This window comes from Epinephelus fuscoguttatus, linkage group LG18 (genome assembly GCF_011397635.1).
Source record: "Epinephelus fuscoguttatus linkage group LG18, E.fuscoguttatus.final_Chr_v1".
In the NCBI taxonomy this organism is placed as follows: domain Eukaryota; kingdom Metazoa; phylum Chordata; class Actinopteri; order Perciformes; family Serranidae; genus Epinephelus; species Epinephelus fuscoguttatus.
This window is the reverse complement of record NC_064769.1, coordinates 8,488,690-8,740,892: the sequence shown is the minus strand read 5'-3', so window position 1 is coordinate 8,740,892 and position 252,203 is coordinate 8,488,690. Positions and strand designations below refer to the sequence as shown.

Here is a 252,203-nt window from a genome sequence, read left to right as displayed (position 1 = left end):
CTGTCTGTCTCACGTTTTTCTACTCACTGACGTGGTCAATCTATGTGAAACTGCACATAGGCAGTGAGGATTGGCATAGGTAGAAGGTGACAGAGCTACCAATGGGTATGGACTAGTAAATAAGAACAACAAGTGCAAGTGCAGCAATCCCAAAATGCAATACCCTTATATGAGGATGCAGTGTCACAGGAGGTTAAAACTAGTAAATGTGTTTATTTCAACAAAGGGAAAGGACAAATGGATGATATGAAATGATACGTACAGTTTGCAGGCTTGAATCCTGAAATACAGATGGGAGATTAGTAAGAATTAAAAACATTTAAGATAAACAAAAATTGGAAATACCCCATTAATTTAACTGATTTCTGCTCCTATTTTAAAAGGTGAGAGAGTAATTCTCAATACATGAGCCAGTACTGTACTCTACAATACTGGTGTTCACAGTGAAGTACAAATGGCTCTTTGATGAGTAAAAATGTCTTTGTTCCTTGACATGATGGTTCCTTCTCCAGATGAGGAGTCCAGTGATGCAGAGTGTCAGCAGCAGCAGTCCTACAACAACTCCAATAACAGCACCAGCAGGAAACTGTGAGGGAGAAACTGGAGCCAAAACAGAACATTCACACTTTGTCTCTACTACTGGGTGGACCTGATGCTGAAGCCACTTACCCAGTTGTTTCTGATGATGACGATGATGATGATAGGAAAGAAGCTAAGCTAGTTATGGCCCTGTCTTTGCAAATGGCAACAAACATTTACCCACATTTTCCCTGATATATCATAACTAAATGATGAAGATATCATAATTGTATCCGGCAGTTGTGACAGAAGTACCCAGCTGCTTTGCTTAATTAAAATAGAAATAACACAGCGTAGACATACAAGATACTTTAAAAGTCATCATTTAATACTTAACTTAAGCACAAGTATAACCAGCAAAATGTACTTTCAGTATCAATAGTAAAATTCATCAGTGTACAGGTCTCTTTCAGATTTTTATATCTATTATTACTGAAAATTAACTTGTATAGTGGCATTTTTTGTTGTAGCCAGTCAAGCTGGAGCTAATTTTGACTATTACATGTCAGGCCCATGCACAACTGGACCCCAGGTGGTACTCAAGCAAGTGCTCATTTTTATGTTTTTTCTATTTCTATTTTCATATTATAGTTTTTTAATTTGGTCCATGGCATTGATACTCAATTAAAAGTGTGTTGTATGCTCTTTAACTTCACCTGTGGCAGTTACGCACAAATCAAACTCCCCGCAGAGCTGCATCGCTTCTCCCTGACCCGCGTCATGGACAGTCAGGCAAGGATAATGTTTGCTCTAAGCCTCAGCATTGTTTGTCACAGTTGTGAAATTAAACCATGATTAAAACATTTCAATACAGCCAGTCTAATTTAGGCAATAATACATCATTAAGAATAACAAGTATGCTAGCCTGGCGTAAAATCACACCATCTCTTGACACTTCCATCTATAACATTAAAGCCCTGACACACCAGACACGGTCAGCTGCTGGTCAGAGTTGGGCCATTGCCGAGCGTCAGACGCCCTTGTCGGTGCAGTATTTCCCACAGCGTTGCCCCTCATCTGCCCTATCGGCTCTTTTTTGGCCAAATTCAGCATGCTGAATTGGCGGCCGAGCCTGACAGCGAAAGAAAAACTCTGACTGGCAGTTCAACTCAGCGCAAGAGAAGAGAAACAAAGTGAGGAAAGTAAACAAAGAGCAAAAGTCCAGAGGGAGTGAGACCAAAACAAACTTTTCACATAAGATAAGATTATTTTTCTTTAGCCATGAGCTTTCTAGCAGAAACGTTTTGTGATGGTTTGTGTTACTGTTCACTGGCGCATGGTAAATATGCTCTGTTGTTCAGCATTGGATTGGATTGTTAATGTGCTAACTGGCTAAATAGCATCAAGACAGTCTTTAGCTCCTCTTTGAATGAGGATTACAGACTGCTGGTGTGGAGGTGCTGAACATATGTGCTGGTTGACCATCGTCTTTGCAATGTGTTGGAGTGCAACTTTTTTGGTCAAGACATGGCCACGTCAGGCAACATAGCAGGGGGTGTTCATTGCTGCTAGCTCTCTGAAGTCAGTTTGGTGTGTCTGGGCCTTTACATCCAAAACATTACATTTAATAAGATTATCATCAGATTTGTATGACACAATGTTCTATCTTATCTTAAAATACTTCATCTGTAAAGTAACAATACAATTTTTTTTTTTAAAAAAAGGAAAATAAAATATTTCTGGTGAAATGTTGTGGAGGGGAAGAATGAAGTAACATAGAATGAAAATGTTTAACTTAAGTAAAAGTTCCTCAGAATTGCAATATTTGAGTAAATGTACTTTCAGTTACCAACCACACAGGTCATTAACTCTCCAGAGGAACCGATGCAATAACAAGATTATTAACAAATTTACAAATTCTTATGGGTCAACATTAAAGACTTGACTAATGATATAAACCAGATAAGGTAAAACACTGATAAGTGTTCCAGATAGAGTCTGCAGAAGCAGCTGTATGGCATCCTCAGTTTTCTCCAGATGTTGTACTCCTGGAGGATTTTCCTCCACAGTTATGCTTCTGTCAGCTCTGACTGTCACTTCAATGATCTTCTTTGGTTCTTTGGTGTGTAAATAGATTCACACTTGAGCAGTTTGACTCATCCTGTGATGTTCTGACAGGTTCTGTAACTTCACATCTCATTGTTTGATTTTGATCAAATAAATAAAATAAATATATACATTTGAATAAATGCAAATTTGAATAAAATGCTTTTTAGAAAAGAAATAACACTTTAGATGCAACAGTAACTTTACTGGAGTCTTTATCTAATCTTCACTGGGAGCCTGTCGAGACAAATTAATAAATGGACAAGATGAATGACTGATTAGGTACTTACAGTTCATATGGGGCATTTTTAATGTTCATTGAAGGTAATTTATCTATTCCTGGAAAGGTTGGAAAGTAACTAAGGATATTAAATCAAGTACTTTACATAGGTGCAATTTTGAGGTAATTGTACTGTACTTGAGTATTTCTAATTCATGTCTCTTAATACTTCTATTCAAATACATGTAGTACTTTTACTTTGTTATAAATAACTTGACAGCTATAGTTAATTTCCAAATTAAAATTTTAAAAATGCAAAACTTGAGTCCAAAGTCTTCACCCAGATTTGTGTTGCAGAACTTGATTGAATACTTCTTCCACTATTGATTTCTGGTCTACAGACATTAAACGCGTATTTGCAGTACCATCTTTCAATTGTCAAGCTCCCTATAGTTATACCATGTACTATAATGTCTTTGTGAATATGAAAAGTCTACTGTGCACATTTCAAACAATGACATACTCACTTTGATCAGTTAGGTGACAAGTTTTTGTCCAGTGACGCTGAACAGTCTGAAGCTAGAAGCAGATAATTAAGTAAATTTACTTTGAAGTTATCAGTGATCACAGAGACAGGACAGGACATGAATGACTGATTACTAATATTTACAAGCAAATAATAGCAGACACATTCAAATCTGAATAATTAAACAAATGTATTCTATTTTTGATAAAGGAAAACTTACTGTTTGCAGGTCTGAATCCTGAAATACAGGTGAGAGATTTTCAGAAATTTTAAGGAAAATCCAGAATTTATGAAACAAACAAACACTTTTGTTCTGAAGAATTCCTCCATAAATTTCACAGATTTCTGCTTTGAATATAAATGTAGGAGAGCAGCTCTTAAACAGTATATACAGTACATCTGCCGAGCACCTTTACTGTGTTCTTTTGGCAGTAAACTTACTGAAAATTAGCCAGCTCACACTTTTATCCTTTCAGAGTAAAAGTAATGTTTTTGACATGTTATCCTTGAGTTGAACCCACATGTTAAATCAAACAGTGAGTGAAAATGGCTTCACTCACCATGATTGTTCCTTCTCCAGATGCAGAGTCCAGTGATGCAGAGTGTCAGCAGCAGCAGTCCTACAACAACTCCAATAACAGCACCAGCAGGAAACTGTGAGGGAGAAACTGGAACCACAACAGAACATTCACACTTTGTCTCTACTACTGGATGGAGATCTATATGTTTGTCTGTGTTGGGGGATGTTACAGAAACAAAGACCTATACTGTTAAATTAATAATATTATTAGGGAAAAGGTTAATTTATAAGGCAACTGAGTAGAGTCTTTAAACACCAGTTTATTTTGGATATTATATTATAAATATAATCAAGGTTTCTTAGATAGGTGGGAAAAGTTTATTGAAGCTGAGGGGTGGTGAGAAAAGATATGTGGTGAAACTTAAAACTGTGAATGGTCTCTACTCCTATCTCTTCAAGAATGCCTTTTTGTCTAATTTGTACTTGTTGCGGTTGAGCTAGTTTTGGAATATTGTTATGCCAATATGAAATGTTTACTGTACGGCCATTTGTCCATGTGTCGTGTGAGGTAAACTGTTTAGCTTTTGTCTGCTGTTTTTTTTTTTTTATCTGTTAGTTTGTTTCTGTTTCTGTTATGATGAAGTGTTGCTGTTTGTGTGTGTATTGGTTGTGTTGTATGTGATCACCACCCACTTATACTGAACTCCATTTCTAAATGCCAGAGATGACAAGAAATTACAAGAAAATGATAAATAATTAACATTAAAAATTACAAAAAAAGAAAAGGAAAAAATGAAAATAAAAACGACAAAAAGAGAGAAAAGGTCCCCACTGGGGGAAAAAAAGGGGAAAAAAAATCTATATGTTTAGTTTATGACTTTCATGAAGACAATGTTATCATAACTAATAGAAATAATGGAACGATGAGAAATAAGACACAAGTTGTAAACAGGATTATCCTGTTAGCCTAGGATTAATAATCATTAATATGATTTATATTGATGACCTGATAGCAAAATGCTTTGGGGCATATCCTCTGTAGTTATGATCCAGGGCCCTGTTTCAGAAAGTCTAACTCTGAACTTCGAGTTGATGAACGCTGAGATGGAAAACTCTGAGTTTTCAGTTCCACAACAGCTGATCAGAGTCAGGTCAGTCAAGTCAGAGTATATTCCTCTGAGTTAAGCTTATGTGCGGGAAAGAAACGAGCCATCCTCAGTGGAGCTCCAATACTATGATTCACCATGGCAACAGGTAAATAAAAGCACAGCCTCCATTTTAGTCCGGTGGATGTAGAGATATTAATGCATGCATATATGGTGTATCTTACTGCAGCCCACATTACATTTTAAATATATTTGTTCAGCTTTAATCTGAGAGGGACAAAACACAGGAGCCAGCAGCTGAAGATAAAAAATATAGTTTAAGATTTAAAAGAATATCTATCAAAAACAGAGATATGGTTTTAAGCTCTCAATCTGATCTAGTAACAATGTGGTCAGTCATTTGCTCTTGAAATGTCGTTTAGGTTCAAATACAATAGATTTTAAACTTAAGACATCTATTTGGATTTCTTGCTCAACAACATTCACTCAGTTTATTTCATCTACAGTTGTGATGGGAAAATTTAAATCCAGTCACTGAAATGCTGTTAAAACAAGTTCAGACTATACGCAGCCTTTTTTTTTAAAAAAAAGCTGACTTCCAAACTACAGTCTGCAGCTGCACCACCATCATGCTCACTCACAAAAATATAACTTCAAATATTCCAGGAATTATGTTCCATCAGTGCAACCAATCACATCACGAGTGATAGCGATAATTATTCATTGATCCGATGTGTCTAAAGCTTCATACAGATTTTTACAATTTACACTGAGTCGACACATTATGTGCAATAAACATTGAGGTGGAACTTCTCTAACAAGATGACAGCTGCACATAGAAGCCCTCACTTCATTTGGTCCTGAGTAACTACTATCCAACCAGGACTTCAATTCTGACACAAAATAAACTTCCACTAATTAATGAACTTGATACACACATTGATACGTTCTGAATCAATGAGGAAATGAAACAGCCCACCTGGCTCTGTCAACGGGAGACAGAAAGAAACTCAGGGTGTGTTGATGAAAGCCTGCCATCAAACAGGTTGGGGTCACAGAGTCAGTTACGAGTGTATCTGAGCCAGAGTTTAAGTTACTCTCTCTCTAAAATGGAAAACCAAGAGTTTGCCCTCATCTCAAGGTTAACAAACGCATGGTTTTCACTATACCCACTTTGTAAAACAGGGCCCTGGTCTAGCTTTAGAAAACCAAAACAAGGCAAACCAACAGGTGTGTTTTTTTCAGTTTCAATCAATGTCTGATTCCAGTCTTACCCCAGTTGGTCCTGATCACTGCTTTGTCCAGTTTGGTGATGATGTCATCCTTCACACCAGAGAGATGAAACACACAGTCGTACCTCCTCCAGTCTTCAGGTGGGACTGATGAAAGGTCCAGGTCAACACTCATCTGGAAGGATCCATCATGGTTGGGGAGGATCTCTCCGTGGTCCACGTCCTCATGAATCTCCTCTCCATCTTTCCTCCAGAACATCATGGCTCTGTCAGGGTAGAAACCTGTAGCGTGGCAGCTGACTGGAGAGGAGGGAGACTTCTGGAGGAGAGACACTGAGGAAGGTCTGCAGAGAGAGAGAGAAGAGGAGCGAGTGGTGCTTTGAGCTGATTTGACCAGTACGTAGATGTTTGGCAGTTGTAATACCATCTTAGTTCTGTGTGTTAGCATGCTAATATTTGCTGGTACAGCGGAGGCTGAACTGAATGTCATTAGTTTTGCACATATTTGGTCATAAACCATGAATGTGTGCAACAAATTTCATAGCAATCCATCCAATAGTTTGATACAGTATTTCAGTCTGGACCAAAAATGTCAACCTGGTGACACTAGAGGAAAAGGCAGAGGATCACCAAAGGCAGTAGAGTTCATCCTCTGGGTAACTTGATTATTTGTACAAAATTGTAAAGAAATCCAAACAGTCTAATAAAGCAAAGGGCCAGCTGACTGACTGACACCCAGTCACTGCACTTAAACTCACTTAACTCATGCTAACTGAGCACTCGCTGGGTGTCAGTCTTAGCTTTGGCAGAAGATAACATTAGAGCACCCCGATTGTCAGTCTCTACTGACTGGTGAGAACTAAATCAAATCTTGATGCCACAGGCATAAATAAAAAAGTAATGTCAGAATGACTGGAGTGATATTACACAGTCTGAGCAGGATGTTTGAACTTTGTTGTGTCCATGAAACAGCCTCAGATCATGTGATCCCACCTGTTCTCATCAGAGCGCTCTTCCCATAGTCCACATACATCTTCAGCCACTCAGGACAAATCTGAGCGAGGTAATTCTGATTGTATTTTGTTCTAGATTTCTCAGCATCCCATCTCAGTTTGGTGATGACAGCCTGTGGTTTTGGAGCGATCCATGTCAGTGTCTTCAGGTCAAATGCAAGGAAGTCTTCTCCATCATAACCGTAATGCATAAAACCTATAACCTCTCCAGTCTCATCGTCCCACTCACAGCCACTCATCCTCTGGAAAATGTGGGCACCTAAGAGACAGACACAGAAATGGAGCCTCTATAACAAATGATGTGCAAAGATTTATTTATTTTTTAAGACTTATTTTTACTGCCAGGTCTTTTTCTCTGTTTCATTTTCCACTGATAGTACCCCATCAGTGATTCTCAGCTGACTGCCATGGCCGCACCTCTTAAAACTGCTGTGACATTATCTTCAGCACGACACTTGCTGGATCCTTTCATCAGCAACAATGTCTGTGTTTTGTTAAGTGCATGTTGTGGTGTACCTCATTGTTTCACAGGCTGTCATTCTTAAAATCTGGGTTGCGCTAATAAAAACATTTCAGTCTCTATTCACTGTAGTGTGGCTATTAAAAAATGCCTGGTTTGTGCAGGACGTCCCTTGTCACACAGCTGACAATTCTAGTGACAATTCCCTCTGACCAATCAGAGACCTGCAGTATTTAAACTCAACCTTCTAGTATCAGATCAGCTCGCTTGTAACCTTGACCAAGGGTGGTAATACCAGAAGTTCTATGACAAAACTGATAATGGAACATAAAAAAAAGAAAAAGACAAAAAAGAAAAGCGGGCGGGCAGCACAAGGTCAATGAAACCAGCCAGTCACGTAGCTAAATAACACTGTTGACATTGCTGAATAATACTGTTGGCAGAGCTGACTAACACAGTTGATGGATGAAAGACTGTAGGTAAGGGTGTAACAGTACACAGACGTTACAGTTCGATTTAGTACAGCAGGAAAAACTCCCCCTAAATGCAGAAATATATGTAACATTTCATTTATTTTGAAAAGTGTAAACACTCAACAGTAGCTGATAGGCCAGGTCTTACTGTAAGAGTTAAGGCACTCAAATACTAACATTTTGACAATAAGAAAAAATGAATAACATAATTAACACAAATGTAATGTAAATAAATGTAAATGCAAATAATGCTCCATCATAAGACTCTGACCTGTTAACTGCTGAACTGCAGCTTGTAGTTGGCCTTAATGCAGGGGAGGTAGACAGACTGAAATGCACACGCAAAGCACAGTGTTGCAAGGTTCAAGCACTGTGACCATATGCTTTAATTCAGTATTTTCTACCTCGTACAGTATATGGGAGTGTGGTTGCTTACCCACACTGATAAACACTATAGTATTAGTCAGTACAGTCCATATCTGCAGTGGGAGGCTGCCTGAACGCTGTGGGGAAAAGGAACGAGGACTTCCAGCCTGTTTTGGTCTTGTTCCACTAGTTGACACATTCTGGTGATGGCGTCATATATAAAATGTTTGAAACATTTTCACAGATATACTCAACTTCTACAGCTGATAGACAGCAACTAGTGCACTGCTAAAACTTTCCAGGTAAGAATTGACAGAATTAATAAAAATAGTAAACGGTTCAAGATAATTACACATTACACCCCTGATGGAAGAGGAGGGACTACTCTTTGTGTGTGTGTGTGTGTGTGTGTGTGTGTGTGTGTGTGTGTGTGTGTGTGTGCCTGTGCTTGCAATTCAAAATGGAGACTATGTTTGCATCTTTGCAATAAATAAAACATTTCATCAGTAAAAAGAGAACATACCTTCAGTTTGGTTAAAACGTTGCATCAAGGTGTCCATAGTGTCCTTGAATGTGTGCTGGTTACCCAAACAGCTGCCAACGTACCAGTCAAAGTGCTTAGGTTTCTCTTTGAAAATTCTTTTCAACCAGTCCGTTTTGGCTTCTGGGGTTGGTCTGTTGCTGTCACAATAACCCATCGGAACCGTCACAACCATTGCCACACCGAAAAACTGTGGGACACGATTGATTCCGTAAGTAGAGGTGAGCACATACTTCAGGAGTGTTTCACTGTAGGATAAAAACATTTTTGGGTTAGGCTTCTTTATGTTTATACTCCCTTTGTCCTTTAAGCTTCGACTTTGGTCTGAACAAACCTCTTAGAAAAATATCTGTCTTTAGCTGCTGGATGCTCCCCTTTCTTCAACCAGCTACTTGTCCTTAGTCCATTTGCGGTTTGATGCTGTGCAGGCAGCATGCAGTGTCAGGTATAAAAAATGAACTACATTTTTTTTATTGTGTGTTATGTGTGAAATAAATGCTATTCTAAATTGAAAACAATAACCTGCTGCATGAAATACAAGTGATGTTAGCCTCCTGGAGAATATTTATGTCAAGATTAAACTAAAATCTGACATTGTTTACCACTGACTAAACAGTACAGGACTATGCACAGCCTATTTGTGTTTTGACCAAAGTCAGTTCAACTGCTGATGTTCATTTAAATGATCATGTGGATGGAAATGGAAACAGTGCAGAGTGCATTTGCCTTTACACCAAATAACACAAAAATCTATTACATCTACATTTAAATATTTAAATTTAAGTTTTCCAGCTTCAGTCATAATGAAAAAAAATAAAATATCCGTTTAACATTTATTTTATTTGGGAAATAATATATGAAAATAGCCTACTGTACATACTGAATAATGCAATCAAACTCTTCGTACGTGTGCATCCGCGTGTACGCGTATAAAGAGAAACAGTTATAGGGAACAAGTGCACACAAACAACACAGCATTTAAGTCGTCCAACAACAAAAAATGTCTCTAAAACCAAACGTACGCCTTTGGAAAATAACTTTTCAGTGACACGAGCTCCCCAAGAGCGACATATAAAGTAGTGTGACTGAAGTTGTTTCAGTTTCTTTTTAAACCCCCGAACTTACCAGTCAACAAACTTTTTTATTTATTTATTTATTTTGAAAGTGTTTAAAAGAAAGATACAACATGCATCTTACCTGGAAATGCAAAGTGGGTTAAGAGAGACAACAGCAGCATCGAGGTCTTCATGTTTTGGTCACAAGCTCCCTTTCGCCTCTTGACAGCAGGTCATGTGAAGGCAGGGCGCGCTCAGTCAAATCGCTGTGCACTGTTTCACTGGTTTCCGGATTTTATTACATTTTCTGTGAAACGCTGGGCATTTCCCAACCACCCTCTACACTCTCTCTACTCACTTTTATTTTAACATACAGTCTATGCTGTCACTGCGTTTGCGCGTTCACGCCTCATTGCACACTAAGTGCCACCCCAAACCAACTTGTGAGGAGGTGAACTGTAAAACTCTCTGACAGCCTGCACTGATGCTTTCCGCACAAATAAAGTTCATACAGATAGATAGATAGATAGATAGATAGATAGATATTCATTTATTTTGTTGATAAAAACACAATATACACAATGAAGGTAAACAACAGCAGGACATACAGGTTAAATATAAGTGCTACAAATACATATGAAGTTTTATTTTTCTCCACAGTTACTTAAAGTTACAACAGTTCCTCTTTCTGCCACAGAGATGGAAGTTTGTCTCAAAGCTTACCACTGTGTTTATCCCCTTCACCATGATGAAGAAAGTGCTTCATTCAGCTGTGGAGGTGACTACAAATGGAGTTACACTCCACTGCAGAGTGGGAGTGGATAGGGTCCAGTTTTGGAAAGGTCTGATGTGCAGCTGGCTTTTAGATAGATCTTCTTTCATTTGGTGGATCTGTCAGAGGTGTTAACCAATCAGCTGCAACATGTGTACAAATAAATGTCTGGCAGATCTTTACTGATTGTATACATTTTGTTTATATTTCACACTTGCTTTGGCCGTGTAAACATATGCTTCCCATGTCAATAAAGCCCTTTAAATTTAATTGAACTGGATCAACCCCCATTGTATTAGAAGGCATGTGCTTGCATAACAGGGTGTTTTGCCATGTTTTTGTTGTTGTTGTTGTTGTTGTTGTTGTTGTTGTTGAAAGCATAGCTGCCTTCAGCCACAACAAAATATAACTAAACTTTTATTGCAACTTGAAAGAGCAACCTTTTAACCTCTAAAAAATAACACTAAAAGGCAGCAAAATGTAGCTAGACAATATTCTGTTCACCAAACAAACAAACAAAAACATTTTTCAATTGCCATCTGAACTGATGCACAGAGACCATGTCATCAGCCTCTGGAAGCTGTGACTAAACTTTTATATGTTTTGTAGCTCACCAGTGTAACAGTGAGATCAGTTAACAACTAAGTAAATTATAAACTGACATGCATGTACTAAAGACAGTTACTGTGTATTGTCTTGTTCCAAAACACATGTAACATGTTTGAATTTGTTCGTAAGTTTTCTAAAACAGAATATAACATATAGAGACAAAAGCCTACTGAAGTGAAAACAGGTCCAGTAACTTAAAAGTAGGAGTTTATATGTCTGAAAACCCAAGGAGTCCTACTGGGAACATGGTTTTCTCTTAATGTCTGTGGTCTCTGCTGGCTGCAGCAGTAATCATTCTCCACCAAAGCTCTGCAGAAACAGCTGGACAGCAGCATCTGCAATGCTTCTGTCACTTCTCACACAGTCAGTCAGTCAGTCTTCACTGTTTACACTGAACACCAGACACATGTCAATCTGATCTTGAATTCACACTTGACCAGTTTTATGCATCCTTTGACTTTCTAACTGGCCCTATGACCTAAACATCTCAATATTCAGTAAAATAAGTTTTGTTCATGTATGTTTATGATGCAAAACATAATCAAATATTTGTACCACAGTAAATTTGTTGGACTTATGTGTCCTCTTCTTATCTTCACTGGATAGCTGTAAAGAGAGATACAACAGGACCTGGACTTAGTTTTTAAATTGTACAGTATTTGCTTTCATATTATGCAGTAGGCTATGTTTTGTCCAAAATGCAGAATTTTCAATCAATATTATGGTAAAATCTTTGTTCCAGTTGTTTAGTCAGTAATATAATTAATATCAGCTGCTTGTGAATATTTTTATGCACGCTTAAAGGATTCACAGGTTTACCTAGGAGAGTATTAAAGTATTTTGGGGGTGGGGGTGGGGGGGTATGCAGTCATACCCAACAGCATTGCAATCTGTTGATGAGTTGCTTTGTGTACGTCTCCATGACAGTGGACAGACTGGACTGTAAACAGGCAAGAGGCTGTGTGTCACAAACTGCAGTAAAAACCCCAATGGGGACACATATTCTCAATGTGCTGTATGCATGCCAAAAAATGCTATTAAAACCTATTAATACTTATATATTCCACATGTCTTAATTGGAAAATGCTTAATTCAGAAAAAGGCCTACCGTAATTAGGAAAATCCAAACAAAATATGCTGTTTATGTGACCCGGATCAAATTCAGAATATTGTCATAGAATAGAATTGTGGAATATTGGTGTGCATGTAAATGTACCCAGTGTTTGCACAGAGTATCGACATGCCGAAGTACTCGCTGTGATCAATCAAGAGCTGCATCTTTGACCAAAGTGGTTTGAGAGGAAGAAGAGTCTAAAGCTAAACAAGAAATGTATCAGTAGTTGAATTTAAAACTATTAACTGTTTTTATTTCGACAAAGAGAGAGGGAAAGGCAGATAATCAGGCATAATACTTAAAACCTGAAATACACATGATCACATCAATAAACATTTAAGATCAGAAATCATTTAGATTAACAGGTATATCACATTTAAAGATATGAGAGTAACTTTCAGGACATGAGCCAAATGCCAGTACTGTATTCTGTCAAAGTACTGAATATCAGCCATGTCACACTTTTATTTCTTTTAGATCTTTTTCCCCTGAAATATTATCTTGTAGTCTGCAGTAAAGTGAAATGGCTTTCTGGTGAGTAAAAACATCTTTCTTACCATGATGGTTCCTTCTCCAGCTGAAGAGTCCAGTGATGCAGAGTGTCAGCAGCTGCAGCAGTCCTACAACAACTCCAATAACAGCACCAGCAGGAAACTGTGAGGGAGAAACTGGAACCACAACAGAACATTCACACTTTGTCTCTACTACTGGATGGACCTGATATTGAAACCACTTACCCAAGTTGGTCCTGATCACTGCTTTGTCCAGTTTGGTGATGATGTCGTCCTTCACACCAAAGAGATGAAACACACAGTCGTACCTCCTCCAGTCTTCAGGTGGGACTGATGAAAGGTTCAGGTCAACACTCATCTGGAAGGATCCATCATGGTTGGGGAGGATCTCTCCGATGTCCACGTCCTCATGAATCTCCTCTCCATCTTTCCTCCAGAACATCATGGCTCTGTCAGGGTAGAAACCTGTAGCGTGGCAGCTGACTGGAGAGGAGGGAGACTTCTGGAGGAGAGACACTGAGGGAGAGGAATACAGACAATAGAAGGAGAGGAGCGAGACGAAAAAAGGGTGTAGAGAAAGATGAGAAACAGCAAATGTTAAAGAAAAGAAAACAAGGGAAAATAAATAAACAGAAATTAAATCTGGAGAAATCAACATAAGACATACAGAAAAAGAAGAGAGAGCGAAAGACATGATTGTTAGTTGAAAAACATCACAATTGTGAGCGCAGTGAGTCTCAGTGCTGATTCATGTCAATAGTAGTGGTAGAGAATTGTTGGAGACCATCATTAAACTGAGCAACATAAGTAACAATTGTAGCTGCTGTGCAGCAGTAGGTCAGGGCTGGGCATTTTGGGGAGGAAGAAGAAGAAAAAAGGGTCCATCAGCACAACTTTCCAGAAAATAAATCAAACCAGGAACACTCTTGCTGTGAGGCGACAGTGCTAACCACTACACCACCGTGCTGCCTCATTTAGTACGGTGAGGTCAAATTAACAAAAAAAAAAAAAAATCTCATTACAACAAAGCAGTTAGTTATGGGGTCTAACATCATCACAGAATAAAATTGGTCACATTGGATCCACAAGAGTCTCAGCCTTCCAGTAATGTCCAATCTATGCAATCCCAAGACTGTAGGGACCCCAGAAAAGTGCAGAAAAAGTGAAATATATGTGGGTGAGAATAATACATGTGCATTGCATGTAAAGAACTGCATGGTTTCTGCCCAAATCTGTATGAGATTACCATAATTCAGGACTTGAACTGACAAATCTGACACCAATGGCTAATTCTGGCCTAGGTGGGCTAACAGTGCTGGGAAACTCCTATGAATAAACAGTGTGTAAAGCCTAGTAGCTAAGCTAAACATACCTATGGATAAGTGCTCAGTAGGGGAGGAAGAAGAATAAAAACAAAAGAAGTAAGAGGATAATAAGGAAGAGGAAAAGGAAGAAGAGGAGGAAGACAAATAACAAATCCATGGGGATCCATCAGTAGAACTCTCCGGGCCAAAAATATTACTATCCTCGAAATATCTTTAAAATCACATGTTTCTAACCCACATAGCACAATGTCTGAGAAGGCAAAAGCATGTTTAATCTGCACCACCTGGGATTCACAGCTTTTAGGCATTAAAGACAAGTTGTTATCAAGTTAAGCTACTTCACCAGTGTAGAATTTAGATGTGGCTTCGCACCATGATACAGCCAAACACCAGGCTGCAGCATAACAGCTGTACATGTATTTACAGGCAGACTTTAAACTAGTGTCAAAAATTAAGTTATTGTGTGAAAATTCTGAGAATTGGCATACTTCATTTACCCAGACAGCAAAATATCGCCAATGTATTTAATGAACATTGGAGCTTTATTTAGTAAGAATTTACACTAGCTGTTTACAGTACTGTTTACAGTGACACATTTGGATGCACTGTGGGCTCAGTTTTTGATCATTCGAAAATTTGTGTAATATTTTTGTGTAGGACAGTCTGAATTTGCATGGGAAGCATGTTTGGCGTACACTGAGCCAAAAGTGTGGGAGGAAATAAGTTTAATTAGCTTTACAGTTGTTAAAAAACAAAAACAAAAAAAACAGAGTGATGGACTTCATAATTTGCACTAGGTTGGAGTTTACAAAAGTGTACTCACAACTGGGCCTACAGTTTAGTATAAGTTGCAAAGCTGTAGGCCATACAGGTGATTTGGTATGACTTTTCAGAGTTTTGAACTTAAAACAGTTGCTGTAGTGTCACTATCAAAACTATTGACCCCATTTCCCATTGAGAAAGTTTAGCATGGGACCTATGTGTCATGTTTGGTTTATTTTCATGCATGGGAAGCTAGATATGTTTGGAAGGAGAAGGAGAAGGAGGAGAATATTATCAAATTCAAGAGGGACCAGCAGCAGAGCTGCCCGGCCCCTAACAAGACCAAGCCATGCCAGCAGCTCTTTGAGGTTGTCCTGAGGTAGAGTGATGTTTTGAGCTATAAGCTGATCTCAGTATGTTAACAACAGTAATACCGGCATGTTGATGTTTTACGGATATAATAACATCTCAATTCTGCATGTTAGCATTCTAATATGTTAATTAGCACTAAACCTATAGTACAGCTGAGGCTGATGTCAGTGTCATTGGTTGTGCAGGTATTTTTTCAGGCCATAAACCAAAGTATTGGATAACCAGATATTTTGATCTGATAATGGCTTTAGATTAAATTTTTTATGATTCATTCTTGGGGGAACCATGAATCTGTGCAACAAATTTCATAGCAATGCATCCAGTCTACCAAGGTAAAGGACCCACCAACTGACTGACTGACTGACAGCCTGTCATTGCAGTTAAACTCTTGCTAAATGTGCAGTGGCTGTCACGGTCTCTACTGACTGGTGAGTGCTACATATATCTAACCTCCACAGAAAACAGTCAAGAAGAAGGTAATACCAGACTGATTGGATTGTTGTGTCCATGAAACTACATCAGGTCATGTGATCCTACCTGTTCTCAGCAGAAAGCTCTTGCCAAAGGCCACATACGCCTTCAGGAACTCAGGTAACATCTGACTCAGGATCATCTCATTGTATTTTATTCTAGCTTTGTCAGCACCCCATCTCAGTTTGGTGATGACAGCCTGTGGTTTCGGAGCAACCCATGTCAATGTCCTCAGGTCGAATGATAGGAAGTCTTCTCCATTATAACCATACTGATTAAAACCATTAACCTCTCCAGTCCCATCGTCCCACTCACAGCCAAACATCTGCTGTAAAATATGGATGCCTGAGAGACAGAGACTGTAATTAACAATGATGTACAGATGATAATATCTCCACTGGAAAGATGATCTTAAACATATTGAGTGATGCACTGCTATTCTTTCATGTCTTCTGATGTGCTCATGATTCAAGAGCAAATAATCAGTGCACTTTTCTTTATATGAGAGATCCTCCACTTTGGTTGAAGCGTTGCTTCAAACTATTAATTGTAGCTTTCAAGAAGTTTGGCTTAATCTCAAAACGCTCATGAGTTAACCACTCAAAGTGCTGAGGATGGGTTTCATTAATCTTCTTTCCCCATTCCTGTTTTGGTTCTACTTTCATGATGTTGGTGTCGCAGTAAGCCACCAGAAATTCAGCACCCACAAACTCTGGGAAGTTTGGGACTCCAGAGGATCCAGTAAAGAAAAACTGCAGGAGTGTTTCACTGCAGAACAAATGAGGTTTATACATTCAGTATAATATGTATATTTATATTAATTTATTTCAAATACACACACTACCACACTTATTATGAATTCAGTTTGATTTTGGTGAAACATATTGTCTAAATCTTGCCTTCTTTGTGGGTCTGGCTGTAAGACTTCACATAACATGCAATGTTGTCTTTTGTTTTTTAAAGATATGTTTTTGGGCATTTGCCTTTAATGGACAGGACAGGTAAGCTTGAAAGGGGAAGAGAGAGAGAAGAGGGGATGACATGCAGCAAAGGGCCACAGGCTGGACTTGAACCCAGGCCGCTGCGGCAACAGCCTTGTATATGGGTCACCTGCTCTACCCACTGAGCTACCAACGCCCCGACATGCAATGTTGTCTTGAGCTAGGCAGTACATGTGTTAATGTGGAAAGGCAACTGGCAAAATAATGTTGCAATGTAGAGACCAATGTTTACAGTTTTGCTATAAGTGTGTTAAATCGCAACTTATTGTAAAGCACTGAGTTGTGTTAACAGTTTTGCAAAAAATGTGTTACAAAATTACAAACTGCATGTAAAGCAGAGAAAGGGCATTCAGTTTGGCACACTTTGTAAATACACTGGCGACAAATGTTCATGGTTTCAGAGACAGTGCTTCATAAATCACTGTTAGTGTTTAACCATTTAGAAAAAACTGTACAAAGTGATCTTACCTGATGAAGAGAAGCAACAAAAGTAACTTCTTCATCTTGTTTTAAGATGTTTGAGTAAAGCACCGAGCTGATTCAGCTGTTTGTCTTCTGTCAGATGTATGTCTTCTGAGAGGGAGGTGGGAGTGTTTCTGTTTTGATCAGAGGTGGGCAGATGATTCAGAAGTTGAGAAACTTGTTTCACTCCTTGACTTAAGTCTTGCAGGGCTGCTGTGAGTTTTGCATTCACCAGATGTCACTGTGCTGCTGTGTCTGAAGCCCTGAAGCTTCATAAGGCTTCATCTGCCCAACAATAGCACTGACTCTACTAAATTAGGGACTGTACAAAATGTATTGAGGTGGGGAGGGGCTGTCCAGCATTAGTAATATTTTTTTTTGAACCCCCTTTGAAAAAAAAAATTCAATACCCTCCCCTATTTCTTAAAACATTATATTTATAACAAACATGACAAAATGGTGAAAGTACAGCCTCTGAACTTTTCAATAAAGAGCTGTTAATTAAATAGTTACTAAAGCTTTGTGGCTACTGATGGACTTGTGCAACACAATATTTTAACCCCACCACAGATTCAATAAACAAATAAATAAATAAATAAATAAACATGAAAAACATCAGGTGATCATAATTAAATGTATTAGATGATGTTACATGGCTACATGTGATGGAGACATTTCATGCAGCTGTTACAAAGAGCAAATTAAGCACATATTAATACAGTTTTTAATACATTAAAATCCGGTTCTCTCTGGTGTGCAGTAGCGAGAGAGAACCTTGAACAGGATACATGTAGCCAGAGGTGGGCTTGGGTGCACCTACTGTATATACTACCTCAATTGGATATTATTGTTTTATGTGTGCTTGTACACATCATGTGTTGTAACCTCCACCCTAAATGACTGTGAATAAGCATGTTTTACCATGTGTTTCACTCTCAACATTCGATGTGACACTTTGTTTCCATCTACAAGCTCCTCAGAGGCAAAGTATCACAGGTTTGGAGATTTGCTCTAAAATGCTGAAAGCTTTTGTTAATATTGTCCTTGCATTGTTGAAACGTCTCTTTAGATTGGCTGTCAGGATAGACTGTCTGTATTTTAAAAGATAGGAGGTAAAGGGAATCAAGGCAAAACTAGACTTTCCAGAAATTATTGCATTTATTTTGTTATTTCAGCAATGGTAAAAACTCTGCAAGTCTTTGTGACAGCCCTACTTTGCTTGGATCCTTCTGTGCTACTCGCACTTTGGCAGCGATGAGGAAGAGAACAAGAACAGCTACTGCAGCAGTGATGGGGACAGTCATGTCACTGGGTTTCTCTGTTAAAAAATTAAGACCTGTTCAAATAAAGCAGGTCAGAAGTCCATCCATCCATGAACTAAGACTAACTTGGAGTTGAGTTAATACAGTATGCTCTATGATTTTTGAATTTTTTTCTTGTATCATTCTGTTGGATAAGTGATTGTCAGTTAGCTACACAGAATTGTATTGCTTCTTTAATCAGTACAGAGCAAAGGTACACCAAAGACCTGTTCCTATCATTAGTCTAATTAGTATCATTAGTGTCTACAGGTCACACCCTGTGATGGTATTCCTGAAATCTAAACTCACTTGAACACTGACAGCAATTCCCTTCTCACTTGCAACAAGATCTGATTACTAAATTACACATGGATCAAACAAAATACCTACTGAAATTGTTTTAAGGAGTTTTGCATTTTTTTTCAAGATGTCAATAAACATCCTAGGAATGTTACCTTTCACTCAGTGAAACAGTACAATAATGTGTTGCGGTGGTATCCAGCTCTACAGGAGCCTGTAGGCCGAATCAAAATGACAAAGGGTTTAAACTTAAGACTTTAAATGTCTTTGTAACAGAAGAGGAGCAAGAGAAGTAAACACATCTTGTTTTGAATGGACGTAGAGCTGGAGAGTGAAGTAGAGTCAGCTGATGTAAACTTTCCCTTCAGTCCAAACCTGTTTCCTAGGTTAATGTTTCATCTGGAGTGTGACGCATATTCTCAGGTGAACACACCTCACACTCCAGATGAAAGTAAGGAGGTAAGTGCTGTAAGTGCTAGAGTGAGTTCAAATTTCAGGAATACCATCATGAGGTGTGATCTGTCAGTGCTATCTATTAATAATTATCGGAAACTGGCCACATAATGCTCACTGCTCAAGACACAAAGACTAATGATGGGAAAAAGCTTTGGTGTACTTTTAGTCTTTCCTGATTTAAGAAAAAAGCATGCAAATCCACAACCTGAAAATCTCTTTGTCCCACAGCAAATCACTTCTTGAGGTCGTTCTCCACTGCATCTCCTGGGGTCCTAAACTTCCCACTTTTAATGTATTATTACAGACACTCACTTTTAAGATGAAAGCCAGAATCATAGATTATATTGTATTAACTCAGCTAAGTCAGTCTTAGTTCCCAGCAACTAACCCAATGAACAAAATGATGATGGATGGATGGATGGATGGATGGACATCTTACCTGCTTTATTTGAACAGGTCTTAATTTTTGTTCAGCAGAGAAGCCCAATGACATGGCCGTCCCCATCCCTGCTGCGGTGGCTGTTCTTGCTGTCGTCCTCATGGCTGCCACTGAATTCATTGTTGACAAAAGAAGTCATCTAAATTTGGATTTTCAGTTTACAAAAAGAATTTTGAGTGGTTACATTTTTACTTTAAAGCAATTTTAATTTTGTGTTGACTTTGGCATCCCCTGTTGAAAAAAATGGCAGCGTTTCCCGAAATGAAGACTACATCTCCCATGAGCACTACTGCCTCTTGCCATAAAGATCTTGATCTGGCATTTGTTTCGGAAGTGAATGAGAGAAAGATGCAACTTGTTTTTAACACTATTTATATTTTTAAACATAGCTGTTTGCAGGTAATGTTTCTATTTATAGCTATGTGCGATTAATAACTGTAATATGACAATGGTGAAATTAAATAACCTTTGTTTTAGTACCATTCATACACCTAGGTTACATTCAAGCCTACAACTTACAGATTTGATAATAGTAATTTTGTTAAAACATGTTCATAACTGTCTAGCAGGAAGAGGGCCAATTCAGGATCAGTTTTGAATCCTTTCATTTCCCACAGTTCTCTCCATCTGTTGAATGACTGACTGTGGTCTTTACGTTTCTTATCTCTTTGCTGATCCTGCCCCAGTAACAGCCATAACCACAAAATTTAACATCAAAAAGAAAATTCTCTAAAGAAAAATGTCCTTATTCCTTTTAACTGGCTAACAAACTTCTCACTATGAAGCTTTGCCAAGAAAATGTAAAATAGGGTCCTCTGGTCTGCGTGCCATAAATTATTTTGAAAAGAAAAAGACACTCTTCTCTCGGGTCCATGTCATTGGTTCGACATCCCATTAGTCCGACTGTCCGCGGTGCTGAACAGCTTGCAGCGGGTGTATGGTGCGCCGCGACCGGCTTGAGGCAGAGCAGGCTCACGGCTTATGTGTTTTTCACTTTCTTTTTCATTTTAACCCACACCATGATCTTTTCCTGACCCTAACCAAGTGGTTTTTGTGCCTAAACCTAACCAGACCTTAACCACAGGGCATCATGATGATTTCGGAACAGACTTCGGAACAATGAGTTTAATATGGTCGGAACAATGGGATGTCGAACCAATGGGGCAGTTCCCCTTCTCTCTGATGGTTAGGAAACAAGCATAAGTATTACACTGAGACTGTTTCGTAGGTCAAATGAAGCTTAATTCATTTCATGAGGCATGGTTAATGGTTTTAATCAGTACAGTTATGATGAAGAAGACTTCATGTCATTCTGATACAAAAGGACAACAAACGGACAAATAAAAAACTTTCCATCAGACTTTTATTAGTTCATGAAAGGTCACAGTGAATCATGTCTGTATTAACAAGAGGGATGCAAGACACACACACACACACACACACACAGAAAACACCAAAAACAATAGCGACACAAAATGTAACATTATCTGAGAGAATATAAAGATATATGTGTGTACACATATCCCAGCAGTTCTACATTGTACATACAGTTCAGTGATACGTGTGTTGGGTCTAAGACATTCTTTGATTAATATGCAAGCACTGAGAATTAGGAGAATACTAAGAGTTTACAGGTGGGGTTCACTGCACGGTCTTCATTAGTGTGTTTCAAGAGTGGAAGCATCAAACAGAAGTCCATGATGTGACAACTAAAGGGCTGGACTTCTTACTGATCACCATCAAAGACAGATAACGGCCTGGTCCCTAATGATATAAACCAGATAAGGCCCAAGACTAATAAATGTTTCAGAGAGAGTCTGCAGACACTTCACAGCCACAGTAACTTCATTGGAGTCCTCCCCTTTTCACTGGGAGTCTGTCAAGACAAATTTGTAAATGGACAAACTGAGTAACTGACTATGCATTTGAGACATTATTGATGTTCATTATAAAAAAAAGCAAAAAAAAAAAAAAATCAGTTTCTGGACTGTACTTAAGTGTAATTTTGAGTATTTTTTTTGCATTTGCGCTGGCAATAGCCAAAGCCAGAGGCATTTTTATATATATATTTACTTTATTATTTACTTACAAACAATTTTAAAAGCTCCTATAGAGGCTGTTATGCCAATGTTTATGAAGTCCAGATGTATATCGAAAGCAGCTTTGGTTAGGGCTAGTTAGAACCTCTATAATAGCATTCTTGGACTTGCCCAGACAAGACATGAATTTATACATCAGTTGTCTTAGTAAAGCTCCAAGAGTAGGAACACCACAGTTCACAAACAGCTGGCTTGCATTGTGCCACCTGGGGACACCAAGTAAAAGTCTCATGGCATCATTGAAGGCCACAGTGATCTTAAGCATGCTACTGTTGTTATATCGCCACCACAGATGTGCAGTATACATAGTAGTGCAGTAGGCCCTGAGCAGAGAACATTTAACACTGCGAGAGCACATACTAAATTTACACAGCAATAAGTTTGCTTGGCCATATAATTTGCAGCACTGTCTATACATGTCTCTATCATCATTCAGTTCATCAGATATGTAATGTCCAAGATATTTTGTTTCTTTATACACCTTAAGAATATTTCCACTCAAGCGAAAAACAGGGAAAATTAATCTCCTGTCCTCCTGCTCTTGACAGTCATAATGTTACTTTTCTTTGCATTAAATTTAATATCAAAATCTTTACCATACTGGGAACAAACGTGTAGTAATTGCTGCAAACCTGCAGTGTATGGGCTGAATACTACCAGGACATCAGCATACATGAGGTGACTGACTACAGAGTTTCCAACTAGACATCCAGTCTTACACCCATTTAACAATCTGGATAAATCATCCATGTATACATTAAATAAATAGGGAGACAGTATTCCGCCTTGACGCACTCCATTTTGAACATGAAAAGGAGTTGACACAACCTTGCCCTATTTGACACACACTGTTTGGTTTGCATACCAGAAGACTAGAATTCTAATAATATAAGAGGGGGCACCTCTACAAAGCCAAACAATGCCAGCCTACTCAGCAAAACTCTCTCAAGCACTTTAGATAGAATACTTGCCAGAGCAATTGGGCAATAGTTGTCCATACTATTTAACTTTGCAGCCTTGTCCTTTAGGACTGGGACTAATATTACATGTGTCAAGGAATCAGGTAAGACACCATGACGTAGGAGACCAGTGAAACATATAGCCAGCAGCGCAGAAAGCCTATGGCTGGCATATTTCATATGTTCTGCGGCGATGTCATCAAGGCCACAAGCCTTGTTACTGTCCAGCTTTGAGATAGCATAACCAATATCAGATGCACTGATCAATATATTTTCAGGATCTTCCACATGATCGATTTTTTTATTTTTAGGTTGTCCGTCAGTCTGTCTGTGGCCTCCGTCCCATTCACATGAACACAAATCTCAAGAATGCCTTGAGGGAATTGTTTTATCTCAACTAAAGGATGAAATAATTAGAATTTGGTGGTCAAAGGTCAAAGGTCAAGGTCAAGGTCACTGTGACCTCACAAAACCTTTTTTTGGCCATAAAGAATCCATAGTCCTCTGGCAAAATTTCACACAAATGTCTAAAATGAATAAAATGATTAAATGATGACGTGCAATATCCACAATGTCAACGGTCAGCTTCACTGTGACATCATGATTTTCAGCAAAACACTTTTCTGGCCATAATTCAACGTCATATCTCAGGAACAGAAGGGGAAACATTTAGTCAGATACAGAATTGGTGACACTAATCTAGGGTGTTCATCTTGAAACTGTGCTGATTGTATTGATTTGCTGCTGGGCTGAAAATATGTGTAAAGCATCCATGTTTTATAATTTGTATCTTCTCGACAGTAGCATCCTTATTTGAAGCATTGTCTGCTGTCATGGCTACATATGAGTCTGAGCAGACATGGATGTAAACTGTAGCTGCTTTTGACTTTATCCTGAGTATTTGGAGGCAATATTTCCCAATACTTCCCTGCATATAAAGCAACAAACATATAGCCCCACCTGTACTCATACATTACAGGGGAATTTTTTCTTAAGGAGGAGTAGCCTACTTTTATTTTTGATATTTTAAATACATTTTTCTGATAATACATCTGGACTACTTCTTAAGTAGGATTTTGAATGGAGGAGTATTTTCACATTGCTGTATTGGTATCATTACTGACCAGGAAAAATCTTTGTCATGTAGAATGTTTTGTGGGTTATGAAACTTGTACATTATGTCACGTGCACAGCATAGCTGAAACAATGATGTACTCACTGTCATCAGTTAGGGCTAAAGTGTTGTCCAACTGAGATGAAGAGTCTAAAGTTAGAAATAGAAAATTAAGTGAAATTTAACTTTAAAGTTTTTAGTAATCATATGTGAGACAGAACTGGACATCAGTGGTTGATTACAGTACAAATGATTACAAGCAAATGGTAGCAGACACACGAAATTCTTATCAATAAAACAGATCCATTTTTTTTTTCCTATAAAGGAATACTTACTGTTTGCAGGTCTGAATCCTGAAATACAGATGAAAGATTACAGTATTAAATGTTTAAAAAAAAATAAAACGATTTTATGAGAGGAAACAAAGAACACTTTTGCATGTTTTACAGAATTCCTCCAAAATTTCATAGATTTCTGCTTTGAATATAAAAGCAGGACTGCAGCTCTGATACAATATATAATGCAGTACATCTGTTGAGGACCTTGACTGTGTTCTGTTGTCAGCAAAACTACTGACCATCAGCCAGCTCACACTTCTATCCCTTCAGAGTAAAAATAACAAGGCTTGAAATACTTTTTCTGCATATGCACATGGTATTTTGAGCTGTTAAAATGTTATTTGACACTTTCCTCTTGAGTTAAACCCACATGTTGAATCAAACAGTGAGTGAACATGGCTTCACTCACCATGATGGTTCCTTCTCCAGAGGAAGAGTCCAGTGATGCAGAGTGCCAGCAGCAGCAGCAGTCCTACAACAACTCCAATAACAGGACCAGCAGGAAACTGTGAGGGAGAAACTGGAACCACAACAAAACATTCACACTTTGTCTCTACTACTGGATGGACCTGATATTGAAACCACTTACCCAAGTTGGTCCTGATCACTGCTTTGTCCAGTTTGGTGATGATGTCATCTTTCACACCAGAGAGATGAAACACACAGTCGTAGCTCCTCCAGTCTTCAGGTGGGACTGATGAAAGGTTCAGGTCAACACTCATCTGGAAGGATCCATCATGGTTGGGGAGGATCTCTCCGATGTCCACGTCCTCATGAATCTCCTCTCCATCTTTCCTCCAGAACATCATGGCTCTGTCAGGGTAGAAACCTGTAGCGTGGCAGCTGACTAGAGAGGAGGGAGACTTCTGGAGGAGAGACACTGAGGGAAGGTCTGCAGAGAGAGAGTCAGAGGAAGTACACTACAGCATGAAACTACAGATGGTATTGTTATGAACTCAAGCCACACTGGATAATTTATGAAGTAGCAACATGCTAGCAACTTCTCTCCCAGGTAAATGCAAAATCAACAGTCTTATGTATCTTATGAGCTGTAAAAATGTTATGACAGTGCTACATACCAATTCATTTGCTACACAACTTTCACATTGTCTGTATATCAGGCAGAGAGGGAAACTACATCACCACAGAAGAAACTCACTACAGTCAATTAGAAAGGTTCTGATATTTTTTATAGGTTACAGTATAGCAGTGAATCACAGTGTCATTGTTCAGTAGAACTATTTCAATTTTAAAACACTGAAACACTGGGAGCTTACCTCAGTCATGCCATCTGTGTACTGGCCATTGCAGCTTTGGTAAAAAGTAATGTATAACCAAAACTGTCAATCTCTAAATCAAATCTTAGTACCGCGGAAAACGACCAAAAAGAAAGTAATATCAGACTGATTGGAGTGATAACACAATGTCAGTTCAGTCTGAGCAGTCTATATCAACACTGTTGTGTCCATGAAACAACATCAGATCATGTGATCCTACCTGTTCTCAGCAGAACGCTGTTGCCATAGGATACATATACCTTCAGAAAAAATGGGCATATCTGAGTGACATAAATCCCATCCACATCTAAAACTACATATCTGGAGGCATCCCATGTAATTTTAGTGATGACAGCCTGTGGTTTCGCAGCAATCCATGTCAGTGTCTTCAGGTCGAATGACATTAAGTCTTCTCCATCATAACCATACTGATTAAAACCATTAACCTCTCCAGTCTCATCGTCCCACTCACAGCCTATCCTCTCCTGCAAGGTGTGAATACCTGAGAGACAGAGACTGTAATTAACACTGATGTACAGATGATATCTCCAGTGGAAAGATGACCTTTAACATATTGTGTGATGCACTGCTTTTCTCCCAGCCCTGTGGTTTGTACAGGGATCCAAGAGCAAATAGTCAGCACAGTTTTTCTTTGTGTAAAAGATGAAACCCAATTTCTGTAAAACAATTTAAAGGTTACAATGGTAACCTTTGTTCTATGAATTAATGGGTGATTGCCAGTGGCAGTCAACAAAGTGATTATGTCTTCTTGCATTCTGTGCACACATCAAACTCTTATTTCAGTAAAATACAGTACAGTAAAACAGTAACAGTAAAACCTGTTTGACACCTGCAGTTTCAGATACATTCCCAGCAAATGCCTGTAATGTGCACACATGAACACATGCACATGTTCGTAAAAGAAGCTATAAATAGCTCTGTTTTGCCAAATAACAAATCAGGATGCAGACCATTTTAGCCATAAGTGAAATACAACCTAAAGGAATGATGTAGCCTACCTCCAGTTTGGTTCAAGTCCTGCTTCAAACGGAAGATCGTAGTTTTAAACCCGTATGGCAGATTCACAAGACACATTTGAGTGTACTCCTCCATGTACTCAGGAAAATGTTGAAAGATTTTTTTCATCCAGTCCTGTTTCGGTTCTATTATCTTTTCATTGGTGTTGCAGTTTGCCACCAAAATGTCATCAACCACTGCAGTACCCACAAAGTCTGGGAAGTCTGGAACTCCAGAAGACGTAGTTAACAAGTACTCCAGGGAGTGTTTCACTACAGAACAAACAAGGTTCACACATTTAGTTTAAATATACACACATCATCATCAACACTTATGAATATGATGTATTCAGTATGATCCAGTCAGAACATACACTGCAGGTGTGTCCTGGAGCTGCCCAAGAACAAAATACAGAGCTGAGGGGAAAGTGAATGGAAGATTAAATTTGTGATCTTACCTGGAGATGAAACATGACAGAAGAGAAACAACAAAAGTAACTTCATCTTGTTTTTATAAAGACCTGTGGGTAAAGGACTGAGCTGCTTCAGCTGTTTAATTTTCTGTGTTTTTTCCTTGATTAGGAGGCGGGAATGTCCCTGTTCTGAAAAGAGATGAATGGATGGTACAAAAGTTGGTAAACTTGTTTTACTACCATGACGTTCACTGTTTCAGTACATTGTGGAGGAGCTTGTATAAAATGAAGAATATCATCCAAAGCTTCAAGTCACTTGTGCTTCACTTTGACAGTTTTGAAACTTTTGCAGTTAAACTTTGTGATCGGCACATTAGTGGGATAAGAGGAGAGGAGAATAACTGAAATATGGCAATCAATGTAAATCAGAGGAACTAAAAGTAATTTAGTTAATAGCTAATTGTTTAGTTAATTTAGTTTTGTTATTAATTGAATACTGATCTTAAAATCATAACCACGGATGACATTTCCCAAGGTTGGAACTTCAGCAAAAAGAAAAAAAAAAGTTGAGTCATTTCTAATCTCAGTTTTACTCCAGTTGTTTCTGATCACTGCTTTGTCAGCCTGGTGATGATATCATTCCTGACTGATTGATTTTATTAGACAGTTTCAATCTTATAAGAAGAAATACACCAACATGTGCTTGCGTAAAAGAAAAGAAAATATTAACATAAACGAAATTGTCAAAAAATACAATAAAGCCCTAAAGCTTGTTGTCATGCATTTGGTCATGTGTGTTTATGAGTTTGTGTTTATATTAGTGTGTGTATCCAGCTTTCCAAAGCTAATCTGGCAAACTACTGGACCAATCAGCCTCATATTTTGTGTACACATTTATGACTGTATGCTCAAGGACATCTTGGTGGAGATGAGGCTGCAGGCAGGTAAGTGGTGATCCTGGAGCACAGGAAAACACAGGATATTGACACGAAATAACATGACAAAGCAAAACACCAACAATAAGTTAGTTGGTTGTTGTTTAGCTACCACAAACGATTGAATAACGATCTGGTGGTGAGTGGTTGGAGAGCTGGAGTAGAGATACTGCATGTTGATGAACTGATGAGAGACAATATCTTGATGAGCTGATAGCAGACAGATGAGTGTTGAACAGAGCCGGGGAATTCGGGAGGGGAGACCATGTCCATGCCAGCGCACACATACAAAAAAGACAGAAGCCAGCTTGGCGTATTAAAGGCTCTTGCGCTTGTAGGATTTCTCCACAGTATCCTCTGAGGGCACAGTGAGGAGGACCAAAACCTAAGGTCTGAAGTTAGTGGAGGCATCTGTTGGAACAGAATTGGGCGGCCACCTGGTGGAGATCTGCAGACTACTGAGCGCACTTTTCCAGTTTCCATTGTGGTCACTTTGGTTCCCTTTGTGATCACTTTCTTCACACCAGAGATATGAACACAGTTAGACCGCCTCCAGTCCTCAGGTGTGATTGATGAAAGTTTCAGGTCACACTCATCCAGAAGGTCCTGTCTTTGTTGAGAAGGATTGATCTGATACATTTTCCAGTTTTGCTGAAACTGTTTAATTTGAGTTACCGTTCCTGCCTGCTTCTACTAAAGCTCGTCTGTGCTTGTCTGCTGCTAAAGTCCAAAACACACAGGGTCATGCAACACAGAGAATTTGACACCTTGTACATGATGCAATTCTTCATCTGAAGCACTATTTAGAGAGCAGTCTTCACATTATGTTTGATCACAAGTGTAAGACTGAACACAGATACCCAAATTAATATTTTCCCAGATCATGAGTATAAATATTGACACAGTATACGCTGATGATGCTCATACTTGGACAAAGTACATTATCTGTACTGGATTACTCGGCTGAACCCTAGCATAATAATATACTATTTAAAATCTGTGAATACAAATTTGTATTCACAGATTCTGATAAATATATTATGAGTATAAGTCGTTAGACAGACATTGATTACTTTTTATTCTCTTTATAATCCCACAACAGTAGATTGTAAAGGTCTGGATCATTTGTATCTCAGTAAATTTCCCCTGGTGCACTGTGACAGCTGCAAAGACAAAAGTGAGTAATAACAGCAGCCATAGTTACACACAAACAAAAGCTGTTTAGTTTATTGTACTCATGTCTCTCCTTGTAAAAACAAAAACTTGCTTGACCTGCTTCTAGTGTTAATTGACATCTTACTTCCTCATAGATTAGTAAAAGGAAACACTTTCAGATAAACAGCTTTGCAAGAAATGAACATCTGAGGGAAGTCACGTGTCATTACTTGCTAAGCCTTAATCTCTGTGTTAAGTAATGTTACGTATTCAATACAATGTATCAATCACTGCAAAGTCGAGCTGTCTTTGCCATACATCCTATGGAACATGGATTCCTCATCAGAAGAACAAACTTGTAAGAGGTGGAAAAAAATGAACAGTTGAAGATCAGAAAATGCCCTGGTACTATGTCACGCTTTGGTAACCAGTGTCTTTCAATACAGAGGAATATTTTGGAAATTGGTGCTACATGACCACTGCTGCCAATGGGTGACATAATGCAAGGTTTGCTGTTTGCCATCTGGTAACAAACGATCTTGTATTACAGTTAAACAATATAGGAAACGCTGTGGCGTCCACTTCCTGTTCACAGATTCTTGACTTACACCTAACATTGCACTAAGATATTATTATGAAAACATTTTAGGAGAGAAATAGGCAACAAATGAACAGATTCTCAGTTTATATTTGATCAGCACTGTCTAGTTTTACAGTTTGATTGGGGTTTCGTAAGCACAAAACATAGTTCCATGGATGAATAAAGAGAATTGGATACAGCGTTGGAGGCAGGCCCCTGTTTGTTCCTATGAAAGTTGGGCAGTGGTGCAAAAGCCAAAAAAGCTTGATTTCTGCAATATAAATATGGGGCCCATAGAGCAAGTGCACAAGAGACTGATGGCGGCTGAGTCTGGCCGAGCTTTTAACTTCCTCTGGCCAAAAAACAAAACAATCTACTAATGTGCACCATGATCCACAATTATTTCAGTATCCACAAACATGTCTTTTTACATTTGTGTTGAGAAAGTCACACCCACAAAAATAGACTGATTTGCAAATGCACATAATTTACTCTGTAAACACATACTTTGATTTCATATGAAATGTTACAGGCTTTACAAATGTGAACAGATTTGCCACAACAAATACAAGTGAAGTCATATTTTTGTATTTATGGATCCACTTTTACACGTGAGACTGGTGTTGCACATTTGTTGACATTTGTTCACTTCCTGTGAGATTGCAGGTCATGTGATATTTGTGACTTCCTTTGTATTTGTTTGCATAATTTTGTCCAATTCCTGCTGCAGCAGATCTGTAGAAAAACAATCCACAAATGTGAAGTATAATGACTGTAATGCTACAATTTGTAACCCACACAGAGCAGTCTATAAATGTGCACCATGATCCACAAATATCTCACTATCCACAAACTTGTCTTTTTACATTTGTGTTGAATAAATTCATATCCACAAAAATACAGTGTGATTTGCAAAAGTACATAACTTACTCTGTAAACACATACTTTAATTTCACATAAAGATGTTACAGGTTTTACAAATGTGAACAGTTTGGCCACAATAAATACATGTGAAATCACAGTTACGCATTTCTGGATCCATTTTTACCTATCCCTAATTTTTCAACTCAATTTAAGGTTCTTAAAAAAGTATTTCCTGGGGTGTAATTCCCCCAGATGGTGTTGTTGGTCTTCTCAGTTTTTCCACTTATTGCCCTCACCACACAAGGTACAGGACAACTGTGAGTGTATTCAGGCTGCACTGGTCACAGTATAAGAGATGTATACAGTGGTTAAAGTAGGGGTATAGCACCAGTAAAACCACAATAATGAGCTGCATGTAAACATGTCACTAAACCTGAAAGATTACATGTGTACTGATGTGTGGAATCACATCAGGAAGTGCAGACATGATTGTGGCTGAAAACATGTAAATGCTTCAGAGGTTTTGGAACAGTGCAAACTCTTCCTGCCTGTTTCTTTAACCTGGTGTGTTGTATTTAATCAGTGTAAGACTGCTGAGGGCCTTTTACACACTCAGTACTGCAGGAGGAAGCACTGAGCATCCTGTTCATCTGAAACATCCTCTTTTCTCCCACAAATTAGTTTCCACTAACATGTTGCACAAATACTAAATATTACATTTGAAACTGAGGCAAACTGAGACTAGACTGAGTGTTGAGAGCATTATGTCAAGAGCTGAGCATGAGCTAAATTGTCACTGACAGAGGATAAACTGTGGTGGCTGCTGTACCTCTGACGCCACCCTCAGGTCAAACAAAGTAATGTTTCCTTTTTTTTTTTTATCCTTTCAGTATTTCTGCGTGGAATGATCACTACATCCTCACAGCATGGATAAAGACTTTTAGTCTTATTGTGGAGAAGGCATTGTTTATGTTTGTCTTACACACCCAAAGAAATGCTTAATTACTTAATGAAATATTACTCAAAACTGTCAACTGTGATTTATATTACAAACATGGCAGCAGAATAAACCATTTAAATGCATCAGAAACCAAATATAAGTATATGGAAATTCAATAAGTAAATGTCCTGTTACCTTCATAGATTTGTGTTATAAAAAAAGAAAGAAAAAAATATTTTAAAAAACGTTACACTCTCCACTTCATAAAACAGACTGAAACATTCACAAGCACTGGAATATAATCAGTATAGACACTCCTTCATAGTTTACATGTGACCCTGTACTCTTAGAGATATGGAGGTGGTTCAACGGCTTATTAGATGAGATTCAACAATTCAGCTGTTTCACTTTATCTGTCGATGTTTAACAGGTTATCTGTAGAGTACATGTGACAATTCATGAACATACCCACATACTGTCAGAATAACTTTGTTTTCACTCAACCTGTGCAGCATGGGTTGATTGAACAGTTCGAGTTCAACTAAATTACTCTGACAGTATGTAGTAAATTGTCACATTTATTATTTAGATAAGTAAGACAGATGAATTGTTGAATTTTAACTAATAAGCTGTTGAAATGTTACAAATACTCTATAAACTATCTGTAGACAAACTGTCCAAATAAAGTGTTCCTGGCTTTGCCTCTGAAACACATCTTGTTTCTTAAAACCACAATAAAACTCAGACTAGTATAACAGGAGTCAGAACAGGCCACAGTTTTGTCGTGTTGCGTCATACATCGCCAAAATGTTTGAGCGCACAGACCTGTGTGCGCAATGACGCACGCATTTTGAGGAATTTGTGAAAATATGTTCACTAATGTGATCAATTTTTTTTACTTAAAAACATCTCCGGATACATTTTAAGCAGCAACCTCGCGTATCCACACAGAGGAGCGGGCCCTGGTTTGTTTCCACCTGCACGTGCTGACGTGTTGACGTTTGCTCCTAAACGTTCCATCGTCTCCATGGCGCACAAGATAAACTCATTTTTGGCATCGTTCAAAAACTGGCCCGGTCGCCATCTTTACCTCCGACAATATATGGACAATTCAATCTCCTCAAACAATATTAGCAGTGTTTTCAAATCACTACACAATTATTAACACCTTCCACACCTGTCCCGCCAAACTCAGCACCACATTATAATAATCATATTTACACCGAGTAAACGCCAAATATCACCAAAAACCTTGTTTTCCTAACAGGCCGACTAATATTACATTGACCGTTACAGTTTAGTCCACAATGATATAATAATCTCAGGCTAACAACAACAATAGTAATAATGAGAGTAATAATAATTTACAATAATTAAATGCAAATTTTGTACTAAAATTCTCTTTCAATGATTTAAGCAACATTAATAAAAGGCTAAATTTGACAGGACATTAAAAGATGTCTTACCGGCAAAGGAAGTGATCCACCGCCTGACTCGGGCCAGCAGGTGCTCCATCGCGGGGGGTCCGGACGCCATCTTTCAGCAGGTAGGTACAGCTGGAGTTATCTCTCAGTGTTTTCTTGAGGGTTTTGTAAGGCTCGCAGGTCAACTTGTGTCAAGTCTCAGTGCAAAGGGGAGATTTCGGAGAGGCGTGCAGCTTTTATATGACCTCGGTAGAACGACACCGTTCTGTTTCCATGACTTTGACTGGCGCACGTGCATGCGCGTGCGTGAGTGAATGAGCGATTATATAGGCTACTGTAGGTGTTTCCATAATTAGGTGATGTGTATGAGCTTCAGAAACACCTGATGTATCACTGTAATGATGAACACACACAGCCAGGTCACTGCAGGTCACACCATCTTGACCCAGAGGTCAAACTAAGAATGAACCATGTTAACATCATTTAATTTTATTGTTGTTTTATTTTTAAATACAGAATAATGAACAGCAATATCCACAGACACTAAATGTGACTCAGTATATGCTTTCATAATGACAAGACTGAATCATTAATTAAACCTCAATTTGTACAGCATGGCATTTCATTGCTGCTTTCTATCTAAGGAGCATTTTATACGATTTTTTTAACTGAGCAAATTTGTCCTCTCTAAACCTTGTGTAGCTACTCTGATGCTTTTATTTTTCATCATCCCCCGAGGATCCCTGTGTATCTCAATATGGGAGTATGGAAATGTGGCTACTAAACCAGTTTATCAACAGACAAGACAGGGCTTTCAGCTGGGTGCTGCTATACATATATATATATATTGTACATATATATATTGTAACGCTACAATATAGTGCCTTGCCTCCACCACTGTAAATATATGAGGATCAAAAAAAGACTTCGTCTCAGGGTAATGACAGGTAGAAAAGAGTTGGAGCCTTTCCCCTTGGTGTGGCTTAGTTTAAGGCACCAACTTTATTATTATATTTAACCTCTTTCTGTTTGGGTCAGCACTAAAAAGCCATTTTGTTCCAGACTGTGGAAGCCTACTTGTGGCGACTTGGGTAGTAATGTACTGTCCATCACTGTAGGGGACGGTAGTGCACCTCAGAGTTCCTTGTTCACCCATGCTAAGAGACAAGAAGGAGCCAGTGAAACGTCTCGCTCCGCCCGCCTGGATGTAACGTTACTGTTTATAGTTTACTGTCGAGTGGGGCGACAGAGAAATAAATATTGTTTAAATACAAGACTTAGATATAGCGATTTTATAAATTTGCACGATGAGCGGGATACCAGGGACTGCTGTCGTCCAGGTCACCAACCTGTCCTCTGCCGTAAGCAGCGAACAGATGCGTACTCTGTTCGGTTTCCTGGGAGACATCGAGGAGCTGCGGCTCTATCCGCCCGAGTAAGTGCAACCTGCCGCGGCATGGCTAGCCAGGCAACACCGCGGATCTGCGGCCTTGCTGCGGTCCGCTTAACATTCAAATTGAGAAGTAACGTTTGAAATATCTAACTAACCCGCATTTTCTTCTGTTTGTCTTTCTTTTGTTACAGCAATGCTCCTCTGTCTTTCTCGTCCAAAGTGTGCTATATAAAGTACAGAGACCCCTCCAGTGTTGGTGTGGCGCAACATCTCACCAATACTGTTTTTATTGACAGAGCTTTGATAGTAGTGCCATGTGCCGAAGGTGAGTGCAACCCGTTTCGTTTAAATACATAAAAATGATATTGAAATGAGTCAGTGGACTTGCTGTGGCCTCCTCCCCTTGAATCCAACCGTTTGGTGTTTTGGTTGAATTCTGGGTTGTTGTTGTTGTTGTTTTTTTTATTCGCATGGAAAACTGGCAAGTTGTGCCATTGGGTAGTTCTGATTTTACCCACGTATTTGACACAGGTGACGGGTTATATCACCACAGTAAAACCCTAGCTATCTTATTTCTCATAGCGCCCAGTCAGGGTTTCTGTTTGCTGTCACAAGGTGGTTTCTATTGATAACAGTAGAGCTATGTTGAATATGTTTTGAAGCTGCAAGACATTATTTACCTCACCGTAAACACTGGGTTCTCTGGAATAAGTAGCCTGTGTTTGTTTAAGAAACTGCCATTAATGTTTGATGGAAATGACAAAATAAGTCCTTGGCATCAAAGCTAACTTAATCCCTTTTCTCTTTCTTTCATTTTTGGTGCTCCTTTTCTTTAAAATTCCCTCCCCTTTGGTGCCACTGTTGTTCCCTTGTGTACAGTCAAAAAAAAAATGATATCATCTCTAACTTGATGCTTTTTGTCCACGTGACTTAGTGCTGGATGGCTACTGAGTTTATTAATTTGGTTTTGTATGTTTTTTCTGTGTGATTATGTGTGCATATCAGATGACTAGACTGGCCCAGCTGTTACACTACACTAGCCTGAGTCAGGCATTGTTTTCCAAGCCACTATCCCCGATCGGGCCAACGCAGCCTTCAAGGGGGAATGTGACCAGGAGAATAGCCCGCTGAACCTTCCAAGATGGACACCTTGTCTCTTTTTATTTATTTATTTTTTTCTTTTGGTTTGTTTCCTTTCATACTTTCCCATGTTGTCCACTCTCTACTGTCTCTATCTAGAAAAATACCGTATTGCTTATCTCTAGCTTTGTGTTTATATTTGTTATTTTGGTTTGTTGTTTTGATTATTGTCCAACCCCCACCCCCTCTCTCTCTTCTGCTACAGCTGCAGCTTGTGTGTGATTGAATTCTGTCCAGGTTGCTACGGCATACCGGTGGGATGTGTATCACACATGGGATGCTAGGAGGATCACTAACACTTTACTCTCTTGTCACCTACTCCTGTTGACATAGTGAGAGGATTAGACATTATAATAGTGAGACCCAGTAGAGTCTTTTAAATTCTTTTTGCACTTTTCACCTGTGCTGAAATCTGTAGTAAAAAAGGTTTCCCCATATATTACTACTTTATAGTTCTGGTATGGATGTTTAGTATTTATTAACCCAGTCACTCTCCATTGAACATCATTTTTTCTCTCTTAACTTGGAAATTCGTGACATGCATTAATGTTTTGCGCGTTATTTGTTTGACATATTTCCTAGCAATACAAGAATTTTTCAAATGGTAACTCATGCTCAGTGCCTCCAGCTATAATGAACAAAATTTGAAGTGTTTTTTGTTTCTTATTGGTCTTTATGTAGCCTTTTTCTCCAGCTATAATCCAGAGTGGAATGATCAAAATCCCTAATTGGTTGTTGTTTTAGCTAAGTCTTGGCTAACATTTACTACAGTTCTTAAATTTGTTGTTCTTTTCTGTATTTGATGTCCTGTGTGCTATTAGTGATGCAGCCATTGGGGTTGTCTTGTGTTGCACACCTTTCCAACACTGCGAAACGATCGCCCCACGGAAAAGCGCCCATGCTTGATATCGTATGGTTCATGACCAATATGTTTCCAGTACAGGTGACCCATGCATCAAAGTGTTGACTCATTCTCTGCATTGTGTTTTTTTTTCTTTTTGATCTATGAAAAGAGACCAAGGACAAAATCAGTGTTCCTTTGTTTTTGAAAAAAAGTTAATATTTTCATTGAAAAAAATAATTCAGATTGACTGAGAAGGTTAATTTAACAAAAGCAAAGTAAGGGTGCTCGGTCTCCAGAAGTAGACAGTAGAACTCTTGTAGGGTGTATGGGGAAGTGTATGCTCTCTTTCTCTCTAGAATACAGTGGGCTAATTGTGCAGACATAGAGGAGACAGAGAGAAGAATCCCACTATTGCCTTCACTAATATCTTCTTCTGTCCTACAGGGAAAATCCCAGAAGAGGCCAAGGCCTTGTCACTTTTGGCACCTGCTGCCCCAGTGCCCAGTCTGATTTCTGGTGGAGGACTGCTGCCAATTCCCACTCCGGCTCCGCTTCAGAATGTGAGTTGGCATCTTGTGGCTCTCTTCTTGTCTTGTCTGTTCGGATGTCATGCAATTAAACCTGTGTGTGTGTGTGTGTGTGTGTGTGTGTGTGTGTGTGTTTGACACCTGCAGCTGAACCTTCCCATAGTGAATCGGCTGTCAGCTGCTCTGGACCCCACAGCCTCAGTTCACTCCCAGCCCCCCCTCATGGGGAATGTGGATCCTTCAAAAGTTGATGAGATCAGGAGGACCGTCTATGTTGGCAACTTGAACTCACAGGTAATGTCAAATCTTTGTTCACACTGAGTAAACCCTCGTGAGTATTTATAGCAGCAGGGCGGTAGGGGCTGATGATGGGGTCACAATTTTTCAGGCAATTGTCTTTCACATTACAAGCAAAACAAAACAAAAACATTCAGCAAAATTCCACAGATTTTGATTCTGGATTATCGCTGAAAACTACAACACAAAAAAAAAAGTCAGCGCACTCTTTTTGGGTCTGGTAATTTTATATCACTGTACCGCTATGTATCCCAATACAGTAATTGTTCTGTAAATTCAGTTAAGAAATTGTTTAAAATAATCATTCATCCATTCCATTCATCACATTTTATTATTTTCCTCTTTTATTTGGAACTTATATACAAGTAAAAAATAACTGCCTCTTATGAGACAAAACTTGAATTGAAAACAAAAGACTACAAAGCATAAAACTAACATTCTTCCAAATAGAAGTGTCAAGGTTCCTGAGAACATTTAGCCTCATCACCAATATCTAAGTTTTTTCTCAAATTTGTTGTTAAGAAAGGTCCTAAGAAAAGTATGTCAGATTCGTGATGAGTTCTTAAATGGCAGAATTGTTCGCACCTATTCTCTTATATTGATGAATCCCATTGTCTTCCAAAGTTGAAAGTGTGTGACAGTTGATCCTATTTAGCATAGATAAACACCCATAAAAGGGCATGAGACTGCAGGACGTGTGCACTGTGCACACACAGAAATAGAAGTATAAGAAGAACAGTGAATAAAAGTCTAAAGAGGATGGAGCACTAGACTAGTCTGAGCTGTCATATTAAGTAGACAGTAGTGGATATTAAGTGACACAAAAGAGATACATAGGATGCTAAAAATGCGTGTTAATCAATCACCCAAACCAGACCCGCAAACTGCCAACTTTATCCATTGTAGTACAATTGTCAGGACTGTGGACAGAAATGTCCACAGCGCTCTCCAGGGTGTGCATATATGGGTTTTAGAGAAAGAGACACAGAGAAGGGGGACGGAAGGTGAACTATTTTACTCTTTACTTGTGCAACCATGTAGCACTGATAATACAGTATATCAGATCACTAAAATAGAAGTCTGAATCGTCAACCAGATTGATTCAAGCTCAAGATAGGTAAGAGAAATTACAACTGGAACCAGTTGTAACAGACAGGGAAGCCAAATCTTGTTCAGGCAGAGAGTCAAAGCTTGTTGTCATTCAGTTTCATACTTTCTTTTGCACAGACTACCACTGCAGACCAGCTGTTGGAGTTCTTCAAGCAGGTGGGAGATGTTAAGTTTGTGCGAATGGCCGGAGATGAGACCCAGCCAACACGCTTCGCCTTTGTAGAGTTTGTTGAGCAGGAGTCCGTCGCCAGAGCCCTGACCTTTAATGGAGTCATGTTCGGAGACAGACCCCTGAAGTATGTATTTTTGACAAAAGGTCATTCTCTAGATTAGTGCAGCCCAGCTGCTGACATTAAAAATAATGAAATGTGTAATCTATTTACTCTGATAATATCACTCTTAAAGAAACAGATATGTGCTTGAAATTACATAAACCATGACAGAGAACAAAATGCTCTTTAGTGGTTTGTGTCACTTGTTATTGTTTTTTGTCTGTCAGGGTTAATCATTCCAATAACGCCATAGTAAAACCCCCAGAGATGACACCACAGGCTGCTGCTAAAGAGCTAGAAAGTGTGATGAAGAGGGTGAGGGAGGCCCAGTCTACTATTGCTGCTGCCATCGAGCCAGGTACCAAATTTATATTTGCTGCACAGATCATGGTTTTTAATAATAAATTGCTAAAGTTAGTCTGATGCTGAGACTGCTGCTCTTCTTCCAGTTGACATAAAGAAGCGTTCCTCCAGTCGGTCTAGAAGGTCACGACGGTCACGCTCACGGTCCCGCTCCCGTTCACACTCAAGAATGCACAGGAAAAGGTCGCGTTCGAGACACAGGTGCCCAATGAATACCCAGATTTTTAGATTTGCTTTGATCATATGATTTTGATTGTGTCCAGTCAGTGAATTTTTTTTGTCCTCTTGTTGGAGCAGACCGGTGCCAAAGTTGTGGCCAAGGAATGACTCCCACAATTCCCGAAGCAGCCACAGGAGACGGTCACGTTCCAGAGACAGGAGACACAGTCGAAGTCGATCAAGGTAAACTGCAAACAAACACAGGGTTCAACACACTTTAAAAAGTGGTTACAGGCTGGCAACCAGGCATCAGCTTGTGGTGGCTGAAACTGAAAATATGGTTACCATTTTGAGTAATAGACAAACCATGTGGTTATATATCAGCTTGTTAATGAAAATGTGACATACAAGAACTTTTGAAAGCTCTATTAAAGTAATGAACAAAATTCCTTGTAGTTTGTGTTTCATCTGATACATTACAGAATTTGAATCTCAAGTGTTATCAGTTAATGTGTCCACCTTTAACTCCTATCTGGGTCTGACTGTAACAGAAATATTTATATATCATTATTGCAACAAGTATTCTCAATAGGGCTACTCCCTAATGGTTGACCACGTTAGTTGACCAGAAAGGTTATTGGTCGGCAAGGTTTCATTTGTCATTTAGTCGCACAAAAAAAAAAAAAACAAGCAAATGTGGAACTCTATTAGGAGCTGTACCTTGTCAAAATAAATCAAAACCTGTTTGACTGGACCATGAGAGAATTTAATTTAAAAGGACAGATAAAGGAAGAGGCCATGCTCAGCAGTCAGACAGCAGTAACATTACAAACCAGTCACAGCCGACAGATATCTTTCCCATCTTCCATAAATATTCAGTCTGCTAAATATGGACAGGTTGATCATTTTAGTGCAGGGCTACCCAGAGCTTAACATCTGTCCATCAGACAATAGGCCTACACACTTTCAAACAGCGCCTGGAAGAAGATGAGCTCTGCATTCAGGATTTTAGATAAATAGGCTATGAGATGGTGCATGTTAAGGTTGCTTAGCCACCTCAGGGCAACCTGCCACCGCACTGTTGAAAGCTGGCACAAAAAAGGCACAAGAGTAGCACCCAACATGGCATGTGTACGGCCCTTGATTTACAGGGCTGGTACCTGCGGTTATTACACAGGCTTGTTAATAACATGTCAGGCAGGAAATCCAAAGTGTGGGATCATTTTGAGAAGGTGAAGGACGAACCCAAGGTGATATGTAAACTCCGCAGGCAAACATTTGCCTATCATTTGTCGAGAAACATGACATATCATCTGAAACATGTAAGTTGCTGCATGCCCATTAGCCACTTAACACAATCATTACTGCTTTGCTGACAGCGTCATTAACAGGTGGCTCGCTCAGTGTGTGACATGCACCTTTAGATAGTCCTTTATTAAGGGATGGGGGCGACTAGTCGACTAATGGCCCTAAATGACAACTATTGGACAACTAGGAGTTCTTTGTTGAGGGCAGCCCTAACTCTAAAAGGGGTTGTCACTTATGGCAACAAAAGGCCAAGAATTGCCTGCCTGTTTCTCAAAATGGTTGTCAGTGGCAGCCTGGCAACTGTTGAGCACTAAAACAATATATACTGCATTGATCTCCAAATGATCTCTCTTTTCCTTCACTCGAGTCCAAATGCTGTCCAGTGCCTAGTTGAATGTTTGGCACCACCTGCTGCTGTTGTGTAATTGAAGATATTATAATCCTAGTCTATCATGAAGAAAACTAAATATGATAGACTTTACTGCCACCCTGCTGTCCCTGCCCTAAGCAGTAGGGGGCACCAGGTATTAAATGAGTCTTGTAGCTGCCTGAATTTGGCTTGTGTTGTTTCTGTATCTTGCACCAGGTGAAATACTATTATTGTCACATAAACCTTTTAATGAAATAAGGTGCACTGATGTACTATGGATTTTTTTTAATCAATCCTCTGTCGGTTTTTGTTTTGTGTATTTAATGCATGTACTGTCACAGAGCTGCTTTTTCCATAAGTAGCTCATAATGTCTCCACAAAATATACTTAATTCAGTTAATGTTTCGTTATCAGGGGCCACAGGAGGAAGAGTAAGGATCGTTCCAGGAGCCCTCGGAGGAAAGCTAGATCACCCTCACCTAAAAGGTAAATCCATCACTTCTCATCCTCCCAAACTGTTTTGAGATGTTCTAGATGTTCCTTAAGTCTTTTATGTTGTTCATGTGTTTTCTAGGTGGAGTTATAACTGTGTGCAAAATACATATCAGTGATTTTGTGTCAGCACAATTGTGATTGGTTTCTTTTTGTTGATGTGTTTGTTTTGACTTCTTTCAGAGGTAAGAAAGACAAGAGGAGGGAGCGCAGCAGGGACCGAAAGGACCGCTCCACGTCCAGGAAAAGGAGCCGCAAGGACGAGGACAGGATAAAGGACAAGGCGAAGCCAATGAAGGTAATAAATCTCAAACTTTAGAACACCTCACTATAGTAACACTCCCCTGTGCAGATACCTGCTGGGACCAAAATCTGCTGATCACTTTCTCCCAGTCGTGCAGGCAAATAAAGCTGTCGCACTACTGATAATTTAAAGAGCTGAGCTGAACTTTGTCGCACTAAAAGGCTTCTCAGGTGTGAGAAGAAAAAGTAAAATGAGGTGACTTTCTCACTGTTACCTTCTTTCTGTGGTGAATGTTTTGCTGTCATTCTCCAACTCATGCATAAAACCACATGAACACTGACCTACTTTTTAAAGTGTAGTATCAAGATCACACAAAGGTGATAGCTAAGAGATAAGAGGCGACACTTTTCGGCTTATCGCACTCCATCTTTACTGTCAATAAAAATTCAGATGGCAGCTGAATGTTTTCTTCTGAAACTACTACAAACCTGCTGAATGCCTGTTTTCAGAGTTGCTTTGCAGAGTCCGTACTGTCTGTCACATACTTCAGTTCACAGTTACCGTAAGTGATAACTCCACCAATTTTTTTTTTCTGTTAACAAACACTCCCCTGTAGACTTAGTTATTTGTATATCCTTATTGTAGAACAGCCGCTGCAGCTGAAGCTTTACTAAAACATCCATAGAAACATCCTAGTCTTCTGGCACTTTTTCAGCTGTGTTGTTGTATACAGGGCACCTAAAAACAAAAGGAAAGTCTGTATTGGCAACAGAGAAGAGTGATTGAAGCCGAGGTAGGCACAGGTAAAACCTCATCTGCTTTTCATTGTGATTGACTCTGGCTGACAGAGCTGTCCGCAGCCAGGCAGGATTTTGTAACCAACAGAACGCACACTTTTTCATTTCATCAACTGTGTTTGAATATGATATTTTTACATCACAGATGATGAATGAAGGCCTCAAAATGTGAGTCTTACAGGTAAAAACTTGGACTTAAATGCCAGGCTGTTCTAGGAATTTAGTTGGGTTGCTGCTCTGCAGGTGTGCTGGACTGAGCTTTAAATGGGCAGCGGCCTGGATTACCATATTTCCTTTGATCCCTGGTAGGTGGATGTACATCAGTTATAATGTTGAGTATTTATTGAAACAAAAAGAAGAAGAAAAAGCAGGAACCACATCTACGTGACAAATTTATATTTAGGTTCAATCCCAATACACTTCTTGCCTTTGCCCCTCTGTTGTGCATGGTATAGTCTAGGTGCAGGGTGCTGGACTAAAGGGGTATGGCGAAGTGCTTAGGCTGCATAGCCCCCCAAATGGAGGTTTTTCAGAGTCACAGTCCAAACAGCGTTCTGAGAAATCATCACCAAGATGGCTGCACAAGCCACAGATAAACCCACAAATGTATTTTCCTCATTAGTAACAGTAATATATTATGTTTTTTTTCCTTTTAATGAGCATAAGAAAAAAAAATGCTTGTAGTATTAGCCTATGCTGATGTTTCATTAGCTAACTAGCAAGCTACAGCTAACGTTACATTATTGCTGATTTGTGCATGACAGTCCCACATTTTGACATAGTTGTATTCCCACCCTTTGATAGCATATGACACCCAAGCTTTAGTCCAGCAGCAAAGTTGCTGCACTTGTTACCGCTCTTCTGACATTAGTGCAGACTGACAGGAACACAGGTTGCTAATGTTAGCCTACAGATCGCTGCTAGTTGTCTAATAGTAAAGCAGTGTTCTGTTTTATTTGATGACTTGTTTGATCGATTGATGGTGTGAAACTAATGTTGAGAATGAATTGGGAGCGTCCAGACAACTGGAAAAAGGCTGTGTGTAGCCCATGCAAGAGAACTGCAGAAGACCACTCACGTGCTTATTCAAAGTTTATTGATATTGAATGTGTCACATGTTCAAATTGCACCAATTTCAACAATGGATGAATTAGGGCTGTAGTCAACCAAAGAAAATCTTGGTCAACTAAAGTCGCACATAATTTTCAACTAATCAATTACAGGGTTTCCGCGGGTCATTAAAAAGCATTAAAAGTCATTAAATAGATTTTGCGAAAAAAACAAACAAAAAGGCCTTAAATGGCATTTAAAAAGCATTAAATTCGATGTCCAGAGGCATTAAAAAATTAAATACACTTGATGGAAAAAAAACATTGTTATTCATGATTTATTTTGATTATATAAACATTTAATAATTTTGATCGGAAGTATAATGTGATGATTGACAGCAGAACCCTTTAATTGGCTATTGTTTATGGCCGGTGCACGAAGTCACAACACCGGATGCTTGGAGTGCAGCGTGCTGTGAGGGTGCTCATGCTGTGGCGAAAGAGCGGAGGGAATATTAGCAAATGTCGGAAAAATGGGAAAATGCAAGTTTCAGCAGAAGCGGTTGGATGAGGAACTATTCAGAACCTGGTTAAAGCCCGTCAACGGTAAACCCGGAGAGGCATTTTACAGTATGTGCAAAAAGATCTTCAAACTTTGCACAATGGGCGTCAATGCGGTGAAATCACACATGCTGTCAGATAGTCACAAGTCGGCGATTAAAGGCAGGCAGCAGTTAACTGTGCTGAATTTCTTTGCCGTGACCAGCAACTGCAGCTGCTGCTGCTACCACCACCACACCTGCCACTACAGTGACCGCCTCTAGCCTTTTCAGGTTAGAGTTAGTTTTTCACATCATTCTTCAGGCTGGTTTTGTTATTTTTGAAATGTGCAAATAAATTCTGAGACTGTAAACTGTCTTGTGAGCAGAGGTGGGTAGAGTAGCCAAATATTGTACTCAAGTAAGAGTACTGATACTTTAGAACAGTATTACTCAAGTAAAAGTAAAAAGTAGTCATCCAAATAATTACTTGAGTAAAAGAGTATTTGGTAGTATTAACTAGTTACTACCCACCTCTGCTTGTGAGCCATTTCTGATTCACTATAGAGTGACAGTTAATGCAATTTTCTCAAATATTCAAGATTAGCATTGTCAAATGCTTACAATTTTGTCTATATATATATATATATATATATATATATATATATATATACAGTACAGGCCAAAAGTTTGGACACACCTTCTCATTCAATGCGTTTTCTTTATTTTCATGACTATTTACATTGTAGATTCTCACTGAAGGCATCAAAACTATGAATGAACACATGTGGAGTTATGTACTTAACAAAAAAGGTGAAATAACTGAAAACATGTTTTATATTCTAGTTTCTTCAAAATAGCCACCCTTTGCTCTGATTACTGCTTTGCACACTCTTGGCATTCTCTCCATGAGCTTCAAAAGGTAGTCACCTGAAATGGTTTTCCAACAGTCTTGAAGGAGTTCCCAGAGGTGTTTAGCACTTGTTGGCCCCTTTGCCTTCACTCTGCGGTCCAGCTCACCCCAAACCATCTCGATTGGGTTCAAGTCCGGTGACTGTGGAGGCCAGGTCATCTGCCGCAGCACTCCATCACTCTCCTTCTTGGTCAAATAGCCCTTACACAGCCTGGAGGTGTGTTTGGGGTCATTGTCCTGTTGAAAAATAAATGATGGTCCAACTAAACGCAAACCGGATGGGATGGCATGTCGCTGCAGGATGCTGTGGTAGCCATGCTGGTTCAGTGTGCCTTCAATTTTGAATAAATCCCCAACAGTGTCACCAGCAAAACACCCCCACACCATCACACCTCCTCCTCCATGCTTCACAGTGGGAACCAGGCATGTGGAATCCATCCGTTCACCTTTTCTGCGTCTCACAAAGACACGGCGGTTGGAACCAAAGATCTCAAATTTGGACTCATCAGACCAAAGCACAGATTTCCACTGGTCTAATGTCCATTCCTTGTGTTTCTTGGCCCAAACAAATCTCTTCTGCTTGTTGCCTCTCCTTAGCAGTGGTTTCCTAGCAGCTATTTGACCATGAAGGCCTGATTCGCGCAGTCTCCTCTTAACAGTTGTTCTAGAGATGGGTCTGCTGCTAGAACTCTGTGTGGCATTCATCTGGTCTCTGATCTGAGCTGCTGTTAACTTGCGATTTCTGAGGCTGGTGACTCGGATGAACTTATCCTCAGAAGCAGAGGTGACTCTTGGTCTTCCTTTCCTGGTCGTCCTCATGTGTGCCAGTTTCGTTTGTAGTGCTTGATGGTTTTTGCGACTCCACTTGGGGACACATTTAAAGTTTTTGCAATTTTCCGGACTGACTGACCTTCATTTCTTAAAGTAATGATGGCCACTCGTTTTCCTTTAGTTAGCTGATTGGTTCTTGCCATAATATGAATTTTAACAGTTGTCCAATAGGGCTGTCGGCTGTGTATTAACCTGACTTCTGCACAATACAACTGATGGTCCCAACCCCATTGATAAAGCAAGAAATTCCACTAATTAACCCTGATAAGGCACACCTGTGAAGTGGAAACCATTTCAGGTGACTACCTCTTGAAGCTCATGGAGAGAATGCCAAGAGTGTGCAAAGCAGTAATCAGAGCAAAGGGTGGCTATTTTGAAGAAACTAGAATATAAAACATGTTTTCAGTTATTTCACCTTTTTTTGTTAAGTACATAACTCCACATGTGTTCATTCATAGTTTTGATGCCTTCAGTGAGAATCTACAATGTAAATAGTCATGAAAATAAAGAAAACGCATTGAATGAGAAGGTGTGTCCAAACTTTTGGCCTGTACTGTATATTTATATATATATATATATATATATATATATATATATATATATATATATATAAAATAAAAAACTATCTGCAGTTGGACATGGGCATTAAATTTGTTTAAAGTGGCATTAAAAAGCATTAAATTAGATTTGCTGATACCTGCAGAAACCCTGGATTAGTTGTGGGGGAAAAACAAAATGTTTAAAAACATTATTTTTACTTCCGCGGTGGTGTGTCTGTGTCACTCTGCAGTTACACCTCCAAAACACTAGTCGGCTGTAGAGGACTTGTTAAGTGCTTTAAAGTTTAGTTCAAATCAAACTTTATTTATATAGTTGATTCAAAACACACATTAAATATGGCTTAATAGAGACAATTTCAAACACAAGTATGCAAATTGGCTTCACTATAAATCGCAAAACTGACAGACAAACACTTGTCTTTATCTGGACACATTTCCCCCAGCAATACAACATGCTAACGTTATTAGCACAAGTCTGTGGCATTTTACCCGTCGTCCTCCGCTTATCCAGGTCCAGGTTGCGGGGGCAGCAGCGTCAGCAAAGAAGCCCAGACAGTCCTCTCCCCAGCCACTTCCGTCAGCTCTTCTGAGGGAACCCAAGGCGTTCCCAGGCCAACCGGGCAATGTAATCCCTCCAGCGTGTCCTGGGGCGGCCCCAAGGTCTCCTCCCGGTTGGACATGCCCAAAACACCTCCCAAGGGAGGCGTCCGGAAGGCATCCTTACCAGATGCCCGAACCACCTCAACTGGCTCCTCTCGACACGGAGGACCAGCGGCTCGACTCCGAGTCCCTCCCGGATGTCCGAGCTCCTCGCCCTATCTCTAAGGCTTAGCCCAGCCGCCCTGCGGAGGAAACTCATTTCGGCCGCTTGTACTCGCGATCTCATTCTTACGGTCACTACCCAGAGCTTGTGACCGTAGGTGATCTATGGCATTTTACATTGTATAAATTAGCCTAGCGTCTAGCGATCTTCTCCTCTTCTCATGTAAAACCAGGGACAACAGCGACATGTAACAAAGGTAACGGTACATAATTTGGCTCCATTACAACCCACAACATTCACCGATAAAACCACCATCACACTAAACACGTTTCCCAAGCAAATACAACATGCTTACATTATTAGCGCCAGCCTATGGCATTTTACATGGTATACATTAGCCTAGCGACGAGCGGAGATGTTCTCTGCTCATATGAAGCCAGGATAAATCCCGAAGTATAAATCCCTGAAGGATAAATCACACACACGACTTAAAATGCTATTTTAGTGGAGGTTTTACTGTCTTCACAATTTATTGTTTCTTAACTGTCTTACTTCCAGCAGACGGCAATACAGCCTCTGGGGGAAGACCCCCCGATTTTTTGGCATTCCGGTTTGATTTGGGCGGAAGAGGCGAATTTCTGTTTCCGATTTCCATTTATATATAAGTAAATATGCTGAACCATTGTGATGGATTCAGAGTTTGCAGTGACGCCAATTAGGTTCCGCCTCGTTAGTTCACCGCACGGACCGTTTAACCTGGCAACACCTGCAGGCGGCTCAAACATGATTGGTCAATATCACGTGGACTACAAACAGCGTACAACTGGAAACCAGGGCTCTTCCGCTCTTCTTCCTGAGGCAAGATCTCCGGGGTTTGCCTACAGACTCTACATGCAGTGAATGTAGAATCTATAGGCAAACCAGACTGCCAGAGACTACCACTGAGGGAAATGGTTTCAGCTTACAGAAATAGACAGTAGGTCTGCGTCACTGCGATGCGCATTTGGGTGAGCTGTTGATGTAGCACTTCTCTCCTTATGAAAGTAACACAGCGATTATTTGACCAATGAGAATTTGGTCGGGCGAGAGTATAGCGACCAAATAATCGACTAGTCGACCTGGAGACTACAGCCCTAGGATGAATGGCTCTCGAGATATGTGAAGGAAACGACAGAGATTCTTTGCTTTTAGTTAGAATATTAAGTAGCTCTCTACCACTGCATCATTCATAACATTTTTTGTCTTCACTCTATTTTGTCAAGTTTTGCCCGACCACAGTTGACCGTTACTCATTTGACTTCAGGTGGAAAGGGACTATGACCGAGAAGAAAAAGAAGACTATGAAAGTGAGAGAGAAGACTCGGTCACACTCAGCGAGGACATGATGTCATCACCCTCCACCCAGCATAACGGCAGCTACAAGACTCACAATGAGGAGTACGCATCTATGGGTGCAGACAGCACCAAGTGACTATTACAACACCATGTAAACTAATCCTGCACACACGCTCATGAACACCAGATAACCACTCACAACAGCTTGTTTTTCTCATCATCATCATCTCCCATTATACAAACTGATTTCTACAGCTCAGTCTTGGCAACATATGGATCCTATAGTTCAGTTAATTTTGGTATCCCACTTAAAAGGCATATGAGCACTTAGTATAACAGAGACAGCCCCACCTTTACTATTTGGTAGGGAAGCTTAAGATTTTTGGGCTTGCAATAGGTGTACATGATTAATGTAACAGTGCAACACTAAATGCTACAGGCTCAGAAACTAACATGAACAGCTCAACAATAACTGGACAACAGCGGCTTCCCAAAGTCTTTGTTGCAAAGCTTTAAGGCAGGTGATGCTGTGTCCACCTACTGTATGTGTTTTATGCTTCAAGACCTTAATCCCTTTTATTTCTGTATCGATACTTAACCTGAAGTCTCCTACCCCAGCAGACTAGAAAAATGTGCAGGCCTGAACCAGCTGCAGAGCCTTAGTGACTCCTCATAATCTGTCACAGACCAGCCTCAGAGGAGACAGTCATGATAGTTGCCCCAGGCCAAGATCCTGCAGGATGAACAAAGTTAATACTTGTTTCACCAGCAATTTAATGCCAGATTTAAGTTGTAGCTTTGTCCTTGGTTACATGAATATTACCTGACTAAAAAAAAAGAGAGAGAGAGAGAGAGAGACCCTTTTTTTTTTGTGGCCATTCGTCCAGCAACATTTTGACCATACACTGCAAAAGTCGAAACAGCCTGTGATGCCTCTAAGATGATCAGTTTTTATGTCATAATGTAGTATGTCTACCATACTGTAGTATGTCTGCCATTTCCTTAAACACTGTTTTTGTCTCAACAATTTGCAGCGACAGTCATAAAATGTTTGTATCTTACATTATGCATCACTTATTTGTGAGAGTGGAACAGCATCATTGGAGGAGAGATTTGTCTTTATACGTAAACAGGCACTACATTCCTGTGGTGCGTGAGAATCAGTGCAAAAGTAGGGTTCCCACATGAGGTGAGACATGTTGATGCAGAAACATAAAAAAATTTTATGTGCAAAAATACAGGCTCTTACAGGCAAAGGAAAGCTTGGACTGGCAGCTACTCTGGATTGCAACATATTTTAAGCTTGGCACACTTTTTCAGGCAGTATTTAAAGGTGCAGTCAGCAGATCCAATACATCTCCTTGTGTGTGTGCTGGTGTGTTCATACACACCCCCAGCTCTGTAAATGGGAAACAAAGAAAGTGGCTCAGACCAGCTTGAGTTCAGATATTATTAATCTCTCTCCAGAATCGCTGACTCCGTCTTTAATAAAAAAGTTTTAGGAAAATTACCTCAGTAAATCCTTACTCTGTAATATCCATCTACATCTGGTCCTGTCTGGATGTTGGGGGTAAAGTAACTTCAGTTTCAGTTGTAGCAGGGATGCTTTACATATTGTCTCTTGGAGCACCCAGTTGAGTCATCAGTTTCTCATTTTCATTTACTATGTAGTGTCTGTTTTCAGAGTTTGTAGGTGTGTATCAGGTGCAGTTTGTCAGAACATTAACAAAAGTGACCACTGGAAAAAAATCATTAGATTATAATTCAGGCCAGTAAAACTTAAAAAAAAAAAACTAAAAAGGAACTACTGATCCAAACAAAGTTCTTAGTGATTAAACCAGATACTTTTATTGGACCAGCTGAAAGGTTCTTTAAAAGGTGAACATTTCATGTTATTACTGACACCTCGTGACTGTGACCGACACCTCTCTGTTTTCCCTCTATTCTTCTGCTCTGGTTTTTGTGTGGCTGTGACGACAGCTTCCCATATTCTGTTTGCATATTTACTAAGTGAAACATGTGGCGCATTGCATATTTGATTCACGTTTTTTCGAGGTCTGCTGAGTGTGTGGATGAAATAGAAACAGCAAAATAGAAATGATTTGCCCTTTGTGTGGTGTTAAACGGAGATTTGAACTACCAGGTCTGTGAAGAATCCTTTGTTCCTTGTTCTGCACCATTTTTCTCTGCATCTGGGAATGGGGACATCCTGCAAAATGTACGCTGCTTTAAGTGCTGTAGTTACGAGAATTCAGAATGGTATTTTTTTCTGTTTACCTGTTGCTAATATATTGTTATGAAAAGATCTTGTTTGGTTAACATAAGTACATCATTCTGGTTTTTTTTATTGGGTGTACATTTACATACATTTTTATATTTCTAATCGGTCACAACGACGTATTATGTTCCCTTTCCTGTTGTTATTGTTGTAATGCTGTGATGAAGAAAATGTTTTATAGATATAAATCAAGCCTATACTGTAAAAATGATGGTGATGTGCAAAATGTCTGTCGGCTCATATTGCTCAACAAAGTGAGATGCAGACAAAGCCCTCAGTGGCAGTCTGGATATGTCACAGGTCAACAAACTGCATTCAAGCACAGAAGGGTCAAAAAGTGCCTAGACTAAGATTGTACAGAATATTCTAATAAAATATGGAGACTTATTGACAAATGCAACCTGAATTTATTGTTTAGGATACTAAATAGCTGAAAGTAATGAAATGTTATATTTAAGTATTGTTGGCTGTCTTTAGTGGTTAATAGAGTAGGTTGAACATTCATGGGACTTCTGTGGATTTGTCTTTAATTTTAATTTTTTCTTGTCATTTTTGGAGTTCAGTTTTCAGTATTGTGATTGTGTTGAAATGTATCTGCAAACTGGCCCCAGATTAGAGACTTAAATTCCACCCTTGGCTTTTACAAACCTGATTTAATGGTTTTTATTTTCCAGCTTTTTTATGCACACAAGGCTTCAGATTGAAGTGGTGAACTCGTGAAAAAGTTTAACAGTTTAAAAAAAAAATGCATTTCCAACACAATGGATAGTACGTAAAGAATTTTATTTTTTATATCCATATGTCCACTATGTACGGTAAACACTGTAGAAGCAACTCATGGTTTGCTCCTGGGGGATTGGGCACTTGATATCTGTGTTTGGGACTTGATGTAAAGATTTGGTAACTGTTTTTGAAGAGCTTGGATGTGTGTATGTGGTCCTCCTCAGTTTGAAACTAACGTTACATTTGATCTGTTTCCAAAAACACTCAATAAAGAGACTTTCATGCAGTTATTTTGTTTCAGTGTTCTTGTTGTGTCATACCGCCAAGTATGATTGCTGATGATTCCCAGAGACTCTTTGCTTGGCACAACAGGGTTTTTAGAAGTCTGACACCCCTCTCACATCTTAAAAAATGTGAGGTTTTAGTCATAGTCTAAAAGATTTGCAAAGACAGGGTAAGACATTTTAATAATTCCTTACATGTCAGCAAAAACATATCATAAAACTTCAATTAAAAGCCTAGTCCCAATCAAACGCCCAGTTCTTTTTACTAGCCCGTTGTGGCTACACATTTTGACAAATAATGGTCTGTATTCACAAACATTCTGACAAAACTCTGAGAGCTCCTAACTTAGCCAACAGGTTGTTAGCTACCCACTTAAGATAACGTCAGCTGTTTAAATCCCATTTACAAATATATATGTTTAAACTTCTGTCAATATGAAGATGCTACACATGGTTAGCTCAGTTAGATTCTCCACAATTCATTCAGTTCAATTTACTGGAACCATGAGCACCAAAGAATACCGTAATTCATTCAGCTTTACTGGCATAGGTGTCATAAAGTCAGAATATGTGTCCATTCCTAAGAACTAAGAGCCTGTTCTATATATAAGCCTGTTAAATTTTTTCTCGATTGTTTACACACATTTTCTGAACGCATGCCTCATACTCTCAGAACTCTACACACAAATCAAAAAACACACACACAATGAGCAAAACCCCTCAATTCCCCTGCAAAATGAAACTTTACATTCAAAACAATGTTATTTCTTCTGAAAATGGTATTTTGTTTTCAAATGACACACAAACCATCATATGAATAGACATTTATAAGAACCAGTTGAACGCTGATGTGCTCAATGTAAAACACTATGATGAATGGAAAACACTTCTTCATTCATCATAATGACTTAGGCCTTTTTTTTGTTCAGTGTTACACTTACTACAGACAGTACATGCATAAGTACATATTAAAAATATAAATATAATAAAAATATTTTAGAATATTGTTTTTATACTCAGAACACACAAATACACGGTAACAAATATATTTTATTTTTCCCAAAGAAAAAGGTACACAGTGTACTTCCCAACCAACACAAAGTTGCACATACAGTGGTCTACATACAAAACAACAGAAGAATTTACTGTACACAGTTACAGTAAAAAAAAAACAAAAAAAAAACTATGCTGCATCCTCTCTTCTGTTTCGGTCTGGCCACAGCACCTCATCCACATCACAAGCAATGTTTTTCCTGGCCAAGCAGCGGGGGAAATATCGCCTAACATGGCAAATCCAGCCATGAAAAGCATCAACTTCTATATCTCCACATGCATCTACCGTAGCTTGGAGAAGGGGTATACGCGTTTGTGGATTTCGGTCATACACTTTCCATCTCCAGGCAGAAAAAGTGGCTCGGATCTCATCAGAGATTACGGTCCTTGGCCTTCCTCGTCCTCCCCGTCCTCCTCCTCTTACTCTCACTCCTCTGGCTCTGGATCTGCCGCTGTTTCCAGTGTTGGCATCCATTGCTCCAAAACAGAAGAGCTCACCTGTTGCCCGTTTATGCTAAAACTCTGAATGCTAATTGTAAAACTGTGTGACAGGTGTTTGCCCATGTGATGAGTCAGTGTGCATAGTAGGGCAATTAACTTTAGAATTTTGAATGACAGTGTGTTCCTTGTGAAAACAAGAGATTTTCTTCATGAAAATTGTGCCAAATGCAGAGAATTGTGTGTAGTGTTTTGAAAAAAGTGTGTTTTAGAACTGCAATTTGAGTGTAAAGCAGGAATTGTGCTTGTAGTTTAGCAGAATTGGTTCAGGGGGTTGGTGCATGATATACATGCTGTGGTCATTGTGTCTCAAGTACCAGTATTTGTGTGTAAACAATTGAGAAAAACTATAAGTTCAGTGACTTAAGCAAATAATAACCCAGGCTTCTAATTGAAGTTTTATGGTAACTCTAGAAAGACAAGATAAAATGTGTCATATGTCAACAGTACTCTTGTCAGGCATCAAAATGTATTTGTTTACAACCTTTAAACTTTGGATTTTGTTGTTCCACCTCATTGTCAGACTCTGTTGGTCAGCTGTACTATTTTAGTGCAAGGAAACTGAGAATGAGAGGCAATTCAAATTTCTCACTAAACTAAGTGCTGGTGGTGGATCGGATACATGCCATTTAAACACCGACTCTTGTTCACTCCATTACTTCAGGTTTCTCCTTCTTTTCCACAGTCCAAGAGAACTGAGACTTGTTCACATTCGTGCGTCTCCCTGGAGTCTCCTCCATGTTTACTGACTACTATTTTGCTGCTTCCTGTTTGGTGCTGGAGATGCAGCTATTAGTTGTTAACAATTTTTACATCACTGAATTTCACAATTAGCATGAGCCGAGACTAAAAATGTACAACAAGAATAAATGTTTGATTTTATCAGAACATCAAGATGGGAAAAAGACAGACTCAAGGCAGCTTGTACTGAATTTTATGACCACCTACCAAATAAGTGATATCACCCGAGTGTGCACAAACTGAGGTAAAACTCGTGATTTTATTACAACACTGAAAATTTGTCTGCAAGTGTGAAATAGCTCGAAAAGTTGTTTGGTGGAAGGCCTGCATTAATGCACTTGCTGCAACTTGACAAAGAGGTGTTTCACTGTGAGCGATATATCTCAATGACAACTTGTGGATAGATTTCCATTAAATTTTGTGCAGAAATTCATGCTCCCCAGAGGATGGATCCTACTTTGGTGATCCCCAGTTTATTCCTCTTGGGTCACCATGATGTTGACTTTTTTTCAGTTAAATATCTCCACAGCTATTGGTTGGATAGGCCTGTTTTTATTTGTTTATGTTTTTTTTTTTGTTTGTTTGTTTTGATGGAAGACAATTTGACATGAAATGCATGGGTGTTAATAATAAAAAAGGATGATGGCTGAATTCCATACAGCTGTTTTGGTTTTAAGGCCCTAGTATTGTGTGTGCTGGCTCACTAGATTCCTGCAGTCTGTTGCATCAGCTACACGAAAGTTCACTCTGAAATTGCAATCCACACTAAACGTTACATTGAAACTAGTTAGACTGGTCGTAAAGCTGTGTCTGTTGTATCAAGGAGATGTAAGGTTCATCTTAGCTACTGTGGCGTAAAGTCTACACTAACCAAAATATTGTCACAGAAAATGACGTTTTCACTTCCTGTGGCCAATCAGTAAAAAGCACTATTCTAACAGACGAAAATAGCTGACGTTCATCACCAAATAACAACAAAAAGGTACATAAAGGGGGACAAAGCATTATGATTATGTGATAACACTACAACAACTGCGACTGATGACGTTGTTGGAACAAACACATAATGATAACCTACACTGGCAACTGTTGTAAATTAGTAGTTGTTAATTAGAAAGTTATCTAACCCTATATATTTACTTGCCAATCTGGCACAGAGGATATTTATATGTGATTTCCCGCTTACTTATATGTGTTACTTTATGCATTTTCCTTTGCATGTTTACAAACACCCTATTCAGTTTCAAGCATTTCTATTCTGAAAACAAAAAGCCCAAAATAACTTGTGGGTATAAACTATCACAGAGAATGCATGGCCACTGCAAAACAGCCACTATAATTCACTCCTCCTTATCTTTCAAATTATCGCACCTTCCAAAATGATGTGCCTTGAAAACTGGTATTTTATGTTGGACCTTACACCTACTAAGGGCTAGGTGTAAGATTTAAATTGTTACTTCTGTGTATGTTGGTATTTCAGCTTGTGCGACCCTTAAAATGTCAGGAACATGTAAACTCTGACCTTAGAAATTACAATCAAACAAGGCTACAATTGAACTTACACATAGCTGGTGCAACTCAGTCCTGCTCAGACTTGTTCATTGGCCTTGGTGTAACAGAAGACTATAATAGATCTCATTCACAGCAGACATTTTGACTTGTCATAGTAGGATAATCTCACACGTAAAACTGACTTTAGCAGTGGTTTAGTTCCATTAGGTGTCCCAGTAAGCTATTCCAGTGTGCCAGCATGCACAGTGCCAGGATCTCCCCCAAGTGGAATGCAGCTATCATTTTTATTAAATACACCTGTGCATAGCCTACTATGACAAGTCTAAAAGTCTGCAGTGAAAAAGGTCTATTGTACTATAAAACTTCAAATAGTAGCATGGGCTATTATTTGCTAAAATCACTGAAATCAAAAGGCTTACATTTGGGACAGGCGTCTTTATGGGGACAGGCCTTTTATTCCTTGAACACAAAACTGTTGCCCAGCAAACATCCGGAAATACAATCAGATTGTTTATTTAAACCAGTATGAGTATTGCTTTTTTAAAAATTAGGCTTCAGATAATATATCATTAATGAATCATTCATTTTATCTGGCTCTGGCAGACAGTGCATCAGAGAGAGAGAGAGAGAGAGAGAGAGAGTTACTGCACTCAAGGATTATGGCACCCAGCATACCGACACAACACCCCTTTATCCTGTTAAAACAATACTCACAACTTGGAATAGACACATAATTTGAGGTAGCCAACAACCCGGTTTTGTACATCCGAAGAACTTCTATTAAAAAAATCATGTCTGATTGTGACAGGCGTTTATTTTTCAAATGTGTAGCTAAGCCGGGCTAGTAAAAGGGACTGGGTGTTTAATTGGGACTAGGCTTTTAATTGAAGTTTTATGGTAAGTACCAAAAATGAGGACGGAGATGTATTAAGTCCAACGACTGCATTACAAAGTTTTAAACCAGCACATTAATGCTCACTGAGTAGTACAGTAGTACAGAAATGAGCAGAGATGTTGATGTGAATGGACAGAGGAGAATGTTCAAGTAGTGCGGATTTCCCTCACAGTGCACCTCCAGTTCTCTAGGACTGCCAAAAAGAACTCATTTAATTCAAACATTCATGCACAGTAGTTCTTATGACCCTGTGTTCTTCAGTCTCCACAGTCCAGTTCCAAACTGTTCTCACAAAATCAAAACATCTCCTTGCTGTCCGAGTTCGGACTGGTGCTAAATTGCCCTATATAGTGCAGTCCTGATTTTACCACAGTCAAGTCTGTGTCCTCTGGTTCGCTTTCCATGGCTTGACTAACTGATGTATTCACTGGTATGCCTGGAGGCATCCCCTGCTGAAACATCTCCATTGTTGTGTAATCACTTGAAAAGGTGAAAGGAGAACTCTGGGGATTTGTCCGTTGGACATCCGGTAATGTTTCTGTGGTAATGTCAGGTGAGATATCTCCTGTTGCATCCTCAGTGTCCCCTTGGATCCAGTTACAAGTCATTTCTGGTGAGTCTACGTCATCTTCTGAGGCGTGGAGAAGCGGTATCATTGATGGTAGAGTGCTAGCAGGGATCACATCTTCTTTTTCTACTATCTGAAGACTGTTTGTGTCCCATTCCTCCACCTTCAGAGTGTTGAGGGACTCTAGTAGTTCCTGAGTGATGTAAAAATGACATCTTCAAAATTAAAAACTAAAAAATTAAATTAAAATAAATTCTTTATTACAACATACATCTGGCAAACAGTTTTTAGTGCAGCAGTAGGAGGTCTGCAGAATGCTGTATGTTCTTATTTACATAATTTGATATCTTTCATTCTGGCTGGTAGCTTGATGTTAAAATTGGTTGCACAGTTTTTGAAAGCACAAATGACACTTACCCGTTCAAAGGGACCTTCCATTTTCTGCATGGCATTGCTGTTTCCAGGGCTAGGTATGCTTGGCCAAAGGATGACTTTAGCTCTAGATAAAATACAAAGCGTAGAGTAGATATATTTATTTACCCATGTTGAAAATGAATGACAGCTGTAAGACAGTGACAGGCATACTGTACCTTTTTATTATTGGAGATCCAAATATTAGCACAGAGGCCACAACTGCGACGACTGCGATGACAGCACTGAAATTAAAAGATCCTATGAAGTGGGGAGAAGGCAAGAAATATACAAAAAGTAAGGATGTGGGGGCTTTTTTTTGCAATTATTAGTATCAAAAATTCAGTTTTAGGAATGATTATTGGGCAAAAGATGTTTCATTGATATTACCTTCATTTGTTTTAAAGATACATGTTGCTTTGCTTCGTACTCCTTCTCCTGCCCGGGTAAAACCTGATATCTGGACTTGATATGCTGTGCCACTCTTGAGGTCTCCCAGTTCATAGTTGTTAAACAATGGATCCACTGTAATATCTGCAATCAAAGAGTGACAGTTTTCAGCATATACATATGTAACTTGGACATGTGCTTTAAAGTTGGACTGAATTTCCAGTTTTTACTATTTGATTATTTACACTTGGCAGAACAGTTGTGGACCATGCCAGTAGCAGGGTGGCTGTAGGGATGGCAACATGGGTCAGACGGTTGGGCCTCAACTTTGATTCAGACTGAAATATCTCAACATTTACGTGTAATCGTACCAACCTTGAAGTGCCAAAAACTGCAGTTCATCAAGTGGCCACTTGAGGCTCACTCCAACAGCGAGTTAATCCCCATACAGTACCATGTTAGAATGAACAACTTTACAGCAAAAATAAACATGTTTACAGCCTGGAACAGGAAATGGCTTTGTTCTCTATAGCTAATTTACCCCTTCATGAAAAACTGTAGGGGGGTGTAACTGGCTGTCTGTGGATAGCGTCCCAAAAATATTTAGAAAGTCTTAAAAAGCCACACAATTACATCATTTTATCCCCAGTAAGTTAGCAAAGAGCTTAGCTGTAAAATAACTGCTTGGCCAGTAGAAGTTAGCCTTGACTTGCGAAAATCTAGTGCGCATACTCAATGGGCCCAGTGATTTGGGAACACAAACCAATGGATGACTTCATGGTGGCTATGTCCATTATTCCATTTCCTCCATTTTTTTTTCTTTAGTCTTTAGTCTTTTTGTATACATTCTATGACTCGAACTGACATTCATGGTCCCCAGAGGATAAATCTGCATGATGTTGGTCATTCCCTGATGTTCTTAGTCATGCCATTAGCAGGTTGAAGTTTACATTTATTCAGTAAAATATATCAGCATCTACCCCACAGACTGCCACAACATTTTGTACAGGCATTCATGGCTCCTACATGATGAATCAGACAGTGGTGATCCCCTGCCTTTTCCTCTAGTGCCACCATGAGGTTGGCATTTTTTGGTTTTGAGTGAAACGTTTTGCCAACTATTAGACTGATTTAAATTAAATTTGGTACACACATTCTTGATGAAGCATACCTACTCTGGTGATCCCCTGGTTTATGACCAAATATCTGCAAACTAAGGACATTCCCACTAGCAAGGTAAATTTGATACCTTTAGCATGTTAGCATTGTCATTTTTAGCTCACAGAGCAACTAGTCTTATTAACAAAGCACTTTCACATCAGCAAATCCTGTCATCTAGTCAGAGGCATTGTGTTGTTGGGAAGTCTTTGAATGTAAGCAGCACATTGATTATTGCCCATGTTACGCCACTTGTCAAACCCATTACAATAGGTTGCTAGCTGTAGAATGTACATAAGATAATAAGAGGCATAGCTTTAGGCCAAACAGTTATATATGCCAACACTGAGGGTTTATACAGTGTGCCTGGATTGTTCAAACAAACTTTGACAAACAAGTCCCAAAGAGAAGGGATGTTTGCAGGCTAACAGCAGTGTCAGCCAATGCATCAAATATTGTGTCAGATCACTAAAGAGACCAACTTAGACCAGCTGCTAATGGCACAGTGGCTTTTTACTGATAAAGTTTGTATATACTGTCAGCCTTTGAACTTCCCTCTGTTCACAAATGTCTAGAAACTGACACAGAGGGGAACAAACCAGCGGGCAGACAGGAAATCCACTGAGAATAATGGATTCAGAGGCTGTGTGTCTGTGACGTCACAGTTTGCATTTATGGATTAGCCAAAACAACAAGGATAAAAGTTTATGAGTGAGTAGCGATTCAGTTTAAGATGGATAGTGCTTACATCTTTCTGTGCTCACCCCCCTGTGGTGGTACTCCGTGTAGTAGATTATGTAACCCAGTAGAAAACCTCTGATGTCTTCCTTTGGGATGGGCAACCACTTCAGCACCACTGAATTCAGCGTTACATTGTAGCTGCTGATGTTTGCAGGACCACTGACTGGAGCTTTGGGAGCACAAAATCAAGAAGTCAGAATGTTTTTTTATGGATAGAATAAAAAAAGGAACAAACAGTATTGGCCTATTAGAGATTATCTCTATCCTTGTTTTAAACCATGCTAACGGTTTAGCTCTTGGGATGCCAGTATTGGTCAGTTGGTCCACCACTTTGGTCCAGACTGAAATATCACACAACTGTTTGATTGATTGTCATGGAATTTTGTACAGATATTCGTGGTCCCTAGGGATGAATACTAATGATTTCAGTGATATCTTGACTTTTCTTTGAGCACACAAGTTTCATGTATCTAGTGAAATATCTCTACATCTGCAAAATGGATTATTACAAAAAGCTATGTCCAGATATTCATGTTACCAAGGGGATGAATCTTAATGCCTTTGGTGATCTCCTGACTTCTCTTGTTGCACAACCAGCAGGTTGATATTTGAAATGTCTCAACAACTGTTGGATGGATTGCCGTGAAATCTGATGAAGACATTTGGGATTTTTGTGACTTTTCATCATCAGATCCATTAGGCCAATACCGTGTTATGACTCCTATGCCTGTGGGCGGACGCACCATGTTCTCGGGTTGTCCGTCCTATTCTCGTGAACATACTATCTCAAGAATGCCATGAGGGAATTTCTTACACTATGGCACAAATGTCCACTTGGGCTTAACGAGTAAGTAGGATTTGTTGGTCAGAGGTCACTGTGACCTCACAAAACATGTTTCTGGCCAAACTGAAGCATTCATATACTAATTATGACAACATTTCACAGAAATGTCTAATAAAATAAAATGATGAAGTGATGACATTTTGTATCCAAAAGGTCAAAGGCTCAAAAGGTCACTTCATTGTAACATCATAAAACATCTGGCCATTATTCAACATCATAACTCAGGAACAGAAAGAGAGACATTTGGTCAGATACTGAGTTGGTGACATTAATCTGTGCTAACTGTTTAGATCTTCTGTGCTATTGGGTTGAAGGTGTGTGTTGAGCATCCATGTTTTAGAATATGTAGTGTCTCTGCAGCACCATTCTTATCCTATTTGAAGCATTGTCAACTGTCTTAGCTACATATGAGTCTGGACAGACAAAGATGTAAACTGTAACTGCAACTTGACTGGCTTGTGGAGACATACAACTGCAAGGCAGTAATTCTAGTCTTTACAATGAGCACCAAAGCCTCACAGTTAGCCTTGTTTATTCCAATGACATTATGCAGTAGTGGGAAGGTAGTAGGCCCAGGACTTACATCCTTCAATGAAATAAAACTGTGTGCTCCCATAGGTGTTCTCACTGTTGTTGACGCGCTTCATGTTGCAGGTGTCCTTGTCTGGCCGAGTGTGCAGAGTGATGTTGTATCTCTGATATGGCTCCAAACCCTCTGGGGATTTAAACCAAATGGATTATCGCAGAAACAGGAAACAAAATATATTTCATCATATATCAAAATCGAAACTTCCATAAATTATGTTTGAATAAAACTGGTGCATGATTAATGTTTTTCACAGTCATGTTGAGGCACTCTGAGTACTAAGTTGTGGTTCAGGAAACACTGGGGTCTGCTTTGTTAACATTTTATTGAAACCACAATCTTTCTCTAACCCGAACCAAATGACTTTTGTTGCCTAAACCTGGCCACAAATGGGACTCAGGACATGAATCCTGGTCTCCGGAAAGTCCTCTGCTTTCTTGACCTGCACTTATCTGCTGTTAAAACATCTGATCATCATTAACTTTTTTGTTGAGGGTAACATTTTAGTTTTAGAATATCAAAAGTAAAGTGGCTTTTGAGAGTGACTTAACGTATTATGAAACTGATAGATGGCAATATTGGTAATGTGTTACTTCTAGTTAAAGGAAAAGTGTGTACGATTTCGGGGTATTTAGTGGCATATGGTGGTGAGGACTGCAGATTGCAACCAGCTGAAACTTCTCCCGGTTAGAATTCCTTTGGAGCTCATTGTTTCGGAGGTTTTTACCAGGAGCTGAATTATTCTCAGAGGTCTCTTCCTCTCTGGAGACGGGCCGCTAGCCCAGCACCTGCTAATATGTGCTCACCTTTTTTCCTTGATATTTTAAGATTCAGACATTCAGGAGGTTTTTATCTGAAGCGGAATTATCTGCAGAGTTCTCTTTCCCTCCAAAACCCACGGACCTGGTGATTTAAACCAGTAAAAAAAAAGCAGTTTTTCCAGCTACCTAGAGCCAGTGTTTGGTTTGTCTGTATTGGGCTACTGTAGAAACATGGCAGTGGAATACTGTAAAGTGACCTCCCTTTGTTGATATAAACTACAAACTGGACCTTTCATACACACAAGAATCAGTTACATTCTGCATGCTCTTATATCAATTTTGATGTAAGATTTGGAAGTCTGTGAGGAGTGATGGTAGCTGGCTAACATAATTTCATCACAAAGTTGGGTCAAATGTGAGCAGGGTTGGTTAGAATATATGCCAACAATTGGAACAGTAACAGTATGACTGTATTTTGAGATATTAAAACTCTTTTGAAAGCTTAAAAACAATTATCATATTGTCAACTATTATTATTGTGAAAGGCCAATGGCAACAGTAAGCAGACATTCCTACTGTTGAATTGTCAAAAAGTATTGTTTGGTTCTAAAAATGGGCATATTCATGATTTATGGTTCTTGTTTGAAATCAATGTTTAAACAGTTTCTGTTGATTTCTTCATTATTTTATAACTGTATCATTTTAGCATTGTGCCAACCGAGTCCCTACTGGGGCTTGGTTGGCACAGTGTCACAACATGACTTTAATCACTTATCAACAAACATTAGAAAACATATGTGTACGTAAAGACATATTCATTTAAAGCCGAGACCTTAACCTTTCATTTCATGCTGGTAGAGCAAAGCGTGAGAACTGTGTGAACCGATCCTTGTCTCCCCTACATCCCTCCTTTCACCACAGAAGATAATCTAGTTACATTTTCTTCAAAATGTACTTGGCAAAACAAATTCATAGCATGTAAACAGAATTACTAGGAGACAGGGTTGACCAAAATTTGTGTATGTTTCCACACCTGGTAAATGATATAAAGTCCTATAGTTGTTTGCGTTCTCATAAAAGGACTTGTAGTTGACTTTATGTCCCTTCTTTATCCACTCCACAGAATAGCAGACATATTTTTTGATGAGATTGTCTTTCCAGTAGATAGTGAAAGATGTATTGCTGTGGACTGTCACATTCAGCTTCTCATTTCTCATACCTGAGGGGACAAATTTATAACAAGTTTTAAATCTAACATTATGGTTCAGTAGACCCAAAAGTGACACCTGCTCAGAAAATACAAAAAGTTGACAACTCACTGGGCATGTCTTCTCGCTGTGGTATTGCCTGGCTTACAGCTGGGGAGGTGCTCACGTTGTTAACAGCACTGATGTTGAGATGATATGCTGAATATGAGAGATTCAGTCGGATTTCAGGCTTAGTGACGTTTATCTGCTCACGTGGGGCCTCTCCTGAAGCTTTCCCGACTGTCACATAGTAGCGGTCATGCAGCTCTTCGGCAGAAAACTAACACACAGGGTCACTTTTATTATTATAATAATACACATCAGCCCGGCTACACATATGATATATTCCTTGTTTTATGTCATGTGGAAGGGACATTTGAGGAGATACATTTAAAAAAAACCTACCTTCCAGGTTAAAGAAAGCAGCCGGTGACCTTTTGCCCCTGCAATGTCAGTATCCTCAAGGCTGACAATGACAGGCTGTGTTGTCAGTTCTGGAAGAGGTTACATAGGTTACAATACATGGCTTCAGCTCCTTTTTCCTACTCTCATAACCATGTAGTGAAGTAAAAGAATTGTTTTTAAAAACATTTATCTTGCATAGTCAACAAAATAGATAGAAACTGCTTCTTTTTTAATGTTAGATTTAGTTTAAGCCAGTAAAGTAGAAAGCAAACTGACCTGATGGGACAGTATAGGCTTCACTCCATGCACACTCTGAGCAGGTTTCATTGTTGACACACTGTATCTGTACAGTGTAGACCAGCGAGGAGTTTAGACCCTTCACAGTACAGATCTCTCTATTCTGGGATCGGGAGGATGTCTGTGAATGACATAGACATTATTGAAGGCCTTTTGTGAAAGATATGTAGTCGGTAGTTAAAATAATGACCTTCATTTAATCAGGTCAATCTCAGAGGCGTGAGAACAGTGGAGGAAAAAGCACACACAGCCATAAACATACTGATACTATCAGACACAATCACACACCCCTTTAAGGTGAAATTTAAGGGGAACTCCATAGATGTGACACATAAAGGGCAGTTTACTCATCTTAAAGAGCACTGCTCAGCTGGTGAAAACAACTGTTTGATGTCTTCTGTCACTTTGGAGTGAGCTTTACAAAGTTTGATAACTGCGTTTAGTGCTTATAAGCTGTAGACTTTATATAAAGATGGACAACGCATCTCCACTTCCTCCCACTGTACAAAAAATGAAGCCAAAATATTGTGTATATGGCCACTGACATCTTGCGCCAGTGACATAATTTGGAGCCAGAGTCAGTATTGCGTTCCACCAATCCTGAGCAGTGCCACTGACCACGAGCACAAAAATGGGCACGCACAGCTGATGATGTCAAACCCCCTTTTTTATAGCATCAAATAGCTAATTAAAAGCAAGCTGACCACAAAAACAAACTATTGAACTTGTGGGAAATTTATTTGACATGTACTTTGTGTTATGGCATTGTCGTAACTTGTTTTCCTAGTGTTTCCTTGTGTTTCCCCTTCCCTATGTTCCTGTCTGTCCTCTTCTCCCTGTTTAGTTTTGTCTGTGTGCTGTGTGCCGTGTCCCATGCTTGGGTTTCCCTTGAGTTCCTAACAATTTGATCTTTTAGTTTGGCCCATGTTATATCGGCTAACATGAAGGGGACGGGGTTTACAACCTATACTGCAGCCGGCTGAGCTGTAATGCTAGCTAGCTCAGTGAAGCTAGTCAGTTAGCAGTAGATGCATGCTTCCCTCTGTGAGGTGATACAGTTGGCGGGTGTAGAGTGCTTAAGAGAAAAAAGTTCTCTCATGAAACTGCTCCCAACAAGGTCTGTGGATTATCTTTAGTAACCGCGTCATGATTTCGGGAAAGAGATGTGACTGTTGAGTTTTTTTGTAGATTTACACATGCTTTTTGGTAACCCTCTGAAAACTGCTTTTGTTTTTCAAAAACGGTCAAGCTGATACTTTCATATACTACAATCTTCTCAGAGGTGTCAATGATGTAGTAACATCCGCAATATTTTTTGCTTGCAGAAGGAGATATGGTTGTCCTGAAAATCATGACAAGGTCTGTCATGAAACTGCTCCCAACAAGGTCTATGGATTATCTTTAGTAGCCGCGTCGTGATTTCTGGAAAGAGACATTGCTGCTGAGTTTCTTAAATGTGTTTTGTTTGGCTGAGTGCCCTCTAGTTCCATTATATTGGAGAGAAGGCAGACGTCTCTACCGCCAATAACTCCAGCACTCACAACTCACACCAAAACAATCTAGATAAACAGCACTACAGGGAAGAGGAAAGATATGTATTTGCGATTTAGGGGTGAACTGTCCCTTTAAGAAGAGATGGTTCAGTTGCAGACTAGAAATACATAAGTACTTCTCTTCTTGTTTCTAAAGGGAGCAAACTTACTCTTTCATATAGTAGGTAATGACAAGTATGATATTTGTCTGCTGTAAAAGTTGAGAGCAGCATGTGTAGCCGAGTAAAGACTTATTTTTTGTTTCACAATGATATTCAAAGCTTCAAGAGACAAACATGCTTTATTCTGATATAGGAAAGCCATTTTTATCTTTAGTTTCTGTGCTAGAATTCAACATGAAGTTTAAAGTAACACTGACCTCGTTCCATAACAGGCTGTCCAGGGCTTTATATCTCACAGAGTAATCTGTGATGGCCTTTGTTCGCCAGCTTACATTCATGACTAGTGTTCCAGAATGGCGGCGGAAGGACACGATATGTGGAGGACCACATTGCACTGCTAATTAAAAAAGAAAAAAGAAGAAGATTCAGTGAGAGATTTTATTATCAAAAGGTGGAAATCGAAATTTAAATATTTTTTTCAGAATATATATTGTGGACTTACACATTCTTTTTGGTAACCCTCTGAAAACTGCTTTTGTACAATTTGTGGATTTGCTGCTCTTTTCAAAAACCTCAACGGTCATACTGATACTTTCATATACTGAGATCTCTTCAGAGGTGTCAGTGATGTTGTAGTAACGTCTGCAATATTTTCTGCTTGTAGAAAGAGAAATGGTTTGAAAATTTGTCCTGAAAAATCATGTCAAGTGTGTTATTAATATGTAAAATGGAAGGGAAAAGGAGGAAGCATAAAACTTAGTAAAGAAGAAATCCTGCTCACGGTGGTTGTATTATGATGAGTGTGTATGTCTTTTCTGATGCATGGTTTCCAGGTTTCCACATGCAGTTTACGCTACCACGTGTTTTATAAAAACACTCTAAATCATGGACTCCATCTGAAAGACAGAGGAAGAAACAAAGCAGTGCGCAGTAAAAGTTAAGTTTTTTTTTCCCAGTCTCTTTTATTTTACAGCTGATGATTCAATCTTGGGTGACTCAGATGTGTCTTTACCTTGGTGAATGTCACATTGCTTATATACAGATGCAATGGTCTTTACAGTGCATTTCCCTGGAACATAATATGAATATGATGTGAAACTAGATCAGTAGATGAGATATTATTATTATTATTCTCAGTGTGCCATTTTTACAAAAAATGCCTTCACTCACAGTGGAAAAACACAACTCTAAATAAGATACCACTTTTAGGAATGTATTTTATAATATTTGTGGGAGGTTTTTTGCAGAAAAATAGGCAACACTGATATTTGAACAGCAGTTCATGATTAATAAGTTGAAGTGTTGTGACAAAAAGTACAATATCCTACCTGAATTTGAAGCTTGAGAGGAGAGTATAGTGTGGTAAACAAGGATCAGACCTTGAATGTGAGTAACAACAGATCGCTTTAAGCAAAATCTGCCATGAATGCTGAATACAAGAAGTTGTTTGAATTATATAATAGAGTAGTTCACAGAACAGTCCCCCAGAGCTTCTAAAATGTAATATGGTAATGGATTTCATTCATTAGAAAGACAAATAAATAGGCTGAAAACGTACAAAAAACATGAAAATGATTCACTGTTCTCCATAAAATGCCTAAAGTTAGCATTTATTACTAACAAAAAATAAATTAAAAATTGAAAATTAAAGACCACTTACCAACAATGAAAAAGTATGAATGGTTTCCACCAGAAGGAAATTTTGGGTCTAAATAATCAAACTGAAATCCACTGCCAACCATGTTGCCTGGGACTGCCTCAAAGACTGAAACTAAGAAGAAAAGAGAGTGGGTTTGAGGTAAGTATCACACCTACATTCTGCTGCCGTTTACAGCCATGATGCACACAGTAGCTGCTCACTGAGAGTGAATGAGGAGGAAACTTTTTTTGGGAGTAATAGTGTCAGCGTGGAGGGGCGGGGACTCATTTTAATACAGTTCATTGGACTCATAGAGAATAAACTGACAGCAGGTCCCCTGGAGTTTGCAGAAAAACGGTCATCTACTTTGTACTTCTTCTTTCTGCATAGCATGTGATGTACCATTTAACACTCAGATATGGAGGAGGTGCCTTACAAAGCAAGAGAAGTGACTGTAAAGTAACAGTACACAAGGCTGTCTGATTTATAGAATTTCTCTTTCCTCTGAGGGGCTACTGAAAACAAACTCTCTAAGGTTGGCTGTGGCTCAAAGCATGAAGACAAATGACTCTTTGTCCTGTGATTTCAGGAATCCTTCATGCTTGTTTTGCTTTCAAAGAACTGAATGTTATTTTGCATTTGAAAGTCACAAATTGTGCCACGCTTAATGACAGAGGTTTCACAGGCGTTTCATTTTAAATCAGAAATGGGCTAATATGAGTGTTTCAACAATGTTTCAGAGAACAGTTAGCTCCTATCGCTTTGTATAAATGAATGGTGTTAGGATGCTGTAGTAGAACGAATGAAATCTTGGTATTAAGAGCATGCTCTGTTGAGATTTCCTGTATGGTAAAAATAGTCACAGTTATTTTAATGTGTGTGGATACCCTCATTCACAGCAGACACAATAACAGAAAATACTGCATCACATGGATTATTAGTAGCTACACGTCAGACAAGTATTTTGTACTTAATATTTCACTTTATTATCAACTATATCATGTTCAAAGAGAAGAAATACAAACAACTAATAATAATCAATTTTTTTGTCGTTTGTTTTGCTTTGTTTAAATGGAGGATACATTTTAAACTCAGATCAGATTTACTACAGATCTTGAGTAGTATCTTCAGTAGTTAATGTGTAAATTATTTCATTTAATAGTAATAGAGAATCCAATACATTAACGACATGCTTAATGCATATAAAAAATACTGTTTTTTTGATGATTTAATGAGTTTGTGTCTCACTTTGGTCCAATGTCCTTATTTTAAAAAAATCTTAAAATTCTGTCTACTCCTTCTCCTTAACCTCCTGAGACCCCAGCTTTTGTTTGATGTGCATTGTTTAATTTCATCTAGCTATCTGGGAATTTAAGGACCTGGTAAGTATATATGAATATAAAAACCAAGTATTGTTGTTGAACAGTATAGTTTTGGGGAAGAAATGATGTCCTCATACGGGGACACTGGGTTTATTTTTGTGAGTGTGATTTGTTCGTTTTGAAACTCTATATGAATTTTCCCTGTTCCACATTCCAGGCTGGGATTGTCTTTTTGGTCTGTAGGAACAGTCACCTTGTTGTACAATGTGAAACGCTGCGATAATAAAATAATTGAGTCCCAATGTTTGTACGCCATATCAAACTACAAACATTATTAAGCATAAATAAAAGTAAAGTTTCAACCCAAAATGCGATCAGGTTCTGTACCTTGTCCACTTTTGTGTTGGGTTTAGTTCTAGACTGACTTTGCAGTGATGGCCACCATATTGTTTTTACATGGATTAGTATATTGTGCTTTTGCTACAACATTATGGTACAGAAAAGTGTCCACAGACAAAGGCAACAGTTGAGGTGCAAAAATCTCAAAACTTAATGTCCCCATATAAGGACGCAGGGTCGTAGGAGGTGAAAATAACAAGGAGAGTGAGATCTCAGCAAGTAAAGTGCCTATAGAAGGTCTGACCATTTCTTGGAAAAGGGTTCCTCCTTTCTATGAATTGCATGCATTCAGTGAGCTTTCAAGATACTGAAAAAGGAGAATGATTATTTGAGTCACACACAAACACTGCATTCTTTCTGGTTTGAAAAAAACAAGCATATGACTTGAACACATTTAATCATACAGGCATGGTTTCTATTCCAGTGTTCAAACACTGAGACTGGTCTTTTCAGTAAAGTAGGAAACATTTCATATGCAGCAGTTAAACCTTTGAAGTGAAACATATTTGCATATTCATAGATCCAGGACTTTAGGAGTTTTACTGTAGCTAAAGGTCCAATGTAAGATTTAGGGGGATATACTGGCAGACATAGAATAGAATATAATAACTATGTTTTCCTCAGTGTATAATCATCTGAAAAAAGAATTGTTGTGTTTTTGTTGTGGTCCAGTTTATATCTACATAGGGAGCAGGTCCTTGTCTACAGAGATTGCAATAATGCACCACCATGTTTCTTCAGTAGCCCAGAATGGACAAATCAAATACTGGCTCTAAATAGAGCCACTCACCCTTTTCCATTTTTCCATAGGCCACCATAGTAAGCAGCCCCTCTGCAATGGGCAGCGTTAAAGAAACATTGATTTTTAACAAATAACTGCTTTGTTTAGTGTTTTTACTGGTTTACATTACTGATTGCCTTTGTTTTGGAGAGAAAGAGACTGCTGTGGAAAATTCATCTCCTGATAAAAGTCTCCTCCTTCTCCTCCTTCTGGATCTTAAATTACCTGAGAAATAATGTGAGAACACATGAAACTGCTTTATTCAGTGTTCTTACCAGTTTATATCACCAGGTCCATTTGTTTTCATGAGTAGAGGAGCCCTTCCTGAACAATGAACACTGAAGGAATACTAACTGGGAAAAGTTTAAGCTGGTTGCAATCTGTAATCCTAACCACAAGATGCCAATAATTCCTCCTAAATTTTACACACTGGACCTTTGATTGAAGCTTTTTCCATATCGAACACAAATTATTGTTTAAAAGAAAATCCTCTTACCTTTGGTGCTGTAAATGAGTCTAGATTGTTTTGGTGTGAGTTGCTGAGTGTTGGAGATATCAGCTGTAGAGACGTCTGCCTTCTCTCTTTCTAATGAAACTAGATGGCGCTAGCTTGGGGTCCTCAAAGCGCCAGAAAAATACATTTGAAAAACTCAACAGCAATGTCTCTTTCCAGAAATCATGACCCAGTTACTCAAGATAATCCACAGATGTTGTTGTGAGCAGTTTAATGTAGGAACTATTCCTTCTACCGAACTACACCCGTCAGCTGTATCAAAATACAGAAGGAAGTGTGTCATCTAGTATTGAGGAGAAGGCAGACATCTCAAGGGCCGAGGTCTCCAACACCTATACACCAAAATAATTTAGACTGGTTACTAGCACTACAGGAAAGAGGAGATATATGTATTTTTGTCTTGGGGTGAGCTATCCCTTTAAGTTCTTGGAGAACTGTATGAGAAGAAGCAGGCTGCACCTGTACTCAGAGGTTTTATGAAAATGAAAACATGGTAACAACAAGCATGTGCAAATGCATACATGTGATCACATGTAGGTTTAACTACCCATGTATTTTTAGCTGCATGTTCCTCCTTCAGTGCCGACGTGTGAGCACACAGGAAGCTCAGTTCTCAGCTCACTGGCCCACTTTGGCCTGAAAAACATCATTAATGCTACATATCATTATCCCCTATCATAACACCGCACGTACACCCTGTATCATCTGTAAGTCTGACCCTCAGCTGTTGTGTATGACTTTCATTTCTGTGGGCTTACTGCCCATGTTTTTTTGTTTTTTTTTTTACAACAACAAATCTAACTCAGAAATGTTTTGCTGGAGGTAGTACGTGTTTTAAAAAAAGCAGTGATTAAAATTAGAAAAGAACATTTTGACGAGTCTTGCCACAGGAAACACATTTCCGCTAGATAAGTTAGATGCCCTCTGCCTACTCATGTTTTTCTCTTACGTTAATTCCCCACCTTTACCCTTATCATCCCTTTAGATCAGCAATGTGCTGTAACTTACTTGCATGCTGCAAGAGTTGAAAGATCATGTGGGTTCCTCTTGTGGCATTTTGCTTTGATCAGGATTCTTTATTCTTAGTTTTAAAATGAGTGCTCTCTCACAGAGCAAAGGGCTTAGTAATCATTTCAGTAAAATGATGTTTGTCATTTCTCCTGTGTTTACTGTAACATGACGCTTTACATTGTTAATGAAATGCTTCGAAATGCTTCTGCACAATAAGACAGTTAGTTTGAATTTTATTAAAAGAAAAAGGTTATTCAAAGCAAGATATTAATTAAATGTAATTATGGAAGAAATTAACTTTATTTTTTAAGATTTTTGTTGAACTAATTATGGTTGGATGGAGTAAAAGAAGACAGCTACACAAATTATCATCAAATCAGTTCAGTCACGTGTGGTGTTTCTAAAAATTAAAATATGATCTCAAGCAAATTTCTGATGGTTTAAACTGCATGGCAGCAACACAGAACTGACAACAACTTTTCAATAATCACATGTGATCGAGATTTACATGGATGGTCCTGAAAATTAAACAACAAATACAGTCCGAGAGAATCCTCATTCAACTTTGACAAACTACACATTGTTTAAAAGCACAAAGTCTCATGATTGTGTCTGTGAAACCATTATAAGATCACAGAATCACTGCTACGGAAGTTGTTTGTTTTGCATACAAAACAAATCGTCAAATAAAAAAAAGATTAAAACTGTGAAAAAATAAATATGTAAATAAAAAAAGACAAGATAAAGGCTTTCATTTATACCATTGTTTGTGCCTCTGTAGATAAGCAGTCCGGGGACTTCCAGGGGTCCTTGAGTAAGTGAATCATTTCTTTTCACTATTTAAATTATTATAGAGTTGAGCCCATTTTGAGAAACAGTCACAGAAGGGACTATTCTGACCATAGGTTTCACTTCCTCTACTGTTATCTCCTCAACTGTTTCTCACAACAAGGCTATTATAGTTCAACTAAAATCAAACTAATAAGTAAAACTAGGTTTGAAAAAAAAAACATTTTAGTTAACTGAAAAAACTAGACATTAGGAGGAAAAAAATCTGAAACCATATTGTGTGTTTACAAAATAAACTAAGATAAATTAAAAATGTATAGGAAATACCTAAAGTTTTAGTCTTTGTCAATGAAGTCACACTTGTCTCCACAGTAACCATGAGGAGGCATTGGTGCATTAACACTGGGATGTCTACGTGACTGTGAGTCACTTACCTCCACAAAGTATTGTGTTATATTGTAATGCCTATTCTGAACTCCTTAAACCTTTCCTGTGACAAATACCCCCTGTCACGTAGTAAAAAGAATTAAAACCAATTCGAAATTAATAAAAACAAAACTAACATAAAAAAACATTTTTAAACGCTTTAAAAGCTAAACTGAAATGGCAAAGCCACTCTAGTGCTTCCTCCTAGTCTACTAAACTAAATTGAGAACAAAAATCAAAAACAAGGTAGAAATAAAAAGTACTGAAAAATACAAAACTGTGATAACTGTGGTTGACAAGTATAGAAGTCTAGCCTTAATCATATTTGATAACCCAGATCTTTTCACACAAAGGCCCCTGAAGTGAAATCTTATTAAACCAGGGTCTGTGACCTAAAGTGTATCAATTTAGAGGTTTTTGACACATGAAAGGTTGAGAGTCACAAACTTACTGACTGTTTGATAGAGGACTGGAGTCCCCTTGATCAGAATGGTAATGACAAGCAACATCCAGTTATCTGTATTCTCTCATTACCAAACAGTACCCCCCTGTGGAGAATCTGTGCAAGTTAGACTGAATGAAACATGAGAGACACATGCTGCATGCATACAGGATACTTAGTGCTGGGAGATGCAACAAATATGTAAGCATATTTTAAGATTAAAATTAAACATTGGTAAGAAGTTCTTTTTCATAAATAACAACAGGTCATATCTGAAGTTCACTGGTCCTTTTCTTTTAAGTGTTTTCCTTGAAAAAACTACTTTGTGATTTAGAGACAACCTAAACAAACATGTTAGTGTTTGTCTTTACTAATAAAAAGAAAGACAAAAAATGCTGAGACACAACAGTATTAGTATGTTGTAATTTTCACATTGATAATGGGCTATTAGTAGTGATTTATGGTAACATCTGTGAGTGGATATTTCAGTAAGATTACAGTTGAATTAAAGACACTTTTGGTTTTAAATGTCAGATTTATTTTGAAAGAACAAGACTAAAAGTGTACAGCCTTGCTCAGTGATGCACAGTGGTGCTTTGAGCTAAATGCTAGTGTTACTGTGCTCACAGTGACAATGCTGACATACTGAGGTTTAGAAGGTATATAATGTTTATCTTATTCACAATCTTGGTTGTTGAAATTTAGCATGGAAACATTTGCCAAGTAGCACCAAACACAAAAGTGAATCTGAGACTGATGGGATCATCACTGGTTTTGTAGGTTTTTGCACATTAACAGAAGTATTGGACACAATTAAATTTTGACCTGATGATGGCGCTAGATGAAAAGTCAAGGGATCATCCTTAGGCCTTTTACTGTTATATCATTCTGGGTATCATTTTAATGCGTCCTTAGTGTCATCCTTCTTTCTTATTTTTTCCTTTTTGTGTTATTTAGGATGTGAATAAAACATGTTTTGATTTGCCATTATACAGAGTACTTTTGTACCCAAGAGAAAAAAGGCAGGAGTAAACAGAGAGGTGACCCTTAGGTATCGCACTGAGCAAATGACATTTGCGGCAGTTTGAGCCTTTCAAAGTCAGCCTAAGGCTTAAGAACAGTTTCCACTGCAAGATATTCTGGAAAACATCCACTGAGAGGGAAGTGATTCAGGCAGCTTGGACTGATCAGTTATTTAGATAATGGCAACACACACTGCTGTAATTTAAAGGGACAGTTCACCCCCAAATCAAAAATGCATATATTTTCTCTTACCTGTAATGTTACTTATCAGTCTAGTTTTGGTATGAGTTGTGTTGGAGATATCAGCTATAGAGATGTCTGCCTTCTCTCCAATATAATGGAACTATATGGCACTCAGCTTGTGGTGCTCAAAGCACCAAAAAGATGCATTTGAAAAACTAAAAAGCAATGTCTCTTTCCACAAATCATGACCTGGTTACTCAAGATAATCCACTGACCTTGTTGTGAGCAGTTTTATGTTTGAACTACTTTCTTTCTACTGAATTACACTTGCCAACCGAATTGCTGAGCAGAAGGAAGTATGCATCTACTGCTAGCTAACCTAACACCACTGACCTAGCTAATGTTACAGCTCAGCTGAGGAGGACGCCATTAATGTTTGCATCTCGCGCGAGCAGGAGCCTCTCATCCCTGAGTAGATGCACGCTTCCTCCTGCATGGTGATACAGTTGGCAGGTGTAGTCTAGTAGCAAGAAATTAGTTCCTACATGAAACTGCTCACAACAAGCTCTGTGGATTATGTTAACATGATTTCTGGAAACAGACATTGCTGTTGAGGTTTTCCAATGTACTTTTTGCATTTTATTTTAGCACTTTGAACACCACAAGCTGAGTGCCATCTAGTTCCATTATATTTGAGAGAAGGCAGACATCTCTACACCTGCCAACACACACCCACAAAGTCTAAATGGATTTTTGATTGGGATGTGAAACTTACCTTTAAGTGTGAAATGAATGCTATTTCACTGTGTATCAGCTGTAAAGCCTAACTACTTCAAATTGGTGTTACAGATTTTAATAATAATAATTGCCCTCAAATGTATTAGTGGATAGATGAGATGAAAATTGCCCTTTAACCTGAATCAAAAGCCAAGGACAGCTTGTTGAGTTGCTTGTTTCTTTTAACCAGTTCCAGGGAAGGTTTGTGTTGATATTTCAGTGACAGAGAACACTTGTCAGTCATGAAGTTGATCCAGGCAACTGCAGAGTGATTATATCCACTGACAACGCCTCTAACACAAGCAAATGCCTACTGAGCCTCGCCAGACCAAGATAAGTAAAGTGACATTTCTAATATACTGAGTTCATTGGATATAATGCTTACGATGTTTACCATTTTAGTTTAGCATGATGATAAAAGCTGTTGAGAAAAACTGCTGTGAAAAACTGTTGTTTTTTACAGCAGTGTTGAGGCTGGGTATTGGGAGCGGTGAGCAGACATGCAAGGTAACAATTTAACACAGGATCTATAAATGTCAACACTTTCTCAGCCGTTGACACATCACATAGTAAACACCAGATCAAGAACTGGCTGGGTATAATGGCTCAACATCTCAGCACTTTGTTTACTTTATGGAGCTCAGTGTACCATGACTTAATGCTGTAGATAAGGATTATAAAAGGGGGAAGCTTTTTTTAGGTTCATGTGGAGACGGGGCTGAACAGTGAGGCGAGTATGTGCTGTTGACTGTAAACATGTTTTTGTTTTTTTTTTGACAATTTAGGCAGTATGTGTTGAGGTTTTAAACTGTACTGAACTGTATGCTCACCAACAAGGGTGTAATTTTGGTTTTAGAAGTGACACAATGACGAGAAAAGCTGAAATTGGTTATTGTGCCTTCCATAATGTTGGCAGTACATCAGAAAATCTAAATGCTGTGTTAACTGCTGCTAAGCTAATGCACTGACAAACTTGATATGAAGAGTTAACTTAAAAGAGGCTTTGCATCATTACTATAAAGAGAAGTGTACTTTATGGCCTTATATTGTGTTTTTAGGGTGACTTTGTCACATCTGTCCTGGGGCTACAGATAAAAAAAATGCCTCTTGTCTAACACTTGAATTTACAGCAATGTTTCTTGATGTGCACTGTCCCTGTAAAATAAACCCATAAATACTAACATTTGATTAACGTTTAGTTTTGTGTAACCATTTTTAGATCCCAGAATCACTGTGGCAAATGTTGCTTGTTTTGGAACATAACTGCATACAAAATGGATGGATTTATTAACAAGCCTACTGGGTGCGGGCCCAGATGCTCAAAGTGTCAGGGGCACCCTTGGCCTTCATGTGAAAAATGTCACACAAATTAACATGTACCGACCAGGAAGAGACTCAAAATGACCACAAAGAAACACAAAAAAACTACAAAGAGACACAGAAGGACAAGTTAAATGCAAAATAGCTGCAAAGAGACACACAATGACTCATAAGAGATGTGAAGCATCTATGAAGGGATTCAGAATGATTACAAAGAGACTCAAAATGACGACAAAGAAATATAACATGACTACAGAGAGACACAAAATGACTATAAATACATGTAAAACAGCTGCAAAGAGATACGCAACACACACAAAGAGACACAAAATGACCACAGAGACTCAAAATGATAACAAAAAAAGGAAAACATGGCAGATATCCTTGGACAGTTGCACAGACCTCCATATTATAGCCAGTGGTACCCTGACTGCTCTTAGATACCGAGATGAAATCCTCAGAGTGACTGTCAGACCTTACACTGGTGCAGTGGGCCCAGGGTTCCTCCTGATGCAGGACAATGCCCAGCATCATGTGGCCAGAGTGTGTAGGCAGTTCCTGAAGGCACTGATGCCATTGACTGGCCCTCTCATTTCCCTGACCTAAATCCAATAAGCACGTATGGGATGTTATGTATCGATGCATCTAACGCCACCAAATACTATCACAGTCTGTCCAGGAGCTCATTGATGCCCTGATCCAGGGACGGGACGAGATCCCCAGGACACCATGTGGGGGCCATACACACTACTGAGTCACATTATGAGTTGCCTGAGATTTCAATTTCTTACTTTGATTTTCTTTTTTTTTTTTAAATATTTTTTTGGGCATTTTGCCTCTAATGGACAGGACAGGTAAGCGTGAAAGGGGGAGAGAGAGAAGGGGGGATGACATGCAGCAAAGGGCCACAGGCTGGATTTGAACCCAGGCCGCTGCGGCAACAGCCTTGTACATGGGGCGCCTGCTCTACCACTAAGCCACCTACGCCCCTTACTTTGATTTTCAGTGCGATTTTGAATCCGGCCCTCAGTGGGTTGATGATTTTGGTTTCCACTGACTGTTGTTATGTCATTTTGTTCTCAACAAATTATACAGTGTACATCAGTAAAGATTTTCAACTTGAATAATTTGTTCATCAAGCTCTAAGGTGTGATTTTGGTGTTCCCACAATTTCACAAAGCACTGTAAAACACCCCCACAATATTAACTCAAAGAGGCACAAAACCATAAAGAGATGCACACAACTACAAAGGGATGCAAAACAAAGACAATAAGAGGCTAAACAACAATAAAGTATTTGTGTCTAGCTCATGGATGGATCAATAAATGGGCCTACTGGGCCTACTGGGTACAGTCCCAGGGACCCAAAGTATCAGGGCCCTGCCAGGCCTTCACCTGCAAAATGTCACTCAAATTAACCCATGCTGACCAGAAAGAGACTCAAAATGACCACAAAGAAACATAGAAAAACTACAAAGAGATGCAAAAAGTCCACAAAGACATGCAAAAGGACTACAAATAGGTGTAAAACAGTTGCAAAGAGACACAGAGACTCACTACGACTATGAAAAGGTACAACACAACCAAAAGGAAACACAAAATAAGCACAAAGAAACATGAAACAACCATGGAGACTCTAAATGACCACAAAGAGATGCAAAATGACCACAGAGACTCAAAAGAAAGATAAGCAAGATTATGACAGAAGGGGCAAAACAACCACAGAAACAAAAAGCTACAAAGAGACACCAAACCACAACACAAAGGGGCTAAATAACTATAAAGTCTGTATGTCTTGTTCTTATGTAGGAGAGGTGGTACGGTCTTGTGCATGTCTGTGCCCGGGGGCCCATTGTCTCACAATGAATCAGAAACAAAAGTCAAAATAAATAAATTAACAAAATTTATAAAAACCATGTTTGTGCCTCTGTACATTTATTTCTGTCTAACTCAGACTATTGTTGACGTTTTGAAAAAAAAAAAAATCTGCTAAGAGTTCCCTTTCAGAAGATCAGGACTGTAATGAAAAGGGTTCAACTGCATCACAATAGCTAAAGTACTACTTTATTCTGAGTATCACTGCCATAACTGTGGTGTCTTTTTGGGAGAATATCAATAGTATTGCAGTCTTTCTCTTTATACAGCACCAACACACTCCACTAATAATAATCCCAGTGGAAATGATGCCCTTGCTTATGAACACTCATCCATCAACTGAGTGACAGGATTAATGTGGTGGGAAATTTTGAGCAAACATTGGCAACCAAAAAGATGTTCTTTGGGTGTAGCCGCTGATATCATATGTGGGTGGAGTACAATACCAACAAAAGGCAGTAATGAAACATTCTCTGGTGGCTGGAGACCTTCCGTGACTTAACTCTTGCAAATGTGTTTCCAATTCGTTGGATTGAAGAGATGAAAGCTACAAATAATTTCCCCCCTCCTGTATGTTGCATGTGAACATGTTTAAGACCTGTTTACGAGCCCGGAGAAGGAAATCATTCATTCATTCATTCATCTTCTAATCGCGGGGGGGGCGTGGGGGGGGGGGGGGGCGCCGGGGCTGGAGCCTATCCCAGCTGACATCGGGCGAGACCTGGATAGGTCGCCAGACTATCACAGGGCTGACACATAGAGACAGACAACCATTCACGCTCACATTCACACCTACGGACAATTTAGAGTTATCAATTAACCTAGTCCCCAATCTGCATGTCTTTGGACTGTGGGAGGAAGCCGGAGTGCCCGGAGAGAACCCACACTGACACGGGGAGAACATGCAAACTCCCACGCCCGGGATCGAACCGACAACCCTCTTGCTGTGAGGTGAGAGTGCTAACCACCACACCACCGTGCCGCCCTAGAAGGAAATCAATCATAAATAAAGATCTATATAATAAATCGCTTCCTCTTGTGCTGCAGTGCCTTTGCCCCCTTCCTTTACTGTATAAGCCATGACAAAGTGGTTGAAATAACAGGCTAATTTCTAAATCATACAAATATAATATCTTTTTTTGTAATTTACAGTGATTTTTGTGCGAGTGTGGCATCATGCAGTCAGATATGATGATAAAACAACCGGTTTCATAAATCTGTTTAATTAATTAAAAAAGATGTTTTGTCAGCTGCAAAAAAAAAAAAAAAAGAAAAAAAGATGGAAGCTGAGAATGACGTAACTCCTTTCTCAATGTGTGCATTGTGAACCAAAATTAAAGATTTTACAATCAGTTATATTGATGCATATAGATGTTGATATTTTGTTTGTGCTTTACAAAAATAGCGAGGTCATATCATCTCTGGATCAGGAAATACAGTCACAACTTGAGAAATGGGTTAAAACTTTTTTTTTTTAAATTTAATTTTGCAACTAACAGAATAATTACTCATCCAGATGGTTAGGAGAGTCTCAAAGGACTCTGGGAGTTGCTTCAGAACAGCAGTAAGTGCGTGTGTTTACATGTTCATGATTTAGCAGTATCCTGGTTATGTGTTGTGCATGTAAACATCATATCCTGCTTTCTGAAACTTGGATAAGGCAATCAGAAGCAGAATCAGCTTTACTGGCCAAGAATGTGTACACATACAAGGAATCTGACTCTCTCTCACATACACACACAGTTGAAAGAACAGTATCCAAGAAGATAGACAGAATAGGCATACAGCTAAAAACAAGGATAACAAAGCTGAACAAAGACAGGTAAAACCACAGGTAAAAACGATACATTTAACTATAATGTACATACATGTAATTTAAAAAAATAGATTCGTAAATGAATATGTGTAAGAGGCAATAATGAACAACAATATACAATATCTAGACAAAGGGTAAACTGTTTCTGTAAATTGTTAACAAGAATACAATAGTGCAAGGGTGTGGAGTGCAGAGGTGGGTAGTAACTAGTTACATTTCCTCAGTTACATTTACTTGAGTAACTTTTTGGATAAACTGTACTTTTCAGAGTAGTTTTAATGCAAAATACTTTTTACACTTGAGTTATATTGTTTTAAAGCAACAATACTCTTACTTGAGTACAATATTTGGCTACTCTACCCACCTCTGATATATATATATATATATATATATATATATATACATACATATATGTACAGTATATATAAGAATATATTTATGTTTCTTGTGCCTTGATTTATGTTATGTTTGTAAAGATTTAACTTATTTTTGTTTTAGTTAAAGGGGTATCATTTAAAATACATGAATTTGCAGATGATTATTTTTGATTGATTGATTACATTCATGTTCTTATTTTACAAATAAATCAGATGTTACTCAACAGTTACTCAGTACTTGAGTAATTTTTTCACCAAATACTCTTTTACTCTTACTCAAGTAATTATTTGGATGACTACTTTTTACTTTTACTTGAGTAATATTGTTCTAAAGTATCAGTACTCTTACTTGAGTACAATATTTGGCTACTCTACCCACCTCTGGCAGAGTGCAAAGAGTGGTTAATGTTACAGGTTTCATGAAGTGGATGGTCATGCACAATATATGTAAATATGGATGTCTATACACAGTATATACATAGTCCTAAGACTTGTATTTGTACATGCATAGATATAGATTTAAGATAGATAGATTTAATAAATAAATGACCAAAATAAAAATGTGTATTTAAGCCATAATAAATTCATAATTTATAGCAGTGATGAAAGAAGTACTCAGATCTTTTACTCCAAATAATTAGCAATATCACACTGTTAAAGTACTGTACTACAAATAAAAAGCTACAAGCTACCTTGAAATGATTCTTTTTTATCTACATTCTGAGTGGGTTCTCTTCCACAGAGTATGTAATGTTTCTACAGTAGCCCAGAATGGACAAACCAAACATTGGCTCCAGACTGGGCCATTTGGGTTTTCATGCTGGCCACTGTAATTCTCCTACATGCTTGATGCACCGGAGTAGTTTCAGTCCTGCAACCTCACCACTAGATGCCACTAAATCCTACACACTGGACCTCTAAACTATGAAATATATGATTCATAATTTGTAGCAGTGGTGGAAGATGGACTCAAATCCTTTACTTTAAGAAGTAGCAATAACATACTGTGAAAATACTTATAACTTGTGAATAAAATCTGTTCAAAAGTAGGAGAATTTTGTAAACACATAAAGGAACACTTAATCCTTCAGTTCATCACATTTAAAATCATCAAATTTGGAGGTACATGGCTTTCACGGGTCAGAAAGGGTTTTAAAAAAATTGTAATTTGAAAGTAACTAAAGCTGTCAGACAAATGTAGTTGAGTAAAAAGTACAGTGTTTGTCTCTGAGGTTGAGTGTAGTAGCAGTATGAAGTTGTGTTGTAAGTACAAGTAACTCGAATTCATACTTAATCACAGTGTTTGTGTAAATTTATTCTACTTGGTCACAACCCAGTAGTGGTATCCTGGTTATGCTCAGTGTTTTTAGAGTACCCTGTCTGTGTTTTTGACATGTAAACATCATGTCCTGGTTTCAGAAACCTGGAAAAGGTCTTATAAAGCTGTTTCCACCCCCAAATGAACAATACTGAAAAAAAGTCCCACGCTGGAACCCAGTTGACCCCCTGGCGCAGACTGAGCACCTAAAGGTGATTAAAACTGCCTCTGTTTGGTTTGGGAGCTGCAGTGATCTGATTGGCCCGCCCCCGCACGTTGTGGGCGGGGTTTATTTTGGGGCTGCAGGCTCCACTAGAGCATTGTGAAAGCAGTGACAGCATGGACTCACGCTGCCTGGGGAGTAACGCGCCACAAAATCCAAACAGAGGCAACTTTTAACTCAAGTGGAGACCTCAGCCTGGCGTCCACACTGATATGAGACAGGGTCGATAAGTATTTTAGTATCACAGACTTTCCACGACGTCGTGACTTTGTTTTTACTCCGTCAAAAAAGTGGTATCCTTTTATGGGCGCGCGACTGTTAAGGAAAATGAACTCAGTGGACAGGTGCGTTGACAAGTCAATTAAAAGGTACGCTTTCTTTTGACGTCGCTTCTTTAAATTGGTGTCTTTGCTTTGAAATTGGTGGTGTAACCTGATAAAATGGAGAAAAATTATTTGGCTTGTGAAAGCGGCGAAAGTGAGTCGTCGTCCGGTTCTACCACCTTGTCCGAGGGAGAGGAAGAAATGACGCCTGCCCGCTTACTGGACATCAAAGTTTCTGGAGATGGAGATGATGAACACAACTCGGACTGTGAAAGTGTCAACGAAGTAGAGGACGACAAGGACACACCGAGGGATGAAGGAAGTGAGGAAGACGAAGACGAAAAGGTAAACACCAAAACTGCCACAAATTTGAACCGAAGATTCAAATTTTAGAGTTTGTACGAAGTGTGTGCTCATGTTAAATACAGAGCAGCCCACGGTCTGTCTGTCTGTCTGATGGTTAAAGAGAGTGGGCTACAGAATCACACAGCATGGCAGTAATCCTTTTAATCTCTTCAACACCTCTGAAAACAGTATTAATTTTACTCTCTCTGTCAAAATATTTGTAAACAACCACATGCACCAGCTCAGTGTCTGAGCTCACCTTTGGTTGGTTGCACATGTCATGGAGTCAGTGCAGCTCACAGTCTAAGTATAATTCATGCTGTGAGCTTCTTTGACTTCACCAACTCCAGTTACAAGTCACACTCATCAATGCATCATCTTTCAGGACAGTATGTGAAATGCTTCACTTCTAGTTTGCCATATGGGCACTGCCTATACATGTTATTTGATTGCCTAACTGTAGCTCCAATTTGTCGTATTACCATTACTTAACATATAAAGGCATTCCCCAAACACTCTTCCAACCGCCTTGATGAAAAAACGTTCCATTTGCTACTTGACAAAAAGATTTTAAATCTCTCTCCAAAATTGCACCTCTTTTTTCCCTGATCCAAACAAAGATGGTAGCCGGATATGATGTGTGTATCTTTGCTGAATTTGTACTGCTTGAACAAGAATAACAGTCCAGTACAACACATTCAAGGAATGCCAACTTCATGAAGTTTATGTTCAGTTTTTGTTGAAACTGTTTGTTGATTCATTGTTGTGGTTAGTTTGGAGGCTGCAGTTTGTGGTGCTGTTGAATTGTTTAGCATGTAATGAAGAAGTGTTTCTAATGTTTTGTCCGCCCCATTTATATCAATGAAGGTAGGCTAAATAACAGATGCAACACTCACCATAACACAACAGAATCTAATGGCACCACAAACAGCAGCCTCACTTTATCTCTTTAAGAAAATACCTTCATAACTGTAGTAAGTGTTGTGAGGGGGACTTGTTATGCTCATTGACAAGTTCATACTTGTATTTTGGGTTTCTGCCAGAACATGTTTACATTTTTTATTGCTCAAAAAAAAAACCACCTTAATTTTCTCATACTATCTTCCTAAGTTTACCTGTATTCATCCTCTGTCTGTAACTCTCCCTTTTATCACCTGTCTCTGTAAGCCCCTCTCCCTAAAAAGCCCAGTCTCTTCTGACTCGTCCGCGTTTCTGGATCTTCTGCATCTGCGCTCTCAGGCCCTGTCTACGCATGTACAAATATTTTTGAAAACAGATATTTTCCCCCTCTGCTTTAAAGAATAAGTCTGTCCACATACCTTTGTTTTACAAAATGCAAACACAACTCTAAACACTTGCATGCACGCGGTGTTCACACAGACAGAGTTGCTGCTGCAGAGCTGCCTGCTGCTCTGAATACTGTATTTCCCAAATTAAAAGTCTTCAACATTACCACACTGGTTTATTGAGGCATGCAAGCCTCTGCATTTTCAACTAGATGGTAAATATTTTACAATAAAAAGCCTCATGTTGACAAATGAATAGATTCTGCACGCAGAAAGGTTGTCAGAGGGTTTTATTTTGGAACAGAGACAAAATTATTGAGTTAAAAAGAAATATTTTTATGTTTTCATGTCTGTCACTGATATAAACATAAAACTGTGGTAAGAGGTGGTATGATGTCAGTATGATTATCAAAAGTCACTGACTATTTATGCTGAAAACTGACATTTCAAGTGGAAAAAGTAGATTTTCCGTAGCCGAGCCATGGCTGATCAGTGCTGCTCCAGTGGTCAGTGTGGCCCAGGGGTTAGATGTCTTTAGCAGTCTACCTTGCCACAACAGTAGTGAAGTGCATTGAGACTACTGGAGACCTCATCATCCCTGATTCCCGTTAAGGATAAAGAAGCTCACTAAAACATACAAGCTTGCGACATGCCAAATCTTTCCTTCCACTCCTCATTGACAACAAATCCCCCTCTGGAAAGTACCCCACTATCTGCTGCTTGGACTGGTTCTGATCCAAAACTACTGTTTCTGGTGGACTTTTAACTGACAAAGCCGAGGTGGAGCAAAGCCATTAGGTGTAGCAGAAACTTTGGCCAGGTTTAATATGAACATCTGACATTCTAACATTGATTATATGTATGACAGAAAATACAGAAACGCAATGTAGGTCCCCTTTAAACGACCTACTGGGTTTTTCAAAAATGGTTGGGTATTTATTTTCCAGAAAACTGGATGTTTAGCTCTGTGACTTGAATGTAATGAGTGGTACAGTACATGAGAGGCCCAAACAGGGGCTACTCACACTAATCTCGGAGAGTAGTGTGAAGTTATTGTGGTGTTTATTCAGGAAACAGATGGGGAAAATGAGGAAGACAAAATTCATGTCTCAGCCATTTTAATTTATATAATACTTTACATGGATGTTGTCTGCAGACTGGTTTGACTGGCTCGGATGAGCACAATGCAGTTTGCAAGGGTGTGTTTTGAGGTTTCAAGCGGCTACCTGACCTATAAACCTCTACCAAATCATAATATCATGCAGGATGACTTTAGGCAGGTGTGGCCAACTGTTATCCTTTCTAACTCCTATATAAGCATTAGGAGACTACAGAAGCTTGTGCAGCATTATCCATCTATTATTCCACACTGTTTTTCTTAGATGCAATGTTCCTATTACAGCAACAGGTAGCTACAGTAATCTGTACTTTTTGGCATGACACATAACCCTGTCATGGATCCAAAAACGAAACAATTGCTTAGTCATTGAAGTTGGAATTGCACAGACCTGCAGACAGGATCCACGTTGCATTTCCTGTAAGGACACGACAAATAGAGACCAAAAATGAAATACAACTAATTTCAATAATAGTCATGCTTTTGTTTCGCCACGCAACAATTGTTACATCAGTATTTGTAAGCATATCAGACTCTTCAGCATGCAGAGACATCCCGTGGAACAAACCCCCCGGAGGTGGTGTCATGTTTGCTAACACTGCAAGCATAACTAATTCAGTTAGGCTGAATAACAATGTGACAGTCCATTAGCTAAATAGAGCTGAGATATCACAGACGCATGAAAGGACTAATACTGGTCTCTTATTTCATTCCCAGTTAAAGTGAACTATTCTAAACCATTGTACTGGATATATTTGACTGAAATATGCTTCCTTTTTGGAAAGGAAATGCAGTGTAATTTTCCAAAAATAATTTTACTAAAATTAAACAAAATTTTAACATATTTTAAAAGTAAGAGCCAAAGTGGCACGGATTGGATGAACTCCGTGCCCTTTTCTCCTGTTCCCTTTTGAAATGTCAGTTTGAATATAATTGAAAACCAGTGACCTCTCTGACGCTGGCCACAGGGGGGAGATGTAATTTGACCTGTTATACTGCACTGGCCAAAGCACCACAAAGCAGGAAAGGTGACCTGCTAGTGAAGAGCAGCCTTCCAGTGGTATTACTACAGGGTTAATCAGGGAATCCCGACCTTTGACCTATGTCTTGCTGCTGTTGAGTTAAAGAAGGAAAGTCTTCTGAGAACTCGCATGACATCAACTTTCCAGACTTAGCATCGTGCGGCATTTCAAGGACTGAGATACCACTAAGGTGGTGCTGCATGCCGTTTTCACAGTGTTTGTCAAATGCCTATCATCACAACATCTCTCTCAGTGTGGCTGAATCTTTGTCCATGCCGGACATCTGATCAGTCCAATGTGACAAAACAGATTTTCACCTAAGAATCCTGGATGTGAACTACTACAGTCAAATATAGTACACGTCAAGTTTGACATTAATGTCAATAGCAGTTATATCTGTTTTTCTCTATTGAAATACACGATTAATGACATTCTATTAACAGTAGATCAATAATTAAATGAGTAATTGCTCAGTTAAACATTTAAAGGTCCAGTGTGTAGGATTTAGGGTGATATACTAGCAGACATTGAAAATAATATAAGTATGTTTTCTTTAGTGTATAATCACCTGAAAAACAAATTGTTGTGTTTTTGTTACCTTAGAATGAGCGCTTGATATCTACTTGGGGGCTAGGTCCTTGTCCACGGTGATCATCATGTTAAATGGGCATGTTCCTACAGCAGCCCAGAATGGACAAACCAAACACTGGCTCTAGATATGGCTGTTTCTCTTTTCGCATCGGACACTGAAGTTTGCAGTCCTCTCGCAATGAGTGTGTCTGAAAAATGCTCCCCCCCCCCCCCCCCCCCCCAATAATCAATGGGTCTGTTTGTTTAGGAAGAGGAGACCTCTGTGGATGATTCAGCTCTGGGTAAAAACATCCTGAACGTCTAGATTTTAAGTTATCAAAGAGAAAAGGTGAGCGCATATTGGCAGGTGCTTTACCATTCTTTGGTTCCAACTTGGTCAGATGAAACAAGCAATTTGAAGATGTCATCTTGGCCTCATAAAGTTTTGTTATGTCTTTTCACTATTTTCTGCAGTAGGGCTTCAGTTAACAATTATTATAATAATTGATTTATGAGTTTGATTATTGTCTTTTTTAGTCAACTAATCATTCCGTCCATAAAATGACAGAAAATTGTCAAAAAAGGCCCATCCCAGAGTCTAAGGTGACATCTTGTTTTGTCAGACCAACACTCTAAAACCCAAATATATACATCTTGTAATCATAGAAAACTACAATAAGGAAACAAGCAAATCTTCATACTTGACATTTTTGCTTAAAAAATTGCTAAAAACAATTAACTGGTTATCAATCAACTAATTCATAAATCAGCAAATAATTGTAGCTCTATTTTTTTAGATTAAACAATTAATCTAAAGGATTAATTAAGAAAATAATCAATAGAATAATCAAAATAAAAAATGCCCATAATTTCCCAGAGCCGCTTACTTGTTTTGTCGAACCAACATTCCAAAACCGAAAATTTAATTTACTAAAAATATGACAAAAACAAGCAGAACAAAGTTTTGAGAAGCTGGTACCAGAAAATATTTGGCAGTTTTGATTAAAACAGATAATAGTCACAGATTAATTTTCTTTCACTCGATTGTTGCAGCTCTAGTTCTTTATTTAAAGCTAATTTTACAACAGAGGGATTTGATCAAAGTTGTTAAATAGGAATTTTCTGGTATAATACTCTCATAAGCTTTATCAAAAGCACTGTTTTGGTACTCCCTTGATACACATGTTTGAACGTGACTTGAGGCTTTATTCTGTTCTTTAGCTGCATGTAGGACTATTACAAATAGTTGTAGGTTTCAGATGATACTTGTGCCTAACACACAGTGAGTCCGGCACACTGCTTGCTAAGTCACACAATCTGCCAGTGTGTTAATCATTGTATTCCTTGTCTATATGTGTCCTGCTGCTTTTATATCCCCCAATATTCATAAATCCTTGTTCCCATACCTCTCATCTCTGCCTCTAATGTTGTGATAGCAGAGTACGGGAATTGCCTGTTGTGTTATGGTTAATCCCACCATTTCCTGTTTCGTTCTCTTGCGTTTATATTTGCTGCTGCAACAACAAATGCATTTCCCACACTGGTTAATCACTTAAGGTTTGTCTTATCCAGTGTATTTCAGCTTCAAATGCCATACTTTCAGCAATGTATGATATTTCAAAACAGTATTTCCACCACAGTATGATAAGTAATAAAAACTAGTGGGCAGCTTGTTTTGGCATAGATCTGAGAACATCTTGCAACAACAGTGATTATTCCTATTCTTCCCACATGCCAGGTTCACTCTTTCAGTCCTGGCAATGACTGCAGATGTTTGTGTTGCAGTTACTTGACAGTCAGGTGTTTTCAGTGCACACAGAGTGAGCACCAACATAAACTGAATAGCTTCCTCATGGAGTGAGATGGAAAATGCACTCCGTCATGCACTGCCTGTGCCACCTAAAAATACAATAATAGTTTTTAAGCATAGTGATCTTCAAGCAGCTGTACTATTTTATAAGAACAATGTATCAAATTAAACTGTGAACTCTGATGAACCTCCAGAGAATTAACACCTGATTCTAAGGCCTCCCTTGGCTTATGGAGTTTTATAGTGATTTTTAGCTCATTGTTTAGTTGTGCAGTCTGCTATTTCACTGTTTTGGTTCCCTGTCAGCAGGCAGCTGGTTTCAGTGAAAAAACTCTAAAAATTCACAGTTTTCCTATCAAATTTATTCTGTCGTATATTGATGATTGATGCTTCTAACCCCACTTTTCTATCCTTTTTAAAATTCTGAGCCATCATTTTTATTGCGTTGACTTTATATCCATTCATCTCAATCCTTCGACCAACAGGCAGCTGCTGTCAACTGATATCAACCCAATGTTTGCCCATGCTTGGATATTACACTGAATGATGTACTGTATGGAGCAGTCAAATCATTTACTGCTCCGGCCAAATAACAAATTACTTCCCTGAAAGCAAAATCAATAATGTTAGAGGGCTGTAAAAAAAACAAACAACCCACATACAAAGATAAAAGCAAAACAGAAAATGTCTTTACTAAAATGAAATATCAGCACTTCTGTGTGGAGCAGTTTAGTCTGAACAAACTGGCACACTCCTCTGCAGTTGAGTAATGAGCCTGTTCAAATGGGAACTAACCATGTGTGACAACTGGCACTCAGCAGACTGCATTAACTGGAGGATTAAAACAACTAGAAAGCTTTGTTGCTGCCCTGTTTGGGTTAGCAGAATGCTCATTTATCTCATGGAAGACATGGTTATTTGGTCTGGCTGTGTTTAGTTTGTGGAGGGAGATTTGTTTGTTTGAAAATGTCTGTAGGATAAAGAAAAATTGTTTTTTCATAAAGTAAACGGAGGCTGACAGAAGTCCTTTTTAGATTCACATGTTTCATACACTTTGTACTACTACCATGGACCGCGGAACGCATCTGAACAAGGGTGGGCCATAATTTCAAGTCACGCGAGGGGGTGGGGGGGGCATATGCATTGAAACAGACAATATTACTGATGTATTAAATAACGTTGCGGAGCACTTTTTTTATTCCGACGCCACACAGTCACCTCTACAGTACACGCATGAACACGAACACATGCTTGCTCAGATTAACCCCTCTGATCCCACTCTAACATTCACACACAACAGGCCAAGCCTATTTACACATAAACGCACAGATGAAACTATAGCAAACAACAAAGTACATCTAGTTCTCAAACTCATCTTGCTGCCTTGAATCTAAATCAACATCATATTCATTATCATCACAAGTCAGCACTCATATCAGACTGATGTGCAGAGCCGCACACACACACACACACACACACACACACACACCCAACAACAAAACAAGCGCAGCTGCGCAGTTACTGAAAAGTAACCAGAACGCTGAATTGCTGACCATTATCGCCCTCAACCGCAATGTGTATGTTCACTCCCGCCCCCTCCCGCAAAACTCTGAGAATTTATGCCTGCACAATAATAGAGATACATTGATTTTGTGTCTTCTCCCATCCCGCAGGAGAAAACACGTCATTTTATAGGCTATTAATAGAGAGATTCATGGGGTTGTTTGTTTCGTTTCCCTGGCCTGCATGTCTTTTGACGCACTGGTCAGGAATAGCGCTCCTATTTTGTTGTTTTCATTTAGTTTTTAATGAAATAAAGGCTGTTTCATATTCTATTCTCCTCTTTTGTGTTTATTTATTTTTCTACCTTTATATAATCACACAGTGATTGAGGTTAAGGCAAGCCCGGCGCCAGGATGAAGTTACTGAGGGAGCGGTTAAAAATTACGAAGGGGCAAATCTTTATTATGCAGCATAGGTTCACACAGTGAGTTATAAAGAGCACACAGACGTGCGTAATAGTCGCTCGTAATGACAGCTTGTCGCCGGTGAAATGCAATAAACTGCACGTCTTCTTTCATGTTTGTCTCATGACAGATGGAGCTGACTGTCAGACAGACAAGTGTATCAAGCGGCAAATTGGTATGAAAGCCGCGGGACCCGGCGGGACCCAATCCCAATGCAGCCCTCTATGTCAGAGTACAAAAGTTACCCGGGCCATGGCCCCCCTGGCCCCCCCGGTTCCGCGGTCTATGAATACTACCATAACATTTTTCTAAGTGTGATCAGCGTAACATATTTGGTGCTCATTCTTTCTGACATCTACATCATTCCTGTTGGTGCGGTAGTCTAAAATGTTTTGCAGAATAATTGAGTAGCCGATTGACAGAAAATGAATTGTTATGCATTCACAAGTTTTAGCATCAGAACTGCTTTTCAGTTGTGTATATCATTGTAAATTGAGTACCTTTGGATTGTGAACTATTGGACATATTAGACCAAATGAATAATCTAAATATTCAAAACAAATTAACAAATTCATCAACTTGTAGAACTGAAAAATGAAGCCAATATAGAAGTGCCAGAAACTGCGCTTCCTCTAATGACCACCGGAGGCTGGCTCCAGAAACGAGTCAATCCCCATAGACCTCCCATGTTACAATGCCCAACTATGCAGTAGAAAAAAACATGTTTACAGCCTGATACAAAAAAAAAACCAGTTTAGCTCTCTTTAGCTAATTTTCCATTCATGACAACTATAAAGGGGGTCAATTTTTATATAACCTACCTGTTTATATTTTATTAAGGCTTAAAGTTCCGCATAATTAAAGGCGTGACTGCTTTGAGTTACAGGCTATCTGCGAGGCATCACCACAGTCTGGGTCAGATCCACCCCTCTTTCCGCCAAAGCTCCACCCTTTTGTCTAAATATGGCCACTTCTGGCTCCAAAAAGAAAACAAGATGGTGATGGCTGAAATGCTGAACTAAAGGCTTCAAAACGGTTGATGCTAAAATGGTTGGTCTGGAGGGACAAGTCCAGCCTACTGTGCTGTGATTGGCTTAAGTGCAAGCATTTGTTCATTAAATCACTGTAAACAAACTTTAGGAGAGCAGGGGCATGAGATCCTTGGAAAAAAAGACAAGTCCACAGCTCAGCATCCAGGTGTATGGAATCTACTGCCCTCCCGCTCTCCCTCTGGTTCTCTGCCAGAGGAGCAGAGCACAGCCTGGATCAGTGGGGCTTGCTGGAGGCGTTACCAGGACTGGAGGGGTGGCCATAGTGGGTGAAAGGAGAGCCAGGGCCCAGGTATTTTAATTTATAACAAAACATCATATGCTATAAACTCTTTCTATATATTTTGTTTGTAAAAAAAAAAAAAAAAAAAAAGAAAGAAAAGAGAGAATAATCTGGAGGCTTTGCTGCGACTGGAGAGGGAGTCAAAGCTGGTGAGAGGAGAGCCAGGGCCCATGAGCATGTTGGAGGCTCCACATCCAGGGTTGTGTGGACACTGGCGGACAGCCCACAGCGGTCACTCGACCATGGGCATGGACCCCTGGCTTGACTTTTAGCTGCCTGTCTCTATCCCACAGCTCCGAAGCAGCCTCCAGCAGGCCCCACTGACCCAAGCTGTTGGCCCGGTCCATGCCCATGGTCCAAAGCCCCCAGTCCACTTTCCTCCAGTTTCCACATACACCTGAATGTGGGGCTGTAGACTCAACAGACATTGCTAAGATGCAGCGATGGCAGAAAAAACTTTGTGGCTGTGGTCAAAATTGGTCAGAATCAACACTCTGCCTCACATCAAAACAACCAGCTTAGAGTTTCTGGCACCCCCTTCTTTTACCTTCCCATCTTTACGGACCATCCATTCTAGCATCAACTCTTCTATACAGGAGTCTGCACATCAATGGGTGACCAGCTACGTCCATTATTTTATACAGTCTATGGTCGACACATGATGTGTTCAGGCACAGTATTGAGTGCCGTGTTTTGGCAACGTTGAGAGCCCAAATGCTCAATCACTGTAGTTACGTTGTTTACAAAGAAGAAAATGGACTTGAAGCGGAAATATACATTCCGGGTCATGTTACATGCGTATAGTGTGAGTAAAATGCGTCCAGTTATGGTTGCTGTGTGGACCGTTTATAACTGCGTCTCCTATGTAGACATGCCATTATAGATTGATGTGAGATCAGCCCAGATTTGTTTCAAATCACCACAGGATAGAGCCACACCACCAAACTCCAGTGTGTGTTTTTGTTGGTATGAATCTGGCAGCTGTAAGGGAAGTGACTCTTTCTAGATTTGGTTTCAAGGCAGCAGCTGGCCAAGAGTTGAATCATCATGATTGAAATATCTAACAACCACCTCTTCTTCCACATTTTAATGTAGAGATTGCTTTTAATTGTACTGATGAATGAAATTGTATATTCTACTTTTAAAGGCTTCTCCTTGATCTACTGTGGCTTGGATTGTACCTCATATGTAAGTGGCTTTGGGTGAAAGTGTCTGCCAAATTAATGCAACTAAAGGTCTGCTTTTGGAAAATACATTTGCCTTTGAACAGAAAGCCTGTGTTGCAAACTGAAGTTGTGGCATTTGAAAGATGTGGGCACTCAAAACTATTAATCTCCTTACAGGAATTATGGGATCCAGGGTATTTGGGGTGTGACTCACACTAGGGGCTAAAAATCAGGATATCTTTGCTGCTTCTATTTTGACAATTTACTTTTAAATCTGGTTCTTACAAGTCCCCCAACTATATGGAAGTGCAGTACTAAATGGCTTGAGAGCCACTTTAAGATCAGACCTGTTTTATGCTGTTCCAAAGTACCTTACTGAACACTGTAACAGATTTAGGGTCAAATGTGGCCACTGATCTTGGCTGTATTTGTTAATCTTTTGCAATGGATTGGCTAGTACCACTTTACACACAAGCTGCTTAGGGCTATGTCAGACTTCAGTCAGTTTATTGATATGTTGATGGAGCATTTTACCTACAATTCAGACCCTGTTTTCACTCTATTATCCAGCAACAAGTTAAGTATCCTTTACAAACAGCAGGCTTCAAGTCTCTGGAGGTTGTTCTTATTACATTACTGAAATTGATGGAAATCAGTGGCTGACTTGAAGTCAGGAAATGCACAGTCATCAGTTTGAAGTTTGCTTTGGTAAAAGCAAAGGCAACTACTGAGGATGAGCTGTGTTTGCTGCTGGGTTGGGTGTTGCAGAGCTTTTTAGAAGAAAACAATGGCTCAGCTGGCACATGTTGTCAGCGATCATTTTATCTTGCACTGATGTAGGGGCAAGAGAAAAACCAGCAGGACTTTGGTGATTTGACTAAGAAATTGGTGATTCGACTGGAGATTTTTAACAGAGATTTAAATGACCCAATTTTAGTGGGTATTCTTCATTTAATTCCTTATTTTAAACATCCATGTCAAGCCGGTCGTATCCAGAGGTATTTCCTTTCTACCATCTGTCTCTTTGGGGGCCTATTCCCTACATCTGGATGGGCAACTATGATGCATTGCACCAGTGCTCTTTGTATATCAATATTTGCTTCTGTTTGACAATGTTTAACTCTCTGTTGATGCAGTGCTTGTGTTCCTGTGGCTTGCCCCCTGAATAAGCAGCCATTTATTTAAGCAGGCTGCCAGTCAGGGTGATTAGAGGGACGTCCAGTGTCAGTGCATGCTTTGTGGAAAGAGGATTAATACAATCTGGTCAAGACTCTTTTCACTCCTACTGTGGACTCCGTCTTTCCAGGATCCATCTCTGATTTTTGACTCTTCTGTCCCTTATATGCATGCACGTCTGGGTTTAATTAACACCATCTAATATGACTGAGCATTTGAAGTGACACAGAAGCGTAAGGTCGTTGGTACCTAAACAAAATGTCTCTAGGACGGGATATACGTGTAGGTCAGCTTACATCATCGGAGGGAGGCAAGGTAAGTGACAGTTGACACCGCTGATTGGATTAGAAAGTGGGGTGATTCTAAAGTTCCTGTAAATAATTTATTTTATTTTTTTTTTAGCTTTTATGTGAAGTGATATTGACATATTTGTTTGTTTTAATTCCTTCTGAACAATCACACTTGCATGCATACTTACTCATAGTGTTTGTCTGGTTGTTTTATGTTTTTGAATTTGGTCATGCTGCTTTGAGAAAATAGGAAGGTTATATCTTCATTTGGAGTTTTTAAAGGATACAATTAAGAAAATATTTACCGTTTAATTCTTAAAATTGAAATGTTCCATTTACGAGAAACAAATCTACAAGGCTTGGCGGCTTGTTACATTGACCCAGACTAAAAGGTTTTGAACCTAATCAGTATCAATTATAATTATTTCATAAATGGTTCCTGAAAAATTATAATGAAGTTGTTTACAAATGCATGTTAGTGTGTTTGTCAACAACTAGGACTCCTCCCGTAGGCACCCATAAGGGAAGACTACTGTCCAAAGAAGCAATGTTTGACAATAGAGTAGGACACAGTTGGAATAATATAAAATATGTTTTCAAAGATGAAGGTAGAATTGTTGACAAATACTGTACAATAAATAACACATAAAGATGTCCTTATACCTGCTAACAAATACATTTTAGTATTAATCTAGACAGTTAGCATGGTGTAGGACTGTTAGCTCTGTAGACTGGTATCAAAATACAGCCTGAGGTAAATAATTAGTAAGAGGGTGAGGAACCAGATCAAACTAGGTAATGTCAGTCTGTGTAATACATTCAGTCATACACTGTCGCCACAACTGTGGAGGCATTTCATACCAGCTATGAGATTATTAGGGCAAGCTGACAGCCAGATCATTCACTCTCTCCTGGCAATGTTACTGTTACCCATATTGCAGAAATAAAAAAGACTCTTGGCTGAAATAGAAGAAATATTTGGCTTCCAGAATTAAGCTGCTAGTTAGACTTAAATTAGATTGTTGGAAAAAAACAAACTATTTGTTTTAAGTATCATGGTTGAATCAAAATAACCCTGGTTGTTTCCAGATGCACATTATGATCAAAATGTAATCAGTTGTTCCCTGGCCTAAGGCCCACTGGTACACCAGCTTTGATGGAATGTATACAGTGAATCCCTAAGGTGTCTAAAATGCAGGAAAACATGTCTTCCTTGGTGGAAGACATAATGCATGGTTAATTCTTTACATGCTGAAGATAAGAGATCTTAACATGGTCAATTGTATGAAAATTGAAGAAGGAAAGTACAGCTGTATTCCTCCAGCTTTAGATCACATCAACACAGGAAACTGAATTCCCCTGTGAGAGCACACTAAGTTGAAAAAGTCAAAGCTGAAGATTTTCCTTAGTTAATGAAGGGACAGTGTCAGTGTAAGGAGAAAAATAATGTGTTCTACTAAAATGATGAGCATCCTGTGGAGAGTTGTTTCGGTTTGAGACTTTCAAGTGTGCTGTTTTCCTGACGAGTAAACACTAAGATCCTCAGTGCAGAGAGCGAAGGCAAGAGAGATTCAGGCCAGAGTGGAATTCGGGGAGAGTTGAAGTAGACAGATGTTGGGTGAGGAGGTCGGCCAGAACATAGTTTGCGCTTCTGCAGTTGACCCTGAGAAAAAGAGTGATGAACATGTTCCCTATCTCAAGAGGTCAGAGGTACAGTCCAAAAAGCTGTAAGCATTGCATAAAGTGACCATGGCATTGTATAATCACACAATGTGTTTGTTTTATATGCTATTAAGAAAAGAAATGGTGGAAAATGTCTTGCTGTTTACAGAAACAGCAGCAACAATCTTCTTCTAATGCATTTTTCAAACCAGCTGACAATGAGGCCTTCTAAGTCCTGCCCCCGTTTTCATTCTATGCTCCAATAACAGTTGAGCAAGCTTGGAACCCAACATAACCTTGATTAACTTTCCCCTCTCCTGTGTTACTGTGCTTAAATATGCTGTGTGCCAGGCTTGTCTATGTGGAGGAAAAAGCAAACGTTGAAGAAGGTTAAAAGATGTGGCTGGGGAACTGTCACTATCTTCACAGACACATTACGCTGTAGGCTATATAGAAACATCTTACGTTAGCTAATGTAAGCAAAATGCTAGCTAACTATCTAACTAATGTACAGCTACAGGAGGGGTTAGCCTCATGTCAGATCACTAACATCAGCAAGGTTTACTTCCACCTTATTTTTGTGGTAGCATAATGAGAGTTGAAAAGGTTTCTGAGTTATCGTTAGCCAGATAAGATCAAGGCTAACATTCAGTTTTTATATTATCTCTGTTAGACTACATGCCACCCCAAGGTAACAATGTATAGTCAAGAGAAACTACGTCAGCACCATGGTCTGTATTCAGTTATAAATACATAGAATAAATACTTCAATAAACCCCAGAAGGGAAATGTGGGCACACACCTAGCAGTGCTGGAGCAATGTTGACTGATATTCTTGTCATACTTGATCTCTGCCTCTTCCTTTTTCATTGAGGCCAGAAGCCTCAATTCGGGATGTTTTGCCTCATACATTGAAGTTAACAACGCTAACATATCCTTCCATCACATGTGCTGGTCCTTGCTGTCTGCATCTTGAAGCCATATTGTTCTTTGTGATGGCTCTGCAGTACCAACTCTAAAGCCTTGCTCAGTGTTCCACCCACGGCACTATTTGATCAGTCACACTGTAGCTGCCATGCCACAGACAGGATGGAGTTGCTGCTGCGTTGTGTGGGTGGGGCTTTGTCGTACATAAAAGCAGCAGAAATCACTAAAATTGTAATAAACATCGCAGTCGAGAACTGCAAGTAGAGAAAGAGGGAATGAGAAGGAGCCTGGTGTTTAGTTTGTACACATGCAGCACAGTGACGATACAGACATTTCATACACCAGACATACATACAGTAATGCAGACCTGCCGATGCTCATTTAACCCTTGTTATACCCATGTACAGTATATGAGACAGCTGTCACTATCTTTGTCTCTGTAGAGACTTTAGACTGTATCATGCACTCTAATAAATACAATCATGTAAAATTTTAACTCGTACACTCAATAAAAGTGGTCACATATGTGACCATTTTGGTCGCAGTTCGGAGGCCTGTGTGCCATGTTTCTTTTTGTCATGCCTGTATGACTTATCAATAGAAAGTAAGGGGGTCGGGACTTACTGTAGGATCAGCCAATAAAATAAAGCTCTCCCAGATTTACCTTGTTGAGCCATGAAGCATCAGTAACATTAGGTTCTTTAACATGGTTCATTTTTTTTATAGTTTGTGTCATAGATTAAAAGTCCATATTAAGGAAAATTGCTCTGAACAACTTAAAATGGAAGAGGGGGAAAAAATAATTTTTTCATTGAAATGCCCTGTTGGTTAATGACATTTCACTCTGTTAGATAATAAAATACCAACCATGATCAGTGATTATGTAACAAGCACCACTCTGCTGTCTGTGGTGTACTTCTGAAAGCAGAAAGCTACAGATTTTGACTTTAAAAGCTGAATATTGCAGGCCTTTGTTACTCAGTGTAGACTGTGTGGACTGTATCCAAGAAAACAGTTGTTTCTTGATAGAAACCAAACCTAAGTTATATAGAGGGGGATTCTTGATGGTCCTCTTAAAGCTGTTTCCCTGTAGTCTGAAAGGTATGATTTGATTATTACCAGTCAACATTATTCTGAGTTGTTCTCAGAAACAATGGCAGGGAGAGCATTGAGGGAAACAAAGGTCAGCGATGACTGGAAAGAGGTGAAGTGTAAAGCCTCTTGATGTATGGGGTCTGTCTTCCTGTTTTACTGTAAATGTGTACTCATAGTGTCTTAGCAACCGATGAAAGACACTTAACAATTTGTTCCCACTTGTAAAAGGTTCCTTTCATCCATCTCAGTGAAATGATAAACAACACTTCCTCTCAAATCCTTCAAAGGGAATTAATATCCTGGGGTGTGAATGCGTTTGCTAATTTTCCTTGTGGTACAATTTATTTTTTAAATGAGGACACAACTCTCTTCACCTTTTGTAATGCAGAACCATGATAGGTACACCATAATAAGTAGTATACAATAATATGTTAAATAGATTGTTGACAAAAGTAACAAGAAAGGGATATAAATTGGTGCTTATGTGCTTTCACATGGGTTGTTTTCATAGCCAAGCTTAGTGATCTAGTGTAGACCACATAGAAGCATGTGAATACCAGTGTCTTCCTAGGCATGGACTATTAGAGTCTTTATTACTTGACCTTGGAGACTGTCCCTGTGTGCAGCCTTGCTTTTCTTGCTCTTTCATCCTTGCATTTGCCTGTGTAGGATATACAACTCTTCCTGCTGGTCTGTCCTTTTGTTTGTCAGCTTGTTTAGGTAGCTGTGTATGCTTGTGTATATAGCGGTATAGTAAAAAGAGTCTCTTCTCTGTAGCTAGGTGTCTTTCCCCACCTCCAGTTTATGCAGTCTTGGCTGGTAAAGGTCACAGCAGGAGTGAAACTCCTACTGGGTGTTTGCTCTACTTTCTGCACTATCAGTCTTATCCACAGTATGCTGGAACCATTCCTTACATGCATTACATCTTGTTTTCTCATACTTTCTTTTGCACATTGTCTGACTTGATTGTGCCTGGCTCTTTCCTTTTCCTTATTTCCATTCATTTATTAATGACAGCCTTTTATTGAATCTTGTAGCTTAAAGAGCCAACTATTTCCCTCAGGAGTTGGTAGAGACCAAAAACAGAGCTTAAGGAGAATGTATATTGGACTGAAGCCCTTCTTATACAGTGATCCTGCAATACTGCCGCAGCAAAGACCCTTTATTACACTGGATTTGCTTTTTTACACAGACCCTAACCATGTCGACATAATGCTGCAGCAGTGTGTAATTTTAGATAGTGTGCAGGTGTTCCGAAGGGAAAGGGGTATGACAAGCCTGACTTGAAACACAACAGTGTCCGCTTCTAGTGTGACTTATAACATAGGCCTGGGCAGTGCTTTCTAAACAATAACAATGGCACAGCACGGCAGTGACAATAATTTACCATCTCTGTTATATGGTGATTGATCTCGTCTTTTGCTTGGAGGGTAAGGAGCTCCCGGGCCTCATTGTGTTCCCAGTTTGTGGACATTTTTTGGCTGCTGTTCTTCTTTGAGTTAGCTGCTAACTACTGGAAGCTGCTTTTAAATCTCCCTATGGTGGATAGCACACATAAAACATTGTCCAAACATAATACCTGTCTTGCGTGCTGGCTGCCCCTTGCACACAGACATCAATTTGGCGCTGTTATAATGTCCCCTGCTGGCTTAAAGACAAGACAACTCTGTCCCCCTTTTCTGTGTTCGTAACTGTCGTATAGAACATCAAGGCGGAATAACAGTCTTGCCTTTAACGGGCAGCGTAAAAAGTGCTCTTCATTCGTCAGGTGGTCAAAATCTTGAATGCTAGTGTTGCTCTGTAGCTGCTGGGTGTGTAAATAGGTAACTGTTTGATACTAAGTTTGCCTTATAAACTTAGTGTTGTATTCACAACTTGTTTCCCCCACAAGCACTCAAAAACATTGGACATTGCAGGTTTAATGTATTAGTGATTAGTAAAATGCATTTTTGTCATTGATAGGAAGGGGTGTTTAGTTGAACGGATATTGTGGTTAACATGGTGTCAAAGACCAGAGAGGCTTCAGGATGCATGATTGTGCAATCTTATGTTCAATCGAAGTGACATGGTTGTTTTGTTAATATTCGACTCAGTATTCTCAATAGTATGATGGTGTAATAGCAAATAAACCAAAACATACCAGTATAGAAATAAAGTCTCTGGTTGTCACACATTCAGATTAAGGTCGCCTCATCTTTCAGTTGGTAAACACAACGACTTTGCATGTTGTGCAGTCTACCTTTGTTTTTTTTCTCTTGTTTGCCGTCTGTTCTTTGCTTTGACAACAAAGGATTGTTGGTACTGTCCACCTTGTGTGTGTGAAGCTGAGGGTGTAGAGGAGGATGGAGGAAGGAGGGGCAGGTCAGGTTTGATCTTGCTCTCAAAAGCTCTGCATGGCTCTCTCTCTGCTGTGGGGAGGGAGGAATGGTAGGTGAAAGGGCACTGGCAGCTGCCAAAACTGCAACGTGTGTGCTACCTGCTGCGCACACAGAGAGCTAACTGTTATTGTCTTAGCGCAGTGCTTTCCATGTAATAAAGTTGGCATTTAAAGGACTGACACCCACTTTTAAAATCATTGCTTTGGACGAGCAGAAATTTGACTAATATCCTCTAAATGACAGAGCTTATCATGAGCTGCCTTATAAGTTGCCTAAATTCAGATATGCATGGAACAGGAAATATGGCCTTACTGATTACCCAGATGATCATTTATAATTGGCATGTAATGATGGCCAAAGCTCAGCCGACCAAAAAAAATCAGATGAAACTCTGGCCAGCTTTGGCAGCCCTCCACAGTTTTCACAGGCTAGTATTTCTGTTTGGTGCACCAACCAGTCAGGAGAATGAAGGCAAAAGGTTGCAAGGATTACAGTGTTTGTGCAGTTGAGTTTGTTTGTTGTGCTTTGGGTTTAAAATTGTCAGATTATACTGTTTGTTTTACTGTCCGAGTCTCGGAATGGGAAAAAGCATTTTCTGCATCACATACTGCTCCTCAAGTAGCCCTGCCTTTATTTTCTTTCTGTTTTAAAAATATTGATTAATTGATGTTCCATGTTTGTATAGTCACGTGAAAAGTAAATGTCAGACTAAACAAATTGCACATCTCTAAACTTCAGACTTTGACCCAGTGCACAGATAGCAAGATGCAATTGCAGTTATCTTTCTTCCTTTTATGAGTTGAAAGTCAGCTGCTCGTGATAACTTACTATTGTAAGATCTACCTGTAAAGCAACCAGTCAAACAAAACAAAACAGAAACATAACATTTCTTGTCCTGTGCCTTTTGTTACAGGGATGCAATAATCCAAACACAAAAGGCCTTTTTTAAAATTACTGCAAATAATTTTTCTCAAATAGCCTTAAACGAAAGAGGATGATGAAACACAGTGGAAATATATTGGGAAATACACTAACTTCTATAAAGCGTGTCTTAACTTCCTTTGTGATGTACAAACCTTACAACACATGGTGACCTGCAGTCACTTAGCAGAGCTGCTGTCCTCCATCAGGTCACTGTACATGTGCCGATGTATCATTATGTTGCATGGTGTTCAGACGTTAAGGTTATAACGCCCTGTCCTGATGGAAGATGCTTCTGGTTTTAAACAATGCAACTGAGAGTTTACCACTGATTGTTTCACAGCAGAACTCTAAGCTGCTTATAGAGGCATTGCTTGGTTATTATGTTTGCTTTAAAATGACATAACAGTCTGTCCATTCCTTATTTTGTTGTGATTAATCTGAATGTATTTGCCATCAAATACCTGGAGACAGTTGCACCAGCTGTTTGTAGGTTCAAACTGTGTTTGGTTATTGCGTGAATGTTTATTAAATAGAGATTAACACGCCAATAAATTGATTGGGGTTGCACCACATAAACTAGTACCTTCGTACATAATATCTTTTATTGAATATTTATACGTATTGACAGCCATGTGTAACTGTTGTGACACATCTGACATGACATTTGATCAAAATTAAAGATGTATTTTTAAAATTTCATACTAGTTATACAATATACCTTTCAGTAGGGTGTAAATCACTAGTTCCATCACCATACAATATTATATCGATTTTTTGGACAGTGATATGATATTTGCCAATACCACAAAGTCTGCCACAATGATACAATTTTAATTGTATCATTGTATTATGTGGCAGACTTTGTCTGCTTTTGGCCATAAAAGGAAAAAAAAAACCCCACACACATAAATAATTGTAAATAATTGCAACCAGTTAATTGGAGATAAGTTTACTTTATTTGACTCCACTATCACACACAAAACATGACTTAGCAGCAAAAATATTTAACAAAAGTAGAAAATCTAGATCAGTAACAACTGTTAAGGTTGACCAAACAAATGTTTTTGCTAGTCATGGTTATATGATTAAGAACTTTTAGATTGCATAAATTAGCCTAGGTACTAGCGTACATTCTCATAGCTTAACAAATTACATGTATTATGTATACTTTTTCTCACTTGCTGCTGCTTTAAGTCACTGCATATCCTGACAGAACAGCATGGTTTAATTTGAGTCCACAGCCTAACATTGTTGAAACAGAGCAGCTAAAGTTGCTGTAGCGAGAGAAACCAGTTAGCAGATTGAGATCCCCTGCCAGGTTTGTCATGTTTTCTGACTACTTCATCTGGCTGCATTGTTTAGATATGGCATATACTTCATCTGTAGACCCATCTTTTCTCCAGATTTCCCAATATTTCCACACTGCTGATTTTTTTCTGAGAGGGCAGTAAATACCCTTTTCTTTTGCTTGGCTGCTTGCCATTATCTGCCTGGTGCTGTCTGACCATGACACAGACGTGCCATGGGAATTTCAAAATAATGGCGTATATAAAGATTATGATATGGATTGATGTTTTCACTTTGCATCAATGATATTGGATCATTGAATTGACACATTACCCAGATTGTTGGATCATCAAATCCCCACCTCTCAGTAGAAAATTTGTAAATTATCATTTAATTATACAGTTCCAATAGATGGAGTTGGTTTCCTGTTTGGAAACTGCAATTTAATCAAATAATTTGAAACAGAAGTGCAAATGAACATTTGGCTGTGACACTACTTCATCTCAGCCTTAACTGTGGCTAAATATTAGATGGCGGCTGTGTGACTGTTATTGAGTCTAACTATACCAGCTGTAGTGTTCGAGAAAGGCTCAGCTGTGGTTAGACAATGAATTCATTGTAATAAAATTTTAACAAACACAGTAACAGGGGCATCTTGCAATGTTACATAAATTCCTCCATTCAAAAAAGCTGTTACAGAGGAAACGACTAGTTTAAAAAGTGCACTTCCTTAACACTTACTTAGGAGTCTTACACTGTTCTGCACAGATGGAAAGTTTTCATTCCGTCCTCTTTTTTATTACCCCAGCATGAGGTTATATAATAAAGCACAGCTGTACGTAAAATGTGACCATGTGCTGTACTGTATGTGCCACCTCAATATAAATAGAGTTGATGACTCTGTTTAGACATGGCTGAGAGGTAGTGCATGTTCTACCATTTAGCTAATGGCTGCCTGTTTCTTTACCTTTCCACATGTGTATATCTGAGCATTACTGCTACAGTTTCGAGAACTGAAGATATAGTCACAGTAATGTCACATATAGTAGCCTATGTTTCAGACAAACAATAATCAACACTGTTTGCAGAGCTCTGTTATGTCAGGATCATGAGATCCTGATGTCTGTTTGTGCTTCAGGTGTAGCTGCAAATAATCAATTGCCTTAAGACTATTTGCTCTCAATTTATTGTTTTAGAAGTGATGATGACTGAAGATCAACTTTACTGGAAAAGATTCTGTGTTTCTATTGGTTAAGACAATTAGTATGCACTGTCTCATTCTTGCTCTACATTTTTTGTAGTCATGAGAGGTCAAGCCATCCAACAGTTGATCTCAGTTGTCCTTAATGTTACTGGGATCATGAATCCTCCCAATAGAGAAACAGAGAGTATTTCCTTCCACAGAATGCTTTGAGCCATGTATATCTTTGTATTCTCGGGGAGGGCCTCTTCCTCACAACCGGGCATTGTTATGTGGTCTCAGCTTGTTGCAAGGTCATTATCTTCTGAGAATACTATAGGCTGGTGCAACCTGTTGTGATGCATAATGCATTATTTGTAACTGTTCGTATTCCTTGATTTCAACAGTTGCATACTTATTTACTTTTTCACTATAACTATATGTTTTGCTACTGCTCTCTCTTTGACAGTATTTCTGTTGTAATATTCTGAGTATTGTGACAGAAATGTCCTGTTTCTCCTTGAAAAGCCACAACAGTTATGGGTGTGGCAAACTCATAAGTCTTGGATTGAGAAAGTGATTCATATCCTACATTTTGTGCTAAGCTGTGAGCTGAACATTATTTGGAGAACACCCTGGGAATCCCCCTTCTAGAGATCATATGAGTAGTTGAGTCCTCCCATAGGTTTGCCTGAGGTAATAGATTTGCAGCTTTATGTCTCAGTTATCATGTCTCCTTCTTGTACATTTCTTTCCCCAGATTTTTACTTTGGGCTGTTCTTTTCTTTCTTAAACAAAAATAGACTTGGCTTCAGTGATGCATATTTTCAGGTTGTTGTGGTCTCTAAACACTATTTCTCATCTCAATTCTCGCTCACAACATGTTGGCAAACCACAAATTATGAGCCATGTTTTCCTCTCTTTTTTGTCGTTTCGTGCCTCTGGTCCGCAGGTATCAGTAATTGTTACCATGGAAACATGGCTATTAGTTTTGAGTTAACCTGGGGGTAGGTTGGCTAACTTTGTCGACATAAATCTATAGTTATTTTTGTGAAAGTTCCTTAAGGCATTTGACTAAGTTAAGAGTAAAATGAAGACTGGCCGGACACTACAAGACAGTCTACAATATATTTGTGAAACCTGCCTCTTGTGCTGATTTATCTCACTAATGCCTAATCACTGGTAAAGTATAAATGTTTGCAGCTGGTGAGACTATATGAGCTCAGTTTGAATTTCCCCAAAAAAGAGAGCAAGAGTGTCATTTCCTCAGATACTGTACTGACATTCTGTGTCTAAGAAGGCCAAAAATATGTCAAGAAGCCTGCGCTAGCATTAATCTATGAAATATTTAAATACACAATTTTGTGTAATTATCAAAAATTGTAACTATGGTATACTACAGTATAGATGTGCTAATTGACTAACATTAACCCTGTAACATTACCCACAGCCTTCCTGGTCCAATCCAGCTGTCTCTTTTATGCCCCCATGTCAGCAACAGCTACCCTGGAAATCCAGAGTTCTCGCGAGAGCACAGTTTGAATTTGCTCAGCGAGTCACTCTGGCAATCAGTAATGATGCTCATTACCCATGCCCTTGTAGCCGAGCTGCACCAATCACATCAGTGTATCTGATAAAGGTGGGCCAGAGGCGAGCTAAACAGATGACGACAGCGCTACAACGACGAAGTCTGGAACCAGTCAGTAAACATTGCAAGATGGCTACGGATGAACACCAGTTGTTTGAAACAGCTTTGGCCGCTACAATGAACGAGTTAGACTTGGCTTTTTCTCTAAAAGAGGAACAGAAGACGGTGCTCGAATCTTTCCTTTGCAAGAAGGACGTTTTTGCTGTTTTGCCGACCAGATATGGCAAGAGGTTGTAATGTTATCCAGTTGAGTGCAGTGATATTTTCAAATGCATGATTGGTGTCGCCCCTCGAGTGGGGCCATTTGCATTACTCATAGCCAGACCCTAAATCTTTCTAGATTTGGGTCTGGATTTCCAGGCTAAGCAACAGCCATGGTCGGAGGTATTATGTTTTTGGGTTGTCCGTTCTTTCATCATACATCTGTATATCTTTCCCATATCTCAAGAACACCTTGAGGGAATTTTCTCAAATTTGGCACAAACGTCAACTTGGACTCAAGAATGAACTGATTCGAAATTGTTGGTCAAAGGTCATTAGGACCTCACAAAACATATTTTTGGGAAAAAATTAAGAATTCATTTGCTAATTATGAAAAACAAAATTCACACAAATATCTAATAGGATAAAATGATGAAGTGATGACATTATATATCCAAAAGGATAAAGGTCAGCTTTACTGCGGCATCATAATGTTCTGCAAAAACACTTTTCTGGCCATTACTTAACATCATAACTCAGGAACAGAAGGGGAGACATTTGGTCAGATACTAAATTGGTGACACTTATCTTGGGTGTCCACTAGGGCTGCACGATTAATCGTAATAAAATCGTGATCTCGATTCATATGCATATGCCATCAAATTTTTCAATGACGGCGATTCTGCCGGCCCTGCCCATGCCGGGAGTCGGGACATCATCTACATGAAAACAAGCGCTCCCAACGACGCAGCGTTATACTACGTGATGTAGAGCGACAGCTGGCCGGCAGTTTGGAAAGCAGCGAGACAGGGAGGAAACACACTGCTAACTGTAGCCTCAGTTTGTGCCTCATACAGATCTGCTGGTAAAATTAACTTAGCGTTAGCAAGTGTGATAAAAGACGACAGAGAGGAAACCAATTTATTAATTTTCTGTAGCAGTAAACACATGGGCCAATAACAAATGAGTTAACTAACTATGCTAAAGCTTTACAAGCTATTCAGGGCTGCCGACGATAACATTAACATGACGAACAGCAAGGCTACGGCTAACAAGTTAATATACTGACACTCCTCAGACAGACACACACACACATACTGAACAGCCTCTCAATCCTTAGCCTCTAACGTTAGCTCATGTACAACACAGGTACCACACAAAAACTTTTACAAAGGGTCATAATGTGCTTCTGGTGTCTGTCAAATCGCCAGCGAAAATTGTTTACACTTGGACACGGAGAACAGCTGCCTGCTCGCATGCGACAGAGATCCTCTTAGAAGAAAGACGGATCACTCTGCTCTGCCGCCAGGAACAAACTGGGAGGCAAAGATCCTCTGTGAAGAAGAGGGCTCACTTTGCTGCAGGGTTCACCAAAACGTTTTTTTGTTTTTTTCTTTTAATAAATTGAACACACATTAAAGAACATACAAGATCCTGTAGAGAATTAATACATATAATACAATACAATAAACATTGTCAAATTAAATGAAAGAAGAGGATTTTTTTAAAGGCAAATAAAATACTTGGGATTTATGTAAAAATATACATAGAGACATATAAATAATTATATAATTAAAGATATGTAGGCTATGTTAGGTGAATACTCCTGTCAAATGCATGGTGTTGAAACATTTAATTTTGACTTAATTCCAGGCCTGGAATACCTACCTCAGAAAAATGTTGTTCAACATTGATATTATTGTTAAAATTGTTCAAAAGCTTTAAGACAAGACAAGACACTAAAGTTTATTGTTTTTACGGTCAGTGTCAGACTGTCAGCTGTTGCATTTAAGATAAAAACAGGAGTGTTCCCTCTCTGCTGACCAGAGTTTATGTGACTTGTGTCTCTTGTATCAGGAACAATCATAGGTTTTGTTATTTAATGATATTTTTGTATTATTTATTTATAATTTTTGTTACTTTTCCTTTTGTATCAGGAAATAAGCGCAATATATCTTTATGTTGAAAAAAATTGTGAGAGAATCGTGATCTCAATTATAAGCCCAAAAATTGTGATTCTCATTTTTTCCAGAATCGTGCAGCCCTAGTGTCCACCTTGAAACTGTGCTGATTGTATAGATCTTTTGTGCTACCAGGGCAAAGATGTGTGTGAAGCATCTACAGTTTTATAGACATGGATGTAAACTGCAAGTGCAACTGGATTAGTTCACAGAGGCATACAACCACGAGGTGGTAGTTCTAGTTTTATTCAAAGCTCCACAAAGATGTAGAAGGTAGCTCACTTTGATACTCAGGCATTGGGTTCCTCTCATTTGTGGTAAAGCTTAGTGGTACTTGGTTAATTGATTAGTACCACATACGTTTCCACAAGCTAAAGTATGCAACACACTGATAAAGGCTTCATTTGTTTTGTTTGTTTTTGTTTTGTTTTGTTTTTTTTACTTTGAATGAAACTTAGAAAAATGTGGACCTCGACTGAAAATGATGTACTGATCATTTTCTATCTTTTCCTCTAGTTGGACAACATCCTTTACCCTCCCTCAGCGTACCTCAGGAAGTCCAGTAACCCAGAGTTGAGTCATGGATTAAATCCTGCCCTCAAATTTAAGCGACACCTCAGTGAGGATGGAAAACACATTCGGAGACGGAGCCTCGGGGGTGGTCTCACAGGTAATAATTCCATGTATAGTCTTTCCATTTTAGGTTCTGACAAGTATTTGTGCTGCTTTCGGCTACCAGATTGATGGATTATAAGCACCAGATGCAACACCACATTATTTGTATGTTTTACTATGAGGTTTAAAAAGTTGCTTCTATATTAACAGCCTTTTTCACTGATCCTTGTGTTCTTGGCCTAGGCAAAGTAAATGTATGGAATAAGAGTTTCAATATAAATGGTCATAAACAGCCACAGTTTACATTTAGTTTTTTGCTCCACTTGGGAGGACAGTATATGTTAGCCTGTTGTTTACGGTGGAAAAACGGTTGGTTTTCCTCATCATATTAATGGCCACAAACCAACGACCATCTATCATTTTTGGATACATGGAAGCTCCTTAATGCGCAATTAATACCCCTTAATGGGTCCAAAGAGTAATTTCATCCAAATGAAAAACATGTTTACCTCTGAGCTTTAGTGATATCCAGCCATGGAGATAGTTTTATTTGTTTATTTGCTGTGGTTTTGATATCACAGACTTGTGCCACCATCCCAGAACAAAATGAGTGGAATTTCAATTGTGGAGTTCAAAGCAGTGAAAAATGACTTGAAAAATGTCTTTCCAGAGCTGCCTTGGTAACTCAGGATAATCAGGATAAGCCACAGACCCTGCTGTGAACAGTTTTCAGCGTTTCCTATTTTTTGTGGAGAAAATAGCTCCCTAAGGACGTGCTTGGAAGCAAAAACTCCACTTCAAACATTTGACTGTTTTCAGTTGCAGCAAGTAGTGATAAACACTCGCCATCTGTCACTTAAACCTGGCTCTGAGAAGAAAGAAACAATGACAGCGTCACACTTGGCAGGACATAATTCAAAAGTGCATCACAGATAAATTTGATGAAGCCATTAGGATTACATCATCATCTGCAAACAGAAGAGATGTGACCCAACTGTCATCAAACTGGACATCCTCCAGACCTGCAAAGCGTCATTTCAAGATCATATCTTTCCATCCAACATTTGCTACAAATTTAAAGGCCCTCAAAACATATTGTCTCAATCAGCATTTCTTTATGAATGATGGAGTACTACAGGAACACACACTTTCCTGCCAAAGTTGGAACAGTATTAATCATTTCACATGAGAGATTTTTCATCCTCCCATGCTGTTTTGTCAGTGCTCCTCTTGCTGGTTAGAAGGGAAGAGGACACAGTTGGAAAAAAGTGATGTCATATACTTAAGACCATTAATCAGGATTTAGCAGTATTTGAATCAAACTGAGATGACAGCTGTAGGGTTTGAGCATATAAGTTATAGCGTTGTTGTAGTTTTGTGTGAATAAATGATAGTTAGAGATTAATGAGCTTTGACTGTTGCTTAGTTTGCCATGAATATTTGATGTTTGTGAAAAATGCTATTAATTATATATTTATATATATATACTATATTTAACTAGGAAGTCAAATTGAGATTAAAACTTCTTTTGACCTATCAAGACACGGTAATAGCAGCAACTAACAGGAGAACCACATCAAATCACAACAGCAACAAATTAGAAACCATGTTTTCAGGGACTTTCAAAGAAAAAAACTGCACAGTCCAAATAGTTGCAGGTATTTTACTCAGCAACTTCCTCTTCTCAGCTATTTGCTGTTGGCTAAAGTATGGACTGTGTGGTTAAAAACATCCATTTGGTTTTGAGGTAATGTTTTCGGTTGAGTTTGGTTTGTGTGTTTGTCAGCATGATTACAGGAGAAGCGCTGGCCCAGTCTTCATGAAACCCTTGGAAGGGTGTAGCATGGGGCAAGAAGGATCCCATTAATTTTAGAGGGGATCTGAATCATAGGTTGGACACATGAATTACGTTTCATTTGCTTTTCTAGTTGTTATACTGTCACAATGACTGCTTTTTGTGTGTGCTCCCATCATGAAGCGGACTGTGTTCCTGTGATGAGGAATGTGTAAAGTCAGCAGAGAGCTGTCCCCTCGCAATAGTACAATTCATTGTGTGAGGATTTGTGATTAAAGTTAGTAGGTCAGTAGCAAATCCTGCAGTGTGGACTTCGAGAATACAAACTACCTGAAGAGATTTACTTTTTCTAGGTTGAGTTTCTATTTGAATTCTCAAGGACTCAAGAACATACAGCACATCCAATTTATATTCAGTTATATCCAAGGGATCTCTGACAGTTAGACAAATCAGGAAAGAGAAGAGCATTGCTCATACAAAAACAGTTGGTTCCAATCTGCCATTGGTTGTGGAGTGTCTGACTCACATGAGAATAGATAAATTCCTCTCTGGACAATTACAGCTCCTCTATTGTGATTGCAGCCTTGTTCATTTCCATTTAGAAAATTGGAAGACCGTGGGCTGATTGTCTGTTTTAGGGCTTTAAACAGCTTGTTTTTCCCCATGAGGTATATGTGGAGGACTTTTGCCTCACTGAATAAAATGTTGACCTTTTCACAGTCAATAAAAGATTGTGTTTTCATCTTGTGCAGCTTTGAATGAATGCATTACCCTTTACTAATCGCTCTACATTAAAACAAAAGGATAAACAAACATTAACCTGAAGCATGTCAACTTCCACTGACTTTATTGTGCTGTTAAAAAATAAGATGAGTGGGATTGGGTTTTCTTTCTAGTGTTGATTTTAACATAATTTAAGTTGTTTTAACAGTATAGATAGTTTTTGCTTGTAGCTAGCACAGTGCCTGAGGGCACATAAAGGAATGGATGTACTTTAATGTTAAAATCATAATTTATTATCATAAGATCAAACTTAAAATTGAAAGTTGAAGCTACAGTAGGTAGAAAGCCTGAAAATGGTTGATTTTTGAATCTCATCTGAGTTAAGTTTCGTTCGTCTCCGCCCTGAACCCCTCCTACCAGACGAGCACGCGAGTATTTTATCCTACTTGGTTCTATTTCTTCCTCTCTGGGAGCCTTGGCTCTCCCTCACCGCGCAGCAGCCCTCCCCATCCCTCCCTCGCGGCCCCGCACATATACCCCCGAGGCTCAGCTCTGCCTCTCCACGCAGCAGCCCTCCCCATCCCTCCCTCGCGGGCCCGCACGTACTCCCGAGGCTCGGCTCTCCCTCTCCGCGGAGAGCCCTCGGCTCCGCTCCCACGGCCGACCCTCACGCCCTCCGGCCGGGCCTGGCCCCACCTCACCCTTCCCCTCCCTCCGGGGCTCCGGGGAATCGAGTTCTGTCTTCCTTTTTTTTGGGTTGTTTAGCCATGTAGGCAGTCGTAGCCAATGCTGGAATAGCTATTTTACCTGGTGCACTGTTCGCCATTGCCGCTTGCTCTCCCCTTCTGCCGGCGGCACGGGAACACACATATGCAGTAGAACAGCCAATAGGAACGCAGTGGTCTGAGCTGACCTTTGATTGGTTGATGCACATCAGCACGATACTGATTCTTTAGAGGCTGAACACAGAGCCATGGTGAGGTGCAGAAACCTATTGTTTGTCTCAGACCACTTGATTTCCATTATGCTTAGAGGATATTATAAAATTTTTACTCAATTTTACCAAAACAGTGTTGCCTACTGGAGCTTTAAACAGACAGACAAATATATGTTTCAGCCTAAGTGTGCCTCTGGATGGTGTATTATGTAGCAGGAAACTGAAGCCCCCCCACCCCCCACCCCCCCGGAAAATAACATTATTAGACTAACTAATACAATTGAATCTTTACAATGTAATAAAACTAATTATGTCCACTGATAATACATTTTTAAAAAGTAGACTTGTATTTTAAAGGAAAGGGGATTTAGTCTTCGTCTGTGAGGGGATGATAACATGACTAAATAAAGTTTTATTGGTTTACAACAATGAGTTTCGCTTAAGATGCCTGGAAAGCCCTTTGGTGAGTTTCGCAGGATGAGTGACCATAGATGGCCTTGGCTGAGATGCTTTTATATAAAATGTCCCAAATGATTGAAACCCAGTACAACAGTGACAGTGTGTGTAGAGACTTTGGATTAGTTGGTTTATCACTCACTGCCAAACCTTGTGCAGATGCCCCTGTTTCAAGCACACCTGTCTCACCTCTCTGAATGATGATGTGAAAAAATAAACAAACAAATCAAAAGTCTCACGTTATGATTCATGCAGGAGAAGTGTGCTTGAAACAGGGGCATCTGCACAAGGTTTGGAACAGAGTGGTCTGACCTTCCACATACCTGTGTTGAATGTAAAATAAAAAGCGTAGGCCCTCTACCCATTTCTCCTGAATACTCCCCTTTCTAAAAGTGTTGACTGGTGCCTGAAGAGAGATTTCCTTTATGCCGGGATGTGATGGGTTCTAGTGAGGAAAGCTTTTGCCGGTAAGGAAGGAAGGAAGGACCACAGTTTTCCCTCCTTATCCTGTTTGGTTCCCCTTCAGTTCTCTGGATTTTACTACAGTGATCACAGTGTGACCATGAACAAAGCTGTAGCACAGTACATGTGAGATACAGAACTGAGCCATAGTATTAACTGAGATTTTTCACAAGTTTTCAGAAAATTCTAGGAATGACTGTCATTTGCATGGCAGTGAGGAAGAAGACAAGACTTATGGCTAAAATGATCAGGGGCAGTGTAAACTTCTGCAGCTGTAGCTGTTTATTTATTTGCAAGTGTTTTTGGAGGCATATCATGCCTTTAGTTGAAAGCCAACATTGGAGAGATAACAGGAAATGAGGGGTGAAAGAGACAGGGACTGAAATGCAAGAAGGGTCTCCTGCCGGACTCCAACCAAGGAGGATGTTTCCACTGGAGTGTCCCTAAACTGTGTTTCGTAATGCATTTTTAGAACTGTATAGCAATTACAAAACTGAGTCTGACACATTTGAATTGCTGAATTGTCATTTGGTTTGTCAGACAAGTCTGGAACTAAGCTGTACAGGTGGGTGTAAATTGGTTCATAGACAGTTTAAAGGTAACTAAATGAGAAACAAGAAAACAACTGATGAATGAGGTGAAACAAAATGGAAATTCAGTTGGATTTTCAGGCTAGAGCCACGCACTGAAGGAACACATTCTTCTATCGAACCAAGACGTAGCCAGCCGCACAAAAAAAAAAAGGCTGAATATATATATACATATACATATATAAACAACCATCTATTGGACATTTTGAAACCATACTTTTTTTGTCAAAATAGCGACACAGTGTTAAATGACCCCAAATAAAATTAATGAATGATGATGAATCATCGATAAACTATTTAGATTCAAACTAGAATATGCTTAAACACTGAGTGTCCCTTTTTAGTATCATTTATGTTTTTTAAAATTGTACAAAATTCAAAATAGGTGGTTGTTTATTAACAGTCTGTCTTACAATCATACATTTTACATTACTCTTCACAATGTAATTATTTCTGTAAACAATGCACTTGCAGTAAAACAGCAATAATGTTTGAAATTAGTCATTTTCAATTCAACTTTTGCTTTTTGATACTGAATTTATAAACTTGCCTTCTCCAGTTTAAAAAAGCGTAACACACCTGATGATGTGTGGCTTTAAGCCATGTGAACTTGAGCGATTACCTTTATGTTCTGAGCACAGTCTACTTATCTTCCTTTCCTTCACTGTGCCAAGATTGTTAATCCTCTTCTCTGTCTCCTGCAGTGTTTACATGAACAGGAAATGGAAGTATACACATGAGGATACAGGATGACAACACTTCTATAAATGGTTTTACAATCTATGGAGTGCCAGCAGTGCAATAAGATCTGATTCAGCTGAGGTTGCTGATGTTGTGTTTTAATGTTAGCCTTGCTTTGGTGTACTGAGGTTTCAGGATTGAAGAGAGCAGATGAAAGCAGCACTTAGTGCCATCTAGCTGCCGCCCTGGGGGCTGAGAGTGGAGAATTTAGTCCAGTTTTACAAAGAATATTCTTACACAGAAAAACACTTGCAGGCAGATCCATTTACTTGCCATCAGCAGACTTTGGAGTGTGCTGGTGCTTTGATTATGTAATGTTGGGATTGTCAGTGATCTCATAATGGGCTTTCCCCCCCTGTGGCCTATTTAACCCTTTGACATCCTGCATGGCTGTACAGGGTCAGGGGCTTCAGCTTTACACTCTTAACAAGAGCAGACAGCTTGGATTAACTTATGTTACTGTAGTGTCATTTGACCTGTACTGTCTCTGTTTATTCTGTCTTGCTATAGGTTGGGGGTGGTGGAATGTGACACTGTATTCCTTGTGACAATAGTTTTTAAAGCCCTGCATTCAAAATCCTACACATGTACAGAAGTATTATTAGCTAAATGTAATTGAAGAAATGTTTCACTGCTGGAAGGATGGTCTTTTCATGAAATGGGGCTGTCTGTGCAATAGAAAAACACAAATGCTTTTTTTCAATATAGGAAATAGTATGGCGTCCACTTCCTGTTCATAAATTCTTGTAATACAGTCAAACAGTGCACTAGAATATGTTTCTGAAGACATTTTAGGTAAGAAAAAGGCAATACAGTAATCAGCACTACCTAGTTTTACATTCTGATCAGAGAGAGAAAGAGAGAGGCAGCAGGGAGATCTGAGTGCTGGTAAGATGAAGAGACGTGTTCCACAGTTCATTTAGATATACTACTCACATTGTTATGATACAGAGTTGTTGGAAAATTGAGTATCCCATCCAAGTATCAAAAGTAAAAGTTAGCATCATGAATAGAAATGGCCAGTCTGACTGATTATTGTGTATCACATTATTTGATTTTTAATACTGATGAATCAATGTGTAAGCAGCATTTTACTGTTGTAGCTTCTGGAGGTAGAGCTAGTTTTAACTACTGTATAGACAGTTGGGTATTTTAGTTCGGTGGTTCCCAAGTTAGAGATCGGACCCCTCAGAAAGGTCACTAGATGAATCAGAGGGTCAGTGAGACGATTAATGACATAGAAAGGAAGAAAAAATAAAGTTATGCTACACACATTCATGTTCATTATTCAATTCATCATTCATTTTTTGTTCGCTTTTTTGTGAAATACTGAGTCATTTCACTTCTACTTCTACCTAAAAAAGTTATTCAAATTAAACTATCCGAGATGTAACTGAACCTTGTCCTGTTGCTGTGCAGGAAAGTACCTTCTGCTACCCACCAACCCCCAGCAGGCACAGGCAGCATTGCAGCCGTCATCTGAGATCTCTAACCTGGTCCGTATGTGTTCCCTGAACCTCGGAAAGTCGGACCCCTCCCTCACCTCAAGCCTGGTGAGTACTACTTTGGCGATGACAAAAGCTACACTCTGTGCATTTCACTGAACCAGTTATATTTGGTAATAGGCAATTTTTGCTTATAATCAAAATGTCTGAATAAATAATATTCAATACTCCATACTTTGGAGTATTGAAACATATTTTCCAAGAGGATAATCTTTAACATGTTTCTGAGATAGATGGCCAGAGGTTAAGATGTGTGTGATAGTCCTGAAACTTTTAAAACAGAATTCAAACATAGTGCAATAATACTTATGACAACACCCATGTACATATATACACATACATATTCTTTTCTTATTCTATTCCTACTAACTAATCCCTGCTTAAATCCAATGTAACATACACAGTCCTTTACAGAGACAAAATGTAAAGTACTGCAAAAATGGTTTGTACAGAACTCCATTGACCTAAATGTTGTATTTTTTTGGACAATAAAGTGAATGGATCACTGCAATAGCATTGCTTGAGCAAATTGATAAAGGAATAGAGGCAACGGGCACTAATATAATTAAAGACCTAACAATGTTCATTTCTATTCTTAAAGGGATAGTTCGACATTTTGGCAAATTTGCCTATTGCCGTAATCCCTATAGTCATATGAGTAGATACATTACCTTTAATTGTCAAGGCCAAAACACACCGGCAGCGTACAACGCGTGTCAAAACAGCCGCCCCCATTATTTTCTATTTACAAACCCACACCAGTGGCGGCTCGACGTGCCACGTCGCGGCACTTTACGCTATTGTCCTATTTTTCCAGCGTCACTGCCCTTGAAAAAGCACTATTTTGTACTTCCCAGCCTAGCGGACTGGAGTGTGCAATAGAAATCCGGTTGACGCCACGCAGTGCGACGCTTTTTGTGTGTGTTGGGGGCAGCACTTGACTCGCGTCAATGACGCTACCGGTGTGTTTTGGCCTTCAGTGCCTGCTGTTCTGAGATCAGTGGGGCAGAGCTGCCTGCTGAAATGGAGGTGAACGGTACAGCCCCCTCTCTCCCTCAAACTAATCAAATACACCATCAAATGACTCCAAAACGCTCTTGTGGACAATACATGGCTTGCACATTCACCACGCTATGAAATAATAATGTATAATTATAGCTGCTGCGCAGCAATGGTCGGGGCCAGGCAATTTTAGGCAAAATTAGGCAATTCTGAGCAACACACACACTAAAACAAAGCATATCACAACACAGAAGTTACATCATATAATTATGGCATGCCCTTCAAATTGTGGACGAGTGGCTGAAGTGATCAGACTCATAATATACAAAGGAAAGAAAAAACTCAAGAGCAAGAAAGTAAGAATAACATTAACTGCTAGCAATTATGAACAAACTGGCCTGATCTAGCTTAAAGCTAAACATTATCCATGGTGACAAAGATGAAAACATTTTTTAAAATGTAAAAGTAGCTATTGGATAGACTCTGCATATTGACTGATAGCTAAGCCACATAAACAGGGAAAAGAGACAAGGGATAACAGGGAAAAGTGTTGATAAAGAGTATTTGTCTCTCTGCAAAACTGCCTGGATCATAATTATTTTAACCTTAGTAGTCTCTAATCCGCATAGCATGATGCCTGAACATAGGACTTTCACATTATAATTTCCGTTCTGCCTTAGCTGAGGCTAAGTCTTCTATCTCACTGAGCTAATTGGCAAGTGACAGTTCATGTGTGGCTTCACAAATTGACTAAGCCAAGCATCAGGGTGCCAGACAGTAGCCATCCCTGCCATGGAAAAGCAAATTTCAAAGTGAAAGTTCCAAAGCTGTAGCACATATGGTTGATTTGTTATGAATTTTCAAAGTTTTGAAATTTAGAGGCTTGCTGTAGTGCCACCATCATGACTATTATCTTGTGTTTCCAGTTGAGGACATCTGGCATGAGACTGGACCTTTATGAAAAGTTTGGGTAGATTTCTCATATGGAAATGTTGCACAAGCTGAGGCTTGAACTCACAATCTTCATCACCAAGAACCATCCTCTATCTCACTGAGCTAATTGGCAAACAGAAATGTCACATGTAGCTTCACAAATTGACTAAGCCAGTCACCTGTGTGCAAGACAGCAGCTGTTAGTGTGTAAAGGCAGATTTCAGACGGCTGTCAAAAATTCAGTTATTAAGACAAAAAATCCAAAAATACACAAATTGCATCTAGACAGCATGGAGATGTTGGTAATTTGTTTTTAACAATGATTTATTGGCTCCATAAGTGAAAAACTGATGTTTAAAATTGCCATTTTTGCATTGACTCCAATTGTTCACATTAGAGCAAAATTCAAAATGCTGTAAAAAAAAATTCAGTTTTTGAGATAAAATTCTGATATTTTCCAAACATCATCTACCATGACTCCAAAATTTTGTCATTTTTTTTAATGAACATTGAAAATGTATTTAGCAAGAATTTGCAAGTATATGTTTACAATACCGTTTACAGTCAAACATTTTGATGCAATGTAGACTCAATTTTTGATAAATCAAAAATCTGTGTGGATCGTTTGTGTAGGACAGTCTAAAGATGCTTTGTAGCAAGTTTGGTGTCAGTTGAGCAAAAATTGTGGGAGGAAATAGGTTTAATAAGTTTTACAGTTTTTGAAAAAAAAAATGGACTTCATAATTTGCAATAGGTTTAAATGTACAAAAGTTTCTTCAGTATTGGGGCTACATTTCGGTGAAAGTTGCAAATCTGTAGCACATATGGTTGATTTGTTGTGAATTTTCAAAATTCTGAACTTTAGAGGCTTGCTGTAGCGCCACCATCAGGACTATTGGCCTGTTTTTGCAGCTGAGGCAATCTGGCGTGTGACTGGACCTTTGTGCAAAGTTTGGTGATTTTTCGTGCATGGGAAGTAGGATTTCCTTGGAAGAAGGAGAAGAAGAAGAACATGCAGCAAAACAATAGGGTCCTGGCAGCTTAGACTGCCCGGCCCCTAATTAAGTAACATTACGACACATGAAGCAAATACTCGGAACTACTTTCTTGAGTAAACCACTGAAAAGAGTGACACAATGCGCACCTGAGACAGTGCTGTAGTTATTGCTTGCAGCCTTGCATTTGCGGTATCGTCAGCTGGACGCACCAGAAAGTTTGAGAAAAGTTTACAGAGTGTTGTTGTAAATGGTTTACACATGTATTGTAAAAGGTTGCGATAACAAGCCGAAGACATGGAGCAGAGTGACGTTTCACGTAGTACCAACCAAAAATACGGACAGGATGAAACAATGGCTTTTGTGCTGGACATCGACCCCCACAGGCCTGTGGAAATGGTCTGGAAAATGTTCGTTTGCTCCAACCGTTTTTTACCGGAGGACTACAGTGAAAGAATGGAGCGCAGAAGCTCAGGAATGGTTCAAACGCTTTTCTTGAAAGATACTGCCATACCATCTGTTGGCATCACAAAACGGGCAGACGTGGTAAGTGATTGTTGTGTATTTTGCTCAGCAATCTCTCTGCTGTAACGTTACCTCCATGTTGAGTAACATTAGCCTACAACCCAAGCATGGTAAATAAGGCTAAAATGCAAATGTTGTTGTGGTTATGTTATGGATAAGTGCTTGCCCAGAGCATAAAGTGAAGAGACTTGTTCTCCTCATGTTCCGGTGATTATTTTGAGGCATACTCTTGTCCCATCCAACCATCAACATATGTATGTAACATTCAGTCACTAGCCACTTTGTTAGGTACACCTGTGTAATCTAATGCAATCCAGTAGAACGACTATACCATGATTTTTTCCCCGAAGCTTATAAATTTACAGTTATTGTTGACCGTCTAGAAAGTGGTGATTCTACTTTGTTAATTATTGAGGTCATAGTGAATGGTGGTGGTGTACTGGGGTGGCCTTCTAAATTTGTCTAATTGAGGAGGACAAAATATTAGGAACACTTTTCAATATATTGCACTCCAGTACACCAACACCACCCACTACGACCTCAATAATAAAGTAGAATAATCACCTTTCTGACAATGTCAACAAAAACTGAAAATGTAAAAGCTTTGTAAATGTATAATGTGTGGCAGAGCTGTTGTATTGGATTGTATTAGATTGCACAGGTGTACCTAATAAAGTGGCCAGTAAACCCCATATTTACACCACCAGTCCATGCTGGCTCTGGGTCTCCCCTCAGCCCCTGGTTGCTCGGCACGTCTTGCTCTCTCTTCTTCCAAAACCTGTAACTCTTCCTCTGTATATTCTGGCTTATTCTCAACAAACTTGTTTTGATGATGGGAGTAACTGCAGTAAACATACGCTGTTTGAAATCACTCCACCCAGCAAGTACTGTATGTCTGGAATGTAGTTCCAGCTGTGCATTTGGCTTCAAAACAACTCTGTCTGGTAATATCACATTATTATTTCATAGCGTGGTGAATGTGTAATCTACAAGTTGTCCACAAGAGCGTTTTGGAGTCATTTGATGGTGTATTGATTAGTTTTGAGGGAGAGAGGGGGCTGTACCGTTCACCTCCATTTTGTGCTCCGAGCATCAGGCAGCTCTGCCCCACCGATCTCAGAACAACTGGCATGGATAATTAAAGGTAATGTACCTACTTTGCAATAGGCAAATTTGCCAAAATGTCGAACTATCCCTTCAAGTCTTCACATGTGAAATACAAAGTGAAAAAACATTTATAAAACAATGAAAAACAAAGCGTTGTTACAAATGTCTGGGCCTAAAGACAAACTCCATGAACAGTTTTTCCAGAGGCTGTATGCAGAAGAGTCTTCAAAATAATAATTCAAATTTTGAAACAAAAAAGGAATGGCCCATCGTAGTGAAAAAGATAAATTAGATGTTGAGTAAGACACTGTGAATTGTGACTTCATCAGTGACATTAAAGCACAATTTTGCAACAAGACAATACTCACAGTATTGTATATGTTTGGTTTTGTCTTAAATGAGCTCTTAATGCTTATAGTTAATTAGATGACCTAACATAACACCTTGTGACCAAATACATTCTGTGAACACATACTTTATGTTTCAACATTTTCAGATGAGTATATGACATCACCAAGATGATCTTGTCGATGCTTATACACAGAAGTGTATTAGTATAGTTGTAATAACTCTGTCAATGTTGCAGATTTATATAGTTTAGAAATGCTTCTATTTTTATGGATACAAAACAAAATAAGTCAGGCAACATCAGTGTTCATATTTATCAAGGATATATCAAGGATTATATACATTCAGAAAGACAACTATGTATTGTGTCATGTCATGCCTATTTAAGTTACAAGAATGCATGCATTTCATGTCTAGATGCTTAAAAATGCAAAAGTGACAAGTCAAACAAAAGAAAAATACAAGCACATTTTGATGAGGTTTAAACTGAATGATGTCATGAAGACAGAGGTGACCTTCAGCTTGATCCTGCTTTGTTCTCTCAGATGACCCTGACAGATACTCTGACTTGGTATATTGTGATCTTGTTGTCTCAGGAGTGAGATACAATCAAAATCGGAGGCTAATCCAATGCTGTTAAGCTATGAGTCATCCCCAGTGTGTGCACGCTATCAGTTAGAGAAAAGGTTAATGTAATAAAAGGCGTTTGTGTGTGTGTGTGTGTGTGTGTGTGTGTGTGTCTGTGTGTCTGTGTGTGTGTGTCTGTGTGTGTCTGTGTGTGTACGCATAAATGTGTGTATCTGTGCTTGTTTGTGGGTGTGTTGCTGTGACAGTATGTAATTTCTGTAACTGACACCTACACCATTAATAATCTGAGTGATCTGACCCAGAAAAAGGCACTGTAACCTGATCTGTAAGAGTTCTTAGTATTTCTTACATGGCTCGTGACATCATGGTGAACCTGTTTACACTAATAACATAATACCATTAATACAGTATGTGATACAGGTACAAAATAGCTGAACTGATTCTGGACACTGGGGGGCGCTAGTGCATTTTAAGTGTCTAGAACTAAAACATGTATCCTTGTGCTTTGAAAGACAAATGAATACCTTTGGCTATTGTGCCCTGCAGAGGGTATGAACACATGATTTCCTGTAACATAATTGTCCTCCAGTGGATGAGTCCTTCAGTCAAAGTGTTGATTCACTTTAAGCTTTACAGCTTGATAACCTGAATTACTTTTTATCATCTTCAGCTTTGCCAGTATTTTCAGATATTTGTGTTTTTATAATAATGCTCTACAGATGCCTTACTGCAGGCATTATTTTACTTGCTAACCAATACAGAAAGGTTAAAACAAGAGATCAGCTACACAGCAGTACTCCATGAGCTGGTAGGGATTGCGTATATTGCTCCAGGACCCTTCAGCAGGGGAGGTGGAGGGTTTCTGGCCACATGCAGTTCCTCCACCTACCCAGGAAAAATTAAACAAGACAAACATTACATAAATCTATCTGCCAAGGCAGATTTGCATGCATCCACTAAGACGTTTCATATTGGATATAAGGAGTATTTGATATAAGTGCACTCAGTGCACCCTGAGCTTTGAATCAGTCAGACGTTAATGGAGGGGACTCTGCACTCGCCTCTCACATTAGGCTGTAAGGTCATGGGGACCCAGGAGACACAATTTTTTCATCAGACGTCTTTCAGGAAATGGGACCACAGATAGATGGTTGAAATTGGGCTTTTTGCTCAGGAAGGGCATTGGGGTGCATTGCATACCCCCTCTACTATGTGCCATGCTGTACCCCTCCATCTCCAAAACTGAGTTTTCATGTTCAAAAAAAAAAAAAAAAAAAGCCAAAAATGAGACAGATTAGCATTTAGTGCATCCACTGCAAGAATGAAAATTCATTGCATGTCCTTACTGTAAGAGATTGCACACTGAAACACATCGCCTTCAGCTCTTGTGAGGATGAGTCCAGGCATCTATCTGCCACAGTTTTTTCCCGTTGAATAAGTTTCCTCTGGTGAAACTCATGATTGCCAATTCAATGAGTATTTTTATTCTAGACCTTTTTTTTTTTGTACTTTATAATCTTCCCACACTCGTCCCTGCAGTCATTTCAGTGTATACAGTATATAATCAAGTATCCTCTGTAATATGCAGCTCAAATGTTTTCTTATCCTTATTCTTATTCTCAATGCTGTTTGCGTGCCCCTAGTGACTCTGTGGTTGGCACCGCAAGAAAATTAGATGCTGGTGACCGCTGCTCAGATATCGTCTTGTGTAGACACAAGCTGAATGGCTGATGTGTTGCTACATCTCTACGGTATCTTTTGGAGTCGGCTGCTTTGACGCCTCAGGGGTTCATCTACAGCCACTGTATTATCCTGCCTACAGAACATGCTTAGAAAACATGGTGAATTGGTTGACCTTGGGAGAGAAGCAAAGAGATAAATGCCTTAGTATCTAGCCTCTGAATGAAGGTGCTTTTTATTGTTTCCCTTTTTTGTTTATTAACTCTCAATTAGTGCGCTCTTCAACTATTAGAGTCCCTCTTGTCTTTGTTTTGGAGGCAATATTGAACACTATAAATTAGGTTCAAATAGTATCTTCAGTGTATTTATAGCTAGCAAGATGATGCCTATCAGTAATACAGGCAGAGTGGCATATTTGTCATAATGATGCTTATATGACTGGGAAGCACACCAGTCTCTGGCCTCAGTGACAATGAATGAATGGAGGGCTGCCAGCATGCACTCTGTCATGCTGCTTCTAGTGTGCTGGGCATGAGCAATGGTGTCAATTCTAACCACCGCCAGATTTGGCAGATATATTCATGTCTGAAGAGATTTAATTGGCTGTTGGATTTGGTTACTGTTCATTCAGTTTGAAATGGACAGTTTGAAATCTGGATGGTTCATATTCAGGGTGTATTACTGTTTATATTTTACTAGCAATACAAGAAAAGTGACAATATTGTTTAAAAGATAAATTGCACGGTCCCTCTGGAAAATGTAGAACTTAATTCAACATTTTGTTTTTCATAATGTAACATCATATTTTCCTTTATATTGCTTCACATCTCTCCAGAGTTGGTAAAGATGCCAAAGGGTGTTTGTTGTTAAAATCTCTGCATAGAAGGTGCTGTTTCTCCAAGCTGTTGGCAGTAAATTACTGTTCATCCAAACTCAGAATGAGAATAGCTGCATGAGCCTCATTGACCGTGAACACGACTGCAGATAGATGGCCTCACTGCTGCTTTGTTGTGGGCTGATGATTTTTTTTATGTTGCAACTAATGATTATTTTCATTATTGACTAATCTGTTAATTTTATAAAGCATGAGGGGATGGTGAAAAATTACTCAACAATATCCTGAAGTCCAGGTTGATGTCACTGAATGTCTTATTTTGTCCAATTAAAAGTCCTAATCCCAGAAATACTTAATTCACTGTAAAAGCTAATTTATACTCTGTTTAAGTACGAGTATTAATACTAGGGCTGTGCCCAAATATTCGGATATTCGAATATTCGTTTCTATGGGTAGGTATTCGTTATGAAAATTTGGTATTTGATATTAGGTTATCAATAAAAATCAGAACTTTTAAATTGCATTGTTAAAAATGTGAAAATATAGTATAGCCTACCAACTGAGCTTGTGCGCACAGCACGCTTGAGCGCATCCGTCTGAGGCTGTGGATCAGTGCCAAGTTTTGCCACTTTATCACTATTCCCTCTAACTTGTAGCTGTTTTTTCGTTACCTTTTGAAGTTAATATGAATTATGGAACCGTTTTTGTCAATGTTTGTTTCCCCCGTTTTGTACAATAAATTATTGTTTAAAGTTTCAACAAGTTTCTTTTGGAATGCGTGACACAAGTGTGTTTTGAAAACGACCGCGGACTGTCACCTGCTCAATGCATCAGTACTTTTGGATGCCATGACAGTAATAGATTATAATAATAATGTCAAAATATCATTTACAGACCGATTTGACAGACGATCACTGCTGCCCGACCCGTAGGTCCATTTGCGGGTCCCGCAGGTTACAGGTCGACCCACGCATCACTACTCAGCTCAGTCTATAAGGCTGTACACAACAGTAAGGCTATAGACATTATATTCTATTCAGGCCGTCAGAACCAGCAGGGCATCAGCTCTACAGTGCACGGCACTGCTGATTAACCATTTTATTGCAGCACAGAGTGTCTGCCAGCAACCAAAACTGTGCAAGTTTGTCAGGTCTGTAGAGTTTGTTAAGGTCAAGCAGCAACCTCTTGGGCTGAAAAATAAAGTCAAAACAAAGTGCCAAAAATGGCAGCCACTTGAGGCTGGCTCCAGAAGCGAGTCATTCCCCACGGACCCCCATGTTAAAATGCCCAACTTTACAGCAGAAATAAACATGTTTACAGCCTGGTACAATAAAAGGTTTTAGTCTCTGTAGTAAAATTATGTGTTCATGACAACTGTACCAAAGTACCAACTGTAACACACTCGTATGCATTTTCTTTAGGCTCAAAGTTACGCATAATTAAGGGCATGGCTGTTTTGAGTGACAGGCTGTCTGCCAATAGTATCCTCAGCTTTTCAGTCAGATCCAACCCTTGCTCTTCCACAGGGTCAGTCTTTGGTCTATGTATGGTCACTTCTGGCTCAAAAACATTAGATGGCGACAGCTGAAGGAAGGAGGTCAAGGCTCCAAAACAGGAGTCCACGAACCAATAGGTGATCACAGTAGCTACGTCCATTATTTTTATTATTTTTACAGGATGTAACTATCGAGTTTCATGACTTATTAATTTAATCGTTTAATTGCTTGATTGATTCAGCTCGACTTTATTTTATATTTCTGTGACATATTTAAGTATTTATATGTTTTCAAACCAATATTATCAGTTTTAGAATGTACACCTCTTGATATTGTTTTGTAGTTATATAGCGGTTTTAAGACTGCAGGCTTTGCTCCTTTTGCCTCACAGGACTCCTGTTATTGCTTTATGCATTTTTTCCCTGCTTTATGCTCTCCCATCATGCCCCTGGGTGTGCATGGCTCTTTGACAAGCGTGGCACATCTCACTTGACTGTGATGCTCTTTGGCAGAAAATCGATACTTCACTTGTGGTGTGATATGGAGATAAGACTGTCATAATCCTGATGTTGTGCCTTTGTGGACTCCCATTCTCCCTCATAATGGTAGTCAGTGATGTCCTTCACTGATATCATTGTTTTCTGAGCAGCTTGTTGTTGCAAAAGAAAGAACCTGCTGTTTATGTGTACAAACATAAGGTGTTTTGATGTCAGAAAACCATAATTTTTTTTTATAAATACCTTAGATTTTTCAGTCAACAGTGAACAACCTGCCTTGTTTTTTTATTATCATCACACCTCTGATGGAAAAACGAAGTTCCTCAAATGCACCTTATAGATATGTTTGTCTGTGGTCCCTGTATGGCTGTATATATTCAGCATTGTGTAGATTAAATTTGACTCAAAATTTGTGTGTGTGTGTGTGTGTGTGTGTGTGTGTGTGTGTGTGTGTGTGTGTGTATATGTATGTGTAAATATATATATATATATATATATATATATATATAAATATACAGTACAGGCCAAAAGTTTGGACACACCTTCTCATTCAATGCGTTTTCTTTATTTTCATGACTATTTACATTGTAGATTCTCACTGAAGGCATCAAAACTATGAATGAACACATGTGGAGTTATGTACTTAACAAAAAAAGGTGAAATAACTGAAAACATGTTTTATATTCTAGTTTCTTCAAAATAGCCACCCTTTGCTCTGATTACTGCTTTGCACACTCTTGGCATTCTCTCCATGAGCTTCAAGAGGTAGGCCCCTGAAATGGTTTCCACTTCACAGGTGTGCCTTATCAGGGTTAATTAGTGGAAGAAGACCAAGAGTCACCTCTGCTTCTGAGGATAAGTTCATCCGAGTCACCAGCCTCAGAAATCGCAAGTTAACAGCAGCTCAGATCAGAGACCAGATGAATGCCACACAGAGTTCTAGCAGCAGACCCATCTCTAGAACAACTGTTAAGAGGAGACTGCGCGAATCAGGCCTTCATGGTCAAATAGCTGCTAGGAAACCACTGCTAAGGAGAGGCAACAAGCAGAAGAGATTTGTTTGGGCCAAGAAACACAAGGAATGGACATTAGACCAGTGGAAATCTGTGCTTTGGTCTGATGAGTCCAAATTTGAGATCTTTGGTTCCAACCGCCGTGTCTTTGTGAGACGCAGAAAAGGTGAACGGATGGATTCCACATGCCTGGTTCCCACTGTGAAGCATGGAGGAGGAGGTGTGATGGTGTGGGGATGTTTTGCTGGTGACACTGTTGGGGATTTATTCAAAATTGAAGGCACACTGAACCAGCATGGCTACCACAGCATCCTGCAGCGACATGCCATCCCATCCGGTTTGCGTTTAGTTGGACGATCATTTATTTTTCAACAGGACAATGACCCCAAACACACCTCCAGGCTGTGTAAGGGCTATTTGACCAAGAAGGAGAGTGATGGAGTGCTGCGGCAGATGACCTGGCCTTCACAGTCACCGGACCTGAACCCAATCGAGATGGTTTGGGGTGAGCTGGACCGCAGAGTGAAGGCAAAGGGGCCAACAAGTGCTAAACACCTCTGGGAACTCCTTCAAGACTGTTGGAAAACCATTTCAGGTGACTACCTCTTGAAGCTCATGGAGAGAATGCCAAGAGTGTGCAAAGCAGTAATCAGAGCAAAGGGTGGCTATTTTGAAGAAACTAGAATATAAAACATGTTTTCAGTTATTTCACCTTTTTTGTTAAGTACATAACTCCACATGTGTTCATTCATAGTTTTGATGCCTTCAGTGAGAATCTACAATGTAAATAGTCATGAAAATAATAATAATAATAATAATAATAATAATAATAATAATAAAAATAAAATAATAATAGTCATGAAAATAAAGAAAACGCATTGAATGAGAAGGTGTTTCCAAACTTTTGGCCTGTACTGTGTATATATATATATATATATATATATATATATATATATATATATATATATATATATATATATTGCAACATTGTGTATACACATATTTTAGTTACTTAATCCGTAAATCTTTGCAAGGTTTACAATTTAAAAAACATATTAATCTTACTTGTCTCCCCTTTTAAAAGGTCATCTAAAACACACACACACTCTGACATGCAAACCTATAAACTAGAGATACAAAAGATTAAAGCTGAATCAACCCTCCAACTGAATTTATAACCAAATGGAGAACACTGTCCCTGCAGGGAATATTATTTAGTTACAAGGGATTGTGTGTCTGTATTTAGTGTAACAATAAGCAATAAAACATTTAGTATCACGTTCACTGGGTGCTTTCATCTCAGTTTTTTTGTTCTCCTCTTGCTTCGTTATGTTCCACAAAATAGCTTTGGAAATACATCCCAGCATTACAAACCATGCGGTATCTTACTGTAAACATACCATGTGTGATGTAAATGAAACTGTCACTTCAGATAAAGTAGTTGCAGTTGAGACATTGAACCCCTGTCATCCGCTCTGTTTGAGATACAATTTTCTCTGTTCTAAGATTCAGATGTGCTGGTGTTATGCAGCATGACTTTGTGTTCCTTTGAAACTGAGGAAAATGAATTGAGAAGAAAGCCTGCTGGATTTTCCAAGTGGACTTAAGCTGACATCATTTTCATTTTATGAATGCTAACATTTGCATGGCTATTTCAATTTATTCACAAAACCAGAGAGGAATTTAGAGTGATTTATTGCAGCTGTTGGTCCTGGATGTTACTATCTTTGCGCTTGTTGTCAAGGTTAAAGACTTGCCTCGTCCGTTGGGAGGTTGGCTCTACAGGGTTTTATCGTGGCTGGATATTCTCACTCCTTCGGCTTTGGTCAGATGGATTCTTTGCACTGCTTTGTATGGAAGGAATTGATTATTTCTGTCCTCAGCGCTCTCTTCACAGGCCCATGTCCCTCCTCTGCCTGCCTTACATCTGCAGGTCGCCTCTTGGTCTGATAAGCTCAGGCAGAGCAGAGGCTGTGGGTCACTCAATCAGCACTCGCTGCATGCTTTCAGTGCCAGCTCTCCCTTTTTTCTCCAAAGGCAGAGGAAACAACCTCAGCTGCCCACCTGCCAGGAGGAAATGACTCACAGACAACCCCTGGACTTTTCCCAAAGGCTATTCTTTGGCTGTGCTCCAAGGCCACTGGCACAAACTGCCTGCCTTCAGAGCTGCCCTGAAACCCCACTCATAGCAGCTTTACTTTGTGTGTTTGTTATTTTGTTTGTTTCCTAAAAACTTGTCCAGTATTTATCGACTATTTTTTATTACGATTCATTTTTTTTCTTTTACAAAGCAAAGTACTATCTAAATGATTATTGCTATTGACACTGATTATAATTTTCAAATTATATTCTTTGACAAACCAATAATGCAAAATCCAAAGACATTACATTTAGAACAATGGTGGTTTTTTTATTAATATGCTAATTTTTGTCATGCTAGCGACTTAGCTCTATGGACAGCAGTGTCACAACACCAGTTGGTTCACCATTTTGGTCCAGATTAAATTGTCTCAGCAACTATTGAATGGATTACCATGCAGTTTATGTACAGACATCAGACATCATCATCAACATGGTACCAAGATGGTGACTCCCAACAGCTTTAGTGATGTTCCAACTGTTCATATCTCAATATCCTTTTAATAGATAGGCATGAAATTTGGTACAGATATACATGGTGACCTGACATGTCATGGCATCATCTGTTCATAATTTTAGTGTGCCCAATACCTGATAAACATTCCCATCAGCCCCAGCTAGACTCTGTTTTGTGTGCTAATTATCAAATATTGGCAGGCTAACATGCTAAACTAGTATGGGGAACATGAGAAATGCTATAATAACAATAATAATATATAATAATATATAACATAATATGTATACCATAAGCATATTACTTGCATTGTCACAGTTGTGTATGTAAATACAGCCTCAAAGTGTTGCTAGAATGGCTGCAGACTTGTGATAAATGAGTTACAATATTATGTAATGGCTGAAATTGTTGGCAATTAATTTTCTGTTGATTGATGAAGGATTAATTAAGGATTAATTGCACTCAGATATTGGCCTTACATATGCCGATATTGTGCTTGTAACATTACACTATACACAGTGGAGAATTGAAGAGTATCTCTGCTGAATAAGACAAATGACCCCTCCCCTGTGTTCCTGCGGCTTCTCATCTTCATTGTTAGTCCAGTTTGGAAGTTTCTTAATTGTTCCTTTAAGCAGCTACAGACTGAGCAATGACTCGAGACCTGTCTGTTGAACATTACAGGATTCTTTAATTCCCTCAGGTAATCTGGAGGGCATTGTTCATGCTGAAAAAGTTGACTGCTGTAATCCTTGTCCTCTGAGGGTTTTAAGGGGTTTATTCAAAAAACAGCCTGATTACCGGAGCGCAGACCTGAGCCGTCTACTCTGGGCTTTCTTATCGGCACAGCCGCACAAATGACTGTCACCCCAGCCACCGCAACACTCCATCGGCTTTCTGTTGTACAGGTTTCAAAATGAGAAGAGTTGATGTAGTGGTCACCTGTCTGATGCTCCTGTGCACCTCCTCCACCAGCCCATAGTAGTGGGTAGCTGTCATTCCAAGCCCATACTCTCTAAGAGAAATCATTTGAGCTTGGCTGGAGATGAGGAGAATGGAAGGGGCCCACTTAATATTCACAGAGCAGTTCCACAGTGAATGGAAATGAGTGAGAGAGGGTGAAAAAAGAGAAAGCAAAGGGGGGGGGGGGGTGGGGGCAGCAAAGAAAAACACAGACTGAAAGAGAATGCAAAATTGCAGGATAGAAATTGTCAGCATGGCATCAGAAACAACTTATTTTTCTAAATCCTAATAATTCAGGAGGGTGTGGGGACACTGAGTTAGTGAGTGTGAAGATCTGTGGTCACTCGCTGACTGCCTGGAAAAACTCATCTCCGTGCAGAGCTGTAGGAGACAGAAGCAGCGCGTGAAATTGTTGGAAATTGACACAGGATATGCAGTTGTATACAGAACAGGCTGTGCAGGGAAGTGCGGTTGATTTCAGCATGATAATGACTCAGTATTGGGCTGCTTGGAATGAGGGAAGCATTTCCTATGTACAAATTGGCCCACAGCAGTTTGTGTGACATTTTCACAGCAGGTTGAAAGGTCCCGGGCACTAACATTTTTTACTTAAACAGCATGCCTGGCTATTATTTTCCTCCTCCTCCATATAATGCACTCTTTCTCCCCCCTTCTCCTCTACATTTGATGTTGGCTGAAGGCTCAGTCATCATATTTCCTTTAGTGATCTAACCTTCAGGTGTGTATTTTGTCAGCTTCATGCGACTCATTGACTGCAATAAGACCAGTGAGGTCGGTTAGCCTGCCTGCTGCAGACAGGATGCCAGATTCATTGTTGAGGTTGGAGCAGAACAATGCTTGGAAGGATATCCTCTCATTTTCATGGTCACCTAGGGTGCCCAAAAAGCGTGGCTGCTCAGAGAAATGAGTCTTGGGGCTCCCACTTGTCCCCGGTACCCCACCCACTCACACCCCCCTCCACTCGTTGCTACGCTAAATTAGAACTGCCTATCTTCTCTGTGTTTCTCCCCCTCTCTCACTCCTTCTCTTCCTCCCTCTCTTGCTTCATCTCTCTCCTTTACTCCTGAAGTTACAGGGGAGAGGAACAAGAGGAGGTGTCAGCTGACCGCCTCCTTCCAATCAGATAAGTTCTGATGGAAGTGTTTAGCAGCTGCTAAGATCAGATTTAGCCGGAGGGAGGGAGGGAGAGAGCAGGAGGCTGGAGCTAGGCAGTGCAGCATGGCTATGCGCCGGTAGGCAGGCATGATAAGTCAGGGCTCTGTACCATGGACGAGTCCAGCATTCTGAGGAGACGTGGGCTACAGGTAGGCAAGCAAATGTACCATGGAGCTGTGTCTGTGTGTGTGTGTGTTTGAGCTGCAGGGTGACTTTATACTGTACAGTATGCATGCGTGGCTTGTGAAGCTCCTGTATTGCTCTTTTTAACAGAGCACAGTCAGGACTTTGAGACCTTTTTTGTGTGTTAACACTTGGCAGTACAGAGTGAGCAACATGCTGGCTCTGCTGTTGATGTGAGCTTGTGTCCTGCATGTGGGAGAATTCTCTTGGCAGAACTGTGCGGACATTTTTTAGTAGATGTACTGAAGAGGGTAATTAGGATATTCACTAACAGTTGACTGAAAACAGGCTGCAAATGTTTGAATCTTCACTACTTTGTTTCTTTGTACAGATTTGGAAATAATAGTTTGTTGGTACTTTTCAAACAGGCTCAAATTATTTGTCACATTTCATTAGTGTTAGTTGTTGGCAGGGGGATGAGAGATGAGTACTCATGGAGCTGAATTGATTATGTTGTGTTGGAGGGCTTCTCTTGTGCTTTATTGACTTATTATGATAATAGAGTGTACAGTTTGCCTTTCTGTTGGAAATCCTGATTGAGGTGTTCGCTGCGCTCAGGACAACAGTCCTGACAAATGATGTACTTAATCAAATTATTGCTGCCATCACTCTGCCATAATGTGAGATATAAATGCAAGTGGAAAGGGAGGACACAGTGTTCTGAAATATGAAATTGCTTGTATTTTACACCACGTCATATCATTTTTTAATCTGAGACCTTTCAGACATTAATCATTTCCTCCAGCTGAGCTGACAAACTCTGCAGTAGGTGTTACAGTAAAGCATAAATTGGACTTGATTTATAATTGTAATTTGGCTTACTCTAGTTGGGGCCACGTGCAGAGTAATTGATAAAGGAAGCCTTTTTTAAATTCAGCTCAAACGACTGCATATGTTTTGAATAACAAACTCCCTGTGATCCATTGTATGTGTCATTTGTTTTAATTAGGCTGCGCTAAGACAATAAAACTGCTTTTATGCTTCAACATTCATTTCATAATAAACAAAGGTGAGTTTGTTTGAGAACTCATTTTTCCTCTGTAATGTTTTATTTATTTAACTCTCGAGCAAATCTTAAGTTTGAAGTTTGACTTTGATGTTCACAAATTTAGTGTCAATGTGTTCCTCTGTGATTATAAATCTTTCTGATAATTAGACATATGAAATTCTGAAATTTTAATTTATGCTCTTTGAAATTTTTTTTTTGATAGCCTTAATGGCTTTCTCCGGAGAAACCAAAAACCTTTTTTTTTTGTGATTGCGTTAATCAAAAGCTTCTACTGTAAGTCTGTGCCCAGTTGCCCTAATCTCTCTGTTCCTTTGTTGGACACCACCTCCTCACATGCTCTCCATCTCTCTTCCACACACAAGCCTTCTTTATGTGCCCTCACGCACCAGCTAAACCAAACACAACAGCCGCTCCTGTGATTAGACTGCTGTAGTGCTCTAACTTTCACATTCAGAATGAAACACGGAAGTTAGTTTGTCAGGCAAATGAATGTAGCTGGTTTAGCGCCACAATTTCCCATTCATTCTCAGGCCAGGAGGGGATGACATCATTGGAGTCAGACCTTGTTTATGTTGAGTGGATGGTGAGAACTGGACTGTTTGCAGATGCTGTGCTTTTAGCCTCAAGAGCGAGTTGTCACCATATTTCAACATAAGTATAAGGTTTCCTTTTTGTTATCATGATATAAAACAGATATGCTCGTAAAAGTTATGTTTATATTTGGCTAGAGGAACAACCACTTATTGTTTGTTATTTAAGAACTTGTTCTCAGTGAAACCCGATGGCCTTAGAAATAGTTCAGTATGATATCCTGTGTATTAATTGCTCTGTCTGCCTGTTGTCTCAATCAGTACAAATTAATATTAAGACCTATGGTTTGATTATTAGTCTATTAAAGAAATCATTTTGGGAGAAGGGTTCAGTTTCTTTCTTGCAGAGATTTAGATGAGAAGACTGATATCATTCTCATACCTGTCTGTTAAATTTGAAGCTCATCAGCTGCTGGTTAGCTTAGCTTAGCATAAAGAGTGGAGGCAGGGGGCATAGTGTGGCTCTGTCCAGAGGTAACAAAATCCATTTGTGTGCACTTCTAAAGCTCATGTACTTCCTTTTCCCACTGCACAAAAATTCCACTAACACCTGCAAACATCTGGCTTTTTTCTTTAATGGGAAAGGGTACAATCGGCATTCACTCCAGGTTAAAATGACTTCACAGTAGTCATGGGTATTTATTGGCTCCAGCTCTGATCAGCTTCTATAGGCATTGATAGAAATACAGCACCCGATTGGTCATGGTTATTTCAGCCCCTTTGATGGTGCGATGCAATGACAGTCCGCCAGAAAATACCGTCCGTGAAGTATGTGAAATAACTACTGTCACATTTTCGGCCAGGCCAGAGAACCAGCCTATCCTGTACATGTGCTAAATTTGGTGGTAAAAGGTGTTGTTAACATTTTAAATCCTGTTCATGTAATTTGTATAAAACTCTGATTTTTAAAAATGGCAAGTTGTGGTGTTAAGGGGGATTATGTGCCGTACTATTTCGTGGCCAGAGGCAGTGCTTCCAGTCTCCATGCTAAGATAAGCTAACCAGCTGCTGGCTGTTATGTAAGGTACAGACATGATAGTGGTACAGATCTTCTCCTCGAACTATCTCTAAGAATGCAAAATGTATTTCCCACAGTGTCAAACTTTTTCTTTTAATGGCATGCAGGAACATTTTCAAAAATATCCAGTGGGGTAGGAAATATATTCACAATAATTAACAACAACAAATTTTAAACATCAGTACTCTGGAAAAATGGTGTATGTAAAAAAAAAAAAAAAAAAAATTAGTTAACTTCAGCAGGAAAATGTCAAAACAGTGACTTGATCCTCGATCATGAAGAACAAGCAGAGAAAGCTTCAGTGTTCATGTTGATGCCTAATGAATGTGACATTGTGCAGAATTTATTTTCAGACTTGTTGAAAACAAACACAGACTACCCAGCAATAATACACAAGAGAGTTATTGTCTCCCAGTATCAGATCCATTAATGAGTTCTCTAAATAAATGGCTTAGCTAAAGTGTGTTGTTCAGCTCAGCTCAGTATAAATGTCTGTCAGTAGCCTGTGTTTGCTTGTCTCTATGATCTGAGACTGAGGAGAATAAGCTTAATTTATATGTATCCATGCAGTATATTTGATTTTAACTTGTTGTGGGTAATAAATACTGTGAAATGTGGATTTTCAGGTATGTTAATATGAGTTCGATTTTTCTAATTAACAAAATTTAAAACAAGCATTATCAGCACCTTGTTTATAATCGTCATAATATTTATGCTTACAGGTGTTTTTTTTTTTTTTTAGATCGTCTTCACTTAGAAAAATGTCGGTGTGTGTGTGTGTGTGTATGTATATATATATATATATATATATATATATATATCTCTGTAGCAATTATGAAGGTGTTTGACTTTCAAATGTAACAAACACGTCTGTTCTTTTCTCCACTTCTGTGTCTCACATCAGATGATTCCCTTTAGCTTGGTTTTTGTGGTCGTGTTTCTCGTCTCAGCAGGTTTGTAGTCTGGTTTTGAGGGTGTATAGCCGCCGTGTTCCCTCATTATATAAAATTGGTTGGATTTATATAGATTTTAATGATGTCTATAGCATGTCCTTCATCTTAATTAGGAGCAGCCTGTCAGAAGCTACTGCATTGCATTGTGAGCTTTACTGTACTTCTGACATCTAATGCTGCCTCCATAATAAAAAGGAGCTATCCAGACGAGTGCAGTGACATTGTGTGCCTCCAAAGAGCCGTTTTTGTGAAGTGGTGTGAGCCAGCTGGTGAGATACAGTCTGGCTGACAAAACATGATCGTGCAGCACCAGAGAGGCCGTCTACTTGCACATTTTTGAGCATTTTTTTTAAGGCTGACCTGTTCATATAAACATAGGTTAAAGATGTTCCTGTGTGAGAAGCAGTCATTAAGATTTTTTGTGCTAATTGGACAACAGAAAAAACAACTTTACTGAAGCACCAAAGAAAAGCTCTCATCTGGGAGGGACAAGTGAAGAGGACAGCCTTTTCTTTAACAATAAGAGGTAAGCAGCCTCTCTGCTGAAGTGTCCTCGTGCAAGACAGCGAGTTTCTATGAGCTCGTCTTTGATGCTGTGAAAGGGTCACATTAAAAGATGAAGTTCTCCTTGAGGATGAATAATCACAAAAGAAAACATCCGTCATCACTGGGGAACGAAAGTGGATAGAGTGCATTGGCAGATGCTTACAGTAGCCAAACACATAAATGATTTACCAATAAAAACTGTTCTCAAAACTGTTGGTAATAGTGTGTAAAACTGTGTACAATAGCAGCCTCTGGTGTGGATTCAAGGAGCTACCTCTTATTTGCTCCTCCAGCAGATATGAGTTGTATTAAGACTACTAGTTCATCTGTGTACTGATCTTCTTCTCAGTCCAACAAGCCTGATATGTTAAATGTTTATCTCTGTGGACCATATTTTCACAATGGCATAGAGATTTTCTAATTTAATAAGGAGAGGGACCTTCTTATTTGTAAAGTACAATTTTTATTTTCTTCCTTTTAAGAAATAAGTGCCACTCTTTTTAAGTTATATTGGTGGAAGTTATTATGGGCAAAATTTGTCAATAAATAAGTAACTAAAAAAAATAAAATAAAAAAAATTCCAAAGAAGTAGCATATTTTGCATGCTCGACAAAAATCTGGTGGCTTGGTTGTATCAGGTTCTGTTAATGGATTAAATAGGGTTTGTTAACCTCGTTTTTCATGTTTTGTTGACCACGCCCTTGCTTTTGTACGACTTGTGGCACCAGTCTTTAGTGACTACACAATTTAACCTGTCACTGGAGTTTGCATTTAACTGATCTCCTCACAGTATCCGCTGTTCAAACTGGACTGGAGTCTTTTAGTAGTTTCCAGTCCTTTGTCATCTCCAGCTGTTCATCCCTTCTGTCATCTGAGTTTGTACATCACTTCTGTCATTTGCATTCGTTCCTGTCAAACATCAACAGACACTGACATCAGTTAGATGCAAATGCCAGTGACTAATATGCCATAACATCAACAGTATACATTTGGCAGTTTGACAAGCTTCATTAACAACCAGTGGCAATTATCAAACAGCAAGACAATGTGCAACAGCAAAGAAGTGTGTAAACAGCAATGTATCACTAAACAGTTATAAAGTCCAACAGTATTAAACAACAAATTTTTGCAACTCCTTAGAAGAGTTTTGTCAATATGCTGCTGCTTAGATGGAGCTTGTGAAGTACTATAAACTGAAGGAACCTGGTCCCCATTCATATTGATGATGAATGAACCAGACCATCTGACATTTGTGATATTGAAACAACTTCTAACCTGTAGTTATCGTAAGATGTTAGACTGCAGTTGTGAATATCGTCATTTATTTTAGCTTTAAGGGTCCATTATCATGCCATTAAAAGGAGCTGCTCATTAAAAAACGAGAGATCATTAAATTAGCAGAACATTATGCTCAGTGCCAGCCATGAAATGAATTGTTTCCCTCTTACAACATTGGATGAGACAGTGGATTAAGCATTTATGACACCTAACATCCTGCTACAAGGAGGAATGTGAGGATGCCAACAGATTTAATCAGCAAAGCTTTCTAACAGTGCATGTGTTCTTTGCTGTTAAATTTCCCCCTGCTGGTGCACAAATCAATATCTCTCAGATGGAGTAGGGCATAATGCTGGAAGGTATTACTTCAGACACTAGGTTTGGATTTACTGATACAGCTGTTATGGTGTATAGAAGTCAAATGCTTACATGAAGTTTCTTAAGGATCAAAATTCAGGTCATTGACTGTTTGTTTGTTTACTACTTGAGGGCAATTGATGCACTTTGAGGCAATCTTTAATCAGTTTTATAATGTAGTCTGTCCACTTACTGTGTTGCACATGTGTCTGGGGCAGATAACCAGCTTTATTGATCTCTTTGACCTCTCCTAATCTCCAGACACACTTAAGGCCTCTGACTTTGAAGCAGCATTCAGGTTAGATGAAGCAAAGGTTTCATTTTGAGTTATGTCTTTAATTAGGACCCTTTTGTTATTTACATCTTCATTCTAAAGACACCAAAAGCATGAATCCACTGACCAGTGCTTATATAATAAAAACACACAATGTGTACAGTGTATGTTTAATGATTTTGTATTAAGACATATTAAACCTAAAATCAAACAGCGACAGTCCCTAAAGGTTTCATGAGTATGTGTCATCTATCCTGGATCTCATCATGTCATAATTTCTGTGTAGAAACTGTAAATAAAAAGACGAGAAGACATGGAAACAGTTTATTTTAGGCGAGAGGATGATGGTGGTGACAGAGACTGGTTGAGTAGTGTCAGGTTCTAAATGTTATTGTGAGCATGTTAGCACACTGTCATTAGCAGCTAGCTAAGTACATCCTCACAGTTGTAAACTCTTGTGGAGTCTTGTTTTCTTTTTTTAGCTTCAAGAATAAAGAAAGTGCATCCTGCTATTGTCTCTGACAACTGGGTTCCAGACTAGTTATTGAAAGTGACAGCTTAACATGTTGGTCCATGAGAAGTTCTGACTGGCATCCTTATAACAGTGTTGTAGAGACTGTACAGACAAAACATTAAACATTTTGTTATAGATTTTCACGTGTCAGCTTATTCTCTGACATACTGTAAAAATTACATGTAGCCCAAGGCAGCACTTTGCTCAGTGTCGGATGAGGATTACCAACACTGAATCAGTGTAAAGTCGATCTGGTCAGTGATCCTAAATGATCTCTCTGACACGCATCATAATTACAGACTAACTAAACGAGCATTCAGATACAACAGGAAAGATTTAACTTCCTTCCCTCTGATGTTACTCAGGGTGTTGATTTGATGGCATTATGACTTCATATGAGAGTAGGGATTTTCCTGCCAGTCAGCAGCACACCACAGTAAAACCAAGTACACTTTTGATCTTGAGATGTAGAAAAATCCTAAATAAATCAAAGGGAATAATTAATGAACCATTACACATAGGCCTTTTTTACAAGAGCAGTGCGGCAGCTTTGATGTGGTGTCTTGGAGGTGAAATGTTGTTGCTAGAAGTCATTAATTGACATTTGCCCTGTGGAACAATAAACCATCTCAGGTTCATTGTGTCAGAATTGTTATCTCTCAAACGCTGATAAACAAATGATGAAATGTACAAGATTTACTTTCATCACCAGTTTGTTTTCTTGATGGATAACTTTCAAAGATGAAAGGTTTTCATGCAATTACTCTGAGTCTGTATTGCCTGTTTGACAGCTTTTCAACCTCTTAAGGATCATAAAAGTTAATGGAAATACTTGTATTTATGTTAAATTTTATGCTGACTTTGAAAAACACACATGGGGGCTATTACTTCATTAAATCCAATCTTGAATGTCCCAAAAAGTTTAAATCAAATTTAAGGCTTTTCAGTTAAGTTTTTCTTATTTGTGTATAGAAGTAATGCCTCAAAGCTATCTAGGTATCATCTGTGAACTATAGCCCTTAAAGTGGGGATTCAATGAAAGAAGATCATTGTAAGGTTTGTATTCTGTTTTAAATTGTTATTGATTTTTAGAATCCCATAAGAATATAATGAACCAACAACTACCCAATTATATAATTTAGTTTAAAAGAAAAATGCATCACCCAAAGCTTCAGTAAGAGTTTCTCATTAGGATAATACACAGCATGTATTACCATCTAAAGAGATTAAAAAGACAGTACAATTGAAAGTATTTTTGTCAATGTATAGTTATGCAGAAAGAGTACTGCGTGTATCGTTCCCATGACAAGTCTCTTGTTGAATTAATGTCTTCTTTGCCTGGTCTTGGTGCTGTTGATACTGCAGCAGCGTGAGTCAGACACACTGTTTGACCATGACATTGACACACAGCTCAGGCTTCACTCTTGACTCTGAGCACATGAAGAGAAATGTCTGTGAGGGATAATGAAGCAAGAGGTGAAGTCCACTCACTGATAAAGGGAGAAAGAAAAATGTTTTCTGAATGTCTACTAACACTGGCAAGGTTAACCATGGTAGGAAATGTCACAGCCCTTAAATGATTTTTGTTAAATGACTGAACCAGCAGTTGGAAACGTTCAATTTACATTGGCAGGAACTTCATACAGAGTTTACAGTAAAGGGTGAGGCTTACTGAGATAAATATAACCAGTAATAATGGATGCAGGGCTGCTCGATTATGGCCAAATTCATAAACATGATTGTTTTGGGTCATTATTATTCAGTGGCCTTGAGAGCTCAATGTACTGCAAATAGACACGATCAGACAACACGAGCATATGAAGAAACCTTTCACCAACTTAACAACAAATGTGCAGCCTTGTGAAAACCTTCACCAACTTGACGACACATGAAAACTTCACCCTCATAAGAGCGCAGCATTGAGAAGAAGCACTGCAAGTGGCTCACATCACAACAAAAACTGTTGCACACAGCTGGAACACACTTTTTGTTGCCATGGTTTTTGGCCTGTGAACTTATTGTAGTCAGCTATCTGCAAGTGGTGTAGGAAAATCACCTAAAATAAAAGGGTTTTTATTTTTTTTTATTTTTACTTTTTTTTTTTTAACACTATGATTGCATGATTCAGACTTTATTACAGATTGCAGATTGCCGTTAACCTAGCGTTAGCCTGTGGCTTCTTATTAGCCTGCCAGTTCAAACAGTCTTTAATTGGAGGATACTAATACTAGTCAGATGACGTTCCCTGTGGTGCTATCATTTTGTTTAAACTGGCAGAGTACTAACAAGCAATAGGCTAATGCTAGGTCAACAGCAGATCTGCAGTCTGCAATAATATCTGATTTGTGTAATCACAATGTAAAAAATAAGCTGTACATTTTATTTCCCAACACCACTGACCCAATATCACTTACTTCATAATCCAAAAACCATGGCAACAACAAGGCTAAATCCAAATGTCCACCTTCTGGACTTGCAAACTGGCAGACTTCAGTTGTACGCACTGACGTGTTCACTGTCATCATGTAAAGTCTTCAAGGGGAGAGACTGCAAGCCGCTGATAAACAGGCCTCAAGTCTGTTTCACTCACTGCTGTGGAAACGTTCAAGCGGCAACTATGGCTACCGTCATATTTCTCATGCAAGTTGATGAATAGTTTCTGCTCATCTGTCCCAGCAGATAATAGATATAAATACCTTTTTTGTGACCTAACAAAAATATATTCACATATCTCTATATAACAGACTACACACGTTCAACAACAGAAATGTTTGGAATTAAGGACTATGACTAAATAAATTGGGTATTACTTAGATTGGAAGACCCTTTGTTGTTTTTCAGCCAATTTCCTAGCCTATTACAAGATGAATTAATAAGATGTATTTTCATTCCCTTTTTTTCCTGTACTTGTACATATTTTTTGTGTCATGATGTGGTTGAATATTATTTCTGGCCTATACAGTTCAAATAGCTTTTTAATAGGCCTACCTATCAATAACTATTTTACACATTTGTAAGGTTTTCAGCAATTGAAAGAAAAAAACCTACAATGTCACATCAGTATTGCGATTCATTGTTGGTTATTAAATCAGTAAGGTCTGCACCCCAAGCACACTGTCTGGAAGTCTGCTGAAAGTCCACTTGAAGCCTCTTGTAGACTGGTTGAATTGTGGATTTGGAGCCCTCAGCACTCCCAGACTTCTGCAAAGTCACTAGTGGACGAAGTCTGGGAGTGCTGAGAGCTCCAAAGTCTAGTGTGGTGAAGTCTAGACTTTTGGATTAAGCCCAAGAAAGTCCCAGCTGTGTACATTATGTTTTAGTTTCCCCCTGGAAACAGTTTTTGTTGTGCTTTTAACATCTTTTCCAAATACTGTGCATGAGACGTCAAATTGATGTTTTCATGTATCATCAAGATGGTGAATGTTTCTAAATGCTGCACGTGTTGTCAAGTTGGTGGTGGTTAAGATGGTTCTTGCTTTCCTTGTATTCTGTCTGTTTGTGGTGCATTGACCTCTCAGGACCTCCTTAATATTGAGATCAAAACTATTTAACATGATAATTCATTGACTTTGGAATCTTTGAATAATAATTTTTAAAAAAGGAAAAAAAAAAAAACCTTATATGATAAACTAATAAAAACCTTATAGCAGTGTTTTTTTCTTGAGCTATAAATTTAAGCAGTATGCATGGAGATGAATTTTGATTTATTCCTCATCTTTTCCCTGATTGTCTGAATAAGTCTCTAAATTTGTAGCTCGTCACTTTATGGAAATAAAGTCACCAGAAGGTCTGAAAAGACTAAATCTAGTGAGAAAGTTACCAAGTTCACAACACTGAGTGCACTGCTGTAAAGAAAAGTGGTGCGCTGGATTTACACAAGACAAAATGAGAGGGCCTTTGCTTAAAAGAATGTGGCACAATAATCATTTTATCTCATCATTTCATCTTGAGAGATAATTACAAAATGTAAATACACTGAAAACATGTAGAACAATAGTATCAAAATTGGATTTAAAGAGGTTTTTTTAATCTGAGGAAGTATGGTAGTGGGCTGTGCTGTTGTTAGTAGAGTTATCATTCTTTTTATGTTGTGGGGAAGATATGAGTTGTTTTTGATAAGTTCTGAGTTTCTAGTTTTATGTCTAATCTTTTGAAATAGACTGTTGTTCATGCTGTTGTTTTGCTGGAATAAGTGCATTAATTTGGTTAGACCAAGGCTGTTTTATTTTTTCTAAGAAATGTATTTTGAAGCAAAGACAAACCCAACTTTAGTCAGCAGGAGAGCTAGCTAGCTTGTATGCATCTCAACACTCTGTTTCATTAAACCCATGTCACACAGAGCACTTTGAATATGCTCGCTGTCAGTAATAGACCTCTTTCTCTACACAAACTTTGAAAGGTGTCCAAAAATGTCAAGCATCAAAGCATAAATAAGCAAGCCACTGCAAGACATTTATTCCACTTTATGTAAATATTTTCCAGAGGCATGAATTGATTTCACATGAAAACATGTGTTTTGCAATACAACGGTTTATTATCATCATGTTTTGGACATTATTGTAGACTTCATAATGTTATTTGGTGTGCAGTGATTGGTGGATAACCCACCAGTGTAAGTCATTCCCTGCTGGTAATTAGTGTTGTGTGAGCTGCGGTCATGTCTCCCAAGGAAACTCTCTGCCCTTGGTCTTCTGTAGGCAGCAGGGGAAGCCAGACATTAAGCCCTAATTGATAGCAAAGGGAGAGTGGGGCTTAGCAGTTTTTCTGCTGACTGGAGCAGCCAATACACATCAACTCAATGTCCTACACTGTTTGAGACAAAGGACCTCACCCTTATCAGGTTATTATTAGTCAAAGAAATGTCTCATGATTAAATCAATGGGATTTGTAGTCACTAAACAAAACTGATCCAAAGCCTGGTTACTTAGCAGTCCTGTTTTAGAGGACAGATCCAGTAGGGAAAGATTTGAAATAATCAGAGCTGGGGCGCTTTGTATTTGTTTCCCACTGCTGATATAAAAGAGCACAGGGGACTGTTGTGAGGCCAATAAACAACCTTAGTCTTTACAAGAAACTACTGTAATTACACAAACACTTGTGTAAACTCTATGGACTATATAGTGATCTGTACACGGTGTGCTTGTCTGTCGCTGTGGCTGATGTAGGTCCTCAGCTTGCATGACTCCATGTGACACTTAAACAGATGCTGCTGCAGCAGTTGTGCTCAGATGTATTTTACTTCATTCCTGGTGGCTTTTAGAAAAATATGTTCTTCGGAGTGTTTTAATGAAGTTTTGGGTAAGAAGCCTATGAGAACATACAATGCCTAAAGAAATCAATGACGGCATTATTGGTGCTTTTTCTGGACTAATTCAGTACACACAGTAAACCCTGACCTCTGTGTAACTCTGGCTTCTGCAGTTATTCAGCAACATATACAGTATATACACAGTATTGTCTTTAAGTAAACTAAAAGTAGTTAAACATGCACATGTCAGGTTTCATTCTTTGGGGCTGAGTTTGACCTTCCACGATATTCATGTTTACTTGCCTCAGCTGTTATGCGATTTAAGTGAGCAGTTTTAAATCCAGATGCCTTCTTTAAACTTGTAGCGCAGTTTGCTGGGATGAGATGTAACAGTTTCACACCTGCTCTGTGTTCTCTTTCCATATGGTGGCTGTTTGTGAGGCTGTAAAGCCACTGCAGCAGAAGAGTAGTGCACTTACTGTTGGTTTTTCTGACACAATCCAATCTTCTCCTTAATTTTTTACTCATTTTTCACTTTTCTTTATTTTGATCTGCAGATTTTGATATGGCTTGGTGTTCTTCGTTGTCTGTGGTGTCTGTGAGGCTACATTTATACTACAGTAATGCTACAGTTTTCTAGAATCCAATGAACAGGCTTGCAGCTTTCATTTATTTAAAAAAAGAAAAAACACCCACACAAATATATGGGTATCATCAGATCTCATACAATGACCTGAAAGTTACCTTCCAGTTTTATATGTTGTGTAAAGTGTCATTCTTTTGTCAGTGTTCGTGGGGCATAGGTTAGGAGTGCCAGTGCATAAGATGCTACATAACCGATGTATTGTTTAAAATGCATATTAAAGTTTAAAATTTTTGTGCTAACAACTCTTCTCTATTCTTTTCATTTACAGAAAGAGCTGAGTCTTCCTAGAAGAGGCAGTTTGTAAGTACCCAGATAGATGTTACATATATGTTTCACACCTGCTTCAAATTGAGTGGATTGATAGGTTGGTTACACCATCCAATAAGTTGTCAAGTTGGAATGCTAGCTATGACCATGTTAGCGTGATACTCAACTAAGTTGGGCTGTAGCAGTTTGTGTGTTCATGCCGAACCTTCACAGTACAGGGTCACGCTTTGGTGCATGCAGTCACTTGAGAATACACGCTATGTGGACCGATGCACATAATGCAGAACTAAAGTTCACAAGCACAATTTCCGCCCGGAAACATTTAACTGTATGCTATAAGCAATATATGCTGAGGATAGCACAACAAGTAGATTGGCGCACAAGTCAGCCACACTGTGGTGAGCACAAATTAAAAAACACCAGGGGTGCACCTTTATAAAACAGTGTGTAGGATCCCTACTAAAGTGTATGTGCAGACAAAAGCCGAATATGGCGTGCACCAAAAATATTTAGTTTTAGAAAAACATGTATACGCCTGCCAGTGCACAATTTCCTTTTATAAATTTCAAATCAACTTGGAGTTGTCCACACATGGATCAGCCTCATATCCCGCCTTCTACACGCCCAGATTTAACCATAAATGTTCAGTGCAAAGCACCTCATGAATGTTGATGCATAGAAATGAGCCTGCTGATCAGGGATCCACGACAGAGTGTCACCGCAGTATTTATATGTTGACAGCAATCAGACTGATTGCTTCACACTTTGCCAAAATGATCCTGACAATCAGTGGTATTCCCCAGCCTGTGATATCATTTCAAGATGAAAGTTTGATGGGTGAACACAGTTTATTAATTTCAGTTTGTTATGGCAAACCTGGCTTGCATTATGATTAGGACACTAATAGTGAAGATATTGTGTCTTATATTGTGTGAGAGCTGTCCTTGGCTTTGTTTCCAAAATGTGCTAATTTACACAGTTCATATGTGCAGGTGGTGAAGACATTCATAAGGTGACTGGAGAGAGCAGAGTGTGTGTGGCAGCCACCACAACATCTCCAATTACAGCACAGTCGTGTTCACTGCAGTGATTTTACACACAAAAACAATATGCAAACTAAAATTGTACTTGGTGATATATATTTACAGTATTGGAAGGTATTATTGAAAACTGTTGACGCTCTGTTTTGCAGTTATTTAATGCTACGTGATGTGCACTCCACAGCCGACCACAGCTGAGTGTCAGCAGCATACAGTTCGGCCCTCATCTCCTGTGCTGTGGAGGTGGGAATGTGATGGTAGATCATAGCTGATGAAATACTGCACTAAAGTCAATGTGAGATTTGAGTTGGCTTGTCATTCTTACAACTGAAAAATGCTTATGGAAAAGTTATGGCTCACAAGCACAGTGAAATTTCATGTGCTAGAGACATCGTACGTATAATGATTCTCAATCTGGCTTCGGTTCCCCACCTCACCATCTGCATAACCGAAATGGGTCATACTTTTCATACAGGTGTGCACATTCTCCCAAGTTTGTTTTTATAGATCACAGCTTTCATGTGGGAAGGGGCGTACACCTCTTTGAACATATTTGTGCGTAACAATGGTTATAAATGAAACCTAAAGACCCATCTATGGGTTAACTACAACATCAGTATAGGGTATGTGAATGAGAACACATCCAACATGCTAACACACTTTTAATGGCATCACCTAGATGTGCTAACCACTGGGACGGGAAAAAATTTAAACTAGAGCCCAACTCCTTACCCCCACTGCTTTGAAGAAGCCTTTAGATGCAACAGCAGAACAGAGTAACACAATTACTGGAGCAAATGGCATTTACATTGGCATATAGCCAAAGTGGAGCTAATTGTAACACTTTTCCTCATGCACAAGTTTTATTTTATATTTTCAGTTTCATAGCATTAGAGATGCTTTTCAATTTTATAGCTTGTTGTGACCTGTTGCTTTTAGGAAAAGTGTTTTTTAGTATTCATTCAGTGTAATGCAGAAGTGTTCGAAATGATTGATATGTTTTATAATGAAAATAGCTTACCAAAGTTGCCAGTGAGTAAAATGCTCTTAGTCAGGAGGATTGTGTCTGTCTTCGACACTTTGACACACTGTCTCTTCAAAATAAATGAAAACAAACTTATTCTTATGCATTTGTTTTTAGCCCGCTGTACCCACCTCGCATCAAACAGTACCTTCTGTGTACCGTTATACCCCTACAAATGAGCTACAGTCATATTTGTATCAATTCGTATTGTATCAAAAGTTTGTGTTGAGTTAAAAGTTCTGGCTTTTTAAACATTTTATCTCAGCTGTACGCTGTTCATGAATCAAATTATAAAAGTCACATAAAATTATCAAATTTAATATTCATAGTTATATCTATTGGAACCCTATCCATATCAGAAACAGTTTAGATAACATCTTTTACTTTGATATGCCGTTTTAACCCAGACAATAATGTGGCTCAGTGTGTGTTTGCTGAAACAAGAGGAGAGAAGCTTCAATAAAATTTAGATTCAGAAATGACAAATGTGGACTGATGATCATGATTGGGCTCTTCAGATGACAGGTATCAACTGATCATATTTAACTATGTAAATGTTCTTGGCCTAAAGTCAGCTGCGATGATTGTCAGCCAACTCATAAATTATTAGTTATATTTTGGCGACTCAATCTAACCTGCATTATAAGCACATTGTAGAGAGATCCCTTAAAATATTCTTGTTGTTTTTATTTCACATATTCTGCAGTTGTTTGGTCACATTCTATTGATCAGTGTACTCTGTGGTCAGTGAGTGTCAGCAAGCAAGCCTTAAACTGATGTTAATTAGCTTCCTAGTGAGCAAAATGCATTTTAGTTTAGTATGCAGTTCTTAAATGGCCTTTACTAAATATACATACTATGTTTGAAGTTTCAGTGTCAAAACAGTGACCGTCTCTCTGTGAATTATACATTCTCTAATCTCAACATGAAAGTTGGTTCTTCCATCAAGTAGATTCCTTTAATTACTGATTGCCACCTGCCATGGGTTGGAGGTTGGCTTTTTTGGCAGCCGCCTGCAGTATGTGCCATAAATACTGTATATTTCTCATTTTCTCTGGAAATGCCCCAAGAATGATGAACAGCGGGTCTCCAGGGAGCTTTAAACCCAGTACTCTCTCAAGTTATTCAAATAATTCTCTCCAAAATTTAGGACAGAACATGTTCAGGATATTTTTCCAGCTTTCACTTGTTTGGGGTAGGTGTAGGATACAGTGTATTAGCTGTTTTCCAATGAATGCATTTATTGGTTTCTCAGGAAATGTTTTTCCACAATTCTATTAGGAGTCACCCTAAGATGTTTCTTATACAATGGTTGAGTGTTAGAGCACAGAATAATTTCCATTTTTCAAATATTGCTTAATAAATATTATCTACTTTACATTTGAATTAGTTAGTTGCTCTCAGGATCAAAAAGTGATTTGGTGAAATACACAATTCATTACTTTGTTTTGTAATAATGGTCTGTTTTGTCATGAGAAAGAGAGGATGTTACAGTGACCTGAACTGCCTTTAGGCTGGTTGGTCTGTTTAGTGGGTTATTAAAGATGATACTTTGACCGTTGATATGCCACATGAGATACAGTTTTACAGCCGGGTAAAGGCATCATAGACTTACCGGACATTGATTTTGGCTTAGTTTGATATATTTCATAGTGGAAGAGAAAGATTTACCCATGACACCTTGCTGCTCTCGCTGGCACCTCACCAGAGGGGGCACCTACTGTAATGGAGGTGAGCCATTACTAACAGGCTGCTGTGAGATCACCAACTGCACCGGTTTATATTTAGAGCGCTGAAGCCTCTTGTGACCTTGGTAACCATAGTAATGGTGTTTGGATATGACAAAGTTGATATAACTGCTTCAAATTAATCAGAGCTGCAGTTAATTTAAGTGGCTAATAGATGTTGGTCTTGAAAATGAAGTGCGCATAAAGTAACCCATATTTTGTAAGATAGATGTATTTGCTTCTCTTGATTGGTGTTGTAGCTGTAATCTGTTTATGTGCTTGATGTCAGTGTGTTAGGCAGGGTGTTGATGTGACAGATGAAGAGCTGAGTAGAGAATAAGGTATAGTTGGTTCAGACTCAACATATATTTATCTTCTAATCACAAAAAGCACACAGCAAAGGAACTTAACTCTTCAAACTCTGCAACTGTGTAGGCAGAGTTTATGAAATACAGAGCAGTGAAATCTCACAGAAGGTTTCCTGTCGCAGAGAGCCATCTACTGAACATTTGAAGTCATTAACATGCTGGCTGATGTCAACATGGGAGATAATTACTAAGTTTAGCCTTTTCCACAGACTTTTTCCATCTTTTTTTGTTGTAATTTTCTTTCCCACAGCCATAAGAGGGATGCATTTGATCTTACGTCATTTGTGAAGTTGTTTTCAACATGAGTCATTTTAGTTGTGTGATGAGTGAAACCTATTTATAGGCTGACCTTAATAACTGGGAGTCTTTTGCTGGGTCCAATGAAACAACATAAAATAAATCATTTGTACGTGTTGGCAACTTAAAGCACACTCACTAGATTTGTTGACCATCTTTGTTAGATTCTGTATTTCTATTTCTCAGCACAAAAACACAACCTGTTGTAGTGTCAGCTCTGCAGGACCAAGCTGTTGCGCTGCCCAACTTCCTCAGCTGCTTTTTCCATGCAACAGGATATCAAAGAGAATTTGTTGACTGAAGATTCTGTTACGTACTGTTTTTATGGTGACATTCAATTCAACAGATGTTGTCAGCCATATTTCATGAAGGTGATCACTGCAAATAAAGTTTCTGGCAGAGTTTGGCCATTTACTGAGATTTATGAGTAGTATTACAGTTGTCGTCCTCCTGGACATTTTTATATACACAGTATTTTCTTTTTTGGGTATGAAATATATCCTGGTTCTGGCACACATTTGACAGCATATGTTTTTGTTTTTGTTAAGGATTGGTACCTTATTTGTACATAGCTTTGAATAAAAACATCTGCCAAATGAATAAATGTAATGTTAATTTGTCTGGTAATACAGAATGAATAGAAGTATCACTTGTGGTAGAATTTTCTGATTTTAAGTTTAGCAACAGCATTAGTTATTTTGAATTTCTCTGTTAAAAACTGGTGCACATAATGTTTTATGCATTAAAGTAAAGCACAGGCTCAATAGTGCTCAATTGTCACATTTTGCAAAGGCTGAATAGCAGCCGATGTGGCGAGTCATGAATTTAAAATTGAATCCTGCACTAATCAGAATCTTTATATTAATAATGGACTAAATGGCTATGTTCAAAGCGAATATTGTCACCTACTGTATAAGAGAATTATCTCTTGATCCTTTTTGCTCAGATCTTTTCTCCGTCTCTCACTTCATTGTTTTGGTTCTGCAGCCCACATTTTGTTGTTGGTTCTGACTCACTGCTGAGTGTCCAAACAAGATGACAAACACGACTCTAAATGGATGCTAATGTTGGTGCATATCAGTTTGAAGAATAAGTAGGCCCTTTTTTCAATTATGTCAACTTTCTAATGTGATAATCAATACTCAGTGTTGTGTTTAAAGCTTTTTGCACTCGCAAGTTGCACTTGCAAGTTAAATCTAATGTTTCAGTAATGCTTATTTGGCATTGTTGGCCACAATTCTGTCATTGTCTGCTGGATGGCAGTGACCACTATGAAGGAAGAATATAATTCATAATTAATAGCAGGTTTTAAGATGACAAAGACAGAGACAACATTTGACTACTATTTTTGTGAGCCGAGATGTTTAAAAGACAATGCTAGAGGTGTGGAGTCAAGTGACATGACTTGGACTCGAGTCAGACTCAAGTCACAAATTTGATGACATTGGACTCAAATTGATAAAATCAAAAAAGACTTGCAACTCAACTTGGACTTTAACACCAGTGACTTGTGGCTTCACCTTGGCTTGAATCTTTTGACCTTAGCTTGGTTCTTTTGACTTTTAAATACTTGATACCTTCCCCAAGTCAATTTTTCCAGTCTGAGAAGATTAAATTACAACAAGACAGGACAAAAACACACAAAATTAATCTGTTATGGTTGACTACTAGTTAATAGTACTTTATGCTATGAAAGTGCCATGTCAGCACTACTTTTTTTGTTTGAGTTTAGTGGCACTTTTTTGAACAAACTTGTTTTAACAAAGAAGTACAATTAAAAGAAGAATTCATTAACTTTGTAGATTTATATATTATTGGTGGAAAAGGGGGTATTACTTGTGACCTACAAAACACTGACTTAACACATAATAACATGTTATTGCATTAACATATAGATGCCCTGTAAAAAAGTAATATTTTTATTTTCTAAAAGGAAAAAGTCAGTCAAAACTTTTGAGATTTTGACAAAACAAACTGGTTTAGCACCTGTAGTTACAAACTGTTCAATAAAAGGCTGCTTCACAATGAACAGAAAATGTCCACTGCATCTCTCCAGGCAGTTTTTTTTTTTTTTTTTTTACCAGTTATCACAAGTATTGTTTATCCACATTTTTACATTGTTGTTTGCAAAAGTTGCCTCAACATCTTATACAGTGTGTACTTTCATAATGAGAATCCTTTTTTCTAATAAACACCAACAATGTGAGTGCTCCATGAGTGTGACCTCACTTTAAAATTGTGGCTACAAGAAGTTGCAAGAAATTGCAGCAGCTTTAGACAAGAGCTGTGGCATTAATTAATAGGTGTAAATAAGGTGTATATGTCCCTTGGTGTAAACCAAGGGACATATACGAGTATGGTGTATAGTGTGGTGCAAATGACTGGCTTTCTCCACCACTTTCTGTGTAACTAAAAAGCAGTCAGCATGCAGTTGCTGAGAGACTGATGTGGGTCTCCTTCTCTGGCATTGAGGTAGAACTGATTTCAGATGAATTCAAGCTGAACAATAGAATCTCCTCTGCACACTGTGCTGTGAGTCAGTGAAAGTTTTTCACACACGGGTACAGTAGCAGTCATACATTATTATGAAGACCTTGGTGAGTCATCTACAAAAAAAAAAACACAAAAATGAAAATGAAATCAGTTGAGCAAAATGAAATGCATATGTATTTATCTTTCTCTGTTTTATTATATTTATTGGTGTTGGATACATTTTGCACAGTGTTTTGTTGTCTAATTCCAGTGTAGGTAGGAAATGATATAAATGTGCACTCAACACCTGCACCGCACACAGCTGATGTATCATGTGTGCTGGTCTTACTGATTTAACCTTTTGAACTAAAGCAGGTGATGTTCTTGGATTTATACATCTTAAAAAAATGGTATTTTTGGCTGGACTGCAAAGCAGGCACTAAGTGACTCCTCATTGTGAGATGAGTTTTCTGTAGTGTTTTCTGTATGTGTTAATTAGAGAGCTTCAGAGATGCTGAAAGGCAGATTTTGTTATCTTTGGAAAGAGCCAGTCCAATTGTTTCCCCCTTTTTCTGATCTAAATGCTAAGCTAAGCTAGCCAGCTGTTAGCTGTAGCTTAATATTAATGTACAGACATGAGAGAGGTGTTGATCTTCTCATCTAAGAAAAAAATTAAAAACATATTTCCCAAAATGTCATAAAAGCAATTGTGAGGCCAAACTAGTTTTTCTCATATCTGCTTTGTGGTCACAAACATTAAAGGTATACCATGCAGGAACTGTTGGCTAGTCACACTACCTCTCTGTATGTTGTATCTGAGCTTCTCTGCTTGTTTTTGTGGTAGCCATGCTGGCCACACATGCATTTTAGTGAGTGTGAGTCCCATGTGTGAATCTGAATGACTTGTAGTGATGCACGTGTCGACCTGGTTCGGGTAAGCTCGTGAGAAAATATTGCAGGTTTTGGGTGGACTGGTCATTAAGTGACAAAGCAGTGTTTCGAGTCAGTTATTAATATCCTACAGAAACATTGTGCATTCGCTCATCTTCATCCTACTCTTACCCTCTCTCTGCCCCTCTCGCTCGCACAGGAGGCAGCTTTAACATCATAACCACGTAGGCTGTCAGTTGTTCATTCATTTCCGTAACCGCTTAGCCCTGTTTGGGGTCGCAGGGGGGCTAGAGTCTATCCCAGCTGACATTGGGTGAGAGGTGGGGTACACCCTGTACAGGTCGCCAGACTATCGCAGGGCTGACACATAGAGATAGACAACCATTCATGCTTACATTCACACCTACGGTCAATTTAGAGTCACCAATTAACCTAACCTGCATGTCTTTGGACTGTGGGAGGAAGCTGCAGTACCTGGAGAAAACCCACGCTGATACGGGGAGAACGTGCAAACTCCGCACACTCCCCACACCCTGGATTCGAAACAGGAACCCTCTCGCTGTGAGGCAACAATGCTAACCACTGCACCACCATGCCGCCGATATCAGTTGTGCTCTAGAAATTTTACTTAAGATGTAAACACTTAAAAGATGGGTGACTACTTGCTGTCTTTCTACATTTGTACTTTATAAACAGAAAAAGCATGTTATATATTGTGATAATCCCTGGAGATGACATACAATAGAGCCAACAGCAAGTAGGTTGTTATTAATGATGGTCATTACCAGATGCTTTGAACTCCTGTTTGTAGGTTTATGGGTTGGTTTTGGGTCACTCATTAACACATATGTTTGTAGATAAGGGGGAATTGGCTCTCATAAAAGGCTGGCTAGGGACGAGTTTAAAACCACAACTGGCTAGCTAATCACTGCCGCTCTGCACTGTGCTCATACAGCGGTTACCGCTGATAATGGGATGGTGTTGTGATGGAAGCAGAGTGCCCATCCTCCACTTCTCCCTAGTTATCAGTGTTAGCACTGTTGCAGTTGTTAGCACTGTTGGCACTCTTAGCACCGTTAGCTGCTAGCTGGTGCCATCTCCATCTTGAGAACAGTGTGCAGACAACCTCTGAATCATAAATATGCTCTGAATATTGTATGGAGCTTCTGTAACTGTCAGTCATCAAGCGGTGGAAATTTGGCACATGATATTTGAAAACATACAGAAGGCATGCAGACGAGTAAGAAGTTTTAGTGTTAATGGCAGTTGGAGTTCATGATTTTTGAAGGTGTTTTAAATGGATTTTATTCTGGTGACCTGATGGTAAGAGATAAGTGTTGATGTCGTAATAAGCATGGTTGACTTTACAGACAGATGTGATTCGTACTGAATGGTGTCTGTGTTTTTTACCCGCATGGCTGATGATCCAGAAAGTTTTGTCAATAGGCTACGCATTTGTCCAAATTGTAGAAGTTCTCTACTCTTGAATTGTTTTGTGAATTTCCTTGTCTTATTATGCCTAACAAGTTGACTTTAACAGGCTGCCTGAATCTACATAAACTTCTACATGCAAAATATGGATGTGCCGTTGTTATTTGATTGTATTCATACAATATGTCTTTTGTGACTTCGCTTCACTTCACTGCATATTCCAAGATGTATTATAGGTCAGAGGTTATTTCCCCAGCACCCTGAAAATACTGGAGTTTCGTCTCATTGACTTTCAGAAGAAAGAAAAAAAATTCAACCTATCATTTACTGACAGGAAGTCATGGGTCAGAGCTTTCACTTTCTGCCACACACAGGCTCTTTACGCTGCATGATTTCACTAGGCTTGCTTCGATTGTTAGAATTTTGATTTATTTTTCTGCATTCAAATATAAAAGTCCATGAACAATGGTCATCTTATTGAATCACGGGGCAAGATGGAAATTGTATCAGATTAAAAATATGAAAGATTAAAAAAAGATACCTGCGCCAAATACCAGAAAATTACAGGTCAGCATAGGGGGGTAATATTGTGTACTCGGAAGTTTGTAGCCGACTCTTGACCTGCTTTACTCTGGGTACAGCTCTGCAATCTCCTTACGCTCCAGTTCCTGCCTACCTCATCTACTAGTTCTGTGGTTAATGCAGTGTTTGGTGTCATCTGCAGTGGCTCTTTGCTCTTCAAACATGCTCATAGGAATAAAGAATTCATTGGTGTTCTGGATGAGTGAGTGAGCGAGGCAACAGCTGAGTGCCTATACTTTTCCCATCATTCCAGGTTAAACAAAAGCATCATTATACAGCTGTTAATGTAGCTGACTCATTGTGAACACTACACGTTTAAAGTAGTGTGTTTTTTTTACAGTGTGTTGTCAAATTGTCTAACCAAGCCCCCTCTTCTGTCATTCATTAGTTTATCCTTGGACAGTTTCCTGCCAGTGAGTCATTGACTCATTTTGACTTATTGTGATCTTGTTGGTTTGGAAATGGAGAGTCTGCAACAATAAATGTGGGTTAAGTGCATCATGGGTGATTTTACTAGTGATAAACCGTATCCTCTGGCGTCTTTTAAATCCCTGCAGGGGCTCGAACACTTTGCTGCGTCATCATGCTTTATTTCTTTCTGTCTTTGACTCCACAATCACATCCAACACTCAAATGCCTCTCTAAGTCAAGCACAAATACTCAATTCATTCTTCAATTTGCCTGCAAGGTTAGATGTTATAAACAAATACCACTGCAAGATGCTCTGCTTCTTTATTTGCATGATTTATGTTATACAACAGACTTGAAGTCAGGTGTGAGTTCATTCTGGCTTGCTGTACTCTGACTGACGTGGACTGGCAGGTACTGGTGCATTATGTTTTTCTTGCGATGATGACATCATCCCCCATGGTTGTGGTGACATTGCATCTGTGTGGTGCGTGCCTTGTGTTAGCATCAGTCAAGGTGACTGCGTGTTGGAGGTGCAGACAAAATGTAGATTTAATGTATTGTATTCATTGCTGCTATGTAGCAAGTCACCAGTTGGTGGAGGAATTGTGGTGGTGGGGGGGGGGGGGGGGTAAATGTGCATGCGTTTGTGATGGAGCAGGGGGCGTGTATTAGGGGAGGGGAGAAGGGGTATTGTCCTGCCTCCATGCCCTCCGCAGGCAGCTGAGAGTCTTATTTGACAGCTTCAAGGTGGGAAGTGGAAAGACCAAAACAAGAACCCTAGCCCCCCTTTTTTTACCCCCTCCCTTTTTGTGGGGGGAGAGAAAACCAATCCGTCTCATCGCACTGTGGTGGCTGGGTTTGGCTCTTTGTCAGTGCAGGGGGGGGCGGGAGGCAAGCAGGCAGTGTGAATGCATATCATGACCACAATAGAGCAAACGAGCACAGTTCAGCCATGAAAGCCCAGCGGGAGAGGCTGAGAATTCCAGGGCTGACGCTAGAGTGAGTATTTTCCTCCGTTATCCTACCGGGGAGGCAGCTCCGCTGCAGTGTGTAGCTTCATCTGTCTCTGTGTCATATTTGTTGCTGTCTTTCACTGTTGCTTGTGCATCGTTAGCATTAGCAGCAGCAACATTTGCAGCAGGAAGTCTAATGTCAAATCCTTCACAGCAAGGCAACAGAGGCTTACTTGTGACTGTGTGTCTGTGTGTGTTCACGCATTTATGTTTTCATGCACGTGTGTGATAGACAGACAGATAACATGTCATGCTAAAGGAGTGCCGCAACATGCTTTCTTCGCTGGCGTGACACACTTACATTCACACAGTGCACACACAGGAAACACGCATATTCATAACACACCTATGATGAGTGGCAGTGTTTGCTGGATGTGATCAATATTGTGGAAAGCAGTGAATTGCTGTGTGTTTACAGTACACGGAAGGTTTCCCTTTTTAGCAAAGCCACAGTCATTTGTTTGACTTGATCATTTTTTATTTAGGTCAACAAGGTATTTGTTATGGTTCCCTCCATTCAAGGCTTTAAAACAGGAAATTAAGGGGGCACAATTGGATGAATGAGTGACCGTGTTAGATTTGCTTTAAAGCCATTATTTCTGTGTAGGGTTTTTACATAGATATATTCTGTATTTTTCTATCTGTCAACAAATCCCATGAAAAGACCAAAACCAACAATGTGTTAGTCTGTTTGTCAGCACTTTCAGACTTCGAAAGCTTGTCTGGATCTCACACACCAGGAACATTGGTTCCCACTCAAGACATAATTCTTGAAAAATGGGTCACGAGTGTACTCTTTCACTTTTACCAAAGGCTAAATAATTTCCTACAAACAGCAGGCCACTGTAACATTACTCAAACAACAAACAAATGTTGCATTATTTTCATCAGTGGATTAATACATTTAATGTGTTTGTGAGTGTCAACTGCAGCTGGATGTGGTATTGAGTTCAAATAAACTACAGTGCCCATATCCATCTTAATGACAGAACATGTCAGCCAGTGTAACAGTGTAGCTCATTGTTGTGTTTTTGATAGTTTTTGACAACACTGGAGCTTGATGGCAAGGAGGAGGAGGATATATCAAGCTGCACACACAAGCTGGCTTTGTTCTTTTTGTGGAATTTGATGAGACTACAGAAAAATGACCAGACCCATCCTTTAAAAATTGTGTTTCTGGACTGCCACTGCAGTAAAAGTTACTCACCTCTGTGTGACCTAATGCTCTGCAGTGCCATCGTTCAGTTTAAAAAGGGCTCAGTCCATTGCATCACAGGTAAAGTGAAATCCTCCTGTATCAATTAAAGCACAGGAGATAATAAGCTATTTGTAACCTCCTTTTTTGTAAATAATGTCAAATCTGTAACCCCTCTTTAATCTGTAGCCTTTTAGCCTGGGTGCCTGTTTTTTGTTTTTTCTAGTCTGAATTGAAACAGCCTATGGGGAGAGACGTTCCCAATGTCAACTAAACATTGCAGAACCAGACAAATGCCTTGGGAACCTGCTCTTTTAAACAAGATTTAGGTTCATCTGACAGGGACCATTACTCCTCATAATGCTTCTGTCGTCATCTGAGCACGTGTCAGAGCAGTGCGGGGGTTTTGTCCTGTGTGTGATAAAAGACAACTATTCACTACACTCCATTTAACTTACAGCCTCACTCCCCGAAGCTTGAGCCCCACTCCTACTAGCCCCTGCAGCCCGTGCAGCCCACTGCACGCTTTTCATTTTTGGAGGTAAGCAAGAGCTCTTCAACCATGCCTGTGTTGTTACTAAAAGGTCTTTTAGTGCATGTTTGAGTCAGTCTTGTCATCACGCATCACAAGGCTGGAACTGGGTATTCAGTTTGCCCTCCTAAAATCATCTGCCATTGCAATGACATTGAAAGAGGAGAACTCAGTGCTTATATAATGTTGATAGTGTCCCCCCCCCCCTTCCCCCATCTTGCCCCTCTCTGTTCTGAGGTTTATGCTCCTCTTTCATGTGCTAAGTAGGATTTGTGGCATTTGCAGTACATCAAAGTGAAGAATGGTCTCAATCTGTCTGAACCCCAACTGGATTGATTCATTTAGGAGTGAAGAGTATTGAAAATGGTAAAAGCTAGTTTTAGATTTCTCAGTAATGGTTTCCTATCCAAGCTTACTGCGTATATCTCTCGATATTAGTGTTTAAAAATCTGCGTTCTGAGTAGAGCTTCAGATTATTTTATGAACATCAAGACTTTTATCCTCGTGTCACTGGAAAGATTATTTCTTTGGGGGGTAAATGTGCTTCAGTGATGTCTGAGATAGCATGCCCTCTCCACGAACTCCTCATTTCACCCGCCAAGAAGCTCTGAATCTTTTTTTTTGCATGGATGAGCCTCATTTGGGGTTTGACTTTTAAATAGGTCATAAAGGTTGAAGCCATCTTGTTGTGGCTCTGTGTTGCTTTACTGGTGTTTACGAATTACTGCTCAGTTGGATAAATGGATAAAAAGGTGGCCTCGGAGCCTTTGGATGACGTGATGAATTAGAGTATTGTCTGCTTTGTCTCTGTCTGCTGACAGATGGTGATTGCACACAAATATAGTCTATGAGAGCAAGTAGCAGTAGTTATATTTAAAGGTGGATGGTTTACTGTTTCTGCCGTTTATCCAACTTCATGGTAAGCTTCGGTTTTAAGGAACTTAGCCCTCTCCAGCAGCTTCTCTGAAACACAGTCCAATTAGAACTTAATTGCTTAAGAAACAGGACTTTTGAAAAAGGAGGCTCACTGCATAAGAGGTATCTCTTTGTCTTACTCGTAAAAAAAGAGGGTCTCAGTCTGTGCTTTCTGTCAGGTTTTGTTGGCTCTATTTGAGCTGCTTCTGATGCAGATGTCAAGAGAAATAGTTGGAATTAAACTTGGAATTCTTTTTTTTTCTTCAGCTCATTCAAAACACTCAATATTGAAGATTTTCTGTATCAATGAATAGCATGAAACACCCACCCATGTCACCTCTGATCTCCTCTTCTTCTGCTCGGCTTTCATAGAGAGTCAAGTGCAGCAGGCATTTAAGTGAGTCAGCTCCATAGAAGAATGTGAAGATGTTTTTTACTGGCTGTTTTTTTTTTTTCTATTGACAATTTCAGTTTTTATTCCATCACATACCTATGCACAGGGTTTGGTGTTGCAGTGATCTGTGTCATGATCTCAGATGAGATGTTTAAAGAATGATGCAGTAGAAGACAATCCTCCACTACTGATATACCAGTGTAGCACCATCTACATCTATGGCACCATTATATAGCAACATGTTTGTACCAATCTTACCTACGTGACATATGAGAGAAAGGGTGTTAGTGACTGACAGATGTTCCATAAAGAAGTTGGTGGCAAAGTTAGTGTGACTTTGCAGTAGTCTAACATCCCAGTGGCATAGATTTTTTCCAAGCAAGTGTTTAAATCAGGTACATTTGTGAGCCTTGATGTTCACAGGTGAACATGGACTGTCTCCTTGTTTTGATTCAACTCTAAATTTGAGATTTGCAATGGGTTGCATTATCTTGTTTCAAGTTTTGTTTAATGTCTGCAGATAAAGAGCCTATTACTCTTGAAATTTTCAGTTGTAGCCATAGTGAGACCCCCAAGCCAAGGTAGTAGCCGACCTTAGTGGGTGTTCAGATTGAGGATGGTCCGGTGTTAATAAGAAAAGCAGAGGGTTTGGTGATTGGGCGATGTTTTTTCAGGTACCATTCAGATAGGGCTGACTAGTACACAGATATTATGTTGATATTGGGATAAGAGATTTGTCTTAGATTTTGGATATCTTTATAAAAGTGTTGTCTTTCCTGGTTTTAAAGGCTAGATTACATTAAAGTGATGTAATTTTCTGAACCTACTCAGCTGTTCAAGCTGTTCTATTATTTGCCTTTACCCACATTATTTTCACATTACTGATCTCATTGTATAAATATTTTGTGAAAGCACTAATAATCAATCCTACAATATCACTGCAATATCAGGGTTGAGTTATTTGGTTGAAATATTGTGATATTTGTTTTATCCATATAGCCCAGTCCTACCTTTAGAAGGTTCAGTTCAGTTTGAGTAACTGATCCATGAGTTTTAAGATTTATAAGACGTCAAAAACTCAGCAGGTTGAAATACTCTTGCCACAGGCTTTTGCAACACTGGAAAGTCATCACGGTGACAATCATATCATCTTTCGGTGCACGAACTGTGAGGCAGCAGTCAAAAAAAATGGTTCACATTATAAAGTAATCCACCAGGAATATGTGCTTGAATGTCTTTGATCGGCCAACACGAGAAGCTCACTGGGTGGGACTGTGTTGCTGCAAATGTTAAGCCAGATTGAACTTTTTCTTTCTGCATCAGCGGATGTTTTGACAGACTGGCTAAAGTTGGTTTAAATGTTAAATGTGACCTTAAATGATACTGACCATACACCTCGTATCATGGTGTGTGTGTGTGTGTGTGTGTGTGTGTGTGTGTGTGTGTGTGTGTGTGTGTGTGTGTGTGTGTGTGTGTGTGTGTGTGTGTGTGTGTTCATTTTGGTCCGACAATAGTAAACATTTGAGCAGGACAAAGCCATCACATCTCAAGCGGATCTCACTGTGGTCAATACAGACACGTATTGATACCAGTTGTAAATGTAATCAGGTTAAATTATATCTAGATATAATCTGGATACAAGATGTATTTTAATGCAAGGTGGGGTGGGGGAGGGGGATGTTTTGACAGTAAATGTAAACACAACTTCTGTTAACAAGAAAACTCCACAGGGCAACTGTAATTGTTCTCACAAAGCAAGTAAATGTCCAGGCAAACCCACTTATTGTTAGTAATAACTGTTATTTTCAGCTTTCATATCACTTCTCAGAGTAAACAAGGATTTCACAAAATATACTGACCTTTCCCAGGATTTCTGAATGATAACAGATTGGTGCCTGTGTTAATTACTTGTATCTCCTGTGTTTCATTGTGATAGGGTATTTTCTGATTATATAAAAGCACTGACAGTTCTTTAGATATACAGCCAAGAATACATCAACACTGAGCATAAAAATACTGTATACTAATGCCATTGCTGTAAGATTATTTTATGTTCATTTTCATTTTCAAGGATAACCAGAAACAAGTCATTTCATAGTGAGGGGACAGCAACCCAAATTTTTCTGCTGGTGATGTCAGTGTAGCCAGTGACCTCCCTGTTCCTGCTGCTCTGTGCAAGTTTGACTTTGAGCCATCTGAACCATCATTTCTTATGTGGAACACAGAAACAGAGCAGAGCCATAATTAGAGTGAAGGCTGTCACACTGGCCTGTAGGGAGCCAGACTGAGCCATTCTGAGGGACACACATGCAGAGACTTTATACCGACAAAATGGCTTCTGATAACACTTTATTACGTGTAAGTAGAACCAGTGGTTACGTGCCAGTCATGGTAGTGTCCCTCCTTTGTCCATTTCACTCTCTGTCTCCCTTCCTGAGTTTTGAACCCCTTCCAGGCAACGCACTTGGCAAGTGATTGGACTAATCTGCAGCATCCTGATGGTCCTCAGGTCTGACTGTGCACTTCCTTAGTGAAGCTTTTAACCAGTCTTTCATCCACCTCTTTTGCTTTCCTGTTCACTGTCAGTGTGAAGAAGGCTGATTTTAGGCCATCATAATGCCCTGCATATTACAAAAGAGCTAGTGCTAGGTGCTCATGTGGTGTTTATCTTTATCCCTGTAAATATATGAAAACAGGTCACATGACCACCCCTAGGACGTAATGTAGATTTCTTGTGTAATTGTGCTTAGAAGTCATTGTCACTGCTAAAATAAAATGACTTAACAGCTGTGTATTTTGGTCCAATGCATTATAATTTTAAATAATTCCATGACAAGAAATTGTCCCCGAACATGAACAACAAACAATGAGTAAGGTGTAGTATTTGCCATGGCGTGTCATGCTAGACCTGCCAAGACAAAGCAACATTGTAGAATTATTGGGATGCAAGATGCATGATTAATATATTTACATTATTAGTATATTTAAATATTACATTGTAATTATTGCCTTGATCCACTGGTCCATAAATATTAGACCTTAGCCCACATTATTGACAATCCTTCCTTAAATATGAGCTGCATTTATCTTTGTTTTTACTTGCTCATATGAGGTCAGTGGTTATTTCTATGTCTGTTAAGCTCAGTAAGACAAGATGAATGTTTTGAAGCTGGATTGTGAAAGTAACAAGTGTACAGTACTTCATCAATCATGTGACTAAAGCGATGTCAGACTCTGCACACACTAACAGAAGCACTCTTATCACAGCTTTTGAGTTCTGTTGTTACAACACAGCCAGGTGTCTGTCTGCAGGGCTGAACTTTGCTCTCTCCTTTGGTCAATGAAAATAAGTAATCAATGGCTTGGTTCCCCTGAGGTTGGATTCTTTGTGATGGCTCCGTAACGGTTCATCTGGTTTGGAATATGATTTTGTTCCATGCCAAGGGCTGCCACTTCAGGGAATTTTGTCTGCATACTGTCTGCTCCCCGCAGGCTGCTCTGATCAGCTGACTCTGAACTCTCGCACATACATGCAGGACTCCAAAGTCAAATTCATCACTGAGCTGACAAAACACCAGTTTTCATGTGGGTTATGCATGCGTGTTCATGCACAAATACAGCTCTCTCAGCCCAGTTTTCCTTTTCTATAATGTTCATTTTATCATTAAGTCAAAGCAATTAGTTAATCAGTATTTTTGATTGAGTTGGATATTGTAAACAAGGATTAAATTTCAGCTCCGCATGTTTTCAGTAGTCATTTGTGTTATCCGCAGGCCTGGACACATGAGTCAAGGATCAAAGGTGATAAAGTTAAGGTGAGGCTCCCATCAAATGAATGGGGTAGGTCTGTCTATCCAGGGAACAGCTGAGGGAAGAATTTATGCAGTAGCAGAAGAAATCCATGCAAAAGCAAAGCATTTCCATTTCAAATAGGTCCTGCTTAATACACTGACCCACCGAACTTTTGGAGGGGTGCCAGTTTGTGAAAGCTGCAAGTGCACAGCAGCATCTGCTGATGATGCAGCACCCCACTGTCTCCCAACCCCCCTGCACAGGATGTGAAGTGGTAGATGCCTGTTACATGATATGAAGCATGTTGAGCAAAGGGAGCAGGGTGAGTGTTTGGGATACGGAGCACAGTCGCAGTGAGAAGGGAAAACAAAAAGTCAGCTGGTGTTAGGTGTCATATCGCTGCAACAGTGGAGGCTGTCACCACCTGACCTGGATCACACAATCTGTGTGCCTTTCAGGATCCTCCCTGGATTACCTTTTTATTTGAGGACAGAGGAGGACAAGGTGTCCTCTCTGCCAGTGTGTTTATGCCGCAGCTGCCTGCAGATGTGCCTGTGCAGAGGAAGTTTGGACCTAAGGAGAGCTGTTGCAGGAGTACTTGTCAGGACTGCGCTGGGGGTCGCATCCCCCTGAACCCTGAAAACCGTCGCATCTCCTCACAAAGTCTTCAAAAGCCTCCTTTACATCTCCCTCTCTGGCATGACTTGGACACGATGTCAGATTCTAGTCTGTGGACAGTACTGTCCAACTTTAATATGCCACATTTCTTCAGTGGAGCCCGTCTGCGTCGGTCTAAGAGGTAACCTTTAAAACAGTTTGAACTATTTCTGTATTTTCTGCACTGTGACATGTTGCTTCACGGACAGGCGTCTTTTCAAATCAGATACAGAAAGTCAGTCTTTTCTGAGTGAAAAGCTTATTGTCCTGGCAAACAGGTAACTTGACACTGATTGACAAGAGGTGTGTTTTCTTGTATTTACAGCCTGTCAGTGGAGCTATATTACTAGGCCAGCATGAATAAGAAGCAGGGTGTTGCCTTCAAGCCTATTCTGTATTACTTGCTTTGTGAATCAAATGGTAATTGAATGTTTGTCGTTGAAGCAGTCTCATGTTCCTTACACAGGATGTGTACTTTGCTATGTGCCATTCCCATTAGTTAAGAGTTGGAAAGTGGAAATGCAGATTGTTTTTTGTTTTTTAATTTCCGTAACTGATTGTTTTTGTTGGTGGTGCTATTTCTATCCACAACTAAGAAACAACAAGGTATTGAGAAATTGTTGTGCTTCATAAAATGCTGTGTATTTCATTTGACTTCTTAACGTCACCGAATTAAAAACACTTCATTGGTTTATGTGATCCAGAGTGTGTAGTCACTGGTTTATAGCTAAGCCACTTGATCCCAGTTTTTTGTATATGGTTTGGTGAAACCCATATAACTGATATTTATCTTTAATCCCTGTCCTGACCCATTTTATAGTGCAAAACGGCTTAACATGGAATACTGGCTTTTTTGGACATCTTGTATCAGCGCATAAATATTTTTTTCATTTGAAAACTGCAGTCAAATTTAATGCATATTGAAAACTGAAACTTGATGCTGGTAAAGCACAGTCTCCGAGATCCTAGCCATGTTTTTCTGCATTGTGTTTGTGAATAAATTGATGAATGACTGTAAGGATGAACTGATTATTAATCTGGTGCTATACAGAATGAAAGTTTCGTGACAGATCACCAGTGATTCCCTAATCTGAAATTAAGCGAGCTGAAATGGCTTTTACCCTTTTAGGTGCTCTGAATATAAAACACGTCTTCCATATCATTACAATACTGACCTTTTTAAACACTCCTCCTTTTAGTTATGATCTGAATATTTTAACATAAGGTCATGATATGTGACACAGCTGTTAACCTAAACAAGAAACTGTAGACTCAGTAATAAGGCCACTCACATATCAGTATTCATGAAGACAAAATAGAAAAGAAGATGCAGTAAACTGTATTTCTGTAATCATTTTAGGAACCTCAGGATTTATGAACTTTGCTGCAACTACTGACCATATTACAGTTGGGTACTAAGTTAGATATATTATACACTCTATGTGAAAAATAAGCTTCTGGCAAACTTAAAAAACCCCACACAAAAAAAAAAAGAACGAGATTTGTCAAAGCTGAGTCTCTGAGGAGCTATGTAATACTGTACATCCTCAGATGTAGAAAATCAGTCATCAGTGGCTAGGGGGGAAAAAGCTGCATTGCTTTTACCCAAGCTGCAAGTTTTTAAATACTATTAATAGAGCTGTGTGTGTCATATGTCTGACTTTGAATTTGGGTTTGTCAGCGAGGAGCAGCAATTTATGTGGCATTGCGCTTTGTCAGCTCACCTGACAGCTCTGACAAGGGAGCAAAACTCACAGAAGTGAAAAAGATTAATCATGGCTTTTTCTTTTTGTTGACATGGGTCAGGATCAGACATTTCAGATTTATCTGGATTCAGACTGTAGTAAACCGAAGGCTTTTTATCTATTTTTGCCATCTCCCGTAGCTCAAAATAAGTAAGCACACTGAAATCGAAGAAATTGTTTTTGACAGATTCAGATTACTTTGTAATGATAAAGAGTTACAGTAAAGTAGGTCAGCGTAGAATACGAAATAAATGTAAACTTAAGGTAAAATGAGCACTTTTAAATATTTTACAATAAAATCTGAAGTTTCTCTAACTTTGATAAACACCTTTATAGATTATTTTTATTCACAGCTACGCCTGTGGAGATTTGGCGTGTAATACATCTATGGTGTCATGAGGTTGAGGGTTTTGCATATAACCGAGCCTGGTAAACCCTCCTATGGAACCGTTCCAAGAATCTCACACATCTGCAGTACAGCATACAACACTGGCCTACTTTCTCCCTATCATCTTCGCCCAGGGCGTCTTTATCCCTCCTTTAAAGCCTCACTATAGCGACACGTTTTTTTTCCTCCTAACTTAGCCTTTCTGGCCACTGAGGTGCCTCCACCAAAGCTCAGCTTAGCATCAGACATGATGAAGATGGCCTGTGTGCCATCATAACCTGTGGCAGTTTTTTTGTAAAGTAATCCAGAAGCAATCATTTCAGTGTCTCCATGAGAGGCTCTCCACTCTGTAATAGGGGTTGTAATGGTACAAACAGTGGGGTGGGCAGTGAGAGGGTAAAGCAACAAGAGGGTTGATTGGGCAGCAGTGTGGCATTCTCTTGGCCTAATCCACAGTGAGAGGGTATAAATAGATCTCGTTAAATTTGATCCTCTTTGACTGAGCACCTGTGTACCAGATATTATGCACTCCCTCTCCGTCACGATAAATGATTCATGGCATGTGTCCACACTCTTGATCGCAGGGGTTAGCCCTAGAAACCACTTGAGTAAACAAGAATGAATGGGACTTTAGTCAAAACAGGGTTTCCCCTCCGATTTAGGGAGATGAATTGGATTTTGGTGTAACAATGGGGCAGCAACAGGACTGCAGAGAACTACAAGCAGCTTGGGATGTTTCTGTTGCCAGTCATTGGGCTGCATGCAAGAATATTTTGGTGTTCTTATCCAAAATCTCTGACTTTTTATTACTGCAACTTTGCTTGTGCAAATGGAGTGTTTCAAAGTTTCTTAACTGGACAAACTTGACGTGAATCACTCATTCTAGCTTGTGGAACTTCATCTGCTCATTAGGATGTACGCGGTAGTGAAATCATGTCATGAACATAATCAATGCCCCTAAAAGTTGCTATATGAAGCCACCAGTTTTGCTCTGCTCAGTTGATGACCTAAGAGTAAAAACAAGACTTTCACACTGTACAGTTTCAAGTCCTGCTGTCATTAATCAGCAGACTAAAAGATAATAAGTTCAGCAGCATCAGTAGTTGTATTAGAGAACCTGAAACAATTGGACAATATTAATAGTACAGCTGTCCACAGCATGCCATCAGAGCAGCGCCATAGATATAAAGTGAGAATGGATTACATGAAGTTTGATGGCAAAAATGTCTTGAATAAGCAAAACACTCCACGACTAATATGAGAGGTGGTCAAGGGGGAATGTGACCATCACAGAGAAATGAGGTAAGAGAATATTACAGCCTACAGAAGAAAATGTCACACTGTGGGGTACAACAGGGGATGATACTAGCAACTGAGTGCATAGTGAGAGTTTTTACATAGATTCTGCTAAACTGTATGTATTGTATGTACTGTAATAAAATAAATTATTGGCACCTGATGATGATATGACAAAATATTCATCTTGCATAAAGTTTGCCTTAGCTATAAATCTTATTTTAGTTCATTTCACTATTGTATTTAAACTCCAAATTCATTCAGATAAAGGCATTATTATTTTTAAATCAAACAGGTGTTTTTTTTTTTTCTTTAAGAGATAGGAAGCCTCATGACTTTATGATTTACACAACAGGTCTGAAGCAGTTGGGAGTTTTATTTGTACCTAAAAGAAAGTCTGAAGTATGAGAAAACTTGGTGATTGCCACAAATTGTCTTAAATCTCTTGTATGTGCCACCTAAGAGCAAATTTGTTGGTACAACTGGTTCCTGCATGTGACCCAATGTCTGAGCAGGTGTTTCCAATCCTTAAAGGTGAAGGTGAAAGTTTGCCTCTGTGCCTTTTGAAGTTTGTCTGTGAATTGCACATGACTTTGGTTATTGCTCTAGTCAGATCTTGTACAGTTAAGTGAATTTTTATATGACCACTCTTCTCAACACATGCGTCAGAGAAATTAAAATAACTTGTTGAGAAGGACGTGTCACGATACTGGAATTTCCACCTTGATACAGAACCTTGAAAACAAATTAATATTCACAACCATTTTCGATACTCCAGGGAAAGATTGACATTGAGGGCATGTTTTTTTTCTTTTTTTATTAAAAAATAAATAAATCAAGACTATAACATGACACAAAATACTTTTCTTTTCTTGGTTGGTAGCAGAGAACAACTGAGTGACTGTAGTACACATTAATGTTAAAAGAGAGTGAGAAAGCACAAAGCTGGTACCAGTGTATTGAAACTGCATGAAATGAGTAGTGAAATCACTTGAAATGTTTAGAATTTATGTATCCATTAATCAATATTCACGAGTTGGAGGTTTTTGCTTCAGTGTGCAACATTACACAATAAATGGGTATTGATTTATTTAAATGCATATATATCATAGTTGAAAGACCAATATTTTGCAGGTCAAATCACATTAAACTTTCAATTCAGAAATTTGTTAACTTTGCTTAAAGGTCATTGCTTTGTTGAATATCCAAATACCAGAAATTTCCTCAGCAACTTCAAACATCAAAAGTTTGCATTCTCTCATTTATGGTTATATAAACACTGTGGTTACCATAGTAACCACTGATTAGTTAATATTTCATCTCTTCAGATTTGTTTGTCGTCTATTCATCATCACATTAGCCACTACGGGGCTAGTTGCTCAGCCATTAAGCAGAAGCCATTATTCCTCCTCTGTCTGCAGATATTTCTGGTGTCATCGTTGAATCGATGCATCAGATTTGTGTGAAACTGTGTGAAAGAAGTCAACACCAGTAGGAGCACAAAAATCATCCAAGGGCCTCTTGTGTATCACTCTTTTGCACTCATCCTACCAAAGGTATACACTGTGTTGAGTTAGAATGAATTAACAAGCTTGTCTCTTAAACATATCTGGTGAGTATCATTAAGTATCTAGTTAGGTGTCATTTGTATATACTCATGGCTGATGAAATGTACACAAAATATATGGTTTTAAAAAAACCCTAGCAAGTACTATTAGCACTGCAAGTGGTTAAAATAACTGCACAAAGAATAAATACAGGCTTCTTTGAATCTTGACTCTTTATAAAATTTAGCTAACCTGAATACATCAGTGATTTAAAAAAAAAAAACAATCATAAAAATCAAATCTACGGGCCACAAAATAAATAACTCACAACTTTTGATCTTGAGACAGTAAATCTAATTGCTTTTCATTCATTCATTTCACTAACTTTTGAGAGCATAAGAAAAAAGGATCTGCTGAAGGCACATAGATTATTTTGGAAAGCTGATCACCTGCAGGTCTTAACTTTACCTGGACTAAACCTTTAAATGCAACAACTTTTGGGATGTGAAAAACAAGTCAATACCTCATTGGTGTAAACTGTCAGAAATAATGTCATTATTTTGTATCCATCAGAGTCTTTGTAAATCTAGGCTTTAGTTTATTCCAAGGGTGCCTTCACACCTTACCCGTTTGATTTAGTTAAAACGAACCAGTCCACTACATTTGGGCAGCTGTAAAAGCTGTCAACTGAACCCTGGTGCACACCAAACAACTAAACCAAGACTGCCTGAAAAGGTGGCACTCTGGTGCAGAGAGTTTGTGGTGTAGAAGGAAACAAACCAACCATAGAATTTTATGATAGCTGATATTTGATTTTAGCATGATTTCATAAGCTAAATTGATAGTCGGTTCATTTGCTCATCGTGGAATCTGTCCACGATCTCAAATTTGATAAGGCCATGTATAGGCTATTAATACACTTCAATTGGTAACCAAGATAACATGTATGCATGTGAGCACAGATATTTTTCACTGATTACAGAGCTGTTTGACTGGCTGTGCTTGTATCTGACTCCATGTACGCTGTCATTCCACTGATAAGTGTCTGATGGGAATCCGGCAGTAATGAGACCCAAACCAGTACTGTAAAAGATGCCTCCTTTTCATCCTGTCTGAACCTGATAGTCATTTTTCAGAATGTGTGGTTGATTTTCAGTCTAATAATAGCTTCTAATGATCAGTTAGAATTCTTTGTGAGCCCTTTGTGACACCAAAGAACATAAATATTCACATCAAAAGCATTAAAGTGCTGCATAAACTTATGTCAGTCACCAGTATATATTTCCCCACATGGGTCCTGATAATGCAGGATGATGATTGCCCAAAGTGTCCAATCAACAAGTTATCTGTCAGTATGGATGGGTCACAATTTTCGAATTTCGAATAGTCGTTTTATTTTTGAAAAATTGATTTTTTAATGCGACTATTACTATTCGCCGTCTTATTTCCCCCCTTTATTTGACATGCAATTCAGCTCCTAACCGCATGAGGGCAGTAAAGGATTGCTACAGCGGTGTGAGATGGGCTACCAGCTAGTTTTTAATTCGAAAAATTGTCGAATAGTTGCCACGATTTTCGAATAGTGTTTTTGCTCGTGCTGCCCATCCCTACCTGTCAGTCAGTATATCTTCATTTTTATTCCTCCTGCTTTGTTTGTAAAAAGTCAGTGTGAACAGGAACTGGACCAGAACAAAACTGCTACAATGTATAACATTTCCAACTTTAATTAAATGAACCCAACTACAGGCGTGAAAGCACCCCAAGTCTTTTGGAGCACAGCATAAGAGTGTCGAGAGCCTTTTGCACATCATTATCAACTCTTGTAAAAGTTGCCAGACTCTTTATTATTGCTGAAGTGACATTCAAGCTCTAAGGGCTCTACAGTGGTACCTTTTGGAGCTGCTCTTCAGTGGTGTTCACAAAGAGACAAAGGCGGCCTGCTCAGACGTCATTGCAGAAGCCCAAGTGCATTTGAACATTCTGTGCGATCAGTGCTGCAACACACAGGTATTCGAGCGGCACCCCTATGTTTATCGGGTCAAAGTTGAGCACAATTAGCAGGTGTTAGACCGACGGCCCGTTTCTGACAGTATCCGAGAAACACTTATTTGTCATGTGAAACTGCTTTATTCAGTGTTTAAAGTGGTTTAAATCACCTGGTCTGTTTGTTGTGGAGAGGAGGAGACCTCTGTGGATAATTCAGTTCCCAGTAAAAACCTCCTGAACAATGAACACTGTGGGAATGCTTATTGAGAGAAGTTTTACCTGATTGCAATTTGTAGTCCTCTCCGCTAGACACCACAAAATTCCCCCTAAATTTTATACACTGGTCTTTGAAAACAAAAGTGGACCTTGTGACCCCCTTGTGGAGCATGGCAAGGTTTTTTTTGTCAAAAAAACTGCCATTGTTAAAGCAGAATAGAGATTCATGGCTCAACAATTGTGGTTTACAGAAAACTTCATTGATAGGTCTGTTTTTATTGTGAAACTGCCAATGAAAAATACTTCCTGTGTTCTGCCAGAGAGGTACTATAGCTCCTCATACCAGCAACTTCTAAAGGCGTTAAAAATGTAACATTTAAGTTGGGCAGTAAGGGTACTATGGTATGCTACTCTGGTCATCAAAAGCTGCAAAAAAATCCAAGATCACAGGCACACAAATACACTAGCTTGAATATTCAAACACTGAAAAAAGTGAAAAATACATGTTTTGTGGTGTTTATAATGAGCAGATTGAAAACCATTATTGAATAACATCTAAAAAAATTCAGTTAGAAATGGCTCACTTCTCTGAGGATGTTATGTAACAGGATGTCATTGAGTCTCTGACCTTGAATTGAATTCATGTTCTTCAGGCATTACGTGTTTCCACTGACAGCCTCTAATTTGAAAGTATAAACCCGAGACTAATCAGAACTGAAGCTGCTTTTTACGATGAAATAGTTCATTTTCCTCTCAAGGTTAAAAACTGGGCTACATTTATGAGTCACATGTTGTTGATCACAGTGCTCCCTCGTGAGTCACCGTCCTGTATTAACATGATCAACAAACATAAAAGAATTCTGAATGCTGTACAAAGAACCTGCTTCTTGAGTGTTTAGTCTCTTGTTTTCATGGCACTGTATGCACAAACATTTTCTGTCAACACACTCTCAAGTATATTAGAGGGCATGTTGTGGTAATGTAGTATTTTGGTCAGTTATTGAGCGTTTCTAAGTGTGATGGGATGTGTAAAGAGGTGGTGGTAGAGAGGGCTCTCTTTGCATTGTAGAAATGGTTGAACAAGCAAGAACTTGACTGTTATTTTTCTTTTTTTGTTTTTGTTTTTTTTACATTAAAGGGCCAGTGTGTAATATTTGGCATGGTTTATTGTCAATCTGAATCTGAATATTCTACCCATTAATATATTTATCTAAGTGTATAATTGCTATAAAATAAAATTTGTTTGGTTTTCGTAGCCTTATAATTATGCTTATATATATAGCAAGGGTTTTTCTTTAGAGAGATCACCATCTTGCGCTGCCATGTATGTACGGCAGACCGAGCGGACAATCCAGCCAGCCAGAGAACGCGTTTCGCGTGTATAAATGAACCAACGAAGACAGCGGAAGGAAGGAAGAAGGAGGAAGAAACAGCAGAGTGTTAGTAGTTTGTTGATAGAGAGTAGTGAAAAGTTTTTTTAGTTATAAAGTTTGCGAATGGACCACACTTACCACGCAACAGGAGAGAATGAACCCGAACCGTCATCTGCGAGGAAAAGAAGACGCAACTTCACTCCTTGTGATGCACTCTCTGCGGCGCTTTTCCTCCTGATGATATATCTCCCCAACGATGGTAGCAGTATCACCGAATCCCATTCTGTGCATTCAGCCTCTCTTCTCGCCCGCTCAGCATCAAACACATGGAGTTCCTCGTCTGTATGCTCCAGCTCAAACAAGTATGGCTCTGGGTCTGTGTCCACTACAAGAAACTCTTCAAAATCGTGTTCAAAGTCGTCCATTGCAGCTACTATAGTCCGGAGATGTCGCTAGGCTAAATAAACAGCTGAGCTCTGTTTACCGGCTACGCTGTCAGTCAGTGTGCGGGCTGGAAATTGGCAGAGCAGAGAGGGGAGGGGGTCCCCACTCAGTATGGTAAACGAGTATGTGTGAATGAAGTGTGTGTGTTACGCTAGAAGAGTCAGAGTTTGGGACGGAGTCTTTTACCCCCTGGAGTGTTACCCAGAGTTTTTGGAGTGCTCAAATAAACTGGCCTTTTCCCCAAACGCTCCTCTGGTCTCCTGCTCGTGAGGGATTCATTACAATATCGTAACATGATTTAGATTTCTAAATAAACATTCACCTCGTCGCTAGATAGACCTACCCCTGAAAAACTCGTGCGCAAGGCTTTTTGTCCCTATGAGGCCACCGTCATTTACCTGATTGGAGGGGTGAGCGAGTGAGTCCTGCAATCTAGAATTTGACCACTGATGTCACTGTTTTCATCCCATTTTACACACTGGCCCTTTAAGATTGTGTTGTCAGTAATATCTCTTGATTTTGTTTCCACAGAGAGAAAAAAATAGATAGATAGATAGATAGATAGATAGATGACACAGGTGATAGAATTAAGCTGTTGACACAAATGTAATGAGAAGTTACAGTACCTATGGAAGCAAAGAAAGGCCGAAATAAAGGTTCTGTATGTGATATTCAGAGTATTAATATAGCAGCAAATCACAGATTGCTGTGTAAAGATAGAGTGGAGTGATGGCAACCTGAATGGAGAATGATGTCATTCTACCTTTGTGTGTGCTGTAATCCAAACTTCTCTGTTCTTTGTTGTGGTGAGCCGATCAGGCCACGTCATCATGTCAGTGCATATGTGTATCCCACCAGCTAGCTCATCACCACTGCACATCACAACTGCTACCACAGTTTCCGCTGATATCGGGTCCAAGTCATCGCGGAAACGTAGTGACCACCCTCTGGTTCCCCCCTGGTTAACACCGGCCCTTTTTACACAGAGATTGTGCTTTAGAGCCTAAGTCCATCCTTTACGTTGCTTTGCAAGTTCATACAGAACCAAACAATGGCAGCTTGACAGCACCCTGGAACCAGAACAGGCATGACGGGTGTTATGGGTGTTATGGGAGTGACTTGTAACACAACAGTGTTTGCCTCTAGTGTGACATATACCAAACACGTTAGGCAGTACTTTCTAAACAATAGTAACGGCATAACATGGCAAAAACAATCATTTAACAACCATATTATATGACCGTGGATCTCATCCTCTTCTTGCTTCCTCTCTCTCTTCTTCCAATTTACGGACATTTTTGGCCTCTGTTCTTCTTTGAGTTTGCTGCTATATGCATCGTCAAAACGTCACACTCATCCCATCCATTGTCCCGTCTTGCCAGCTGTCCTTTTTATAAAGACATCGATTTGGTGCTATAACTACCTCCACTGCCGGCTCAAAGGCAAGTCAACTCTGGTCCCCCGTTCCACAGTCGTACCTTTTATAAAGAAAGGTAATGGCGATTAACATTATGGCATTGCCTTGAACAGGCAGTGTGAAAGAGGCTTCCGTTAGCTCTGTCAGCGCTGTTGCCAGTAGCTGTGTTCGAAACTGTCCACTCATTCACTCACTATTCCCTATTTCGTGTTTACTATATGGTGCACTACGTGGGGAACGACTGAACGAGATTTCGGACACTAACTGAAATTTTCTGAACATTGTTGCGTCAGTAGCTGCGCCACATACTCTTGTGACGCAAGTGGACGAGCCGAGCATCATGTAAACAAACCGGGCGCTTTGAGGATGATCGAACTGTATGGTGGTTGTACTTTTTGTCAATAAACTGTTGAAATGTCAATGGTGTGGACGTTTGGTTTTGTCACCTACGGTTGTGTGTCTGCATTGTGAGCTGTAATAGCCCACAATAGTGCATAAGCTACAAGTTACCTGGCTCATGCGAGCTAAGTGGCTATTGTTAGCTCGTGAGCTAACGTTACCGGCTAGCATCCTATTCGTTTCTTTTCTTTTTGTGCCATCTTTGCAGTTCTTCTTCTTCTTCTCTTCTGGCAAAAGACGACCGCATTGCATTGTGGTATACGGGAGTAAAATGTAGGGTACATTGTTTGTTGACTCACATTTGATGTGCATTGTGGGTATTTTATAGTCCACTATATAGTGAATGAAATTAACTGCGGAGAATTCGAACAACACTACAAAATGGCGAACATACTATATAGTGCACTATATCCATGATAGGGAGCGATTTCGAACACAGCTATTGTTTAGCGCTATGGAGTTAGCACCATTAGCTGCTGACTGCCTCAGCCAGCACTGTGTTAAAAACCTTGTCAAGACAATTCATACTGCCTGTCTCCTATCATCCTAAATTTGTTTCAAGTGACTAGTGACATAAAAATAATAGTTAGCATGTTAGCTGTTAGCCTAGATACAGCCGGGGCGCATAGTAGCGTCAGACCTGTTAAAACGTAAGTGAAAGGGCATACTTAAGTTAACTTACTAAGTGCAAAGTTAGTCCACTAAACAAGCTTTTTTTCCCACAAAGACCGCCTTATATTGTTAGGATAAATGTCATAGAACATATAGAAAACGACATGTAAACGTGTTGTCTTACCTTACCAGTGTGGTGCCATGTTTGTTTACCATTTAGCTCTGCTTTCCAAAGCGCGGCTGAAATATTGCGAGAACAAGCAGCGATCTCATACCCTGCCTGAAATCTCATGAGAACAAGCAGCAACAGCTGGAAGGCAGAACTGGACAGTAGCCTGAAAAGTTAATTCATTTATTTTATGAAAGATTTATAGAATAATGGCTGACTTTTTGCCAGACTTCGACTTTGTGGAGGAGGAATTTGATTTTACAATGTGTAATTTACGTGGTTGTTTATTAGCAAATATCAACTATTGCTTTCATAAATATATATTTACTAAAGTGAATTGCAATTCACATACAGGAAAGCTTTCTCATAGGCTTAGAATGATTTCTCTATATATACACAGCCAGGGCGCGGTATGCTGGAGGCTGCCTTCTTGCGTCGCCACACTGGAAACACATATATTATAATCGTACCAACCTATATTTGCCGCACTGTGCCGTGACTATCACATAAAACGTGTTGTTTTAGCATTACTGTGCTAATGTTTGCTTGTGTTACCAAAACAATTAGAAATAAAACGCTCCTAACATAACGTTATATCTCACAGATAACCTATATCTCACTGGTAAGCTATAACATATTGTAGTGTCCGCCAGGACGTGTGGAAAGGATGACGCAGTTATTCAGCAAACCACTGTTTATTACTGAAAAGTACAGGTTACTGTTGGCCGTAACTACGCCAAAACAACCAACAAACAAGAACTTAGCTGTAACTCCAACTGTGCACTCCTGCTCTCTCCTCCAGCTCGCTCATACACACACCAGCACGCGCACTCACACAGCTCTCATCCCCGTCACACTCGCACCCCGCCGCCCTCCCTATACTCATTCAATCCCAAACATGCCATTAACTCACAGAACATTGACATTATAACAGAACATTTATTGCAGGGTCGCTACAATATCGTAACATGGTTTAGATTCCTAAATAAATATTCACCTCATCGCTAGATAGGCCTACTCCTGAAAAACTTGATAAACTCGTGGATGATGCCATCTCTGTCTGCGCAAGGCTCTCTGTCCTACGAGGCCACCGTCACTTACCTGACGGGAGGGGTGAGCGAGTGAGCACGAGTGAGCCCTGCAATCTAGAATTTGACTGCTGATGTCACTGTTACTCACCATTTTTACACACTGAGGGCTGAATTCACAAAAGGATTGCGTGGCTTTTGCGGCCGCTAAACCGGTAAAAATGGAGCAAACAGATACCATCTAATTCACAAAGCACGCGCAGAGGGTGAAATGCTCCACTAACTGCGCTTGCACGTATTTAAATGAGGTAATATGCATATATTTGGTGCAAAAAATGCCCCTTTCTATGCAAATGAGCCTCATTGATAAACGTCTAATTCACTAACACCAGCACAAATAGCCACACACAGTTTGAGTGAAGTAAATAACGTCTTTAGAAAGCTGGTGCAAACTGGGCGCTCCTCTGTGGAAGCCTCTCGCCCAGACTTTCCAGTGATCGGTGCAGCAGTGATCGTCTGTTAAATCAGTCTGTAAATAATATTTTGACATCATTATTATTATAATCATTATTACTTTCATGGCATCCGAAGATATTGATGCGTTGAACAGGTGACAGTCTGCGGTCGTTCTCAAAACGCACTTCTGTCACGCACTTCAAAAGCAACTTTCAATAATTTATTTTACGAAATGGGGGAAACAAACGTGAACAAAAACGGTTCCATAATTCATATTAAATTCAAAAGATAATGAAAAAACAGCTACAAGTGAGAGGGAATAGTGATAAAGTGGTCAAACTTGGTCAAATCCACAGCCTCAACCCATCCGACACTGTTAGACTGACTCACCAGCAGACATTACTACATCAGGGTATACAGTATCCAGTACTTTGCCAAACACTTACCATGTCATGCCATGTGGCTAATTGCAATCAGGGGCAAACTGCACCCAGCAGCCAAACTTTGTGGGCGTGTTTGCGCAGGTATATCATTAGCGCAATATCCTTTGTGAATAGGACGTTAAGACGGAGCAAACTGCGGGTGCAAGTGAAGTGCAATTCAAGGTGCTATCAGCGGCCGCAGTTCATTCTTTGTGAATTCGGCCCTGAGGCTTTAAGAAAAATAATATCTGAGTGTGAAATTTTTAATCACTGCTGAAATTTTTTTTTTCTTAATTTAGGTCATTTAAACTGTAGAATTTCAATGTTTTTCAACTTTATAATTCATTAATAAGACTTTCTGGACAGTAATGTCAAGTTTTGAAATTTTATAATATTTTTGAAGGTTCACAAATTCTGATCATGATATGTCTTCCTTTTTTCCCCTTTACAACACCTGACAAGAAACAACACAAAGACAGAGGGTTTGACCTATATACTATGCTTAATTGCAATGAGGGAAAGACAGAGAGAAGATGTGCAAATCAAAATACAAATACTACAATGAGGAGCATATGTAACATCAAAAAGTTAAAATAGTAAAGGCATATGAGTTGAGATTTTTGCCTGCTGTCAATAAGGAAATATGTGATCAGTAATTTGTCCAGTGCCACTGCCTAATATTTGATTCTGTGGTTTTACAGCTGCAGAACGAGCAACAGAAAAAGCCTGATAGGAAGCGGTCAGTCTTCAGGTTTACCCCGACCTCATTCTCCCCTCTCATCTCTAACAGGTAAGTGTATGTACAGTACGTGGGCATAGTCTATTAATGAATGTGTGTTCACCCTTTCCTGCACAGAGGGGGAGCCATTAATCCACAATGTTCTCAAAGAGGAATGCAGTCCATTGTTTAATGCAAAATAAAGTAATTTGGAAAACAACATGGGGAAATGCAAAGCCTTTGTAAGAAGTTGTGTAATTCTCCTGTGATTTCCTCTTTAGAGCTTTAAACCAGCACATATGTGGCACCCTCATATGATACTGATATTATTAAATGGACAGAAGTAGAGTTAATGTACATATTGAATATTGTTGACTGTCTTTGAACAGTATAAATGCAGGGGTCTGGCAGAGAAAGCAATGAGAGAAAGCAAAGCACTAAAAGTAGTCATTGAAGTGTTATTACAATATGAGGTCAGCTCTGTGGTGTTTGGGTGAAAATTAAATTGTAGAGTGGTGGGTTGAAGGGCAGTGATTGTGCTGGGTGAGGAAGTGCTGGCCTGCAGAGAGGAAATGCACAGGAGCAGAGGGAGGGCAGGCCTCGCTTACCACAGGGCGTTTTATTTCCTGCCATTGGTCAGCAGAGTTAGAGCCGCAACTCTGTGTTCAGTCTGTATTTTAACTTAATGAAAGGGGCCCCCATCTTCAAGATGGACTCAGAAAATCACAATATTCTTGCAAATGAATGTGTTCAGCACTGGGATGACCTCACACTGTGGCTCAGTCGTAATATTGCTGCCAGAGGTAGGAAAAACCTTCTTTTATTTCCATTTACAGCTCTCGTGCAACTGAAGTATACACTGGTTCCATACCTAAATCCTGGTGTTACACCTGTGTGTGTGTGTGTGTGTGTGTGTGTGTATGTGTGCATTTTTAATCATAAACTTTCATAGTTGTGTGTTTCTAATATTGTATTTTGACCTGTGAAGGGTGCAGAGACTCTTTGTGATGTGCACTTTAAATAAACTGAAGTTTAAGCTGCACTTTAGTAAAAGCGACATAAAAGACCAGCCCTTTTTCTTCCTTGCACTTGAGTTTTTATAGCAACATCAAGGCAGTTTTCATAAGTTATGTGCCTGTCAGGCTTTTTAGGTTTACAACTGTCACTACGTGTCTCAGAAGTTTAACCATTTAGGATCAGTGAGAAGAGAGTATTAAACTACATTGTACAATGCTAGGTTTAGGCATCACATGTTTGACATTCAGACGCATTTTGGCATGCTGGGAGGCCTTCAAAAACAAATTGGCCATAACAAACTGTTTTTACAAGTGGAAGGCAGGAAGAGAGATGACATTTGACAAACAGGTTTTCTGGTTGGCTGGAAAATACCCACAACAGTGTGCATTCAGTGAATATGCTGTTGATGAAAATGATACTGGAATGAGCTCTGGGTGTATTTAGTTTACCTTGTTGCTGACCTTGTTTCTAACTCTTACAAAACCAGTGCACTGAAGCAGCTGTGCTCTAAACCTACTACTTCAGTATGCTGATGGTTAGCTTAGGGCTTTAGAAGTGTCAGTGGGTGGTAGACAATTCTACTAGACATGTTTCAATACCATTTTTTCCTCCCTGATACAGATTGCGATTCCTGAACTTGCATATTGTTTAATAATATTGCATTAAAAAATATTGTTGCATGCATTTGGCTCAGGTTAAACCCTTGATAAAACATAAACAAATACATACAGAAAATAAAGGCCATATAACTTTCTTATATATCTGTTTTTATTTAGTTTATTTTGCTAAGGGCTAAAGTTACATTTTTTACTTGAAATCATTTCTTCACCTCTTTAAAACAGCCTCTTTAAATCTCTTACCTCTTTAAATGTCTGTTAAGGTACAAATAAAACTAGAACTTTATAGTTTTATGACTTGCTGTTGCTTTTATAGCTGAAATGTTTAGTTGATCAACAGAAAAAAGGGGAAACTGTTTGACAGTAAATTGAAATCTTTGGGTTTGGTCGAGAAAACACCTTGGGCTTTAGGAAATTTTCAGGGGCATTTTATTTTTACTCTTTTCTGACATTTTATAGACCAAATGATTAATAAAGACAGTAATTTGCATGTCACTGAATAATGAAAAGTGTGTTTAGTTGCAGCCCTAGTTGGTTTTCATTAAACTTTCTGTAGCACTAACTATTTCACTTGGATTGGCTATAGCTTGCCCATCTCCTGAATTTTAATAAACAAGAATAAATGTTTCCTCTGATTTTTATACAGTCTTAATCTTTTGAGGAAGATTTCAAGGGGTAAAATGACCAGACATCAAACACGTGTGCAATGTTGACTCTGATCTGTGATTATGCAGCCATATCTGGTTTATTGCAGTTAATCAGTCTTTGTTATGAGTGCAAATTGAAATTGGAATCCAGTCTTATTGTTTTGCTTGCAGGATGATTTCCCTCTTTAAATTTGTTTTTTCTTTGTGTTTTTCTCGCAGGAACAAGCCCACAAGACAGTCCTAGAAATTTCTCTCCCAGTGCCTCTGCTCATTTCTCCTTTGCACGAAGGTATACACAACCATGGATATTTACTTGATTTGCAGTCAAACAAATCAGCCAATAAAGACCAGAGGGAAACTTGTCAGATACAGATTCTTAAAATAAATAGAGTATGCTGTTCTCTGATTTGTAGCCATTCAACAGCGACGGCCAATAAAGATGTTAATATTTTCTTTGCCAGCACAAGTGTAATTGTTCAGCTTCTTAAGTCTATTTTTGATTTTAAAAACGGCATCAATGTGTTACTCATTTTATACCATTTCTCAACATGATATCATGTAATTATGTTTTTTATTATAATCCACAGTCATTGCCACAGAGCAGACAGGTAACTTTATGTTAGGCTTTCATTTGCCCTTGAATTTTCATTACCCCATATTTATCTGAACACATTTTATAGTTCATACAATTCATTAGTTTGTCTCATCATAACTTTCTTAAACATCATTTCAGCTTCAGTTCAACATTCAGTTATTGTTTGTCTTATTTCTGCTTTTCTGTCTCGTCTGACTAATAGAACACTTTTGAACAATAGCAACCATGTGATCATCAGGATTGTAGTAAATTTACATGTTTTGAATACAAACATGGAAGTCATGACTTGGTCATGTTTCTGAAGATAATTTTGCAAACGTGTCTTTAAACAAAGACAGATTATTTACACTGAATAGCATTGTAATTTATTGTTTATTTATGGGATTCAATGTCAGACGTGTGTGTGTGTTGAAGTGTGTGACGATTCTCTGTCTTTGCAATTGTGTGACAGGACTGATGGTCGCCGCTGGTCATTGGCCTCCCTGCCGTCCTCTGGATATGGAACCAACACGCCCAGCTCCACTGTCTCTGTAAGAATCATGCACTCACCCAAACTGACACAGCTGGGGTCAAGACATAAAACAGGCCAAACTAATCCATGTCAGCTAAACATAATGAAATATATCAACATAACAGAGTAGTTAAAAGTAAGATTGAATAGGTTAAGTCAAATGTTTTGGACTAATATTGTCATTATTTTCTATTCAGCGTCACAATCATGCATCTTGTGTGGTTGTGACACTATCACAGAGACAAAATTTGTCCACAGACAGACAGACAGACAGACAGACAGACAGACACCTGGCAAAATACTCAAAACAGCTTCTGTAGTTGTTCTCACTAAGGTAGGTTTCTTTCTGACCACATTTCACCATGATGACACACAGCCACACTCACAAGGTGAAAACAATACCAGCCCCACTTTTGCAGCTGATAATAATGCCTGTGTTTGTTGTTGACTTCCTCCCAGGCTTCTCAGTTAGAGAAAGGTCAACTTCTACATGTCAACCAAGTTTTCTATTCAACATTATGAGATTACTTAAATACTATAATATATAATATAACCATGACATTGATAAAGATTGACAGAAGCAACTGTTTCACAGACCCAAATCTTGAAGGTCTAAATTCAGAGTCATTAAGGTGAAAAGCTGAAAACAACCATATGATAGAGGTATGAGATAAGGTAGAAGGAAATTGTTGTGCAGCAGTTGCAGTACAAAGTAGAAAAAAGTGCAAATATAAAGAGTGTAAATATATATGTAATAAACGTAAATACATAAAATATTAAAATAAAATTGAATTAAAATAATAAAACACATACAGTTCATGCTGTCACATGCAGAGATGGAGAATATTAACCAGGCAACAGCCAAAATTTCTGTCTTGTTATTTTAGCCAATTCACTTGACGCCCACAGCCGAGTCAATTTATTGTCAACAATTGCCACTATAACTGGCAAAATCAACAGACTTCAACTTTAACTTGCTACAGGTTGTAAAGATATGGTTTATTATGTACATTACCATAAAAATCACAGCTCTTGCACAAAAATGTGCTCATTCAAAGGAGATGGAAAGTTGGTCAAAGACAAATCTGTCCTCATGAAGAACAAACTAAAGTTAAAATGACTTTAATGTAAAGTTCACTATTTGTCACAGGGTTTGTTCTTTATGTGTCTGGTTTACCAGAGTGACTACAATTCACACTGTGTGAAAGCTAAAAGATTTGTTCTGCAGTAAACATGTCTTTGACATTAGGCACACACACAAAAACACACCCCCACACACATTTCCCTCTGTCTTATTGTGTTTAGTTCCTCTGTCTGTATCCCTCTTTCACTCTAACAAAACATAATTTATCTGTGTTTATAGGAAGCACACAGAGCCACAGAGCGTGTACATACAATACATGTAAATACCTAACTTGCATTTACAGGAATTACAAACTGTCATGGTGATTAAAAATCGTTTGCATTGATGCTGTGTTTTTGTTTTGTTTGGTATTTGGTTGTGTAGTGCTTTTCCTGCTATTCACACCATCTGTGGAAGGAAGCATGTCCTTGTCTCTCTGGTGAAACATGAATCACGAATAGAGTCATATTAGAGATTGTGCTAGATATTTGGTAAGGGTTTAGACTCGTAGCTGAGTTACTCATTACAACAGTTTGATTTGTTGAATAAACTTTATTTGCAGTAAACTGCAAATATAAGTCTGTCAGCAGGTGTTTTGTCTGCTGATAAGTTGTTTGCATACTATATTTCCATATTTAGGATGCTTCAAAGGAATAGTTTGATCATTGTGTTTCATCATTTTCAACTACACTGATTTTCTTTCTCGCTAAGAGTTAGATGAGAAGAACAATACCAATTTTATGTCTATACAATATAATATGAAGACTGTAAACAGAGGAAAACAGCTAGCATATCTCTGTCTAAAGGTTAAAAAATTCTTCTTATCAGAACCTCTACATCTCAATGATCAACATGTCTTTTTCATTTTATTTGTACAAAAAAAGCGAAATGTAAAAATAGCTAGTTGTGATTTTACCTTTACTCTTTTTTTGCTTTTGAGCAGAGCCAGACTAGTTGTTTCCCCCCTGCTTCCAGTTTTTATGCTAACTTGAGCTAACTATCACCTGGCTGCAGCTTCACATCAATGCATTACTGATCTTTTCATCTAAATATTGGATGGAATGCAAAAAAAGCACACTCCCCAATATGTCAAACTGTCCCTCTAAATTTGGCAAATACATAAGGGTAAACTGTCAAAACAACATTATCTGTCAGCGTGTTATTTTTCTTTTTATCCACACACAAAAAATGCCACCTTTTTTTTCTTTTCATGTTGAATATATATGTGTTTCATTTCCAGTCATCCTGTTCATCACAGGAGAAGCTGCACCAGCTGCCCTTCCAGCCTACGCCTGACGAACTGCACTTCCTCTCCAAGCACTTCTGCACAGAGAGCATCTCCGGGGATGAATGCCGCAGAGCTACAACCATGCGACCCCGCTCACGAAGTCTCAGGTATTTGTTTACTTCTACATTAACATCATCCTCATGTGGTCATGCATACCATTGGTGCTACTCAGGCACTAATTTTAGTCTAATTATTTTTCAGCCCTGGAAGGTCTCCATCATGTTACGACCATGAGATTATCATGATGAATCACGTCTACAAGGAGCGGTTTCCAAGGGTAAGGGCTCACAATATGTTTACTACAGCCGATTCTGGCCATTAATTATCTTATGCATTACCTAACTGACACCTTCCCGTCTTCCTGCAGGCTACAGCTCAGATGGAGGAGAAGATTCAGGACATAATCCGCAGCAACTCTCCAGAGAGCGTCCTCCCTTTGGCAGATGGTGTGCTCGGCTTTGCCCACCACCAGATAATTGAACTGGCCCGTGACTGTCTAGAGAAGAGCCGGCTAGGACTCATCACCTCCAGCTACTTCTGCGAGCTCACTGACAAGCTGGAGAGGCTTGTTCAGGAGGTGAGTGGGTCTTCAGAAATCACAGAGATGTTTTCAAAGACAGTGCACCAATAAATCTTAGTTTCTTACAGAGATTTTGAATGAAACTGTGGTGTTACAAAGCACAGATTTAGATCTTAACAGCAGGAGAACCTTCCCTCTGTTTGTTTCTTAATTATCATATTACTCTTAAGTCACAGGTCTTAGCATCTGACTTTATCGGAAACGAATAATCTGATTTTTGTAGCTGCCTGGATGAAGAAATAGATTTAAACCTGCTTCTCAAATTATAAATGTTTTTTCCTAATCCAGGTATCTGAAGATTATGTGTTCTTGCTTGTTTTTGGAATACACAACCAACATCTTGATGTTGTATTTTGTAACATTTTGTGAAAGAAACATTATATAACAATATGACGGGTAATAACATTTTAATTGTGTTTCACATATTAAATGAACAATGGCATATGTCATTTCTGGCTACCTTCTTTGCTTGAATTAGGAAAAATGTGGTGCAACTTGGTAAACTGGTTAAAATCTTACTTTAATCATGCAAGAGACAGATTTATTTTCCTTCGGATGGTCAGAAGAGTTGTAAAGCATTCTGCAAATACCTTCTGGACAGTAAGTGTTATGAAATGACTTTTTGGGTTTTTTCAAGATCACTGGGTATTAATTTTTTTAGTCTAATATTTAGCGCTTAAATGTGCTGGTAGGACACAAGAAGCACAAACAGCCTTTGGATAGTACCTCACTCTGACCTGTCTACCATAATATATAAAAAAACGGATAACTTGTATTTTGCTGTGTAGTCCACAGAGAGATCAGAAAGCGAGGAAGTAAACTTCATCAGAGAGCTGGTGAAGAAGATCCTCATCATCATTGCCCGACCTGCTCGACTGCTGGAATGTCTGGTATGTTTCATGTCACTAAACAGCCACTGAAATATTCTGTATATTCTTCATGTTTTGCATATGTTTACAACTACTAGTGTTTGCATTTGATGTTTGTATCTTTAGTCTTAGTCTGTTAGTTCATGATGGTTAAAGTAAAAAATGCTCAAGGTTCCCTTTTTTGAAACAATATATTTTTTACAAAATATTTAATGTACTGTAATATATTTGCTGGGACTTGAACCTTTGTCAATTGACCACTAACATCAAACCACCGGTTAAACATGCATATACAGGGGAAAAAAACATAGAAGATGCAAAGTTTTGTTGTTGTTTTTTTTTTTTTCTTTTTTCTCTATCTTTCAGGCAACACTTCAAACCTACCACTGGTCCCAAAATTACTTTAGCTAACTTCATCCTTTACATTCTTTACCAGTGTCCAGGGTAAATAAAGGTTGAAGCAGCTATATAATCAGTATAAGTTTTTGATACTAATGTAATGTGAACGGGGTTAGAACAGTATAAAAAGTGTATTTCCCTATCTTGACAAACTATTACAGTGTCATTATTCATCCAAGCTTTACACTACACACTGAGAGTCATGAAAGCCATCTGTGAGTGTGTCTGAACCAGAGTAAAACCAAGTTAAAACCACAAAAACACCAGCTCCTGGTACATAAAGTACAGATTTGTTGTTTACCTTCATTAAATTGTGCAATGTTGTGTTATACGTGTAAATATACTAAAGCATGCTGCTGTTGTGTCTCCAGGAGTTTGACCCAGAAGAATTTTACCACCTTTTGGAGGCCGCTGAAGGACACGCTAAAGAGGGCCAGGGCATCAAAACAGACATCCCCCGTTACATCATCAGCCAGCTGGGACTCACGAGAGATCCTCTGGAAGGTACAGGAGCTTTATGGTCATCATCAGTTGTGATAGAACCAAACAACTTTGGTTAAACCTAAGGTTGCAAAAGGTCATTACATTATGGATAACTTTTAATACTGAACTAACTTTTAAGGGGAAAACACACATATATATATATATATGTATACCTAGGGTTGCAACGTAACGAAAAAAATGTAAAAAAAAAAACATTTTAATTCATTTTTCATTCATTTTCATTTTTTCAATATGAAAATCAAATCTCTCAATAGTGAAGTTATTTAGGAGGAAAATACACTTAAAATCAGGATGAGAGGAATGTTTCATGTTACATGAGTCAAGTCATTTAATCAAAGTTAAAGTTTCAGTGTGTATGATTTAGGGGGATAAAGTGGCAGAAATGGCATAAAATATTCATTACTATGTTTTCATTAATGTATAGTTTTCTGAAAATAAGAATCATTTTGTTTTTGTTACCTACGAATGAGCCATTTATATCTACATACAGCGGATCCTCTTCCACAGAGTCTGCCATGTTGTTTCTACAGTAGCCCAGAAGATACATGCCAAACACTGGCTCTAAGCAGGGCCACTCACATTGGCCACTATAGCTCTCCTACATGTCTGGCACACAGGAGAAGTTTCTGTTGGTTGCATTCTGCTACCTCACCACTAGATATCACTAAATCTTACACACTGGACCTTTAAACACAACTAAATTGTTTATTTTTTAATCTCTGTTAGAGTGGTTAACAATTATTTCTGCTTATGATATGGTAACAGGTTTGTTTCTTTCTGCATATAACACGGTAAATAATACATTTTATTACTTTTATTTACCCTAAATTCCTGTTAATTCCCATGAAAAGTTTCCGTTTTGATTATAGCTGGAATATTGCAACCATAGTTAGAACTGCTGACACTCCTCAGAAATACACCTAAAGACCATGAATTAGTTACAGATATTGGGACAGGTTTAGGTATTCTACTATTAATGTATTTCAGTTATTTTTTTCCAGCATTATTTGGGTAGAGAATCATGTAGTTTCTTTTTCTTAAAGGTTTTCTAAGAAAAAAGGAGCAAAATGTATTTCTAGAAGTATCTGTGTCTTCATCAAATACTTATCTTGTTCAGTTCCATTTAAGTACTGAGTATTGCAGAACCTGCTTCTTAAGTATTGTCTCGGTGATGCAGTAAATATAAATACAGGGTAACTGTTGTGGTGAGGCTGTGAAGGAATGAAAGAACTAAAAGACAAAGATACTCTTGACTCATGTCCTGCACTGAACAGACCATCTTTTCTAATGACCCTCTGTCTCTCCAGATTCAGTAACAAACAACATTCATTATGACTAATTAGAAAGGAATGGCCTCCCCACAGACCTTACACAGATCCACACAGGCTGGCTCATCAGCCAATCTCTCCGTTCATTTCCCCCGAGCACCTCCTGTGTTTCGTTTGCCCAGCGCCTTGTGCGCCTGAAGCAAACCTTACAAGGAAGGACAGATGTTAAATAGCAGTGGAAATGTGTTTACAGGCTCTCTAGGGACAAGACAAACACCCCCCTGTGAAATTACACACATGGACTTTGGCATGATTTCACACAAACACACACAAACACAGAAAAACCCTACAAGATGCAAGGTGGTTTCTAATGAGCACTTGTTCTGGAGTGGTGATTTTCAAAATGGTGTTAGACATGTGTTTGTGTTGCCACATTTGATTTCCGCCCCATTTATTCTCAATTCAGATTATCTTGGAGTCAGCACCTCAAACCTAATAGGTTAATAAAGACTGCTGTTTTTTGCTTTGTTTATAGGTCTTGATTTCTCAGCATTTCAGTTACCTTTGTTGCAAAAATTGCGCTGCAGAACATTTTCATCATCAGCAGTGGAATGTAAATAAGTACATTTACTGAAGCACTGTACTTAAGAACAAATTCGAGTCACTTGTAATTTACTTGAGTATTTACATTGGTAATTTTATACTGATGCACTAATACATGTCAAAGGTAAATATTGTACTGTTTACTTCACTACATTTATTTGACAGTAACATTTCAAGTCAAAGTTTCTCTTCCCTCCAGCTGTGTTGATGTTAAAATGTCTGTGATAAACTGAAGGATTAAGTGTTTCTTTATGTGTTGAGAAAATTCTCCTACTTCTCAACGGGAAACTTTGCTGATTTTCAACCAGTTTTGTATCATAACAGTGTGGGTAGTATGTGTAAATGCTGTGGTACACTTCCCTCCATCTTTCCAGTGCCCAGATCGCCTAACTCATCTCCCAGCCAAAAATTCTCCCAGCAATTTGGGCTGGCTTTAGGACCTTTGCTCAGACTGCAGATAGCACTTCCACATCCTTGTCTGCTTGACACTGAGGGCAGATGAGTATCGAAGCAGATCAAGAAAGATCTCTCTTTCTCTCTCAAACTCTGATCAAGTGTAAAACTAGGCAGTGTTGATCAAATATGAACCAAGATTATGTTACTGTATAGCCTTTTCTCACATAAAATGTTTTTAGAACATATTTAAGTTCACGGTTTGGCTGTATAACAAGAGTTTGTGAACAGGAAGTGGGTGCCATACTATTTCCTGTATTGTAAAAACAAAGGATGACAAAAAAAATGACGGAAAAACGAATCAGTGCTGATCAAATATGAACCAAGATTCTGTTACTGTTACTGTTGCCTATTTCTCGCCTCAGATGTTTCCACAAACACATTTTAGCTTACGGTTTAACTGTAATATGAGGTTGTTTGTCACTAGCTGGCCGCAATATTGTTTCCTATGGCCAAACAGACAGGCTTACATTACATCCACCACCAGTGCGAGGAATTTATTGGTCAGGTGCGGCACAGTGTGTTCTGTTATTTGTTGTTTTCTGACTTTTAAGCAAAAGCAAATGCCACAGCCCTTTTTCTCTGTTTTCTCTGTTCATGTGACACCAATCAAAAAAGGATTTGTGTCTTACTACTGCATTAACAGCCGTTTTTATGAAAAGACCGACTTTTCAGCAGCGAAATACTTCTTTATGCTAAATAAACTCTGTAAATACCCTGTGTTTTTTCTGGCACCTTGAAAAATTGACTTTTTAGGGATACGTGGTTCTCACAGGGCAGCCATGCTACAAACATACGATGACCTTGTAGAATATGATGCAGTGTTGTAGATAAAACTACCCAACAGTATATAGAGGAGTTAAAATAAGAGCCGCCTTAAACATCTACAGCAGTAAAATGTCACATACACTATATTGCAGCTGTAACATAAATCCAAAAAAACATCAGATGTAATAGGAAATCACTGACAGGGACCATTTTAGAGTACATTTACTTTAAATACTTTAAGTACATTTTGGTGATGCATACTTTTATGCAGGACTTTTACTGGTAGTGGAGTATTTTCAGTGTGGTGTTAGTATTTTTGCCTCAGTAAAGAACCTGAATACTTCTTCCGCTGCTGTTCATAGGCTTCACATGAAGTTATAAATTTATACTTCACTAAAAACCTTTTTCTTTTCTCTTCATTTCCTTCTGTAGAAATCGCTCAGCTGACCAGCTGTGACAGTGGGATTGCAGAAACACCAGAAACAGATGACTCTGTAAGCACTCAGAAATTGATTTTTTTGTATTGATCTACTCTATCCATCTCTACCGCAGGTGTATCAGCTAAGTACAGATTTTATCTTTGATTTGTTCTGGTATTTGTCTCTTTTCCTGCTCCTAGTCTCAGAGCCTCAGCACAGCCTTGAGGTGCCGGCGTAAACCTTGTGAATTGGACTTCGAGATGACAAAACTCATCAGCAATGGTGCCTACGGGTGAGGACATCTTATTCTATATCCGATTATCTCATCTCTGGTGAAAGATGGTTTGTTTCAGCCCCAGCAAGGAAGCCATTCAAACTGACTTTTTCGTCTCCTGTTTTCAGTTATCTCTTTTGCATATTTCCCTTTCCCACTCTATTTCCACAAGATGATAATAGCAAATTTTCCTCCGAGTGGAGCTGTTTTACGATCATTTATTTCCCCCAGCTGACTGGTAAACTGTTTATTCCACAGAGCTGTTTATCTGGTTCGGCACAAGGAGACGAAGCAGCGGTTTGCCATGAAAAAGATCAACAAGCAGAACCTGATGTTGAGGAATCAGATACAGCAGGCCTTTGTGGAGAGAGACATCCTTACCTTTGCTGAAAACCCTTTTGTGGTGTCCATGTACTGCTCCTTTGAGACGCGGCGGCACCTGTGTATGGTCATGGAGTATGTTGAAGGTCAGCAGCTTGTATTTTTTAAGTGCATAGTGCTGCAGCTGAAAGAAAGCACTTTGAACAATGTCTCTCATGTGTCCTCTCAATCACATCTCGTCATTGATGTTTACAGGTGGAGACTGTGCCACCCTTTTGAAAAACATGGGCCCCCTGCCTGTGGATATGGCCAGGATGTACTTTGCAGAGACAGTGCTGGCTCTGGAATATCTCCACAACTATGGCATTGTCCACAGGGACCTCAAACCAGACAAGTGAGACCTCACAAATTTAAATACTTTTATATTAACAATAGTAGCTCGAACTGCAGGGAGGAACCCACAGAGACTCATCAGCTGTCTCTGCAGTCCTCTATACCTTACAGAGCACTGTAGCGTCTTTTGTATCATTGTTTTGTTTTCCCAGTGTGCAAAATAACTGGTTTTATTTACTCGTCTCTTGCTAGATATTAACAGATATTTTAAGTACATTTTCTCCATATTTATTTACGTTTACTTAAGTTAATGTTGCATGAATGGTTCTACTTTTTACATTGTGGTATTACCACCGTTACTGAAGTAAAGGATCTGATACTTCCTCCACGGCTGTCAGTATTTTATTTTATAATACAACAAATACCACCAACGATTCTTGGAATACAAGTAACCTGTGCAGTCCTTCATAATGATCCCTGTCTGGAGGCTTTACTACCTAAATGCTTGCTGACTATTCTTTTTCATTATCACAGTCTATTGTCTATTTAGTGTTGCTATTGTCTATTTAGTGTTTCCATCCTCTTCCTCTTGTCCTCCCCTGCTCATCTGTCTTCCTTACAGTTTGCTGGTTACATCTATGGGACACATTAAGCTGACAGATTTTGGGTTATCCAAAGTTGGGCTGATGAACATGACCACTAACCTGTATGAGGGACATATAGAGAAAGATGCCAGGGAGTTCTCTGATAAGCAGGTAAATCTTTTTTAACTGACAATTTAAGCATATGTCTATGTATATTTCCACACACCTCATCATGTTTAAATATTTATTGTCTTTTTTTCTATAAAGGTATGTGGAACCCCAGAGTATATTGCACCAGAGGTCATTCTGAGACAAGGCTATGGAAAGCCGGTGGACTGGTGGGCAATGGGCATCATCCTCTACGAGTTCCTTGTGGGCTGTGTGCCTTTTTTTGGAGACACACCAGAGGAGCTGTTCGGACAGGTCATCAGTGGTCAGTGTTTCCTGCATTTCTTCTCACATGATAATTAAAAACCATTAAGAAGTTTCCATGATGTTCTGATAATATATTTGCCAAACAGTGACTGCTGCTCAAACCCTTCTGATAGATGTGTGATCCTCAGTCCAACGCTATCAGCTAGCCTTCAATGCAAACAGATTTCCTTGCTAATCTAAAGGAATATCGCACCCACAAAACAAGCTAATTATTTTCCTCAACTAATTAAAAGTTGTAGAGATCACTACATTACATGCAATGGTGTAAGATCACTAAGTACATTTACTGAAATACTGTACTAAAGTTCAAATCTGAGTTACTTGTACTTGACTTAAATGTTTCTGTCTTATGCACTTTGTACTTCTATCCACTACATTTGAGAAGTTTCTGTTACAGTATTGCCTTTTTCTTACTGATAATGTTTTCAGAAACATATTTCAGCGCACTGTTTTGCTATAAAACAAGATTGTTTGTTACTAACAGGCTGCCACATCGTATCCTGTGTTAGAACAAACAAGTTTGCATTATGACATCTGACAGTGAGAGCGTTAATTGCTCTGGTCCAGTGCATTCTGGTAGTTGTAGGTTTTCTATATCTTGAGCAAAAGCAAATGCCACAGTCCTTTTCCGTGTTTTCTCTGGTCATATAGCACCAATTTCAAAAGTATTTACAGCTTTCTACTGCACAGGCAGCCCAGTTTTATCTTTCCAGCAGTGAAAGACTTATTCAAAGTGAGATTTTGCAGAACTTTTGCTTGACCTGAGTGAAATATCTTTATTCCACCACTGATTACATGCAATCTTGTAATTACATTGCATAGCATGCAATTTTAATCAGGAATCAGTTGTTTTTTTATCATAAGCAAAAACCCATTACTGCCGTATTTTTTAATCTTTTCCAGTGTTTGTGTTTAAAGAATAAAATAAATGCTTTGTGTCAGTTTATGGAATATAAAATGTTAGTAGACACAATTTCAAAGGATTCACAGCATCTGGCTTGTAGATTCTGTTGAGCACATGAGTAGGAATTCCCAAATCTCATTCAAATATGAATTAAACATTTACATAGTGACCACATGGAATTAGTTGGTGGGCATATTTCTCAATTTAGTGAAGGCTGAGATTTCCCTGAGGGCCGGTAGCAAAACAGATGGCAGTAAAAGGATTCAGCTTGACTTTACACGGCAAGTGAAGTTTTAATAATTCTCATGATGTTACTTCGTTCTCTTCTCGTGGTGTCATGGTGACAGGAGCACATAGAAAATCTTAATCTTGAAAACAAGCGCTTTTATCTAGTCAGCGGTGTGCGGCTCAGATGAATTGTGTTATTTGGAGTTGTTAGATAACAGCCTCTATCTGTGGCATGGAAATGAATGGCATGCCATGACTGATTTGCCATGCTCTCAATCAAATTGTACCAAGCCTCTGAGAGTGACTGTTAATTAAAGGGGCCTGAACACACTGAATGCATGCCACCGTGGCCTCAGGCCGCACATACATATTCATAGCTCCCCTCCCAAATTTGATTAAAATGGGGACAAATGGTGCACGGAGCAGACAATCAGCATGGCACAGACAGGCTTTGCTCCCCTTTTCATTGCTTATCCATGAGACTTTTCACTGAAAGCTAGAGCACATGTAAATTGTCTCATTCAACATAAGGCTTACACCTCACAACTGTTTTGTCTGACTTTGCTGGTGAAGCTATTTTGAAAGGAGAACATCAGAGAAGTGTTGCAAATGTCAGCCTTAGTGGATCACAGCTGGGTGATTCAGTAGTAGAATAACAACAAAATAAATCTGACATAGCTTTATGTTTGTAGGGACAACACAGATTAGGGCTGCACAGTTAATCAAAATATTATCAAAAATGCAATATGGCCAAGTGCAGCATCCAAATTGTCAGAGCTGCAGCTTGGAGTTAGAAGACTCATTGCCAGGGTGTTGTGTCACCAAGTCACTCACTGACACTCTTAACTCATAGCAAGTCAACAGACTTGTTTGTAGAACCTGACAAACATTTGCATGATTTGTTTAACAGCAACCAACATGCAGTAACAGTGTGAGCTGTCTTACCTCAAAACTAGAGCTTGCAGAGGCGGACTAACAAAAAGCAGCCCAGGATTTTGCTGTCAAGCAGCCCCAATTTGATACACCAGATTCAAACTGACAGAACATGTTTGCTGATCAATAAATCATTAACTGTATTGTTTGTTTTAGGCTAATATGTAAAACAATAAAAATATTATTCCAAGGTTTTTCTCCCCATGTTTGTGTTTACAGAAAGAAAAAAATCAAAGCTGAATTAATGTAATAATCACCTGACACCTAATTTGACTCAATAGTCTGCATCACAGAGTTATTTGAAATATTGGAAAACAGTTAACAGTGTTTAAACACACAAGTAAATTAGATCCAGCAGACTCTGTCCACAGGAGCACACTATATTCACATCACATATTCACACAAAGTACACAATGTCTACACTGAGCAAGTGCTTAACAAATCATTTTAATTGCTGTTCTGGCCATCAAATATCATCTGCCTTATCAGGGGTTGCTAAGACAGTGCCCACAAGTGGTCGCCTGCAGGGAGCCAATGAGTCGCCTGTAGGGCACATTCTATAAGTTACTGCAGTCAAGCCAGCCGTCACTTGCATCTCTGTGGTCAAATCAGCCGATGCTACAACTAAAGTGTACCCATACACTGACAGTTGTGGTAAAAGCGTTCAGACAGCCCAGATCAAGCTGACGGGAAGAGGTAGTGATGGACTTGGTGAAGCTAGTGAAAGGATACATGTGTGATTATATTTGGTTTTTAAAATAAGATGTTAAGAAAGGGGTTGGGGAACAAAGTCCCAAGTTCTTGAACTTTCCGATGGCCTGTCTGTGCCTGGGAGCTTGTTCATCATCAGTTTCTCTGCATCCATCACCTTTTTGGATTGCTAAATGCAAATAGCTTATTATGCATTGTGAACTAACAGGAATGTCTCCTTCTCAGGATATTGACCATTAAGTTTGCAATTCATGTGGTTTAAGGCATTAAAGCGACTCCTCATGTTTATCTCCTCATTAATTTGTTCTGGTTTGTTTTTTACTTTTTGTGTTGCAGTTATGTTTCTCAGAAACTATATGTTTCCTAAGCAAAGCCTGATGTTTTCCAACTCAGTAATGGAGCTTGGGCTGCTTGTATGTAGGAGTATTGTTTAATTCAAAGTTATTGCATTGATTGTGTGTTTCCAGACGAGATCAACTGGCCTGAGGGAGAAGACGCCCCACCTCTTGACTCTCAGGAGCTCATCACCTTGCTCCTTCGACAGAATCCTCTGGAAAGGATGGGCACAGGTACAAGCGCAAAGAGCAAAGACACTGTGGCACAGCCAGTAACTCGGTTAGGACCAGACAGGTACAGCAGACCACCATAAATTCTCATGTGACCCTTAGTGCCACCTCAGCACCGCTCATTATTCCAAGTCACCGGGGAAGAAATTGAGGTCATCCAACGGCGGAGCAGTTTATCCCGTGGCCTCGTCACCTCTTTCCTTTGATCAATTGCAATTATTTCCTTTGCCAGTCCATGAATCTAATTCCATGCATGATCAGGCACTAAGACTGTGTCGATCTGTGGACTGTAAAAGTGACCATGACCTGGGACAAAGGCTTTTAATCAGAGGGGATGCATGTAGCCAGTTCAGTCCGGGGACATCTGGACCTCCTTGTTCATCTAGATCTCCCCTTGCCAGGCTGCCATTCACAAAGTCTCCTGCTATTCCACCAAAGGTCACAGGCAGGAAATTGTGCTGCATAATTTATGGCCATGATATCGCTTTGGCCTGCAGCCACTAGGGGAAAGGAAAACATAGTGTAAGCGTTTCTTCACCTCCTGTGTCTAACTGAACCTTTCACTGCCAGTGCCTCGTGTTTTCTTCACTAGCAGTTTTAGCATTTTTTCCTGAAATTTGTATTCAGACAAAGTATTCACTGTAATTGTTCCATCTGCAGGTGGAGCTGCTGAAGTGAAGCAGCATCCGTTTTTCCACAACCTGGACTGGAACGGTCTGCTGAGACAGAAGGCTGAGTTTATTCCACAGCTGGAGTCGGAAGATGACACCAGCTACTTTGACAGTGAGTTTTTTACAGTGTATTATTTTTCATGTGTCAATAGCAGATACACATCCAGAGATCAGCTTAGAAATCATTAAAATAATGCACTCCTGATAACATATGATGTTGCCTCATAGTCATCATGTTAGAAAGTTTTGTATTTGTATGTTTTGCTATTCTGAGCGCAACTGGTTCTGGAAGTAAAAGTCTCATTGAGACAGTGTTACATGGAGCACTTCTATGGCTCGGATCTCCATGAACCATAATCATTATTACAAAACATTAGCAACTGTGTTAGAAAATATCTGTTTCTTTGATTATGAAGTTGAAGGTACTTCAGCATATTGATTTAGAAGTTGGCTGTGACTGACAAGGTGCATTTTGGCAACAAACATCCAACCCCCAATTTTAAAATTCTGTTTTGTACACCACTAATGATGGTCAGAAGTTGACGATGACAGGGTTAAGAAAACTGAAAACACAATCTGGAGCATGAATCACTTCACTTTTGAAGAGAACCTATTGTGCTCATTTTCAGGTTCATACTTGTATTTCAGGTTAATAAAAGCTTCTCAACACAACTGGACATGTTCCGGCAGGAGTATGATCTGAAATCAGGGAGAAATTAACAACATTCACAAGCAAGATGACATGGTTCCCTGATATTAGCATAGTCCTTGTTAACAATTTTCCAGAAGGAATGCACATAAAATGAATAAATAACAGGTGTAACACAACACACAGCAATTAGGATGTAGCTACATGTAACAGTGTACTTGCAGCCGGGGAGTGGCTGTGTATAGCAATCGTTATCCGTTGAAAATCACCAATTATTTATTTATTCATTTATTTTACATTGCAATGGCTGTATTCCAGTGTCCACTGTTGTTTCAGCTCACTTTATTTGGTTCTCCCCACCTCCCACTGGTTTTTGAGTATTTATATCCTCATGTGTTCTCTCATGTCTTTTTATGTGTTTTTACCTGCTGTGCAACTAATTGCCCTTTAGGGACAAAGTCAAGTTTAAGTTTAAGTTGAAGTTGATAAAAGCTTGCAAACACAACCAGACAGCAGCAATACGATCCAGGAGAAATTAACAACATCGGCAACCAAGATTACATGTTTCCCTTAGCATGTAGCTACATGTATCAGAGCTGGCTATGTAACATAAACACTTGCAGTAGCTTGGAGCAGATGACCATATAAAGAAATCCGTCATGAGCTGATGTCATCTTTTAGCCAAAGTAGAAAAAAATGTTGGAAGCTGAGTATTCAGAGCAGTTTGAAGCCTGAGGTTTTTGCTCATCGAGATTACTTTTACATATGTTTACCTCATTATTTAAAACTTGGGCTATTTTTAATATGAACATCTATCAATGCAGTTTTATATATATGTATGGCCGAAAATATGGAATAATAGGTCCCCTTTAACTTCTTGGTCAATTGTGGGTGAAATAAGCAACTATGCTGCCATATTTTGCTCACAACTGTAATGAAAAAAGCATTTTAGATTTTTAATCATATGTCTGACTTGTCTCCTCTTCATGGTAACAGGGGCTGAGGGTCCTGGGTATTTAGACCGTCCACTATACCATAATGACAGACAAAACATGATTTCTTAGAAACAGAGTTGAAATAATTCAAACTGGTGGTCGTAACATAAACCGAAATGAATATTACAAGAACAGGGTGTTTCTACTTTTTATTAACAGTGAGGATATAATTAAAGGGAAAAAAGAATGGGGATGCAGAATGGGGAAAACATTTCCAGAACTAGGGGCTGAAATATTCTGAAATATAAACAAATATAGGCTGAAACAAACAGGACACTGCTAGCTCACTGAGCCCATTGCAACATTATATTTCCTTCTCAACTGTAGCTCCAAAACTCAGAACAGGATAATCCCAACTAGCAGAAAGCAAATAAATAATAATAGGATTGACAAAATACAAAAAAAATACAATATTGCCTTGTCAATACTTGTCTTAATAATTGTTTGTGAGAAAATCCTGCAGACTTACAGGCAAAAATCATTTTAAATTGCACAAAACTTAATACTAAATAAATGAAGTGAGTGAGAACTGAAAAACCTGAGCTTCAACTCTATTCTAAATCCCCTTTCTTCTTCTTTAAACCTTGTAACACTGAAAATAACCTGTAATAACTAAATGGTTTTAAAAAAAAAAAAAAAAAAAAAAAACGTGAAATGTAAAGCTCTCATCATCCCCAGCTCGCTCTGAGAGATACCATCACCTGGAGACAGAGGAAGACGATACGAATGATGAAGACTTCAATGTGGAGCTGCGGCAGTTCTCCTCTTGTTCTCACAGATTCTCAAAGGTTCGTCCTTAATCTCCCCTCAAATTTCTCAGAGTAACATGTATACATGATCATTACTGCCAAAAATGTTAGTAATGTAAATGAGGTGATGCCTTCGTCTGTCCTGCTGCTTTTCTCATGGGAAAGAAAGCAAGAGCAAGTGTTATTTCATATGGAAATGTGTGTCTAGAAAACACAACCCGCTGTCCCTTTACCCCTACAGTATTAAACATACATTTCGGCTTTGCATATATTTTCCGCTTGCAAATCAGATCTGTTTTTTTTTTTTTTTTTTGTATGTGGAACACAATACAGTCATACAAGCTGGGAGTCATTGTTGTGCTGCATTGCAGTATGCTCCCCTCTCACATCAAAACAAAGCATTACAGTGTCTCAAAAAGCAGCGGGGCGTCTCAGAGGAAGTGTGGAGCTACACTGAATCTTTTTTCCTTAGCAGCACCTAAAACTCCAGGCTGTTAAGATATGATGAAGTCTGCATTAACACGGAGAACACAGTGTTTCTGGTGTCCTCTTCATTTTAAATGTTAAAAACCCTGGACCATTACTTTTTCAGCCGTTCTTTGTAGCTTATTCTGAACCTGCCAGTGTGTTTTAAAACAGTATTTTGCCTTTCACAGCCCGCATGCAGTGAAGTGAATCATAGTCTCTGTGTGGTTGTCAGGTTTACAGCAGCCTGGATTTGTCCCGTGGGCACCTGGAGGAGAAGGGAGAGACGGAGGGGAAGAAGAGCGAGAGCCCACTGACTGTTGACTCTCTCAGCTGGACGCCAGACTTTGCAGAAATGTATGCTTGACACTCAGCTTCATTAAAGCACTCTGCACATTAACGCCATACTGTAAGTAGAAGAGATTAAATATGCACCTCAGTGCAGATGAAAAGACCTTTTTTGCTTACAAACAGAAATAGTAAAATAAATCTTGTTTTGGTATGTGGAGAGACCACTGCTGGTTAAAAAAAGACATTTGCATTGTACCAGAGGTGGGGGCCCCGAGTCACATGACTTGACTTGAGTTCGAGGACTCAAATTTGAGGATTGAGACTTGCTTGACTAACACAGATGAAAGACTCACTTGACTTTGACTTGGTATTCATGACTTGAGACAGATGACTTGAAAGGACTTTACTTTTTTTTTAACTTAATATATATATTTTTCTAGATGTTGAGAAGTTAGGTTTTGTTTTTAAAATATGCTGGCACATATATCGCAGCAGGGGGGGACTTGGTGGCTGATATTCATGCTCACGCCACCACTTCCTCCTGCCCGCAGCTCTTGAAGGAATGGCAGTATGTACAGCGGCATCATGAGGGTTACCGAGAGCTTTTATTCTGTTCTATCTGCATGATACCTGTAAGTTAAGGTTTCAATAACTCATTCAGTATTGAAGGTGCTTTGCAACCACCGACACTCTGTCAGCTCCGGGCCGTTATGCACACACAGTCCCCACTGTGAGGGCTCCTCTTATTTGTACGAGGTTTTGATTCTGCCACAGTGCATAACGACTGTTCCTGCCTGCTGTCCCAACATAAGTTCACTATCTGTGAGTGTGTATGTGCACTTGCAGTACGCATCCACACACCATGAGATAGTTTCCCCAGTGACCTTTTTTTTTTTTTTTTTGCTCTCTCACAGCAGCAGGTATGTTATGTGAGAGGGGTTTTTCACCCTGACCAGAGAGCTTGGAGCAGGAGAGGAAGTATTTAAATCTTTTACTCCAGTAAAAGTATCAAATACCATTCTGTAAAAATACTCTGTTACAAGTAAAAGTCCTGCATTTAAAATAGTACTCAAGTAAAAGTATGTAAGTATAATCAAGAAGATGTACTTAAAGTAAAAAATTAAAATTAAAAATGTCACCTGTGACTGTTGTAGTCTACTATATATGACTCATGCATTGATGTAGAAGCAGGATTTTACTGTCGTAGTTGGTTGAGGTTGAGCTTATACTGAACTATTAACTAATGATTATTTTCATTATGATTTAATCTGCTGATTATTTTTCTCCTTTAATCGATTGGTTGTTTGGTTTGTAAAAATTCTGGAAATAGTAAGAGATACCGTCACAATTACCCAGAGCCCAAAATGACACCTTCATAATGTTTGTTTTGTCCAACCAACACTTCAAACCTCAACAGAAAAACTAATTATAAAATAAAAGCAAAAGCAGCAAAGAAGTCCTCACATTTGTGAAGCTGGAACCATGAAATGTTGCACTGAAAAATGACTCGGACGATTATCAAAATGGTGGCAATTTTTTTTTCTGTTAATTCAATAATTGGCTCATAGTTACAGCTGTACTTTTACATTATCATATGTTTTGAGTGCAAAATCTTAATTTGTAAAGTAACAAGTAACTGATGCTGTTAGATAAATGTAGTGTGGTAGAGGTAAGCGGTGGAGTGAGAAGAAAAGACTCAGATTTGTACTCACAGTACCTGAGTTAATGTATTTAGTTACATCCCACCACTGAGTGCAGTTTATGTTATATTATCGTTATGAGTTTGTGAGTATGACTTGACTTGTGACTTGCTTGACCTGACCAATGACTTGACGACTTGCTTGACTTATAGCAAGGACTCAGCATGAGTTGCTTGAGACTTGCTGGTTATGACTTGAGACTTGCTTATGACTTGCACATGTGCGACTTACTCCCTCCTCTGCATTATACTACAAATTCAGAAGTGGAAGAAGTTTTCAGATCCTTTGCTAAATTCAAAGTACTAATATATAAATTAAGAAAACTCTATTACAGGTAAAAGTCCTGTGTACAATATCCTACTCACAGAGATAATACCAGCAAACTTACTTACCAAGTACAGATCAAAAGCAAAAGTACTTGTTCTAAGATATATTATTATTATCATATGTTACATTATTAGATTGTTAATGTTGATGAATCAGTGTTTAAACAGAATGTTACTGTTGTAGCTGCTTTAGGTAAAGCTAGTTTTAACTGCATTGTATCAAGCTAGGTTAGGTACGTAGTCCAGTGGTTCCTAACATAGGTGTCCAGCCCCCATAAAGGATAACATGACAAATCGGAGGGGTCATAGGATGATTGATGGGGAAGGAAAAAGAAAAAACTAATTTCTGTATTGTATCTTATGTGCTTATCATTTATTTTTGTTTAAAATCTTAACTAAAGAGGTGGAAGTACGTGTAGCTGTCAAATAAATGCAGTGAAGTTAAAACTATAATATTAATTAGCATTAAGTAGCATAATATGGGGAAAGAAAACCAAGTAAAGTACAAGTATCTGCAACTTTCCCATGGAGTAAATGTACTTTGTTATTAAATAGTTTAAAAAAAATCTAAGATGGGGTTTAAAGCAGCCCATCACCCCATCTACACAAGAAAATGTATTCTGTTGACTTGCATCATGTGTCCTGTAACTCAGTGACAGTGGAGATGTTTACCTTTAAGATAAGATAGAACTTTATTTATCACGAGGGAAATTGCTGTGCAGCAGTTGCAATACAAAGTTGGAGCAGTGCAAATAAAAGGGAGCAATATACAAAAGATTAAAATAACACAGCAGTAGGTGTCAAATATAAAAACTAGATAACAGTAAGGTCCAATATATACAATCTATATAATATATACAATGCCAAAAACAGATTACCAGTATGGTTGATAGAGTGATGGACGGATGATTTAAGATATAAATCAATATATACATCATTTGGTGGAGTTTGATAAAATCAATAAAAATAGTCAGATAAAAATAGCTTTTAATTACCTACTGGAACTTTAAACAACAGTTAAAATGATTAAGAAGCATGAAAACATACTTTAGTTTAACATCATTACTGCATGTTTACTTTTTATTTTTTATTCTTATTTAATTCTAATCTCATATCCTAAAATTACTCTCTAAGTTAAGAGAGCAATGGCTTTTAAGTTTAATTTATGTTTATGCCACTTGGTTGTCACTTCCTTTATTGTTTTTACACTTTGTACACTTCCTCTATGCAAAGAAAACTTAAAGCTATAATACGTAACTTCTGTCGCCTCCCAGCAGATAATGCGTTATTACAACTAATAAGCCGGCGGCACTTCCACATACACAGAGTAACACTCGCCAGTCGCCACACACCGTACACATACTTGCCTTTGTGGTAGGATCCACTTCTGAACCGTGTCTCGGCCGCTTTTCCGCCATGTTGCTTTGTCTTTCTACCTGCGCTCTACCTCTATATGACACTCTCCGCTCTTCCTCCCCCTCCGTTCTTGTTGTGAGGAAGCATTTCCTGTGCGCCAGCGCGGGAATGTCGTCGGTCGACACGCATACTAAAAATGATATATGTTGAAAAATACTGTGAGATGTTAGAGGAGCCGATCGGCTTAATCAGCATTGTGTCATCTCCTCGAGTAGTGGCTTGGGTGAAACAGACATACCGAGTACACTCGGTCAGATAAATAGTTTGAAGCTTTAATAATTGTCCAGTTCTCCAAGTAGAAAGTAATGTTCCTTCCGTGTTTACAGCTGGAGTTTATCCTGTAAAATCAAAACCTTTGTGCAGCAAAAACAACAAATAGAATCCAAAGCAGTATAATCCAAATGGTCAGTAAGGATATATTAAACCTTATTACATGTGACAATATATTTTAACTCTACTAACAGCAGAAATAATACTGGGTATACCTATCTCTTATAAATCAGACATTATTCACAGTTAGCAAACAATCATTCTCACAACATTAAGATACACAGTATATTCAAACAACATTTGGCTCCTACAGGGAGTAAGAATCTGTTTATCTCATGAGAATCTCCTCTGTCCTTCAACCAGGCCGTCGCTGTCCCATTCGACAGACACAGACAGTGTGAATCAGGGCCCTCGCCCCAACTTGTTACCAAAGTTTGCCATCTCAGCAGAGAGCGAAGGAGACGAGACCTCAGGCCTCTGTGACCCGAGCAAGACCTCCTTCTCCGCGGGAGAGCTCCCACAGGATGAGCCTGACGCTACTACTCCAGGGAGCACCCACAGTGGAGCCACGCTCTCTGGTACCAAACTGCAGTGACTAGAGTTGCATAGTATAAAGCTGCATGGGCTTGGTTTTCATTTCAAAAAATCATTATGTTGTCCCTGAAACAATGAAACTATAGATGGCAACCTTAGGATGTTTTTTGTTGCATCTTTTTACATTCAGTCTACTTGTTTGATAGCCCACTAACCATTTTTTCAAGAAATTGAAAAACATTTTGGGAAATATGCTAATTCGTTTTCTTGTAGAAATGATGGAGTTATCCTTACTCTAAATACGAAGCTTTTGTCCCTAAATATATGAATCCATCAAACTACAGTTCCCTCTTGGAAAGCTCCACATTTGTAAGTCAAGAAAGATTACCTGTAAGCCAAAAAGCAAATTAAAATTGTTCTTAATTCTATAAATAACATGCGTCCTAGTAGAAAAGCATCCACAACATCCCTAACTGTGCAAGTTACAGGCACTACGACTTCAGTGTTGTTTTTGTCCTACAGTATTGTACATTTCATGTTTTGAATGTAATTACAAGATTCTGGAAATTATTTTTTATTCACCTATGCATTTGTAATTGATTTCCTGTTTTAAGTCATGATAGTAATTCAGAAGTATCCCTGTACTTTTATGTTCTGTGTTAGTTGTAATTATTTTGGCTTTGGTATTTTTCACAGTATTTCAGACACTTTAACATTCCAGCATGAGTAACTTCACCCTGTAAAACAGCAATGTTTAATTTTCACACTTTGGTGTTCGTAGGCAAAAGACATAACATATTTCTCTTAAGAGGTGTTTGTGAGAACATTTTTAACTTTAGACAGATAGGCAAGCTGTTTTCCTTCCTGCTGACTGTATATTTGACAGACAGACATGAGACTGGTATGAACTGCCTTATCTAATTCTTGAGAAGGAAGCAAATATTTCCCAAAATGTCAAACAGGTTTTTTTTAGGAGCAGAGGAATTCTGTCTATAATTAATACATTTAAAAAGTAAAATTAAAAAGATCAGGGTGCTTCTGTAGCAGCAGCCACTGCAAAATAATTACATGTTGTCAGCATTTTACCAGTACAGGTGTGTGCCTCTATTCATGCTCATCTTTTGTAATAATTAGGAAGTTTCTCAGAACATCTGGACCAGTTGACACCTCGAGGTGAAGGGGTTGAGAGCCCCGACAGTACCAGCCACACCTCCGCAGACCAGGGGGCTCAGACCAACTCTCTGCGTCCTGAGAGCGCTGCAGAGAAGACTGGAGCTGTAGCAAAAGTCCCAAAGTCTGTCTCAACTGGTGCCCTGTCCCTCATGATCCCTGGGGGTAAGTAAGAAACCGCACATTGACATGCAGACAGATGTGCATACTCAGAAATATAAATTCAACCAGTTTGTAGAAAGTTGAAGTATGTCAGAGCAATAACGTGTCAAGAATTACAATAAGAGCAGCCGATTTTGTACAAATAATGTGAAAAAGATGAAAGTACACTGTATAGATCTGTGCGAAATTGGCCCAGCGTGACACCTGCTGTGAGTTCCATTTTACTGAGTGGCTGCGGGCAAGTAGCCGAGTGCAAGCCGCTAACAAGGAAAATAAGCAGGCAGGGCAGGAGCGAGAGGTCTTCACTACTGGGAGAGCGAAAATCCCATTAGCTACACCCACAGCGGGAGCAGCGTGAACCGGGCTCATGAGCTTTATAGACACACCTCACTACTGATTCAAGGGCCAGACAAAGTCTGATTGATTAAATAAATCATCTCTTATTTTTCCAGATGTCTTCGGGGTGTCTCCGCTGGCCAGCCCCCTGTCTCCTTACTCCCTCTCCTCAGACCCTTCCTCAAGAGACTCCTCTCCTAGCCGAGACTCATCTCTCTGTACTGCCAACCCACGACAGCCTGTCGTCATCCACAGCTCGGGGAAGAAGTTCGGCTTCACACTGAGGGCAATCAGGGTGTACTCTTGTGATGGTGACATCTACACTGTCTACCATATGGTCTGGGTAAGCACTACACCAACCTGTAGGAGACATTCAGTACGTTTACATGGACAGTTTAATTCCACTTTTAATCGGAATGAACGGCCATTCCGATTAAAAGTGGTCATGTAAACAGTCATTCCGATTGAAAAATGGTCATTCCAATTGAAAATTAAATCCGATTAAAGGGGGTGGTTTCTTCTGTTTGTCATTCCGAATGAAAGAATTTTGTGTGCATGTATACACTCATTCCTCTTTAAGTTCATTCCGGTCTTTCTGCGCATGCTTGTTTCCTTGCCCTTCTGGTGCGATGACGTATAGAGAGCGCATAGCAACGGGCTGCATAGCAACGGGCTGAGCTAGAGCAGTTGGACTCGTTGCACTCACCGGTTTCCATTTGCCACAGCACGGTCTTCTGCCTCCCTTCTCCTCCTCAACAGACGAAGCATTCGCAGAACAATGTTGTTGTCGTCAAACATCTTGTTATCCGGAGCGAGGACTGCAGTGTTTTCTTCCGGTAAACGTAAACACGTAACATCCGCCCCGCCCCCTATCCAATCAGAAACCTTCCCTGCCCCAAACCTTGCGCAGACCTGAATAAAGGCGATTGAACTGATCTCCCATGTAAACCCTCATTCGGAATTAATATTTCCCATGTAAACTACCTGGTAAATCTACCTGATTTCATTCAGATTCATTTCATTCCGAATGAGAAGCCATCATGTAACCGTAGCCACTGTCAGTAAACTGTAAAGATGATTTCACTCTTAACCTGTTTGGTGTCATTCAGACAAACATTTTTGGGCCAGTGTTAAAACTGTTCCAAAGGGCTGTAAAGAAAAATAGATGATAACAATGTCTGTCTCTTGTGTGCGTGTTAATCAGAATGTAGAAGATGGTGGGCCAGCACATAAAGCAGGACTCAAAGCTGGAGACCTCATTACTCATGTTAACGGGGAACCAGTTCACGGTCTTGTCCACACTGAAGTGGTGGAGCTCCTGCTAAAGGTAAATGAGAATGTTTGTTTGGCTTTAAACTGCAGGTATTCAGATTGTAATGATTTTGTTTTCAAAAAAACTACACCTCAGGTTAATAACAATACTCTTCATGGTGTTCAGTAAATGTAATTTCGTAAGTTAGTATAGGTTCATTGAATTGCCCAGTTTAAATCCACTTTGGGACCAACACTGATTAAGCTGGAAAGAGCATGATCTACACAGGACTGCAATCACAAAATAAGAAACAAAACCTCTAAATTAAATTGTTGTGCAGCCTGACTTAGGTTTTTATCTTTTAACAAAGAATATTAACTACATTAATGCAGGAATAAACAAAACAAACAAAACACATTTTGGATAAAAAAAAAAGTGATCAAAATTTTCCTTCTTCCTTTTCAGAGTGGCAGCAAAGTGGCCATCTCAACAACGCCTTTTGAAAATACTTCCATAAAAACTGGTCCAGCCAGGAGGAACAGCTATAGAAGCAAGATGGTGAGATGTGCCAAAAAGCCCAAGAAGGAGAAGACACCAGAAAGGTATGCATATTTTACAGAAAGTTTAATCACTAGATGGAAAGGAATTATTTTCTCTTCTACAATGTCTTTTTTCAAAATGTATCCACAAGGTGTGAATTTAATATTAATGCCATAAATATGAGAATTCCTGTGCTCACACTTATTTATGACAGACCTGGGGAGAAACTTTGAAGAAGCTTTGTGTGAAATGCAGTTATGCATTATTGGTGTATCTAAAAGGGACACACAGTGTCAGTGATGTGTAACCGACCACTGTGCTGCAGAAAAGAGGTGTGTGAATGATCTTATTTCAAGCGCGAAGATGTGACAGTGTTTCCTGTTGGCCTCTAGGGGGCAGATTGACAACACTGAGTAAGGGTTTGAATATGTGAAGGGTTTCTTTGCATCTAAAATCATTAAAGGAGACTGTGGAAGTGTGCAAGATGATGTTAGAAAAGCAAATTTTGTAATTGTAATTGTGCAAAAATGGCACCTAATAATTTCTTGAGCTTATGAATGTAAGTGAAAAACAAAAAATAAATGTTTATGTTGAGTCAGAACGCAACTTTAAGCTTTTTAGAGTTTTGCATGTTTTTGTTTTATTCCTGCAACTACATTTTTAAGTAAAGTTTAGCAGTCTGCCATAAGCAACAACATAAATAATGTGTTGAAAGAAAAAATAATGTGAAGAATCTGATATCTGTAGAAAAAAAAGCCACTAGCAACAGTGGATTTTACATGAACACATTTATAGTTCCTGCCAGAGGTGTGGACCTGAGTCACATGATTTGGACTGGAGTCAGACTCGAGTCACAAATTTGATGACTTAGACTTAGACCAAGCAGCTCCCATTTAAAAGGATGTTAATTGATATTGACGTTTTGAGCCCACTGCTCTTCTTCAGACTTCTAAACAGGAGCTGCTTGGTGTTCTGGTGGACTTATTTATTTTCTACTTTGCGATACGTTTTTTAATCCAGCGCCCATTCCATTGGACATTGGCATGTGGGTGTCTTTGGTACTGTTTTAGACTCATTTTGACAAAATCAAAAAAGACTTGCCACTTGACTTGGACTTAAACACTAATGGCCTGTGACTTCACTTGAGTTTAAACCCCAGAGATTAAAAACAATGTTATTTAAAAAGTGTGCCACCAATCAATTATCATCTTCTAACCGCTTCATCCTCTTGAGGGTCGCGGGGGGGCTGGAGCCTATCCCAGCTGACATCGGGCGAGAGGCAGGGTACACCCTGGACAGGTCACCAGACTATCGCAGGGCTGACATATAGAGACAGACAACCATTCACGCTCACATTCACACCTACGGACAATTTAGAGTCACCAATTAACCTAGTCCCCAGTCTGCATGTCTTTGGACTGTGGGAGGAAGCCGGAGTGCCCGGAGAGAACCCACGCTGACACGGAGGGAACCCACGCTGACACGGGGAGAACATGCAAACTCCGCACAAAAGGGCTCCCACGCCCGGGATCGAACCGGCAACCCTCTTGCTGTGAGGCGAGAGTGCCTCCACCAGTGCTAACCACCACACCACCGTGCCGCCCTCTAGATCCACTTTATTTCAATTTATTTGTTCCAGGTGAGAAACAGGAAGAACTAACATGACATTACTAAGCACCATGTGGGAAAAAAATGACACCAAAGATAATTTTGTTCACATACAAACACTTACTATATCAACAAAAAACGAATTGCCGTATGCAAAACATGTGGGTTGAAAATAGCAGAAGAGAGACAACTTCAAATAAACTTGTTTTAACTAATAAAAACAAATTTTAAAAAGCCTCCATGATTATTGTAAATGTGATATATTATTACTTTGTTGTTAAAATGGCATAACATTACATTATGATTTGTTTAGGACTCAAAACTCAAAGTTTAGGACTTGTGACTTGAGTGCCAATACTTGAGACTTACTTATGACTTGCAAAGCAATGACTTGATCCCATCTCAGGTTCCTGCCTCTCTAGTTTGAATAATTGAAAGTAATTTTATATTAAACAACAGTACAATTGAATGTACTTTATTAGTCATTGTCATCATCTGTGTGTGGCTGTATTGATCTATAAAGGCTTTTAAAAGTCAGCAAATGAGTCAGGACTGATTTCTTTTTTCTTTGTCTCATTTTGCTTTTTTCCAGGCGACGCTCCCTTTTCAGGCGTTTTGCCATGCAGCCCTCTCCTCTCCTGCACACGAGCCGCAGTTTCTCCTCCCTCAACCACTCTCTGTCATCTGGTGAGAGTCTCCCTGGCTCCCCCACCCACAGTCTCTCCCCTCGTTCCCCCACTGCTGCCTTCCGCCCCACACCAGACTTCACCCAGTCAGGTGGAGATTTTAATTTAGAAATAGTGCTGTTTATTTTCATTTCATGCAGTGTATTATATATTACTGATTTCCATTGTTTTGTCCTTTTATTTTCCAGGTGGCAACTCCTCCCAGAGTAGCTCTCCCAGCTCCAGCGCTCCAAACTCCCCCGCAGGCTCCGGCCACATTCGTCCTAGTACCCTCCACGGCCTCGGCCCCAAACTACCAGGTCAAAGGCTGCGTCAGGGGCGCCGCAAGTCTGCCGGCAGCATTCCCCTCTCTCCTTTGGCTCGTACACCTTCACCTACACCCCAGCCAACATCACCTCAGCGCTCACCCTCTCCCCTTCTCAGTGGGCATCCTGTTGCCATTTCCAAGACAACCCAAGCCTTCCCCGCCAAGATACATTCTCCACCCACAATTGTACGGCATATTGTGCGCCCGAAAAGTGCTGAGCCACCTCGCTCACCCCTCCTAAAACGTGTCCAGTCTGAGGAGAAGCTGTCCCCCTCTTACACTGGAGATAAGAAGCACCTGTGTCCCAGGAAACACAGCCTGGAGGTGACCCAAGAGGAGGTGCAGGATGAGGAGCTGAAGCCTGGGGAGCGGGATTACACCATCTTGCAGAGTGTGGAAGAAACAGCCTGTGAGCCGCTGGCAATCACCCGTGTTCGACCTGTTGAGCAGGGCTGCTTAAAGAGGCCTGTCAGTCGCAAGATGAGCCGGCAGGAGTCCGTTGAGGAGCTTGACAAGGAAAAGCTGAAGTCTAAGATGGTTGCAAAGAGACAGGACTGGTCAGAGAGGAGGGAGTCTCTACAGAAGCAAGATGCCCTGCGTGAATGTGACTCATCCCCTTTGTGTGGGGATGACAGGGATGAAAGTTTTCTGGTTCGAGGCCAAAATAAAACCCAGAACAGCCCAGACTCTGGCCCGCTGGAGGCCAAAGCTGCTAGCACAACCCTTAAAGACGTGCTGTATAAGAAACTCACCACACGTGTCTCTGAGGGCCTCGCTGAAACACCTGGTGGCTGCAGTGAAAGTGATGGAGGACTCAGATCAGCTCTCTGCTCTATTCACCCTGAGTGGCAGCACTCCAGACAGGGTAAAGATAATGTGAAGCCAGACAGATTGGACTTCAAAGCTCCCAACATCGAGTTCACCAGGAAGAGGCTGTCGTTTGAAGAACGAGAAGACTGCATGTGTCGGTTGTCCACCGGCATCCACGAGAACCTCCACTTTGGCTCCACTAGGTCCAAAAGCCTCCAGCTGGACACGGCCATGTCTCATGACCACATGAAGGCAGGACTGGGAAGTGTCCACTCCAGCCCCGAGGGACTGTCCCCCAAGCTTTTCTCTGGCAGAGGAGAGAGCGCTGTGGAAAAACTCCAGCTCATTTCCTCCGCAGAGTCCCCACTTAGAAAGACGTCATCTGAATATAAACTTGAAGGACGCCACGTCTCCTCTCTCAAACCTCTGGAGGGCACTCTGGATATTGGTCTGCTCTCAGGACCCAGAGTCTCCAAAACAGAAACCTGTTTATCCAAGATGGCAGAGAACACAAGCGACACTGTTTCTCTGAGTACTCCAATTTGGCTCCAGACCCCTGCTGAGAGACAAATAACCATCCCCCAACTGAAAACTGCAGACAAGCTGAAGAGCCCCCTGACCTGTTCCCCGAGCCCAGAAGCTGTTTCCTCATTAAATAACATGGTTGCATCTAAAGATCAGTTAAATCATACAGCCACAGAGGTGAAAATCAGTTCAAGTGGTGAGAGAACACAGGACAGACATAGTGAATCATTAAAGGCTCAAAGCAGCAAAGTGGAGGTCTCGAGCTTTACTGTTAAACCAGAGAGCAGGACGGGGATGAAGTCCAGTTCATCACTGGCTCATGAACACAGAGGCCCTCGACACAGCTCCCACTTCTCCTCCTGTGGAAAAACACCCTCCATACGGGAAGTCAGCAATGAAGATCAGGAGGATGAAGTGGAGCAGCAGGAAGTCACGCCACACACTACATCACAAAGTACCGACAGCTCCAGGACAGTAGTCTCTTTGACTTCAGCAAAGCTGGAGGTAGACATAAAAGCTGTGGAGAGTCTGCCTGCAGCTGCCAGCGGGCCATTACCTGTGTCGCTGAAGCAGAGTGTAAACTGTGGTTTGGATACAGGTCAGCGTCAGAGTTGTGAGAAAAAAGCAGCTCCTGCACAGAACTCAAACATGACCTCTGTTACTGAGGTGAATGTACAGAACAACTCTGCATCTATACGCCTTCCAGAGAATGTGCTTTCAAAACAGCAGAACATCTGCTCTTCAAATACAGAAGCAGAGGTTTCTGTCACAACATCAGCATCTGGTCTTATGCACAAAGAGAAAACCTGCAGTTTAAAATCAGAGGGTCAGGACTGCTCACAAAGATCTGTCAGTAAGGACAACGAACAATCTAACAGATCAGTTGTAAAACCGGTGGCTGATACAGGCAGCTCAGGCTCCAAGAAGGACGCAAACATGTGTGTTGCAGTTGCAAAAGTGGAGCAGAAGAGAGGCGTTTCTACAGTAAACATGGTCACCTCTTTAAATAATGTTACACTAGGCTTAAATAAAAAAGATAACACTGTTGGTGCAATAGAGAGTAGTAGCATGTTGCCGCAGAAGAAAGAGGATCTCATTTCACCAAAGACAAAGAATAAAGATTCAGAGCAGCTATTAAAAAACTCTCCAGCTGAAAAAGCACAATGCAGATCACCTGATTCAGTATACTGCACCTCTAAAAAAGAAGAAACTGTTCTGTCTGTGACAGAAGATGCTGCAAAACAGAAATGTTCAGCTTCAGCAGCTGCAAATGAAAGTGTTTCAGTTCCCAAAAGTAAGTCAAGGCCTGACCCGCAGCCTGTACCACACACTGCTGTGAAGACAGAGACAAAATCATCTCCCAGTCCAGCTCCTCCTGTCTCAGCAGTCAAAGGCAGTCCAAATTCAAAACAGAGAGATCTGTCTAAAGAATCTGCGCTCTCAACTTCAAACATTCAAGTAACCCGCGACTCTAAACCGTCATCTAAGCAGGAGGAATCACTGCAGCTGACGCATTCTCTAACTATTGCTGAAGTGAAGCAAAGAGAAACCCAGCCCAAAAGTTCCGTAGCAACTTCAACTCATATAATGAAAGAAAACACTGACGCAAAGCCAAAATCTCTCCCTCCTAAAACTGTCGCTTCATCGCCAATCCTAAAAATCTCCGTAGCTCCAGCCCCAGTTATTAAACCTGATGCCAAACATAAAGACTCCTCGCCCAAAAACCAAGCCCAAGTCATTAAAAGTCAGCACGGCTCTAAACCAAAAGACGTTGCTTCACCTCTTACTCCACCTCAGCATCAGCCGCCATCAGACGCTCCCTCCCATCCCGATCCGCCACCGGTGCTGCCGAAACCTGCGGTGAAAAAAGAAGCTCTGAGCAGTGGAGCCGTCTCAGGCAGGACCTCCAGCTGTGCACTCCAGGAGAGTGTGGTCAAGGTATCCAAGGAAGGCCCCAAGTCTGAAGCTGTCAAACCGGACAGTCACAAGGGACCCGATACCAGAACCACCACCCCTGACAAACAGCTGTCCTCTAGCAAGAAGGAGCAGGCTGACAGGAAGAAAAAAGAAACTGTTCAAGAGGTCACGTCTGCACAGAAAAACACTAAAAGAGACGCGTCCAGAGCTGCTGCCCCCGACAGAGACGCTGGCAGAAAACAGCAGAAGGAGTCGCCACGTAGCTCTAGTAACAAAAAGTAGAGGGAAAAGAAAATAGGGGCCGACTTTACGCTTCAGAGAATCTAGATGTTAGAAAATGGTTTGTGCAAACATTATCATGCCTTTATTTTTTGTTTTGTTTGAGGACCGGGCAAGCTGTTACATGCTGATAGAGAGGTAGGGGTATGTGTGTGTGTGTGTGTGTGTGTGTGTGTGTGTGTGTGTGTGTGTGTGTGTGTGTGTGTGTTTAATAAGATGACATGACAACATATGTAGATGTCTCAAGGTCTGAACGTAGGCAGTCATTTGCTGACAATTTCTGGTGTTTTTACTTTGACGTAAAGTTGAATGTTTGGGCGTTTTGTTTCTGCTTTGTGCAATCAGTATGTCAGGGGCTAACAGGGAGGAGCCTTACAAAGGTTTGTGATGTACTGTAGAGTCAGTGCCATAAATGATTTTTGAATTGCACTCTGAACTTCTAGACTCGGAGGACCTGAAGTCTTTTAATGCAGTAGACCACACAGCAGTTGTATCACGATTGTTTCTGTTCCGTATAATCCAATTCTTTTTATGTTGGGTTTTTGTGCAGTGGCACACAGAGGGAATGCACTATGTCCTGTGCTTTTCACCTAAAACTTAAATAAACAAATACAGAATCATCTCACGGTTCTAGAAATTATAAATTAGTGAAGGGGCCTTAGAATTAAGGGAAAAAACAACTTGCTGTTCTTAGCAAGCTGTGGTGTTTATTCACATTCCTCTGACATCTGTACATATATTTTTGATTTTTATGCAATATGGTGTAAATATGATAACACTGTAAAACTGGGATTCATGGGCTCACATGATTGTCGTTTGTATTATATGTATAGATTTCGTTTGTATGCTCAATATTAAGAGTATCCGCTTGATAACTCTGTGGTCTGAAGTAAGCTACCGTGATGTATCTCATCAAAGGCATCCTCTTCTTTCAACATGTTTTCACATGTTCCAAAATAAACTTGACGAGAGAGAGAGAGGAAGGCATACAGGGGGTATTTGGGCTATTTCTAAAAAATGTAGCATTATACAGCAAAACTGTGAGGGTTGCCAGCATTTCCCAAGAATGTCTTTATTGTCGATGGTGTGTTTGCTGGCTGACTGTGGTTTAAAGAGAGATGACTGTGTAAAATATGAAATACTGTGTTTGATTAATGAGATGAGTCTGATATTCTGTTTGCCAGTAATTACTGCAGTAGGTGTCGGAAGGCTTTGGGTATCATCTCTGGTTGTGTCCACGTCTGTGCAGCTTGATATTAAAGGGAAACACTGGTATTTTTCAACCTGGCCCCTATTTTCCAGTGTTTTTGTGTCTATGTGGTTAATAAGGATGCCTTATTTTAATTGCTCCAGTATTGAGACAAAAAAGGCTGCAGTTTAATCTCACGCAGGAAATTGTGCACTGGCAGTTGATGTCCTCTAAACTCTTAGAAGAGTCTTACAACATGTGAAGGACCCTACAGGGAAATATAACGCCTTTTCTTACCTTTTGGCAGTTTGTTATCGTGATCCAGTCTTACTGAATTACAAGTCTCCTTCTGAACGGTGACTTGTTGCAGGAAAAACAACATTGAAAACATTAGTGAGAGTTTGAGAGGGGACTGCCTGGAAGAGTTGGCTGTATTGGAGTACAGAAAGCATGGCTTAGTGTTAGCTAAAACATTTTAGGTGTCATAGCTGAATATTAAGATGATTTCGACAAAGTGAAAAAGGCCACAGAAGCAGACTTCCCCTTTAGCGAGACTTGTTTACAAACAGACCGGTACCACAGAAGGTAAGGAAAACACTAAATGTTTCGAAAGGGATCCTCTCTATAATGTTATCAGACACTTCTAACAACAGTGTGAGCCTGTCAGTGGCATAAACAAACACTTTTAGTGGATGTACATTTACGGTTCACAATTGCCCTTTGGAATTGAATTGCAGCCTGTTTTACTGCTGTGGTTGTAGTCCTCTCACTCTATACTGGACCATTTTCAAAAATTGTTGTTCCCATTAGTCACTTAGACAGTAGAAAAATTGGGTCCAGGTTCAAAACTAGAGAGAACAGTGTTTCCCTTTAAGATCACGTGAGTGAGATAAGGTTCCAAGTACAGAGAGAGCTTCAGCGTCAGGGTTTTTTTAAAAAAGGATTTCGATGTCAGGTTTCGGTCTCAGTGTCGTTCAAGTCCTGTGTGAGTGTTTCGATGTTTCAAAGGACTCTTCATAATGAGCAGCAGCTGGCTTAAAGCTTCACTGAGTAAACATTTTTATATGAGAAACCCTGATTATTTACATAGTTCATGTCAACAACATACATTTGATGTTAAATACTTGGTACTTAAAATATAAGCTGTCATATATCCGCATTCACTTTCTGCAATTTACTCACTCACACACACAAACACGTGTTTCTATACTGTAGATGCCTTTAAATTGCAAACCCTAAATGAGAACCAGAGAGTAGCCTAGGACACTAAGTATGTAATGCAGTATTTGCTCTGTTGTGCTGGCTATGTAAAAACAATAATCTTGTCTATTACATATACTCTTATGTTGACGAGTCAAAGGTGACAGAATATACTTTATCTAAACGGCATACTGTATCTAAGAATGAAACTGAAACACATGAGATTGATTGCAGAGATTATAATGTTAAAAAGAATCTGATGTTTATTTGCATTAGATATTGTTAATGTATTGCTAATGTAATGTGAGAGAAAAAAATGCACCTTAATGTCGCCAATATTCACTTCAAAGGCTGAGAAAAGTGAAATTGGAGCTGAAAATGGCTGATTGATTCCCCCTCTCGTTCTGACTCAAGATTTAAAAAAAGAATCACTGATTTTATTTTAACAAATTGTATTTTCTCCCACCCCATACTTTGTTTTCTTGTGACAACTGACATTTAGATCCTCAAAGCACATTCAATGTTTGTTTACAGAGCATCATGGATGTATATTTTGTATATTGTTGATTTGCCAAATCTATGTTCTGTGTCAGAGATAATGTTGTTTATAGTAGTGTGAGACTTTGCTCCCCTTTGCCACCAGGATGTTTAATAAGAACATTTGTTTGTGCTGTAATCAATGTCTTTTCATATGTCAGGTTCTTCTTTCTCTGCTTGTCTTTTCAGTTTCCTGTTGTTTTTTTCTTCCTCTGTGCAAAACTAGTATTAGATGAACTTGCTTACGATGGTTTGTCTTTTAGAATATGTGCAATAAAAGTGTTTTGAGTTTTGTATTTTGCCCAAGGAAAGCTCTATGGATGTCATAAATGTTGTATATTAAAACAGATATTTATACTTCTAATGTTGCGTAATACTGAAAATAAAATGGAATTATAAATTAACCTTTTCATTCCTCTTTTGATACATGGCACTGTCTGCAAAGATTAACCCAAGTCCTAAATTCTGTCAAATGAAATTGGCGTATACCACGGAAAGATCAATGATAACTCTATTTTAGGAGGCTATAATTTCTGAATAAAAACATAACTATTTTCCTGAAAATAACGATATAATTTCATACTAATCATTTGCAAAATTAGGTGTTCAAGTGGTCCACTTCCAGTTAATTGCATCAATAGAGTCTCATAGTCAGTGCACAGCAGGTCAGCCAGAAATGCAAAAATGGAATATTTGTACACTAGTAAGTGAACAATTGAGCATATGAAGAGAGGAAAGGTTTTGATAAAACTGAAAAAATAATTAAAGGTACTTATTTAATTATATTAAATGTATTTATTTGAGTTTAAATGAAGCAGTTCTATCATATAAATTCTTATTGGCCTCTAATATGAATCAGTTTGTCATAAAATAAATCATAAAAGTTAAGGTGAAACTTACTCCCATCAGTTTGTGCATTAAAAAAAGACTAACAATGAATTTATGTTTGTGATTCTGCAGTGTGAGGCAGTGCCCTCATTTAGGATCTTTGTGGCCTGATGGTAGAAGCTCTTCCTGTGTCTCAGTGCTGGCCTTGTGTAACTGGTATCTTCTTCCCAACGTTAATGGGAAGAAAAGGTTATTAGTTAGTTATCTGGGTGATTGTGATCCTTAATGATTCGCCTGGCCTTAATTTTGCAATGCCTGGTGTAAAAATCCCATACACAGGGTAGAACAAACCACTCTCTGCAGAGCCTTGCGGTCCTGTTCGGTACTGTTGCCATACCAGGCTGTGATGTTCCTTCTGAATACAGTTCTCTTTTGGAAACTTCCCAGGAAATTAGATACCTGTAAGATTGAGTCTGACCTAAAGGTCTTCTGTTGGAGTCTAAGCCTGTCTTAGATTCCTAGAAGGTCCAGAGGGCCAATAGAGTTATTACAGTAGATGGCATACATATCTTAAATTTATGTTGGTGCAGTGTAAGACCAACAGGGGGCAGTATCCTTCCATATGTGAGTGCTGTGGGGGGGTTTCTACTACTCCGTTACGCAACAACTATTCAGTAGAGCGGTGTAGTGTACGGAAATCCTCTGAAGATGAGACAGACGCATATTTATACTGTATTTTATAAAGAGCATTATTTAATTCCTCAACAGGACAATAATCAGCATTACTGTGAAGTATTTCAGAGTAAAATTCTAAATATTCTGACATGATGTTATCCATGTGTAGTGTTTGTATTCCTGTGATAATGCAATCATGATGACATTACAAGCACTTTCTGTTAAAACAAGCATAATTTTTGTTTAATCAAATGAGTCTATACTGAGCACAACAGGCCCTTCTTCCTCTCTATTGATGTTCAGGTCTTTTCATATGTGATTACAGTGTTGATACAGATGGATCAGTGCCCATGCGGACTGATTACTAAGCAAAAATATTTAATAGAGGAAAGAATGGGGGGAAAATCCTCCTAGGGTTTGGGAATGGGGTTGGCATAGGTCGGTGTTGCAGCAGTGAGAAGCTCCTACAGGGCATGGAAGAACAGTGTGGTAACTAATTTAGGAATTAGGAATTTCCTCCCTGCAAGGAAACCTTCGTCTCATGTTACATCGCAGCTGTAGGCCTATATCCTCATATTTTCATAGCTGCTATGTACAAAATGCTAACCATGTTCCTCTAATCTATGTACTGTGTAACAAAATACCAATTGGCTCCAGTATTCCAATATTTCACCTCTTTAGACTGATATATGAGGAAAACTGCAGATAACACCGCTGCTCTGAAGCATGTCAGTATGTTTTGTTGCATGACACAAACATCACCCCATCCCTATTCCCTTTGTTGTCACCTTTCATTAGAGTCTGCAAACACTGCTGTGGATTATTATCTCATGTGGAAGCTGTAGCTTGTCCGCCACTTGAATGCTAACCCTCAACATTCACCCCCTTTAATGTCACTTAATAAATAATACAAATAGTATTGCAGAGAGAATTGATTGTGAGGATAATAAAATGTATCTTCATTGTCCATCTGACTGCTTCCAGAGAGTGGAGGCTGGCTGGTTTGTAATCCATTTTAGAAAGACTGATCAATACTAATGGTATGACTGACTGAAAGCATTGTTATCAATGGGGTGAGTGCATTTGTGCACACAGACACGTAAACGTTATATGGAGAAACAGCAAGAGAGACAAAGCTAGACAGCGGATGTTTACCATGTTCACTTTGTAGTTTAACGTGTTGGCTAACATTTGCTAATCAGCACTAAACGCAAAACAGCTGAGCTGGTGGGAATGTTGAAGGTTTTACAGGTATTTGGTCAAAGGGCAAATTATGATTTTGACCTCATGGTGGCGCTGGATGAAAAGTAATGAGATTACCAATATAATAACAATTCATCCCGTTTTCACCAGATGAAAAGCCAGGGGATCACCATAGTCAGTGAGATTCATCCTCTGAAAACCATGAATGGCTGTGTACCAAATTTACATGAATTTCCATGATTGTCAAGATATTTCACTCTAAACGAAAAATGTTAACATTAAAGGGCCCAAGTGAAAATAGGGTCACTAGAATCACACAGGGATCATCGTCTGGGGACCATGATTGTCTGTATCAAAATGTGTGCTAAACTGTGTTGTAGATGTAGAGATATTTCACTGGATAAGTCACTCTTAAGATAGTGCCACTAAAGGAAACATAAGGTTATCGATTCATCCTCTGGGTAGCATGGATGTCTGCACCCAATTTAATGGCAATTCATGAGATATTTCAGTGAATACCTGAATGTTTTGACCTGCTGGGGGCGCTAGATGAAAGGTCAGGGAATAACCAAAGTCTGTAGGATTCATCATCTGAAAATCATGAATGGATGTACCATATTTCCAGAATTTTTTTACTCTACACCAAAGATGTTATTATTTAAGTGGTGCTAGAGAAAAAGTTAGGGGATCACAAGAGTCACTAGAGATTATCATCTGGGGGCCATGATTGTCTGTTTCAAAATATGTGCTGATCTATGCCATAGATTTAGAGAAACGTTACTGGATAAGTTCCTTTTTTGATATACTAGTGCCACTGACAGACGCATACAGGGATCACAAAGGTAATCAAGATTCATCCTCTGGGTACCATGAATGTCTGCACCAAATTTAATTGTAGTCCATCCAAAAAATACTGACACATTTCCCAAAAAGTAAAAATGCCAACCACACTGTGGTGCTCTAGGTAAAGGGGACCACTAAAGTCAGCAGACTTCCCCCCTCTGGGGACCATGCATGTCTGTACCAAATTTCATGCCAATCCACCCGATAGCTGTTGAGACATTGTGTTTTATTCTGGACCCACAATGTTGACAGTATGTACTTATGCTGTGGTAAATCTCTTGAGACATCTGCTTTTTTCCTATTGTATGTGTCTTTAAGGAGTTTGTGGTCTTTGAGACGACGAGAGAAAAAAGTAAAACTTACAAATGAAGTAAGGACATTAAAAACGGTGGTGGGAAGATTGCTTGTTTCTATAGACACGTGCAATCTGAGACACAGATAGATAAATCCACTCTGGCCTGTATTAACTCTTGCTGCTGGAATTCGTTCAAGAACATTCTGTGACTTGGGGGTAAGCCAAAACTCCAGCCCAGCTCTCACATCTCATGCTGCAACTAATGGCTTCTGGCCGAGCTTTAGTCCTCAGCCACAGGCCCATCACGCACACAGGGAGAGGCTAGCTCATTGTGTCGGAGAGGGTTCAATCTCATGTTAGAAATATTTAAAAACTGCTTTAGTGTTATGGGGTTTTTTGGGTTTTTTTTACTTTCTGTGTTGCTGCTTCCTCTTTTCTTTTTGTTTTTACAGTGTGACAATATTATTCCTGACATGAATTCCACTTTACTGGCTATGCTCGTGTAAGCTGCTTTAATACATGCAATCCTGTATCCTGTTTAAAGTATTTCAGGTGCTTTTGATCATTTAGAAGAAAATACGGACCGGCAGTGAAAACATCCTTAATGATTGTGCAACTGTTCAAACTGTCATATATGCTCAGTAACCAACCAGTCAGTCATGTGACATGTTTGCACATTTCACTGTGTTGACAAAATCCCTCTCTGCAAAGTCATATGAATGATGCAACATGGACACAAGTAAAAGTATGTGTGTGTGTTTGTGTGTGTGGGTGTGGGCAAGAGAAAGTACAGAATATGGAGATTGTGAACAGTCTGAGATACCAGCAGCAGAATATTATTTTCAGAATTCATGGAAGTGCTTGTGTTGCAACAATAACATAAATAAACACTCAACTACAAGTGAATCTCATGTGGCTGTGATGAAATGTTCAGTTTGAAATAGGTTCTGGTACTTGAAGAGCTTCTTTAGAGACTCCTTGTGTGGCAAAATACAAAGAGCACGTTGATTAAAACCTTCTTCCAGGCCTGTGTAGTTACAGTGAAATGAGAGGATGATGATGTATGACTGCATGATATTGTGGTTTTTGTGTAAGACTGCTAAATAGTGGGTGTACTAACTAACTCTGCAGAATGCTGCTGGCTCATCAAAGTTACTCCACATTGTAAGTTTATATGCTTTGTGAATGTGTTTGTGTTGTATAGTTTATTTGTATTCTCATATGGTGACTTCATCTTAGTGTATAAACAGACATGTGATATTGCTGTTTGACTTTTAGGTGTGGACTCAGTGTGCTGCAGGAGGGAAGTAACACTGACCTCTGTAAATCCATTCAAACACATTTAGACTTTATACTATTATTACAGTCACTCCCTTTATTTAAACAACTAAAAGTACTTCACTGATTTATATTACACTAACACTAACTAACTAGTAACACTGTCAGACTCACAATCGGCAGTTTAAAGGGACAGTTCACATAATTTTCCTCTTACCTGTAGTGTGAGTTGCCGAGTGTTGGAGATATCGGCCATAGAGATGTCTGCCTTCTCTCCAGTATAATGGAACTAGGTGGCACTCACCTTGTGGTGCTCAAAGCGCCAAAAAAAATCCATTTGAAAAAACTCAACAGCAACGTCTCTTTCAAGAAATCATGACCTGGTTACTCAAGATAATCCATAAACAGTGAGCAGTTTCATGAACTATTTTCTTTCTACCGAAATATACCCGCCAACTGTATCACTGCTTAGAGGGTAGCATGCAACTATGCTGCTATGTCACTAGCTCCACTAAGCTAGCTAACGTTACAGCTCAGCTGAGGTTAATGATTACATCTCACGCTGTCACGAGCACAACCCTCTCGTCAGTGAGTAGATGCACACTTCCTTCTGCACAGGGATACAGTCAGGGATGTATAAATAGAAGTCGATACAGCATTTGAGGCATAAGTTGCATAAGTGCATGAAGCAAACACACCCTTTCCAGGTATAATATTACCCGCATATTTAGCTTCTTTGGGCCCACAGAGCAGACTTTGCCACATAAGCGAAACAACTTCCATCAGCTGAGCCAGCTTCTCCCAGTTTAGCCCTGCACTAACTTGAATGGGGATAAAATTCTTTAATAGCACGGCTCTTCTAGATTTCCAAAATGTTATCAGACTATAATAGTGAAATGAACCATTTCACTGGGAATTTGGGCCCAAAGGCATCATGTGACAGACCCAGAAGTTGTAGTTACAAAGTTTGGCCACTATGTCAAATTTGCTTCAGACTGTAGTACATGTCCTGGGGGCCTGGATACGGTTGGTGGATAAAGATTGGTAATGTTATTTTTATTCCACCCAGCCTTCTTTCCACCATCTACATTACAGACATTGCAACTCGATCACCAACAGTTCAGTCATAGATTCAGGTGTGTTATGCTAGTAGCAGCTAATGTAGCCTCGAGCCATTTGCCTCAATTAAAGATGAAAAGCAGCCTGGTTGGCTCACTTCTTTCTAAATACTAGTCTTTAACCATTTTCACATTTGCAGTAGTAATCCCAGATACCTGTAAACAAACTTCGATGTGTAAAATCATTCGATGTCCCTTTTAACTCAATGTCCTCTTACTAGCTTTTTCAAGAGCTTTTAACCACATCTCACGGTCTTCTTAATGGATTGAAGTCGTTTCAGCTGTCATGGATTTGGCTCAACTCGATGTGGTTGAAAGCTCCCAAAAAAAGCTAGTAAGTAAAACTGACATTAAAGGTTCTCTTTGAGGTTTCTGGCCACTAGTAGTGCTTTTTTTTTCTAATATGTGCACAAGGATATGATATTCATTCCTGCTATATAGGTTTCACACTATTCCACAAACCAACAGTTAGCAGTGATAACATGCAAAAAAGTGCAGCAATGCACCAACTAAGACACAAATGTAAACATTGCATGATACAAAATATTAAGAATAATACGCGGACGTCAAAGAAAATGCACTCAATGTGGTTGGCAGCCTCACAGATACACACAATTCATTTTGGTGAGTAACAGTGACTGTACTGTCAACATAAGTTCACTAACTGTTAGGGAATTTCCTACTTCAAATACACAGTATCGCCCTGATCAAACTTCATAAGCAATCAGTAAAGCAGAAATACAAGACTTGGCCAAGATACAGCCCTCAGATCACTAACAGTTCATATTCCGTTTGGACTCTGCCAATCATCACTTGCTGCTTTATTTCTGTTAGTCATTCATCATGTGAACTTTGCCTCTTGCACAACTGTGTCAGAGCTTCACTGTTTGAAATGGCAAGAAGAGAGGCGCATACACAGCAGTCCTTTTAAACACACTTTAATCATCGAGACGCTGAGTAACAGCAAATTACTGCATGAGAAATAGCAAATAAAAAGAATCCAAATATGTGACCCTCGAGGACAAGCGGGTGGATGGATGGATAAAAATTTCCCAATCTGCCCCCTCCCCAGTCTTGTTCCGAGCTCAGCTGACCACAGAGACCCTTTTTGTTTTCTGAAGATTTCAGTCAGGCCAAGGAAAACTCAAACCAAACTTTCAATGACCTCCTCAGTGAAGCTTGAGAGTGCTCTTTGTAATAAGAGGTGTTTAAATGCATGTATTTTCAGTAAAATTTGTCCCTTTCTCAGAGCTGTATGCTAGATAGATCATTGGGACAAAATGAGTGACAAATTAATGCAGAAGAGTACACACTAATATGCATGTAAGTTATAGAGGTGACACAGGGGAAGTGTCCTCTGCACTTTCTCAGTGATGGACCCCTCCACTTTATACAAACTGAAACTGTTATATAATAAAAAAAAAAAAAAGACAAAAAAAAGAAGAAACTTCATGCACAAGGGCCACTCATAAATACCACCCACTCAAGCTTTCAATTGCCCTTCCAACTCTCCCTCCCTTCTCCTCTTGTGCTCTCATTCATACTGATTAAACAGCCTGCCAGCAGCTCAGCAGAAATGTTAGTAATGTCCAAACCCCCCAAGTTCAGAACACAGAGGTCATTACAGTTGAAAAAAGAACGATTGTGGGAGATGTCTTCAGACACAATCTTTATTAAGTTATCTTACGTTATGTTAAAAATGTTCATAGTGAGATCATGTTGAAGTATTGACATAACTTCGTAAACATAGTCAGCTAGCCATAGAAAATGGCATTGTTGAATATCTGTGTTACAGTAAACTGAATTCAGTCAATCCACCACTGTGGTTTTTTTTTAATAAACACATTCATGGAAGTATTTTTATTTTGGAAATCATTTGTTTTGTCTGTACTTCAGCAGGAACAGCTGCCCCAACAGATGATAGACAGGGAGTAGGGACTGCATGTAGAAAAGTGGAGAAGTGAGTGAATTATTTATCATAGAATAAAGCAATAGTGTACGAGAGGCTGTGGTATGTCACCATTATGCCATCTGAAAAACTAATGCTCTTTGAGGATTGACTCTGTACTTACTGTGCCCCCCTCACCTGTGAAATCAAAATTCTGCCCCTCTGCGTCATCAAACTGAAGAACTCAATATCCAGCTGAATGATTATCCCTCTTCTCTTTCCTTTTGCTGTTTATAGGTACCTGTGGAGAGGAGGAGGAGTGAGGCAGGTCAAAAGGTGTCAGAGGCTGAGAGACAGTGGTAAAAGAAGATATGAAAGAGGATGAAGAGGAAAAGGAGGAGGAGGAGGGTGGGGGAGGAGAAGATCCCTCTGTCAGACACAGGGCAGGGGTCTGGCCTCAGGAGAGTGACACAACCCCAGTGTGGTCCCACACCGAGCGCATTAATGAGCGTCTGAGAGGGATTTAAGCCCCAGGGCTTAACACAGATCAGGCGCTGATTCTCTGCCTCAGGAGAACTGGACTGGAGTCTGAGCCATCAGTATGGAGAGAGGTTGGCCGTCCACCTATATACCAAAACCCTAGTGTCTGACATCTAAAATGATGCTCACACATTTTACTTTTGGTTGAACTTTAGACTCATCACTAACAAAGTTGGCCACCTAATTTACCTAAGTACGTTTAAACGTTTAAAAGTACTTTACTTAAAGGAGCTGTATGTGACATTCAGAGCATATCTACAGCCCCTTTTACACTGCCTGTTCAAGGCAAGAAGGCAGCGTCGTTATGCCATCTCACCATTCTGTATGTAAAGTACAGTCTCAGAAAGGAGGCACAGAGTAGTTTCGCCTTTAAGCTGCCACGAAAGGCAGTAACAGCGCCGTAATGGTGTCTGCATAAACAGGACAGCCGGCAGGCTAGCACCATTTGCAGGACGGGTATGACATTTTGATGGCTTGCAACCCACCTCCACCTAAGTGGCTGTTAGCAGTTAGCAGCTAACTCAAAGAAATAGAACAGAGGTAAAAAATGTCCGCAAATTGGGAAAACAACAAGATTCGAGAGCTCCTTACCCTCCGAGGAGAGGACGAGACTAGCGGTCATACAACAGAGACGGTAAATTATTGTTATTGCCATGTTTTGCCATTGTTACTGTTTATGAAGGGCCCCCGCTGCATATGTTTTCTGTCACACTAGAGGCTGATGCTGTTGTGTTAAATGTCATGACTGTAACACCCCTTTTGATTTCGTAAAGCCGCAATGCCGTGTATAATCACACACTGGAGCGGAATGACGCTGCTGTCGTTTGGTCCTGTGTAAAAATGGCATTAAGGAGGGACTTTGCAGCAGCCTTATAATCTCTGTGTTAAAATGGCTAATGATTCAAAGTCTGGGGCAGGATTGTCTGCACACAGCTCTCAACATGGAGGTGGCTGAGCCAGCGGCTACCAGCTAATAGTGCTATCTCCATAAACAATGACAATGACAGTGCTGAGAGAGCTTAAGGAGTTAATCGGTTGGAACTGGATTGTGGACATAGTACCGAGCAGCGGCGATGAGCTACCGAGTTAGACAAACTCACAGTGATTCACATGCACTAACATGCATGCGCGGACGGTGCGGCTACCACAACAAACCACAGAGAAGCTCGGATTACAACACACACACAGAGGTAACATTAGTGTGACTTCACTCTCTGCTCAGGATGCCATTACTCGTACCCGGTAAATCGAGAGCTTCAGTTGGATGTCATTACTCCACTTAGCAAATAGTGGTTTGTTACCACATCAATATTCTGTTGTATACTGGTGTACTGTTTACGAGGTTAAGTATAAATACCTCAAGACTACGTACAATCTTGAGGTATTTATACTTAACTTGGGTATTTCTATTTTATGCTACTTTATACATTTCAGTCCAAAATATTCAGTCTTTTACTGCACTATATTTATCTGACATCCGTAGATACCAGTCACTTTGCCAAAGATCTTCACCTATAAAATGTGATGCCTTGTAAGAGTTAATACTACCCAGCATTGTAAAGTTGTTGAAATTAGCTACACCTTACCCAGCTATAACAGTCATTTTACTGTTGTATACCAGTGTAATGTTAACACATCGGAGTCATTTCACCACAGGAAAAGGGGCCTTTTCTTAAAACTAGAATGCAGGGGGAAAGTGCAGTTGTATGATTGATGATCAATGTAATTGAGTCCTATGACGATAGAAAACTGGGAAACTGGGATTTTCCCCTTTCGCTCTAAAGGGAAAATTACTGACGGTGATATGTTGTTAGTATCACTACTCAGTCACACTGTATGATTTCTACATCTCCTTAATATCAAAGCAAAATGGGTGAGATAAATAAAAACTGCTTAGTGTCTTACAACAGACAGGAAAGAGTTAAAAAGTAAATAAAACGAATCCTAACCTCATGCTTTCAACTTTCTATAGGACCTGCTGTGTGAAGGAAAACAAGCCCAAATGAGCATTATGTAAACACATTCCCTGCACGCACAGCCTCAAACAGCCACAGCTGGCTGAATTTGCGTAAGAGGCCCTGGCACAGACTCTGTGTATGCCATCCGGGTTTGTAGATTGCTGGAAATCTGCTTTGGTTCAGTCCTGTGTCACAGGCACCAACTGCATGGTGCTGCAACGGATGGATTAACATAAGTGCAGGATTGAGGTCGTCCCAGATAACTAGAGAATCAAAAGAGACTTTTTGTCCCAAATGATTCCCAAAAGCATTCGTGAAAGTTTTCAGGGGTTGTCTAAAGGTTGTGTGCTGGATTGTAATATGACCTGCATTAAGTTAAGTTTTTCCTGTTTAAAGGGAAAATGAGAGCACAACTGACACGAATGATGCCATAAACTAACACAGTGAATTATGAGAGGGGTCTGCTGAGTATTTGATTCATACCTGAAGGTTTCTGTTAAGGTTAGTGTAACTATACTGTGTGTAGAAGGATGGTAGCTTCTGTAATCGTCAGCATGGGTAATTATACTTATTTTCTACAATTATAAGTTGAATCAAGGAGATTTTTAACTCCTTGTGGGACGTTGACTAGAGTAATGTTTTCAAGAGCAAGTCATCATGTTGTACCAGCGCACGTACATGCACCAGATTGACTTGATAGACATTTTAGCTCACTGCAGTGGACCACAATACATAGCCTACCGTGTAACAGAATGATCTTTTGGTGGCTTTTGTGCCATCTTACTACCATTAAGTGACAAGAAATCGTCGAAATAAAATGTGTTGTAATCTTAGTTCTCGTACTCGTCTTCCTCCGCTTATCCGGGTCGGGGTCGCGGGGGCAGCAGCCTCAGCAAAGAAGCCCAGAAAGTCCTCTCCCCAGCCACCTCCGTCAGCTCTTCCGAGGGAACCCCGAGGCGTTCCCAGGCCAGCCGGGCAATGTAATCCCTCCAGCGTGTCCTGGGGCAGCCCCGAGGTCTCCTCCTGGTTGGACATGCCCGAAACACCTCCCAAGGGAGGCGTCCAGGAGGCATCCTTACCAGATGCCCAAACCACCTCAACTGGCTCCTCTCGATGTGGAGGAGCAGCGTCTCTACTCCGAGTCCCTCCCAGATGTCCGAGCTCCTCACTCTATCTCTAAGGCTGAGCCCAGCCACCCTGCAGAGGAAACTCATTTCAGCCACTTGTACTCGCAATCTCGTTCTTTCGGTCACTACCCAAAGCTCGTGACCATAGGTGAGGGTTGGAACGTAGATCGACCGGTAAATCAAGAGCTTCGCTTTCTGGCTAACGCTAGGGCCACACCGCCCGCGGAAGCGCTGCAAATAGCCTCGAAGCGCCGAGAAGAGAAGGCAGTTTCCTTTCGGCGCCCATGTTAACCGACTGTGCCGTCCACACTGGCCGCGCCGCGCAGGGAAGCTCCGTGGCAGGCTCACGATTTGCAGCGATCAGTTTGGCGTCTGGTCTATTTTCTGCGCGAGCCGCGAGCAAATCTGACAAGCCAGGCAGTGAAAAACAAGAGCTGGGAGCAGAATTGCTTGTCGACGGCGTGGAGAAATGCGCGTCTGATGTGAACAGAGGTGCTCCGGCGCGCGCGAGAATTTCGGTGCGCTGCGCTTCCGCGGGCAGTGTGGCCCTGGCGTAAGCTCCCTTTTCACCTCAACGGACCAGTTAAGCGCCCGCATCACTGCTGACGTCGCCCCAATCCGCCTGTCAATCTCCCACTCCAACCACGTCATCCGCAAAGAGCAGGGACGAGATCCTTCCGTCACTGAACCTGACACCCTCCACCACTTGGCTGCGCCTAGAAATTCTGTCCATAAAAGTTATGAACAGCACAGGTGACAAAGGGCAGCCCTGGCGGAGTCCAACCCTCACCGGGAACAGGTCGGACTTACTGCCGGCCCTGCGAACCAGACTCGTGCTCCTTCGGTACAGGGACTGGATGGCCCTTAGCAGAGGGCCACTAACCCCATACTCCCGGAGCACCCCCCACAGGATGCCCCTGGGGACACGGTCGTAAGCCTTCTCCAAATCCACAAAACACATGTGGACTGGTTGGGCAAATTCCCATGCCCCCTCCAGCACCCTGGTGAGGGTAAAGAGCTGGTCCACGGTTCCGCGTCCGAAAACCACATTGCTCCTCCTCAGTCCGAGGTTCAACTATTGACCGGACCCTCTTCTCCAGCACCCTGGCGTAGACTTTACCGGGTAGGCTGAGGAGTGTGATCCCCCTGTACTTGGAACACACCCTCTGGTCCTCTTTCTTGAAGATGGGGACCACCACCCTGGTCTGCCACTCCAGAGGCACTGCCCCCGATGTCCACGCAATGTTGCAGAGACATGTCAGCCAGGACAGCCCTACAACATCCAGAGCCTTGAGGTATCCAGGGCGAATCTCATCCACCCCCGGGGCTCTGCCGCCACGCAGTTCCTTCACTACCTCAGCGACTTCTGCCCCAGAAATTGGATGACCTGCCCCCGAGACCCCCGGCTCTGTTTCCTCACTGGAATACGTGTTGGTGGGATTGAGGAGCTCTTCAAAGTATTCCTTCCACCACCCGACAATATCCCCAGTTGACGTCAGCAGCTCCCCGCCCCCACCGTAAACAATGTGAGCAAGTTGCCGCCTTCCCCCCCAAGGCGCCGGACGGTTTGCCAGAACCTCTTTGGAGCCGATCGATAGTCTTTCTCCATGGCCTCACCGAACTTCTCCCACGCCCGAGTTTTTGCCTCTGCAACTGCCGCTGCTGCACTCCGCTTGGCCCGCCGGTACCCGTCAGCTGCTTCTGGAGACCCACAGACCAACCATGCCCTGTAGGCCTCCTTCTTCAGCCTGACGGCTCCCCTCACCTCTGGTGTCCACCAGTGGGTTCAGGGGTTACCGCCGCAACTGGCCCCAGCGGCTGCCTCAACAATGGTAGAGCGGAACAAGGCCCATTCGGACTCAATGTCCCCCTCTGCCCTCGGGACGCGGTCAAAGCTCTCCCCAGAGGTGGGAGTTGAAGATCATCTTGACAGGTTCTTCCGCCAGGTGTTCCCAGCAGATCCTCACTCCTCATTTGGGCCTGCCAGGTCTGCACAGCGTCCTCCCCTGCCACTTGATCCAACTCACTACCAGGTGGTGATCAGTTGACAGCTCTGCTCCTCTCTTCACCCGAGTGTCCAGAACATATGGCCGCAGGTCAAATGATACGACTACAAAGTCAATCATTGACCTGCGACCTAGGCTGTCCTGGTGCCATGTGCACCGATGGACATCCTTATGTTCGAACATGGTGTTAGTTATGGCCAAACTGCGACCCGCACAGAAGCCCAATAACTGAACACCACTCGGGTTCAGATCGGGCAGGCTGTTCCTCCCCCTCCAGGTCCTGCTGTCATTGCCCATGTGAGCATTGAAGTCCCCCAGCAGAACAATGGAGTCCCCGGTCCCAGGGACTCCAAAAAGGGCAGGTACTCTGAACTGCTGTTCGGCGCATAAGCGCAGACAACAGTCAGGACCCGTTCCCTGACCCGAAGGCGCAGGGACGCAACCCTTTCATTCACTGGGGTGAACCCCAACGTACAGGCAGAGAGTCTGGAGGCTATCAGAAAGCCCACCCTGGCCCTCCACCTCTCACCCGGAGCAACTCCAGCAAAGGAGAGAGTCCAACCCCTCTCAAGGACTTGGGTTCCAGAGCCGGAACAATGTGTCGAGGTGAGGCTGACTATATCTAGCCGGTAGCGCTCAACCTCTTCCACAAGCTTTGGCTCCTTCCCCGCCAGAGAGGTGACATTCCATGTCCCAAGAGCCAACTTCCGTAGCCGAGGATCGGACCGCCAAGACCCCCGCCCCCGCCCCCGCCTTGGTCTGCTGCTCAATCCACACTGCACCGAACCCTTCTGGATCCCTCTGCGGGTGGTGGGCCTGCAGGGGGATAATCTTAGTTCTGTTGTTGTAAAATGGAGCTGCTTGAAGAGGTGCACTGGTTTGCATTGTTGAGGAAACAACTGCAATAGGTGCATGATCATTTAAAAAAAATTAAACCCTAAATATCTCTGTGGCTCTCTCAGGACAAAGAAAGGAAAAGTACATTTTGGCAATAAGCTTAAAGGCTATTCCCTCTGTTTCCAGTTTCTTGATGGATTACATTTGCACTGGGAAGTCGGAATTTCCAAGTTCCCTATTGGAAAGTTCAATTGGAAAACCCCTTGAAGTCAAAGCTCTGGATCAGAAAGTCAGAGGAAGTTCACTGACCCTGACCTCAATATCCAATATGGCTGCTCCTTGTATCAACAGTAATACAAGCAGTAGTAATATACTGCTTAATAGCACTTCTGTCTTATTTGTGTCTCACTGAAAGTATAGCTGTACACACAATTCTCTCCAACTTCTATTTGTGGACATGTTGCTACAGTGTTTTTGTGTGCAAAACAGTGTAATACATTCTTATAACTGGTATTGCTAACAATGGCTGACCTGTCTAAAACTGATATTGCTAACAACATTTTGGTTTTCCAACTTGTTGTACTGGAACTAGGTCAGCTCAGGTGTGATGTCATTCTAAGCTTAAACCTCTGACTTCCAAGGTACACAAATGCAGCGTCTGTGCTAAGCTAAGCCAATAGCTACACACCTAGCTATCAGACATGAGGGTGGCTATTTTATTTTGATATTCTCATCTCTCCTCTTGTTTAAATACTTCACTTCCTGCCTTGTGAGTTTCACACCTGTGTGATTGTCCTCTTCGACTCCTCCACTCGAATTTATATGTCTGCGTTGAATTGACGCGGAAGCTACAGTGTACACCGTAGCCTGACGGGCACCTTCCCAGAAATGTAACTACATGTCGCGGTGACTCAGACCTCCTGTTTATTTTTGTAAGCTGAAACCATTTCCCTCAGTGGAAACGTAGCTTTTTATTGACTTAATTCCAGAGATAAGAAAAAAATAAATTGTGAAGACAATAAAGCCTCCCCAAAACAGCATTTTAAGTCTTGTGTGTGATTTATCCTGGCTTCATATGAGCAGAGGAAATCTCCACTCGTCGCTAGGCTAATTTATAGAATGTATAAATGCCAGCTTGTGCTAATAACATAAGCATGTTATATTTGTATGGAAAATGTTTTTAGTATAAGACAGTTGTTTTGTCAAGAACCTTGTGAGTTGTAATGGAGCTGAATTTTCTAACGTTACCTTTGTTAAATGTTGCTGTTGTCCCTGGCTTCATATGAGAAGAGGAAATCTCTGCTAGCCACTAGCCCCTTGAAACAATGTAAAATGCCATAGGCTTGTGCTAAAAACATTAGCATGTTGTATTTGTGGGGAAAATATGTCCAGCAAAGGACAAGTGCTTTGTCTGTGAATGCTGCAAGTTATAGAGGGATCTCGCCCTTAAGCTGCCACGGGAGGTAGCAACTGCGCCGAAACAGTGTCTGTATAAACAGGACAACCTGCATGCAACCTACTGCGGAAGATTTTAAAAAATAGCAATTAGTAGTTAGCGGCTAACTCAAAGAAGAAGAACAATGGCCTCAAATTGGGAAAACAGTGGGGTCCAGGAACTCCTTACCTTCCATGCAGAGGATGAGATCAGCCGCCATATAACGCCATATAATGCCATTGTTATTGTTTAAAAAGTGCTGCTGATACGTATGTTTTATGTCACAGTAGAGGCAGACACTGGTGTGTTACTATCATGTTTGTCATGCCACTTTTGATTCTGCAAAGCCACAATGCAGCGTTTAATCACACACTAGAGCGGAATGATGCCGCCATCATTTGGTCCTGTGTAAAAATGCAAAGGCGGCATAAAGGAGGGACTTTGCGGCAGCCCTATAGCATGATGGCTTCTGTTTCAGATCGAGTAAACTCGACAGAGTGCCTTAAATTTATTCATACATGTCTGCTCTACAGCAGCATGTATGCAAATGTGTGCTGGCAGCTGGAAAGAGGAAATAAATACTGCTTTGCATATGAATAGCAGAATTCACTGTGATGGGGAAATAAGAGCTAATTTAGCAGAAGCACTTACCTTGGCATGAATATGAGGGAAGGTCATGCACTAACAAGTACAGCCAGGCACTGATTAGTGGGTAATGCACTTACTTCAGTAAGTGGAGTAAAGCGCTCTCACTGTATAATTGGAACAGACTGGATTTGCCTCACTTGGTTTGCCAGCATGGCACCGTATTAACAGTCACAGGAACACGTAGCTTACAGCTGCTCATTTCATCAACTTGGGATGTAGAATCAACACAACAATGAGCTACTGTTGAATAGAAACCTGTGGGAAAATACAGCAATTTAAACACGTTTATATGATTTACAGTCACATTTGTGTTGAGTAGGGGTTCATAAAGTAATTACAAACTTAGCATGGCATGTTTAAAACTCATTTAGATATAGGAATACTGACACATTTAACATGGCTTCCTCTAACAGCTTTTTTTTGTCTCTTAGATTTTGGAATATATTTTGCTGGTGGTGAAAAATATTCAGATCATTTACTTATATAAAACCAGCCATGTCACAATGTTAAAATACTATTAAAAGTAAAATTCCTGCTTCCAAGATTTTAGTTATTAGCCACAATTTTTTTGTAGCAAATATGACAAAACTTTTTTTTAATAACCGCAACTAGATCCTGTATTTCTGTAGCTGTTTGATTGCCGCTCTTAAGAATTACACCATTGTAAGTGTCTGAAAAAATGCATCATATTTATTAAGGTCAAATCTTAATCTGCAAAGTATCTTCTATAGCTCTCAGATAAATTTAGTGGGCTAAAAAGTATTATATATTCATCTGTAATGTAGAGGGGTAGAAGTGTTAAGTGACAGAAAATGGAAATACTCTTAAAAACTTGAGTAAATGTACTTAATAACTTCCCACCCCTGAATACAACTCATTTTTTACAATTCTAGATATTGTTTGATGTATGTATCAGGAAAGCATGGGTGTACACGCACTATGTGTCAGAGAGATTATTCTGACTTAATATGGTTTTCTGTCTGTGTGCCGAATATTGAGCAAGACCGCATTTGAGTCCAAACGGAGGTAATTCTTTACAGCGAAAGTAGACAAATCTGCTGTTGGCAGATTTCTCACACAGTGGAGACCAGTGGCGACAGACTAGTCAAGCTGCAGATGTTCACAGATTATAAGCTTGTGCAATAATCAGCTTGGTGGAGACGTGTACACTCTCTCATTACGAGTGACCCAGTGTGACAGAGAGGAAGGCAAAGATCTTTGTCCTTATTCTTTACAAACTGTACAGCTTGTTTTTATATTAATATGAATAATTAGAGGAATATGGATGCAGTTTTGTAAATACACAGATAAAAGCAAACACACTGTAGCCATTTCCAATGGATCACTTATAAGCATCCCATGCCTGTAGGATCACCAAAGGCAAGCTGGTCACAAGTAAGAGCCAGACAAATGGTACTTGACAAGGAGCCACATGATTCATTCAAAGAGATCAGATAGAACCTCCCCTAGGAGGCGAAACTAAAGGCCACCTCTGGTGCCATGCATTGGACTAGTCTTTCCAGAAAGAGGCTGGTGCTTGGTGGAGGTTTACAGCTCAATAATTTAGTTGGGCACAAGCTGAAAAAGCAGCGCTGGACCATGAGGTGCAGGCTCAGGTCTTTGCAAGGCCAAGAGACACAGGTGCTATCCAATGCAACACACCATGGCACACACCAGTGCAGTGGGTTTGGCAATGGCAATTTTGAGACTGTTTTTCATTAAACAAAAAGGATCTTACTCTTAAACAAAAATGTCTATCTCTGCAGGGCTCCTCTCCATAATTTTGTCAGACACTTGGAATAGCAAACGAGCTTGTTAGTGACAAAAACTTTTTGTTTTTTGTGGATGTATATTAATAGTGCAAAAATGCCCCAAGTGGTTACATTGGGGCCTGTTTGCAGCTGCTAGTTGCAGCACTCTTGTTAAATACTGGATCAGTTAAAAAAAAAAACAACTGTTGCTCCCATTAGTCAGTTAGACTTAAAAACATGGGAAATAGGGTTGGAGCTGGAAAATACCAAAACTTCCCTTTAACGTTCCTTTTAAAAAACCTATTTCAGTCTCGTGTGTGTAGCATCTGGAAACTGAGACACTCTCAAAAAACACAATATGCATTTAGACAGACGAATCTAATGCACTGCAGACAGATATGTGCAAACTGTAAGTTTTATCATTGAAGCATTTATTTAAAGAGCTTGCATTAAAAGCCTTGAATGAATGGCAAAGCAAACTTCTGTGATGCAACAGTCTATTTTAGATCTTCCCCAGATCACAGGAAGCACTTTTCTTTAATGGATGACTCACGCTGCTTCTTGTTGACAAGAACATGGTGCAGTGTTCCCAGAGGAGTTGTGCTGAAAAGCCTCCCACTCACATTACCCATTTTAAGATTCAATCAAGAACCAGGTAATCAAATGAGGTAAATGCCAAATGTACCCTCCAGCACAGATGTTATTTTTTGTGTGTTTTAAATCTGTAGATGTTGGGGCAAAGCATAGATACAAACACCACATGGCTTTCTTATCTGTGAAACATCACAGTAAAAATTGATTTGGACTCAGTCATTCAGAACTGTGATAATCAAATTTTACATGGAGAGATCATTAAACGTTGCACTGATTGTATCGTTAATTTTCAGTGGTGTCCATGTGGGAAAAAACCCCTACACAGTTGTGGTACAAGAAAAAATGCACTGTTAAGAGTCTTTACAGACTGTAAAGAAAGAGGACTGAACCATTTTGCACGGATGAATGCATGAATTGAACAATTAGCTGATTATATTGATCTGCATTCCAATAAGCTGTATGAAGTTATAGTTTGTGTAGAAACAGAGGGTGTCTGTGTAGATTTTATGCCATTGATTTTGCAGTTGAGCTCCATCCAGGGTCACACTTATTCACGTATGTGACCTTTCATCACAAACAGAGTCTCAAAGGATGCAGAGAAAGAAAAAAACAATCCGAAAAAGTTGAGACATTTATCCTTGAGCATAGAGAGTGGAAATTCCCACAGTTCTGTGCCAGTTTCAGCTTTATTTAGTTATTTCCAATATTGCAAATGTATCTTTCACACAAGAGCTGAAAGATTTTTGACATATACAAGTAATTATTTTTGTCGGCTATTGCTGCTGGGCAGATAGTGTACAGGGGGATATTAGAGCTATTTTGCAGAAAAAAATTGGCCTGCTGCATCTTGCAATGGGTAAAGTTGCGGACCATGAGACCAAAACAACGAGCTGAAAGACACTGAAACACTTCGTAGAACTGCAGACATACTAACCTGCTCTTTTGAAAGCTGTGCAGTTTAGAAGTACATCATTTGCACTGAATGTTGTGCTAAGATCAGATAACAGATAACAGTTCAGAGGAGAGAGAAGTTATAATCATGTTGAGTTGAAGAGGTCCTAATATTAGAAAGGAGTTTCTTAATGATTTTGGCAGAGAGGGGGTTGAAGAGACAGAATGTCTGAGTCTAAAAAGGGACTGGAACCCTCTAACAAACCCTCACCACACTAAATCAGATATGGTATCGTCCCAGGAGAGGACCCAAGCAAAAGCATTAACATTGCCTCGGGGCTTTTAAAAGCACAAAAAACAAATGTGTTTGTGAACACTGAGGCAGGCTCAAGGATCCAGGAAATCACAATCTTTGGAATTTTAATTATTTTTTTTAAAGGAATACTTCATCTCCAAAATGATCATTTGTATATCAATTACTCACCTCGTGTTACGTTGAGTTCATGAAGAAAACTTTGTTTTTCTCACATGCCTCTGGGTGAACGAATAATCCAAAAACAGAGAAAATCTTTCATGAATTAAAGTCAAACACCAGCAAAACTACATCAAAACTTCTGTTTATGTGCTCTCAAACAATTCATGAAGTATTATCCAAGTCTCATTTATCCAGTTGTGTGCTCAGTGCTCCCCAAGCAGACAGCCTTTTCCAACAGAGAAACTGAACTACAAATGAAACTTATCTCTCTTCACAGCCCATCCACTGATAGAAACACTGATTTTATCTCGCTGAGAGAGGGTTAGACTGTATATAAAAATGGACGCCGTGTCTCCTCTGATGGAAAATGATGGACCTCTTCCTCGTTATGTTGTATGAATTAACACATACATTTTCCTTCCCTGCAGCAGTCCCAGAAGCCTGAACTCCCAGGGAGATGTGAAATTGTGTCATGATCAGACAGGGTGAGTGAGCTGCAATATTTTTTATATCACTTCCTAGAGTGATAAAATGCCCCCGAGCGATGTTCATAAATGTCAGTCATGCCCTGGCAGAGGACTGCGCTGCTGAATTAATATTACATGTCAAACAATGCTCCATCCAATTTTATGGATTTGAACAGCCAGCCTGAGCCTCCAGTCATGTAGACCTGCCCCGGCCTGCACGCTGAAGCCAGACGACACACTAAATGAGCTTTCTAGTATTAGATATTTAGTATGTTTATTTTAGCTTAGAGGATGTTTAATGGAGGGCATTTCTAGATCTTGTAATTTTGTCCATGAAGCATAATGTTTCTGCAATTCAGAAGAGTTCTTAAACATTTAAGCAGTTTTTCCACCCGATTTTAGGAAGCTATTAGTAACTACTTTTACAAGCCCATGTTAATAAAAAAAGAAAAAACAACCTGAAATGTAACAAATCAGCTTCTGTTTGGTTTGTATGTTTTAGTCTTATTAGATGTAATGATACAATATGACATAATAGCATTGATAATAATCACATTTAGGGCTGCAACTACAATTATCTTTGATTAATCTGCTATATTGTTTTAGAAAATAAAACGTTAAAATTTCCAGGATACCAAGATGATGTCTTTATATTGTTTGCTTTGTCTGACGAGCACTCCAAAACCCAAGATGCAATACCATACACCAGAGAAGACCGACATATACTCACATTTAGAGACTGGAATGAGAGAATGGTGCTGATTAAAGCTGGGGTAGGCAATTTCATTTAGTTGTCATTGGCCAAAAACCCCATAATAAACTTTGAGCATCTTGTAATTTAAGTGGACTGGGAGACAACAAAACGTCTGCAGTTCCTCTTGGCTCAGTTTTCAGCCTTTAGAAAACCTAGCCCATGACAGGAGACTTTGGGTAATCACAGGTAATTTCCTATTGGCTGTTCTACAAATGCAAATGTCCGTTCACGTGCCTACATGAAGGCCTGATTCAATGTCAGAGAATCCTACAGAGAAAGATGCTATTCTGGCATTGACAACAACTGCCTACACTGTTTAGAAACCCAAAAAAGGAAGCCAGACTTATCAATCCCTAAAAGAGAGTCTGACAATAAACAAAATAAAACACGTCAGTATCAGCAAAGTTTCAGAGATAAAATGTTGCTAATAGTTTAGCCTTCTGCTAAACACAGCTAAAGGCTCATGGCTGCGGCTTCAACTTCATGTTTATGTAGCTAATGTTGGCCATAGGCTCGTACCACAGTGTGTCCTCTGCCTCACTCCCTCCAGACCTCCTCGCAGGGAGGAGTAATGCAATAATTAGTGAGCTTTAAGGCCTAAACACACCAAACCAACAGCAAAGAACTAGTGGGCCGACTGTTGCGTGACCTTATGTTGCTTGTGTTTCAGCCAAAAAGTGGCAAGTGAACACACTGCAAAGACCACAGCCAACAACCACCAAGCATGTCCGTTCTGCTTCTGCATGAGAGGAAAGAACTCTCCATACCAGCAGGTGGCAGTAGTCTGTATTTGTCATTCAAAAAGGGGAAACTGTAAGACTGACAGGATGAATTCAAGATGCTAGTTAGTTAGTAAGCACATTAACAACACAACCTGATGTTGAAATAACAACGGATATTTACTTTGCATTAGCAAACAATAACACAAGCAATTATGAGTTGCCAATCAGAGTGATTTCACTCACCATGGGCTCTGCTGTCTCCAATGCTGATTCAACATGCTGAATTGGCCAGAAAAAGTAAAGCTGACACTTGGGCAACTTTGTGCCAATAGTGTGGGACACACCACCAAAACTAGGGTGACAGATGCTCATTGACAGACAAACATTGACCAATGGATATGTTTGGACAGAGCTGAGCTAGCTGTTTCCTTCTGTTTCCAATGTTTATGCTAAGCTAAGCTAAGCTAACTGACTAGCTTCATATTTAATAGGAAGATAAAGGGATCAATCTTTCAATCTAACGCTTGATGAGAAAGTAAATGTCTTTCCCATAATGTTGAACTATTTCAGTCAGATTTGGGGGATACTGAGGATGCACGTAGAACGTATCTATGTTTCCAGGGTTCTATGTTGCCCGCTTGGTTGAGCGGGCAACATAGAACCTGGGAAACATAGAACCTTTTTTGTGTAAGCGGGGAACATAGAGCCTTTTTTGTGTAAGCGGGGAACATAGAGCCTTTTTTGCAGGGTTAAGTGGGGAACATAGAACCCTGGAAACATAGGGATGACCCCACTGGGGGGGGGGGGGGGGGGGGTATTTTATTGTGTGTGTTATGAGCTTTAACCTCAAATACGCACCTGATCCTATCAATGAGTTCTTGAAAAAATAAAATGCAGAAGTAAAAAGCTAATTTCATAAGAATTTATGCTACCTCTGACAGAATTTGTTGTTGAAACAAACCCCCGAGTCATTCTTGACAGCTACTATTCAGTGAAGCTTGTGTTTGTCTCATGTGATGGACTCTGTGGGCCTCTATGCTCCTTCTTTTCTTTTTTCTTTTTTTTGTGATGCCAGATGGTCGCCATTTAAACACAATGCAGCACTCTCTCCATCATCATGTCCCACACACTGATACCTAAGCTTGTGTGGTGGGAACTGGATGTGAAGTCCAGATGAAAGTAGCAGGTCATTGCTCAGACTGTTGCTTTAACTGGTCTCTAGAGCCCACACCCTCTCTTTCAGGGCTGCACTCAAAGCCTTGCTTCTCTGTTCACTTGTTCCTCCTTCTGCCATCTTCTCGAAGTGTTTTGATTCTCTTGCCATCTGCTGTCAGCAGCGGGTTAAATTTGTGTTACAGCCCTTTTTGCCTGCATGTATCCTGAGGTGTGTTGAATTTGATTGTTTTTGATAAACTGAAGTGTTTCTTTATGTGTTGAGGAAAATTCTCCTCCTTCTCAAGCTAAATAAACTCTTTAGAAACTCTCATGGATCAGCTGGTAAATGCATCGTCACAAAGCTGAAAACAGGGCTCTTTTTCTGACACCATGAAAGGCCAACTTTTTAAGAGATTTGTGGTGCTCACAGGACAGCCACGCTACAAACATACAGTATGATGATCTTAAAGAATAGGATGTGTTGCTGTAGATTAAACTACCCAGCAGTTTATAAAGGAGTTAAATTGAGCACAACCTCAAACATGGACAGCAGTAACATGCAACATACACATTAATGCAGCTGTTGTATTAATCCAAAAACATCAGAGAGAATAGCGAAACACTGACTGGGAACATTTTGCTGAACAATGACTTTTACTTTTCATACTTTAAATGGGCTGCATACACTCTTTTACTTCAGTAAGACTTTGATTGCAGGACTTAAACGTGTACTGTAGTAGGAGTAGTCTCAGAGTGTGTTATTAAAGGATCTAAAAACCACTACTGGTTTCATTCCTTTATTTAAATAAAAAACAGAGGGTATTATGGGTATTACAGTTTAAAGATACTAGAGTTATCTCTGACCTTGGACTCAAACCATAACTGTGCTTGGTCCCACAAACAGGAATCCAACAGTACAAGATATTCTTTAGCTTGTTTCTATTTCCTGAAACTCTCAGCTCAAGCACCAACATGAGATTCCACCTACCATTTTAAGACCACTGAATGGCACCTACATCAGATATTTCCATGCTGAATATTCATTTTTCAATTTGATGCGATGTGTCACAAGAACACTTCTGACTGATCTCTGACTGTGAAATTAGTATTTAGTGTGAGTAAAGGAGTGTTTTGAAGAGATTTACTCAGCATTAATTACCAGCCAGAACAACATCATGACGGCTGTCACTGTTTTCACGTTGTGCATCTGTGGGTATGTGCGTCATCATGGCAAGAGTGGTCCAGGTGACAGTACTTTCTGATTTTGTCAATAAGATAACAAGTCTGAAGATGAAGTTCAAAGAGAACTGTGGTCAAAGCAAGGGCACCAGAGGTAGGGAAAGGGGCATTGCAGGTTAGGTTAATTAGTGACTCTAAATTGCCCGTGAGTGTAAATGACTCTATATGTCCAGGGTGTACTTCGCCTCTTGCCCAGTGACAGCTGGTGACAAAATAATAAATCAATAAGACTGGATCACTGAGCCTTTCCTACAGCGTATCTCACAATCTGACTGAAAATGTAACAGCGGACGTGCAGTGCAAGTGACAGAGTAATGGATGAGGATCTACCAGGAAATTCAATTTGCAGTCAGATCCTATAGCCCCTCCTCGTGTAATTTAAATCGACACCGACACCCTCGCTGTGTGTTGATGACGAACTTGAAACGCAGGTGAGAAATAGCTGGACGGATCCTTGGTGTTGGTGTGGAGAGAAGAGCAGAACAGTGTGTGTCTGTGCTGAGTGCTGAAGACACCCTGGGACTATCAATAGCAGTGTTTATCAGGACTGTTGTTCTTACCTCACATCATATATTACAAGCAGCACATGTCATCCACATTTGAACCTGGTGCTTTTGCTTCATGCTCTTCTTATATGAAAAGAAATCTGCCAGGGCAAATCTAAAGGGTCAAATTCCCAGTAGCCCACATGTTTCCGACAGTGTCATGCTTTTAACACTTCAACAGTTTCATGTTGTGGCCATCATTTTCTGAGGAATCATGTTTTGTCTGTAATTTTGGCATGGTGAACAAGTTTTAGCACTACAGTATCCAATAACCTTAGACCCTGGAGAAGAGGACGGTCAGAGGCATGAATCAGAGCAGTGTTCATTAGTTACATAATGGCTAAATTCACCTAAAACTGTCAGAGAATTTTAAAGTAAAGGCCTTTGCACATTGACCAAGAATCAGTGAAGAAAATGTGGCAGCGAGACACAGACATGACAAGACACGCAACTCAGATAGCTCACTTTCAGCAGATCAGATAGTGATATTCAGGTGGTTAATGATGAGTAAGATACATCGGAATCAGTGAGCAAAGCCTCTGTGTGTATTTTTTTCGGTACACGTAACAGAATTTCAAGCTTGTTATTGGATATTTCTTGCGGAAATGCACCTTGGGAGTTGTAGTAAATGTCTCCCACCAAGATTTATGTACACAGGCTTGACCTTATTTTACCTTATTTTAGCTTTTTTTTTTTTTTTTTACCTTTACCTTTTTACCATATTTTCTGTTTCATTAACAGGGTTCTAAAAGGGGTCCTATGTGAAATGTTGGAGCTTATGAGTTGTCTTGACATGGTTCTCAACATGGAGGTTGCTTAGCCAGCGGCTGGCAGCTTATGGTGCTAAGTCCATAAGACTGTAAAAATAAGGGACGTAGTTACGGTGACATCACCCATTGGGGTGGATTCCTGTTCTGAGGCCTCAAATTCAGCATTACAGCTATCACGATCTTGGTTTCTTTGATCCAGAACTGACCATATTTGGACTATAGGCTGGAGTTGTGAAGGTGTGGAGGAGCGAGGGGTGTATCTGACTGAGAAGCCAAGGACACTGTCAGTAGACAGCCTGTCGCTCAAAGCAGCCTGCCCTTAATTATGCTTAACTTTAAGACTTAATAAAATATAAGTTAGTTATATAGAAAATGTACTCCCTCTACAGTTGTCATGAAAGGAAATTAGCCATAGAGATCAAAAACTTTTTTGTACCAGGTTGTAAACATGTGTATTTCTGCTGCAAAGTTAGGGATTTTAACATGACTGTGAGTGGTGATTGACTGGCTTGCAGAGCCAGCCTCAAGTGGCCGTTTAAAGAACTGTAGTTTTTGGCACCTCCGTGTTGACATTTTCAACTCTGCAGGTTGGGCACCACACTTCTGCAAGGATGCTGTCCCAAAATCAGCAGTAACTGATGAATGAGTGCATTGCAGACCTGCAGTGCCGAGCTAGCCAAGGGGATAAACACATGCATTAATTTGCACGCATATGACTGGTTTACCACAGCAAACCACAGAGAATCTGGGATTACAACACACAGAGGTAGTGTGACGTCATTCTCAGGATAGCATTACTCCACTATATCTTTACATCTTTAGCAAATAGTGAATTGCTGCTATATTAATGCTCTGAATGTCGCATATAGAAACTTTCATCTTGATGAAGCAGCCAGGAGAGATTCATGTCTATCCAAGATGAAGTAATTGAGATATTGTCTGGACCAAAGTGAACCCTAAAAATCTAAAATATCAACCTCATGGTGGCGCTAGAGGAAAAGTGAGGAGATCACCAAAGTCACTGTACTTCAACCTTCATAATGAATGTCTGTGTAAACTTTCATGGCAATCCATCAAATAGTCTAGTCGACTGACATGTCAATGGCATGGCTGAAAAATAACAGTTAATATCAAATAGTCCTGACCATGAGGATTTATTGTGTTGGCAGCTGATAGGGAACAGATTTCAACCCTACCATCGCTGCTGGCCAAATAAATCCCCACTGAACCAAAAGAACAACAGTGGAAATGGATCTTGAGGCCGAGTCAACCATATGAAATTATCATCCGTTGTGGTTTTGTAACTGTATTATTAATGTCAAAAGGGAATAGCTCATACTGGGATACAACGTCTTTCCCGTTCTCTGACTGATGGTATGACAGGGGAGCACAGTGGGCTCGCTCTCCTTAGCCCTTTACTCCATCCAGTCTCCGTGAATGATTTCCTCCCTCACAGGGAAAGCGTCGTGGCAAACACATCAAACAAGATTGCACTTATAGAGCAAGGGTATATTTACTCCTCCTCTGAGACATATTTAATTTGCCTTGTTGCCCTGGTAACGTGAATCTCACAAAGAGTGGCTGTGGCGTTGCCTGTAATTACAGAACAGGCCTCTTTATCAGAGGCTTTAATCTGAAAAAATGAATACACTCTGGCTGTCAGGCCGGCCCTGTGGCAACTCACACATGGCCTTGGACACCAGGAAATAGCAGCCACAGGAATAAGGACTCATTATTGCTCTTGAACCTTTGAACTTGTGAATTAAGCATTAGGCTTGATTCTAAAATAATGGTGAAAAGGGCAATTGATGTCACTGTTTTCTGTAGTATAACACAAAGACAAGACATTTATTTTGACAAGAAAAAGAGGATAAGCAACTGAAGAGTCTCTGGGTTTAAGTACTGTATGTCAGCTTGGAAAAGCAGTCCAATGCATTTGTCTCTCATTGGGGGGAATATGAATAATTCAAGCCAGAAGAGACATTCCCTGTGCAGGCACTTAAGAAAACTACATGAAGAAACTGCATATAGTGATGAACATAGAGCTTAACTTACAGACATAACCATGAAAAAGTTGATTTCATAAATAAAAGTTTGCAAAATAAAAGAATTGCCAGTGACCTCACAGATTGGATTATGGACATTGGGAAAGACTGATAGCTTCAACAAGACTTGAGGCCTTTGCACACAGGGTGTACCCACCTCTTTTTCAGGCTGTTAACAGTGTGCCCACCTATCAGCCAAAAAGACATTGAAATACATAGGAGTTTACCCCTTTCTCCTTAGTAACCTACCTATCTACCAAGTAGTACACCCACCTCATCAACTACCACTACACCTCTGAATACAACCTCATATTGTGTCAGTCATGTTACACACTGACTTCGACATTTTTGTCTGTCATAAAAGCTTTTGGAACAGGTTCGATTTTTTCTTTAGAGAATTTGACCAAGAAGCAGAAAAGAAAATGTGACCAGCAGGACACATACTTTCGCAAAAAGAGATAACAACTGGGCAAAAGTGGACAGCAGGCCAGCAAGAAAAAGATGTGAAAATATATGAGTAATGCTAAAGTTCTTAAAACCTTAAATTTTAAAGAAAAAGTAACGTTAGCCTTTCCACAAAGCCACAACAGCAATGATAATGCTTACAGCATAATGCTATTTAATAGCCGTACAGTATAATTCCACAACCGCGGTGCCAAATACTAGACGTGGGCAGAAACAGTCTAGGGAGGTAATTCCAGTGGAGAGAAGCAAGCGGGGAAATGTGTCTTTCCATTTTGCCTTGTGTTGTGATTTTTGTAACGAGTAGAACAATAGAATGCATCAGACTTAATATACAGTTTCTGTGTGTACAGATTTTTTTCAGATGGTGGATTTTAAAACCAACCCATACGAAAAATATGGACTTGGTGTGCAAAGGCCTCAAGAATCTACAGCCAACCTGGCGGCTCTGTGAGGTGGTAAAATGCTGACATCACCATGCTAACATGCTCACAATGACAATGCTAACATGCCAACACTAAGCAGGTATAATGTTTACCATGTTCTTAGTCATGTGTGTTAGCATGCCATCATTTTCCAATTAATGTAGCACTAAACACAAAGCTCAGCTGAGGCTGATGGGAATGTCATTAGTGTTCAAGATATTTGATCATAAAGAGAAATTTTGACCCAATGATAGCCTTGATGAAAGTTTAAGGGATTACTTCAAGTTATTAAAATTCATCTTGAGGGGATTAATGTATGCTTGCCTGGGTCCAGACCTTTGAATCTGCCCACTCCACTGAGCTGACTGATGCATCTGACATCTCGACATGAAACAGCAGTGTCTTGGTTGAAAAATCGAGAACCAATTGGCGCCGCTGAGGGAGTAACAAATAGCCAACCAGCTCCACAGACAGGACTAATGCTGTTGTCAAGAGTTTTTTTATTTTTTTTATTTCACCTTGCTCAACTCGAATCGCTTGCTGCTTGCTCAAAAGAAAAAAACCCCAAAAAGATCTGCGTCAGTGTAACAGGAATATTACACCTACATGACTTCTTTGTTTCCTTTGGAAAGTACTCTCTAAACTCCACTTCTCTGCAGCTTAATTTTTGTGTGTGTGCAATACACAGATGCATTCTGGGGTGGGCATGTCACAGTGTGAGCTGTACCAAAGCTAATATGCTAGATGGAACACAAGGTAAAGCAATGTTCCTACTTAATGAATAATCCGCTCTGCGCTCCATCCAAAATCCTTCTACTCAGGCTCTGCTGCACTCACATGCTCTGGCCTCTGGTGATTGTTTAAGGAAAGTTTTAGGGGAAAAAGTCCCCCTACCCAATGAAAAAACAGAGTGCAGGCAATGTCAGAGTGTTACAAACTGACAATTTTGTCAGATATTATGCAAAATGTATGCTGTAGATGTTGAGATATGTCACTGAATAAGTGAACGCTTTGACCTGCTGGTGACGCTAGAGGAAAAGACAAGGGATCACCAAAATTATTAGAATTCATCCTCTCAGCACCAAATGTTCAGCGTGTTGTATTCATTCTCTGGAGACCACGAATGTTTGTGCAAAATTTCATAGAAATTTTGCTACAGGCTGTTAAGATATTTTAGTCTACATGGTGGATCGACCAACAGACAGACAAATATCCCAAGAGTCATGCTGCTAGCTTGACTAAAAATGTGAGAAAGGTAAAGAAAGAGACCTAAAGGCAGGGAAAGCAGGAGAAGACATGGGGGCTGGAATAAAGGCGGAGTATTCAGGTTCCACCCAGCAAGAATTGTGTCTCGTCTCTTGGAATGATTTCAAGCCCAAGTGCTCCAAATGAGAGGGCCCTGGAGCAAGGTTGCAATCTCTGCTAGCAAAATCACTGGCCTGTGCTCATCAGCCATAAACATGTCAGTGCCGAACTAGGTCACTGTTCTCCGTGTGCGTACATCAAACATGGGGGCCTCCAGTGCAACGTTAGCTGGCACTACGACTTTTTATCTGTGCTGTACCTCCACGTGATGTGGCCCGTTTTTTTTCTCTCCTTTGTTTATGTGACATGTCACTGCCTCTTGCTCCCGCAGCATGCAGTAAAGATGGAGGAGACGTGGACTACAAAAAAAGGTTCCAGACAGGCAAGCGTTAACAGGGAGTAGAAGAGGCAAAAAAGAGAGAGTAAAAGAGAAAGAGAGGAAGTGTGTGTATATGTGTAAGGAGATGGCAAGAATAAAAAGAGAAGTTTAGTGGAACTGCAATAGGAAGTCTTGAGGTTTTAAAGGTTTCTCTTTATGAAAAGTAAAAGATGTCTCTACAGTACATCCAAAAGGCTGTAAGAAGATCAGCAACACAAAGCTGTTCTAAATAATAGACGAATCAATTGATCTTTTGGTTAAAGAGATAGCTCTTAACAGAGGGCTGCCCTGCTGCTAACAGAGAAAGAAGAAAGAAAGAAAGAGAGAGGGGAAAACTCTCCAAACATTCACTTTAGATGACATTTCAGGTTTCTATCTGTGTCACTGATTTCCCAGAAGTCTCCACTACAGCTTGCCAACATTATTCATTAATCACCTTGCAGTGCTTTGTTCCAAGATGTCTTGTTAATGCAAGGCAGAAGTTACTGGATTTTTGGAGCAGTGCTCAGCTGACATGTGGCAGTCTACAAACCTCCTGTTTTCTTCTTTACTGCTGTTTTAGTTTACAGCAGCATTTTTATGTGAATCCTTTGCATTGGTATTGAATATTGAAGTGTTCTATGTACACTAATTATGTTTTTTCTGGGGATAGGTTAAACCACCTAACATTGAAAAATAAGCATATTTCCCAAATAATACCACACTCCTTTAAGCTTGGCAGCATTAGCATATGTTCTACACAATAACACATTACTGCAGTGTATCAACCTTTGGAATTATCCTAACACTTTTACTGTGGGTGCTAAGGTTGTCACGCAGTATCTGTCTTAATTACATCACAGCACATCTCAAGTGTAACATTATCTCATGTATTGTGTCCTGAGTGTTCCATTAGTTAGAGCTCTCACGGTGTAACAATAAGGTGATAGTGGCAAACCTAAGGTGCATCTACAGATACACACAGAAATAAATCACCCGCTTTATGCTTCAGTAGCATAAGAAGTGGAAATGTTACAATGAAAATCATGCACTCTGTGTCCATATTTGACTCGTGTGTTGTATTATGGTTGATTCTATGTTGTCCACACATTCTGTTCTCATAATGTACCTTCAGATGTTCAAACTGCCAAATGTTGGTAAGCAATGTCGATATCAACATGGGCACAAAGATGTGGATATCTAAGATAAGATCTACGATAATAAAATCATTTTTTTTTATCCTGAGGGAAATTGTTGTGCAGCAGTTATAGTGCAAATTGGTAAAAGGTACAAAAACACTGAGTGCAAATAAAATATAAACAATAAAAAATGTCAAGAACGAGACTCCAGATATTGTATAAAACATAGAGATTATATACATATGTAAAAAGACCAAAATGCACCTATGTTGATGAGGATGCTCCCTTTAATTTTGAAATTTACATCATGTGCAGTTTAGTTGAGCAGAGAGCTGCGTCAGGCATGGGAGCACACAGTTTTCTACTGTGTATCTGAGTGTAATTTCAACAACACACAACAGTAAAATTTGAACCAGAGAAAGCAAAACATGCACAGCTTGGAGAAATTAGGCAGCATCATGCAAAGCAGGGCATATAAAAAGCTAGTAATGACACAAAACAATCAACACAAACAGTTAAAACATGACAACATATAATCACATTACGTAAGACAGGTAAAACCAAAAAGGATGCAATCTGACAAAAAGCCAAGCAAATGAGAACAGACAGGACAAGCATGCAGTAACTGGGCATGATGGCAGGTCTGGTTATTTTTAGCCAAGTTTAAGGTTATGTGCGAAGGACCAGTAAAAGCCACTATGTTGTTTATTTAATGGTTCCAGAACTGGGAGGCTCTAACTTTAAAAGCTGTCAAGCTGAAAGATGTCTTCCTCCTTGGCACAGCTTTGTCTTCTCTTACTCTGGATCTTGTTAATCTATCCCTGACATTAAGCGCTTGTACAGTTTGTTGTATGGGAGAAAATCATAGCATGGAAATAAATCACAGCAGTTTATATTTATTCAGTAAGTTAAAGCTGCTATAATCAGTATTTAGACATTAACAAAAGATCAAATGACTGTGTATTGTAAGAAAGAGAGCAATCTCTCGACTTTTAGTGTCTTTCAGCTCATTATTTTGGTGTTTTGGTTAACTCTCTGAGGAAAATACTCTAAAAACTATACTGTGCACTACCTGCTCAGCACCAAACTGCAAACAGGCACAGTTTGCAACAAGCCAGTGACCATAGTGCAGCATAGCTTCTAAAGAGGCAGATAGATTTCATTAAAATGAGCTAAAATGAAAGTGAAAATTGGACTTCACCAGGGAGTCAGACACACGACTCCAAATGAATGGTAATGTTGCTCCGTCTGCTGGGCTTCAGATGTGTGTTAACATGTTCACCAGTATCAACAAATCTTTAGTGCTATTGCAGGGTTTTAAAGTTTTGAAGCACGAGGAAGTATTGGCTAGTTGATAATGAATTAAAAGTTTTAAAAAAATGTGGTCTAAAGGGATCACAAAGAGCAATACAATTACATTCCTCCTTCATATCAGTATCTCCTTCTGCATTTGTGTTAACCTCATATGCAGTCACACTATTTGTAAAATTAATCTACTTCCTCATTCACAAGCACAGGCGGCTCCTGTACAAAACATCAACTATTCTACAGCACTGTATGTCTTTAGGAATTCTTAGGGCAGAAACCACTTGTCTAACTGTGTCTAATATTGAAAATGAATGATTTATGGAGTAGTCCAGTGAAGAAGGTCAATGTCTGACCCATCTGATGAGTTGATGGTTGAGTAGTTCTTTCATACCAGAGGAATGTAGTTACTGACAAGCACACAGGCGAGTCTGTGCCCTGTGTCAAAGAATCTGCAGAGGACTCTTTGAATTGCAGGATGTGGAATTAGTGGCAGAAAATCATCAAGTACAGAAATATGCTGAAATAATGAAGACTAATTCCTGACAAAGTCAATTACACATTGTGAGTCACCACAGAGTGAAAGAAGTTGGAATAATTTTAGAATATATATATAATCTATAGAAAGCCATGAAAGGACTTTTGTTCTTGCGTAAGTTTGATATTTAAAAATGTACAAGGATTTCTGTGTTATGGATTTGGTTTAATGTAGCATGCAGTGAAGGCACAAGTATTCAGTTCCTTTACTTAAGTAAAAGTACTAATACCACTGTTTTATCTGATGTTTTTGAATTAATATTAGTGCTGCATTAATGTGTATGTCACATTTTCCTGCTGTAGATCTTTAAGGTTGTTCTTATTTGACCTCCTTTACTGTTGGGTAGTTTAATATACAGCAATGCATCATATTCTATAAGATCATCATATGTTTGTAGCGTGACTGCCCTGTGAGAACCACATATCTCTAAAAAGTCAACTTTTCAGCTTTGTGACGATGCATTTTCCAGCTGATCCCAGAGGGTTTCTAAAGCATTTATTTAGCTTAAGAAGGAGGAGAATAAAGGAACACTTCATCCTTCAGTTTATTACAAACATTCAGCATCAGCACATCTGAAGATACATGGCTTTCAGTGGACAGAAAGGAGATAAGTGGAGTGAAAGAAAAACAGTATTTCCCTCTGAGATGTAGAAGAGTGGAAGTATAAAGTTTCATAAAAGGGAAATACTCAACTAGAGTACAACTACCTCACATTTGTCCTTGAGTGCAGTTGAGTAAATGTATTTGTGTTACACTCCACCACTGGAGCATGTAGAATTCAGCTGTGAGAACTTGTGGATAGCTCTCATTAATGTCTAAATAGCACATATTGAATGCATGCTGGTACAAAACATGCCATGATAAATAGGCAATTACTAATTATTGTACACCTTTCCACTCACTGGGTTGAGATGAGGTGCTTAAGTGTGCTTTTATGTTAATTCCAAGATGGAATTGAGAATGTTTTTGTCACATTCCTCTCATCAGATAATAGGCACTTCAATAGAAGAGCATAACAAAACACTGAACAAGCAAATGTGCCAATACAGCGGAAAGGTGACTGAGTTTATAGAGTATTCCTGTGGCAATTGGGGAACCAAAGTATTAGGAGGAAGTATCTTTTTTTTCCCTTTTTGGTTTTGTTTAAATATGCGTTGGTGGGTGATGCATTTCACAAGTTCATCTTATGTTAGTGAGCATTATGGGGTTACCCATGTGAGAATTCTCAGCTTGCTCACAAAAGTAAAAGAATTAGTGAATAGGGGGTAAAAAGCTGGGAGCCTGAGAGCTCTACACACTAAAGTTAGCCATTATTAAAGCCCTGAAAACACTGCATAGATTAATGGTTTAAGGGGCCCAATCCATGCAGAAAGAATTCTTTAAAAAGTAGGTCCCACTGTTACAACATGAAAGGAACCCTCTGCCATGTACCTGGGGCTTTAATTCAGTGTTTGAGAGCCCATGCAGCACTTTATACTCCCCAAAGCAAAACCACTTTGACAGCTGGAATTCGCTTTTTTTTCCCACTACACTTTTTCTTTTTACATGTTACAAATTCTCATACTTTAAAGAACTTGCAATGTTTTGCTGAGAAGCATATATGCTGAAATAATCCTGAGACTGTGTGCTTATTCATGTAGTTCTCTCACCGAATTTCTGTGTTTGTACTAATGTAATCACACAACAATGTAATGTAACTTTTCACCTATATGGTTTAACCTTAGCATGGATTTTAAATACCTTTGCAATATTATTCATTGACCTATTTCAGACTGTTTGGAATGCTGCAGCACAGTAGGTGGTCTGAGAGCACTTCAAACTTCTGAAAATTACCATGATAAAAGCTGAGGAGGTCTAACAGTATGTTGGACGTCAAGTGCTGTTCAATGAAATGTATGTCTACTACATGTGTGTCAAAGTACCTATTTATAATTATTCAATTAACCCACTAAAACAGCACAAGAATACATTTTTAAAAAAGAAAATTATTATTATTACTCAACATCTCCCCCACAACAAGGCTGTAAAGCCTTGTTCAGCATGATGATGTTCTATAGTGTCAGTTTGTCACTTCATAGCAACTGCTGACTTATCTTCTTATTTTATTTTATTTTGTGCTGTAGCACAAAAAATAAAAGCCTCTTAAGCTTGTATTAACCTCAGACCTTATTTCAGGCATCTGACCACCTAAAAGTCCTGGTATCAAGGTCCTTTGTAAGCTCATTAATGTAGCGTTTCATTACCTGAAAAAAAAACATTGTCTCTGAACATATCCAAGGCAGCAATTATGTTGCCACAGTGTAATTAAGAATGGAATTTAGTAATATACAAACAGAATTTCTAGGAGACAGAGTTGCAGCTATGAAGCTATAGTCAGCAGCTAATTAGCTTAGCATAGGCTAGAAACAGCAGGAATCAGCTAGCTAGTTCTCTCCAAAGGTAACTAAATCGATCAAGCAGCACCTCTAAAGCTCAATAATTGCAGGGTATATCTTGAGGGCCCCAGGAAGTGCACTGGGCTTTGAAGCCAATTTTTGTAGTGGCTATACTGTGTAATTATGTTGTCGTGTGATGCCCTAAATCCATCGAGTCCGGTCCAATAACGACTGAAAAGTCTAAAAGAGTAGTAGCGCAATTGAATCATTTTATGCCCATTCAAGTTAGCAGAGCACTAGACCAGAAGCAGGCGGCTCGGCCAGCGGAAGTCTCTAGTGCACCTGCTCTATAAGCCACATAGTGCAGAGGCAGCAGATTTTAATACTAAATACCGGATGCCAACATGGTGCCTATTCATTCCAGGTGAGCTGCTTGCCTGGTGCATGTGCCCAAAAAGGTTTCTAGCCTCCTGATTTACTTCCGTGGTATGCAGCTCACTGAATATGCATATGTTTCACCCACTGGCACCACCAGCAAGTTCCCACATAGTTTAAACATCTTAATGATGTCACAGATTTTTAAATCGCTTTTCTCAGCTTGATGAAGGTTTTGCAAGTATAAAAACCAACATGGCTCAAAAATTCAGAATAGAAACGTCCATAAATGACCTTATTTGCATTACGAGGTGTCCTGTCAACAGTTTTTACAGACATCAAATTTACAATGGTGGCCTATGGGGAAAATGCTTTTTGGGCCACAGGAGTTTTTTTCTCTGCAGTACTGTGAAAAATTTGCTGCAAGGGTGAGCGCCATTCCTGCGGGCCTGAAAAGCAGTGTCGATCATCCAAACAATTTTACACATGGCAGCTGAGCCATTTTGAATTCATACACCACTGAGCAACTTTCATAGGTATGAACAGGGCCTCACTTCCAATGCCATATCTAGGTCTCTTTATACAGCCATGATATCTGGTTCTGGAATCCGTAAAAAAAACCAGAGGTGCCAGGCTAGCTGCCCACCACCTAACTGGCTGCTGGCTATAACTTTAGTGGAAACATAGCCTATGAAAGTGGTATCAGTCTTCTTATGTAACTCTCAGCAAGAAAGCCAATAAGCATCCATCCATTTTCATCCACTTATCTGGAGCTTGGTCGCAGGGGTAGCAGGCTGAGCAAAGTACTCCAGACGTCCATCTCCCTATAAAACGTTCTCCAGTTTCTGCTGAGGGAGCAGCAAATAAGCATATTTTCCAAAATATCAAACTACAGATACAGAACAGATAGGACTAGAATTTCAATTATGATCAAATGCCAAGTTCAGAGAAGTTAATCTGTAATATAATCAGTAGAATTTGTGAAAAATGTGCGCACCAGGTGAGATCTTTCAGATTTCAGGTTTACTGGGAGTAGAAACTGCCTCCCAGGTCCTTGCTCATGCAGTTACAGCACAAAGCTAGTTTACGTAGCAAACACATTTCCTCACATAAGTTGTTCTGAAGAGTACAGAAGGAAACATGAACACAAAATATTAAATCCAGTGTCCATTTATTAAGTAGTATTCAGCATAGCATAGCAGTACATCACAGATTGAATCTGAAGTAGTTTGCATTGAAAGCTTCTTTGCTTTGCAAACAAGGTATGTAAGAATAGAATATAGAAACAATGGGGCAGACTATTTTGATATGTTCTGGATGTGCAGTTCAAAAACAAATAATTAATTAAAAGCACAAAGAGCAGGCATGGAAATATGTAGAAGTAATAATGAAAAATGATGACATGTCACATTATAAACAGCAAGACTTCACCAAAACACAGGTGCTAAATTTAGACCTGCACTTGTTTTTGATGATGAAAAACA

At 39.5% G+C, this 252,203-nt stretch overlaps 5 protein-coding genes and 2 pseudogenes across 20 annotated transcripts; 2 read left to right on the top strand and 5 right to left on the bottom strand.

Annotated features, from left to right (window-relative positions):
* Window positions 1-3,610, bottom strand: part of LOC125906217 (class I histocompatibility antigen, F10 alpha chain-like) — a 30,258-nt pseudogene extending 26,648 nt beyond the window's left edge.
* Window positions 3,611-3,923: 313 nt separating this feature from the next.
* On the bottom strand, window positions 3,924-15,671 carry LOC125906370 (major histocompatibility complex class I-related gene protein-like). The gene is made up of 6 exons (XM_049604987.1): window positions 15,666-15,671; window positions 13,370-13,646; window positions 13,190-13,300; window positions 7,223-7,501; window positions 6,272-6,562; window positions 3,924-4,039 (listed from the first exon to the last, which is right to left on the bottom strand). Exons 1-6 carry the CDS (start codon window positions 15,669-15,671, stop codon window positions 3,924-3,926), a joined length of 1,080 nt encoding a protein of 359 aa, XP_049460944.1.
* A 455-nt stretch (window positions 15,672-16,126) lies between these two features.
* LOC125906369 (major histocompatibility complex class I-related gene protein-like) lies at window positions 16,127-16,873 on the bottom strand (annotated as a pseudogene).
* A 4,547-nt stretch (window positions 16,874-21,420) lies between these two features.
* On the bottom strand, window positions 21,421-27,462 carry LOC125906216 (major histocompatibility complex class I-related gene protein-like). Of its 2 annotated transcripts, XM_049604693.1 has the most exons (8): window positions 27,295-27,461; window positions 26,840-27,109; window positions 26,041-26,322; window positions 25,133-25,435; window positions 24,953-25,063; window positions 24,541-24,558; window positions 24,311-24,355; window positions 21,421-21,909 (listed from the first exon to the last, which is right to left on the bottom strand). In XM_049604693.1, the coding sequence occupies exons 1-8, from the start codon at window positions 27,338-27,340 to the stop codon at window positions 21,899-21,901; spliced, it is 1,086 nt and encodes a 361-aa protein (XP_049460650.1). In that variant the 5' UTR covers window positions 27,341-27,461; the 3' UTR covers window positions 21,421-21,898. The 2 variants fall into 2 exon arrangements, with proteins under 2 accessions (XP_049460650.1, XP_049460651.1); XM_049604694.1 differs by lacking the exon at window positions 26,041-26,322 and having other exon boundaries at window positions 27,295-27,462.
* Window positions 27,463-34,303: 6,841 nt separating this feature from the next.
* On the top strand, window positions 34,304-51,744 carry srek1 (splicing regulatory glutamine/lysine-rich protein 1). 3 transcript variants are annotated; one of them, XM_049603684.1, is made up of 12 exons: window positions 34,731-34,865; window positions 35,546-35,724; window positions 36,502-36,623; window positions 36,969-37,084; window positions 37,199-37,345; window positions 38,576-38,754; window positions 38,958-39,088; window positions 39,180-39,294; window positions 39,391-39,495; window positions 41,345-41,416; window positions 41,606-41,720; window positions 48,422-51,744. In XM_049603684.1, exons 3-12 carry the CDS (start codon window positions 36,593-36,595, stop codon window positions 48,587-48,589), a joined length of 1,179 nt encoding a protein of 392 aa, XP_049459641.1. In that variant the 5' UTR covers window positions 34,731-34,865; window positions 35,546-35,724; window positions 36,502-36,592; the 3' UTR covers window positions 48,590-51,744. The 3 variants fall into 3 exon arrangements, with proteins under 3 accessions (XP_049459639.1, XP_049459641.1, XP_049459640.1); XM_049603682.1 differs by lacking the exons at window positions 35,546-35,724; window positions 36,502-36,623 and adding an exon at window positions 34,304-34,582 and having other exon boundaries at window positions 34,732-34,865; XM_049603683.1 differs by having other exon boundaries at window positions 35,546-36,623.
* A 4,243-nt stretch (window positions 51,745-55,987) lies between these two features.
* LOC125906327 (leukemia inhibitory factor receptor) lies at window positions 55,988-70,396 on the bottom strand. Of its 3 annotated transcripts, none has more exons than XM_049604922.1 (17): window positions 70,137-70,396; window positions 67,160-67,270; window positions 66,828-66,878; window positions 66,512-66,568; window positions 66,281-66,395; window positions 66,002-66,153; window positions 65,757-65,896; window positions 63,825-63,966; window positions 63,549-63,637; window positions 63,216-63,423; window positions 62,930-63,115; window positions 61,133-61,264; window positions 59,713-59,874; window positions 57,807-57,950; window positions 57,596-57,677; window positions 57,423-57,504; window positions 55,988-57,198 (listed from the first exon to the last, which is right to left on the bottom strand). In XM_049604922.1, the coding sequence occupies exons 2-17, from the start codon at window positions 67,239-67,241 to the stop codon at window positions 56,734-56,736; spliced, it is 2,289 nt and encodes a 762-aa protein (XP_049460879.1). In that variant the 5' UTR covers window positions 67,242-67,270; window positions 70,137-70,396; the 3' UTR covers window positions 55,988-56,733. The 3 variants fall into 3 exon arrangements, with proteins under 3 accessions (XP_049460879.1, XP_049460881.1, XP_049460880.1); XM_049604924.1 differs by having other exon boundaries at window positions 65,757-65,893; XM_049604923.1 differs by lacking the exon at window positions 70,137-70,396 and having other exon boundaries at window positions 67,160-67,335.
* Window positions 70,397-81,839: 11,443 nt separating this feature from the next.
* mast4 (microtubule associated serine/threonine kinase family member 4) lies at window positions 81,840-214,754 on the top strand. 11 transcript variants are annotated; one of them, XM_049603473.1, is made up of 31 exons: window positions 81,840-82,402; window positions 107,918-108,071; window positions 115,140-115,273; window positions 143,861-143,892; window positions 156,771-156,851; window positions 176,800-176,888; window positions 179,317-179,386; window positions 179,685-179,705; window positions 180,144-180,222; window positions 182,585-182,721; window positions 182,816-182,891; window positions 182,982-183,191; window positions 183,983-184,084; window positions 184,834-184,966; window positions 188,491-188,552; window positions 188,678-188,769; window positions 189,010-189,218; window positions 189,328-189,466; window positions 190,028-190,160; window positions 190,257-190,422; window positions 193,668-193,769; window positions 194,427-194,549; window positions 196,760-196,869; window positions 197,531-197,652; window positions 201,662-201,876; window positions 202,967-203,167; window positions 203,617-203,843; window positions 204,705-204,827; window positions 205,218-205,354; window positions 207,493-207,677; window positions 207,775-214,754. In XM_049603473.1, exons 1-31 carry the CDS (start codon window positions 82,175-82,177, stop codon window positions 211,425-211,427), a joined length of 7,545 nt encoding a protein of 2,514 aa, XP_049459430.1. In that variant the 5' UTR covers window positions 81,840-82,174; the 3' UTR covers window positions 211,428-214,754. The 11 variants fall into 11 exon arrangements, with proteins under 11 accessions (XP_049459430.1, XP_049459428.1, XP_049459433.1 ...); XM_049603471.1 differs by having other exon boundaries at window positions 182,567-182,721; XM_049603476.1 differs by lacking the exon at window positions 156,771-156,851 and having other exon boundaries at window positions 182,567-182,721.
* The last annotated feature ends 37,449 nt before the right edge of the window (window positions 214,755-252,203 follow it).

What these genes read in the sequence shown, in the direction of transcription:
- LOC125906216 (XM_049604693.1), bottom strand. Translation starts at nt 27,340, where the DNA reads ATGAAGTTACTTTTGTTGTTTCTCTTCTGTCATGTTTCATCTCCAG. An exon ending in CAGCGTTCTGCTGAGAACAG is followed by an intron (nt 25,436 to 26,040) that starts GTAGGATCACAT and finishes CTCTCTCTGCAG; the next exon opens with ACCTTCCCTCAGTGTCTCTC. An exon ending in AGTGATCAGGACCAACTTGG is followed by an intron (nt 25,064 to 25,132) that starts GTAAGTGGTTTC and finishes TTGTGGTTCCAG; the next exon opens with TTTCTCCCTCACAGTTTCCT.
- LOC125906370 (XM_049604987.1), bottom strand. An exon ending in GAGCGCTCTGATGAGAACAG is followed by an intron (nt 6,563 to 7,222) that starts GTGGGATCACAT and finishes GACCTTCCTCAG; the next exon opens with TGTCTCTCCTCCAGAAGTCT. An exon ending in AGTGATCAGGACCAACTGGG is followed by an intron (nt 4,040 to 6,271) that starts GTAAGACTGGAA and finishes TTGTGGTTCCAG; the next exon opens with TTTCTCCCTCACAGTTTCCT.
- mast4 (XM_049603471.1), top strand. Translation starts at nt 82,175, where the DNA reads ATGGAGAAAAATTATTTGGCTTGTGAAAGCGGCGAAAGTGAGTCGTCG. An exon ending in TCCCCTCTCATCTCTAACAG is followed by an intron (nt 176,889 to 179,316) that starts GTAAGTGTATGT and finishes TTTTTCTCGCAG; the next exon opens with GAACAAGCCCACAAGACAGT. An exon ending in GGGAGTTCTCTGATAAGCAG is followed by an intron (nt 190,161 to 190,256) that starts GTAAATCTTTTT and finishes TTTTCTATAAAG; the next exon opens with GTATGTGGAACCCCAGAGTA.
- LOC125906327 (XM_049604922.1), bottom strand. Translation starts at nt 67,241, where the DNA reads ATGGTTGGCAGTGGATTTCAGTTTGATTATTTAGACCCAAAATTTCCT. An exon ending in ACAGCCTGTTATGGAACGAG is followed by an intron (nt 63,967 to 65,756) that starts GTCAGTGTTACT and finishes TGTCATTCACAG; the next exon opens with ACATCCTCCCGATCCCAGAA. An exon ending in TATCTTTAAAACAAATGAAG is followed by an intron (nt 57,678 to 57,806) that starts GTAATATCAATG and finishes CCCACTTCATAG; the next exon opens with GATCTTTTAATTTCAGTGCT.
- srek1 (XM_049603682.1), top strand. Translation starts at nt 34,455, where the DNA reads ATGAGCGGGATACCAGGGACTGCTGTCGTCCAGGTCACCAACCTGTCC. An exon ending in CTGCGGCTCTATCCGCCCGA is followed by an intron (nt 34,583 to 34,731) that starts GTAAGTGCAACC and finishes CTTTTGTTACAG; the next exon opens with CAATGCTCCTCTGTCTTTCT. An exon ending in AGTAGTGCCATGTGCCGAAG is followed by an intron (nt 34,866 to 36,968) that starts GTGAGTGCAACC and finishes TCTGTCCTACAG; the next exon opens with GGAAAATCCCAGAAGAGGCC.